Source organism: Tachyglossus aculeatus, chromosome 4, assembly GCF_015852505.1.
Source record: "Tachyglossus aculeatus isolate mTacAcu1 chromosome 4, mTacAcu1.pri, whole genome shotgun sequence".
Lineage (NCBI taxonomy): Eukaryota > Metazoa > Chordata > Mammalia > Monotremata > Tachyglossidae > Tachyglossus > Tachyglossus aculeatus.
This window is the reverse complement of record NC_052069.1, coordinates 135,149,794-135,430,985: the sequence shown is the minus strand read 5'-3', so window position 1 is coordinate 135,430,985 and position 281,192 is coordinate 135,149,794. Positions and strand designations below refer to the sequence as shown.

The 281,192-nt window shown below is 45.1% G+C and overlaps 2 protein-coding genes across 3 annotated transcripts; both read left to right on the top strand.

Annotated features, from left to right (window-relative positions):
- The first annotated feature begins 19,007 nt into the window (after positions 1 to 19,007).
- LOC119927326 (C-type lectin domain family 4 member K-like) lies at positions 19,008 to 40,514 on the top strand. The gene is made up of 7 exons (XM_038745931.1): positions 19,008 to 19,059; positions 20,207 to 20,278; positions 21,357 to 21,473; positions 24,552 to 24,695; positions 29,954 to 30,105; positions 37,238 to 37,356; positions 40,364 to 40,514. The coding sequence occupies exons 1-7, from the start codon at positions 19,008 to 19,010 to the stop codon at positions 40,512 to 40,514; spliced, it is 807 nt and encodes a 268-aa protein (XP_038601859.1).
- A 31,631-nt stretch (positions 40,515 to 72,145) lies between these two features.
- ADAM33 (ADAM metallopeptidase domain 33) lies at positions 72,146 to 241,736 on the top strand. 2 transcript variants are annotated; one of them, XM_038745299.1, is made up of 21 exons: positions 72,146 to 72,203; positions 92,625 to 92,707; positions 104,636 to 104,712; positions 118,484 to 118,559; positions 129,789 to 129,865; positions 137,972 to 138,152; positions 144,658 to 144,723; positions 151,512 to 151,583; positions 162,808 to 162,974; positions 163,179 to 163,263; positions 175,109 to 175,251; positions 189,790 to 189,967; positions 196,117 to 196,206; positions 201,258 to 201,453; positions 208,297 to 208,405; positions 214,835 to 215,045; positions 215,127 to 215,204; positions 219,732 to 219,988; positions 223,730 to 223,832; positions 236,965 to 237,098; positions 241,134 to 241,736. In XM_038745299.1, the coding sequence occupies exons 3-21, from the start codon at positions 104,660 to 104,662 to the stop codon at positions 241,171 to 241,173; spliced, it is 2,316 nt and encodes a 771-aa protein (XP_038601227.1). In that variant the 5' UTR covers positions 72,146 to 72,203; positions 92,625 to 92,707; positions 104,636 to 104,659; the 3' UTR covers positions 241,174 to 241,736. The 2 variants fall into 2 exon arrangements, with proteins under 2 accessions (XP_038601227.1, XP_038601226.1); XM_038745298.1 differs by having other exon boundaries at positions 118,481 to 118,559.
- Positions 241,737 to 281,192: the final 39,456 nt, after the last annotated feature.

The following is a 281,192-nucleotide window of genomic DNA, read 5'->3' as shown; positions in this document are numbered from 1 at the left end:
TCATTCAATTGTATTTATTGAGCGCTTACTGTGTGCAGAGCACTGTACTAAGCACTTGGGAAGTACAAGCTGGCAACGTATAGAGACGGTACCTACCCAACAATGGGCTCACAGTCTATCCCACATTAGGGCTCAGAGTCTTCATCCCCAGCGCTTAGAACAGTGCTTTGCACATAGTAAGCGCTTAACAAATGCCATCATTATTATTATTATTATTATTATTATTATTATTATTATTATTATTATTATTATTATTATTATTTTACAGATGAGGTAACTGAGGCCCAGAGAAGTGAGGTGACTTGTCCAAGGTCACTCAGCAGGCAAGCCACATTCATATTTATTGAGCGCTTACTGTATGCAGAACACTGTACTAAGCACTTGTAAAGTACAATTAGGCAACAAAGAGAGACAATCCCTGCCCACAATGGGCTCACAGTCTAGAAGGGGGAGACAGACATCAAAACAAGTAAGCAGGCATCAACAGCAACTAAACAAAATTACATATATAGGCAAGAACAAGTAAAAGAGGCATTAATATAAATAAATAGAATTATACATATGTACATATATACACAAGTGCTTTGGGGCGGGAGGGGGGTAGGGTAAAGGTAGAGCAATCAATCAATCAATCAATAGTATTTATTGAGCGCTTACTGTGTGCAGAGCACTGTACTAAGCGCTTGGGAAGTACAAGTTGGCGACATATAGAGACAGTCCTTACCCAACAGTGGGCTCACAGTCTAGAAGGGGGAGACAGAGAACAAAACCAAACATACTAACAAAATAAAATAAATAGAATAGATATGTACAAGTAAAATAAATGAATAAATAGAGTAATAAATCTGTACAACCATATATACATACATACAGGTGCTGTGGGGAAGGGAAGGAGGTAAGACGGGGGGATGGAGAGGGGGACGGGGGAATAAATCAATCAATCAATCGTATTTATTCTGGGATGTTCTCTGGGATGATCCTGGGATTCAGAGGATATGGGTTCTAATCCCCGCTCCTTCACGTGGCTGCTCTGTGACCTTGGGCAAGTCACTTCATTTCTCTGTGCCTCAGTTACCCCATCTATAAAATGGGGATTAAGACTGTGAGCCCTATGCTGGATATGGACTATGTCCCACCTGATTAGCTTGTATGTACTGCAGCACTTAGTACAGTTCCTGGTGCACAGTAAACCCTTACCAAATGCCACAAAAAATGGAAAAGTTACCTTCTTCTTATTGATCTACAAAAATAAAGGTGCAGGAAGGAAAAGCTTGAGAAGCAACATGCCCTGGTGACAAGTCAGAAAAGCGAAGCAGCGTGGCTCAGTGGAAAGAGCCCGGGCTTTGGAGTCAGAGGTCATGGGTTCAAATCCCGGCTCTGCCACTTGTCAGCTGGGTGACTCTGGGCAAGTCATTTCGCTTCACTGGGCCTCAGTTCCCTCATCCGTAAAATGGGGATGAAGACTGTGAGCCCCCCGTGGGACAACCTGATCACCTTGTAACCTCCCCAGTGCTTAGGACAGTGCTTTGCACATAGTAAGCGCTTAGCAAATGCTATCGTTGGGCGAGGTGGGGGTGAGGGCGAGCTGAGGAAAAGGGGGGCTTAGCCACAGCCTCCTCAGCCCCCACAGCTCTTGAGGGCCAAATAGGACAGATGGAGCTGTCCTGAAAGGAAGAGGGACTCAATCAATCGTATTTATTGAGCGCTTACTGTGTGCAGAGCACTGTACTAAGCGCTTGGGAAGTCCAAGTTGGCAACATCTAGAGACGGTCCCCACCCAACAGTGGGCTCACAGTCTAGAAGGGGGAAGCCATATTAGTGCTGATCCACTCCCTCAGAAAAGGTTAAAAATCAATCGATCGTATTTATTGAGCGCTTACTATGTGCAGAGCACTGTACTAAGCGCTTGGGAAGTACAAATTGGCAACACATAGAGACAGTCCCTACCCAACAGTGGGCTCACAGTCTAAAAGAGCCACCGTGTTGCTCCAGTCCCTGAGGAGTGTAGCCCAGTGGAAAGCGCGCAGGCCTAGGCAGTCAGAAGGACCTGGGTTCTAATCTCGGCCCCACCGCGTCTACTGGGTGACCTTGGGCAAGTCACTTCTCTGTGCCTCATCTGTAAAATGGGGATTAAGAGTGTGAGCCCCATGTGGGACTGGGACTGCGGCCAACTTGTCTCTAGCCCACCACGTAGTAAGCGCTTAACAAATACCATTTTTACTGACGGCTTCCTTTGTGCCTAACACGGCACTAAATAATAATAATAATAATAATGTTGGTATTTGTTAAGCGCTTACTATGTGCAAAGCACTGTTCTAAGCACTGGGGTAGATACAAGGCAATCAGGTTGTCCCACGTGGGACCCGGAGTCTTCATCCCCGTTTTACAGATGAGGGAACTGAGGCCCAGAGAAGTGAAGTGACTTGCCAAAAGTCACCCCGCTGACAAGTGGCAGAGCTGGGATTTTTAGACTGTGAGCCCACTGTTGGGTAGGGACTGTCTCTATATGTTGCCAATTTGTACTTCCCAAGCGCTTAGTACAGTGCTCTGCACATAGTAAGCGCTCAATAAATACGATTGATGATGATGATGATTTGAACCCACGACCTCTGACTCCAAAGCCCGGGCTCTTTCCACTGAGCCACGCTGCTTCCCCAAACACTCAACTAAATAAATGAATTAAATAATAATTTAATAATAATAATAACAACAACAACAATAATAATAATAATAATAATAATAAAAAATAACTAAACTAAACTAAACACTTGAAGGCTTAACTTTCCTGGGTCTCAGTTTCCTCATCTGTCAAATGGAGACTGTAAACTCACTGGGGGTACGGAACGTGTCTGTTTTATTGTTAAAGTGTACTCTCCCAGGTGCTTGGTGAGCACAGTAAGCGCTCAATAAATACAACTGAATGAATGAATGGATTCAATCAATCAATCAATCGTATTTATTGAGTGCTTACTGTGTGCAGAGCACTGTACTAAGCGCTTGAGACTGAGAGCCCCACGCAGGAGAGGGACTGTTTCTGGCCTTATTATCTTGTATGTACCCCAGCACTTAGTACCGTGCTTGGCACATAGTAAGCTCTTAATAAATACTACAATTATCATCATCATTGAGAAGCAGCGTGGCTCAGTGGAAAGAGCCCGGGCTTTGGAGTCAGAGGTCATGGGTTCAAGTCCCGGCTCTGCTGTCAGCCGTGTGACTTTGGGCCAGTCACTTCACTTCTCTGGGCCTCAGTTCCCTCACCTGGAAAATGGGGATTAAGACTGTGAGCCCCCCGTGGGACAACCTGATCACCTTGCAACCTCCCCAGCGCCTAGAACAGTGCTTTGCACATAGTAAGCGCTTAATAAATGCCATTATTATTATTATTATCATTATTCCCCTGCCAGCTCTGGTAAGCCCCCATCCCCACAGGCTTCCAGGGAATGAGAAGCCCCCCTGCCCTGCACCATCCCTGATCCTTCTCCCTGAATCAAGGCACAGTAAACGGAGCACCGGACTGGGAGTCAGAAGGTCATGGGTTCTAGTCCCTGCTCCGCCACTGGTCTGCTGTGTGACCTTGGGCAACTTACTCCGCTTCTCTGGGCCTCCGCTCTCTCATGTGGAAAATGGGAATTAAGACTGCGTGCCCAAGGTGGGAAAGGGACTGTGTCCGACCCGGTTGGCTTGTATAATACTAACAATAGTGGCATTTATTAAGCGCTCACTATGTGCAAAGCGCTGTTCTAAGCGCTGGGGAGCTTACAAGGTGATCAGGTTGTCCCACGGGGGGCTCACAGTCTTCATCCCCATTTTACAGATGAGGCCCAGAGAAGTGAAGTGACTTGCCCAAAGTCACACAGCTGACCATTGGCGGAGCCGGGATTCAAACCCATGACCTCTGACTCCAAAGCCCGGGCTGCTTCCGCTGAGCCATGCTACTTCACAAGCCACTCCAGCGCCTGGCACATGGTAAGCACTTTACAATTACAATAAAAATAACAGCATGGGGCTCACAGTCTTAATCCCCATTTTATAGATGGGGTAACTGAGGCACAGAGAAATGAAGTGACTTGCCCGAGGTCACACAGAGCAGCCAAGTGAAGGAGCAGGGATTAGAACCCATATCCTCTGAATCCCAGGATCATCCCAGAGAACATCCCAGAATAAATATGATTGATTGATTGATTTATTCCCTCCGTCCCCCTCTCCATCCCCCCCATCTTACCTCCTTCCCTTCCCCACAGCACCTGTATATATGGATATATGTTTGTACAGATTTATTACTCTATTTATTTTACTTGTACATATCTATTCTATTTATTTTATTTTGTTAGTATGTTTGGTTTTGTTCTCTGTCTCCCCCTTCTAGACTGTGAGCCCACTGTTGGGTAGGGACTGCCACTATATGTCGCCAACTTGTACTTCCCAAGCGCTTAGTACAGTGCTCTGCACACAGTAAGCGCTCAATAAATACGATTGATTGATTGATTTATAACAATAATAGTCATTAATAATAACAGTCCTCTGGTTCTCCTGGGAGAGAAATTCCAGTAATAGCCAATGAGGTTTTGGTGCCAATACCGTGGGAAAGGGAAGTTGGGTGGGGCCTGAGTTCCAGAAACTCTGCTAAAAACCACAGGGGCTTGAGGGAGGAGGAAATGGGCTGATTTAAAGTAAATAGCTTCCTTTTTTTCCTTTTGTTTTCCTTTAATGGCATTTGTCAACGTGGCTCAGTGGAAAGAGCCCGGGCTTTGGAGTCGGAGGTCATGGGTTCGAATCCCGGCTCCGCCACATGTCTGCTGTGTGACCTTGGGCAAGTCACTTAACTTCTCTGAGCCACAGTTCCCTCATCTGTAAAATGGGGATTAAGACTGTGAGCCTCACGTGGGACAACCTGATCACTTTGCATCCCCCCAAGCGCTTAGAACAGTGCTTTGCACATAGTAAGCGCTTAACAAATGCCAACATTATTATTATTATTATTATTATTATTATTATTATTATTATTCTCTATATGCCAGGCCCTGGACTAGCTCTCTTCCTCCCTTCAAGGCCCTACTGAGAGCTCACCTCCTCCAGGAGGCCTTCCCAGACTGAGACCCTTCCTTCCTCTCCCCCTCTTCCCCCTCTCCTTCCCCCCATCTTACCTCCTTCCCTTCCCCACAGCACCTGTATATATGTATATATGTCTGTACACATTTATTACTCTATTTATTTATTTATTTATTTTACCTGTACCTATCTATTCTATTTATTTCATTTTGTTAGTATGTTAGTATCTCCTTCCCCCATCTTACCTCCTTCCCTTCCCCACAGCACCTGTATATATGTATATATGTTTGTACATATTTATTATTCTATTTATTAATTTATTTTACTTGTACATATCTATTCTATTTATTTTATTTGGTTAGTATGTTTGGTTTTGTTCTCTGTCTCCCCCTTTTAGACTGTGAGCCCACTGTTGGGTAGGGACTGTCTCTATATGTTGCCAATTTGGACTTCCCAAGCGCTTAGTACAGTGCTCTGCACATAGTAAGCGCTCAACAAATACAATTGATGATGATGATGATCTGGGACGGTTGGTCATGAGGAATGTGAAATCCTGCTGCTCATTTCGTGTTTATCGACGTCCTTCGCCTTTTATATTTTTATTTCATCTCTTCTCGTGCGACGGTTTAGACTGTAAACTCACTGTGGGCAAGGAATGTGTCTGTTATATTGCTCCACTGTCCTCTTCCAAGTGCTCTGCACACAGGAAGAGCTCAGAAAACATGCTTGATTGGGGTCACCAACCCCCTCCCTCTACTTAATCAATCAATCAATCGTATTTATTCATCGTCATCATCAATCGTATTTATTGAGTGCTTACTGTGTGCAGAGCGCTGTACTAAGCGCTTGGGAAGTCCAAGTTGGCAACATATAGAGACAGTCCCTACCTAACAGTGGGCTCACAGTGTAAAAGAGCGCTTACTGTGTGCAGAGCACTGTACTAAGCGCTTGGGAAGTACAAGTTGGCAGCGTGGCTCATTGGAAAGAGCCTGGGCTTTGGAGTCAGAGGTCATGGGTTCGAATCCCGGCTCCACCACATGTCTGCTGTGTGACCTTGGGCAAGTCACTTCACTTCTCTGAGCCTCAGTTCCCTCTTCTGTAAAATGGGAATGAAGACTGTGAGCCCCACGTGGGACAACTTGATCACCTTGTATCCCCGCAGCGCTTAGAACAGTGCTCTGCACATAGTAAGCGCTTAATAAATGCCATCATTATTATTATTATTATATAGAGACAGTCCCTACCCAACAGTGGGCTCACAGTCTAAAAGATTACTTAGATTGTGAACTCCCCCAAAGAACCAGGGACCTATGTACATTTACCTCATCCCTGTATTCCTACCCCAGCATTTAGAACAGTGCTTTGCCCATAATAAGCACTTTTAAAAAATGGTATTTAAGTGCTTAGTATGTGCCAGAGACTGTACTAAGCGCTGGGTAGATATAACCAATCAGGCTAGACACTGTCCCTGTCTCACAAAGGGCTCACAGCATGGCTTAGTGGAAAGAGCCTGGGCTTGGGAGTCTGAGGTCATGGGTTCTACTCCCGGCCTCGCCACTAATCTGCTGTGTGACTTTGGGCAAGTCACTTAACTTCTCTGCGCCTCAGTCCTCTCATCTGGAAAACGGGGATTGAGACTGTGAGCCCCATGTGGGACAACCTGATTACCTTGTACATACCCCGGCACTTAGAGCGGTGCTTGGCCCATAGCAAGCGCTTAACAAATGCCATCGTTATTTAATCCCCATTTTACGGACGGGAAGTGAAGTGACTCACCCAAGGTCACACAGCAGACGTATGGAGGAGCAGGGATTAGAACTCAGGTCCTTCTGTCTCCCAGCCCGTGCTCTTTCCACTAGGCCATGCTGCTTCTCACAAGCACTTCATAAATACTGTAGTGACTACTGATGATCCTAATCCTCCTCGACCTCTCAGCTGCCTTTGACACTGTCGACCACCCCCTTCTCCTCAACATGTTACCCAATCTTGGCTTCACAGACTCCAATCTCTCCCGGTTTTCCTCTTTTTTCTCTGGCTGTTCATTCTCCGTCTCCTTCATGGGCTCCTCCTCTCCCTCCCATCCCCTAAGTGTAGGGGTTCCTCAAGGGTCAATTCTTGGTCCCCTTCTAGTCTCCATCTACACTCACTCCCTTGGTGAACTCATTCGCTCCCATGGCTTTCACTATCATCTCTACATTCATTCATTCTATCGTATTTATTTATTCATTCATTCAATCGTATTTATTGAGCGCTTACTACGTGCAGAGCACTGTACTAAGCACTTGGGAAGTATAAGTCGGCAGCATATAGAGACGGTCCCTACCCAACAGCGGGCTCACAGTCTAGAAGGGGGAGACAGGCAACAAAACAAAACATGTAGACAGGTGTCATAATCATCAGAACAAATAGAATTAAAGCTATATGCACATCATTAACAAAATAAATAGAATAGTAAATATGTACAAGTAAAATAGAGTGATAAATCTGTACAAATATATATACAAGTGCTGTGGGGAGGGGAAGGAGGTAGGGTGGGGGGGATGGGGAGGAGGAGAGGAGAAAGGGGGCTCAGTCTGGGAAGGCCTCTTGGAGAAGGTGAGCTCTCAATAGGGCTTTGAAGGGAGGAAGAGAGCAAGCTTGGCGGATGTGTGGAGGGAGGGCATTCCAGACTGGGGGAAGGACGTGGGCCGGGGGTCGACGGCGGGACAGGCGAGAGCGAGGGACAGTGAGGAGGTTAATGGCAGAGGAGCGGAGGGTGCGGGCTGGGCTGGAGAAGGAGAGAAGGGAGGTGAGGTGGGAGGAGGAGAGGTGATGGACAGCCTTGAAGCTGAGACTGAGGAGTTTTTGCTTGATTCGTAGGTTGACAGGCAGCCACTGGAGATTTTTGAGGAGGGGAGTAACGTGCCCGGAGCGTTTCTGCACAAAGATGATCAGAGTGAAGTATAGACAAGTGGAGAGAGACAGGAGGATGGGAGATCAGAGAGGAGGCTGATGCAGTAATCCAGCCGGGATAGGATGAGAGATTGAACCAGCAAGGTAGCGGTTTGGATGGAGAGGAAAGGGCGGGTCTTGGCGATGTTGTGGAGGTGAGACCGGCCCGTTTTGGTGACGGATTGGATGTGTGGGGTGAACGAGAGAGTGGAGTCGAGGATGACCCCAAGGTTGCGGGCTTGTGATGACACCTAAATCTACAACTCCTCCCCTGTTCTCTCTCCCTCCCTCCAGGCTCGCATCTCCTCCTGCCTTCAGGTCATCTCTACTTGGATGTCCTCCCGCCACCTCAAACTCAACATGTCCACGACAGAGCTCCTTATCTTTTGTCCAAAAACCCTATCCTCTCTCTGACTTTTCCGTCACTGTGGACGGCCCTACATCCTTCCCGTGCCACAGACCCGCAACCTTGGTGTCATCCTCGACTCCACTCTCTCGTTCACCCCACGCACCCAATCCGTCACCAAATCCTGCCGGTCTCACCTTCACAACATCGCCAAGGTCGGCCCTTTCCTCTCCATCCAAACAGCTACCTTGCTGGTTCAATCTCTCATCCTATCCCAACTGGATGACTGCATCAGCCTCCTTTCTGACCTCCCATCCTCCTGTCTCTCCCCACTTCAGTCTATATTTCATTCTGCTGCCCGGATTATCTTTCTATAGAAACGTTCTGGGCATGTCACCCGCCTCCTCCGAAATCTCCAGTGGTTGCCTGTCAACCTCCATATCAAGCAAAAACTCCTCACTGTCGGCTTCAAGGCTCTCCATCACCTCGCCCCTTCCTACCTCACCTCCCTTCTCTCCTTCTATATCCCAGCCTATATCCCACTCTGCTCCTCTGGTGCTGCTAACCTTCTCACTGTGCCTTGTTCTCGTCTATCCCACCATCGATCCGGGCTCACATCAATCAATCAATCAATCAATCGTATTTATTGAGCACGTACTGTGTGCAGAGCACTGTACTAAGCGCTTGGGAAGTACAAGTTGGCAACATATAGAGACAGTCCCTACCCAACAGTGGGCTCACAGTCTAAAAGGGGGAGACAGAGAACAAAACCAAAACATACTAAAAAAAAAAAAATAAATAGAATAGATATGTACAAGTAAAATAAATAAATAAATAGAGTAATTAATATGTACAAACATATATACATATATACAGGTGCTGTGGGGAAGGGAAGGAGGTAAGATCCAAACTATCACACCCCCCCTCTTAAAAGCCGTACTGAAGGCTCACCTCCTCCAAGAGGCCTTCCCAGACTAAGCCCCCCTTTTCCTCAGCTTCCCCTCCCCGTTCCCCCGACTCGCTCCCTTTGCTCTCCCCCGCCACCCCATAGCACTCGTGTATATATGTACATATCTAAAATTTTATTTATTTATATTAATGCCAGTTTACTTGTTTTGATGTGCATATATCTATAAATTCTATTAATTTACATTGATGCCTGTTTACTTGTTTAGATGTCTGTCTCTCCCCTTCTAGACTGTAAGCCCGTTGTGGGCAAGGATTGCTTCTCTTTATTGCTGAATCATAGTCATTCATTCATTCAATCGTATTTATTGAGCGCTTACTGTGTGCAGAGCATTGTACTAAGCGCTCGGGAAGTAGAAGTTAGCAACATATAGAGACGGTCCAACATATAAAGATGGTCCCTACCCAACAGTGGGCTCACAGTCTAGAAGGGGGAGACAGAGAACAAAACATATTAACAAAATGAAATAAATAGAATAAATATGTACAAATAAAATAGAGTAATAAATACGTACAAACATATATACAGGTGCTGTGGGGAGGGGAAGGAGGTAAGGCAGGGGGGGATGGGGAGGGAGAGGAAGGGGAGAGGTAGGAGAGGGCTCAGTGTGGGAAGGCCTCCTGGAGGAGGTGAGCTCTCAGTAGGGCTTTGAAGGGAGGAAGAGAATCATACTTGGAATCATACTTTCCAAGCACTTAGCACACTGCTCTGCACACAGTAAGCGCTCAGTAAATACGACTGAATGAATGAATGATAAGTGTCTGTCTCCCCTGGCTAGATTGTGAACTCCTTGAGGATAGACATCATCATCATCATCATCATCAATCGTATTTATTGAGCACTTACTGTGTGCAGAGCACTGTACTAGCTTGGGAAGTACAAGTTGGCAACACATAGAGACAGTCCCTACCCAACAGTGGGCTCACAGTCTAAAAAGGGGAGACAGAACAAAACCAAGCATATTAACAAAATAAAATAAATAGAATAGATATGTACAAGTAAATAAATAAATAAATAGAATAATAAATATGTACAAACATATATACATATATACATCAGGGGTTCTGATTGTCCTCTCCCAAATGCTTAGCATAGTGCTCTGCATACAGTAGGTCCAGACTGATTGATTACAAGATTACAGCTGATAATAAGGTTTGCATCCATAAAAGATAAAAAGAGCAGAGTTACAAAATGCAAATCTTTCCTTAGTCTTGTACCACTCCCTAAAGTATAATAATAATAGTGATATTTGGTAAGCATTGACTATGTGTCAAACACTATGCATCCGTTCATTGGGTCAGACACAGTCCCTGTCCCCCATGGGGCTCACAGTCTAAAGAGGAAGGAGTAAGATTAATTCTCTATTTTACAGATGAGGAAACAGACAGGCAGAGAAGTGGAGTGAATTGCCCAAGGTCACACAGCAGGAAAGTGGAAGAGAATCTGGTTTGTGAAATCTCTCAGGGCTTCTTGTCATCACTCTCTACCCTCTCCACCCATGCCTCATCCCCAGTGCCTCTCACCATTTCAAAACAATTGCCGTCTCTTGTCCTTCCTTGCTACTTTTTCCTCATCTCATGGTTCCTTCCAGTTACTTCCCCATCTCCCTCCCGAGCCCCTGAGCGAGTTATCCATACCCACCGTTTCCACTTCCTCTCCCCTAATTCTTACCAACGCCCTGCAAACTGAGTACTGCTCCCTTGGTTCCATGGAAACTGCACTCTCAAAGATCACCAATGATCTCCTTCTTGCCAAATCCAACGGCCTTTACTTCATCTTACTCCTCCTTGAATTCTCTGCTGCCTCTGACGTTGTGGACCATCCCCTTTTCCTGGAAATGCGATCCAACCTTGGCTTCACTGACGCTTTCCTCTCCTGGTTCTCCTCCGATCCCTCTGGCCACTCATTCCCTGTCTCTTTCATGGGCTCGTCTTCTGCCTCCCGTTGTTGGGTAGGGACCGTCTCTGTATGTTGCCGACTTGTACTTCCCAAGCGCTTAGTACAGTGCTCTGCACACAGTAAGCACTCAGTAAATACGATTGAATGAATGAATGAAATCTCAGTTATGAGTCCTGTAGAGAACTCATTCGCTTCCATGGCTTTAACTACCATCTCTACGTGGATGATTCCCTAATCTACCACTCCACTTTCGACCTTGCTCCTTCTCTAGTCTCACATTTCCTCCTTCCTTCAGAACATCTCTACTTAGAATCAATCAATCAATCAATCATATTTATTGAGCGCTTACTATGTGCAGAGCACTGTATTAAGCGCTTGGGAAGTACAAACTGGCAACATATAGAGACAGTTCCTACCCAACAGTGGGCTCACAGTCTAAAAGGGGGAGACAGAGAATAAAACCAAACATACTAACAAAATAAAATAAATAGAATAGATATGTCCAAGTAAAATGAATAAATAAATAAAAAATAGAGTAATAAATATGTACAAGCCCTGCCAACATCTCAAACTTTACATATCCGAAATAGAACTCATCTTCCCACCCAAACCCTGTTCTCCCCACGATTTTCCTATCACCGTAAAAAAAATTATCACTATCCTCCCTGTCTCACAAACTCATAACCTTGGCATTATCCTTGACAGATCTCTCTTGCTCAAACCACATATTCAATCCATCGTGAAATCCTGTTGGTTCGACCTTCAGAAAATCTCTTAGAATCCATCCTCTCCTTTCCATTCAAACTGCTACCATTCTACTCCAAGCCCGGAACTTCATATACAACAGACCACCTCATCCCCAGTATCAAATCAATCAATCAATCAATCAATCAATCGTATTTATTGAGCGCTTACTATGTGCAGAGCACTGTACTAAGCGCTTGGGAAGTACAAATTGGCAACATATAGAGACAGTCCCTACCCAACAGTGGGCTCACAGTCTAAAAGGGGGAGACAGAGAATAAAACCAAACATACTAACAAAATGAAAAAAATAGGGTAGATATGTACAAGTAAAATAAATAAATAAATAAATAAATAGAGTAATAAATATGTACAAGCCCTGCCAACATCTCAAACTTTACATATCCGAAATAGAACTCATCTTCCCACCCAAACCCTGTTCTCCCCACGATTTTCCTATCACCGTAAAAAAAAAATCACTATCCTCCCTGTCTCACAAACTCATAACCTTGGCATTATCCTTGACAGATCTCTCTTGCTCAACCCACATATTCAATCCATCGTGAAATCCTGTTGGTTCGACCTTCAGAAAATCTCTAGAATCCATCCTTTCCTTTCCATTCCAACTGCTACCATTCTACTCCAAGGCCGGAACTTCATATACGACAGACCACCTCATCCCCAGTGTCAAAGCCTTATTCAAATCCCATTTCCTCTATCAGTCAATCAATCATATTTATTGAGCGCTTATTGTGTTCACGGCACTGTACTATGCAACTATACAACAGTAACAGTCCCTGTCCACAACAAGTTTACAGTGTAGGGGGGAGACGGACATGAATATAAATAAATAAACGAATTATGGATAGGTACATAAGTCCTGTGGGGCTGAGGGAGGCTGAGTCAATAAAGGGAATGAATCAGGGCAATGCAGAGGGGAGAGGGAAAAGAGGAAATGAAGGTTTAATCAGGGAAGGCCTCTTGGAGGAGATGGGCCTACAAAAAAGCTTCGAAGGTGGGGAGATTGATCATCTGTCGGATAGGAGGAGGGAGGGCGTTCCGGGCCAGAGGCAAGACGTAAGCGAGACCTTTCCTTACTAAGTCTTCATTTCCCCTCTCACCTTCCCCTCGGCACTGACTTTGTACCCCTTAAGCACTCTGATACTCACTCCAGCCCCACAGTGCTTATGTGCACATTTTTATACTCAACTATTTCTCCTATCTGTAATTTATTTTAATGTTTTTCTCCCCCTCTAGTCCATGAGCTATTTGTGGGCAGGGATCATGGCTACCAAGTCTATTGTATTGTACTTTCCCAAGTGCACTGCACACAGTAAGTGCTCAATAAATAGAGCACTTTTAGACCGTGAGCCCACTATTGGGTAGGGACTGTCTCTATATGTTGTCAACTTGTACTTCCCAAGCGCTTAGTACAGTGCTCTGCACACAGTAAGCGCTAAATAAATACAATTGATGATGATGAATAAATACCATTGATTTGTTGTCTCCCCAAGGGCTTTTTTTATGGCATTTGTTAAGGGCCTACAACGTTCCAGGCATTGTACTGAGCGCTGAGGTAGATGCAGGCTAATCAGGTTGGACACAGTTCATGTCCCACATTCATTCATTCATTCAATCGTATTTATTGAGCGCTTACTGTGTGCAGAGCACTGTACTAAGCGCTTGGTAAGTACAAGTTGGCAACATATAGAGACGGTCCCTACCCAACAGTGGGCTCACAGTCTAGAAGGGGGAGACAGAGAACAAAACAAAACATATTAACAAAATAAAATAAATAGAATAGATATGTACTAATAAAATAAATACATAAATAAATGGAGTAGTAAATACGTACAAACATATATCCATATATACAGGTGCTGTGGGGAGGGGAAGGAGGTAAGGCGGGGGGGGATGGGGAGGGGGAGCAGGGGGAGAGGAAGGAGGGGACTCAGTGTGGGAAGGCCTCCTGGAGGAGGTGAGCTCTCAGTAGGGCCTTGAAGGGAGGAAGAGAGCGAGCTTGGCGGATGGGCAGAGGGAGGGCATTCCAGGCCCGGGGGATGACGTGGGCCGGGGGTCGATGGCGGGACAGGCGAGAACGAGGTACGGTGAGGAGATTAGCGGCAGAGGAGCAGAGGGTGCGGGCTGGGCTGGAGAAGGAGAGAAGGGAGGTGAGGTAGGAGGGGGCGAGGGGATGGACAGCCTTGAAGCCCAGGGTGAGGAGTTTCTGCCTGATGCGGAGGTTGATTGGTAGCCACTGGAGATTTTTGAGGAGGGGAGTAACATGCCCAGAGCGTTTCTGGACAAAGACAATCCGGGCAGCGACGTGAGGTATGGGGCTCACAGTCTTAATCCCCATTTTACAGATGAGGGAACTGAGGCAGGAAGAAGTGAAGTGACTTGCTGAAGGTCACACTACAGACAAATGGCAGGGCCAGGACTAAAACCCACGACTCCCAGGCCCACGGTCTATCCCGCTAGGCCACACTGCTTCTGCCTCGCCCCTCTGAACATGGTTTCTCTCGGCTCTTCCAAAACAGACATCCCAGACAATTCAGTTCACAGCACCCAGCCCTGGTGCTAAAATCCTCTCATTCACCCATTCAGAAGCAGCGTGGCTCAGAGGAAAGAGCACAGGCTTGGGAATCAGAGGTCACGGGTTCTAATCCCGGCTCCGTCCCTTGTCAGCCGTGTGACTTCGGGCAAGTCGCTTCTCTGGGCCTCAGTTCCCTCATCTGTCAAATGGGGATGAAGACTGGGAGCCCCATGTGGGACATGAACTGTGTCCAGCCTGATTAGCCAACATCTACCTCGGCCTGCCTGGAACGTTGTAGGCCCAACGTAATCATGGGCCAACCTGATCGACCCCAGCGCTTAGAACAGTGCTTTGCACAGAGTAAGCGCTTAGCAAATATCGTCATTATTATTATTATTATTTGCTATCAGGCTGGCCCTAGGCAGTTTAAGTTTCCAGATGAGTCTTGGGAAGAGAACGCGCCTACCAATCCTGTTTATAGTACTCTCCCAAGTGCTTAGTACAGTGCTCTGCACACCGAACGCTCTCACTAAATACCACTGATGATGATGATGAGTCCACCAGAAATCACTTCCTCTCTAAACGACTGCAGCTCAAGTCCATTTTGCAAAATCAGAGAAATAACCCTGCTCACTTCATCCTCGTCCAACCTCCCCACCCAGGCCCACTTTGCCAGCCCACATGTCGGCTGTGTGACCTTGGGCAAGACACTTCACTTCTCTGGGCCTCAGTAACCTCGCCTGCAAAATGAAGATTGAGACGGTGAGCCCCACGTGGGCCAGAGACTGTGTCCCACCTGATCAACTTTTATCAACTCCAGGGCTTAGAACAGAGCTTGGCACATAGTAAGCGCTTAACAAGTACCATAATAATTATTATCATTATTGTTCCCGTGGCTGTTGCGGTTTTCCTTCCCTCCCCATGCCTGTCCCCCAAGGCCGGCCCCAGTTCCCTCCTCTATTCCCTCTTCATTTAGTTTCATTTTAGTTTTATTCAGCTCCAACACTGTTAGGTCCCATCAAGGACCTTGGGTCTCTACAGTTTCCTCCAACCGCTTCCATGGTTGGTCTTCCTTGATTTCCCGGCCTAATCGGCGGTCCGGGATTCGAGTGGGGATTGGGGAGGGAAGTCACGGGCAGAGATTAGTAATGATAGTAATGATGGCATTTGTTAAGCGCTTACTATGTGCAGAGCACTGTTCTAAGCGCTGGGGGGATACAAGGTGATCAAGTTGCCCCACGTGGGGCTCACAATCTTTTAATCCCCAATTTACAGACGAGGTAACTGAGGCTCAGAGAAGCTAAGTGACTTGCCCAAAGTCACACAGCAGACATGTGGCGGAGTTGGGATGTGAACCCATGACTGCTAGAGAAGCAATGTGGCCCAACGGATAGAGCCCGGGCCTGCATGTCAGAAGGACCTGGGCTCTCATCCCTGCTCCTCCACGTGTCTGCTGTGTGATCTTGAGCGAGTCACTTCACCTGCCTCAGTTTCCTCATCTGCAAAATGGGGATTAAGACTGTGAGTCCCATGTGGGACAGGGACTGTGTGCCCCAGGGCAAAGTACAGTGCCTGGCACATAGTGTGCGCTTAACAAATACCATAAAAGAGAGGAGTGGCCAGGGGACAATATTTGAAGGTTCTTATCCTCCTTCACCACTGCCAGCCCACTCTCTTCAGCTCGCCTTGGTATCGCCGCTGTCACCAGAAGGCGGAAACACCTAGGTGTGGAAGAGACTGGCTGACAATAACCATAACCATTTCTGCCACTTGTGTGCTGTGTGACCTTGGGCGAGTGACTTCACTTCTCTGTGCCTCCGTTCCCTCATCTGTAAAATGGGGATGGAGAACGTGAGCCCCACATGGGACAGGGGCTGTGTCCAACCCGATTTGCTTGTGTTCATTCATTCATTCAGTCGTATTTATTGGGCGCTTCCCGTGGGGAAAACGCTTGGGAGAATGCACTACAATGACAAACTGACCCAATCCATGCTCACAGCGAGTTCAGCGCTTAGTACGGTGCCTGGGACATAGTCAGTGCTTAACAAGTACCATAAGTGTTATTATTATTATTATTGTTACGCTTGCGACTATGAGATCAGCACCATGGCAGCAGAAAGGGCAGCAGCGTTACCCTGCGAGACCAAGCAGGATCGGTGCCGTGGAAAAAATGACTAAAATGACAAGAATAGGTACAGAATAGAAGGGGGCAGAGGTACCGACAACCACAGACTCTTGAGGAAAGGGAAGGACTGCAAATATGTATGTCGGAAGGGGCAAGGCCAGCTCTACGTAACTTGACAGGAAAGCGGTCATGTACCTAAGGAAGTTCCCCAGGAAGCAGAATTCACTGCTCTGCTGAATAACAGAATAACAATAAGAAACTTCCTGTATTCGAGATGCACCAGTGCCTTTTATGAAAGGGCAGAATACCGGCCCGCAGAGATCCGACCAAAGGGAGGGCAGATGTTTCTTGATTTAGCGTTTCTTCTGGAGAATTTTCTCCCCTGGGGGAGTCACTGGGAGGAATCCCACCCCCCACTACTCTGTGGGAGAAATCCTTGAGAATTTACTTCAATTTAGAAAAAGGTAACAGGACGTTACATCCTCTGCCCTACCCTGCACCCAAATTAATCCCTATGCAGGATAATATAATAATAACTGTGGTATTTGTTAGGCGCTTACTATGTGCCGGGCACGGCACTAAGCGCTGGGGTGAACAGAAGCCAGTGGGGTTGGACACGTTCCCGGTCCCGTATGGGGGTCACACTCTCAAACTTCATTTTACAGACGAGGTAACTTGGGCACAGAGAAGTCAAGTGACTTGCTGAAGGTCACACGGCAGACAAGCGGTGGATTCAATCAATCAATCAATCAATCATATTTATTGAGTGCTTACAGTGCGCAGAGCACTGTACTAAGTGCTTGGGAAGTACAAGTTGGCAACACATAGAGACAGTCCCTACCCAACAGTGGGCTCACAGTCTAAAAGGATTCAGGATTAGAACCCATAACCTTCTGACCCCTAAGCCCGTGCTCTATCCACTATGCCATGCTGCTTCTCCGTAAGAAAGCAAGTATCATCATCATCAATCGTATTTATTGAGCGCTTACTATGTGCAGAGCACTGCACTAAGCGCTTGGGAAGTACAAATTGGCAACACATAGAGACAGTCCCTTCCCAACAGTGGGCTCACAGTCTAAAAGGGGGAGACAGAGAACAAAACCAAACATACCAACAAAATAAAATAAATAGGATAGATATGTACAAGTAAAATAAATAAATAAATAGAGTAATAAATACGTATCTTTTCTCCCCAGGTGAAAATTAGCCAGAGAGCTTACCTGCGGAAGTCAAATGGTCCAGCCCCCTGTCTCCAGGCAGATGAAAAACTATTTTTCTCTTAAGAGCCTCCAGGGATGGACACTCCTTCATCTAGTGTGGATCCCGTTTCAGTGTCTCACTGCCTTCCTGGATGGGATGGCCCTTCCTGCAGCCAATCAAGGTCTCACCTACTGTAATTTTGGCTAATTTCCTCCTGTTCAGCCCTCCAGGGACAAAGAGAGACACCATCCTCCCTGAAGAAACGGCCATCACTAATTCCCCCCTCAGACATCTTTTCTGCATGCTGACTTGGAGAGGGAAGCACGGCAGACATGATTCGTGGAGTCAGGGATGGGTGGCCTAGTGGAAAGAGCACGGGCCCGTAAGTCAGCGGACCTGGGTTCTCCTCCAGGCTCTACCAATTGCTTGCTGGGTGACCTTGGACAAGTCACTTTGCTTCTCTGTGGCTCAGCTCCTCAACTGTAAAATGGGGATTAAATAACGGTCTTCCCACCTCCTTAGACTTTGCGTCCCACGTGGGGCTTGTACCCACCCCAGCACTTAGGACAGTGTGTGACACTTAGCAAGCACTTAAGAAATACGATAAAAAGCAAAAAGAACCCAGGAGAGTTCAATCAGAGTCATGATCCTTCTCCTGAGTGACCTTCAGTGACCCAATCGGGCCCAATCTGGTCACCGTGAATCCCATTTCTGGGAACGCCGAAAGGGCAGACCATTGACCTTATTCATCCGAGGGACTTCAATCCCAAAGCCTTCTGTGTTCCCGGCCTAGGCCAGAGAATGAGGATGAAGCCCACGCGAGGGACTTTTGCTCACTGCATCACTCATGCCCCAGAAATCTCTATAGATACCAGAAGCAAAGATGAGGCAAGAATCATCTTGTGGTGGGCACATGTCAAAAGCTTTCCCTTCCTCTTTCCATTACCCAGAGAGGAGGAAGGAGACAAAGAGCCAGATGTGTGAAAAGTTCCCCGTGGAGGCTCAGAGTGTGAAGAGTTTGCAGTGAAGACCATGAAGAGTTTGCAGTGGAGACTCAGAGCGTGAAGAGTTTGCAGTGGAGACTCAGAGCGTGAAGAGTTTGCAGTAGCGTGAAAAGTTGGCAGTGAAGACACAGAGTGTGAAGAGTTTGCAGTGGAGACACAGAGTGTGAAGAGTTTGCAGTGGAAGTAAGAGAACAGAAAAGAATAAGCATGGATAGACATTACGAAAATGTCTCTTTTGGACAATTTTCACCTGCGCCAGGTAAGAAGCGACTTCACATTCTTTTCTCATGTGGAATTATCTTTCTCTCCTATGTTTCTGCTCTTACATCCCAATCGCTCCCCTTAACTGGAAGGTCACCGAGGGGGTTACGGGAATTCCCCTGGATTATTTAAAAGCAGATGGCAGAGGGAGAGCAATGGACACAGAGGTAGATGGTGAGGGACGTGGGTGAAAAGCCCACTGTGCAATCTGTTTTTCAGGAAAACAGAATAGGTCTAGGGGTCAGAAGGACCTAGGTTCTAATCCTGGCTCTGCCACATGTCTGCTGGGTGACTTTGGGTGAGTCACTTCACTTCTCTGGGCCTCAGTTCCCTCATCTATAAAATGGGGATGAAGACTGTGAGCCCCATGTGGGACAGGGGCTGTGTCCAACCTAACTTGTAATAATAATAATAATAATAATAATAATAATAACAATAATGATGGCATTTGTTAAGCGCTTACTATGTGCAAAGCACTGGGGGGGGATACAAGGTGATCAGATTGTTCCGCGCGGGGCTCACAGGCTTCATCCCCATTTTACAGATGAGGTAACTGAGGCACAGAGAAGTGAAGTGACTTGCCCAAAGTCACACAGCTGACAAGTGGAGGCACCAGAATTAGAACCCATGACTTTTGACTCCCAAGCCCGGGCTCTTTCCACTGAGCCATGCTGCTTATTTACCCCAGTGCTTAGAACAGTTCTTAGCACATAGTAAGCACTTAACTCTCTTCCTCCCTTCAAGGCCGTGCTGAGAGCTCACCTCCTCCAAGAGGACTTCCCAGACTGAGCCCCTTCCTTCCTCTCCTCCTCGTCCCCCTCTCCATCCCCCCCATCTTACCTCCTTCCCTTCCCCACAGCACCTGTATATATGTATATATGTTTGTACATATTTATTACTCTATTTATCTTACTTGTACATATCTATTCAATTTATTTTATTTTGTTAGTATGTTTGGTTTTGTTCTCCGTCTCCCCCTTCTAGACTGTGAGCCCGCTGTTGGGTAGGGACTGTCTCTATGTGTTGCCGACTTGTACTTCCCAAGCGCTTAGTACAGTGCTCTGCATGCAGTAAGCGCTCAATAAATACGATTGATTGATTGATTGATTAACAAGTACCATAATTCTTATTATCATTATTATTAGGAAAGGGAAGAAAGGACACCGAAGAGGTCTACGAGGATATCCCTGAAAGGAAGTCATCTCCGCAGATTTGGGGTAAGCATGTCCCCACCACCACAAGAAACCCTCTCTTAAGATTCTCACCCCTTGTGAAGGTGCTGTTTGTTAAGCCCTGTCTCATTCATTCGATCATATTCATTGAGCGCCTACTGTGTGCAGAGCACTGAGCTGCGATACACGGGGCAGGTGTAGGCGGGGCCTAGCCACTATATCTATTCATATCTATTCCATATCTATATCATATCATACATATCTATTCTATTTATTTTATTCTGTGAGTATGTTTGGTTTGGTTCTCTGTCTCCCCCTTTTAGACTGTGAGCCCGCTGTTGGGTAGTGGCAACACCACTATAACTCTATATGTTGCCATATAACTCTATATGTTATATGCCATATAACTCTAACTCTCTCTATATAACTCTATATGTTGCCAACTTGGACTTCCCAAGCACTTAGTACAATCAATCAATCAATCAATCAATCGTATTTATTGAGCGCTTACTATGTGCAGAGCACTGTACTAAGCGCTTGGGAAGTACAAATTGGCATCACATAGAGACAGTCCCTACCCAACAGTGGGCTCACAGTCTAAAAGGGGGAGACAGAGAACAGAACCAAACACACCAACAAAATAAAATAAGTAGGATAGAAATGTACAGGTAAAATAAATAAATAAATAAATAGAGTAAGAAATATGTACAACCATATATACATATATACAGGATAGTACAGCATAGTACAGTGCTCTGCACACACTAAGTGCTCAATAAATACGATTGATGATGATGATAGCCACTTTGGCGGCTCGGGAGAACGGAATTTAATCATCCCTACCAGGTGTGGCTGAACAACTGGATGGGGGCCTTGTACTTCCCAAGCGCTCAGGGCAGTGCTCTGCACACAGTAAGCGCTCAATAAATACGATTGATTGATTGATTGATTGATTGACTGATTGACTGCCTGAGAACTTTGGGAGGGGGGGAGAACTGGGGAGATTTTTGGCTTCCTCTCAGCCCTATCTGGACACCCAACAGCCCTAGGTGGAAGCCCCAGAATCCCTGTTCTTTTGTTCTTTCTGAGACTGGTCTCTTGGCATATTTCTCTTCTCCGCCAGATCCAACCCCCAAAGCGGGTAGACCTGCAGCCCACAGGAGCCTCCGCGTCACCTGTGCTGCCCTGGTCGTGCTGGTTACGGTCCTCGTGTCTTCTCTCGTTGCGGTGACTGTCCTGTGTAAGTCTCCTGGGCTCTCCTGCTCCCAACCTTCCTCTCGCAGCTGGGGAAGGGTAAATCTGGGAGGGAGAAGAAGCTTGAAGGAGCCGGTTCCCTGCATCCCCTACACCTCCTGCTATGTCTTTCCCGTGTCTGGAATTCGGAGCGGAAACTAGGCTCCGGCTAACAACTCACCCAATCCCCCCCCTCTGGGAAGGAGGCCTTCCCAGACTGAGCCCCTTCCTTCCTCTCCCCCTCGTCCCCCTCTCCATCCCCCCATCTTACCTCCTTCCCTTCCCCACAGCACCTGTATATATGTATATATGGTTGTACATATTTATTACTCTATTTATTTATTTATTTATTTATTTATTTTACTTGTACATTTCTATCCTATTTATTTAATTTTGTTGGTATGTTTGGTTCTGTTCTCTGTCTCCCCCTTTTAGACTGTGAGCCCACTGTTGGGTAGGGACTGTCTCTATGTGTTGCCAATTTGTACTTCCCAAGCGCTTAGTACAGTGCTCTGCAGATAGTAAGCGCTCAATAAATACGATTGATTGATTGATTGATTGATTGGCTGCAGGGCAGAAGCAGCGTGGCCGAGTGGATAGAGCCTGGGCCTCGTAGTCAGGTGGACTTGGGTTCTAATCGTAGCTTTGCGACTTGTCAATCAATCAATCAATCGTATTTACTGAGCTCTTACTGTGTGCATACTGTATATATGTATATATGTTTGTACATATTTATTACTCCATTTATTTATTTATTTATTTTACTTGTACATATCTGTTCTATTTATTTTATTTTGTTAGTATGTTTGGTTTTTTTTTTTTCTCTGTCTCCCCCTTTTAGACTGTGAGCCCAATGTTGGGTAGGGACTGTCTCTATATGTTGCCAATTTATACTTCCCAAGCGCTTAGTACAGTGCTCTGCACATAGTAAGTGCTCAATAAATATGATTGATTGATTGATTGATTGATTGATTGATTGCAGAGAACCATACTACGCGCTTGGGAAGTACAAGTTGGCAACATCTAGAGACGGTCCCGGCCCAACAGCGGGCTCACAGTCTAGAAGGGGGAGACAGAGAACAAAACCAAACATACTAACAAAGTAAAATCAATAGAATGGATATGTACGAGTAAAATAAAATAAATAAATAAATAAATAGAGTAATAAGTAAAATAAATACATAGAGTAATAAGTAAAATAAATAAATAAATAAATAAATAGAGTAATAGTCGGCTGCTGACCTTGGGCAAGTGGCTTCACTTCCCTGGGCCTCATGTACAAGTAAAATAAATTAAATAAATAAATAAATAGAGTAATAAGTAAAATAAATAAATAAATAGAGTAATAAGTAAAATAAATAAATAAATAAATAGAGCGATTGTCGGCTGGTGACCTTGGGCAAGTGGCTTCACTTCTCTGGGCCTCATGTACAAGTGAAATAAATTAAATAAATAAATAAATAGAGTAATGAGCAAAATAAATAAATAAATAAATAGAGCAATAAGCAACATAAATAAATAAATAAATAAATAAATAGAGTAATCGTCGGCTGGTGACCTTGGGCAAGTGGCTTCACTTCTCTGGGCCTCATGTACAAGTAAAATAAATTAAATAAATAAATAAATAAATAGAGTAATGAGTAAAATAAATAAATAAATAAATAAATAAATAGAGTAATAAGTAAAATAAATAAATAAATAAATACAGCAATAGTCGGCTGGTGACCTTGGGCCAGTGGCTTCACTTCTCTGGGCCTCAGTTATGTCCTCTGTAATATGGGGATGAAGACTGTAAGTCCCTTGTGGGACAGGGACTAAATCCAACCTGATTACTTTTTATCTACCCCAGAGCTTAGAACGGTGCTTGGCACATAGTAAGCGTTTAACAAATAGAATAATTATTATTCTTATTAGTGCCTGGCGCATAGAAAGAGCACTGGGCCCCGCTGCTTCACAAATGAAAAGCGCCTCCAGTCTCACCGGGGCACTTCTCCTTCCCTAATCAATCAATCAATCGTATTTATTGGGCGCTTCCTGTGTGCAGAGCACTGGACTAAGCGCTTGGGAAGGCCAAGTTGGCAACATATAGAGACGGTCCCTACCCAACAGCGGGCTCCAGCCTCAAAGGCTGTAATCATCGCAGCAACAGTATTTATTGAGCATTTACTATGCGCAGAGCGCTGTACTACATTACTGTATTACTGTATTACTGGGGCTAATGGGGGAGGAGGGTGTTTAATATGAAATCAGTATTCACCTCCCCTTCTGTATAAATTGAGTGATTGCAGTATTTCCTCTAGGAAATAATGATAATAATAATAATAATAACGATGGCATTTATTAAGCGCTTACTATGTGCAAAGCACTGTTCTAAGCGCTGGGGAGGTTACAAGGTGATCAGGTTGTCCCAAAGGGAGGCTCACAGTCTTCATCCCCATTTTCCAGATGAGGGAACTGAGGCCCAGAGAAGTGGGCTGGAAAATCTTGCTTTAATAAGTTCCCAAAGGCCTGCGGGCGCGTCTTTTCTTTCTTCTAAGACTTTCACTACAGCTCCTCTAGACTGAAGCAAGTTACGGGCAGGGAACTCGTCCGCTGGTTCTGTTGTACTCTCCCAAGCGCTCTGCACACTTGTACCTCCCAAGCGCTTAGTACAGTGCTCTGCACACAGGAAGCGCTCAATAAATACGACTGAATGAATAGCAAGCGCTCCATACATACCACTGATTGATTGCCATATGAGAAGCAGCGTGACTGAGGGGATAGAGCCTGCGCCTGGGAGCCAGAAGGACCTGGGTTCGAATCCTGGCTCTGCTACTTGTCTGCTCTGCCTCGGGACAAGTCGCTTTGGGCAACTTTGGGCAAGTCTCTGGGCCTCAGTTCCCTCATCTGTAAAACGGGGATGAAGACTGGGAGCCCCCCCCTCCGTGGGACAGCCTGATTACCTTGTAACCTCCTCAGCAGTTAGAACAGTGCTTTCACATAGTAAGCGCTTAATAAATGCCATTATTATTATTATTATTATTACTAAGCGCCGGGGCGAGTACAGAATGGGCAGGCGTGTTCCCAGAGCGTGTGATTTTTTTAGATCTCCAGAGCCAGAGATGCCCACGGGACGGCGAGAGCCACAGGAGAGCGGTGAACATCAGTACCCTGAAGTCGGAGGTGGAAATGCTACAAGGCTACTTGAAGAGCACCAATACCGCCCTCGAAACACTCAAAATGCAGCACAGTGAGTCTCTGAGCTCTTTTTAGGCCTCCTTCCCCATGGCCACGGGCCTCCCCGCTACCGTCAGTCAGTCGATCGTATTTACTGAGCGCCTACGGTGATGATGATGGTGGTATTTGTTAAGCGCTTCCTATGTGCAAAGCACTGTTCTAATCGCTGGGGGGGGGGATACAATTTGATGACGTTGTCCCATGTGGAACTCCCAGTCTTAATCCCCATTTTACAGATGAGGTAACTGAGGCTCAGAGACGCGAAGTGACTTGCCCAAGGTCACCCAGCAGACGTGTGGCGGAGCCGGGATTCGAACCCATGACCTCTGACTCCAAAGCCCGGGCTCTTTCCATTGAGCCATGCTGCACTACTGTGGGTAGAGCACTGTACTAAGTGCTAGAGAAGCAGTACGACTCGGTGGATAAAGCATGGGACTGGGAGCCAGAAGGACCTGGGTTCTCTCTGCTCTGCACAGTGCTCTGCACATAGTAAGCGCTCAATAAATACGATTGATGATGATGATCTGCGGTGTGACTTAACTTCTCTGGGCCTCGGTCAGCAATCAATCAATCAATCAATCGTATTTATTGAGCGCTTACCGTGTGCAGAGCACTGTACTAAGCGCTTGGGAAGTCCAAGTTGGCAACACATAGAGACGGTCCCTACCCAACAGCGGGCTCACAGGCTAAAAGGGGGAGACGGAGAACAAAACCAAACGTACTAACAAAATCAAATAAACAGAATAGACATGCACAAGTAAAATAAATAAACAACAAACAAACAAACAAACAAACAAATAAATAAATAAATAGAGTAATAGAGTTATCGCATCTGTAAAATGGGGATTAAGACTGTGAGCCCCATATGGGACAACCTGATTACCTTCATCATCATCATCAATCGTATTTATTGAGTGCTTACCGTGTGCAGAGCACTGGACTAAGCGCTTGGGAAGTCCAAGTTGGCAACATAGAGAGACGGTCCCTACCCAACAGCGGGCTCACAGGCTAAAAGGGGGAGACAGAGAACAAAACCAAACGTACTAACAAAATAAAATAAATAGAATAGACATGTACAAGCAAAATAAATAAATAAATAAATAAATAAATAAATGAATAAATAGAGTAATAGAGTTATCGCATCTGTAAAATGGGGATTAAGACTGTGAGCCCCATATGGGACAACCTGATTACCTTCATCATCATCATCAATCGTATTTATTGAGCGCTTACCGTGTGCAGAGCACTGTACTAAGCGCTTGGAAAGTCCAAGTTGGCAACATATAGAGACGGTCCCTACCCAACAGCGGGCTCACAGGCTAAAAGGGGGAGACAGAGAACAAATCCAAAAGTACTAACAAAATAAAATAAATAGAATAGACATGTACAAGTAAAATAAATAAATAAATAAATAAATAGATAAATAAATAAATAAATAGAGTAATAGAGTTATCGCATCTGTAAAATGGGGATTAAGACTGTGAGCCCCATATGGGACAACCTGATTACCTTCATCATCATCATCAATCGTATTTATTGAGCGCTTACCGTGTGCAGAGCACTGTACTAAGCGCTTGGAAAGTCCAAGTTGGCAACATATAGAGACGGTCCCTACCCAACAGCGGGCTCACAGGCTAAAAGGGGGAGACAGAGAACAAAACCAAACGTACTAACAAAATAAAATAAATAGAATAGACATGTACAAGCAAAATAAATAAATAAATAAATAAATAAATAAATGAATAAATAGAGTAATAGAGTTATCGCACCTGTAAAATGGGGATTAAGACTGTGAGCCCCACATGGGACAACCTGATTACCTTCATCATCACTATCATCATCATCATCATCATCATCAATTGTATTTATTGAGCGCTTACTGTGTGCAGAGCACTGTACTAAGTGCTTGGGAAGTCCAAGTTGGCAACATATACAGTCCCTACCCAACAGTGGGCTCACAGTCTAAAAGGGGGAGACAGAGAACAAAACCAAACGTACTAACAAAATAAAATAAATAGAATAGACATGTACAAGTAAAATAAATAAATAAATAAATAAATAAATAAATAGAGTAATAGAGTTATCGCATCTGTAAAATGGGGATTAAGACTGTGAGCCCCACATGGGACAACCTGATTACCTCATAACCTTGAGAAGCAGCGTGGCTCAACGGAAAGAGCCTGGGCTTTGGAGTCAGAGGTCACGGGTTCGGATGGCGGCTCCGCCACTTGTCTGCTGGGTGACCTTGGGCAAGTCACTTCGCTTCTCTGAGCCTCAGTTCCCTCAGCTGTAAAATGGGGATGAAGACTGTGAGCCCCACGTGGGACAACCTGATCACCTTGTATCCTCCCCAGCGCTTAGAACAGTGCTTTGCACATAGTAAGCGCTTAACAAATGTCATTATTATTATTATTATTATTGTATCTACCCCATACACATAATAAGCACTTAACTAATACCATAATAATATTAATAATAATTATTGAATCACCTTAACTTCTCTGGGTCTCAGTTATCTTATCTAAAATGGGGTAAGAGTGTGAGCCTCATGTGGGACAGGGCCTGTGCCCAACATAATGAACTTGTATCATTCCCAGTGCTTAGAACAGTGCTCGGCACATAGTAAGAGCTTAACAAGTCCCATTATTATTATTATTGTTATTACAATATAACACTATAACAATCAAGGCCCTACTGAGAGCTCATCCCCTCCAGGAGGCCTTCCCAGACTGAGCCCCTTCCTTCGTCTCCCCCTCGTCCCCCTCTCGATCCCCCCATCTTACCTCCTTCCCTTCCCCACAGCACCTGTATATATGTATATCTGTTTGTACATATTTATTACTCTATTTATTTATTTTACCTGTACATAACTATTCTATTTATTTTATTTTGTTAGCATGTTTGGTTTTGTTCTCTGTCCCCCCCTTTTAGACTGCGAGCCCACTGTTGGGTAGGGACCGTCTCTATATGCTGCCAACTTGGACTTCCCAAGCGCTCAGTACAGTGCTCTGCACACAGTAAGCGCTCAATAAATACGATTGATGATGATGATCATACTTTCAAAAAGTTGCAGGGCTTCGACCGGTTTTCAGTGTCTACCTTTGATAATCTCAAATGTAGACAGCTGTACAAGCTCACACTAATGATTTCCTGTAAAATGCAGGTTAAGCCCTTAAGATCCAGATCTGGAATAATGAAAGAAATGGGGATGTTGCTGAGGACTTTAAGAATGCACACCAATCAATCAATCAATCAAGCGTATTTATTGAGCGCTTACTGTGCGCAGAGCACTGTACTAAGCGCTTGGGAAGTCCAAGTTGGCAACATATAGAGACGGTCCCGACCCAACAGCAGGCAGTTTACACCAAGCTACAGTATCCAAGAGATGACGCACAATAGGACTAAAGAGGTCTGAGCTCCCAACACCATTTTACAGATGAGGGAACTGAGGCCCGGCGAAGTTAGGTGACTTGCCCAAGGTCACACAGCAGAGCGGAATTCGAACCCATGGCCTCTGACTCCCAAGCCCGGGCTCTTTCCACTGAGCCACGCTACTTCTCGAGCTACATGTCCGCTGTGCGACCTTGGGCAAGTCGCTTCACTTCTCTGAGCCTCAGTTCCCTCGGCTGGAAAATGGGGGTTAAGACCGGGAGCCCCAAGGGGGACAGTGACCGTGTCCAACCCAATGACCTTGCAGAACCGTGCCTGGCGCAAAATGGGCGCTTAACAAAGACCATCATTTTTCAGCGCCTAGTACAGTGCCTGGCACGTGGTATAACTTCTTTATACCTTATAACTTATTTAACTTCTCCGTGCCTCGGTTGCCTCATCTGCAAAATGGGGATTAAAGACTGGGCCCCACGTGGGACAACCTGATTACCTTGCATCTCCCCCTGCACTTGGAACAATGCTTGGCACAGGGTAAGCGCTTAATAAATGCCATCAAAAAAAAATGCCATCGTTATAATAAGCGCTTAACAAATACCAACATAATTATCTTCTAGACTGTGAGCCCACTGTTGGGTAGGGACCATCTCTGTTGCTGACTTGTACTTCCCAAGCGCTTAGTACAGTGCTCTGCACACAGTAAGCGCTCAATAAATACAACTGAATGAATGAATGAATATAACAAATATCATAATAGTCCTGGAGGCCTCAAAGTCAAAAATTTTAGACTGTGAGCCCAACTTTTAGACTGTGAGCCCACTGTTGGGTAGGGACTGTCTCTATATGTTGCCAATTTGTACTTCCCAAGCGCTTAGTACAGTGCTCTGAACACAGTAAGCGCTCAATTAATACGATTGATGATGATCTGGAAAATGGGGATTAAGACTGTGAGCCCCACGTGGGACAACCTCATCTCCTTGTATTCCCCCCAGCGCTTAGAGCAGTGCTTTGCACATAGTAAGCGCTTAACAAATACCAACATTATTATTATTATTATTATTATTGTTATTATTATTATTATTATTATTATTCCCTGAAGCTCCAAGACGAGCCTCTGAGGGAGCGCTTCACCCAACCCCACAAATTTTCCACCTTCAGGCAGCCGGAATGGGATTGTTCAGAGAGCCAAAGCCAAGGAATGCTCATTTGGGATCCCATCAACTTTAAGGGGCTTGGGAAACCTGCTTCGGGAATGTTGTTATATTGTACTGCCCCAAGGGCTTATTGAATAATAATAATAATAATGTTGGTATTTGTTAAGCGCTTACTATGTGCAAAGCCCTGTTCTAAGAGCTGGGGGAAACACAAGGAGATGAGGTCGTCCCCTGTGGGGCTCACAGTCTTAATCCCCATTTTACAGATGAGGGAACTGAGGCCCAGAGAAGTGAAGTGACTTGCCCAAGGTCACACAGCAGACAGTTTCTCCCGTTTGTTAGTATGTTTGGTTTTGTTCTCTGTCTCCCCCTTTTAGACTGTGAGCCCACTGTTGGGTAGGGACTGTCTCTATATGTTGCCAATTTTTACTTCCCAAGCGCTCTGCACATAGTAAGCGCTCAATAAATACGATTGATGATGATGATGACATGTGGGGGAGGCGGCATTCGAACCCATGACCTCTGACTCCCAAGCCCGCGCTCTTTCCGCCGATCCACGCTGCTTCTCTCTGTCTGTACACAGTTAAGCGCTCAATAAATATGACAATTTATGAAGTGGTTGGGATGTCCACCTCCACCCCCGAAAGGGGTGCCGAAGTTATAGAAAAAGACGGACTGACCGTCAGCAGGAGCCCCACCGCCTCATTTTCCCTTTTTTCCTCCTCCCCAGGAAACTTCGTGAAGAAAATTTCCCAAAACTGGAGGTTCCACGGTGGGAAGCTCTATTTCTTCTCCAAGGACAAGAAGACCTGGGTTGAGGCTGAGCGGTTCTGTGTGTCGGAGGATTCGCACCTGGCGTCGGTGGCCTCGGTGGAAGAACAGGTCTGGGGGGCCTGAGGGGGTGAAGGCTACTACTTGGTCCACAGGGTGGGTCGATCCTTCAATCAATCCAAAGTATTTATTGTGCGCTTACTACGTGCAGAGCGCTGTACTAAGCGCTTGGGAACATACAACAGAACAATGTACTGGGCACATTTTCAGCCCACAGCAAGTGTACATTCTAGAGGTAAAAGCAGCCCCTGGGAGATGGATAAGTCGATCATTCAATCAATCAATGGTATTTATTGTGCGCTTACTACGTGCAGAGCGCTGTACTAAGCGCTTGGGAACATACAACAGAACAATGTACCGGGCACATTTTCAGCCCACAGCAAGTTTACATTCTAGAGGTAAAAGCAGCCCCTGGGAGATGGATAAGTCAATCATTCAATCAATCAATGGTATTTATTGTGCGCTTACTACGTGCAGAGCACTGTACTAAGCGCTTGGGAACATACAACAGAATAATGTACCAGGCACATTTTCAGCCCACAGCAAGTTTACGTTCTAGAGGTAAAAGTAGCCCCTGGGAGATGGATAACCGTCAATCATTCAATCAATCAATGGTATTTATTGTGCGCTTACTACGTGCAGAGCACTGTACTAAGCGCTTGGGAACATACAACAGAACAATGTAACAGGCACATTTTCAGCCCACAGCAAGTTTACGTTCTAGAGGTAAAAGTAGCCCCTGGGAGATGGATAAGTCAATCATTCAATCAATCAATGGTATTTATTGTGCGCTTACTATGTGCACAGCACTGTACTAAGCGCTTGGGAACATACAACAGAACAATGTACCGGGCACATTTTCAGCCCACAGCAAGTTTACATTCTAGAGGTAAAAGCAGCCCCTGGGAGATGGATAAGTCAATCATTCAATCAATCAATGGTATTTATTGTGCGCTTACTATGTGCAGAGCACTGTACTAAGCGCTTGGGAACATACAACAGAACAATGTACCGGGCACATTTTCAGCCCACAACAAGTTTACATTCTAGAGGTAAAAGCAGCCCCTGGGAGATGGATAAGTCGATCATTCAATCAATCAATGGTATTTATTGTGCGCTTACTACGTGCAGAGCACTGTACTAAGCGCTTGGGAACATACAACAGAATAATGTACCAGGCACATTTTCAGCACACAAGTTTACATTCTAGAGGTAAAAGTAGCCCCTGGGAGATGGATAAGTCGATCATTCAATCAATCAATGGTATTTATTGTGCGCTTACTACGTGCAGAGCACTGTACTAAGCGCTTGGGAACATACAACAGAACAATGTACCGGGCACATTTTCAGCCCACAACAAGTTTACATTCTAGAGGTAAAAGCAGCCCCTGGGAGATGGATAAGTCAATCATTCAATCAATCAATGGTATTTATTGTGCGCTTACTATGTGCACAGCACTGTACTAAGCGCTTGGGAACATACAACAGAACAATGTACCGGGCACATTTTCAGCCCACAGCAAGTTTACATTCTAGAGGTAAAAGCAGCCCCTGGGAGATGGATAAGTCAATCATTCAATCAATCAATGGTATTTATTGTGCGCTTACTATGTGCACAGCACTGTACTAAGCGCTTGGGAACATACAACAGAACAATGTACCGGGCACATTTTCAGCCCACAGCAAGTTTACATTCTAGAGGTAAAAGCAGCCCCTGGGAGATGGATAAGTCAATCATTCAATCAATCAATGGTATTTATTGTGCGCTTACTACGTGCAGAGCACTGTACTAAGCGCTTGGGAACATACAACAGAACAATGTACCGGGCACATTTTCAGCCCACAACAAGTTTACATTCTAGAGGTAAAAGCAGCCCCTGGGAGATGGATAAGTCGATCATTCAATCAATCAATGGTATTTATTGTGCGCTTACTACGTGCAGAGCACTGTACTAAGCGCTTGGGAACATACAACAGAATAATGTACCAGGCACATTTTCAGCACACAAGTTTACATTCTAGAGGTAAAAGTAGCCCCTGGGAGATGGACAAGTCAATCATTCAATCAATCAAAGGTATTTAATGAGTGCTTACCGCGAGCAGATCACTGTACTGAGCACTCGCGACCGAACAGTATGAAAATGTAACAGGCACATTCCCTGCCCACCGGGAGCTTACAATCATCATCATCATCATCATCTATCGGATTTATTGAGCGCTTACTGTGTGCAGGGCACTGTACTAAGCGCTTGGGAAGTCCAAGTTGGCAACATATAGAGACGGTCCCTACCCAACAGCGGGCTCACAGTCTAAAAGGGGGAGACGGAGAACAAAACCAAACGTATTAACAAAATAAAATAAAGAGAATAGATATGTACAAGTAAAATAAATAAATTAATAAATATTATTATATTAAAATATAAATTTTAATATATTAATATTAATAAATATGTAATAAATATGTAATAAATATGTACAAACATATATACATATATATATTTGTTAAACACTTACTATGTGTCAGGAACTGAGGTTTTTTTTTCCTCCCTTTTTAATGGTATTTGTTAAGCTCTTACTACTGTCAGACACTGGGTTTTTTTTTCCCCTCTTTTTAATGGTGTTTGTTAAGTTCTTACAATCGAGAGGTAAAAGCAGCTACTTAGTCCCGGGGAGATGAATCAATCGATCGATCATATTTATTGAGCGCTCACTGTGTGCAGAGCACTGTACTAAGCGCTTAGATGAATCAATCAATCATATTTATTGAGCGCTCACTGTGTGCAGAGCACTGTACTAAGCGCTTAGATGAATCAATCAATCAGTGGTACTTGTTGAGCACTTCTACGTGCACTGTACTAAGCGGTTGGGAGACTACAAGACAAAAGAATGAGCGGACACAGTCCCAGCCCACAATAAGCTTACAGTCTCGAGTCCAGGTGAATAATAATAATAATAATAATAATAATAATAATAATAATAATAATGACATTTATTAAGCGCTTACTATGTGCAAAGCACTGTTCTAAGCGCTGGGGGGGGATACAAGGTGATCAGGTTGTCCCACGGGGGGCTCACAGTCTTAATCCCCATTTTACAGATGAGGTCACTGAGGCCAGAGAAGTGAAGTGACTTGCCCAAAGTCACACAGCTGACAATTGGCGGAGCCGGGCTTCGAACCCATGACCTCTGACTCCAAAGCCCGGGCTCTTTTCCATTGAGCCACGCTGCTTCTCTAAGCGATTGGGCCTGAGAGTCAGAGGACCCAGGTTCTAATCCTGACTCCGGCACTTCATAATAATAATAATGACCATTGTTATTATTTTTAATAACAACTAATTGGGGCATTTGTTAAGTGCACCAAGTACTATGCTGAACGCTGGGGTGGATACGAGATAATCAGGTCTCACACGGGGCTCACGGTCTAAGGATGGGGGAGAGCAGGCACTGCATCCCCATTTTGCAGATGAGGGAACTGAGGCGCAGAGAAGCGAAGTGACTCGCCCAAGGTCACAGAGCAGGCAAAACTGGAATTAGAGCCCAGGTCCCTTGACTCCCAAGCCTGGGCTCTTTCCACTCGGTCAGGCTTCTCTGGGCCTCAGTTCCCTCGCCTGTAAAATGGGGATTCATTCATTCAGTCAGTCTTATTTACTGAGCACTTACTGTGTGCAAAGCACTGTACTAAGTGCGTGGGACAATATAACAATAAACAGAACACATTCCCTGCCCACAGTGAGCTTACAGTCTTAAGATGGTGAGGCCCATGTTGGACAGGGACTTTGCCCAACCTGATTAGCGTGTATCAACCCCAGCTCTTAGTACAGTGCCTGGCACATACTAAGTGCTTAACCCTAAAACGTTACCTCATCTGTAAAATGGGAATTCAATCCTCCTCCGACTATTTATTTATTTATTTTGCTTGTACCTATCTATTCTATTTTATTTTATTTTGTATATATGGATATATGGTTGTACATATTTATTACTCTATTTATTTATTTATTTATTTTACCGGTACATATCTATTCTATTTATTTTATTTTGTTAGTATGTTTGGTTTTGTTCTCTGTCTCCCCCTTCTCGACTGTGAGCCCGCTGTTGGGTAGGGACTGTCTCTATACGTTGCCAACTTGGACTTCCCAAGCGCTTAATACAGTGCTCTGCACACCGTAAGTGCTCAATAAATACGATTGATTGATTGATTGATTGATCGACTTAGCCTGGGAGCCCTCTGTGGGATGGGAACTGTGTCCGACATGACTGTCTTGTATCTACCCCAGCGCTTAGTACAGTGCTTGACACACACTAAGAGCTTAACAAATACCAGTGGGGGTAGGGACTGTCTCTATATGTTGCCAACTTGGACTTCCCAAGCGCTTAGTACAGTGCTCTGCACACCGTAAGCGCTCAATAAATACAATTGATTGATTGATTGATTGATTGACTTAGCCTGGGAGCCCTCTGTGGGACGGGAACTGTGTCCGACCTGATTGTCTTGTATCTACCCCAGCGCTTAGTACAGTGTTTGACACACACTAAGAGCTTAACACAAATACCAGTGGATACAGCCTGGGCCTCGGAGTCAGAAGGACCTGGGTTTGAATCCCAGCTCGGCCACTGGTCAGCTGTGTGACCCTGGGCAAGTCACTTCACGCCTCTGGGCCTCACTTACCTCATCTGGAAAGTGGGGATTGAGACTTCCCAGCGCTTAAAACAGTGCTCCAGCGCTTAGAACAGTGCTTTGCACATAGTAAGCGCTTAATAAATGCCATTATTATTATTATTATTATTAGTACAGTGTTCTGCACACAGTAAGCGCTCAATAAATACGATTGAATGAATGAAAGCCCCGTGTGGGACAGGGACTGTGTCCAACCCGATATGCTTGTTTCTACCTTGCACGTGATCCAGTGCCTGGCACGTAGTAAGCGCTTAACGAATATTATTTAAAATAAAAAAAGGAGTTTATAGTCTAGGGGGAGGCTATACTAGGAAAACAGTTAATCACCTGCCTGGCACGTAGTAAGCACTTAACAAGTATTATTTAAAATTAAAAAAGGGGTTTATAGTCTAGGGGGACGCTATACTAGGAAAACAGTTAATCACCTGCCTGGCACGTAGTAAGCACTTAACAGGTATTATTTAAAATAAAAAAAGGGGTTTATAGTCTAGGGGGAGGCTATACTAGGAAAACAGTTAATCACCTGCCTGGCACGTAGTAAGCACTTAACAGGTATTATTTAAAATAAAAAAAAGGAGTTTATAGTCTAGGGGGAGGCTATACTAGGAAACAGTTAATCACCTGCCTGGCACGTAGTAAGCACTTACCAAGTATTATTTAAAATAAAAAAAGGAGCTTATAGTCTAGGGGGAGGCTATACTAGGAAACAGTCAATCACCTGCATGGCATGTAGTAAGCACTTAACAAGTATTATTTAAAATTTAAAAAGGAGTTTATAGTCTAGGGGGAGGCTATACTAGGAAAACAGTTAATCACCTGCCTGGCTCGTAGTAAGCACTTACCAAGTATTATTTAAAATAAAAAAAGGAGCTTATAGTCTAGGGGGAGGCTATACTAGGAAACAGTTAATCACCTGCCTGGCACGTAGTAAGCACTTAACAGGTATTATTTAAAATTTAAAAAGGGGTTTATAGTCTAGGGGGAGGCTATACTAGGAAAACAGTTAATCACCTGCCTGGCTCGTAGTAAGCACTTACCAAGTATTATTTAAAATAAAAAAAGGAGCTTATAGTCTAGGGGGAGGCTATACTAGGAAACAGTTAATCACCTGCCTGGCACGTAGTAAGCACTTAACAGGTATTATTTAAAATAAAAAAAGGAGTTTATAGTCTAGGGGGAGGCTATACTAGGAAACAGTTAATCACCTGCCTGGCACGTAGTAAGCACTTAACAGGTATTATTTAAAATAAAAAAAGGAGTTTATAGTCTAGGGAGAGGCTATACTAGGAAAACAGTTAATCACCTGCCTGGCACGTAGTAAGCACTTAACAGGTATTATTTAAAATAAAAAAAGGGGTTTATAGTCTAGGGGGAGGCTATACTAGGGAAACAGTTAATCACCCGCGTGGCACGTAGTAAGCACTTAACGAATATTATTTAAAATTTAAAAAAAGGAGTTTATAGTCTAGGGGGAGGCTATACTAGGAAACAGGTAATCACCTGCCTGGCACATAGTAAGCACTTAACAGGTATTATTTAAAATTAAAAAAGGGGTTTATAGTCTAGGGGGAGGCTATACTAGGAAAACAGTTACTCACCTGCCTGGCACGTAGTAAGCACTTAACAGGTATTATTTAAAATAAAAAAAGGAGTTTATAGTCTAGGGGGAGGCTATACTAGGGAAACAGGTAATCACCTGCCTGGCACGTAGTAAGCACTTAACAGGTATTATTTAAAATAAAAAAAGGAGTTCATAGTCTAGTGGGAGGCTATACTAGGAAACAGTTAATCACCTGCCTGGCCCGTAGTAAGCACTTAACAGGTATTATTTAAAATTAAAAAAGGGAGTTTATAGTCTAGGGGGAGGCTATACTAGGAAAACAGTTAATCACCTGCCTGGCACGTAGTAAGCACTTAACAGGTATTATTTAAACTAAAAAAAGGAGTTTATAGTCTAGGGGGAGGCTATACTAGGAAAGCAGTTAATCACCTGCCTGGCACGTAGTAAGCACTTAACAGGTATTATTTAAAATAAAAAAAGGAGTTTATAGTCTAGGGGGAGGCTATACTAGGAAAACAGTTACTCACCTGCCTGGCACGTAGTAAGCACTTAACAGGTATTATTTAAAATAAAAAAAGGAGTTTATAGTCTAGGGGGAGGCTATACTAGGGAAACAGGTAATCACCTGCCTGGCATGTAGTAAGCACTTAACAGGTATTATTTAAAATAAAAAAAGGAGTTTATATTCTAGGGGGAGGCTATACTAGGAAACAGTTAATCACCTGCCTGGCACGTAGTAAGCACTTAACAGGTATTATTTAAAATAAAAAAAGGAGTTTATAGTCTAGGGGGAGGCTATACTAGGAAACAGTTAATCACCTGCCTGGCACGTAGTAAGCACTTAACAGGTATTATTTAAAATAAAAAAAGGAGTTTATAGTCTAGGGGGAGGCTATACTAGGAAAACAGTTAATCACCTAGAGTACAATTATTTCTTTCCCTAGACCTTCCTTTACAGCACAGCCAATGGAGTCTATCACTGGATCGGACTCAGTGACCAGGACGCCGAAGGCCAGTGGCGCTGGACAGATGGAACCGTCTACAGGGACTCTGAGAATCAAAGGTTGGTCCCCTTGCCCCGGCCCCTTCAAGCAGTGTACTAAGCGCCTGGGAGAGTCATCATCATTAATCGTATTTATTGAGCGCTTACTATGTGCAGAGCACTGTACTAAGCGCTGGGGAGAGTCCAATACAACACAATACAACAGAGTTGGTTGACATAAATAAATAATAATTAACAATGATGGCATGTGTTAAGCGCTTACTATGTTCTAAGCGCTGGGGGGATACAAGGCGATCAAGTCGTCCCACGGGGGGCTCACGGTCTTAATCCCCATTTCACAGATGAGGCTCAGAGAGGTTAAGTGACTTGCCCAAGGTCACACAGCAGACATGTGGCGGAGCCGGGATTTGAACCCATGACCTCGGACTCCAGAGCCCGTGCTTTGGGCATGTTTGTACATATTTATTACTCTTTATTTATTTATTTGACGTGTACATATCTATTCTATTTATTTTATTTTGTTAGTATGTTTGGTTTTGTTCTCTGTCTCCCCCTTTTAGACTGTGAGCCCGCTAATAGGTAGGGACCGTCTCTAGATGTTGCCAACTTGTTCTTCCCAAGCGCTTAGTACAGTGCTCTGCACACGGTAAGCGCTCAATAAATACGATTGATGATGATGATGATGATGTTCCTTGCCCACAAGGAGCTTACAGTCTATCATTCGGCTTCCTCTGTCTTTCCACCCTCCAAACACTTGGCAGCCCTCCCTGGAGTTTTTCCCTGGAAAATGGGAGGAAGCTTGTGGGGTGAACCAGATATCGAACCCCTTTTCACAGGTACTCAACTTTTTTTTTTTAAATCATATTTTTTTTAAAGGAATGTATTAAATGCTTGCTACGTGCCAGACACTATACTAAGCCCTGGGGTGCGTACAAGCAAATCGGGTTGAACCCAGTTCCTTTCCGACAGTCTTAATTTACAAATGAGGGAAAGGACACAATCCCTATCCCACTTGGGGCTCACCGTCTCAATCCCCATTTTACCTATTTCAGGTCCGACTCTGGAGTAACTTGGTATTATTATGGTATCTGTTAGGCGCTTACCATGTGCCAGGCACTGTTTGGAGACAAACAAATCAGGTTGGACACAGTCCCTTTCGCACGTGGGGCTCACCGTCTCAATCCCCATTTTACCTATTTCAGGTCCGACTCTGGAGTAATCTGGTATTATTATGGTATCTGTTAGGTGCTTACAATGTGCCAGGCACTGTTTGGAGACAAACAAATCAGGTTGGACACAGTCCCTATCCCACTTGGGGCTCACCGTCTCAATCCCCATTTTACCTATTTCAGGCCCGACTCTGGAGTAACTTGGTATTATTATGGTATCTGTTAGGCGCTTACCATGTGCCAGGCACTGTTTGGAGACAAACAAATCACGTTGGACACAATCCCTATCGCACGTGGGGCTCCCAGTCTCAATCCCCATTTTATGTATTTCAGGTCCGACTCTGGAGTAACTTGGTATCATTATGGTATCTGTTAGGCGCTTACCATGTGCCAGGCACTGTTTGGAGACAAACAAATCAGGTTGGACACAATCCCTATCGCACATGGGGCTCACAGTCTCAATCCCCATTTTATGTATTTCAGGTCCGACTCTGGAGTAACTTGGTATCATTATGGTATCTGTTAGGCGCTTACAATGTGCCAGGCACTGTTTGGAGACAAACAAATCAGGTTGGACACAATCCCTATCGCACGTGGGGCTCACCGTCTCAATCCCCATTTTACCTATTTCAGGTCCGACTCTGGAGTAACTTGGTATTATTATGGTATCTGTTAGGCGCTTACAATGTGCCAGGCACTGTTTGGAGACAAACAAATCAGGTTGGACACAATCCCTATCGCACGTGGGGCAATCCCCATTTTACCTATTTCAGGTCCGACTCTGGAGTAACTTGGTATTATTATGGTATCTGTTAGGCGCTTACCATGTGCCAGGCACTGTTTGGAGACAAACAAATCAGGTTGGACACAGTCCCTATATGACGTGGGGCTCCCAGTCTCAATCCCCATTTTACCTATTTCAGGTCCGACTCTGGAGTAACTTGGTATTATTATGGTACCTGTTAGGCGCTTACAATGTGCCAGGCACTGTTTGGAGACAAACAAATCAGGTTGGACACAGTCCCTATCGCACGTGGGGCAATCCCCATTTTACCTATTTCAGGTCCGACTCTGGAGTAACTTGGTATTATTATGGTATCTGTTAGGCGCTTACAATGTGCCAGGCACTGTTTGGAGACAAACAAATCAGGTTGGACACAATCCCTATCGCACGTGGGGCTCCCAGCCTCAATCCCCATTTTATGTATTTCAGGTCCGACTCTGGAGTAACTTGATATTATTATGATATCTGTTAGGCGCTTACAATGTGCCAGGCACTGTTTGGAGACAAACAAATCACGTTGGACACAATCCCTATCGCACGTGGGGCTCCCAGTCTCAATCCCCATTTTATGTATTTCAGGTCCGACTCTGGAGTAACTTGGTATCATTATGGTATCTGTTAGGCGCTTACCATGTGCCAGGCACTGTTTGGAGACAAACAAATCAGGTTGGACACAATCCCTATCGCACATGGGGCTCACAGTCTCAATCCCCATTTTATGTATTTCAGGTCCAACTCTAGAGTAATCTGGTATTATTATAGTATCTATTAGGCGCTTACAATGTGCCAGGCACTGTTTGGAGACAAACAAAACTGTGAGTCCCTATCCCACGTGGGGCTCACGGTCTCAATCCCCATTTTCCCAATGAGGTAAATGAGGCCCAGAGAAGCCAAGTGACTTGTCCAAGGTCACACAGCAGGCAGGTGGCAGAGCCGGTTATAGAACCCATGACCTTCTTGTTCCCAAGCCCATCTTCTATCCACAACGCCGCGGGAGAGAGCATGTCTGCCAAATCTGCCGAACTGTGCTCACCCAAGTGCTTGGTGCCGTGTTCTGCTCACAGTAAGCCCAGCGACAAGTCTCCACGAGTTCCGTTTTCCTTTTCGCTCCTAGGTTTTGGAGGAAAGGTGAACCCAATAACCTGGGGAATGCCGAGAACTGCGTTCACATATGGGGGAAAGCAGAAAAATCATGGAATGACGCCAGCTGCAACAGAAACTATCCATTCATCTGCAAGTGGGTCCCAAAGCCGTCCGGACGGTGACGCGCTCCTCTACGTACGGCTGTATCGCACCCAATTCGTCTCCTTGCCTAGGCCATGGCCTCCGTCTCTCCTTTCAGAGGCAAAGGCCATCGATCGGTGGTATTTAGTGAGCGTTTAGCGTGTGCAGAGCCTTGAACTAAGCGCTTGGGAGAGGACAACGGAACAGAATTGGAAGAGAACAAATCCGCCAATTCGTTCCTCGCCAATAATGAACTTAAAATTCCGATTGTGTTGGCTTTTTCTGCTTTAAGGGTGTCCCCCCGGGGCGTCTTGGCAACAGATTGGGAAGGCCCCACTCACTCCCCCTCTCCCTGTGTAGGGATCACCCCCATTCCCGATCTCTGGCCAGCCATAATACCCTCGGATATTTTGCCCACCGCCTCCCGCCACTCCCGTCTCCAGTCCTGAACATTACTTCCAAGCTTCGCCAGTGCGGGATTTTCTTTTCCCTTAAGGAGAAATCACTCGGCTTCTTCAATAAAACGAACTAACCAAGCAAACAAAAGTAAAGTCCCGGTCGCGTCGAGGAGAAACGGTGAGGCTTCTTAAGTAAAATGGACTGAACAAAGAAAAATGAAGAACGGGATGTTGGAGCAAAGCGCATTCCGATGGGTAGCAATGTAATAAGACACGGTAAGGTATAATAATAATAATGGTATTTACTAAACGCTTTCTATGCCTCAGGCACTGTTCTGAGCGCTGGGGTACGTACATGATAATTAGGTTGGACACAGTCCCTGTCCCAAAAAGGGCTCGCAGCCTTAATCCCCATTTTACAGATGAGGGAACTGAAGCACGGAGAAGTTAAGTGACTTCTTAACTAAGAACCCCAATCCTAACCTAATTATTATTATTTTTTACTAATTTTCAACCAAGCACCAGCATATGTGCGTGTCCAGAAAGGATTGTTTGACCATCAGTCAAACTCTAGTGTTTACTGAGTGCTTATGTTGCCAATTTGTACTTCCCAAGCGCTTAGTACAGGGCTCTGCACATAGTAAGCGCTCAATAAATACGATTGATGATGATGATGATGATGCTTACGATGTGCAGAGCACATGCTTGGGAGTCAGCAGGACCTGGGGTTCTACAAGGCTTGTCTGATGGGGGACCTTGGGCAAGCCACTTAACTTCTCTGTGCCTCAGTTTCCTCAACTGACAAATAGGGGTTCGATACCTCTTCTCCCTCCGACTGAGCCCCACGTAACATGTACTTCCCAAGCGCTTGTACTTCCCAAGCGTTTAGTACAGTGCTCTGCACATAGTAAGCGCTCAATAAATACGATTGATGATGAGGATGATGATGATAGGGACTGTGTCCAACCTGATTATCTATTCCAGCACATAGAACAGTGCTTAACACACAATCCAACAATCAGTGGTGTTCAGAGAAGCGGCGTGGCTCAGTGGAAAAGAGCCCGGGCTTTGGACTCAGGGGTCAAGGGTTCAAATCCCGCCTCCGCCAATTGTCAGCTGTGTGACTTTGGGCAAGTCGCTTAACTTCTCTGGGCCTCAGTTGCCTCATCTGTAAAATGGGGATTAAGACTGTGAGCCCCCCCGTGGGACAACCTGATCACCGTGAAACCTCCCCAGCGCTTAGAACGGTGCTTTGCACATAGTAAGCACTTACTAAATCCCATTATTATTATTATTGGGCACTTATTATGTACAGAGCACTGTACTAGGTGTTTGGGAGAATACAATAAGCATCGTGGCTTGGTGGATAAGCCGGGGCTGAGAGTCAGAAGGAGCCGGGTTCTAATCCCCACTTCAAAGTCACTTCACTTTTCTGTGCCTCCGTTTTCCCCCCTCATTCATTCATTCATTCAATCGTATTTATTGAGCGCTTACTGTGTGCACAGCACTGTACTAAGCGCTTGGGAAGTCCAAGTTGGCAACATATAGACACAGTCCCTACCCAACGGTGGGCTCACGGTCTAGAAGGGGGAGACGGAGAACAAAACCAAACTTATTAACAAAATGAAATAAATAGAATAGACATGTACCCTTGTGGTGGGAAGAAACTGTGTCTGTTATCATCATCAATCATCAATCGTATTTATTGAGCGCTTACTGTGTGCAGAGCACTGGACTAAGCGCTTGGGAAGTACAAATTGGCAACATATAGAGACAGTGCCTACCCAACAGTGGGCTCACAGTCTAAAAGTTATATTGTTCTAGTGTACTCTCCCAAGCGCTTAGTACACTGCTGTGCACACCGTAAGTGCTAAATAAATACGACTCAGTTACCTCATCTGTAAAATGGGGCAGAGGACCGCGACCTCCACGTGGGACAGGGACTGCGTCCGACCCACAGCCTGGGCCTCAGAGTCAGAAGGTCACGAGTTCTAATCCTCGCGCCATCACTTGTCTGCTGAACGACCCTGGGAAGTCACCTCCCTGCTCCGGGCCTCGGTTCCCTCGTCTGTAAAATGGGAATTAAGACTGCGAGCCCCCCGAGGGACAGGGACTGTGTCCCTCCCAATTTGCCTGAATCCACCCCAGTGCTTAGAACAGTGCTCGGCCTATAGTAAGTGCTTAACAAGTACCGTAATTATTAATTAGTAGGAGTAGTAGTACAATAACAAGTACCGTAATTATTAATTATTATTAGTAGTAGTACAATAACAAGTACCGTAATTATTAATTATTATTAGTAGTAGTACAATAACAAGTACCGTAATTATTAATTATTATTAGTAGTGGTACAATAACAAGTACCATAATTATTAATTATTATTAGTAGTAGTACAATACGGCAGAATTAGCAGGAACACCCACTTCCCGTAACAAACTTGGAGTCTAGAGGGATGTGGTTGGTTCCACCGAACGGCCTTCGACGCTCACAGTCCTGAAAGGAGCGTCCCAGTGGGCATTCCCGGTTGGGAAAAAAAATTCCAATTAAGCCGCACCAGTACGGAAGGAAGGAATACCTGGGGTGGGTGGCTGCGGTGGTCCGCCTCAGTCAATTCTTTGGAATCTGGGAATTGTCAAGTCCAACGTAATCCCGGCTCGGCCACTTGTCGGCTGTGTGACCTGGGGCAAGTCGCTTCCCTCCTCTGGGCCTCAGTGACCTCATCTGTAAAATGGGGATTGAGACCGTGAGTCCCGTGGGGAACAGGGATTGTGTCCGACCTGATTTACTTGTATCCGCCCCGGCGCTCAGTACGGTGTTTGGCACATAGTAATTGCTTTAAAAATACCATTATAATAATAACTGTTGCATCCACCCCAGCGCTCAGTATGGTGTTTGGCACATAGTAATCGCTTAAAAAATACCATTATAATAATAACTGTTGCATCCACCCCAGCGCTCAGTACGGTGTTTGGCACATAGTAATCGCTTAAAAAATACCATTATAATAATAACTGTTGCACCCACCCCGGTGCTCAGTACGGTGTTTGGCACATAGTAACCGCCTAACGAATACCATTATAATAATAACTGTTGCGTCCACCCCGGCGCTCAGTACGGTGTTTGGCACATAGTAACCACCTAACGAATACCATTATAATAATAACTGTTGCATCCACCCCAGCGCTCAGTACGGTGCTTGGCATATAGTAATCGCTTAAAAAATACCACTATAATAATAACTGTTGCATCCACCCCAGCGCTTAGTACAGTGCTTGGCACATAGTAACCGCCTAACGAATACCATTATAATAATAACTGTTGCATCCACCCCAGCGCTCAGTACGGTGTTTGGCACATAGTAATCGCCTAACGAATACCATTATAATAATAACTGTTGCATCCACCCCAGCGCTCAGTACGGTGCTTGGCATATAGTAATCGCTTAAAAAATACCACTATAATAATAACTGTTGCATCCACCCCAGCGCTTAGTACAGTGCTTGGCACATAGTAACCGCCTAACGAATACCATTATAATAATAACTGTTGCATCCACCCCAGCGCTCAGTACGGTGTTCGGCACATAGTAACCGCCTAACGAATACCATTATAATAATAACTGTTGCATCCACCCCAGCGCTTAGTACGGTGTTTGGCACATAGTAATCGCTTAACAAATACCATTATAATAATAACTGTTGCAAAGCAGTGAGGCCTAGTGGGAGCACGAGCCTGGGAGTTGGAAGGACCTGGATTCTAATTCTGCCCGCTGGGTGACCTCGGGCAAACCACTTCCCTTCTCTGTGCCTCAGTGGCCTCATCTGTGCAGCAGAAGCAGCGTGGCTCGGTGGGAGGAGCCCGGGCTTTGGAGTCCGAGGTCGCGGGTTCAGATCCCGGCCCCGCCACCTGTCAGCTGTGTGACTCGGGGCAGGTCACTTCACTTCTCTGGGCCTCAGTCGCCTCCTCTGTCGGATGGGGATTAGGACCGCGGGCCCCCCGTGGGACAACCTGATCACCCTGGGACCTCCCCAGCGCTTAGAACAGTGCTTGGCACGTAGTAAGCGCTTAATAAATGCCATCATCATCATCATCATCATCTCTACCACAGGAATGAAGACCGTGAGCCCACGTGGGACGGGGACTGCGTCCAACCTGAGCAACGTGCATCTGCCCCAGCACTTGGGAGAGCTTAATAAATACCACTAAAAATAAAAATCAACGCTTAAAAAATCTCCCTAAGTGGTTTGGGGGTGAGGACTCACGCCATAGGTGACGCGGTAATAATAATGATGGCATTTATTAAGCGCTTACTATGTGCAAAGCACTGTTCTAAGCGCCGGGGAGGTTACCACGGACAAGTTGCAGATGAGACGGACACCAGACGGGGAGGGAAATCCAGATTTACGGTTGAGGAAGCGGAAGCACAGGGAAGTGAAGTGACTTGGCCAAGGTCACGCGGAAAGAGACGGGCGGAGTAGGGATCAGAATTCCTGACTCACGGGCCTGGGATCTTTCCACTCTGCTTCTAATGCGCTGAACTCCCCCTTTTAGACTGTGAGCCCACTGTTGGGTAGGGACTGTCTCTATATGTCGCCAACTTGGACTTCCCAAGCGCTTAGTACAGTGCTCTGCACACAGTAAGCGCTCAATAAATACGATTGATGATGATGATAACTAAGGACAACTCACTCATTGCACTCTGTGTCTTAGCAGGAGCCCACTGTTGGGCAGGGACTGTCTCTATATGTTGCCAATTTGGACTTCCCAAGCGCTTAGTACAGTGCTCTGCACATAGTAAGCGCTCAATAAATACGATTGATGATGATGATGACTGTCTCTATATGTTGCCAACTTGTACTTCCCAAGCGCTTAGTACAGTGCTCTGCACATAGTAAGCGCTCAATAAATACGATTGATGATGATGATGACTGTCTCTATCTGTTGCCAACTTGGACTTCCCAAGCGCTTAGTACAGTGCTCTGCACACAGGAAGCGCTCAATAAATACGATTGATGATGATGATGACTGTCTCTATCTGTTGCCAACTTGGACTTCCCAAGCGCTTAGTACAGTGCTCTGCACACAGGAAGCGCTCAATAAATACGATTGATTGATTGACTGATTGATTTAGAGCATAGGAGAGTACAACACAACTGAGTCGGCAGGCACGTTTTCTGCCTTATGTCTTTCCTCCTCTCCGGCACCCAGATAAAGCCCAGGTTTATGTCCAGCATAATAATAATAATAATAATAATAATAATAATAATAATAATAATAATAATGAGGGCATTTAGTAAGCACTTACTATGTGCAAAGCACTGTTCTAAGCGCTGGGGGGGATACAAGGTGATCAGGTTGTCCCACGTGGGGCTCACAGTCTTCATCCCCATTTGACAGATGAGGGAGCTGAGGCCCAGAGAAGTTAAGTGACTTGTCCAAGGTCACACAGCTGACATGTGGTGGAGCCGGGATTCGAACCCATGACTTTGACTCCAAAGCCCGGGCTCTTTCCATTGAGCCACGCTGCTTAATAGCAATGATGGTATTTGTTAAGCACTTACTATGTGCTTAAGACTGTGAGCCCACTGTCGGGTAGGGACCGTCTCTATATGTTGCCAATTTGGACTTCCCAAGCGCTTAGTACAGTGCTCTGCACATAGTAAGCGCTCAATAAATACGATTGATGATGATGATGACTGTCTCTATATGTTGCCAATTTGTACTTCCCAAGCGCTTAGTCCAGTGCTCTGCACACAGTAAGCGCTCAATAAATACGATTGATGATGATGATGATGATGTGCCAAGCACTGTTCTGAGCGCTAGGGTAGACACAGGGTAATAATAATAATAATGTTGGTATTTGTTAAGCGCTTACTATGTGTGAAGCACTGTTCCACAAGGAGATGAGGTTGTCCCCCGTGGGGCTCACAGTCTTAATCCCCATTTTACAGATGAGGGAACTGAGGCCCAGAGAAGTGAAGTGACTTGCCCTAATCAGGTTGTCCCACGCGGAGGGGACTCACAGTCTTAATCCCCATTTTCCAGATGAGGGAACTGAGGCCCAGAGAAGTGAAGTGACTTGCCCAAGGTCACACAGCTGAGCGGGATTAGAACCCACGACCTCCGACTCCCAAGCCCGGGTGACCAGCCAGCCCTGCTTAGATAGAACATATCTATGCTATTTATTTTATTTTGTTAATATGTTTTGTTTTGTTGTCTGTCTCCCCCTTCTAGACTGCGAGCCCACTGTTGGGTAGGGACTGTCTCTATATGTTGCCAACTTGTGCTTCCCAAGCGCTTAGTACAGTGCTCTGCACATAGTAAGCGCTCAATAAATATGATTGATTGATTGATTGATTGGTGGGTCAACAATGTGTCTGCTGTGAACAGTAATCACCAGCAGAGGGCGGCACAAGCCCGTACAATCGTGCTGAATAAACCATAATAATCGTAATAATCAATCAATCAATCGTATTTATTGAGCGCTTACTGTGTGCACATTATTAATAATAATAATAATAATAATAATAGTGTGGATTTCATTCATTCATTCATTCATTCAATCGTATTTACTGAGCGCTTACTGTGTGCAGAGACTAGACTGTGAGCCCACTGTTGGGTAGGGACTGTCTCTATGTGTTAATAATAATAATAATGGCATTTATTAAGCGCTTACTATGTGCAGAGCACTGTTCTAAGCGCTGGGGAGGGTACAAGGTGATTAGGTTGCCCCATGGGGGGCTCACAGTCTTAATCCCCATTTTACAGATGAGGTAACTGAGGCACAGAGAAGTGAAGTGAGTTGCCCAAAGTCACACAGCTGACAACTGGTGGAGCTGGGATTTGAACCCTTGACCTCTGGCTCCAAAGCCCGGGCTCTTTCCACCGAGCCACGCTGCTTCTCTAGTGGTGCCAACTTGGACTCAAGTGTTGCCAACTCAAGTGTTGCCAACTTGGACTTCCCAAGCGCTTAGTCCAGTGCTCTGCACACAGTAAGCGCTCAATAAATACGATTAATTGATTGATTGATTGATTGCAGAGCACTGAACTAAGCGCTCGGGAAGTCCAAGTTGGCATTCATTCATTCAATCATATTTACGGAGCGCTTACTGTGTGCAGAGCACTGTACTAAGGGCTTGGGAAGTACAAGTTGGCAACATATTCATTCATTCATTCATTCATTCATTCAATCGCATTTATTGAGCGCTTACTGTGTGCAGAGCACTGGACTAAGCACTTGGGAAGTCCAAGTTGGCAACATATGGAGACGGTCCCTACCCAACAGCGGGCTCACAGTCTAGAAGGGGGAGACAGACAACAAAACCAAACATATTAACAAAATAAAATAAATAGCATAGATATGTACAAGTAAAATAAACAGAGTAATAAATCTGTACAAACATATATACATATATACAGGTGCTGTGGGGAGGGGAAGGAGGTAAGGCGGGGGGGATGGAGAGGGGGAGGAAGGGGCTCAGTCTGGGAAGGCCTCCTGGAGGAGGTGAGCTCTCAGATAATAATAATCATAGTGTGTAGTTCATTCATTCATTCATTCATTCAATCGTATTTATAGAGCACTTACCGTGTGCAGAGCACTGGACTAAGCGCTCGGGAAGTCCAAGTTGGCAACATATAGAGACGGTCCCTACCCAACAGTGGGCTCACAGTCTAGAAGGGGTAGACAACAAAACAAAACATATTAACAAAATAAAAGAAATAGAATAAATATGTACAAGTAAAATAAATAAATAAATAGAGTAATAAATATGTACAAACATCTATACATATATACAGGTGCTGTGGGGAAGGGAAGGAGGTAAGGCGGGGGATGGGGAGGAGGGGGAGAAGGGGAGAGCATGGATGGGGATGGATGGGGATGGATGGACATGGATGGACATGGATGGACATGGATTCATTCATTCATTCATTCAATCGTATTTACTGAGCGCTTACTGTGTGCAGAGCACTGTACTAAGCGCTTGGGAAGTACAAGTTGGCAACATAGAGAGACGGTCCCTACCCATCAGCGGGCTCACAGTCTAGAAGGGAAGACGGACAGCGAAACAAAACATATTAACAAAATAAAAGAAATAGAATAAATATGTACAAGTAAAATAAATAAATAAATAGAGTAATAAATCTGTACAAACACATATACAGGTGCTGTGGGGAGGGGAAGGAGGTAAGGCGGGGGATGTGGAGAGGGGGAGAGCATGGATGGGGATGGATGGGGATGGATTTATTCATTCATTTAATCATATTTATTGAGCGCTTACTGTGTGCAGAGCACTGTACTAAGCGCTTGGGAAGTACAAGTTGGCAACAAGATGGATGGACATGGATGGGGATGGGTGGACATGGATGGACATGGATGGACATGGATGGGGATGGATGCCCGTTCTCAGCCCCCTCAGCGCCGAGGCGGGGCCGTCTCCACTGTACTAAGCGCTGGGGTGGACACAAGCTAATCAGGTTGGACACAGTCCCTGTCCCATGTGGGGCTCACAGTCTCGATCCCCATTTTACAGATGAGGGAACTGAGGCACGGAGAAGTCACTTCACTTGCCCGAGGTCACACAGCAGGTAAGCGGCAGAGCCGGGATTAGAACCCTTGACCTTCTGATCCCAGGCCCGGCCTCTATCCACTAGACCATCTCCCTCTTACCACCCGCCACAACCTGTTTTTCCTGGACTTCTTTTTGGGCATCCCCCCTGCTCCTTGAAAAAGGGGTGATTATTCATATTATTACTGCTAATAATATTAATAATTCATCTAAGAGCTTAGAAGAGCACACAGGAAGTGTGAGCCCACTGTTGGGTAGGGACCGTCTCTATATGTTGCCAACTTGTACTTCCCAAGTGCTTAGTACAGTGCTCTGCACACAGTAAGCGCTCAATAAATACGATTGATTGATTTAATTCATTCAGTCATTCAATCGTATTTATTGAGCGCTTACTGTAGGTGTGCAGAGCACTGTACTAAGCGCTTGGGAGATACAAGTTGGCAACATACAGAGACGGTCCCTACCCAACAGCGGGCTCCCAGTCTAGAAGGGGGAGACAGAGAACAAAACAAAACATATTAACAAAATAAAAGAAATAGAATAAATATGTACAAGTAAAATAAATAGAGTAATAAATATGTACAAACATATATACATATATACAGGTGCTGTGGGGAGGGGAAGGAGGTAAGGCGGGGGGGATGGGGAGAGGAAGGAGGGGGCTCAGTCTGGGAAGGCTATATTAAAAAACACCATAAAAACAAAATCAATGGTATTTATTAAATAATTAGTGTGTGCACTGTGAGCTCACTGTGGGCCAGTTAAGTATCTGTTGTTGTATTGTACTCTCCCAAGCGCTTAGTACAGGAAGCACTCATTAAGTACTATTGATTGAATGAATGAATGAATGAATGAATGAATGAATGAATGAAACACTGTATTTTGAGCTAAGGAGAGTAAATACAACAGAGCTGGTGGATAATTATTCAAAATGATAATACTAATTGACCCATACCCTGCCCACAAGGAGCTTACAGTCTTGGAATCCGTCTTGGAACTCCATCAATCAGTTTCACAGCAAAAAGTGATGTTCATTTGATGGGGTTTTTTTTTGTAGGCGTGTTTCCTCATAAAAGAATCAACATGTTTATTGCTAGAGTTTCATTTTATAATTCTCTCTCCATTCTAGTTCCCTGGATCAATCAATCAATCAATCGTATTTATTGAGCGCTTACTGTGTGCAGAGCACTGTACTAAGCGCTTGGGAAGTCCAAGTTGGCAACGTATAGAGACGGTCCCTACCCAACAGTGGGCTCACAGCCTAAAAGATATTAGACTGTCTAGATATTTCAAAATGGTACCCCTCTGTAGTTTTCCTCTCGGTAAACAGGTTGTTAATCAATCAATCAATCAGTCGTATTTATTGAGCGCTTACTGTGTGCAGGGCACTGTACTGAGCGCTTGGGAAGTCCAAGTTGGCAACGTATAGAGACGGTCCCTACCCAACAGTGGGCTCACAGTCTAAAAGGAGGAGAGAGAGAACAAAACCAAACATACTAACAAAATGAAAGAAATAGAATAGATCTGTACAATTAAAATAAATAAATAAATAGAGTAATAAATATGTACAAACATATATACATATGTATACAAAACCAAACATACTAACGAAATAAAAGAAATAGAATAGATATGTACAATTAAAATAAATAGAGTAATAAATATGTACAAACATATATACATATACATACATATGTATATACATACATATGTATATGTATGTATATGTATATATGTTTGTACATATTTATTACTCTATTAATTTTTATATATATATATATATATATATATGTTGTTAGGCAGGCATGGGCCCTCTGGAAACGGAATGGTGACAATCATTTAAAGGGGTTTAATTACTAAAATTAATTTAAAAGGGAGCTTCTGGTAATTCATCCAATGGGCTGGGTTAACAGAGTGCCTTACTCGTAGGTGAAGAGTGAAAAATTAAAGTTGCAGAGGTCACCCGATGTGGAATTAACTGACAGAGCGGCAGGAGGTAGAGAGGTACCGAGATACGACATCGAACACCATCATCATCATCATCAATCGTATTTATTGAGCACTTACTATGTGCAGAGCACTGTACTAAGCGCTTGGGAAGTACAAATTGGCAACACATAGAGACAGTCCCTACCCAACGGCGGGCTCACAGTCTAAAAGGGGGAGACAGAGAACAAAACCAAACATACTAACAAAATAAAATAAATAGAATAGATATGTACAAGTAAAATAAATAAATAAATAGAGTAACAAATATGTACAAACATATATGCACCAGAAAGCAAAGAGATAAATTAGAAATTGCACAAAGCAGGGAAAGGCGGCAGCGTTGGAGTGGATTTTGATCCCTCCCCCCGGCAAAGGAGGGCAAGTCCTTAAAGATGGACTTGGATGGATGGATGCATATATGTTTGTACATAATTTTTTACTCTATTTACTTATTTATTTAATTTATTTGTACATATCTATTCTATTTATTTTGTTAGTATGTTTGGTTTTGTTCTCTGCCTCCCCCTTTTAGACTGTGAGCCCACTGTTGGGTAGGGACTGTCTCTATATGTTGCCAATTTGTACTTCCCAAGCGCTTAGTACAGTGCTCTGCACATAGTAAGCGCTCAATAAATACGATAGATGATGATGATGATGAAAGATGATTTATCTCTAGGCTGCCCTTGGAAAAACAGAAATGGTCAGTCCATCTTTGGTCACATGATGAGGGTTTCTCAGAATGACCATTTCTTTCGTCCCGAAGGGGGAATCCATTCCCTTTCCGTCCCTTGGATTTAAAAAGTCACTCTTTTCCCGCCTTCAAAGCCCTACTGAAGGCACGCCTCCTCCAAGAGGCCTTCCCAGACTTAGCCCCCTTTTCCTCAGTTTCCCCTCCCTTCCGCCTCACCTCAACTCACTCCCTTTGCTCTCCCCGCCCCAAAGCACCTACGTATATATCTATAATTCTACTTATTTATATTGACGCCGGTTTGTTTTGCTACATATACACGTGTATATATGTTTGTACATATTTATCACTCTATTTTACTTGTACATATTCATTCTATTTATTTTATTCTGTTAATATGTTTTGTTTTGTTGTCTGTCTCCCCCTTCTAGACTGTGAGCCCACTGTTGGGCAGGGACTGTCTCTATATGTTGCCAATTTGGACTTCCCAAGCGCTTAGTACAGTGCTCTGCACACAGTAAGCGCTCAATAAATACGATGATGATGACCGTCTTTATATGTTGCCGACTTGGACTTCCCAAGCGCTTAGTACAGTGCTCCGCACACAGTAAGCGCTCAATCTGTTTGTACGGATTCATTGCTCTATTTATTTTACTTGTACATATTTACTATTCTATTTATTTCGCTAATGATGGGCATTTAGCTTTAATTCTGGTTGTTCTGACGACTGGACACCCGTCCACATTTTTTGTGCTGTTGTCTGTCTCCCCCTTCTAATAATAATAATAATGATGATGGCATTTGTTAAGCGCTTACTATGCGCAGAGCACTGTTCTAAGCGCTGGGGCGGGGGATACAATGTGATCAAGTTGTCCCACGTGGGGCCCACGGTCTTAATCCCCATTTTCACAGATGACGGAACTGAGGCTCAGAGAAGTTAAGTGACTTGCCCAAGGTCACACAGCAGAGCTGGTATTTGAACCCCTGACCTCTGACTCCAAAGCCCGGGCTCTTTCCGCCGAGCCACGCCGCTTCTAGACTGTGAGCCCGCTGTTGGGTAGGGACCGTCTCGATATGTTGCCAACTTGTCCCTCCCAAGTGCTTAGTACAGTGCTCTGCACACAGTGAGCGCTCAATAAATACGACTGAATGAATGAATGATTGGACAAAATGACCTTGGGACCCCGGAAGTCTTCACCCCAGGCCCTCTCCATCCCGCCAGCACTGTCGGGTAGGGACCGTCTCTATATGTTGCCAACTTGTACTTCCCAAGCGCTTAGTGCAGTGCTCTGTACACCGTAAGCGCTCAATAAATACGATTGATTGAGTCCCTGGCCACGTCTCCCCAGCTGCCTCAGGGCATGTCTGTGTCCAGGCTGTGTGTATGCCCCATCTCCTCTGCCAGGCAGGGAACTGGTTAAGGGTGGGAATCCAAATGCCAGGCCTCAGCTGGAGAGGCCTGGCAGATAGACCGCAGCGTGGCATATTGGAAATAGCCCGGATTTGGGAGTCGGAAGGGCCTGGGTTCTAATCCTGCCTCTGCCACTTAATAATAATAATAATGTTGGTATTTGTTAAGCGCTTACTATGTGCAGAGCCCTGTTCTAAGCGCTGGGGGGGGAACACAAGGAGATGAGGTTGTCCCGCGTGGGGCTCACAGTCTTCATCCCCATTTTACAGATGAGGGAACTGAGGCACAGAGAAGTGAAGTGACTTGCCCAAGGTCACACAGCAGACATGTGGGGGAGGTGGGATGTGTGACTTTGGGCAAATCACTTCACTTCTCTGTGCCTCCGCTCCCTCATCTGTAAAATGGGGAGCAAGGCTGTGAGCCCCACGTGGGACAGTCTGATAACCCTGTATCTATTCCAGCACTTAGAATAGTGCTCGGCACATAATAAGTGCTTAACAAATACCATCATTATTATTATTATTATTATTATTACTCTCCCATGTGCTTAGTTCAGTGCCTGCACACAGAAAGTGCTCAACTAATAATAATAATAATGATGGCATTTATTAAGCGCTTACTATGTGCAAAGCCCTGTTCTAAGCGCTGGGGGAGGTTACAAGGTGATCAGGTTGTCCCACGGGGGGCTCACAGTCTTAATCCCCATTTTCCAGATGAGGTAACTGAGGCCCAGAGAAGTGAAGTGACCTGCCCAAAGCCACACAGCTGACAAGTGGGGGAGCCGGGACTCGAACCCCTGATCTCTGACTCCAAAGCCTGGGCTCTTTCGCCACCACCACCACCACCAATCGTATTTATTGAGCGCTTACTGTGTGCAGAGCACTGTACTAAGCGCTTGGGAAGTACAAATTGGCAACATCTAGGGACAGCCCCTACCCAACAGTGGGCTCACAGTCTAAAAGGGGGAGACAGAGAACAAAACCAAACATACCAACAAAATAAAATCAATAGAATAGATATGTACAAGTAAAATAAATAGAGTAATAAATATGTACAGACATATATACATATATACAGGTGCTGTGGGGAAGGGAAGGAGGTAAGATGGGGGGGATGGAGAGGGGGACGAGGGGGAGAGGAAGGAAGGGGCTCAGTCTGGGAAGGCCTCCTGGAGGAGGTGAGCTCTCAGTAGGGCCTTGAAGGGAGGAAGAGAGCGAGCTTGGCGGATGGGCAGAGGGATTGGGGGCATTCCAGGCCCGGGGGATGACGTGGGCCGGGGGTCGATGGCGGGACAGGCGAGAACGAGGTACGGTGAGCCACGCTGCTTCTCTATTAATACCACTATTAATAGATTAATATCTATTAATATTAATTAATACCACTGATTGACCATCTCCCCCATCAGGCAATCAATCCCTAAACAGTATTTAATAAGCACTTTTATCCTGCTATGTCTGGTTCCTCTCCAGTTCTCTCCTTGAGGCCCTCCAGGGTGGCTTCCATCCCTTCACTCCGCTGAAATCGCCCTCTCAAAGGTCACCGACGACCTTATTCCTGTCAAATCCAACGGCCCCTTCTCCATCCTAATCCTCGGCCCCTACTCCATCCTAATCCTCCTCGATCTCGCAGCTGCCTTCGACACCGTCGACTATCCCCTTTCCCCTGGAAATATTATCCAACCTCGGCTTCACGGACGGACACTGTCCTCTCCTTGTTCTCCTCCTGGATCTCTGGCCACTACTGATTCACAGCCTCTTTCGCGGGCTCCTCCTCCGCCTCCCACCTCCTAATAGTGGAAGCCCCTCAAGGTTCAGTTAATGATAATACTGATAATAATATACTAATACTAATAATAATAAGCTCTTTCTCGGTGCCAGATACTGTCCTAAGCAGTGGGGTAGATACAAGTTGGTCAGTTTCAACAGAGTCCCCGTCCCTCATGGGGCTTGCAGGCTAAGTAGGAGGGAGTAGGACTGAATCCCCATTTGACAGATGAGGTAACTGAGGCCCAGAGAAGTGAAGTGACTTGCCCAAGTTCACCTCCTCTGCCTCCCACCTCCTAATAGTGGAAGTCCCTCAAGGTTCAGTTAATGATAATACTGATAATAATATACTAATACTTATAATAATAAGCTCTTTCTCGGTGCCAGATACTGTCCTAAGCAGTGGGGTAGATACAAGTTGATCAGTTTCAACAGAGTCCCCGTCCCTCATGGGGCTCGCAGGCTAAGTAGGAGGGCGTAGGATTGAATCCCCATTTGACAGATGAGGTAACTGAGGCCCAGAGAAGTGAAGTGACTTGCCCAAGTTCACCTCCTCCGCCTCCCACCTCCTAATAGTGGAAGTCCCTCAAGGTTCAGTTAATGATAATACTGATAATAATATACTACTACTAATAATAATAAGCACCTTCTCGGTGCCAGATACTGTCCTAAGCAGTGGGGTAGATACAAGTTGGTCACTTTCAACAGAGTCCCCATCCCTCACGGGGCTCACAGGCTAAGTAGGAGGGCGTAGGATTGAATCCCCATTTGACAGATGAGGTAACTGAGGCCCAGCGAAGTGAAGTGACTTGCCCAAGTTCACCCAGCAGACAAGTGGAGGATGTGGGATTGGAACCCGGATCCTCCAACTTCCTGGCCTGTGCTCTTCCCGACTAAGTCACGCTGCTTCTGGTCTGGGTCCTTTTCATGGCAAACTTGTACTTCCCAAGCGCTTAGTCCAGTGCTCTGCACACAGTAAGCGCTCAATAAATACGATTGATGATGATGATGGACAAATTGAACAAAACTAGTCTCTGTAAGGCCAAATGACTCGTCTTAGATTAGCATATTTCGACACATAATCAGGAGGGCTAATTCTCTGGGAGAAGACACTAATGCTAGGAAAAATCCTACACCCACTCCTTTAGGGGACTCATTCGCTCCATGGCTTAGACTGTGAGCCCACTGTTGGGTAGGGACTGTCTCTATATGTTGCCAATTTCTACTTCCCAAGCGCTTAGTACAGTGCTCTGCACATAGTAAGCGCTCAATAAATACGATTGATGATGATGACGATGGCTTCAAGTACCACCTCTATGCGAACCACTCCCCAATCTACATCTCCAGCCCTGATCTCTCTCCTTCTCTACAATCCTGCCTTCAGGACTTCTCTTCTTGGATGTCCCAACATCCCCTCCCACTTCACACGTCCAAAACAGAACTCTTTATCATCAACCATCAGTCGCATTTATTGAGCGCTTACCGTGTGCAGAGCACTGTACTAGGCGCTTTATCTTCTCAGCCAAACCCTCTTATCCCAGGGACTTTCCCATCACTGCGGACGGTACCACCGTCTTTCCTGCCTCACAAGCCTCGGCGTTATCCTAGACTCATCTCTCCCGTTCAGCCCAATCAATCAATCAATCAATCAATCGTATTTATTGAGCACTTACTGTGTGCAGAGCACTGTACTAGATGCTTGGGAAGTCCAAGTTGGCAACATATAGAGATGGTCCCTACCCAATAGCGGGCTCACAGTCTAAAAGGGGGAGACAGAGAACAAAACCAAACATACTAACAAAATAAAATAAATAGAATAGATATGTACGAGTAAAATAGAGTAATAAATATGTACAAATAAATATGTACAATATGTATATATATACATATATACGGCCCACAGCCCACATATACAGCCCACATATTCAATGTCACCAAATCCTGCCGGTTCCCCCGTGACGTCGCTAAAATCCGTCCTTTCCCCACCATCCAAACTGCTTCCATGTTAATCCAAGCACTTGCCCTATCTTGCCCTTTTTACTGTATCAGCCGCCTTGTGACCTCTCTTGACAGTGTATGGAATCTGAAAGCCGGACAGTGAAAAGACAGAATAGAAAAAGAACATCAATTCTTTTTAAATGTGGCATTAGAAAAGGCCTTTGTGAATTCCACGGACTGCCCGAAAGACAAACAAATGGCTTTTGGAGCAAATTGAACCCAAGGGGTCTTTGGAAGGCCAAATGACTTGACTTGGCATATTTTGGAACATCATCAGGACTCATTCCCTGGAGAAGACGCTTAATGCTAGGAAAAGTCCAGGGAAAACACGGAAGAGGCGGCGGCTAGATGGATAGAGACCATAACAACGATAACGGAAGGATCCTTCGAAAGGCTGCAGATTATGGCAGAGGACAGGACGTTCTGGAGAAACTTTATCCAATGAATCGGAAACGACTCGACGGCACTTAATAATACCAATAATAAGGACAACGGAAGCGCTTACTATTTCTCCTGTCCGCACGGCAGACTCAGTAAGTCTCTTTTGATGCCACCCCTGGGTGGAAGTGAAATACTAATTTCGCCCTTTCTTGCACCGCCTCTTTTATGGTATTTATTTATTTTATCTTGTTAGTATGTTTGGTTTTGTTCTCTGTCTCCCCTTTTAGACTGTGAGCCCACTGTTGGGTAGGGACTGTCTCTATAGATTGCCAATTTGTACTTCCCAAGCGCTTAGTACAGTGCTCTGCACATAGTAAGCGCTCAATAAGTACGATTGATGATGATGATGATGGTATTTGTTAAGCCTTTGCTCTGTGTCAAGCACTATCCCAAGCGCTGGAGTAGATACAAGATAATAATAATAATGGCATTTGTTAAGCGCTTACTATGTGCAAAGCACTGTTCTAAGCTCGGGGGGGATACAAGGTGATCAGGTGGCCCCACATGGGGCTCACAGTCTTAATCCCCATTTTGCAGATGAGGAAACTGAGGCACAGAGATGTTAAGTGACTTGCCCAAAGTCACACAGCAGACACGTGGCGGAGCTGGGATTCGAACCCGTGACCTCCGACTCCCAAGCCCGGGCTCTTTCCACCGAGCCACGCTGCTTCTCTGGGTCAGGGGTCATGGGTTCAAGTCCCGGCTCTGCCGCTTCTCAGCTGTAAGACTTTGGGCGAGTCACTTCATCGATCGTATTTATTGAGCGCTTACCGTGTGCACAGCACTGTACTAAGCGCTCGGGAAGTACAAGTTGGCAACATATAGAGACGGCCCCTACCCGACAGTGGGCTCACAGTCTAAAAGTCACTTAACTCCTCTGTGCCTCAGTTACCTCGGCTGTAAAATGGGGATGAAGACCGCGAGCCCCACGTGGGACAACCTGATCACCTTGTATCTCCCCCGGCGCTTAGAACAGTGCTTTGCACATAGTAAGCGCTTAACAAATGTCACCATTATTATTACGATAATCAGAACGGGCACAGTCCCTGTCCCACATGGGGCTCACGATCTTAGTCCCTATTTTACAGATGAGGTAAGTGAGGCCCAGAGAAGGAAACTGGCTCACCACAGCTCTGAAAACTGCCATTTTTCAACTCGGCCCCCAAGGCCCGTAATTTCTCCTTTTTCCTGGGTGTGGCCCGACTTTCAGACCTCCTCCCCTTGTGTCTGCCTCCCCGTTTTTAAAATTGTGATACTTGTTAAGCGTTTAATAAGTACCAACCTCCGTTCGAAGGGCTGGTGCGGGCACCGGGAAGCAGCGTGGCTCAGTGGAAAGAGCGCGGGCTTGGGAGGCGGAGGTCACGGGTTCGAATCCCAGCTGTGCCGCTTGTCTGCTGGCCACTTAACGTCTCTGGGCCTCAGTTCCCTCATCTGTGAAATGGGGATGAAGACTGTGAGCCCCAAGTGGGACAACCTTATCACCTTGTATCCCCCCCAGCGCTTAAAACAGTGCTTTGCACATAGTAAGCGCTTAATAAATACCACCATTATTATTATTATGAGTTCATCATCATCATCATCATCAATCGTATTTATTGAGCGCTTACTGTGTGCAGAGCACTGTACTAAGCGCTTGGGAAGTCCAAGTTGGCAACATATACAGTCCCTACCCAACAGTGGGCTCACAGTCTAAAAGGGGGAGACAGAGAACAAAACCAAACATGCTAACAAAATAAAATAAATAGAATAGATATGTCCAAGTAAAATAAATAAATAAATAATCAGGTTGGACACGGTCCCTATCCCACCGGGGGCTCGCACTCTCAACCCCCATTTTTCAGATGATGATGATGATGATGGCATTTATTAAGCGCTTCCTATATGCAAAGCACTGTTCTAAGTGCTGGGGAGGTTACAAAGTGATCTGGTTGTCCCACGGGGGGGCTCACAGTCTTCATCCCCATTTTACAGATAACTGAGGCCCAGAGAAATTAAGTGACTTGCCCAAGGTCACACAGCAGATGAGTGGTGGAGCCGGGATTAGAACCCACGTCCTCTGACTCCCAAGCTGAATCTGAATGGTTTCGGGCAGAGAATGGACTGTCTCCTTGCCCCATCCCGCCTTCTCCCTTCTCTCCGGGCCCAAATATCGCCCTGCTCGTATCTCTCGCCTCAGGTTGTTAATCGATCAATCAATCAATCGTATTTATTGAGCGCTTACTGTGTGCAGAGCACTGTACTAAGCGCTTGGGGAGTCCAAGTTGGCAACACATAGAGACGGTCCCTACCCAACAGTGGGCTCACAGTCTAGAACAGACTTGTTAACGAACAGATTTGGCTGGGATTTTCATGAGAAAATTTCATTTTCACGGCGTAGTACACGGGCCTGACAATCAGAAGTTCGTGGGTTCTGATCTCCACCACCTGTCTGCTGTGTGACCCTGGGCAAGTCCCTTCACTTCTCGGGGCCTCAGTTAGCTCACCCGTAAAATGGGGATTGAGGCTGTGCGCCTCACACGGGGCGGGGGCTCTGCCCGACCCGACTTGCTTGCAATATGACCCTGCGCTTAGTACAGTGCCTGGCGCACAGTAGGCACTTAACAAATACCATTATTTTGACTATTTTTATTATATTATGGGGCTGGTTGCTAAGGGAAGTGAGAATGAGCAGCTGCGGCGCTGAGGCCGGAAGATGGAAGGAACTTGTAGGTTTGTGGTGAGGCTCCGAAAATCTCTCCACACAAGTAGCCTTGGCTCTACTGTTTGAGCCCCACCCTCTCCTTGCCATATCGAATCTTCCATTTTCGCTTCCTTTTACCCCTCGGATTTCCCTCTCCACCCGGAGAAGCAGCACGGCCTAGATGGGGCCTGGGAATCAGAAGGACGTGAGTTCTAATCCCCCGGCTCTGCCGCTTGTCTGACGCGTGGCCTTGGAGAAGTCACTTCACTTCTCTGGATCCCAGTTACCTCATCTGTAAACTGAGGACTGCGACTGCGAAGCCCCGCATGGGACAGCGACGGTGTCCATCACGGTTTGCTGGTATTCACCATCATCATCATCATCATCATCAATCGTATTTATTGAGCGCTTACTATGTGCAGAGCACTGTACTAAGCACTTGGGAAGTACAAATTGGCAACATACAGAGACAGTCCCTACCCAACAGTGGGCTCACAGTCTAAAAGGGGGAGACAGAGAACAAAACCAAACGTACTAACAAAATAAAATAAATAGAATAGATATGTACAAATAAAATAAATAAATAAAGAGTAAAAAAATATGTACAAACATATATACATATATACAGATATATATATATATATAAGCTCACCACAGAGCTTACCATGATGCCTGGCACATAGTAAGCGCTTACAAATACCATAATTATCATTATTATCATTCGGCCTCATCTGGCACATAGTAAGTGCTTAACAAATGCAATTACTAGTACTATTATCATTACAGTATAACAGGCAATCGTGAAATGTGCTGGTCTAACACTTGCCGCAAAAATACAAATTGTCAACTCTCTGGTGCTTCCAGCGACAATGTATGGATCCGAAAGCTGGACAGTGAAAAAAACCAGGATAGAAAAAGCATTGATTCCTTTGATTTCCTTTCATTTCATTCTCAGTCTCTTTGGCAGGCTCCTCCTCCCCCTCCCATCCCCTTACTGTGGGAGTTCCTCAAGGTTCAGTTCTTGGTCCCCTTCTGTTCTCGATCTACACTCACTCCCTTGGTGAACTCATTTGCTCCCACAGCTTCAACTATCATCTCTAGGCTGATGACACCCAAATCTACATCTGTGCCCCTGCTCTCTCCCCCTCTCTCCAGGCTCGCATCTCCTCCTGCCTTCAGTACATCTCCATCTGGATGTCTGCCCACCACCTAAAACTCAACATGTCCAAGACTGAACTCCTTGTCTTCCCTCCCAAACCCTGCCCTCTCCCTGACTGTCCCATCACCGTTGACGGCACTACCATCCTTCCCATCTCACAGGCCCGCAACCTTGGTGTCATCCTCGACTCCGCTCTCTCGTTCACCCCTCACATCCAAGCCGTCACCAAAACCTGCCGGTCTCAGCTCCGCAACATTGCCAAGATCCGCCCTTTCCTCTCCATCCATACCGCTACCCTGCTCATTCAAGCTCTCATCCTATCCCGTCTGGATTACTGTATCAGCCTCCTCTCTGATCTCCCATCCTCTTGTCTCTCCCCACTTCAATCCATACTTCACGCCGCTGCCCGGATTGTCTTTGTCCAGAAACGCTCTGGACATGTTACTCCCCTCCTCAAAAATCTCCAGTGGCTACCAATCAACCTCCGCATCAGGCAGAAACTCCTCACCCTGGGCTTCAAGGCTCTCCATTCCCTCGCCCCCTCCTACCTCACCTCCCTTCTCTCCTTCTCCAGCCCAGCCCGCACCCTCCGCTCCTCCGCCGCTAATCTCTTCACCATGTCTCGTTCTCTCGTTCTCGCCTGTCCCGCCGTCAACCCCCAGCCCACGTCCTCCCCCTGGCCTGGAATGCCCTCCCTCTGCCCATCCGCCAAGCTCGCTCTCTTCCTCCCTTCAAGGCCCTACTGAGAGCTCACCTCCTCCAGGAGGCCTTCCCAGACTGAGCCCCCTCCTTCCTCTCCCCCTTGTCCCCTCTCCATCCCCTCGTCTTACCTCCTTCCCTTCCCCACAGCACCTGTATATATGTATATATGTTTGTACATATTTATTACTCTATTTATTTTACTTGTACATATCTATTCTATTTATTTCATTTTGTTAATATGTTTGGTTTTGTTCTCTGTCTCTCCCTTCTAGACTGTGAGCCCACTGTTGGGTAGGGACCGTCTCTATATGTTGCCAACTTATATTTCCCAAGCACTTAGTATGGTGCTGTGCACACAGTAAGCGCTCAATAAATACGATTGATTGATTGATTGATTGATTGATTTGAAATGTGGTGTTGGAGAAGGCTGTTGCGAATACCACGGACTGCCCGGAAAACAAAGAAATGGATTTTAGAGCAAATTAAAGCACAGTGGTCTTTAGAAGGCCAAATGATTCTACGTAGATTAGCGTATTTTGAACACGTAATCAAGAGGACCGGCTCTCTGGAGAAGACAATAATGCTAGAAAAGGTCCAGGGACAACGTGGAAGAGGCAGATCAGCAGCTAGATGGATAGAGGCCATAACGACAACAGAAGTTCTGTCAGCAAGAATACGGATTATGGAAACGCTATGAATTGGAAATGATTCGACGGCACTCAGCAATAATACGGATTATGGAAACGCTATGAATTGGAAAAGATTCGACGGCACTTAATAATAACTGGCAGACATTATTTGCCCACAAGAGTTTACAGTCCCTCAGAGACGACACCCTCATCCACGTGAACGCTGCTCCGGGGAAATCCGCCTCTCTCGGTTTCTCTTCCTCCACTGGATCCCCCAATTCCCATTCCAATCCATAATGATAACGGCGGTATTTGTTAAGCTCTTCCTACATGATGATGATGATGGCATTTGTTAAGCGCTTACTATGTGCAAAGCACTGTTCTAAGCGCTGGGGGAGGTTACAAGGTGATCAAGTTGTCCCACAGGGGGCTCACAGTTTTAATCCCCATTTCACAGCTGAGGTAACTGAGGCACAGAGAAGTGAAGTGACTTGCCCAAAGTCACACAGCTGACAGTTGGCAGAGCCGGGATTTGAACCCATGATCTCTGACTCCAAAGCCCGTGCTCTTTCCACTGAGCCACGCTGCTTCTCCAGGCCAAGGACCGTATTAAGCACCGAGGCAGATACAAGGTAATTTGCAATGGTGTTAATAAGCACTATTGTTCCAGCTGCTACTATCAATCAATCAATTGTATTTATTGAGCGCTTACCGTGTGCAGAGCACTGTACTAAGCACTTGGGAAGTACAAGCTGGCAACATATAGAGACAGTCCCTACCCAACAGTGGGCTCAGTAATAATGGTACTTGTTAGGCGCTTACTACGTGATGATGGTATCTGTTAAGCACTTACTATGTGCCAAGTGCTGAGGTAGATAGAAGGTATATACCTGTATATATGTATATATGTTTGTACATATTTATTACTCTATTTATTTATTTATTTTACTTGTACATATCCATTCTATTTATTTTATTTTGTTAGTACGTTTGGTTTTGTTCTCTGTCTCCCCCTTTTAGACTGTGAGCCCACTGGTGGGTAGGGACTGCCTCTATATGTTGCCAACTTGGACTTCCCAAGCGCTTAGTACAGTGCTCTGCACACAGTAAGCGCTCAATAAATATGATTGATGATGATGATGAAGGTAACCAGGTTGGTCACAGTCCCTGTGATATGTGAAGTCGCATTTTTCCACTTTTCCTCATCTCCCACTCCCTTCTGCGTCGCCCTGACTTGGTCCCTTTGCTCTCCCCTCCCGCCCCCCCACCCCAGCCCTAAAGCACTTACGTACATATCTGTAATTTCATTTATTTGTAATGACGTCTGTCTACCACACTCTAGATTGTGAGCTCACTGTAGGCAGGGAATGTCACTGTTTATTGTTGTATCGGACTTTCCCAATCACTCAGTACAGTGCTCAGAGAAGTTAAGTAGCTTGCCCAAGGTCACACAGCAGGCGGAGCCGGGATTCGAACCCATGACCTCTGACTCCAAAGCCCGGGCTCTTTCCACTGAGCCACGCTGCTTCTCTAAGTGCTTAGTACAGTGCTCTGCACACAGTAAGCGCTCAATGAATACGATTGGTTGATTGATTGATTGATGTGCTTGTGTCCATCCCAGCGCTTAGTACAGTGCCTGGGACGTAGTAAGCGCTAACCTGTATACATGTTTGTACATATTTATTACTCTATTTATTTAGTTTGTACATATTTATTACTCTATTTATTTATTTATTTATCTTACTTGTACATATCTATTCTATTTACTTTATTTTGTTAGTATGTTTGGTTTTGTCGTCTGTCTTCCCCTTCTAGACTGTGAGCCCACTGTTGGGTAGGGACTGTCTCTACGTGTTGCCAACTTGTACTTCCCAAGCGCTTAGTACAGTGCTCTGCACACAGTAAGCGCTCAATAAATACGATTGATGATGATGATGATGCTCTGCACACAGTAATAGGGGGGCAGGAGGCAACCTCCGGCCCACTCGGGGCTCACTGCAGGGGGGAGACTCAATTCCCATTTTACAGATGTGGAGACTGAGCCAAATAGCACATAAGTGACTTGCCTAAAGTTACTCCGTGGGCAAGGGGCAGAGCCAGGATCAGCTCCCAGGCCTGTGCTCTATCTTAATAATAATAATAATAATAATAATAATAATAATAATAATTGGCATTTGTTAAGCGCTTAGTATGTGCAAATAATAATAATAATGATGGCATTTGTAAGCGCTTACTATGTGCAAAGCACCATTCTAAGCGCCGGGGAGGATACAAGGTGATCAGGTTGTCCCACATGGGGCTCACAGTCTTCATCCCCAGTTTACAGATGAGGTCACTGAGGCCCAGAGAAGTGAAGTGACTTGCCCAAGGTCACACAGCAGGCATGTGGCGGAGGCGGGATTCGAACCCATGACCTCCGACTCCAAAGCCCGGGCTCTTTCCGCTGAGCCACGCCGCTTCTCTATCTTCTAGGCCATGCGGTGGGGTAAAGGGACGCCTTTACCCCACTCCCAACCGGACCTCTGTACCTCCTTCGGCTCAATCAGTCGATCGTAATGAGCGCTCCCTTTGCGGAGAGCAGTGGACAGAGCGCTCGGGGGAGTCCAATAGATACATCCACGGCACACGGCCTTACAGTCTAGCGGGGCAGTTCAGAGCCAATCAGTCAATCAATGGTATTTATTGAGGGTTTACTGTGGGCAGAGCACTGTAGTAAGCACTTGGGAGAGTCCAAAATCATCATCATCATCATCATCATCATCAATCGTATTTATTGAGCGCTTACTGTGTGCAGAGCACTGTCCCTGCCCACAACAAGCTTACAGTCTAGAGGGGGGATAGGCAGAGCGGTATTCCTGTCTCCCCCATAGCATCTCTTCGCTCTGAGCTGTTCCATATAAGCATTTTTCCACTTTTCCTCATTTCGACCTGACTTGGTCCCTTTGATCTTCCCCCCTGCCCACCCTGAGCCCTAAAACACTTACGTACATATCTTCATCATCATCATCAATCGCATTTATTGAGCGCTTCCTGTGTGCAGAGCACTGTACTAAGCGCTTGGGAAGTCCAAGTTGGCAACACACAGAGACGGTCCCTACCCAACAGCGGGCTCACAGTCTAAAAGGGGGAGACGGAGAACAAAACCAAACAGACTAACAAAATAAAATAGAATAGATATGCACAGGTAAAATAAATAAATAGATATGTACAAGTAAGATAAATAAATAGAGTAATAAATCTTGTACTTCCCAAGCGCTTAGTACAGTGCTCTGCACACAGTAAGCGCTCAATAAAGACGATTGATGGATGGATTGATATCTGTAATTTCATTTATTTGTAATGATGTCTGGCTACCAGACTCTAGATTGCGAGCTCATTGTAGGCAGGGAATGCTACTGTTTATCCTTGTATTCCCAATCGCTTAGTACAGTGCTCTGCACACGGTAAGCGCTCAATAAATACGACTGAATGAATGAACGGATGAATTCTTCCGCTTCCCTCATCCGTATCAACCCCGCAACCATCCTTAGCGCTTCCGTATTTATACCCATCCTCGGCAGTTATGTATAGGGGTGTAATAGGAGGAGGAAGAGGATGGCTTAGCGGATAGAGCACGGGCTTAAGAGTCAAAAGGACCTGGATTCTAATCCTGACTCCACCACCTGTCTGCTGTGTGACCTTGGGCAAGTCACTTCACTTCTCAGAGCCTCAGTTCCCTCATCTGTCAAATGGGGATGAAGACTGTGAGCCCCACGTGGGACAACCTGATCACCTTGTATCCCCCCCCCAGCGCTTAGAACAGTGCTTTGCACATAGTAAGCGCTTAACAAATGCCACCACTATTATTATTTATTATTAACTCCCTCCCCAGAGTAGTCTAGTGAATACAGCTCGTGTCCGGGAGTCAGAAGGCCCTGGGTTCTACTCCACACTCCACCATAAATCTGCTGGGTGACCTGGGGGCAAGTCACTTCACTTCTCTGTGGGTAGGGACTGTCTCTAGGTGTTGCCAAATTGTACTTCCCAAGCGCTTAGTACAGTGCTCTGCGCACAGTAAGCGCTCAATAAATACGATTGATTGATTGATTCTCTGGGCTTCAGTTCCCTCACCTGAAAAATGGGGATTAAGAGCGGGAGCCCCATGTAGGGACAGGGACTGTGTCCAACCCGATTAATCTGTATCTACCCCAGCACTTAGAACAGTGTTTGGCACATATTAAGCGCTTAACAAGTACCATTATTATTATTATTATTATATGCCAGACCACCACTCTCTCCACCTTCAAAGCCTTATTAAAATCCTCTCTCCCCTAAAAGGTCTTCCCCAACTAAGCCCTCATCCCCCCTACTCTCATTCCCTTCCATGTCACTCTGGCCGCTCACTTCCAGTCTCCTTCATGGGCTCCTCCTCTGCCTCCCACCCTCTAACTGTGGGGGTCCCTCAAGGTTAATTCATTCAGTCGTATTTATTGAGCGCTTACTGTGTGCAGAGCACTGTACTAAGCGCTTGGGAAGTACAAGTTGGCAACATATAGAGACGGTCCCTACCCAACAGCGGGCTCACAGTCTAGAAGGGGGAGACAGGCAACAAAACATATTAACAAGATAAAATAAATAGAATAGCAAATTCATTCATTCATTCATTCAATTGTATTTATTGAGCGCTTATAAATGCCATTATTATTATCATTATTATTATTATTATTATTATTATTATCCTGATCACGTTGTAAGCTCTGGGTCCTCCTCTCCAAGGGAGTGGAGAACTCATTCACTCCCACAGCTTCAACTACCATCTCTATGCGGATGATTCCCAAATCTACATCTCCAGCCCCCATCTTTCTCCCTCTCTGCAGGCTCCTGCCTTCTCTGCTTGGACGTCCTCCCATCACCTCAAACTGGATTTGCCGAAAACGGAACTTCTTACCTTCCCACCCAAACCTGGTCCAATCTCCTGACTTCCCCGTCACTGTAGACGGCACCGCCATCCTTCCGTTCTAATAATAATAATGAGGCATTCTTTTATTTTGTTAATACGTTTGTTATTTTGTCGTCTGTCTCCCCCTTCTAGACTGTGAGCCCACTGTCGGGTAGGGACCGTCTCTATATGTTGCCAACTTGGACTTCCCAAGCGCTTAGTACAGTGCTCTGCACACAGTAAGCGCTCAATAAATACGATTGAATGAATGAATGAATGACTGAGCCTGTAACCTCGGCGTTATCCTTGACTCCTCTCTCTCACTCAACCCAAATGCTCCATCCATCACTAAAGTCGGTTCAGCCTTCACAGCAGGGCTAAAATCCACACTTTCCTCTCCATCCAAACTGCTACCACGTTAATCCAAGCACTTATCCTATCCCGTCTTGATTACTTCATCGGCCTCCTCGCTGACCTCCCTGCCTCCTGTCTCTCCCCACTCCAGTCCATATTTCACTCTGCTGCCTGGATTATTTTTCTACAAAAACATTCAGGCCACGCTTCCCCACTCCTCAAGAAACCCCAGGGGTTGCCCATCCACCTCTACATCAAACAAAAACTCCTCGCCACTGGCTCTAAAGCAGTCCATCACCTTGCCCTCTCCTACCTCACCTCACACCTCTCCTACTACAAGCCGGGCTTCACCCTTCACTCCTCTAATGCCAACCTTCTTCGTGTACGTCCGTCTGGTCTATCTCGCCACCAAACTCCTGCCTCTGGCCCGGAATACCCTCCTTCTTCACATCCAACAGACAATTACTTTCCCCCCCTTTTGGACGGCACATATTCTCCAAGAGGCCTTCCCAGATTAAGCGCCACTTTTCCGCATCTCCCACTCCCTTCCCCTACTTCCTCTCTCTAGTCCCGCAGCACTTATGTCCAGATCTGTAATTATTCACATTAATGTCCGTCTCCCCCTCTAGACTGTAAGCTCACTGTGGGCAGGGACTGTGTCTGTGATATTGTCCCCTCCCAAGGCCTTAGTAAAGAGCTCTGCACACAGTAAACGCTCAGCAACCGATCTTGGGGGACTCACAACTTCTCTGAGCCTCATTCTCCGCCTTCATTCATTCGATCGTATTTATTGAGCACTTACTGTGTGCAGAGCACTGTACTAAGCGCTTGGAAAGTACAATTCGGCAACAAATAGAGATAATCCCTGCCCACAACGGGCTCACAATCTAGAAGGGCATAACTTAGCTCTTCAGCTCTTTCACTTAGCTCTTCTCAATTGCACTTGGATTTGCTTCTTTTATTCACCCCTCCCTCAGGCCCACATCTAGACACGTATAACTTAGCTCTTCAGATCTTTCACTTAGCTCTTCTCAAATGTACTTGGATTTGCTCCTTTTATTCCCCCCCTCCCTCAGGCCCACATCACTCAAGTCCCCCACATCTTGTAAAATGGGGACGAAATGCCCGTCCTTTCTCCTTCATTGATCATGAATCCCCTGTGCGACAAGGATGGTGTCCAATCTGATTGTACTTACTCCATCACAAGGCCCTTGATAAGCCCTTAATTAATACCATCATTATTCATATCATTGTAAGAGAAACGGCGTGACCTGCTGCCTAGAGGCTGAGCGTGGGACTCAGTTCCCTGATCTGTGAAATGGGGATTACGCCTGGGAGTCCTATGTGGGACGGGAACTGAATCCAACCCGATTATCTCGTATCTACCCTGGCGCTTCGTACAATGCCCGGCACACAGTCAGCGCTTAACAAATACCACCATTACACACAGCAACAGGAACTCCCAGGGCTACGACAGGAGTGGGAGGGGGTGGAAGCCTGGCAGATGGAGATGAATCCCGGCTCGGCCACTTGTCAGTTGCGTGACCTTGGGCAAGACACTCCACTTCTCTGGGCCTCAGTTCCCTCATCTGTAAAATGGGGATTAAGACGGTGAGCCCCACGTGGGACAACCTGATCACCTTATACCCCACCCCCCAGCACTTAGAACAGTGCTTTGCACATAGTAAGCGCTTAACAGATACTATCATTTTTATTATTATGAGACAAAGAGCTACAGAGAGAGCAAAAAAAGGCAAAAAGATCAAAGATACAAAAAGATGAACAGTCACATCCTGCAGCTACTCATAATGTGCATACACTCATAGATAGGCATGCAGACACAACTCCCACTCAAAGATTCCGTCTCTTCCTCTCTCTCCTCTCTCATCCTCTCTCCCTGTCTCTCCTTTTCCCTCTTCTCTCTTCCCCCTCTCCCACTCTCTTTCCCCTCTCCTTTCTCTCTTCTCTCTCCCTCTCCCACTCTTTTTTTTACGACATTTGTTAAGTGCTTACTATGTGCCAGGCACTGTTCTAAGAACTGGGGTGGATACAAGCAAATAGGGTTGGACACAGTCTCTGTCCCACACGGGGCTCACAGTCTCAATCCCCATTTTACAGACGAGGGAACTGAGGTGTACAGAAATGAAGTGACTTGCTCAAGGTCACAGGGCAAAGTGGCAGAGCCGGGATTAGGACCCAGGTTTTTCTGACGCCCAGGCTCGAGCTCTAACCATTAGGCCACTCTCTCTCCTTCTCTTTTCTCTCTCCCACTTCCTCTTCCCCTCCCACTCTCTTCCTCCTTCCCTTCCTCTCCCTCCCTTCCTCTACCTCCCACCCTGTCTCCCTCTCGCCACTCTCCCTCCATCTCTTTCTCCCTGTCTCTCCCTTCTGCCCTCCCTCTCTCATCTCCCTTCCTCTCCCTCCTTTCCTCCCCCTTGTCCCACTCTCCTTGCCTCCCTCACCCTCCTTTCCTCCCTCTCTCCTTCCCTCTCTTCTCCCCTCTCTCCTTCTCTCCCCTGTCCCACTTTTTCCCTCCCTCTGTCCTTATTTCCTCCCTCTCCCTCCTCTCCCTCTCCCCTTTCCTTCATCTTTACCTCTCTCCCTCCTACTTTTGCTCTCTCCCTCCTTTCCTCCTTCTCCCCTTCCTTTCCCCCTCTCTTTCTCCTGTCCTCCTTCTCTCCCAGCTTTCCCTCTTTTCTCCCTCTCTCCCTCCTTCTGTCCTTCTTTCCTCCCTCTCTCCCTCCTTCCCTCCCTCTCCCCTGTCCTCCCTCCCTCCTTCCTTCTCTCCCTCCCTCTGTCCCTCTTTTTCCCTCCTTCTCTTTCCTCCCTCTCTCCTTCCTTCCCCCCTCCCTCCTCTTCACTCCCTCTCTCCCTCCCCCTCCTTCAACTCTCCCGCTCTGTCCCTATCTTTACCTCCCTCTCTCCCTTCCTCTCCTCTTTCCTCCCTCTTTCCCTCCCATTCCCCTTTCCTTCCTCTCTCCCTCCCTCTGTCCCTCTTTTTCCCTCCTTTTCTTTCCTCCCTCTCTCCTACCTTCCTTCCCCCCCTTCACCTCCTCTCTCCGTCTTTCCCTCCCCCTCCTTCAACTCTCCTGCTCTGTCCCTATCTTTTCCTCCCTTTCTCCTTTCCTCCCTCTCTCCCTCCCTCCTCTCCCCTTTTCCTCCTCCTCCTTCCTCCCTCTCTCCTTCCCTCCTCCCTCCCTCCTTCCCTCTCTTTCCCTCCCTCTCTTCTTTCCTCCTTTCCCTCCCTCCCTCCTTCTCTCCCTCCCTCTGTCCCTCCTTTTCTTTCCTCTCTCCTTCCTTCCCCCTCCCTCCTCTTCACTCCCTCTCTCCCTCCCCCTCCTTCAACTCTCCTGCTCTGTCCCCATCTTTTCCTCCCTCTCTCCCTTCCTCCCTCTTTCCCTCCCATTTCCCTTTCCTCCCTCTCTCCCTCTTTTTCCCTCCTTTTCTTTCCTCCCTCTCTCCTTCCTTCCCCCTCCCTCCCTCTTTCCCTCCCCCTCCTTCAACTCTCCCGCTCTGTCCCAATCTTTTCCTCCCTTTCTCCTTTCCTCCTTCTCTCCCTCCTCCCCCTCCTTCCCTCCCTCTCTCCCTTCCTTCTCCTCTCTCCCTCCCTCCCTCCGGGGGTCCCCCCCAGTGTTTCCCGGGTCTCCTCCTGTCCATCCCCAGCTCTCAGCCTGGGGCTCAGGGCTGCTAACGCCCCCCCAGACACACACACAGACAGACAGACAGACAGACAGACAGACAGACAGACAGACAGACAGACAGTTTGGAGCTGGGTGGGCCCCCCCAAGGGCCCCCGGCGGGCTTTGGGCCGGTCCGGGGGAGGAGGGGCAGGGGGGCGGGATGGGGAGGAGGGGGCCCGGGGGGGGGGGGTGGGGGAGGAGGCGGGGCCGGCTGGGCGGCCTGGGCGGCCAGAGGGCTGGGGGACCAGCATGGGCAGGCCGAGGGAGCCCCGCTGGGCAGGACCCTTGACCCTGCCCCTACTGCTGCTGCTGCTGCTGCCCGGCCTAGGCCCCGCCACCGGACACACCCCAGGTGAGGGGGCTGGGGGGGGGAGGTGGGGGTCCCGCCCCCCCCAATTTGGACCCCAGCCGAAGCCAGGCCCCGCCGGCTACTTTTAGGCAAGTGGGGGAGCCTGGCCGCCCACATCAGCCCGAAGCTTGGGGGTTCGGGGGGGGGGTCCTTGGCTTGGACATTCAGGCCTGGGGTCTCCTTCGAAGGCTGCCTGGAGGAGGAGGAGGAGGAGGCCTGGCTGGTTGGAGGGCGGGGGGGCTCTGATCGGGATCGTCCCTATTGATGAACTGTGCCTTCCAAGCGCTTAGTACAGTGCTCTGCACCCCGCAAGTGGTCGGTAAACGCGATGGAATGAGTGAATGGCAGAGGATTTCGGGGGCGAATACAGAGAATATTTATTTTATTTTGTTAGTAAGTTTTGTTCTGTTCCCTGTCTCCCCCTTCTAGACTGTGAGCCCGCTGTTGGGTAGGGGCCGTCTCTCTAATGTTGCCAACTTGGGCTTCCCAAGCGCTTAGTCCAGTGCTTGGGACACAGTAAGCGCTCAATAAATACGACTTTTTGATTGACTGATTGCCTTCCAAGCGCTTAGTCCAGTGCTCCGCACCCCACAAGTGGTCAGTAAATATGAATGACTGTTGCCAGCATTCATTGTCTGTTCATTACATGTTGCCAACGTGTACTTCCCAAGCGCTTAGTCCAGTGCTCTGCACACAGTAAGCACTCAATAAATACGACTGATTGATTGCCTTCCAAGCGCTTAGTCCAGTGCTCCGCACCCCACAAGTGGTCAGTAAATATGAATGACTGTTGCCAGCATTCATTGTCTGTTCATTATATGTTGCCAACGTGTACTTCCCAAGCGCTTAGTCCAGTGCTCTGCACACAGTAAGCGCTCAATAAATACGACTGATTGATTGATTGCCTTCCAAGCGCTTTGTACAGTGTTCTGCACACAGTAAGCGCTCAATAAATACGACTGATTGACTGATTGCCTTCCAAGCGCTTAGTCCAGTGCTCCGCACCCCATAAGTGGTCAGTAAATATGAATGACTGTTGCCAGCATTCATTGTCTGTTCATTATATGTTGCCAACGTGCGCTTCCCAAGCGCTTAGTCCAGTGCTCTGCACACAGTAAGCGCTCAATAACTACGACTGATTGATCGATTGCCTTCCAAGCGCTTAGTCCAGTGCTCCACACCCCATAAGTGGTCAGTAAATATGAATGACTGTTGCCAGCATTCATTGTCTGTTCATTATATGTTGCCAACGTGTGCTTCCCAAGCGCTTAGTCCAGTGCTCTGCACACAGTAAGCGCTCAATAAATACGACTGATGATTGATTGATCGATTGCCTTCCAAGAGCTTAGTCCAGTGCTCTGCACACAGTAAGCGCTCAATAAATACGACTTATTGATTGATTGCCTTCCAAGCGCTTAGTCCAGTCCTTTGCACCCCATAAGTGGTCAGTAAATATGAATGACTGTTGCCAGCATTCACTGTCTGTTCATTATATGTTGCCAACGTGTACTTCCCAAGCGCTTTGTCCAGTGCTCTGCACAGAGTAAGCGCTCCATAAATACGATTGAATGAATGAATGAATGGTAGAGGATTTCAGTGGGGGCGGTGGAGGGGCCTGAAGCCCCCATCCTGCCCCCCCACCAGAGAGGCCTGGCTGTACCAGAGATGGGGAAGGGGGTCCCCTGGGACCCTGCATCCTGAGGAGCCTGGGAAACCCGGGTGGGGGGGATGGCAGGGACCCCCGCCCCCCTCCCCGCTGTCCTGCCTGAGGATGAGATCAGCGCCTCTCAGCTCCCAGGGGCCTCTTCCAGAAGGTTTCCCACCACCCCAGCCCGACCCCAGCGCCTTCCTCCCCATCCCCCTCCTCCTTCCACTCCCACCTCCTTCCCACCCCCGGCTGCAGGGTGCCCCAGAGTTTGGGGGAGCCCCCTTGGGAGGCTCCCCCGTTTCCCCCCCTCACAAGTCACCACGAGGCGGGAGCGGGGCCACTTCTCCTTCCCCCTCTTTGGCAGGAAACCCACAGGAGGCCCACACCCCTCATCTGGGGTCGGGGGGCTCAGTCGCCTCTTCACAGGCCTTCTAGACTGTGAGCCCACTCTTGGGTAGGGACTGTCCCTATATATTGCCAACTTGTCCTTCCCAAGCGCTTAGTACAGTGCTCTGCACACGGTAAGCGCTCCATAAATACGATTGAATGAATGAATGAATGGGTTACTCTATTTATTTATTTATTTTACTTGTACATAGCTATTCTATTTATTTTATTTTGTTAGTATGTTTGGTTTTGTTCTCTGTCTTCCCCTTTTAGACTGTGAGCCCACTGTTGGGTAGGGGCCGCCCCTATATGTTGCCCACTTGGACTTCCCAAGCGCTTAGTACAGTGCTCTGCACACAGTAAGCGCTCAATAAATACGATCGATTGATGGGTCACCATCCAGTAATCCCACCCCACCTCAGCCCCCCGAGCCCGGCCTGTCTCTCTGGCCCTGGTTGTCTGTCTTTCCGCTAGGCCGTCGTCCGTCTTCCCGCCGCAGGTCAATCAATCAAGCAATCAATCAATCAATCGTATTTATTGAGCGCTTACTGTGTGCAGAGCACTGTACTAAGCGCTTGGGAAGTCCAAGTTGGCAACATATAGAGACGGTCCCTGCCCAACACTGGGCTCACTACCGACTGAGCCCTTCTTCTAGACTGTAAGCCCACTGTTGGGTAGGGACTGTCTCTATACGTTGCCAACTTGTACTTCCCAAGCGCTTAGTACGGTGCTCTGCACACAGTAAGCGCTCAATACGATTGATTGACTGATTGATTGTGGGCAGAGCACTGTACTAAGCGCTTGGGAGAGGACAATATGCCAACAGTCACATTCCCTGTCCGCAACCAGCTGTCATTCATTCATTCAATTGTATTTATTGAGCACTTACTACTGCTACTACTACTACTAATAATGATGGCATTTATTAAGCGCTTACTATGTGCAAAGCACTGTTCTAAGCGCTGGGGAGGTTACAAGGTGATCAGGTTGCCCCACGGGGGGCTCACAGTCTTCGCTCGACTGTGAGCCCGCTGTTGGGTAGGGACCGTCTCTAGATGTTGCCAACTTGGACTTCCCAAGCGCTTAGTACAGTGCTCCGCACACAGTGAGCGCTCAATAAATACGACTGGATGCGTGAATGAATTGGCAGACAGACACGTGAGGAGGGACGAGCCCACATACAGGTCCCTCGCCAACAGCGGGTTCACAGTCTAGAAGGGGGAGACAGACAACAAAAGAAAACATATTAACAGAATAAGATAGAATAAATATGTACAAGTAAAATAAATAAATCAATAGAGTAATAAATATGTACAAATATATATATATATATGTGTATATATATATATGTATATGTATATATATATATATATATATATATATATATATATATATATATATATAAAGGTCCCTACCCAACAGCGGGTCCCACCCACCTTTTTACGGTCAGGCCGTGAATCCTCGGAGGGACGGGGATAATGTCTAATTCTCGCCTGTGTATTCCTTCCCAACGCTTAGTACAGTGCTCTGCACACTGTAAGCGGCTGATAAACACTACCACAACTATTATTACTATGATCAGCGCTCCTATTAGTGTCAGTGTGGAGCGTTGAGTGTGTATCAGCGCTTAGAACAGTGCTTTGCACATAGTAAGCGCTTAATAAATGCCATTATTATTATTATTATTACTGTGGATGTGGATATTGGTGTCTTACTGTGTGTGAAGCGGTTGTGAGTATGAACGCACGTGGCAAATTAGTGTCATTGGCAAGAAGTCGGGCCCGGGAGACGGAAGACCCGGGTTCTAATCTCGTCTCCACGGCTTGTCTGCTGTGTGATTGGGGGCAAGTTTCTTAATCTCCCTGTGCCTCACTTTCCTCATCTGTAAATATATATATATTTATATATATATGTATATATGTTTGTACATATTTATTACTCTATTTATTTTACTTGTACATATCTATTCTATTTATTTTATATATTTATATATATGTATATAAGTTTGTACATATTTATTACTCTATTTATTTACTTGTACATACCTATTCTATTTATTTTATTTTGTTAGTATGTTTGGTTTTGTTCTCTGTCTCCCCCTTTTAGACTGTGAGTCCACTGGTGGGCAGGGACTGTCTCTAGATGTTGCCAACTTGGACTTCCCAAGCGCTTAGTACAGTGCTCTGCACACAGTAACACAGTATATATGTTTGTACATATTTATTACTCTATTTATTTTACTTGTCCATATCTATTCTATTTATTTTATTTTGTTACTATGTTTGGTTTTGTTCTCTGTCTCCCCCTTCTAGACTGTGAGCCCACTGTTGGGTAGGGACCGTCTCTAGATGTTGCCAACTTGGACTTCCCAAGCGCTTAGTACAGTGCTCTGCACACAGTAAGCGCTCAATAAATACGATTGATTGATTGATTGATTGTAAAGTGGGGATTAAATCCTACCTGAGTGTGAGCCAGGGAATGTGTCTGTTGTTGTGCTGTACTTTCCCAAGCGCTTAGTACAGCGCTTGGCACACAGCTCAATAAATCCGACTGAATGAATGAATGCTCGTACCCCAATGCTCGCTTGGCACAAGAAGCAGCGTGGCCTAGTGGGTTGAGCGCAGGCCTGGGACCCAGACGGTCGTGGGTTCGAGTCCTGACTCCTCCACTCGTCTGTTGTGTGACGTTGAGCAAGTCACTCCACTCCTCTGTGCCTCAGTCGCCTCATCTGTCAAATGGGGATTAAGACTGTGAGCCCCCTCCGGGACAGGGACTGTGTCCGACCTGATTACCTTGTACCTACTCCAGCGCTTAGAACAGTGGCTGGCACAAAATAAGCGCTTAACAAATATCATAATTGTAACTGTTATCACTTATTAGTGCAGGGGATTGCTACGTGTGCACATTAGTGCTAATCAATCGTATTTATTGAGCGCTTACTGTGTGCAGAGCACTGTACTAAGCGCTTGGGAAGTCCAAGTTGGCAACATAGAGAGACAGTCCCTACCCAACAGTGGGCTCACAGTCCCGTTAGCATTAACAAATGCATGGATTAGCGTCTTTTGTGTGTAAGGTCGGTGTGGGCAAGGGACTGTCTCCATTGCTGAATTTTACTTTCCAAGCGCTCAGTCCAGTGCTCCGCACACAGTGGGCGCTCAATAAGTATGGTTGAACGAATGAATGAAAGTGTGATTCGGTTGTCTCGATTGTCTCCCCCTTTTAGACCGTGAGCCCACTGTTGGGTAGGGACTGTCTCTCTATGTTGCCAACTTGGACTTCCCAAGCGCTTAGTACAGTGCTCTGCACACAGGAAGCGCTCAATAAATACGATTGATGATGATGATTCGGTGTTTGCGTTCTGATTCATTCCACCGGGGTGGCTCGGTCTCCGTTTCAGTCTTTCTCAGGCCGTCTCTGTTTCTGTTTCGCGCCCATCTCCTTCCTGTCTTAATGTCCCTTTCCATCATTTGTCTTAAATTCCTCTAGCCTAAATCCTAACTAACTTCCCTTCCACGGAGTCCAGCCCTCAGATTCCCCTCCTCCCTCTGTCCTGTCCCATTCATAGCCATTCTCGGCGCTCAGTACAGTTCCCCACCCGGCCCCAGCAGTCTCCACTGCCCCTGCTCAGTTCTGTAGGGGCTGCACCCCCGCGATTAATAATCATAAATAATAAAGTAGTATTCGTTAAGTGCTTACACTGTGCCACGCACTGTACTAAGCGCTGGGGTGGATACAAGCCGTTCGGGTTGGACACAATCCCTGTCCCCAGTGGGGCTCCCAATCTCCACCCCCATTTTAGAGATGCGGTAACTGAGGCTCAGAGAATAATAATAATCATCATGGTATTTGCTAAGTGCTTCTACCGTGCCAGGCACTGGTCTAAGTGCTGGGGCAAGCGCAAGATAATCGGGTTGGCCACCGTTCTGTCCCACGTAGGGCTCACACTCCTCATCCCCATTTTAAAAGGTGAGGAAACTGAGGCGCAGAGAAGGGAAGTGACTTGCCCGAGGTCACACAGCAGACTAGTGGCGGCGGTGGTTTCTGAATGAATGAATGAATGAAATGAAGTCATGACCTTCTGATTTCCAGGCCTGGGCTCTATCAATCAATCAATCAATCATATTTATTGAGCGCTTACTGTGTGCAGAGCACTGTACTAAGCGCTTGGGAAGTACAAGATGGCAACGTATAGAGACAGTCCCTACCCAACAGTGGGCTATTGGGCCCCCAACTTGTACTTCCCAAGCGCTTAGTACAGTGCTCTGCACACAGTAAGCGCTCAATAAATACGATTGAATGAATGAATGAATGCCATGCTGCTATCATCATGCCCCTAACCCTGAGTGCCCCACAAGCTTGGGAATCGTTCATCCCCCCCCAACCCCCCTTGACCTTCCTAGGACTGGTGGGGAAACTGAGGCTGGAGAGGGCGGTCCCACCTCCAGCCTCCCAAATCATTTCCTGCCCTGTATATATGTTTGTACATATTTATTACTCTATTTATTTTACTTGTACATATCTATTCATTTTATTTTGTTAGTATGTTTGGTTTTGTTGTCTGTCTCCCCCTTCTAGACTGTGAGCCCGCTGTTGGGTAGGGACTGTCTCTATATCAATCAATCAATCAATCAATCGTATTTATTGAGCGCTTACTGTGTGCAGAGCACTGTACTAAGCGCCTGGGAAGTACAAGTCGGCAACACATAGAGACGGTCCCTACCCAACAGCGGGCTCACGGTCTAGAAGGGGCACAGTCTAGAAGGGGAACTATATGCTGCCAACTTGGACTTCCCAAGCGCTTAGTCCAGTGCTCTGCACACAGTAAGCGCTCAATAAATACGATTGATTGATTGATTAGGTAGAGAGTCAGCACGGCCCAGGGGCTGCGGGGTGGCCCGGGGGCTTTCGGGGGTCCGCTTGGGACCTGGGCTATTTATTTTATTTTGTTAGTATGTTTGGTTTTGTTCTCTGTCTCCCCCTTCTAGACTGTGAGCCCACTGTTGGGTAGGGACTGCCTCTATAGGTTGCCAACTTGGACTTCCCAAGCGCTTAGTACAGTGCTCTGCATACAGTAGGCGCTCAATAAATACGATTGATTGATTGATTGATTGATTGGGTTGGCCTCCGCATCAGCTCCGTCCGGGAGAGGTTGCCCGTCAGGCCGTCTCTTCTGGCCTCTCCCGCTCATCCTGCCAGCTTGTACTTCCCAAGCGCTTAGTACAGCGCTCTGCGCTCCCTAAATGCGATTGATGATTGATTGCTTTCCCCCTTGGACCCCGACAGCCCACGGACGGGGGGTGAGATGAAGAAAAGAGCCCCCACTCCCGCTCGGCCGGGCCTCTCGCTCCCGCCCAAGCCTGGCCGCCGTGTCGTGGCTACCAACTGGACGTGGGTGGGGGGGAAAAGCAGGGAGGGGTGGGAGATGCCGCCGGAGTTGAGCTTTTAAGGAGAAGGAGAGAGAGAGGAACCAGGCCCTGGCGGAAAAGGGGGGGGACGGGGGCGGCTTGGCAGGCGGCTTTATTGGTTGCACATGTTGGACGGCCACAACAGTGGGATTGTTGAGGTTGCGGGGGGAGAGCGAGAGCGCACAGTGGAGTCATCGGCGGGCTCTGTTTAGTGTTCTGCCACTGCCAGAACCGCCTAGTTTCAATCAACCAAGGTGGGGGCCCTGTAGTAGCCCCCCCATCCCTCCCCCACTGCCTGTCACTCTCCACACCCGGGGAAAAACAAGGCCCAGAGAGGGTGGGGAGCGCCTATGGGGTCACACAGCAGGGGACGAGCCGAGCTGTGCTTGGTTCTCTGTCTCCCCCTTTTAGACTGTGAGCCCGCTGTTGGGCAGGGACTGTCTCTATATGTTGCCAATTTGGGCTTCCCAAGCGCTTAGTCCAGTGCTCTGCACATAGTAAGCGCTCAATAAATATGATTGATTGATTGATTGATTACTCTATTTATTTATTCATTTATTTTACCTGTACATAGCTATTCTATTTATTTTATTTGGTTAGTATGTTTGGTTTTGTTCTCTGTCTCCCCCTTCTAGACTGTGAGCCCGCTGGTGGGTAGGGACTGTCTCTAGAGGTTGCCAACTTGTACTTCCCAAGCGCTTAGTCCAGTGCTCTGCACATAGTAAGCACTCAATAAATATGATTGATTGATTGATTACTCTATTTATTTATTTATTTTACCTGTACATAGCTATTCTATTTATTTTATTTTGTTAGTATGTTTGGTTTTGTTCTCTGTCTCCCCCTTTTAGACTGTGAGCCCACTGGTGGGTAGGGACTGTCTCTAGAGGTTGCCAATTTGGACTTCCCAAGCGCTTAGTACAGTGCTCTGCACATAGTAAGCACTCAATAAATATGATTGATTGATTACTCTATTTATTTATTCATTTATTTTACCTGTACATAGCTATCCTATTTATTTTATTTTGTTAGTATGTTTGGTTTGGTTCTCTGTCTCCCCCTTTTAGACTGTGAGCCCGCTGGTGGGTAGGGACTGTCTCTAGAGGTTGCCAATTTGGGCTTCCCAAGCGCTTAGTACAGTGCTCTGCACATAGTAAGCGCTCAATCAATCAATCAATCAATCGTATTTATTGAGCGCTTACTGTGTGCAGAGCACTGGACTAAGCGCTTGGGAAGTACAAATTGGCAACACATAGAGACAGTCCCTACCCAACAGTGGGCTCACAGTCTAGAAGGGGGAGACAGAGAACAGAACCAAACATACCAACAAAATAAAATAAATAGGATAGAAATGTACAAGTGAAATAAATAAATAAATAAATAAATAAATAGAGTAATAAATATGTACAACCATATATACATATATACAGGTGCTGTGGGGAAGGGAAGGAATCAATCAATCAATCAATATGATTGATTGATTGATTGATTACTCTATTTATTTATTCATTTATTTTACCTGTACATAGCTATTCTATTTATTTTATTTTGTTAGTACGTTTGGTTTTGTTCTCTGTCTCTCCCTTTTAGACTGTGAGCCCGCTGGTGGGTAGGGACTGTCTCTAGAGGTTGCCAATTTGGGCTTCCCAAGCGCTTAGTACAGTGCTCTGCACATAGTAAGCGCTCATTAAATATGATTGATTGATTGATTACTCTATTTATTCATTTATTTTACCTGTACATAGCTATTCTATTTATTTTATTTTGTTAGTATGTTTGGTTTTGTTCTCCGTCTCCCCCTTTTAGACTGTGAGCCCACTGCTGGGTAGGGACCGCCTCTATATGTTGCCAACTTGGACTTCCCAAGCGCTTAGTACAGTGCTCTGCACATAGTAAGCGCTCAATAAATATGATTGATTGATTGATTGATTACTCTATTTATTCATTTATTTTACCTGTACATAGCTATTCTATTTATTTTATTTTGTTAGTATGTTTGGTTTGGTTCTCTGTCTCCCCCTTTTAGACTGTGAGCCCGCTGGTGGGTAGGGACTGTCTCTAGAGGTTGCCAATTTGGACTTCCCAAGCGCTTAGTCCAGTGCTCTGCACATAGTAAGCGCTCAATAAATATGATTGATTGATTGATTACTCTATTTATTTATTTATTCATTTATTTTACCTGTACATAGCTATTCTATTTATTTTATTTTGTTAGTATGTTGGGTTTTGTTCTCTGTCTCCCCCTTTTAGATTGTGAGCCCACTGCTGGGTAGGGACTGTCTCTAGATGTTGCCAATTTGGACTTCCCAAGCACTTAGTCCAGTGCTCTGCACATAGTAAGCGCTCAATAAATATGATTGATTGATTGATTACTCTATTTATTCATTTATTTTACCTGTACATAGCTATTCTATTTATTTTATTTTGTTTGAATGTTTGGTTTTGTTCTCTGTCTCCCCCTTTTAGACTGTGAGCCCACTGCTGGGTAGGGACCGTCTCTCTATGTTGCCAACTTGGACTTCCCAAGCGCTTAGTACAGTGCTCTGCACATAGTAAGCGCTCAATAAATATGATTGATTGATTGATTGATTACTCTATTTATTCATTTATTTTACCTGTACATAGCTATTCTATTTATTTTATTTTGTTAGTATGTTTGGTTTTGTTCTCTGTCTCCCCCTTTTAGACTATGAGCCCACTGTTGGGTAGGGACTGTCTCTATATGTTGCCAACTTGGACTTCCTAAGCGCTTAGTACAGTGCTCTGCACACAGTAAGCGCTCAATAAATACGATTGATTGATTGTGCTGTGAGTCACTCGCCCCACTTTTTTTTTTTTTAATGCTATTTGCTAAGCACTATCTACATGCCGGGCAATGTTCTGAGCGCTGGGATAAATACAAGCTGCTAAGGTTGACCGCAGTCCATGTCCCACAGGGGATTCCCAGTCCTAATCCCCATTTTACAGATGAGGCAACTGAGGCGGAGAGATTACCTCCCAGGCATGTGCTCTATCAATCAATCAATCAATCAATCGTATTTATTGAGCGCTTACTGTGTGCAGAGCACTGGACTAAGCGCTTGGGAAGTCCAAGTTGGCAACATACAGAGACGGTCCCTACCCAACAGTGGGCTCACAGTCTAAAATATCAATCTATCAGTCAGGCCGTGCTGCTTACCAAAATCCCGATTTCGTTTCTGCCTCGATCACATAATCATCATCATCATCAATCGCATTTATTGAGCGCTTACTGTGTGCAGAGCACTGGACTAAGCGCTTGGGAAGTAGAAATTGGCAACATACAGAGACAGTCCCTACCCAACAGTGGGCTCACAGTCTAAAAGGGGGAGACAGAGAACAAAACCAAACACACTAACAAAACAAATAGAATAGATATGTACAAGTAAAATAAATAAATAGAGTAATAAATATGTACAAAAGTAATATGTACTGAAGTTCTCCCCCCCAAACAAAAACTAGTTTATAACTTTCATGATGATGGGAGGGCAAGTGAACCTTTTGATACGGGCTGAAGAACAATTTATTGCTCTTTTTACCTCATTTTACGGACGGCACAGCAGGCCAGTGGCGGAACGGGGGTTAGACTGTGAACCCACTGTTGGGTAGGGACTGTCTCTATATGTTGCCCATTTGTACTTCCCAAGCGCTTAGTACAGTGCTCTGCACATAGTAAGCGCTCAATAAATACGATTGATGTTGATGTAGAAAGGCCGTGCTCTATCCCCTAGGCCACTCCGCTTCCCAATTGTCTCTCTCCTTCTCAGTATTATAATAATAATGGCATTTATTAAGCGCTTACTATGTGCAAAGCACTGTTCTAAGCGCTGGGATTAGTATTAGGCCCCCGTATTAAGCCTGAAGCATTGTTCAGTAATTCTCCCTTCCTCCCTCCTCCCCTCCCATCTTCCTCTCAATCTCTTCCTCTTCACCGAATATTCACGTGACGTTCATTTGTAGCAGAAACCTGGTGTCTGTGGATACAACTATGCTCTTCTTCTGCTCTGCCCAATCAATCAATCAATCGTATTTATTGAGCGCTTACTGTGTGCAGAGCACTGGACTAAGCGCTTGGGAAGTCCAAGTTGGCAACACATAGAGATGGTCCCTACCCAACAGCGGGCTCACAGTCTAGAAGGGAGAGACAGACAACAAAAGAAAACATATTAAGGAAATAAGATAGAATAAATATGTACAAGTAAAATAAATAAATCAGTCGAGTAATATATATGTACAATATGTACAATACACACACACACACACACACACACACACACACAGGTACCTACCCAACAGCGGGTTCACAGTCTAGAAGGGGGAGACAGACAACAAAAGAGAACATATTAATGAAGTGATAGAATAAATATGTACAAGTAAAATAAATAAATCAATAGAGTAATAAATATGTACTATATATATATATATATATATATATATATATATATATATATATATATATTCATGGGTACCTACCCAACAGCGGGTTCACAGTCTAGAAGGGGGAGACAGACAACAAAAGAAAACATATTAATGAAATGATAGAATAAATATGTACAAGTAAAATAAATAAATCAATAGAGTAATAAATATGTACTATCTATCTATCTATCTATCTATATATATATCTATATATCTATATATCTATATATCTATATATATATTCACGGGTACCTACCCAACAGCGGGTTCACAGTCTAGAAGGGGGAGACAGACAACTAAAGAAAACATATTAACAAAATAAGATAGAATAAATATGTACAAGTGAAATAAATAAATCAATCGAGTAATATATATGTACAATATGTACAATATACACACACACACACACACACACACACACACACACACACACACAGAGGTACCTACCCAACAGCGGGTTCACAGTCTAGAAGGGGGAGACAGACAACAAAAGAAAACATATTAACAAAATAAGATAGAATAAATATGTACAAGTGAAATAAATCAATAGAGTAATAAATATGTACTATATATATATATATATATATATATATATATATATATATATATTCACGGGTACCTACCCAACAGCGGGTTCACAGTCTAGAAGGGGGAGACAGACAACTAAAGAAAACATGTTAACAAAATAAGATAGAATAAATATGTACAAGTGAAATAAATCAATAGAGTAATAAATATGTACAAACATATATATATATATATATATATATATATATATATATATATACAGGTCCCTAGCCAACAGCGGGTTCACAGTCTAGAAGGGGGAGACAGAGAACAAAACCAAACATATTAACGAAATAAAGTAAATCGAATAGACATGTACAAATAAAATAAATAACTAGAGTAATAAATACGTACACCTCATCTGTAAAATGAGAAGCAGCAGTTGGCTGACACGTCCCCTGCCTAGAATGACTAAGCCTTCCTCTTCTCTTCTCCCACCCCCTTCTACGCCGCTCTTACTTGCTCCTTAATTCATCCTCCTAGCCATCCCCACAGCACCTTCAGTCGTATTTATTGAGCGCTTACTGTGTGCGGAGCACTGTGCTAATCAATCAATCAATCAATCGTATTGATGGAGCGCTTACTGTGTGCGGAGCACTGTACTAAGCGCTTGGGAAGTCCAAGTTGGCAACAGAGAGACGGTCCCTACCCGACAGCGGGCTCACAGTCTAGATTTTAGTCAGGTAGTGGAAAGGGCGTGGGCCACGTTCATTCATTCAATCGTATTTATTGAGCGCTTCCTGTGTGCAGAGCACTGGACTAAGCGCTTGGGAAGCACAAGTCGGCAACATATAGAGACAGTCCTTACCCCAACAACGGGCCCACAGGAAGGGACCGTCTCTACGTGTTGCCAACTTGTACTTCCCAAGCGCTTAGTACAGTGCTCTGCACACAGTCAGCGTGCAATAAATAATAATAATAATAATGATGACGACATTTGTTAAGCGCCTACTATGTGCACTGTTCTAAGCGCTGGGGGGGGATACAAGGTGATTAAGTTGTCCCACGTGGGGCTCACAGTCTTAATCCCCATTTTACAGATAAGGGAACTGGGGCTCAGAGAAGTGAAGTGACTTGCCCAAGGTCACACAACAGACATGGGGCGGGGCCGGGATTCGAACCCATGACCTCTGGCTCCAAAGCCGGGGCTCTCTCCACTGAGCCACGCTGCTTCTCTGAATACGACTGAATGAATAGGAGGGGGAGACAGACAACAAAACACATAGGCAGGTGTCCAAAATCATCAGAACAAATAGAATAGAAATTCATTCATTCATTCAATCGTATTTATTGAGCGCTTACTGTGTGCAGAGCACTGGACTAAGCGCTTGGGCAGTCCAAGTTGGGCTCTAGCCACACCATGCTGCTTCTTAAAAAGGGACTGCTTAGACCGGGAATCAATCAATTAATCAATCGATGGTATTGAGCATTTGGTATGTGCAAGAAAAATAGAATAGAATAAATAGAACAAAAAGAATTAAACCCATGTGCACGTCATTAACAAAATAAATAGAATGGTAAATATGTACAAGTAAAATAGGGTAATAAATCTGTATAAATATATATATGCAGGTGCTGTGGGGAGGGGAAGGAGGTAGGGCGGGGGGGATGGGGAGGAGGAGAGGAAAAAGGGGGCTCAATCTGGGAAGGCCTCCTGGAGGAGGTGAGCGCTCAGTAGGACTTTGAAGGGAGGAAGAGAGCTGGCTTGGCCGGATGTGCGGAGGGAGGGCATTCCACGCCGGGGGAATCAATCAATCAATCAATCAATCGTATTTATTGAGCACTTACTGTGTGCAGAGCACTGTACTAAGCGCTAGGGAAGTCCAAGTTGGCAACATCTAGAGACAGTCCCTACCCAACAGTGGGCTCACAGTCTAAAAGGGGGAGACAGAGAACAAAACCAAACGTATTAACAAAATAAAATAAATAGAATAGATATGTACAAGTAAAATAAATACAGTAATAAGTATGTACAAACATATATACATCTATACAGGTGCTGTGGGGAAGGGAAGGAGGTAAGATGGGGGGGATGGAGAGGGGGACGAGGGGGAGAGGAAGGAAGGGGCTCAGTCTGGGAAGGCCTTCTGGAGGAGGTGAGCTCTCAGTAGGGCCTTGAAGGGAGGAAGAGAGCTAGCTTGGCGGATGGGCAGAGGGAGGGCATTCCAGGCCCGGGGGAGGACGTGGGCCGGGGGAAGGACGTGGCAGCGGCGACACACGTCTGCTGTGCGACCCTGGGCAAGTCACTTCACTTCTCTGAACCTCAGTGTCCTCATCTGGAAAACGGACACTGAGACTGTGAGCCCCACTTGGTACAGGGACTGCGTCCAGCCCGATTTGCTCCTATCCACCCTAGCGCTTGGTACAGTGCTTGGCAGACAGTAAGCGCTTAACAAATAGCACAGTTTTCATTATTATTAGGATTGCTGCTGATAATAATGATAATTAGTGGTCATCCATCCCAGTCACCTCCCCTTTTCCCAGCACGCCAACTCTCCAAGTCCATGCTCCTCTGCCGCTCACCTCCTCACCGGGCCTCGTTCTCGCCCGTCCCGCCGTCGACCCCCGGCCCACGTCCTCCCCCTGGCCCGGAATGCCCTCCCTCCGCACATCTGCCAAACTAGCTCTCTTCCTCCCTTCAAAGCCCTACTGAGAGCTCACCTCCTCCAGGAGGCCTTCCCACACTCATCCCCCTTTTTCCTCTCCTCCTCCCCATCCCCCCCGCCCTACCTCCTTCCCCTCCCCATAGCACGCGTATATACTTCCCAAGTCTGCACACAGTAAGCGCTCAATAAATACGATTGATGATGATGATGATGATATATTTGTACAGATTTATTACTCTATTTTACCGGTACATATTTACTATTCTATTCATTTTGTTAATGATTTATTACTCTATTTATTTATTTATTTTACTTGTACATATCTATTCTATTTATTCTGTTAGTATGTTTGGTTTCGTTCTCTGTCTCCCCCTTTTAGACTGTGAGCCCACTGTTGGGTAGGGACTGTCTCTATATGTTGCCAACTTGGACTTCCCAAGCGCTTAGTACAGTAAGCGCTCAATAAATACGATTGATTGATTGATTGATTGATCTAGCTTTAATTCTATTTGTTCTGACGATTTTGACACCCATCCACATGTTTGGTTTTGTTGTCTGCCTCCCCCTTTTAGTCTGTGAGCCCGCTGTTGGGTACGGACTGTCTCTATATGTGGCCAACTTGGACTTCCCCAGCGCTTAGTACAGTGCTCTGCACACAGTAAGCGCTCAGTAAATATGATTGATGATGATGATGATGATATATTTGTAAAGATTCATTACTCTTTTTTACCGGTACATATTTACTATTCTATTCATTTTGTTAATGATGTGCATTTTGTTAGCATGTTTGGTTTTGTTCCCTGTCTCCCCCTTTTAGACTGTGAGCCCACTGTTGGGTAGGGACCGTCTCTATATGTTGCCAACTTGGACTTCCCAAGCGCTTAGTACAGTGCTCTGCACACAGTAAGTGCTCAATAAATACTATTGATTGATTGAGCTAGCTTTAATTCTATTTGTTCTGACGATTTTGACACCCATCCACATGTTTGGGTTTCTTCTCTGTCTCCCCCTTCTAGACTGTGAGCCCGCTGTTGGGTAGGGACCATCTCTATATGTGGCCAACTTGGACATCCCAAGTGCTTAGTACAGTGCTCTGCACACAGTAAGCGCTCAATAAATACGATTGATAATGATGATGATGATATATTTGTACAGGTTTATTACTCTATTTTACCAGTACATATTTACTATTCTATTCATTTTGGTAATGATGTGCATTTTGTTAGTATGTTTGGTTTCGTTCTCTGTCTCCCCCTTTTAGACTGTGAGCCCGCTGTTGGGTAGGGACCGTCTCTATATGTTGCCAACTTGGACTTCCCAAGCGCTTAATACAGTAAGCGCTCAATAAATACGATTGATTGATTGATCTAGCTTTATTTCTATTTGTTCTGACGCTTCTGACACCCGTCCACAGGTTTGGTTTTGTTGCCTGCCTCCCCCTTCTAGACTGTGAGCCCGCTGTTGGGTAGGGACTGTCTCTATATGTTGCCAACTTGGACTTCCCAAGCGCTTAGTACAGTGCTCCACACACAGTAAGCGCTCAATAAATACGATTGATGATGATGATGATGATATATTTGTACAGATTTATTACTCTATTTTACCAGTACATATTTACTATTCTACTCATTTTGTTAATGATGTGCATTTTGCTAGTATGTTTGGTTTCGTTGTCTGTCTCCCCCTTTTAGACTGTGAGCCCGCTGTTGGGTAGGGACTGTCTCTATATGTTGCCAACTTGGACTTCCCAAGCGCTTAATACAGTAAGCGCTCAATAAACACGATTGATTGATTGATTGATCTAGCTTTAATTCTATTTGTTCTGACGCTTTTGACACCCGTCCACATGTTTGGTTTTGTTGCCTGCCTCCCCCTTCTAGACTGTGAGCTCGCCATTGGGTAGGGACCGTCTCTATATGTTGCCAACTTGGACTTCCCCAGCGCTTAGTCCAGTGCCCCGCGCACAGTAAGCGCTCAATAAACAGGATTGAATGAACGAATGCATCCTTTACCACCCAAGCCTCCCTTCCCCCAGCCCGACAGGAAGCCCTAACCCACCGTCTCCCCCTCCATCCTTCCTGCAGGGCCCTGACCCAAATCCGAAACCAGCTGCTCTCTTCCACCTGGCTTTCTGAAGAATAAACAGTAACCGTGGTATTTACTAAGTGCTTCCTAGGTGCCGAGCACTGTGCTAAGCGCCGGGATGGCTACGCGGTAATCGGGTCAGACGCGGCCCCTGCCCCACATGGGGCTCGCGGTCTGAAGCCTTGTTTTGTTTTGTCGACCGTCTCTATATGCTGCCAACTTGGACTTCCCAAGCGCTTAGTACAGTGCTCTGCACACAGTAAGCGCTCAATAAGTACGACTGATTGATTGATTGATTGATTGAAGCCCCATTTTCTGGATGAGGGAACTGGGGCCCCGAGAAGGGAAGGAACCCACATCCTCCGACTTCGTTCATTCAATCGTATTCATTCATTCATCCAATCGTATTTATTGAGCGCTTACTGTGTGCAGAGCACTGGACTGAGCGCTTGGGAAGTACAAGTCGGCAACAGATAGAGACGGTCCCTACCCCACAGTGGGCTCACAGTCTGGAAGCGGGAGGCAGAGAACAAAACAAACCATCTTAACGAAGTAAAATAAACGGAATAAATATGTACAAATAAAATAGAGTAATAAATTCGTACAAACATCTATACAAATATACAGGTGCTGTGGGGAGGGGAAGGAGGGGGCTCAGTCTGGGAAGGCCTCATTCATTCAGTCGTATATATTGAGCGCTTACTGTGTGCAGAGCACTGTATTTATTGAGCACTTCCTGTGTGCAGAGCACTGTATTTACTGAGCGCTTACTGTGTGCAGAGCACTGTACTGAGCGCTTGGGAAGTCCAAGTTGGCAACACCTAGAGACGGTCCCTACCCGACAACGGGCTCACAGTCTAGAAGGGGGAGACAGACAACAAAATAAAACATATTAACAAAATAAAATAAGTAGAATAAATATGTACAGATAAAATAGAGTAATAAACACGTACAAACACATACACAGGTGCTGTGGGGAAGGGAAGGAGGTAAGGTGGGGGCCTTCATTCATTCATTCACTCATTCAATCGCATTTATTGGGCGCTTACTGTGTGCAGAGCACTGGACTGAGCGCTTGGGAAGTCCAAGTTGGCAACATAGAGAGACGGTCCCTACATAGAATGGTAAATATGTACAGGAGTAAAGTACAGTGCTCTGCACCTAGTAAGCGCTCAATAAATACGATTGAATGAATGAATAAATATGTACAGATGTACAGGCCGGGGCTCTATCCACTAAGCCACACTGTTTCTGCTCTGCTCCTCCGCCGCTCACCTCCTCACCGTCCCTCGTTCTCGCCCGTCCCGCCGTCGACCCCCGGCCCACGTCCTCCCCCTGGCCCGGAATTCCCTCCCTCCGCACATAATAATAATAATAATAATAATAATAATAATAATAATGGCATTTATTAAGCGCTTACTATGTGCCAAGCCCTGTTCTAAGCGCTGAGGAGGTTACAGTGTGATCAGGTTGTCCCACGGGGGGCTCCCAGTCTTCATCCCCGTTTTCCCGATGAGGTCACTGAGGCCCAGAGAAGTGAAGCGACTGGCCCAAAGTCACCCAGCTGACAAGTGGCGGAGCCGGTATTTGAACCCATGACCTCTGACTCCAAAGCCCGGGCTCTTTCCACTGAGCCACGCTGCTTCTCTCCGCCAAGCTCGCTCTCTTCCTCCCTTCAAGGCCCTGCTGAGAGCTCACCTCCTCCAGGAGGCCTTCCCAGACTGAGCCCCTTCCTCTCCCCCTCATCCTCCTCTCCATCCCCCCCATCTTACCTCCTTCCCTTCCCCATGGCACCTGTATATATGGATATACGTTTGTACGGATTTATTACTCTATTTTTAGATTGTGAGCCCGCTGTTGGGTAGGGACTGTCTCTATATGTTGCCAATTTGTACTTCCCAAGCGCTTAGTACAGTGCTCTGCACATAGTAAGCGCTCAATAAATACGATTGATGATTTATTTATTTATTTTACTTGTACATACCTATTCTATTTATTTTATCTTGTTAATATGTTTGGTTTTGTTCATTCATTCATTCAGTCGTATTTATTGAGCGCTTCCTGTGAGCAGAGCACTGTACTAAGCGCTTGGGAAGTACAAATCGGCAACACATAGAGACGGTCCCTACCCAGTTTGGACTGTTTAGACTGTTTTTTAGTCACAGTTTAGACTGTGAGCCCACCGTTGGGTAGGGACCGTCTCTATATGTTGCCAACTTGGACTTCCTAAGTGCTTAGTCCAGTGCTCTGCACGCAGTAAGCGCTCAATAAATACGATTGATGACAGAAAGAATGATAAGGGTGAACTACTAGCAATGAGAAAATACCAATTTCCCCATCCAAAGTAACAGCGTTACTGTTACTGTTGGAGAAGCAGCGTGGCTCAGTGGAAAGAGCCCGGGCTTTGGAGTCGGAGGTCATGGGTTCAAATCCCGGCTCCGCCAATTGTCAGCTGGGTGACTTGGGGCAAGTCACTTCACTTCTCTGTGCCTCAGTTCCCTCATCTGGAAAATGGGGATTAAGTCTGTGAGCCCCACGTGGGACAACCTGATCACCTTGTATCCCCCCCCGCGCTTCGAACGGCGCTTTGCACATAGTAAGCGCTTAATAAATGCCATCATCAGCAGCAGCATTACTGGAAGGGCTGAAATCGGCCCTCCAGGATCAGCACGCCGGCTCCTCACTGCTCCCGGCAATAGACTCCGGTGGCTTGTATCCATCAATTTGTACTTCCCAAGCGCTTAGTACAGTGCTCTGCACATAGTAAGCGCTCAATAAATACGATTGATGATGATGATGATGATCCCAAAGTTTAGTACAGTGCCTGGCACACAGTAAGTGCTTAACAAATACCCCAGTTATTATTATCATTATTATCCTAGTCCACCTTGACCACTACACTCCTCGCTGACCTCCCTGCCTCCTGTCTTCCTCCGCTCAAATCCGTACTTCACTCTGCGGCCCAGATCATTCCCTTCGAAAAAATGCGGTCCCGGTTTTCCTGCTCCTCAAGAAATTCCCAGCGATCGGGCATCCACTTCCGCATCCAGCAAACACTCCTTATCGTCAGTTTTAAACCACTAAATCAACTCACCCTTTTGTTGTCTGTCTCCCCCTTCTCGACTGTCGACTGTCGGGTGGGGACCGTCTCTGTTGCCGACTTGGACTTCCCGAGCGTTTAGTACAGCTCTCTGTGCTCAATAAATATGATTGATTGATTGATTGATAGGGTTCTTCAGCTCTTCCGTACCTAACGCCCCGTTTTCTCTCCCCCGATCCTATCCCACAGAGCCGGTCCCGCCGGGAGAGCTGGTGACGCCTCAGTGGGTGGAAGGACGACGGAGCCGGAGATCAGTCAGCCTGGAGGATCATGTGAGTTTTGCCCCTTCTAGGGTCTGGAGAACAAGGGGTTAACCGCCCCCTCCTCCCCCACCTGCTTTGTCTGCCTGCCTGCTTATAATCAATCAATCAATCAATCGTATTTATTGAGCGCTTACTATGTGCAGAGCACTGTACTAAGCGCTTGGGAAGTACAAATTGGCAACACATAGAGACAGTCCCTACCCAACAGTGGGCTCACAGTCTAAAAATAATAATAATAATAATAATGATAAGAAGAAGAAGAAGAAAGAAGAAGAAAGGAGAAAGAAGAGGAAAGAAGAGGAAAGAAGAAAGAAGAAGAAAGAAGAAAGAAGAAGGAAGAAGAAAGAAGAAAGAAGAAAGAAAGAAGAAAGAAGAAGAAAGAAGAGGAAAGAAGAAAGAAGAAGAAAGAAGAAAGAAGAAGGAAGAAGAAAGAAGAAAGAACAAAGAAGAAGAAGAAAGAGAAGAAAGAAGAAAGAGAAGAAAGAAGAAGAAAGAAGAAAGAAGAAATTAGAAAGAAGAAAGAAGAAAGAAGAAAGAAAGAGAAGAAGAAAGAAAAGAAAGAAGAAAGAGAAGAAAGAAGAAAGAGAAGAAAGAAGAAAGAAGAAGAAAGAAGAAGAAGAAAGAAGAAGAAGAAAGAAGAACGAAGAACGAAGAAGAAGAAAGAAGAAAGAAGAAGAAAGAAGAAAGGAGAAAGAAGAAGAAAGAAGAAAGAAGAAGAAAGAAGAAAGAAGAAGAAAAGGGAGAGGGAGGAGGAGGAGGAGGAGGAGGGAGATGATGATTTATTAAACGCTAAGTGCAAAGCTCTGATCTAAGCGGCCGGGGAGGTTACAAGGTGATGGGGTTGTCCCACGGGGGGCTCACAATCTTCATCCCCATTTTCCAGATGAGCTAACTGAGGCTCCGAGAAGTGAAGTATATATATATGTATGTTTGTACATATTTATTACTCTATTTATTTATTTTACTTATTTATTTATTACTTACTTATTTATCATTTATTTATTATTATTTATTTATTTATTTATTATTATTTTTTATTTATTATTATTATTTATTTATTTATTGTTACTTACTTATTATTTATTTATTATTTACTTATTTTACTATTTATTTATTACTCTATTTATTTATTTTACTTGTACCTATCTATTCTATTTATTTTATTTTGTTAGTATGTTTGGTTTTGTTCTCTGTCTCCCCCTTTTAGACTGTGAGCCCACTGCTGGGTAGGGACCGTGTCTATATGTTACCAACTTGGACTTCCCAAGCGCTTAGTCCAGTGCTCTGCACACAGTAGGCGCTCAATAAATACGACTGATTGATCCATTCCACTCCTGGGGAGCAGTCTTGGGCAGAGGGGCAAAGGGGCTGGCCACTTTTAGACCGTGAGCCCGTTGTTGGGTAGGGACCGTCTCTCTGTGTTGCCAACTTGGACTTCCCAAGCGCTTAGTCCAGTGCTCTGCACACAGTAAGCGCTCAATAAATGCGACTGATTGATTGATTCGCGGGCGAGTGTGCCTGTTTCGGCGTTGGCAGAGGAAGCGGGGTGAGGGGGCAGAGGTGCCGCTTGAAGTAACTGGGGCACAAATGACTGTGTGTGGGGCGGGATTCCGGAAGGATCCGTTTGGGGTTTCATTGTGTTCGCCAAAATGCTCAATGTTTGCCCTCCGCTCCTCCACCGCTAATCTCCTCACCGTACCTCGTTCTCGCCCGTCCCGCCATCGACCCCCGGCCCACGTCCTCCCCCGGGCCTGGAATGCCCCCAATCCCTCTGCCCATCCGCCCATCTCGCTCTCTTCCTCCCTTCAAGGCCCTACTGAGAGCTCACCTCCTCCAGGAGGCCTTCCCAGACTGAGCCCCTTCCTTCCTCTCCCCCTCGTCCCCCTCTCCATCGCCCCCATCTTACCTCCTTCCCTTCCCCACAGCACCTGTATATACATATATATGTTTGTACTTATTTATTACTCTATTTATTTTACTTGTACATATCTATTCTATTTATTTTATTTTGTTAGTATGTTTGGTTTTGTTCTCCGTCTCCCCCTTTTAGACTGTGAGCCCACTGGTGGGTAGGGACTGTCTCTATATGTTGCCAATTTGTACTTCCCAAGCGCTTAGTACAGTGCTCTGCACATAGTAAGCGCTCAATAAATATGATTGATTGATTGATTACTCTATTTATTTATTTATTTTACCTGTACATATCTATTCTATTTATTTTATTTCATTAGCATGTTTGGTTTTGTTCTCTGTCTCCCCCTTCTAGACTGTGAGCCCGCTGTCAGGTAGGGACCGTCTCTAGGTGTTGCCAACTTGGACTTCCCAAGCGCTTAGTCCAGTGCTCTGCACACAGTAAGCGCTCAAAAAATACGATTGATGATGATGATGATTTATTTATTTATCTTGTACATATCTATTCTATTTATTTTATTTTGTTAGGATGTTTGGTTTTGTTCTCCGCCTCCCCCTTCTAGACTGTGAGCCCACTGTTGGGTAGGGACTGTCTCTCTATGTTGCCAACTTGGACTTCCCAAGCGCTTAGTCCAGTGCTCTGCACACAGTAAGCGCTCAATAAATACGACTGATGATGATGATGATGATTTATTTATTTTACTTGTACATATCTATTCTATTTACTTTATTTTGTTACTATGTTTGGTTTTGTTCTCTGTCTCCCCCTTTTAGACTGTGAGCCCACTGTTGGGTAGGGACCATCTCTAGATGTTGCTAACTTGTACTTCCCAAGCGCTTAGTCCAGTGCTCTGCACACAGTAAGCGCTCAATAAATACGATTGATTGATTGATTGATTGAGTGACTAGCCAAAGGGTCCTCTGAAGGTCACCAGGACTTTCAGAGGGACTGTCCCCCGTATCCCAAGCCCCCTGACTGGGGTGGGGTGGGTGGCGGGGGGAAAAGATGACTTAGGACGAGCTCTCCTAGGAGCAAGCTGGGGGCCGAGCTATTCCCTCTCCGTCGACAAGTTGTTGCCAACTTGTACTTCCCAAGCGCTTAGTACAGTGCTCTGCACACAGTAAGCGCTCAATAAATACGATTGACGATGATGATGATGACATATAGGGTGAGGGTCTCCTTCAAGGGGCGGGGAGAAGCTGGGAGCTGATAGTCAGGGACTCTTGGGCTCTGGGCAGAGCTGGAGGCAGGAGAGTCAGCCACTTCCCTCTCCCAAACGCTTAGTACAGTGCTCTGCACACAGTAAGCGCTCAATAAATGACTGACCGACTGACTGTCGAGCAGACGGGAGCCACAGGCCGGTAGTCAGGGACTCTTGGGTTCTGGGCAGGGCTTGTTTTATTATATTATACTTTCCCCAGCACTTAGTAATAATAATAATAATAATGATGGCATTTGTTAAGCGCTTACTACGTGCCAAGCACTGTTCTAAGCGCTGGGGGTGGACACAGTGTGATCCAGTTGTCCCAAGTGGGGCTCACCGTCTTACTCCCCATTTTTACATATGAGGTAACTGAGGCTCAGAGAAGTTAAGTGACCTGCCCAAGGTCACACAGCAGACTTGTGGTGGAGCCGGGATTCGAACCCAGGACCTCGGACTCCAAAGCCCGGGCTCTTTCCCCTGAGCCGCGCTCACAATGCGCCGCACGCGGTAAGCGCCCAATAGAGAAGACTGAATGAGTGAACGAACGGGGTTGCACACAGTCCTTGGCCAGGTCTTAATCCCCACTTGACAGATCATCATCAATCATATTTATTGAGCGCTTACTGTGTGCAGAGCACTGGACTACAGATGAGGCTCTGAATCCCAGAGAATAATAATGATGATAATAATGATAATGGTGTTATTTGTTAAGCGCTTGCTGTGTGTCAGGCACTGTACTAAGCGCTGGGGTGGATACAAGCCAGTCGGGTTGGGCACAACCCCAGTCCTACATGGGGCTCACCAGCCTCCATCCCCATTTTACAGATAAGGCCACTGAAGCCCAGAGAATCAATCCATCAATCAATCGTATTTATTGAGCGCTTACTGTGTGCAGAGCACTGGACTAAGCGCTTGGGAAGTCCAAGCTGGCAACATATAGAGGCGGAGCATCGTCCTCTCCCGAGTGCTTAGTACAGCGTTCGGCACACAGTAAGGCCGCAGTAAACACGGAGTCAGGGACTCTTATTTTATTTTGTTAGCACTTTTTATTTTATTTTATTTTGTTAGTCTGTTTGGTTTTGTTCTCTGTCTCCCCCCTTTTAGACTGTGAGCCCACTGTTGGGTAGGGACCATCTCTATATGTTGCCAACTTGGACTTCCCAAGCGCTTAGTCCAGTGCTCTGCACACAGTAAGCGCTCAATAAATACGATTGATGATGATGATGATGATTTATTTATCTTGTACATATCTATTCTATTTATTTTATTTTGTTAATATGTTTGGTTTTGTTCTCCGTCTCCCCCTTTTACACTGTGAGCCCACTGTTGGGTAGGGACCGTCTCTATATGTTGCCAACTTGGACTTCCCAAGCGCTTAGTCCAGTGCTCTGCACACAGTAAGCGCTCAATAAATACGATTGATGATGATGATGATGATTTATTTATCTTGTACATATCTATTCTATTTATTTTATTTTGTTAGTATGTTTGGTTTTGTTCTCTGTCTCCCCCCTTTTAGACTGTGAGCCCACTATTGGGTAGGGACTGTCTCTGTATGTTGCCAACTTGGACTTCCCAAGCGCTTAGTCCAGTGCTCTGCACACAGTAAGCGCTCAATAAATACGATTGATGATGATGATGATGATCTATTTATTTATCTTGTACATATCTATCCTATTTATTTTATTTTGTTAGTATGTTTGGTTTTGTTCTCTGTCTCCCGCTTTTAGTCTGTGAGCCCGCTGTTGGGTAGGGACCGTCTCTGTATGTTGCCAACTTGGACTTCCCAAGCGCTTAGTCCAGTGCTCCGCACACAGTAAGCGCTCAATAAATACGATTGATGATGATGATGATGATTTATTTATCTTGTACATATCTATTCTATTTATTTTATTTTGTGAGTAAGTTTGGTTTTGTTCTCTGTCTCCCCCTTTTAGTCTGTGAGCCCGCTGGTGGGTAGGGACTGTCTCTATATGTTGCCAACTTGGACTTCCCAAGCGCTTAGTCCAGTGCCCTGCACACGGTAAGCGTTCGATAAATATGATTGATGATGATGATGATGGGGATCCGGGCAGAGCTGGGGGCGGCCAGGACGCTCCCGAGCCGGCCAAAAAAAGCCCATCTGGTTCCCCTTAGCAGCTCCAAGCTTGTGGAAATGGTCACCCAGCCAGAGGAGGATCAGTTTCCCCCCCGCCTCCACCTCTCCCTTCAAGGAACACGCGGCCGAGCCCTGACCCCGCCATGCCAGCCATCATCAGTCGTATTTATTGAGCGCTTACTGTGTGCAGAGCACTGTACTAAGCGCTTGGGAAGTCCAAGTTGGCAACATATAGAGACGGTCCCTACCCAACAGTGGCCTCACAGTCCACAAGCCCCCGGCCGGAGGGCTGTTTAGTCTTCGGTCCGCGGCGGCGGACTGCCGAGGAATTCTCCCCGGCCCTCCCTCCTTCCCCTTTTCCTTATTTTTAAGGGCTTTGCTCTGTGTTGAACGCTACGCATCTGCCGGGGTGGGGGTACGAGTTCTAATCCTGCTGTGTGGCCTTGGGCCCCTCAGTTCATCATCATCGTCGTCATCATCATCAATCGTATTTATTGAGCGCTTGTGTGCAGAGCACTGTACTAAGCGCTTGGGAAGGACAAGTTGGCAACAAAATAAAATAAATAGAACAGATATGGACAAGTAAAATCAATCAATAAATAGAGTAATATTTAGAGTAATAGAGCAATAATAGACTAGTAGAGTAATAATAGAGTAATAATAGACTATCGTTATTCATTCATTCAGTCATATTTATTGAGCACTTACTGTGTGCAGAGCACTGGACTAAGCGCTTGGGATGGACAAGTTGGCAACAAGTTGGCAATAAAATAAATAGAATAGATATGGACAAGTAAAATCAATCAAAAAATAGAGTAATATTTAGAGTAATAGAGCAATAATAGACTAGTAGAGTAATAATAGAGTAATAATAGACTATCGTTATTCATTCATTCAGTCGTATTTATTGAGCGCTTACTGTGTGCAGAGAGCACTGGGCTAAGCGCTTGGGAGGGACAAGTTGGCAACAAGTTGGCAACAAAATAAAATAAATAGAACAGATATGGACAAGTAAAATCAATCAATCAATAGAGTAATATTTAGAGTAACAGAGTAATAATAGACTAAGAGAGTAATAATAGAGTAATAATAGACTATCATTATTCATTCATTCAGTCGTATTTATTGAGTGCTTACTGTGTGCAGAGCACTGGACTAAGCGCTTGGGAAGGACAAGTTGGAAACAAGTTGGCAACAAAATAAAATAAATAGAATAGATATGGACAAGTAAAATCAATCAATAAATAGAGTAATATTTAGAGTAATAGAGCAATAATAGGCTAATAGAGTAATAATAGAGTAATAATAGACTATCGTTATTCATTCATTCAGTCGTATTTATTGAGTGCTTACTGTGTGCAGAGCACTGTACTAAGCGCTTGGGAGGGACAAGTTGGCAACAAGTTGGCAACAAAATAAAACAAACAGAACAGATATGGACAAGTAAAATAAATAAATAGAGCAATATTTAGAGTAATAGAGCAATAATAGACTAATAGAGTAATAATAGAGTAATAATAGACTATCGTTATTCATTCATTCAGTCATATTTATCGAGCGCTTACTGTGTGCAGAGAGCACTGTACTTGGGAGGGACAAGTTGGCAACAAGTTGGCAACAAAATAAAATAAATAGAACAGATATGGACAAGTAAAATAAATAAATAAATAGAGTAATATTTACAGTAATAGAGCAATAATAGACTAATAGAGTAATAATAGACTATCGTTATTCATTCATTCAGTCGTATTTATTGAGCGCTTACTGTGTGCAGAGCACTGGACTAAGCGCTTATCGTTAATAATAATGGTACCTGTTCAATCAATCGCATTTATTGAGTTCCCTCATCTCTAGATGGTGAGCTCGCTGTGGGCAGGGAATGCACCTGGTGTCCTGTTGGACTCTCCCAAGCGCTTAGTACAGTGCTCTGCACCCAGTCAGTGCTGGATAAATACGACTGAATGAATCCGTAAAATGAGTGTGAGCCTCACGGGGGACAGGGGCTGTGTCTTGCTTGATTCCACCTCAGCGCTGTGCAATTAATTAATTGATTAATGATGGCGTCTATTAAGCGCTTACTATGGGCAAAGCACTGTTCTAAGCGCGGGGGAGGTTACAAGGTGACCAGGTTGTCCCACCGGGGGTTCACGGTCTTCATCCCCATTTTCCAGATGAGGGAACTGAGGCCCAGGGAAGTGAAGTGACTTGCCCAAAGTCACCCTGCTGACGATGGGCGGAGCCGGGATTTGAACCCATGACCTTTGACTCCAAAGCCCGGGCTCTTTCTGCTGAGCCACGTCCCTGGCACATAGTAAGCGCTTTCCAAACACCATCATTATTAATATTATTAGTATTATTACAAGATAATTAAGGTGGGATTCATGGTCTAAGGGAGCCCTTCTCCGCTGGGGCACTTGAATTCGCTCCCTTTACTCCCCCCTCCCTCAACCCCACAGCACTCAAGTATGTACCTGTAATTCATTCATTCATTCATTCATTCATTCATTCAATCGTATTTATTGAGCGCTTACTGTGTGCAGAGCACTGGACCAAGCGCTTGGGAAGTCCAAGTTGGCAACATACAGAGATGGTCCCTACCCAACAATCAATCAATCAATCAATCAATCGCATTGATTGAGCGCTTACTGTGTGCAGAGCACTGGACTAAGCGCTTGGGAAGTCCAAGTTGGCAACATATAGAGATGGTCCCTACCCAACAGCGGGCTCACAGTCTGGAAGGGAGAGACAGAGAACAAAACCAAACAGACTAACAAAATAAAATAAATAGAATAGATAGGTACAAGTCAAATAAATAAATAAATAGAGTAATAAATATGTTCAAACATATATACATTTTATTTTGTTAGTATGTTTGGTTTTGTCTCCCCCTTTTAGACTGTGAGCCCACCGCTGGGTAGGGACTGTCTCTCTATGTTGCCAACTCGTACTTCCCAAGCGCTTAGTCCAGTGCTCTGCACACAGTAAGCGCTCAATAAATACGATTGATGATGATGATGATGATGATATACATATATACAGGTTAATGATGTGCATCTAGCTTTACTTCTATTTATTCTGATGACTTGACGGCTGTTCACCTGTTTTGCCGTCTGTCTCCCCCTTCTAGTCCGTGAGCCCGCTGTTGGGTCGGGACCGTCTATGTTGCCAACTTGGACTTCCCAAGCGCTTAGTCCAGTGCTCTGCACACAGGAAGCGCTCAATCATCATCATCATCATCATCAATCGTATTTATTGAGCGCTTACTACGTGCAGAGCACTGGACTAAGCGCTTGGGAAGTACAAGTTGGCAACATATAGAGACAGTCCCTACCCAACAGTGGGCTCACAGTCTAAATGGGGGAGACAAAACCAAACATACTAACAAAATAAAATGTATATATGTTTGTACATATTTATTACTCTATTTATTTATTTTACTTGTACCTATCTATTCTATTTATTTTATTTATTTATTTTTATTTTATTCATTTTATTTATTTATTTATTGATTCTATTTATTTTTATTTTTATTTATTTATTTTATTTCTATTCTATTCTATTTACTCTGGCTTTGGAGTCAGAGGTCCTGGGTTCGAATCCCGGCTCCACCACGTGTCTGCTGTGTGACCTTGGGCAAGTCACTTAACTTCTCTGAGCCTCAGTTACCTTATCCGTAAAATGGGGATGAAGACTGTGAGCCCCACGTGGGACAACCTGATCACTTTGTATCCCCCCAGCGCTTAGAACAGTGCTTTGCGCGTAGTAAGCGCTTAACAAACGCCAACATTATTATTATTATTATTATTATTATTAAAAGGGGGAGACAATAAATACGACTGAATGAATGAATAAATGAATGAATGACTGAGAGGGGGCCGGAAAGGGGGATCCCCGGACTCAGAAACCCCCCCCCACCGTTGTTCCCTCCTCCCCTCATCCTGCCCACATCCCAAATATTTCCCAAAAAAAGCCCTGGGCTCCCGGCCCATCGGTGACTTCACGGGCCGGTCATGCTTGCTCAGTGAGTCAGAGGATGAGGATGGAGGAGGAGGGGGGTGGGAAGCAAATAATTCAATTTATCCTTCCCAAGCGCTTAGTCCAGTGCTCTGCACACAGGAAGCGCTCAATAAATACGACTGATGTTGATTCCTCATCCTCCCTATCCCACCCCCCAAGCCCTTCGCCTGGCACTGATCCCCTTCCCCATCCTCACCCTCTCCAGAGGCCTGAGGAATTGGGGCGGACGGAGGGACGGGAGACGGGAAATGGGGACGGGGTGACTCTGTCTAAAGAAAATGATGTTCGGCGAGGGATCGCAAAGTCTGTCAGTCCTCACACCCCGTCAGAGTTGTACTATTCTATTTATTTAGTTATTTATTTATTTTATTTGCACATATTTATTCTGTTTCTTTTATTTTGTTAATATGTTTTGTTCAATCAATCAATGAATCGTATTTATTGAGCGCTTACTGTGTGCAGAGCACTGGACTAAGCGCTCGGGAAGGACAAGTTGGCAACATCTAGAGACGGTCCCTACCCAACAGTGGGCTCACAGTCTAGAAGGGGGAGACAGAGAACAAAACCAAACATACTAACAAAGTAAAATAAATAGAATAGATATGTACAAGTAAAATAAATAAACAGAGTAATAAATATGTACAAACATATATACATATATACAGGTGCAGGTCTCGGGAGCTTACTGTGTGTGGAGCACTGAACTAAACACTTGGGAGAGTATGACGGAACAATAAACAGACACATTCCCTGCCCACAGCGAGCTTACAGCCTAGCGGGGGAGACGGACGTCACTATAAATCAATAAATCACAATCAATCAATCGTATTTATTGAGCGCTTACTGTGTGCAGAGCACTGGACTAAGCGCTTGGGAAGTCCAAGTTGGCAACATATGGAGACGGTCCCTACCCAACCACGGGCTCACATGGAGAAAGCGAGTCAGGACGATGCAGAAGGGAGTGGGAGAAGAGGAAAGGGGGGCTTAGTCAGGGAAGGCCTCCCGGAGGAGGTGGGCCATTAGGGTTTCCCCCAGGTCCCTAATAAGAGGGGCATCGTTTTAGTAGCATCGGACCCGGTAGCAGAAGCCAAGCCACAGGAGCATCACGACCAAGTGGGTAGAGCCCGGGCCTGGGGTCAGAAGGACCTGAGTTCTCATCCCGGCACCGCCGCTTGTCGGCTGCGTGACCTTGAGCTGGTCACTTCTCTAGGCCTCAGTTCCCTCAGCTGTAAAATGGGGATGAAGACTGGGATCCCCCTGTGGGACACCCGAAAGCTTACTATGGTGCCTGCATTTGGTAAGTGCTTAACAAATACCATTATCATGATTAGGATTATTACTCATCCCAGTTCTGCCACTTGTCTGCTGTGTGACCTTGGGAAGTCACTTTGCTTCTTTGCCGCTTACTGTGGGCAGAGCACTGTACTAAGTGCTTACGAATCAATCAATCAATCAATCGTATTTATTGAGCGCTTACTGTGTGCAGAGCACTGGACTAAGCGCTTGGGAGGTACAACTCGGCAACACATAGAGACAGTCCCTACCCAACAGCGGGCTCACAGTCTAGAAGGGGGAGACAGAGAACAAAACCAAACATACTGACAAAATAAAATAAATAGAATAGATACGTATAAGATAAATACATAAATAAATAGAGTAATAAATATGTACAAACATATATACATATATACAGGTGCTGTGGGGAAGGGAAGGAGGTAAGATGGGGGGATGGAGAGGGGGACGAGGGGGAGAGGAAGGAAGGGGCTCAGTCTAGGAAGGCCTTCATATGTACGAAGTACATATGCTAAGTGTTTAATACTATTATTATTATTATTATTCATCCCAAGTCTGCTGTGACTTGGGCAAGTCACTTTGCTTCTTCAGGCCTCGGTTCCCTCCTCTTTAAAATGGGGATTAAGACTGTGAGCCCCATGTGGGACAGGGACTGTGTCCAACCCGATTTGCTTGTACCCACCCCAGAGCTTGGAATAATAACAATAATAATAATAATAATACTAATAATAATAATGGTATTCGTTAAGCGCTTACTATGTGCCAAGCACTGTTCTAAGCGCTGGGGTAGGTACAAGGACTAGACTTCTAGACAGCTGGTAGATGTGTTCCCTGCTCACTACAGTCTAGAGGGGGAGGAAAACATTATATACATAAATCAATAAATTACGGATATGGACATAAAGGCTTCTAGACTGTGAGCCCACTGTCGGGTAGGGACCGTCTCTATATGTTGCCAACGTGTACTTCCCAAGCGCTTAGTCCAGTGCTCCGCACCCAGTAAGCGCTCAATAAATACGCCTGAATGAATACAAGGTTATCAGATTGTCCCACGTGGGGCTCACGCCTTTAATCCCCGTTATCCAGATGAGGTAACTGAAGGCCCAGAGAAGTGAAGTGACTTGCCCAAGGTCACAAGGCAGGCAAGCGGCGGAGCCGGGATTAGAACCCGCGTCTTCCCAAGCGCTCAGTACAGTGCTCTGCACACAGTAAGCGCTCAATAAATACGGTTGATTGATTGATGGATTCTGACTCCCAACCCGGGCTCTTGCCGCTGAGCCCCGCTGCTTCCGATACAGTGGCTGGCACATAGTAAGCGCCTGATAAATCTCCCAGTTACGGTGATTATTACTACTTGTTGACTACCACCTGCCTCCCTGTGAACGCTCTCTCTGTCTCTCTTTCCATCCCTAGGCACCGAGGCCGGACCGAGGCCACATGGCGGTCGTGGCCGAAGGCAGAGAGCTCATCCTGGCACTGGAAAAGAACCAGTAGGTACTGGGAGCCCCTGGGGCGGAGGGGAAGAAGCGGCGTGGCTCAATGGAAAGAGCCCGGGCTTTGGAGGCAGAGGTCATGGGTTCGAATCCCGGCTCCGCCGGCTGTCGGCTGTGTGGCTTTGGGCAACTTCTCTATGCCTCGGTTTCCTCAACTGTAAAATGGGGATGGAGACTGTGAGCCCCCCCATGGGACAACCTGGTCACCTTGTGACCTCCCCAGCGCTTAGAACAGTGCTTTGCACATAGTAAGTGCTTAATAAATGCTATTATTATTATTATTATTATTATTATTATTACCCCCGGCCTGGGAAGCAGAACGGCCCAGTGGATACAGCCCGGGCCTGGGGATCAGGAGGACTTGTCTGCTGGGTGACCCTGGGCAAGTCACTTTACTTTCCTCAGTTCCCTCATCTGTAAAATGGGGACTGTGAGCCCCCCGTGGGACAACCTGATCACCTTGGAACCTCCCCAGCGCTTAGAACAGTGCTTTGCACATAGTAAGCGCTTAATAAATGCCATTATTATTATTATTATTATTATCATTATTATTATTATTACCCCCGGCCTGGGAAGCAGAACGGCCCAGTGGATACAGCCCGGGCCTGGGGATCAGGAGGACTTGTCTGCTGGGTGACCCTGGGCAAGTCACTTTACTTTCCTCAGTTCCCTCATCTGTAAAATGAGCACTGTGAGCCCCCCGTGGGACAACCTGATCACCTTGGAACCTCCCCAGCGCTTAGAACAGTGCTTTGCACATAGTAAGCGCTTAATAAATGCCATTATTATTATTATTATTATCATTATTATTATTATTACCCCCGGCCTGGGAAGCAGAACGGCCCAGTGGATACAGCCCGGGCCTGGGGATCAGGTGGACTTGTCTGCTGGGTGACCCTGGGCAAGTCACTTTACTTTCCTCAGTTCCCTCATCTGTAAAATGGGCACTGTGAGCCCCCCGTGGGACAACCTGATCACCTTGGAACCTCCCCAGCGCTTAGAACAGTGCTTTGCACATAGTAAGCGCTTAATAAATGCCATTATTATTATTATTATTATTATTATTATTATTATCATTATTATTATTATTACCCCCGGCCTGGGAAGCAGAACGGCCCAGTGGATACAGCCCGGGCCTGGGGATCAGGAGGACTTGTCTGCTGGGTGACCCTGGGCAAGTCACTTTACTTTCCTCAGTTCCCTCATCTGTAAAATGGGCACTGTGAGCCCCCCGTGAGACAACCTGATCACCTTGGAACCTCCCCAGCGCTTAGAACAGTGCTTTGCACATAGTAAGCGCTTAATAAATGCCGTCATTATTATGATTATTATTATTATTATTCTTACCCCCGGCCTGGGAAGCAGAACGGCCCAGTGGATACAGCCCGGGCCTGGGGATCAGGAGGACTTGTCTGCTGGGTGACCCTGGGCAAGTCACTTTACTTTCCTCAGTTCCCTCATCTGTAAAATGGGGACTGTGAGCCCCCCGTGGGACAACCTGATCACCTTGGAACCTCCCCAGCGCTTAGAACAGTGCTTTGCACATAGTAAGCGCTTAATAAATGCCGTCATTATTATTATTATTATTATTATTAATTATTATTATTATTATTATTATTACCCCCGGCCCGGGAAGTAGAACGGCCCAGTGGATTCAGCCCGGGCCTGGGAATCAGGAGGACTTGTCTGCTGGGTGACCCTGGGCAAGTCACTTCACTTTCCTCAGTTTTCTCATCTGTAAAATGGGGATGAAGACTGTGAGCCCCCCGTGGGGCAACCTGATCACCTTGTAACCTCCCCAGCGCTTAGAACAGTGCTCTGCACATAGTAAGCGCTTAATAAATGCCATTATTATTATTTTCTGAGCCTCGACTACCTCATTCATTCATTTAATCGTATTTATTGAGCGCTTACTGTGTGCAGAGCACTGTACTAAGCGCTTGGGAAGTCCAAGTTGGCAACATATAGAGATGGTCCTTACCCAACAGTGGGCTCACAGACTAGAAGGGGGAGACAGACAACAAAACAAAACATATTAACAAAATGAAATAGAATTAACATGTACAAATAAAATAGAGTAATACATACGTACAAATATATATTTGTGGCCGAATATATATATATATATATATATACAGGTGCTGTGGGGAAGGGAAGGAGGTAAGATGGGGGGGATGGAGAGGGGGACGAAGGGGAGAGGAAGGAGGGGCTCAGTCTGGGAAGGCCTCCTGGAGGAGGTGAGCTCTCAGTAGGGCTTTGAAGGGATTCATTCAATCGTATTTATTGAGCGCTTACTGTCTGCAGAGCACTGTACTAAGCGCTTGGGAAGTCCAAGTTGGCAACATATAGAGACGGTCCCTACCCAACAGCGGGCTCACAGTCTAGAAGGGGGAGACAGAGAACAAAACCAAACATATTAACGAAATAAAGTAAATAGAATAAACATGTACAAATAAAATAAATAACTAAATAGAGTAATAAATACGTACACCTCATCTGTAAAATGAGAAGCAGCAGTTGGTTGACACGTCCCCTGCCTAGAATGACTAAGCCTTCCTCTTCTTCTCCCACCCCCTTCTACGCCGCTCTTACTTGCTCCTTAATTCATCCTCCTAGCCATCCCCACAGCACCTTCAGTCGTATTTATTGAGCGCTTACTGTGTGCGGAGCACTGTGCTAATCAATCAATCAATCAATCGTATTGATTGAGCGCTCACTGTGTGCGGAGCACTGTACTAAGCGCTTGGGAAGTCCAAGTTGGCAACATACAGAGACGGTCCCTACCCAACAGCGGGCTCGCAGTCTAGAAGGGGGAGAGAGGGAACAAAACAAAACATATTAACAGAATGAAATAGAATAAATATGGACAAGTAAAATAAATAGAGTAATAAATCCATAAAAACATATAGACGTATATACAGGTGCTGTGGGGAAGGGAAGGAGCTAAGGCGTGGGGGATGGAGAGGGGGAGGAGGGGGCTCAGTCTGGGAAGGCCTCCTGGAGGAGGTGAGCTCTCAGTAGGGCCTTGAAGGGAGGAAGCACATATGCATGTATATATACATATACACAGATATATGTATATACGCATACATATATCTGCAACTTATTTATCTACTTATTTATTTTTACTCATTCATTCATTCAATCATATGCATATCAATCATATTTATTGAGCGCTTACTGTGTGCAGAGCACTGTACTAAGCGCTTGGGAAGTACACGTTAGCAGCATACAGAGACGGTCCCTACCCGACAGTGGGCTCACAGTCTTATTTATTTATTTTACTTGTCCATATCTATTCTACTTATTTTATTTTGTTAGTACGTTTGGTTTTGTTCTCTGTCTCCCCCTTTTAGACTGTGAGCCCGCTGTTGGGTAGGGACTGTCTCTAGATGTTGCCAATTTGTACTTCCCAAGCGCTTAGTCCAGTGCTCTGCACATAGTAAGCGCTCAATAAATACGATTGATGATGATGATGATAGAAGGGGGGGACGGAGAACAAAACCAAACATAGAAACCAAATAAAATAAATAGAATAAATATGTATAAATAAAATAAATAGTCATAAATACGTGCCAACATATATATACCAACTGATCGATCAATGTCAAGAACGTTCTCGTGGGATCTGTCATTTGAAAAAACCCAAAGATTTTGAATGGACTTGGAAAAAAAAAAAAGGCGGATGCCCTCTGTCATTAACTTCAGACACGAGACTTCGTTAAATGATGCATCTAATGAGAACGATTTCAGTGACAGTTAGTGAATAAGACATGATGAATACTAAATGAAGACACAAAAGAGGGAGTTCAATCGTCCGTACAAATAAAATAGAGTAATAAATACGCAGAAATGTATATATCTATACAGTCTCTCCCACCGGACTCCCGCCCGTCTCCGCGCCGGGGCCCGCCGACCTTCGGTGTAGCGTAAGATGGCCTCACATTACCTTGTATCCCCTCAACACTTAGAACAGTGCTTTGCGCATAGTAAGCGCTTAACAAATGCCATTATTATTATTATTCATTCATTCAATCGTCCATACAAATAAAATAGAGTAATAAATACATATCCATCTATACAGTCTCTCGCGCCGGGGCCCGCCGACCTTTGGTGTAGCATAAGATGGCCTCACATTACCTTGTATCCCCTCAACGCTTAGAACAGTGCTTTGCGCATAGTAAGCGCTTAACAAATGCCATTATTATTATTATTATTATTCATTCATTCATTCAATCGTCCATACAAATAAAATAGAGTAATAAATACATATCCATCTATACAGTCTCTCCCACCGGACTCCCGCCCGTCTCCGCGCCGGGGCCCGCCGAACTTTGGTGTTAACAAATGCCATTATTATTATTATTATTATTATTATTATTATTATTATTCATTCATTCAATCGTCCATACAAATAAAGTAGAGTAATAAGTACATATCCATCTATACAGTCTCTCCCACCAGACTCCCGCCCGTCTCCGCGCCGGGGCCCGCCGACCTTTGGTGTAGCATTAGATGGCCTCACATTACCTTGTATCCCCTCAACGCTTAGAACAGTGCTTTGCACATAGTAAGCACTTAACAAATGCCATTATTGTTATTATTATTATTATTATTCATTCATTCATTCAATCGTCCATACAAATAAAATAGAGTAATAAATACATATCCAACTATACAGTCTCTCGCGCCGGGGCCCGCCGACCTTTGGTGTAGCGTAAGATGGCCTCACATTACCTTGTATCCCCTCAACGCTTAGAACAGTGCTTTGCACATAGTAAGCGCTTAACAAATGCCATTATTATTATTATTATTATTATTCATTCATTAATTCGTCCATACAAATAAAATAGAGTAATAAATACATATCCATCTATACAGTCTCTCCCACCGGACTCCCGCCCGTCTCCGCGCCGGAGCCCGCCGACCTTCGGTGTAGCGTAAGATGGCCTCACATTACCTTGTATCCCCTCAACGCTTAGAACAGTGCTTTGCACATTGTAAGCGCTTAACAAATGCCATTATTATTATTATTATTCATTCATTCATTCAATCGTCCATACAAATAAAATAGAGTAATAAATACATATCCATCTATACAGTCTCTCCCACCGGACCCCCGCCCGTCTCCGCGCCGGGGCCCGCCGACCTTTGGTGTTAACAAATGCCATTATTATTATTATTATTATTATTATTCATTCATTCATTCAATCGTCCATACAAATAAAATAGAGTAATAAATACATATCCATCTATACAGTCTCTCCCACCGGACTCCCGCCCGTCTCCGCGCCGGGGCCCGCCGACCTTCGGTGTAGCGTAAGATGGCCTCATATTACCTTGTATCCCCTCAACACTTAGAACAGTGCTTTGCGCATAGTAAGCGCTTAACAAATGCCATTATTATTATTATTATTATTCATTCATTCAATCGTCCATACAAATAAAATAGAGTAATAAATACATATCCATCTATACAGTCTCTCCCACCGGACTCCTGCCCGTCTCCGCGCCGGGGCCCACTGACCTTTGGTGTTAACAAATGCCATTATTATTATTATTATTATTCATTCATTCATTCAATCGTCCATACAAATAAAATAGAGTAATAGATACATATCCATCTATACAGTCTCTCCCACCGGACTCCCGCCCATCTCCGCGCCGGGGCCCGCCGACCTTTGGTGTAGCGTAAGATGGCCTCACATTACCTTGTATCCCCTCAATGCTTAGAACAGTGCTTTGCGCATAGTAAGCGCTTAACAAATGCCATTATTATTATTATTCATTCATTCATTCAATCGTCCATACAAATAAAATAGAGTAATAAATACATATCCATCTATACAGTCTCTCGCGCCGGGGCCCGCCAACCTTTGGTGTAGCGTAAGATGGCCTCACATTACCTTGTATCCCCTCAACGCTTAGAACAGTGCTTTGCGCATAGTAAGCGCTTAGCAAATGCCATTATTATTATTATTATTATTCATTCATTCATTCAATCATCCATACAAATAAAATAGAGTAATAAATACATATCTATCTATACAGTCTCTCCCACCTATACAGTCTCTCCCACCGGACTCCCGCCCGTCTCCGCGCCGGGGCCCGCCAACCTTTGGTGTAGCGTAAGATGGTCTCACATTACCTTGCATCCCCTCAACGCTTAGAACAGTGTTCTGCACATAGTAAGCGCTTAACAAATGCCATTATTATTATTATTATTATTCATTCATTCATTCAATCAATCGTCCATACAAATAAAATAGAGTAATAAATACATATCCATCTATACAGTCTCTCGCGCCGGGGCCCGCCGACCTTTGGTGTAGCGTAAGATGGCCTCACATTACCTTGTATCCCCTCAACGCTTAGAACAGTGCTTTGCGCATAGTAAGCGCTTAGCAAATGCCATTATTATTATTATTATTATTCATTCATTCATTCAATCGTCCATACAAATAAAATAGAGTAATAAATACATATCCATCTATACAGTCTCTCCCACCGGACTCCCGCCCGTCTCCGCGCCGGGGCCCGCCGACCTTTGGTGTTAACAAATGCCATTATTATTATTATTATTATTATTCATTCATTAATTCGTCCATACAAATAAAATAGAGTAATAAATACATATCCATCTATACAGTCTCTCCCACCGGACTCCCGCCCGTCTCCGCGCCGGGGCCCGCCGACCTTTGGTGTAGCGTAAGATGGCCTCACATTACCTTGTATCCCCTCAACGCTTAGAACAGTGCTTTGCGCATAGTAAGCGCTTAACAAATGCCATTATTATTATTATTATTCATTCATTCATTCAATCGTCCATACAAATAAAATAGAGTAATAGATAGATATCCATCTATACAGTCTCTCGCGCCGGGGCCCGCCGACCTTTGGTGTAGCATAAGATGGCCTCACATTACCTTGTATCCCCTCAACGCTTAGAACAGTGCTTTGTGCATAGTAAGCGCTTAGCAAATGCCATTATTATTATTATTATTATTCATTCATTCAATCGTCCATACAAATAAAATAGAGTAATAAATACATATCCATCTATACAGTCTCTCCCACCGGACTCCCGCCCGTCTCCGCGCCGGGGCCCGCCGAACTTTGGTGTTAACAAATGCCATTATTATTATTATTATTATTCATTCATTCAATCGTCCATACAAATAAAATAGAGTAATAAGTACATATCCACCTATACAGTCTCTCCCACCGGACTCCCGCCCGTCTCCGCGCCGGGGCCCGCCGAACTTTGGTGTTAACAAATGCCATTATTATTATTATTATTATTATTATTATTATTATTATTATTATTATTATTATTCATTCATTCAATCGTCCATACAAATAAAGTAGAGTAATAAGTACATATCCATCTATACAGTCTCTCCCACCAGACTCCCGCCCGTCTCCGCGCCGGGGCCCGCCGACCTTTGGTGTAGCATTAGATGGCCTCACATTACCTTGTATCCCCTCAACGCTTAGAACAGTGCTTTGCACATAGTAAGCACTTAACAAATGCCATTATTGTTATTATTATTATTATTCATTCATTCCTTCAATCGTCCATACAAATAAAATAGAGTAATAGATAGATATCCATCTATACAGTCTCTCGCGCCGGGGCCCGCCGACCTTTGGTGTAGCATAAGATGGCCTCACATTACCTTGCATCCCCTCAACGCTTAGAACAGTGTTCTGCACATAGTAAGCGCTTAACAAATGCCATTATTATTATTATTATTATTCATTCATTCAATTGTCCATACAAATAAAATAGAGTAATAAATACATATCCATCTATACAGTCTCTTGCGCCGGGGCCTGCCGACCTTTGGTGTAGCATAAGATGGCCTCACATTACCTTGTATCCCCCCAATGCTCAGAACAGTGCTTTGCACATAGTAAGCACTTAGCAAATGCCATCGTTATTATTATTATTATTATTCATTCATTCATCCAATCGTCCATACAAATAAAATAGAGTAATAAATACATATCCATCTATACAGTCTCTCCCACCGGACTCCCGCCCGTCTCCGCGCCAGGGCCTGCCGACCTTTGGTGTAGCGTAAGATGGCCTCACATTACCTTGTATCCCCCCAACGCTTAGAACAGTGCTTTGCACATAGTAAGCGCTTAACAAATGCCATTATTATCATTAGTATTATTCATTCATTCATTCAATCATCCATACAAATAAAATAGAGTAATAAATACATATCCATCTATACAGTCTCTCCCACCGGACTCCCGCCCGTCTCCGCGCCGGGGCCCGCCGACCTTTGGTGTTAACAAATGCCATTATTATTATTATTATTATTCATTCATTCAATCGTCCATACAAATAAAATAGAGTAATAGATACATATCCATCTATACAGTCTCTCCCACCGGACTCCCGCCCGTCTCCGCGCCGGGGCCCACCGACCTTCGGTGTAGCGTAAGATGGCCTCACATTACCTTGTATCCCCCCAACGCTTAGAACAGTGCTTTGCACATAGTAAGCGCTTAACAAATGCCATTATTATTATTATTCATTCATTCAATCGTCCATACAAATAAAATAGAGTAATAAATACATATCCATCTATACAGTCTCTTGCGCCGGGGCCCGCAGACCTTTGGTGTAGCATAAGATGGCCTCACATTACCTTGTATCCCCCCAACCCTTAGAACAGTGCTTTGCACATAGTAAGTGCTTAACAAATGCCATTATTATTATTATTATTCATTCATTCATTCAATCGTCCATACAAATAAAATAGAGTAATAGATACATATCCATCTATACAGTCTCTCGCGCCGGGGCCCGCCGACCTTTGGTGTAGCATAAGATGGCCTCACATTACCTTGTATCCCCTCAACGCTTAGAACAGTGCTTTGCGCATAGTAAGCGCTTAGCAAATGCCATTATTATTATTCATTCATTCATTCAATCGTCCATACAAATAAAATAAAGTAATAAATACATATCCATCTATACAGTCTCTCCCACCGGACTCCCGCCCGTCTCCGCGCCGGGGCCTGCCGACCTTCGGTGTAGCGCTTAGTACCGTGCTCTGCACGCAGTAAGCGCTCAACAAATACGATTGATTGATTGATTGATTGATTGTTGGGTAGGGACCGTCTCTAGATGTTGCCAACTTGGACTTCCCAAGCGCTTAGTCCACTGCCCTGCACACAGTAAGCGCTCAACAAATACGATTGATTGATTGATTGTTGGGTAGGGACCGTCTCTAGATGTTGCCAACTTGGACTTCCCAAGTGCTTAGTCCAGTGCTCTACATGCAGTAAGCGCTCAATAAATACGATTGAATGAATGAATGAATCAATCAATCGTATTTATTGGGCGCTTACTGTGTGCAGAGCACTGTGCTAAGCGCTTAATCCCCATTTTACAGCCGAGGAAGCTGTGCCACGGAGAATCCTCGTAACGGTGGGATTTGCTAAGTGCTTACTACACGCCCGGCGCTGCGGTGGATACAGGCAGATCGGGTTGGACGGAGTCCCTGTCCCACGTGGGGCTCCCTGCCTTAATCCCCATTTTACAGATGAGGGAACTGAGGCAGAGAGAATAATAATAATAATAATAATAATAATGGCATTTATTAAGCGCTTACTATGTGCAAAGCACTGTTCTAAGCGCTGGGGAGGTCCCAAGGTGATCAGGTTGTCCCACGGGGGGCTCACAACCTTCATCCCCATTTTCCAGTTGAGGTCACTGAGGCCCAGAGAAGTGAAGTGCCTTGCCCAAAGTCACACAGCTGACAGTTGGCGGAGCCGGGATTCGAACCCATGACCCCTGACCCCAAAGCCCGGGCTCTTTCCACTGAGCCCCGCTGCTTCCCTGGGTGAAGCGAAGTGACCTAGTAAGCGCTCAATAAATACGATTGATGATGATGACACACAGCAAGCGATCGGCCAAACAGGTGGCAGGGCAGGGATTCGAACCCGGGTCTTCTGACTCCGGGCCCAAGCTCTTTCCACCAGGTCGTGCTGCTGCTTTCCTCATCATCATCAGTCGTATTTATTGGGCGCTTACTATGTGCAGAGCACTGGCTCCAGGGCTCCCCCGCAGAAACTCCTCCTCTGGGAAGCCTTCCCGATTGTCCGTCTCCCCCCTTCTCCCCATTTTCCAGCATTTTCAAACCGCTTTGGGCTGTGCCTGTTTTCTTTCTCAATTCTTGGCCCTGGATTTTCTCAATTTGTGTCTAATTTCATATTTGCGGTTTTTGTGGCGTCTTTTGTGCCTCTCCCGACGCTTGTGCCCGCTCTTGGAGAGCGGGGATTTGCACCGCGCCACCCGCCGACCCTAAAGCAGGGCCCAAAAATCACGGTCTTAATCCCCATTTTACAGATGAGGTAACTGAGAGAAGTGAAGTGACTTGCCCAAGGTAGATTCATTCAGTCGTAGTTATTGAGTGCTTACTGTGTGCAAAGCACTATAATAATAATAATAATAGCATTTATTAAGCACTTACCATGTGCAAAGCACTGTTTGAAGCGCTGGCGAGGTTACAAGGTGATCAGGATAATAATAATAATAATAATAATGGCATTTATAAGCGCTCAATAAATATGATTGAATGAATGAATGAATGCATTTGCTATTCTATTTATTTTATCTTGTTAATATGTTTTGTTTTGTTGTTTGTCTCCCCCTTCTAGACTGTGAGCCCGCTGTTGGGTAGGGACCGTCTCTAGATGTTGCCAACTTGGACTTCCCAAGCGCTTAGTACAGTGCTGTGCACACAGTAAGCGCTCAGAGAAGCAGCGTGGCTCAGTGGAAAGAGCCCGGGCTTTGGAGTCAGAGGTCATGGGTTCGAATCCCGGCTCCGCCAATTGTCAGCTGTGTGACTTTGGGCGAGTCACTTCACTTTTCTGGGCCTCAGTTACCTCATCTGTAAAATGGGGGTGAAGACTGGGAGCCCCCCGTGGGACAACCTGATCACCTTGGGACCTCCCCAGCGCTTAGAACGGTGCTTTGCACATAGTAAGCGCTTAATAAATGCCATCAAAAAAAAAAATAAATAAATACGATTGATTGATGTGCTTGTGTCCATCCCAGCGCTTAGTACAGTGCCTGGGACGTAGTGACCTCTTACCTGTATATATGTTTGTACATATTTATTACTCTATTTAATAAATAGTCAATATTTAATAACAGTCTTTTAGACTGTGAGCCCACTGTTGGGTAGGGACTGTCTCTATGTGTTGCCAATTTGTACTTCCCAAGCGCTTAGTACAGTGCACTGCACATAGTAAGCGCTCCATAAATACGATTGATTGATTGATTGATTATTTATTTATCTTACTTGTCCATATCTATTCTATTTATTTTATTTTGTTAGTAGGTTTGGTTTGGTTCTCTGTCTCCCCCTTCTAGACTGTGAGCCCGCTGTCGGGTAGGGACCGTCTCTAGATGTTGCCGACTTATACTTCCCAAGCGCTTAGTCCAGTGCTCTGCACACAGTAAGCGCTCAATAAATACGATTGATGATGACGAAGATGATGATTACTTGTTCGGCCTCCTTGCTGACCTCCCGGCCTCCTGTCTCTCCCCACTCCAGTCCACTCGGCTGCCTGGGTCCTTTCTCGGCCGAAACGTTCAGTACGTGTCACCTCACTCCTCAAGGAACTGGAGCTGTTGCTCATCCAAGCGCTTAGTACAGTGCTGTGCACACAGTAAGCGCTCAATAAATACGATTGATGAGCCACCTCCGCGACAAAACAAAAACTCCTCGCCCTTGGCTTCAAGGCTCTCCATCACCTCACCCCCTCCTACCTCACCTCACCTAAGCCCCCCTTTCCTCTTCTCCCACTCCCTTTGTTCAGTCAATCAATCAATCGTATTTATTGAGCGCTTACTGTGTGCAGAGCACTGGACTAAGCGCTTGGGAAGTCCAAGTTGGCAACATATCAAGACGGTCCCTACCCAACAGCGGGCTCACCGTCTAAAAGGGGGAGACGGAGAACGAAACCAAACAGACTAACAAAATCATCACCATCATCATCAATCGTATTTATTGAGCGCTTACTGTGTGCAGAGCACTGGACTAAGCGCTTGGGAAGGACAAGTCGGCAACAAGTTGGCAACAAAATAAAATAAATAGAATAGATATGGACAAGTAAAATAAATAAATTGAGTAATATTTAGAGTAATAGAGTAATAATAGACTAATAGGGGGAGACAGAGAACAAAACCAAACATACTAACAAAATAAAATGAATAGACTAGATATGGACAAGTAAAATAAATATATAAATAGAGTAATATTTAGAGTAATAGCGTAATAATAGACTACTAGAGTAATAATAAGAGTAATAATAGACTATTGTTATTCATTCATTCAGTCGTATTTATTGAGCGCTTACTGTGTGCAGAGCACTGTACTAAGCGCTTATTGTTAATAATAATGGCACCTGTTCAATCAGTCGTATTTATTGAGCGCTTACTGTGTGCAGAGCACTGGACTAAGCGCTTGGGAAGTCCAAGTTGGCAACATACAGAGACGGTCCCTACCCAACAGCGGGCTCGCAGTCTAGAAGGGGGAGACAGAGAACAAAACAAAACATATTAACAAAATAAAATAAATAGAATAGCAAATTCATTCATTCATTCAATCATATTTATTGAGCGCTTATAAATGCCATTATTATTATTATTATTATCCTGATCACCTTGTAACCTCCCCAGCGCTTCAAACAGTGCTTTGCACATAGTAAGTGCTTAATAAATGCTATTATTATTATTACTATAGTGCTTTGCACACAGTAAGCACTCAATAACTACGACTGAATGAATCAATCATTCAATCATATTTATTGAGCGCTTACTGTGTGCAGAGCACTGTACTAAGCGCTTGGGAAGTCCAAGTTGGCAACATCTGGAGACGGTCCCTACCCAACAGTGGGCTCACAGTCTAGAAAAATGAATGCATAAATGAAAGAACGACTCTACCGCTGCACTTAATAGAGTGCTTTGCACACAGTAAGCTCTCAATAATCAATCCATCAGTCGTATTTATTGAGCGCTTACTGTGGGCAGAGCACTGTACTAAGCGCTTGGGAAGTCCAAGTCGGCAACATCTAGAGACAGTCCCTACCCACCAGTGGGCTCACAGTCTAAAAAATGAATGAATGAATGAAAGAACGACTCTACCGCTGCACTTAATAGAGTGCTTTGCACACCGTAAGCTCTCAATAATCAATCCATCAATCGTATTTATTGAGCGCTGACTGTGTGCAGAGCACTGTACTAAGCAATCAATCAATCAATCGTATTTATTGAGCGCTTACTGTGTGCAGAGCACCGTACTAAGCGCTCGGGAAGTCCAAGTTGGCAACATCTAGAGACGGTCCCTACCCAACAGTGGGCTCACAGTCTGAAAAAATGAATGAATGAATGAAAGAACGACTCTACCGCTGCGCTTCATAGAGTGCTTTGCACAGAGTAAGCTCTCAATAATCAATCCATCGTATTTATTGAGCGCTTACTGTGTGCACAGCACTGTACTAAGCGCTTGGGAAGTACAAGTTGGCAACATAGAGGCAACTGAATGAATGAGTGAAAGAACGACTCTATCGCTGCACTTAGTACAGTGCTGGGCACATGGTAAGCTTTTAACAAGTACCACAATCATTATAATAATAATAATAATTATAATAATAATAATAATAATAATAATTATTATTATTATTATTATTATCATCTTATAGAAGCAACTCTCTGATTCTTCCTCTCCCCCAGCAGGCTTCTGGCCCGCGGCTACACGGAAACTCATTACACTGAGGAGGGGCAGCTCGTCACGGTAACACCCAACCACACGGTAAGTGCCCTGGTTTGGCCAATCCTCAGCAGTAATAATAAAAATAAAAATAAAAATAAAAATGAAAATAAAAATAAAAATAAAAATGAAAATAAAAATGAAAATAAAAAAAAATAATAATAGAGAAGCAGCATGGCCTAATGCATAGAGACTACGTCCAATCTGCTGACCTTGTATCTACCCCAGGCTTTAGAACGAGTGCTTGGCACGTAATAAGTGCTTAAAAAGTACCATAATTGTTGTTATTACCAATATCACAGGCTTGGGAGTCAAAGGACCTGGGTTCTAATCCCGACTCCAACCACTTGTCGCCTGGGCCGGTCACTTCCAATAACTGTGACTCGGTTCCCTCATCTGTAAAAGGGGGATGAAGTCCCTTTTAATCAATCAAGTATTTATTGAGCGCTTGCTGTGTGCAGAGCGCTGTACTAAGCGCTTGGGAAGTACAAGTTGGCAACATATAGAGACAATCCCTACCCAACAGCAGGCTCACAGTCTAAAAGGGGGAGACAGAGAACAAAACCAAGCATACTAACAAAATAAAATAAATAGAATAGATATGGACAAGTAAAATAAATAGAGTAATAAATATGTACAAACATATATACAGGTGCCGTGCTTACTCTGCACACAGTAAGCGCTCAATAAATACGATTGATGGATTGATTATTGAGAGCTTACTGTGTGCAAAGGACTATATTAAGTGCAGCGGTAGAGTCGTTCTTTCATTCATTCATTCATATTTTAGACTGTGAGCCCACTGTTGGGTAGGGACCGTCTCTATATGTTGCCAACTTGGACTTCCCAAGCGCTTAGTACAGTGCTCTGCACACAGTAAGCGCTCAATAAATACGATTGATTGATTGATTGACTGATTCAAATATCTGTGACTCGGTTCCCTCATCTGTAAAAGGGGGATGAAGTCCCTTTTAGACTGTGAGCCCACTGTTGGGTAGGGACTGTCTCTATATGTTGCCACCTTGTACTTCCCAAGTGCTTAGTACAGTGCTCTGCACACAGTAAGCGCTCAATAAATACGATTGATTGATTGATTGACTGATTCAAATATCTGTGACTCGGTTCCCTCATCTGTAAAAGGGGGATGAAGTCCCTTTTAGACTGTGAGCCCACTGTTGGGTAGGGACTGTCTCTATATGTTGCCACCTTGTACTTCCCAAGTGCTTAGTACAGTGCTCTGCACACAGTAAGCGCTCAATAAATACGATTGATTGATTAATTCAAATATCTGTGACTCGGTTCCCTCATCTGTAAAAGGGGGATGAAGTCCCTTTTAGACTGTGAGCCCACTGTTGGGTAGGGACTGTCTCTATATGTTGCCAACTTGGACTTCCCAAGCGCTTAGTACAGTGCTCTACACACAGTACGCACTCAATATGATTGATTGATTGATTGATTCAAATATCTGTGACTCGGTTCCCTCATCTGTAAAAGGGGGATGAAGTCTCTTTTAGACTGGGAGCCCACTGTTGGGTAGGGACTGTCTCTATATGTTGCCAACTTGGACTTCCCAAGCGCTTAGTACAGTGCTCTGCACACAGTAAGCGCTCAATAAATACGATTGATTGATTAATTCAAATATCTGTGACTCGGTTCCCTCATCTGTAAAAGGGGGATGAAGTCCCTTTTAGACTGTGAGCCCACTGTTGGGTAGGGACTGTCTCTATATGTTGCCAACTTGGACTTCCCAAGCGCTTAGTACAGTGCTCTACACACAGTACGCACTCAATATGATTGATTGATTGATTGATTCAAATATCTGTGACTCGGTTCCCTCATCTGTAAAAGGGGGATGAAGTCTCTTTTAGACTGGGAGCCCACTGTTGGGTAGGGACTGTCTCTATATGTTGCCAACTTGGACTTCCCAAGCGCTTAGTACAGTGCTCTGCACACAGTAAGCGCTCAATAAATACGATTGATTGATTGACTGTGAGCCCCATGTGGGGTAGGGACTGGGCCCAACCTGATTTGCTCCCAACCCCCCCAGCACAAGGGACTTATTATTATTATCATTATTACTATTATTATTATTATTATTAAGCACTTAGCCAATACCACAATTATAATCCTATTTCTTGTATCCATCCTGGTGCTTAGTACAGTGTCTGGCACATAGAAAGCACTTAACAAATACCACAATTACTATGATTATCATCACTGTTATTATTATTACATTATTATTACAGCATCTGAAGCATAAGTGCTTAACAAATAGCACAGTTATTATTAACCCTATTTGTATCCATCCCAATGCTTGGCACTTAGTAAGTGCTTACAAAAACCACAATTATTATTGGTATTACAGTGCCTGGCACATAGCAAGTGCTTAACAAATGCCACCATTATCGTTATCATTCTTATCATTAATAACCCTATTTGCTGGTATTCATCCCAGCGCTTAGTTCAGTTCCTGGCACTTAGTAAGTACTAAAGCAAAAATTACAACTCATTATTACTAGTATTAGAGTAAGCGCTAAAACAAAAACCACAACTATCATCCTTATTATTATTATTATTATTATTATCATTATTATTAACCCTATTTGCAGGCATCCACCCCAGCGGTTAGTCCAGTCCCCGGCACATAGTAAGCGCTAAAACAAAAACCACAACTATCACCCTTAGTATTATTATTATTATTATTAACCCTATTTGCGGGCATCCACCCCAGCGGTTAGTCCAGTCCCCGGCACATAGTGAGCGCTAAAACAAAAACCACAACTATCATCCTTAGTGTTATTATTATTATTATTATTATTAACCCTATTTGCGGGCATCCACCCCAGCGGTTAGTCCAGTCTCTGGCACATAGTAAGTGCTAAAACAAAAACCACAACTCTCATTATTATTATTACAGTGCCTGGCACATAGTAAGCGCTAAAACAAAAACTACAACTATCATCCTTAGTATTATCATTATTATTATTATTATTAACCCTATTTGCAGGCATCCACCCCAGCGGTTAATCCAGTCCCCGGCACATAGTAAGCTCTAAAACAAAAACCACAATTATCATCCTTAGTATTATAATAATAATTATTATTATTAACCCTATTTGCGGGCATCCACCCCAGCGGTTAGTCCAGTCCCCGGCACATAGTAAGCGCTAAAACAAAAACCACAACTATCATCCTTAGTATTATTATTATTATTATTAACCCCATTTGCGGGCATCCACCCCAGCGGTTAGTCAAGTCCCCGGCACATAGTAAGCGCTAAAACAAACACCACAACTATCATCCTTAGTATTATTATTATTATTATTATTAACCCTATTTGCGGGCATCCACCCCAGCGGTTAGTCCAGTCCCTGGCACATAGTAAGCGCTAAAACAAAAACCACAACTATCATCATCATCATTATTATTATTATTATTATTATTATTAACCCTATTTGCGGGCATCCACCCCAGCGGTTAGTCCAGTCCCCGGCACATAGTAAGTGCTAAAACAAAAACCACAACTATCATTATTATTATTATTATTATTATTATTATTATTATCCATATTTGCGGGCATCCACCCCAGTGGTTAGTCCAGTCCCTGGCACGTAGTAAGCGCTAAAACAAAAACCACAACTATCATCCTTAGTATTATTATTATTATTATTAACCCTATTTGCAGGCATCCACCCCAGCGGTTAGTCCAGTCCCTGGCACATAGTAAGCGCTAAAACAAAAACCACAACTATCATTATTATTATTATTATTATTAATTATTATTATTATTATTATCCCTATTTGCGGGCATCCACCCCAGCGGTTAGTCCAGTCCCCGGCACATAGTAAGCGCTAAAATAAAAACCACATCTATCATCTTTAGTATTATTATTATTATTAATAATATTAACCCTATTTGCTGGCATCCATCCCAGTGCTTAGTCCAGTCCCTTTCATTCACTCATTCATTCAATCGTATTTATTGAGCGCTTACTGTGTGCAGAGCACTGTACTAAGCGCTTGGGAAGTACAAGTTGGCAACGTATAGAGTCGGTCCCTACTCAACAGCGGGCTCAGTCCCTGGCACATAGTAAGCGCTAACACAAAAACCACAACTCTCAATCAATCAATCAATCAATCGTATTTATTGAGCGCTTACTGTGTGCAGAGCACTGTACTAAGCGCTTGGGAAGTACAAGTCGGCAACACATAGAGACGGTCCCTACCCGACAGCGGGCTCACAGTCTAGAAGGGGAGAGACAGAGAACAAAACCAAACATACTAACAACATAAAATAAATAGAATAGATATGTACAAAAGATAAATAGAGTAATAAATATGTACAAATGTACATATATACACTTCACGTCTCTCAGCCTCAGTTCCCTCATCTGTAAAATGGGGATTAAGACTGTGAGCCCCACGTGGGACAACCTGATCACTTTGTATCACCCCAGCGCTTAGAACAGTGCTTTGCACATAGTAAGCGCTTAACAAATGCCAACATTATTATTATTATTATTATTATTATTATTATTATTATTATTATTATTCTGGAAGACAGGACGAGACCCTCAGAGGAGAGAAGAGGGGATGGGGCTGGCGGGGGGTTGGACCCTGCCCACTCAATCAATCAATTGTATTTATTATAATCATAATAATAATGGCATTTATTAAGCGCTTACTATGTGCAAAGCCCTGTTCTAAGCACTGGGGAGGTTACAAGGTGATCAGGTTGTCCCACGCTGGGCTCCCAGTCTTCATCCCCATTTTACAGATGAGGGAACTGAGGCCCAGAGAAGTGAAGTGACTTGCCCAAAGTCACCCAGCTGACAAGTGGCGGAGCCAGGATTTGAACTCATGACCTCTGACTCCAAAGCCCGGGCTCCTTCCACTGAGCCACGCTGCTTCCACGCTGCTTTATTGAGTGCTTACTGTGTGCCGAGCACTGGACTAAGCGCTTGGGAAGTCCAAGTTGGCAACATATAGAGACAGTCCCTACCCAACAGTGGGCTCACAGTCTAAAAGGGGGAGACGGAGAACAAAACCAAACATACTAACAAAATAAAATAAATAGAATAGATATGTACAAGTAAAATAAATAGAGTAATAAATATGTACAATCAATCAATCATTCAATCGTATTTATTGAGCGCTTACTGTGTGCAGAGCACTGGACTAAGCGCTTGGGAAGTGCAAGTTGGCAAAATACAGAGACGGTCCCTACCCAACAGTGGGCTCACAGTCTAGAAGGGGGAGACAGAGAACAAAACAAAACATAGTAACAAAATAAAATAAATAGACTAGATATGTACAAGTCAAATAAATAGAGTAATAAATATGTACAATCAATCAATCAATCGTGTTTATTGAGCGCTTACTGTGTGCAGAGCACTGGACTAAGCGCTTGGGAAGTCCAAGTTGGCAACATCTAGAGACGGTCCCTACCCAACAGCGGGCTCACAGGCTAGAAGGGGGAGACAGAGAACAAAACCAAACATACTAACAAAATAAAATAAATAGAATGGATAGGTACAAGTAAGATAAATAAATAGAGTAATAAATATGTACAATCAATCAATCGTATTTATTGAGCGCTTACTGTGTGCAGAGCACTGGACTAAGCGCTTGGGAAGTGCAAGTTGGCAACATACAGAGACGGTCCCTACCCAACAGCGGGCTCACAGTCTAGAAGGGGGAGACAGAGAACAAAACAAAACATAGTAACAAAATAAAATAAATAGACTAGATATGTACAAGTCAAATAAATAGAGTAATAAATATGTACAATCAATCAATCAATCATGTTTATTGAGCGCTTACTGTGTGCAGAGCACTGGACTAAGCGCTTGGGAAGTCCTAGCTGGTAACATATCGAGGCGGTCCCTACCCAACAGCGGGCTCACAGTCTAAAAGGGGGAGACAGGGAACAAAACCAAACATATTAACAAAATAAGATAAATAGAATAGATATGTACAAGTCAAATAAATAAATAGAGTTATAAATATGTACAATCAATCAATCAATTGTATTTAGTGAGCGCTTACTGTGTGCAGAGCACTGGACTAAGCGCTTGGGAAATACACGTTGGCAACATACAGAGACGGTCCCTACCCAACAGCGGGCTCACAGTCTAGAAGGGGGAGACAGAGAACAAAACCAAACATATTAGCAAAATAAAATAAATAGAATAGATAGGTACAAGTCAAATAAATAGAATAGAGTAATAAATATGTACAATCAATCAATCGTATTTATTGAGCGCTTACTGTGTGCAGAGCACTGTACTAAGCGCTTGGGAAGTCCAAGCTGGCAACATATCGAGGTGGTCCCTACCCAACAGCGGGCTCACAGTCTAGAAGGGGGAGACAGACAACAAAACCAAACATATAAACCAAATAAAATGAATAGATATGTACAAGTCAGATAAATAGAGTAATAAATATGTACAATCAATCAATCAATCAATCAATCGTGTTTATTGAGTGCTTCCTGTGTGCAGAGCACTGTACTACACGCTTGGGAAGTACAAGTTGGCAACATCTAGAGACGGTCCCTACCCAACAGCAGGCTCACAGGCTAGAAGGGGGAGACAGACAACAAAACCAAACATAGTAACAGAATAAAATAAATAGAATAGATAGGTACAAGCCAAATAAATAAATAAATAGAGTAATAAACATGTACAATCAATCAATCGTGTTTATTGAGCACTTACTGTGTGCAGAGCACTGCACTAAGTGCTTGGGATGTACAAGCTGACACATATATATACACACACACATACATACACACACATATATACGTATACATATATATAAACATATATATGTATATACACATATACACATATATACACACATATACATATATATATATATAAACATATATATGTGTATATGTACATATACATCTATTATATTTATTTTATCTTGTTAATATGTTTGGTTTGGTTCCCTGTCTCCCCCTTCTAGACTGTGAGCCCACTGTTGGGTAGGGACCGTCTCTATATGTTGCCAATTTGGACTTCCCAAGCGCTTAGTACAGTGCTCTGCACATAGCGCTCAATAAATACGATTGATGATGATATACACACATATACACATATATACACACATATATATACACATACATATACATATATACATACATACACACATATACATGTACATATGTGTACATATATGTACATATACATATATATATAAGCATATATATGTGTATATGTACATATACATCCATTCTATTTATTTTATCTTGTTAATATGTTTGGTTTGGTTCCCTGTCTCCCCCTTCTAGACTGTGAGCCCGCTGTTGGGTAGGGACCGTCTCTATAGGTTGCCAATTTGTACTTCCCAAGCGCTTAGTCCAGTGCTCTGCACACAGTAAGCGCTCAATAAATACGACTGATGATGATATACATATACATACACATATATACACACATATATACACATACATATACATATATATATATACACACACACACATATATATATACATATGTGTGCATATAGGTACATATACACATATATAGAAACACATATATGTGTATATGTACATATACATCTATTCTATTTATTTTATCTTGTTAATATGTTTGGTTTGGTTCCCTGTCTCCCCCTTCTAGACTGTGAGCCCGCTGTTGGGTAGGGACCGTCTCTAGATGTTGCCAACTTGGACTTCCCAAGCGCTTAGTCCAGTGCTCTGCACATAGTGAGCGCTCAATAAATACGATTGATGATGATATACATATATATACACATATATACACACATATATACACATACATATATATAAACATATACATGTATATACATATATACATATATATACACACATATACATATGTGTACATATATGTATATATACATATATACACATATACATATGTGTACATATGTGTACATATACATCTATATATATATAAACATATATATGTGTACATGTACATATACATCCATTCTATTTATTTTATCTTGTTAATATGTTTGGTTTGGTTCCCTGTCTCCCCCTTCTAGACTGTGAGCCCGCTGTTGGGTAGGGACCGTCTCTGTATGTTGCCAACTTGGACTTCCCAAGCGCTTAGTCCAGTGCTCCGCACACAGTAAGCGCTCAATAAATACGACTGATGAGGATATACATACATATACACATATATACACACATATATACATATACATGTATATATACATATACACATATATACACACATATACATATGTGTACATATATGTACATATACATATATAAACATATATGTGTGTGTGTATATGTACATATACATCTATTCTATTTATTTTATTATGTTAATATGTTTGGTTTGGTTCCCTGTCTCCCCCTTCTAGACTGTGAGCCCGCTGTTGGGTAGGGGCCGTCTCTAGATGTTGCCAACTTGGACTTCCCAAGCGCTTAGTCCGGTGCTCTGCACACAGTAAGCGCTCAATAAATACGACTGATGAGGATATACATATATATACACATATATATATATACACATACACATACATATACATAAACATATATATGTATATATACATATACATATATATACACACATATACATATGTGTACGTATATGTACATATACATATATATATAAACATATATATGTGTACATGTACATATACATCTATTCTATTTATTTTATCTTGTTAATATGTTTGGTTTGGTTCCCTGTCTCCCCCTTCTAGACTGTGAGCCCGCTGTTGGGTAGGGACCGTCTCTATAGGTTGCCAATTTGGACTTCCCAAGCGCTTAGTCCAGTGCTCTGCACATAGTAAGCGCTCAATAAATACGACTGATGAGGATATACATATATATACACATATATACACACATATATATACACATACACATACATATACATAAACATATATATGTATATATACATATACATACACACATATACATATGTGTACGTATATGTACATATACATATATATATATAAACATATATATGTGTACATGTACATATACATCTATTCTATTTATTTTATCTTGTTAATATGTTTGGTTTGGTTCCCTGTCTCCCCCTTCTAGACTGTGAGCCCGCTGCTGGGTAGGGACCGTCTCTACATGTTGCCAACTTGTACTTCCCAAGCGCTTAGTCCAGTGCTCTGCACACAGTAAGCGCTCAATAAATACGATTGATGATGATATTCATATATATACACACATATATACACACATATATACATATACATATATATAAACATATATATGTATATATACATATACACATATATACACACATATACAGATACATATGTGTACATATATGTACATATACATATATATATAAACATATATATGTGTATATATACATATACATCCATTCTATTTATTTTATCTTGTTAATATGTTTGGTTTGGTTCCCTGTCTCCCCCTTCTAGACTGTGAGCCCGCTGTTGGGTAGGGACCGGCTCTGTGTGTTGCCAACTTGGACTTCCCAAGCGCTTAGTCCAGTGCTCTGCACACAGTAAGCGCTCAATAAATACGACTGATGATGATATACATATATATACACATATATACACACATATATACACATACATATACATATATACATATATATACACACATATACATATACATATGTGTACATATATGTACATATACATATATATATATATATATATATAAACATATATATGTGTACATGTACATATACATCTATTCTATTTATTTTATCTTGTTAATATGTTTGGTTTGGTTCCCTGTCTCCCCCTTCTAGACTGTGAGCCCGCTGTTGGGTAGGGACCGGCTCTGTGTGTTGCCAACTTGGACTTCCCAAGCGCTTAGTCCAGTGCTCTGCACACAGTAAGCGCTCAATAAATACGACTGATGATGATATACATATATATACACATATATACACACATATATACACATACATATACATATATACATATATATACACACATATACATATACATATGTGTACATATATGTACATATACATATATATATATATAAACATATATATGTGTACATGTACATATACATCTATTCTATTTATTTTATCTTGTTAATATGTTTGGTTTGGTTCCCTGTCTCCCCCTTCTAGACTGTGAGCCCGCTGTTGGGTAGGGACCGGCTCTGTGTGTTGCCAACTTGGACTTCCCAAGCGCTTAGTCCAGTGCTCTGCACATAGTAAGCGCTCAATAAATACGACTGATGATGATATTCATATATATACACATATATACACACATATATACATATACATATATATGTATATATACATATACACATATATACACACATATACATATGTGTACATATATGTACATATACATATATATAAACATATATATGTGTGTGTATATGTACATATACATCTATTCTCTTTATTTTATCTTGTTAATATGTTTGGTTTGGTTCCCTGTCTCCCCCTTCTAGACTGTGAGCCCGCTGTTGGGTAGGGACCGTCTCTAGATGTTGCCAATTTGGACTTCCCAAGCGCTTAGTACAGTGCTCTGCACATAGTAAGCGCTCAATAAATACGACTGATGATGATATACATATACATACACATATATACACACATATATACATATACATGTATATATACATATACACATATATACACACATATACATATGTGTACATATATGTACATATACATATATATATAAACATATATGTGTGTGTGTATATGTACATATACATCTATTCTATTCATTTTATCTTGTTAATATGTTTGGTTTGGTTCCCTGTCTCCCCCTTCTAGACTGGGAGCCCGCTGTTGGGTAGGGGCCGTCTCTAGATGTTGCCAACTTGGACTTCCCAAGCGCTTAGTCTGGTGCTCCGCACACAGTAAGCGCTCAATAAATACGACTGATGAGGATATACATATATATACACATATATACACACATCTATATACACATATATACATACACATATATATACACACATATACATATATATACACACATATACATATATACACACATATACATATATACACACATATATACATATATATACACACATATACATATATACATATATATGTATATATATACATATATATGTATATATATACATATATATGTATATATATAGATTATATATACATATATATGTATATATATAGATATATATATACAGATATATATATATCTGTATATATATACATATATATGTATATATATATATATATATATATATATATATATATATATATATATATATATATACATACAGATATACACATGTATCTCTGTCTGACCTCTCCCTCTCCCCCCGTCTCCATCCCCCAGGACCACTGTTACTACCACGGCCACGTCCGGGGGTTTCCGGGCTCCTGGGTGGCGCTCAGCACGTGCGCGGGCATCAGGTGAGATTGCGGGGGGCCGGCGGGCGCTGAGCTTGGGAAAAGGCTGCTGGATTTGGGGGGGAGGGCAGCGGGGTGGGGGGGGGGGTCCAGAGAGGCGGCTTTTCAGGCCTTCGTTCAACTCTATATCAAATCGATCAATCAATCCATCCATCAATCGTATTGATTGAGCGCTTACTGTGTGCAGAGCACCGGGTTAAGCGCTTGGGAAGTCCAAGTTGGCAACATAGAGAGACGGTCCCGACCCAACAGCGGGCTCACAGTCTCATCCATTCATTCATTCATCATCATCAATCGTATTTATTGAGCGCTTCCTGTGTGCAGAGCACTGTACTAAGCGCTTGGGAAGTCCGAGTCGGCAACATAGAGAGACGGTCCCTACCCAACAGCGGGCTCCCAGTCTACGAACTGGTGGAGAGCACTGAGGTTCCCAGCCGGGAGCTTCACTTGACTCAAAGGGAAATGGCTGGCCTTTGGAGGTTTTGAAAGCAGGGAGAGGTGTGAGCACAGTGCTCACTGAGGAAGACGATTAGGTCTCCAGCACAGCCTGGGGAGTCAGAGGTCGTGGATTCTAATCCCGCCCCTGCCACTTGCCCGCTCTGTGACCTCGGGCAAGTCGCTTAACTTCTCTGCGCCGCCTCAGTTCCCTCTTCTGCCAAATGGGGATTGAGACTGTAAGCCCCGCGTGAGACAGGGACTGCGTACAACCTGATTACCTTTTATTCACTCCATCGTATTTATTGAGCGCTTACTGGGTGCAGAGCACCGGACTAAGCGCTTGGGAAGTCCAAGTTGGCAACAGAGAGAGACGGTCCCGACCCGACAGCGGGCTCACAGTCTAGAAGGGGGAGACAGGGAACCAAACCAAACATATTAACAAGATAAAATAAATAGAATAGATATGGACAAGTAGTATAAATAGAGTAATAAATATGTACAAACATATATACAGGTGCTGTGGGGAAGGGAAGGTGGTAAGGTGGGGTGAATGGAGGGGGGGATCAGTCTGGGAAGGCCTCCTGATATTATTAATCATCATCATCATCATCATCAGCAATCGTATTTATTGAGCGCTTACTATGTGCAGAGCACTGTACTAAGCGCTTGGGAAGTACAAATTGGCAACACATAGAGACGGTCCCTACCCAACAGTGGGCTCACAGTCTAAAAGGGGGAGACAGAGAACAAAACCAAACATACTAACAAAATAAAATAAATAGAATAGATATGTACAAATAAAATAAATAAATAGAGTAATAAATACGTACAAGCATATATACATATATACAGGATTATTAGGATTCATTCATTCATTCTCTCAATCGTATTGTGTAGTAAGCGCTGGGGTAGTACAACAAGGTGGCAACACCTAGAGACGGTCGGTCCCTACCGACCAGGGGCGTCTCCCCCAGCCCCCCGCAGTGTGGAGGCCGCCCCCGGCCCGCAGCGGCCCTCACAGTTTAATACAAATCCAGATACGGACATAAGGGCCGTCTACCAACTCTTACATTGGGCCTCCAAAATATGGCTCAGTTTCATCCCTTCATTTAATCATATTTTATTGAGCGCTCACTGTGTGCAGAGCACTGGACTAAGCGCTCGGGAGAGGGCAAGGCCACAGGAAACACACAGGTTCCCCGCCCGGAATGAGTGCATAGTCCAAAGTTTATGGATAGATCTGTATTTATATTAATAGATCTGTATTTAGATAGATCTAAAGATAGTGCTAATAGATCTGTATTTCGATAGATTCATTCATTCAGTCAGTCATATGAGCATTGAGCACTTACTGTGTGTAGATCTGTATTTCTATTCATAGATCTGTATTTAGATAGATCTAAAGATAGCGCTAATAGATCTGTATTTAGATAGATCTGATAGATGGATCTGTATTTATATTAATCGATCTGTATTTAAATAAATCTAAAGATAGAGCTATGAGATGGATTTGTATTTATATTAATATCTGTCTCTGGATATTCAGATAAATCCAGATACGGACATAAGGGCCGTCTACCAACTCTTATATTGGGCCTCCAAAATATGGCTCCGTTTCTTTCCTTCATTTAATCGTATTTTATTGAGCGCTTACTGTGTGCAGAGCACTGGACTGAGCGCTCGGGAGAGGGTAAGGCCACAGGAAACACACAGGTTCCCCGCCCGGAATGAGTGTATAGTCCAGAGTTTATGGATAGATCTGTATTTATATTAATAGATCTGTATTTAGAAAGATCTACAGATAGTGCTAATAGATCTGTATTTCGATAGATTCATTCATTCAGTCAGTCATATTTATTGAGCGCTTACTGTGTGTAGATCTGTATTTCTATTAATAGATCTGTATTTAGATAGATCTAAAGATAGCGCTAATAGATCTGTATTTAGATAGATCTAATAGATAGATCTGTATTTATATTAATCGATCTGTATTTAAATAAATCTAAAGATAGAGCTATGAGATGGATTTGTATTTATATTAATATCTGTCTCTGGATATTCAGATAAATCCAGATACGGACATAAGGGCCATCTACCAACTCTGATATCGGGCCTCCAAAATATGGCTCCGTTTCATTCCTTCATTCATCCAACTGTATTTATTGAGCGCTCACTGTGTGCAGAGCACTGGACTAAGCGCTCGGGAGAGGGCAAGGCCACAGGAAACAGACAGGTTCCCTGCCTGGATTGAGTGTATAGTCCAGAGTTTATGGAAAGATCTGTATTTATATTAATAGATCTGTATTTAGATAGATCTAAAGATAGTGCTAATAGATCTGCATTTCGATAGATTCATTCATTCAGTCGTATTTATTGAGCGCTTACTGTGCGTAGATCTGTATTTCTATTAATCGATCTGTATTTAAATAAATCTAAAGATAGAGCTATGAGATGGATTTGTATTTATATTAATATCTGTCTCTGGATATTCAGATAAATCCAGATACGGACATAAGGGCCGTCTACCAACTCTTACATTGGGCCTCCAAAATATGGCTCCGTTTCTTTCCTTCATTTAATCGTATTTTATTGAGCGCTTACTGTGTGCAGAGTACTGGACTAAGTGCTCGGGAGAGGGCAAGGCCACAGGAAACAGACAGGTTCCCTGCCCAGAATGAGTGTATAGTCCAGAGTTTATGCATAGATCTGTATTTATATTAATAGTTCTGTATTTAGATAGATCTAAAGATGGTGCTAATAGATCTGTATTTCGATAGATTCATTCATTCATTCAGTCATATTTATTGAGCGCTTACTGTGTGTAGATCTGTATTTCTATTCATAGATCTGTATTTAGATAGATCTAAAGATAGCGCTAATAGATCTGTATTTAGATAGATCTAATAGATAGATCTGTATTTATATTAATCGATCTGTATTTAAATAAATCTAAAGGTAGAGCTATGAGATGGATTTGTATTTATATTAATATCTGTCTCTGGATATTCAGATAAATCCAGATACGGACATAAGGGCCGTCTACCAACTCTTACATTGGGCCTCCAAAATATGGCTCCGTTTCTTTCCTTCATTTAATCGTATTTTATTGAGCGCTTACTGTGTGCAGAGCACTGGACTGAGCGCTCGGGAGAGGGCAAGGCCACAGGAAACAGACAGGTTCCCTGCCCGGAATGAGTGTACAGTCCAGAGTTTATGGATAGATCTGTATTTATATTAATAGATCTGTATTTAGATAGATCTAAAGATAGTCCTAATAGATCTGTATTTCGATAGATTCATTCTTTCATTCAGTCATATTTATTGAGCGCTTACTGTGTGTAGATCTGTATTTCTATTAATAGATCTGTATTTAGATAGATCTAAAGATAGCGCTAATAGATCTGTATTTAGATAGATCTAATAGATAGATCTGTATTTATATTAATCGATCTGTATTTAAATAAATCTAAAGATAGAGCTATGAGATGGATTTGTATTTATATTAATATCTGTCTCTGGATATTCAGATAAATCCAGATACGGACATAAGGGCCGTCTACCAACTCTTACATTGGGCCTCCAAAATATGGCTCCGTTTCTTTCCTTCATTTAATCGTATTTTATTGAGCGCTTACTGTGTGCAGAGTACTGGACTAAGTGCTCGGGAGAGGGCAAGGCCACAGGAAACAGACAGGTTCCCTGCCCAGAATGAGTGTATAGTCCAGAGTTTATGCATAGATCTGTATTTATATTAATAGTTCTGTATTTAGATAGATCTACAGATGGTGCTAATAGATCTGTATTTCGATAGATTCATTCATTCATTCAGTCATATTTATTGAGCGCTTACTGTGTGTAGATCTGTATTTCTATTCATAGATCTGTATTTAGATAGATCTAAAGATAGCGCTAATAGATCTGTATTTAGATAGATCTAATAGATAGATCTGTATTTATATTAATCGATCTGTATTTAAATAAATCTAAAGATAGATCTATGAGATGGATTTGTATTTAGATTAATATCTGTCTCTGGATATTCAGATAAATCCAGATACGGACATAAGGGCCGTCTACCAACTCTTACATTGGGCCTCCAAAATATGGCTCCATTTCATCCCTTCATTCAGTCGTATTTTATTGAGCGCTCACTGTGTGCAGAGCACTGGACTGAGCGCTCGGGAGAGGGCAAGGCCACAGGAAACAGACAGGTTTCCTGCCCAAAATTAGTGTATATTCCAGAGTTTATGCACAGATCTGTATTTATACTAATAGATCTGTATTTAGACAGATCTAAAGATAGTGCTAATAGATCTGTATTTCGATAGATTCATTCATTCATTCAATCATATTTATTGAGCGCTTACTCTGTGTAGATCTGTATTTATATTAATCGATCTGTATTTAAATAAATCTAAAGGTAGATCTATGAGATGGATTTGTATTTATATTAATATCTGTCTCTGGATATTCAGATAAATCCAGATACGGACATGAGGGCCGTCTACCAACTCTTATATTGGGCCTCCAAAATATGGCTCGGTTTCATCCCTTCATTCAATCGTATTTTATTGAGCGCTCACTGTGTGCAGAGCACTGGACTGAGCGCTCGGGAGAGGGCAAGGCCACAGGAAACACACAGGTTCCCCACCCGGAATGAGTGTATAGTCCAGAGTTTATGGATAGATCTGTATTTATATTAATAGATCTGTATTTAGATAGATCTAAAGATAGTCCTAATAGATCTGTATTTCGATAGATTCTTTCATTCATTCAGTCATATTTATTGAGCGCTTACTGTGTGTAGATCTGTATTTCTATTCATAGATCTGTATTTAGATAGATCTAAAGATAGCGCTAATAGATCTGTATTTAGATAGATCTAATAGATAGATCTGTATTTATATTAATCGATCTGTATTTAAATAAATCTAAAAATAGAGCTATGAGATGGATTTGTATTTATATTAATATCTGTCTCTGGATATTCAGATAAATCCAGATACGGACATAAGGGCCATCTACCAACTCTGATATCGGGCCTCCAAAATATGGCTCCGTTTCATTCCTTCATTCATCCAACTGTATTTATTGAGCGCTCACTGTGTGCAGAGCACTGGACTAAGCGCTCGGGAGAGGGCAAGGCCACAGGAAACAGACAGGTTCCCTGCCTGGATTGAGTGTATAGTCCAGAGTTTATGGAAAGATCTGTATTTATATTAATAGATCTGTATTTAGATAGATCTAAAGATAGTGCTAATAGATCTGCATTTCGATAGATTCATTCATTCAGTCGTATTTATTGAGCGCTTACTGTGCGTAGATCTGTATTTCTATTAATCGATCTGTATTTAAATAAATCTAAAGATAGAGCTATGAGATGGATTTGTATTTATATTAATATCTGTCTCTGGATATTCAGATAAATCCAGATACGGACATAAGGGCCGTCTACCAACTCTTACATTGGGCCTCCAAAATATGGCTCCGTTTCTTTCCTTCATTTAATCGTATTTTATTGAGCGCTTACTGTGTGCAGAGTACTGGACTAAGTGCTCGGGAGAGGGCAAGGCCACAGGAAACAGACAGGTTCCCTGCCCAGAATGAGTGTATAGTCCAGAGTTTATGCATAGATCTGTATTTATATTAATAGATCTGTATTTAGAAAGATCTAAAGATAGTGCTAATAGATCTGCATTTTGATAGATTCATTCATTCAGTCGTATTTATTGAGCGCTTACTGTGCGTAGATCTGTATTTCTATTAATCGATCTGTATTTAAATAAATCTAAAGATAGAGCTATGAGATGGATTTGTATTTATATTAATATCTGTCTCTGGATATTCAGATAAATCCAGATATGGACATAAGGGCCGTCTACCAACTCTTATATCGGGCCTCCAAAATATGGCTCGGTTTCATCCCTTCATTCAATCGTATTTTATTGAGCGCTCACTGTGTGCAGAGCACTGGACTGAGCGCTCGTGAGAGGGCAAGGCCACAGGAAACACACAGGTTCCCCGCCCGGAATGAGTGTATAGTCCAGAGTTTATGCATAGATCTGTATTTATATTAATAGATCTGTATTTAGATAGATCTAAAGATAGTGCTAATAGATCTGTATTTCGATAGATCTGTATTTATATTAATAGATCTGTATTTAAATAAATCTAAAGATAGAAAGTGCTCTGCACGCAGTTAGCGCTCAATAAATACAATTGAATGAATGAATCCCCATCCCCTCAGCCTTACCTCCTTCCCCTCCCCACAGCACCTGTATATGTTTGTACGTATTTATTACTTTGTTTATTTTACTTGTACATATTCTATTTATTCTATTTTGTTAATATGTTTTGTTCTCTGTCTCCCCCTTCTAGACTGTGAGCCCACTGTTGGGTAGGGACGGTCTGTATATGTTGCCGACTTGCACTTCCCAAGCGCTTAGTCCAGTGCTCTGCACACAGTAAGCGCTCAATAAATACGATTGAGTGAATGAATATGAATGAATGGATGAGACTGTGAGCCCGCTGTCGGGTAGGGACCGTCTCTAGATGTTGCCAACTTGGACTCCCCAAGCGCTTAGTACAGTGCTCTACACACAGTAAGCGCTCAATAAATATGAATGAATGGATGAGACTGTGAGCCCGCTGTTGGGTAGGGACTGTCTCTAGATGTTGCCAACTTGGACTCCCCAAGCGCTTAGTACAGTGCTCTGCACATAGTAAGTGCTCAATAAATACGATTGATTGCTTAGTACAGTGCCCTGCACACAGTAAGCGCTCCATAAATATGAATGAATGAATGGATGGATGAGACTGTGAGCCCGCTGTTGGGTAGGGACCGTCTCTAGATGTTGCCAACTTGTCCTTCCCAAGCGCTTAGTACAGTGCTCTGCACACAGTAAGCGCTCAATAAATGCGATTGAATGAATAAATATGAATGGATGAGACTGTGATCCCGCTGTTGGGTAGGGCCTGTCTCTAGATGTTGCCAACTTGTCCTTCCCAAGCGCTTAGTCCAGTGCTCTGCACACAGTAAGCGCTCAATAAGTACGATTGAGTGAAGAGTGGGAGGGCGGGCTTCATTCATTCATTCATTCATTCATTCAAGTGTATTTATTGAGCGCTTACTGTGTGCAGAGCGCTGTACTGAGCGCTCGGGAAGTCCAAGTTGGCAACATCTAGAGACGGGCCCTACCCAACACTGGGCTCACAGTCTCATCCATTCATTCACTCATAAATAAGTAAATAAAATAAATGGAATAAACATGGACAAGTAAAATAAATAGAGTAATAAATAGGTACAGACATATATACATATCTATGAATGAATGAAATGCCATTTATTTATTACTCTATTTATTTATTTCACTTGTCCATTTCTATCCTATTTTATTTTGTTGGTATGTTTGGTTCTGTTCTCTGTCTCCCCCTTTTAGACTGTGAGCCCGCTGGTGGGTAGGGACTGTCTCTATGTGATGCCAATTTGTACTTCCCAAGCGCTTAGTACAGTGCTCTGCACATAGTGAGCGCTCAATAAATACGATTGATTGATTGATTGATTATTATTATTATTATTATTATTATTATTGTTATTATTATTAATGACTAAATGGAGTGAATTTCATGGCGCGGTGCCCGCCTCCTCCGGGCGGGCTGCCGCCCTTGCAGGGGGCTGATCGTACTGAGCGCCAACACCAGCTACTACGTGGAGCCCCGGCGGAGCGCTCAGCACAGCGTGCAGCGCACTGAGCGCCTCCCCCGCGAGGCCGGCGGCGCCTGCGCACACCGCGCCGCCGCCGACGGACGACCGCCGGGGGCGCTGCTGCACCGCCTCCTCCGCCCCCAAAGGGTACGCCCCCTCCGCCGAGGACACGCCCCCCGACCAATCAAATGCGGCCCCGCCCCGGGAAGCCACGCCCCCACGGGGGCTCCGTCCAATCGCGCGGAAGCCCCGCCCACTCCCCGTCTTAGGCCCCGCCCCCTCAGGGCCCCGCCCTCCGCTCAGGTCCAAGCCACGCCCCCTCTATAATAATGATAGCATTCATTGATGATAATAATAATAATAACAATAATAATAATGATAATAATAATAACAATAATAATGGCATTTATTAAGCGCTTACTACGTGCAGAGCCCTGTTTTAAGCGCTGGGGAGGTTCCAAGGTGATCAGGTTGGCCCACGGGGGGGCTCCCAGTCTTCATCCCCATTTTCCAGATGAGGGAACTGAGGCCCCGAGAATAATAATAATAATAATAATAATAATAATAATAATAATAATAATAATAATAATAATGGCATTTATTAAGCGCTTACTATGTGCAAAGCACTGTTCTAAGCGCTGGGGAGGTTCCAAGGTGATCAGGTTGTCCCACGGGGGGCTCCCAGGCTTCATCCCCATTTTCCAGATGAGGGAACTGAGGCCCCGAGAATAATAATAATAATAATAATAATAATAATAATAACAATAATAATGGCATTTATTATGCACTTACTATGTGAAAAGCCCTGTTCTAAGCGCTGGGGAGGTTCCCAGGTGATCAGGTTGTCCCACGGGGGGCTCCCAGTCTTCATCCCCATTTTCCAGATGAGGGAACTGAGGCCCCGAGAATAATAATAATAATAATAATAATAATAATAATAATAATAATAATAATGGCGTTTATTATGCACTTACTATGTGCAAAGCACTGTTCTAAGCGCTGGGGGGGATACAAGGTGATCAGGTTGTCCCACGGGGGGCTCACAGTCTTCATCCCCATTTTCCAGATGAGGTAACTGAGGCCCCGAGAATAATAATAATAATAATAATAATAATAATAATAATAATAATAATCATAATAATGGCATTTATTAAGCACTTACTATGTGCAAAGCACTATTCTAAGCGCTGGGGGGGGATACAAGGTGATCAGGTTGTCCCACGTGGGGCTCCCAGTTTTCATCCCCATTTTCCAGATGAGGTACCTGAGGCCCCGAGAATAATAATAATAATAATAATAATAGCATTTATTAAGCGCTTACTATGTGCAAAGCCCTGTTCTAAGCGCTGGGGAGGTTACAAGGCGATCAGGTTGTCCCACGGGGGGCTCACAGTCTTAATCCCCATTTTCCAGAGGAGGGAACTGAGGCCCCGAGAAGTGAAGTGACTTGCCCGAAGTCACCAGCTGACAAGTGGCGGAGCTGGGATTTGAACCCATGACCTCTGACTCCAAAGCCTGGGCTCTTGAGGGCATTTATTAAGCGCTTATTATGTGCAAAGCACTGTTCTAAGCGCTGGGGAGGTTACAAGGTGAGCAGCAGCGCGGCTGCTCCCTGGAAAGGGCCCGGGCTTTGGAGTCAGAGGTCATGGGTTCGAATCCCAGCTCCACCAGTTGTCAGCTGGGTGACTTTGGGCAAGTCACTTCATTTCTGTGAGCCCACTATTGGGTAGGGACTGTCTCTATATGTTGCCGACTTGTACTTCCCAAACGCTTAGTACAATGCTCTGCACACTGTAAGCGCTCAATAAATACGATTGATTGATTCTCTGGGCCTCAGTTACCTCATCTGGAAAATGGGGATTAAGACTGTGAGCCCCCGGTGGGACAACCTGATCACCTTGTAACCACCCCAGCGCTTAGAGCAGTGCTTTGCACATAGTAAGCGCTTAATAAATGCCATTATTATTATTATTATCAGGTTGTCCCACTGCGGGCTCACAGTCTTCATCCCCATTTTACAGATGAGGGAACTGAGGCCCAGAGAAGTGAAGTGACTTGCCCAAAGTCACACAGCTGACAGTTGGCGGAGCTGAAATTTGAACCCATGACCTCTGACTCCAAAGCCCAGGCTTTTTCCACTGAGCCACGAATAATAACGACGGCATTTATTAAGCGCTTACTATGTGCCAAGCACCGTTCTAAGCGCTGGGGAGGTTACCAGGTGATCAGGTTGTCCCACGGGGGGCTCAAAGTCTTCATCCCCATTTTACAGATGAGGGAACTGAGGCCCAGAGAAGTGAAGTGACTTGCCCAAAGTCACACAGCTGACAGTTGGCGGAGCTGAAATTTGAACCCATGACCTCTGACTCCAAAGCCCAGGCTTTTTCCACTGAGCCACGAATAATGACGGCATTTATTAAGCGCTTACTATGTGCCAAGCACTGTTCTAAGCGCTGGGGAGGTTACGAGGTGATCAGGTTGTCCCACGGGAGGCTCAAAGTCTTCATCCCCATTTTACAGATGAGGGAACTGAGGCCCAGAGAAGTGAAGTGACTTGCCCAAAGTCACCCAGCTGACAATTGGCGGAGCCGGGATTTGAACCCCTGACCTCCGACTCCAAAGCCTGTGCTCTTTCCACTGAGCCACGCTGCTTACTATGCTTACTAGCATTTATTATTATTATTATTATTATTATTAATAATAATGACATTTATTAAGTGCTTACTATGTGCCAAGCACTGTGCTAAGCGCTGGGGAGGTTACAAGGTGATCAGGTTGCCCCACGGGGGGCTCCCAGTCTTCATCCCCATTTTACAGGTGAGGGAACTGAGTTGCCCAAAGTCACACAGCTGACAACTGGTGGAGCTGAGACTTGAACCCGTGACCTCTGACAGTAAGCGCTCAATAAATGCGATTGAATGCTTGATTGATTGATTGAGCGCTTACTGTGTGCACAGCACTGTACTAAGCGCTTGGGAAGTACAAGTTGGCAACGTATAGAGACGGTCCCTACCCAACAGTGGGCTCACAGTCTAGAAGATCAATCAATCAATCGTATTTATTGAGCGCTTACTGTGTGCAGAGCACTGTACTAAGCGCTTGGGAAGTATAAGTTGGCAACATAAAGAGACAGTCCCCACCCAACGGTGGGCTCACAGTCTAGAAGATCAAATCAATCAATCAATCGTATTTATTGAGCGCTTACTGTGTGCAGAGCACTGTACTAAGCGCTTGGGAAGTCCAAGTTGGCAACATATAGAGACGGTCCCTACCCAACGGTGGGCTCACAGTCTAAAAGCAGCTGTGTGACTTCGGGCAAGTCACTTCACTTCTCTGGGCCTCAGTTCCCTCATCTGTAAAATGGGGATGAGGACTGTGAGCCCCCCGTGGGACCACCTGATCACCTCGTAACCTCCCCGGCGCTTAGAACAGTGCTTTGCACATAGTAAGCGCTTAATAAATGCCATCATTATTATTATTATTATTCTCGGGGCCTCAGTTCCCTCATCTGTAAAATGGGGATGAGGACTGTGAGCCCCCCGTGGGACAACCTGATCACCTTGTAACCTCCCCGGCGCTTAGAACAGTGCTTTGCACATAGTAAGCGCTTAATAAATGCCACCATTATTATTATTATTATTATTGTTCTCGGGGCCTCAGTTACCTCATCTGTAAAATGGGGATGCAGACTGGGAGCCCCACGTGGGACACGTTGCCAATCTGTACTTCCCAAAGCGCTTAGTCCAGTGCTCTGCACACCGTGAGCGCTCAATAAATACGATTGATGAATAAATAATAATAATAGTCGCATTTATTAAGCGCTTACTACGTGCGAAGCCCTGTTCCAAGCGCTGGGGCACTGTTCTAATAAATGCCATCATCATTGTCATTATCAATCCCCATTTGACAGATGAGGGAACTGAGGCCCAGAGAAGTGAAGTGGCTTACCCAAAGTCACACGGCGGACAAGTGGCGGGGGCGGGATTCGAACTCATGACCTCCGACTCCAAAGCCCCTGCTCTTTCCGCCGAGCCACGAGGCTCCTCTAGATCTCCTAGGCCCCGCCCACTCACGCTAGGCCCCGCCCACTCACGCTAGGCCCCGCCCACTCACGCTAGGCCCCGCCCACTCACGCTAGACCCCGCCCCAAACCCGCTTTAGCCCCGCCCACTCAGCCCAAACCCCGCCCCTGGCCCCAGCCTCGCTTTAGCCCCGCCCACTCGGGTTCAGGCTCCGCCCACCCACACCGAAGCCACGCCCCTCGCGCGCCAGCCGAGCTGTAGCCCCGCCCACTCATACCTAGGCCACGCCCCTCGCACTCCAGCATCGCTTTGGCCCCGCCCGGGCCCAGGCCCCGCCCAATCACGATTTAGCCCCGCCCACTCGATCCTAGGCCACGGCCCTCGTGCTCCAACCGCGCCGTAGCCCCGCCCACTCACACCTAGGCCACGCCCCCTTGCACCCCAACCGCGCTGTAGCCCCGCCCGTTCAAACCCAGGCCACGCCCCCTCGCACTCCAGCCTCGCTTTAGCTCCGCCCACTCGGACCCAGGTTCCGCCCAACCACGATTTAGCCCCGCCCACTCAATCCTAGGCCGCGCCCTCTTGCGCGTCAGCCGCGCGGTGGCCCCGCCCACTCAAGCCTAGGCCACGCCCCTTGCACATCGGCCGCGCTGTTGTCCCGCCCACCCGAACTAAGGCCACGCCCCTTTCACGTCAGCCGCGCTGCGACCCCGCCCACTCAAACCTATGCCACGCCCCTCGCACATCAAACTCGCGCTAGCCACGCCCACTCGGGGGCCAGGCTCCGCCCATCTACGACTTAGCCCCGCCCACCCAAACCTAGACCACGCCCCCTGAACGCCCGCCTCGCATTAGCCCCGCCCACGCAAACCCAGGCCACGCCCCTTACACTCCAGCCGCGCTGTAACCCCGCCCGCTCAACGTAGGCCACGCCCCCGCACTCCAGCCGCGCCGTGGCCCCGGCCACTCAATCCCAGACCACACCCCTTTGGCTCCGCCCCACCCCCGCTTTAGCCCCGCCCACTCGTGCCCGGACCACGCCCCTTAGGGCCCCGCCCACTTGGGCCCGGGCTCCGCCCAGCCCCGCTTTAGCCCCGCCCTTGGGCCACGCCCCCTTGGGCTCCGGCCGCGCTGTGGTCCCGCCCACTCAGCCTTAAAACCCGCCCCTCTGGCCCCGCCCCCAACATCTCTTCAGTCCCGCCCACTCATGTCCAAACCACGCCCCTCCTATGCCCCGCCCACGAGGGTCCAGGCTCCGTCCAAACCCGCTTTAGCCCCGCCCACTCGTGCCCAAGCCCCGCCCCTGGGCCCCAACCTCGCTTTAGCCCCGCCCACACGGGCCCAGGCCCCGCCCAGCCCCGCTTTAGCCACGCCCACTCCGCCCCTTGGCCACGCCCCCTTGGACTCCGCCCACCCCAACCTCGCTGTGGCCCCGCCCACTCCACCCTAGGCCACGCCCCTTTGGCCCCGCCCCCTCCTGCCCCTGCCCCCTGGCATCACTTGCCCCTTCTTCCTCTCCCTTGCCCTGATGTGGCCCCCTCATGGCCCCTGCCCCCTGCCATCACTTGTCCCTTCTCCCTCTCCCTCGCCCTTATGCGGCCCCGCTCCCTCCTGCCCCTGCCCCCTGGCATCACTTGCCCCTTCTCCCTCTCCCTCGCCCTGATGTGGCCCCATCCCCTCATGGCCTGGCCCTGCCCCCTATTGCCCCTAACCCCCTGGCATCACTTGCCCCTTCTCCCTCTCCCTCGCCCTTATGCGGCCCCGCTCCCTCCTGCCCCTGCCCCCTGGCATCACTTGCCCCTTCTTCCTCTCCCTTGCCCTGTTGTGGCCCCATCCCCTCATGTCCTGTCCCGCCCCCTCCTGCCCCTGCCCCCTGGCATCACTTGCCCCTTCTCCCTCACACTGATGCGGCCCCACCCCCTCCTGCCCTTTCCCCCTAGCATCACTTGCCCTTTCTCCCTCTCCCTTGCCCAGATGCGGCCCCGCCCCCTCCTGCCCCTGCCCCCTGGCATCACTTGCCCCTTCTCCCTCTCCCTCACCCTGATGTGGTCCCATCCCCTCCTGCCCCTGCCCCCTGCCATCACTTGCCCCTTCTCCCTCTCCCTTGCCCTGATGTGGCCCCATCCCCTCATGTCCTGGCTCCACCCCCTAATGGCCCCTGCCCCCTGGCATCACTTGCCCCTTCTTCCTCTCCCTCGCCCTGATGTGGCCCCCCTCCTGCCCCTGCCCCCTGGCATCACTTGCCCCTCCTCCCTCTCCCTCACCCTGATGTGGCCCTGCCCCCTATTGCCCCTGCCCCCTGGCATCACTTGCCCCTTCTTCCTCTCCCTTGCCCTGTTGCGGCCCCATCCCCTCATGTCCTGTCCCGCCCCCTCCTGCCCCTGCCCCCTGGCATCACTTGCCCCTTCTCCCTCTCCCTTGCCCTGATGTGGTCCCATCCCCTCATGCCCCTGCCCCCTGGCATCACTTGCCCCTTCTCCCTCTCCCCAATGTGACCCTGCGCCCTCATGCCCCTGCCCCCTGGCATCGCTTGCCCCTTCCCCCTCTCCCCGACGCGGCCCCGCCCCCCCGTGCCCCCTGCCCCCTGGCATCACTTGCCTCTTCTCCCTCCCCCTCGCCCCGACCCTTAGGCCAAGCGGGATACCTGGCGGACCCTCAAGTACATGGAGCTGTTCATTGTGGCCGATCACAGCCTGGTAAGGCCTCTCCATCATGGGCATCATCATCATCATCATCATCATCATATCATCATGGTATTTGTTAATACCATGTATGTACCATGTACCATGTATGTGCCAGGCACTCTACTAACCGCTGGGCTGCACGCAAGCCTACTGGGTTGGACACAGTCCCCGTCCCACGTGGGGCTCGCAGTTTCAACCCCCATTTTCCAGATGGGGGAACTGAGGCCCACCGATGCAAAAGGGGTTTGCCCAAGGTCACCCAGCAGACAGGTGGCGGAGCCAGGATAATAATTAATAATAATAATAATGATGATGGCATTTGTTAAGCGCTTACTATGTGCCAAGCACTGTTCTAAGCACCGGGGTGGGGGATACAAGGCGATCCAGTTGTCCCACGTGGGGCTCACAGTCTTCATCCCCATTTTACAGATGAAGTAACTGAGGCACAGACAAGTGAAGTGACTTGCCCAAGGTCACCCAGCAGACATGTGGCGGAGTCGGCATTCGAACCCACGACCTCTGACTCCCAACCCAACTCTATCATCACCATTCCTCCACTTTCCTTCTCCCTCCTTCCTTCCTCCACCCTCACCTCTCCGTTTTCCCTTTTTTTAAAAAAAAATAATAATAATGATGGCATTTATTAAGCGCTTACTATGTACAAAGCACTGTTCTAAGCGCTGGGGAGGTTACAAGGCGATCAGGTTGTCCCACGGGGGGCTCACAATCTTAACCCCCATTTTCCAGATGAGGGAACTGAGGCCCGGAGAAGTGAAGTGACTTGCCCAGAGTCACCCCGCTGACAGCTGGCGGGGTCGGGATTCGAACCCACGACCTCGGACTCCAAGGCCCGGGCTCTTCCCGCCGAGCCAAGCTGCTTCCCCCCCAAAATGGCACGTTAATCCCTCGCTATGTACTAAACCCCGGGTTGATACAGGATAGTCGCGGGCGTGGGAGTCTGAGGCCATTCATTCCATCGTATTTATTGAGCGCTTACTGTGTGCGGAGCACTGTGCTAAGCGCTTGGGAAGGGCAAATCGGTAATTCCACCTCGGCATTAAAACTTTCTAAGGCAACTTACCCGCCTCTAGTTGGAGGAAACGGTATTTAATACGTCAAAACGACGACGTGCAAGTGTGATAATAATAATAATGATGATAATGATGGTATTTGTTAAGCGCTTCCTATGTGCAAAGCGCTGTTCTAAGCGCCGGGGATATGTTTGTACATATTTGTTACTCTATTTATTTATTTTACTTGCACATATCTATTCTATTTATTTGATTTTGTTAATATGTTTGGTTTTGTCGTCTGTCTCCCCCTTCTAGACTGTGAGCCCGCTGTCTTACCTCCTTCCCTTCCCCACAGCGCCTGTATAGATGTAGATATGTTTGTACATATTTATTACTCTATTTATTTATTTTACTTGCACATATCTATTCTATTTATTTTATTTTGTTAATATGTTTGGTTTTGTCGTCTGTCTCCCCCTTCTAGACTGTGAGCCCGCTGTCTTACCTCCTTCCCTTCCCCACAGCACCTGTATATATGTTTGTACTTATTTATTACTCTATTTATTTATTTTACTTGTACATATCTATTCTATTTATTTTATTTTGTTAGTACGTTTGGTTTTGTTCTCTGTCTCCCCCTTCTAGACCGTGAGCCCACTGTTGGGTAGGGACTGTCTCTAGATGTTGTCAGCTTGTACTTCCCAAGCGCTTAGTCCAGTGCTCTGCACATAGTAAGCGCTCAATAAATACGATTGATGATGATATACATATATACACACATATATACACACATATATACACATACATATATATAAACATATATATCATATCATATCATTCCCTTACTTATCCACACGTTGCCTCTCGGCTAAGGGGGCTAAATGCATAAACATCAATAAATGCATAAATGCATTAAATGCATTTTAGAATCGTCTGAATGAGAACAAACCAGGAGTTTATGCTACAAGGCAAAGATAGGCTGGAGTCAGGTTATCACAGGAGACCTGGAGAAAGAGTTTAGGGAATGATGTCGCGAGGACCTAAAGGGCGGAAAGTTTGATGATAGAAAATGGGGCGGTTGAATCAATCAATCGTATTTATTGAGCGCTTACTATGTGCAGAGCACTGTACTAAGCGCTTGGGAAGTACAAATTGGCATCACATAGAGACAGTCCCTACCCAACAGTGGGCTCACAGTCTAAAAGGTTGAAGCAAGTAAGAAGCAGAAAACTTGGGAGTCAGTTGGAGCCATCAGAAGAAAGCTGTGGCCGGAGGTCCTGGGTTCGAATTCCGCTCCGCCAGAGAACCGGAGGGACCTGCCCGAGGTCACACAGCAGGGAAGGGGGCAGAGCCGGGATGAGAACCCAGGCCCGTGCGCTTTCCATTCGGCCACGCTGCTGGCCATCGTAACAATAATAAATAATTATTAAATAATAAATATTGTGGTATTTATTAAACGCTTACTACTTACTAAGCGCTGGTTTGTTAGATAGAAAGATAATCCGGTTGGACGGCGTCCCCGTCGGGCTCGGTGGAGAGAGCCTGGGCTTTGGAGCCGGAGGTCATGGGTTCGAATCCCGGCTCTGCCACTTAGCTGGGTGACTCTGGGCAAGTCGTTCATTCATTCGGTCGTATTTAGTGAGCGCTTACAGTGTGCAGGGCGCTGTGCTAAGCCACTTCTCCGGGCCTCAGTTCCCTCGTCTGGAAAATGGGGGTGGAGGCTGTGAACCCCACGTGGGCCAACCTGTTCACCTTGTAACCGCCCCGGCGCTTAGAACAGCGCTTGGCACATAGTAGGCGCTTAATCAATGCCGTCGTCGTCATCATCATCATCACTCACCCGCTGTGTGACTTTGGCCAAGTCCCTTAACTTGTCTGTGACTCAGTTACCTCGGGCAAAATGGGGATTAAGACTGAGAGCCCCACGTGGGAGCAAAACCTGATTACCTCGTATCTATCCCGGCGCTTGGCACGTAGTAAGCGCTTAATAATAATAATAATAATAATAATAATAATAATAATAATAATAGTAATAATAATGGCATTTGTTAAGCGCTTACTATGTGCCAAGCACTGTTCTAAGCGCTGGGGGGGGATACAAGGCGATCAAGTTGTCCCACGTGGGGCTCACGGTCTTCATCCCCATTTTACAGATGAAGTAACTAAGGCTCAGAGAAGTGAAGTGACTTGCCCAAAGTCACCCAGCTGACAACTGGCGGAGTCGGCATTCGAACCCACGACCTCTGACTCCCAACCCCATGCTCTACCATCACCATTCCTCCACTTTCCTTCTCCCGCCTTCCTTCCTCCACCCTCACCTCTCCATTTTCCCTTTTTTTAAAAATAATAATAATAATAATAATGGCACTTATTAAGCGCTTACTATGTGCAAAGCACTGTTCTAAGCGCCGGGGAGGTTACAAGGTGATCAGGTTGTCCCACGGGGGGCTCACAATCTTAACCCCCATTTTCCAGATGAGGGAACTGAGGCCCGGAGAAGTGAAGTGGCTTGCCCAAAGTCACCCGGCTGACAACTGGCGGGGTCGGGATTCGAACCCAGGACCTCTGACTCCCAACCCCATGCTCTACCATCACCATTCCTCCACTTTCCTTCTCCCGCCTTCCTTCCTCCACCCTCACCTCTCCATTTTCCCTTTTTTTAAAAATAATAATAATAATAATAATGGCACTTATTAAGCGCTTACTATGTGCAAAGCACTGTTCTAAGCACTGGGGAGGTTACAAGGTGATCAGGTTGTCCCACGGGGGGCTCACAATCTTAACCCCCATTTTCCAGATGAGGGAACTGAGGCCCGGAGAAGTGAAGTGACTTGCCCAAAGTCACCCGGCTGACAACTGGCGGGGTCGGGATTCGAACCCATGACCTCTGACTCCAAAGCTTCTGAGCCACGCTGCTTCCCCCCCAAAATGGCACGTTAATCCCTTATTATGTACTAAACCCCGGGCTGATGCAGGATAATCACTGGCGTGGCAATCTGAGGTCCTGGGTTCTAATCCCGGCTCCGCCACTTACCCGCTGTGTGACTCTGGCCAAGTCACTTAACTTGTCAGGCGCTTAGTACAGTGCTCTGCACACAGAAAGCGCTCAATAAATAAGAGTGATTGATTGATTGTCTGTGACTCAGTTTGCCTCGTGCAAAATGGGGATTAAGACTGAGATGGACAACCTGATTACCTCGCATCTATCCCGGCGCTTGGCACGTAGTAAGCGCTTAATGACTACCACCATTATTATTTCCCCCCCACAGGGCCCTCAGTCTGACTCGAGGGGAGGAGGATTTAATCCCCGCTTTACAGATGGGATAACTGAGGCACAGAGAAGTCAAGCGCCTTGCCCAAGATCACACAGCAGACAGGCGGTGGGGCCGGGATCCTCTGGACACCACTAGGTCCCATGGCTTCCCCTTTTTTCCTTCTCCCTCCTCCCTGTTCCTTCTTAAACTGATCACCTTGTATCCTCCCCAGCGCTTAGAACAGTGCTTTGCACATAGTAAGCGCTTAACAAATGCCATCATTATTAATAAATATGATAATGAATGAATGGATGAACCGAACTTCTCTGTGCCTCAGTTCCCTCATCTGGAAAATGGGGATGAAGACTGTGAGCCCCCGTGGGACAACCTGATCACCTTGTATCCTCCCCAGGGCTTAGGACAGTGCTTTGCACATAGTAAGCGCTTAACAAATGCCATCATTATTAATAAATATGATAATGAATGAATGGATGAACCGAACTTCTCTGTGCCTCAGTTCCCTCATCTGGAAAATGGGGATTAAGACTGTGAGCCCCACGTGGGACAACCTGATCACCTTGTATCCTCCCCAGTGCTTGGAACAGTGCTTTGTACGTAGTAAGCGCTTAACAAATGCCATCATTATGAATAAATATGATTGAATGAATGAATGAATGAATGAACCGAATTTCTCTGTGCCTCAGTTCCCTCATCTGTAAAATGGGGATGAAGACTGTGAGCCGCACGTGGGACAACCTGATCACCTTGTATCCTCCCCAGCGCTTGGAACAGTGCTCTGCACGTAGTAAGCGCTTAACAAATGCCATCATTATTAATAAATATGAATGAATGAATGAATGAATGAATGAACTGAACTTCTCTGGGCCTCAGTTCCCTCATCTGTCAAATGGGGATGAAGACTGTGAGCCCCACGTGGGACAACCTGATCACCTTGTATCCTCCCCAGCGCTTAGAACAGTGCTTTGCATGTAGTAAGCGCTTAACAAATGCCATCATTATGAATAAGAATGAATGAATGAATGAACCGAACTTCTCTGGGCCTCAGTTCCCTCATCTGTAAAATGGGGATTAAGATTGTGAGCCCCCCGTGGGACAACCTGATCACCTTGTATCCTCCCCAGCGCTTAGAGCAGTGCTTTGCACATAGTAAGTGCTTAACAAATGCCATCATTATTAATAAACATGATTGAATGAATGAATGAACCAAACTTCTCTGGGCCTCAGTTCCCTCATCTGTCAAATGGGGATTAAGACTGTGAGCCCCACGTGGGACAACCTGATCACCTTGTATCCTCCCCAGCGCTTAGAACAGTGCTTTGCATGTAGTAAGCGCTTAACAAGTGCCATCATTATTAATGAATATGATTGAATGAATGAATGAATAAATGAACTGAACTTCTCTGGGCCTCAGTTCCCTCATCTGGAAAATGGGGATTAAGACTGTGAGCCCCACGTGGGACAACCTGATCACCTTGTATCCTCCCCAGCACTTAGAGCAGTGCTTGGCACATAGTAAGCGCTTAACAAATGCCATCATTATGAATAAATATGATTGAATGAATGAATGAATGAATGAATGAACCGAACTTCTCTGGGCCTCAGTTCCCTCATCTGGAAAATGGGGATTAAGACTGTGAGCCCCCCGTGGGACAACCTGATCACCTTGTATCCTCCCCAGCGCTTAGAGCGGTGCTTGGCACTTAGTAAGCGCTTACCAAATGCCATCATTATTAATAAATATGATTGAATGAATGACTGAATGAATGGTTCCCTCATCTGTAAAATGGGGATGAAGACTGTGAGCCCCACGTGGGACAACCTATTAGACAGTCTTTTAGACTGTGAGCCCACTGTTGGGTAGGGACCGTCTCTATATGTTGCCAATTTGTCCTTCCCAAGCGCTTAGTACAGTGCTCTGCACATAGTAAGCGCTCAATCAGTACGATTGAGGATGATGACAACCGCATCACCTGGTATCCTCCCAAGCGCTTAGACTGTGACTGTTTTAGACTGTGAGCCGGCTGTTGGGTAGCCAACTTGGACTTCCCAAGCGCTTAGTCCGGTGCTCTGCGCACAGTAAGCGCTCAATAAATACGATTGATTGATTGATTGCTTTGCACATAGTAAGCGCTGAACAAATGCCATCATTATTATTATTATTCCTCCCTTTTTCTCCTTCCATCTTTCCTCCTCCTCCTCCTCTTCTAGGCTGTGAGCCCACTGTTGGGTAGGGACCGTCTCTATGTGTTGCCAATTTGTACTTCCCAAGCGCTTAGTACAGTGCTCTGCACATAGTAAGCGCCCAATAAATACGATTGATGAGGATGATGACGGGCCATCCCTTCCCCACGGACTAGGCCCGACGCTCGGACTGTCCATCCCCTCACGCCCAGAGTTGCCTTTCTCGCCCCAGTGGGAGGGATCCGAGGGAGACGGTTGGGGAGTGGGGTGGACGGAGATGGTTGGGGAGTGGGGTGGACGCCTCCTTCACCTCCTCCCCCTTCACCTTCAGTTCCTGAATCAGCAGCGAGACCTGGGCCGAACGAAGCAGCGGATCCTGGAGATCGCCAACTACGTGGACAAGGTACGGGGCCGGCGGGGAGGGAATGACCCCGGGACGGAGGACTAGGGGTCGGGACCGTCTCTCTACGTTGCCAGCTTGGGCTTCCCGAGCGCTTAGCCCAGTGCTCTGCACACGGTAAGCGCTCAATAAATACGACTGATTGATTGATTGGTCCGACTTTGCCGAAGGAACAGAGCCTGGCGCGTAGTAAGCGCCTAACAGCTTCTAGACTGTGAGCCCACTGTCGGGAAAAGACCGTCTCTAGACGTTGCCAACTTGGACTTCCCAAGCGCTTAGGACAGTGCTCTGCGCACAGGAAGCGCTCAATAAATACGATTGAATGAATGAATGGATGAGACTGTGAGCCCGCTGTCGGGTAGGGACCGTCTCTAGACGTTGCCAACTTGGACTTCCCAAGCGCTTAGGACAGTGCCCTGCGCACAGGAAGCGCTCAATAAATACGACTGAATGAATGAACGCCCATAATAAGCTTCCAGCCTAGGGGGAGGAAGAATGGTAGTAATAGTAGCAAAGGCAAAGCACTGCTCAAAGTGCTGGGAAAGAATATGCAGGTGGAATTAGAAATAGTCCCTGTCCCGAAGGGATTCGCTGCCTAAGAAAAAAGGAAAGAGAAGCGATTGACTGAGCGCTCCTCTCCTCTCACTCCCTTCTGTGTTGCCCTGACTTGCTTCTTCATTGCATCCCCCCTCCCAGCCCCACCACACATCCGTATATATCTGTAATTTATTTATTAATGTATATTAATGTCCTTCTCCGGTATATATCTGTAATTTATTTATTAATGTATATTAATGTCCTTCTCCGGCTGTAGACTGTGAGCTCGCTGTGGGCAGGGAGTGTGCCTGTCGTTCTATTCATCGTCAGTCGTATTTATTGAGCGCTTACTGTGTGCAGAGCACTGGACTAAGCGCTTGGGAAGTACAAGTCGGCGACACACAGAGACGGTCCCTACCCAACGGCGGGCTCACGGTCTAGAAGGGGGAGACAGAGAACAAAACCAAACAGACTAACAAAATAAAATAAATAGAATAGATATGGACAAGATAAATAAATAAATAGAGTAATAAATATGTATAAACATATATACAGGTAAGCGCTTACTACGTCCCAGGCACTGTACTAAGAGCTGGGATGGACACAAGCACATCAATCAATCAATCAATCAACCAATCGTATTTATTGAGCGCTTACTGTGTGCAGAGCACTGTACTAAGCGCTTGGGAAGTACAAATTGGCAACACATAGAGACGGTCCCTACCCAACGGCGGGCTCACAGTCTAGAAGGGGGAGACAGAGAACAAAACCAAACAGACTAACAAAATAAAATAAATAGAATAGATATGGACAAGTAAGATAAATGGAGTAATAAATATGTATAAACATATATACAGGTAAGCGCTTACTACGTCCCAGGCATTGTACTAAGCACTGGGATGGGCACAAGCACATCAATCAATCAACCAATCGTATTTATTGAGCGCTTACTGTGTGCAGAGCACTGTACTAAGCGCTTAGAGAAACAGCGTGGCTCAGTGGAAAGAGCCCGGGCTTTGGAGTCAGAGGTCATGGGTTCGAATCCCGGCTCTGCCACATGCCTGCTGTGTGACCTTGGGCAAGCTACTTAACTTCTCCGAGCCTCAGCTACCTCATCTGTAAAATGGGGGTTAAGGCTGTGAGCCCCACATGGGACAACCTGATCACTTTGTTCTATTGTACTCTCCCAAACGCTCAGTACAGTGCTCTGCACACAGCAAGCGCTCAGTAAATATGACTGAATGAATGAAAAACTGGTGAAAGACACATAAAAAAGGAAAAATATAGTTATTAAAGCACCCACTCAGCAAGCGCTCAGTAAATATGACTGAATGAATGAAAAACTGGTGAAAGACACATAAAAAAGGAAACAACATAATTATTAAAGCACCCACTCAGCAAGCGCTCAGTAAATATGATTGAATGAATGAAAAACTGGTTAAAGACACGTAAAAAAGGAAACGATATAATTATTAAAGCACCCACTCAGCAAGCGCTCAGTAAATATGACTGAATGAATGAAAAACTGGTGAAAGACACGTAAAAAAGGAAACAATATAATTATTAAAGCACCCACTCAGCAAGCGCTCAGTAAATATGACTGAATGAATGAAAAACTGGTGAAAGACACATAAAAAAGGAAAAATATAGTTATTAAAGCACCCACTCAGCAAGCGCTCAGTAAATATGACTGAATGAATGAAAAACTGGTGAAAGACACATAAAAAAGGAAACAATATAATTATTAAAGCACCCACTCAGCAAGCGCTCAGTAAATATGACTGAATGAATGAAAAACTGGTGAAAGACACGTAAAAAAGGAAACAATATAATTATTAAAGCACCCACTCAGCAAGCACTCAGTAAATATGACTGAATGAATGAAAAACTGGTGAAAGACACATAAAAAAGGAAAAATATAGTTATTAAAGCACCCACTCAGCAAGCGCTCAGTAAATATGACTGAATGAATGAAAAACTGGTGAAAGACACATAAAAAAGGAAACAATATAATTATTAAAGCACCCACTCAGCAAGCGCTCAGTAAATATGACTGAATGAATGAAAAACTGGTGAAAGACACGTAAAAAAGGAAACAATATAATTATTAAAGCACCCACTCAGCAAGCGCTCAGTAAATATGACTGAATGAATGAAAAACTGGTGAAAGACACACAAAAAAGGACAAATATAGTTATTAAAGCACCCACTCAGCAAGCGCTCAGTAAATATGACTGAATGAATGAAAAACTGGTGAAAGACACGTAAAAAAGGAAACAATATAGTTATTAAAGCACCCACTCAGCAAGCGCTCAGGAAATATGATTGAATGAATGAAAAACTGGTGAAAGACACGTAAAAAAGGAAACAATATAATTATTAAAGCACCCACTCAGCAAGCGCTCAGTAAATATGATTGAATGAATGAAAAACTGGTGAAAGACACGTAAAAAAGGAAACAATATAATTATTAAAGCACCCACTCAGCAAGCGCTCAGTAAATATGATTGAATGAATGAAAAACTGGTGAAAGACATAAAAAAGGAAACAATATAATTATTAAAGCACCCACTCAGCAAGCGCTCAGTAAATATGATTGCATGAATGAAAAAGTGGTGAAAGACACATAAAAAAGGAAAAATATAGTTATTAAAGCACCCACTCAGCAAGCGCTCAGTAAATATGATTGAATGAATGAAAAAGTGGTGAAAGACACGTAAAAAAGGGAACGATATCATTATTAAAGCACCCACTCAGCAAGCGCTCAGTAAATATGACTGAATGAATGAATAACTGGTGAAAGACACATAAAAAAGGAAACAATATAGTTATTAAAGCACCCACTCAGCAAGTGCTCAGTAAATATGACTGAATGAATGAAAACCTGGTGAAAGACACGTAAAAAAGGAAACAATATAGTTATTAAAGCACCCACTCAGCAAGCGCTCAGTAAATATGATTGAATGAATGAAAAAGTGGTGAAAGACATGTAAAAAAGGAAACAATATAGTTATTAAAGCACCCACTCAGCAAGCGCTCAGTAAATATGACTGAATGAATGAAAAACTGGTGAAAGGCACGTAAAAAAGGAAACAATATAATTAGTAAAGCACCCACTCAGCAAGCGCTCAGTAAATATAACTGAATGAATGAAAAAGTGGTGAAAGACACATAAAAAAGGAAACAATATAGTTATTAAAGCACCCACTCAGCAAGTGCTCAGTAAATATGACTGAATGAATGAAAAACTGGTGAAAGACACGTAAAAAAGGAAACAATATAGTTATTAAAGCACCCACTCAGCAAGTGCTCAGTAAATATGACTGAATGAATGAAAAACTGGTGAAAGACACATAAAAAAGGAAACAATATATTTATTAAAGCACCCACTCAGCAAGCGCTCAGTAAATATGACTGAATGAATGAAAAACTGGTGAAAGACACATAAAAAAGGAAACAATATAATTATTAAAGCACCCACTCAGCAAGTGCTCAGTAAATATGACTGAATGAATGAAAAACTGGTGAAAGACACGTAAAAAAGGAAACAATATAGTTATTAAAGCACCCACTCAGCAAGTGCTCAGTAAATATGACTGAATGAATGAAAAACTGGTGAAAGACACGTAAAAAAGGAAACAATATAATTATTAAAGCACCCACTCAGCAAGCGCTCAGTAAATATGACTGAATGAATGAAAAACTGGTGAAAGACACATAAAAAAGGAAAAATATAGTTATTAAAGCACCCACTCAGCAAGCGCTCAGTAAATATGACTGAATGAATGAAAAACTGGTGAAAGACATATAAAAAAGGAAAAATATAGTTATTAAAGCACCCACTCAGCAAGCGCTCAGTAAATATGACTGAATGAATGAAAAACTGGTGAAAGACACATAAAAAAGGAAAAATATAGTTATTAAAGAGCACCCACTCAGCAAGCGCTCAGTAAATATGATTGAATGAATGAAAAACTGGTGAAAAACACATAAAAAAGGAAAAATATAGTTATTAAAGCACCCACTCAGCAAGCGCTCAGTAAATATGATTGAATGAATGAAAAACTGGTGAAAGACACGTAAAAAAGGAAACGATATAATTATTAAAGCACCCACTCAGCAAGCGCTCAGTAAATATGACTGAATGAATGAAAAAGTGGTGAAAGACACATAAAAAAGGAAACAATATAGTTATTAAAGCACCCACTCAGCAAGCGCTCAGTAAATATGATTCAATGAATGAAAAACTGGTGAAAGACACGTAAAAAAGGAAACGATATAATTATTAAAGCACCCACTCAGCAAGCGCTCAGTAAATATGATTGAATGAATGAAAAACTGGTGAAAGACACATAAAAAAGGACAAATATAGTTATTAAAGCACCCACTCAGCAAGCGCTCAGTAAATATGACTGAATGAATGAAAAACTGGTGAAAGACACGTAAAAAAGGAAACAATATAATTATTAAAGCACCCACTCAGCAAGCGCTCAGTAAATATGATTGAATGAATGAAAAACTGGTGAAAGACATAAAAAAGGAAACAATATAATTATTAAAGCACCCACTCAGCAAGCGCTCAGTAAATATGACTGAATGAATGAAAAAGTGGTGAAAGACACATAAAAAAGGAAACAATATAGTTATTAAAGCACCCACTCAGCAAGCGCTCAGTAAATATGATTCAATGAATGAAAAACTGGTGAAAGACACGTAAAAAAGGAAACGATATAATTATTAAAGCACCCACTCAGCAAGCGCTCAGTAAATATGATTGAATGAATGAAAAACTGGTGAAAGACACATAAAAAAGGACAAATATAGTTATTAAAGCACCCACTCAGCAAGCGCTCAGTAAATATGACTGAATGAATGAAAAACTGGTGAAAGACACGTAAAAAAGGAAACAATATAATTATTAAAGCACCCACTCAGCAAGCGCTCAGTAAATATTACTGAATGAATGAAAAACTGGTGAAAGACACGTAAAAAAGGAAACAATATAATTATTAAAGCACCCACTCAGCAAGCGCTCAGTAAATATGACTGAATGAATGAAAAACTGGTGAAAGACACATAAAAAAGGAAACAATATAATTATTAAAGCACCCACTCAGCAAGCGCTCAGTAAATATGATTGAATGAATGAAAAACTGGTGAAAGACACGTAAAAAAGGAAACAATATAGTTATTAAAGCACCCACTCAGCAAGCGCTCAGTAAATATGACTGAATGAATGAAAAACTGGTGAAAGACACATAAAAAAGGAAAAATATAGTTATTAAAGCACCCACTCAGCAAGCGCTCAGTAAATATGACTGAATGAATGAAAAACTGGTGAAAGACATATAAAAAAGGAAAAATATAGTTATTAAAGCACCCACTCAGCAAGCGCTCAGTAAATATGACTGAATGAATGAAAAACTGGTGAAAGACACATAAAAAAGGAAAAATATAGTTATTAAAGCACCCACTCAGCAAGCGCTCAGTAAATATGATTGAATGAATGAAAAACTGGTGAAAAACACATAAAAAAGGAAACAATATAGTTATTAAAGCACCCACTCAGCAAGCGCTCAGTAAATATGATTGAATGAATGAAAAACTGGTGAAAGACATAAAAAAGGAAACAATATAATTATTAAAGCACCCACTCAGCAAGCGCTCAGTAAATATGACTGAATGAATGAAAAAGTGGTGAAAGACACATAAAAAAGGAAACAATATAGTTATTAAAGCACCCACTCAGCAAGCGCTCAGTAAATATGATTCAATGAATGAAAAACTGGTGAAAGACACGTAAAAAAGGAAACGATATAATTATTAAAGCACCCACTCAGCAAGCGCTCAGTAAATATGATTGAATGAATGAAAAACTGGTGAAAGACACATAAAAAAGGACAAATATAGTTATTAAAGCACCCACTCAGCAAGCGCTCAGTAAATATGACTGAATGAATGAAAAACTGGTGAAAGACACGTAAAAAAGGAAACAATATAATTATTAAAGCACCCACTCAGCAAGCGCTCAGTAGATATGATTGAATGAATGAAAAAGTTGTGAAAGACATGTAAAAAAGGAAACAATATAGTTATTAAAGCACCCACTCAGTAAGCGCTCAGTAAATATGATTGAATGAATGAAAAACTGGTGAAAGACATAAAAAAGGAAACAATATAATTATTAAAGCACCCACTCAGGAAGCGCTCAGTAAATATGACTGAATGAATGAAAAAGTAGTGAAAGACACATAAAAAAGGAAACAGTATAGTTATTAAAGCACCCACTCAGCAAGCGCTCAGTAAATATGATTGAATGAATGAAAAACTGGTGAAAGACACGTAAAAAAGGAAACGATATAATTATTAAAGCACCCACTCAGCAAGCGCTCAGTAAATATGATTGAATGAATGAAAAACTGGTGAAAGACACATAAAAAAGGACAAATATAGTTATTAAAGCACCCACTCAGCAAGCGCTCAGTAAATATGACTGAATGAATGAAAAACTGGTGAAAGACACGTAAAAAAGGAAATAATGTAATTATTAAAGCACCCACAGAAAATAAAATCAAACAAGAGGGTTCAGTGGCTAGGACGAAGAGGAAGAGGAGGTGAATTCATCCATCAGTCACATTTATGAGTGCTTACTGTGTGCAGAGGGACTGTCTCTATATGTTGCCAACTTGTACTTCCCAAGCGCTTAGTACAGTGCTCCGCACACAGTAAGCGCTCAATAAATATGCTTGAATGAATGAATGAATGCAGAGTACGATACTAAGCACTTGGAAGAATGTGATATAACCAATAAAACAGACACATTCCCTACCCACAGTCCCAGATTCCTGGAGGGGTGCGGTTATTAAAGTGCAGATTTTTAGTTTAAGCAGGAATATGGTTTGCCAAAGAGGAGAGGGGAGGGCATTCCCGACAGGAAAGGTATCGTGTGCCATTGCTCAGCAGGAAAGGAGAAGGGAAGGGCATTCCAGGCCGGGAAGAGTGTTGTGTTTCATAGCTTAGAAGAGGAGAAAGGAAGGCATTCCAGGAAGGGAGACTGCTCTGTGCCATAGCCCAGCGGAAGAGGAGAGGGGAGGGCATTCCAGGCTGGGAGAGTGTTGTATTCCATAGCTCAGCAGAAGAGGAGAAAGGAGGGCATTCCAGGCAGGGAGAGTGTCGTAAACCAGAGCTTAGAAGAAGAGGAGAAAGGAGGGCATTCCAGGCAGGGAGAGTGTCGTAAACCAGAGCTTAGAAGAAGAGGAGAGAGGAGGGCATTCCAGGAAGAGGGATTGCCGTGTGCCATAGCCCAGCAGAAGAGGAGAGGGGAGAGCATTCCAGGCTGGGAGAGTGTTGTGTGTCAGCTTAGAAGAGGAGAAAGGAAGGCATTCCAGGAAGGGAGACTGCTGTGTGCCATAGCCCAGCGGAAGAGGAGAGGGGAGGGCATTCCAGGCTGGGAGAGTGTTGTGTGTCATAGAAGAGGAGGAAGGAAGGCATTCCAGGAAGGGAGACTGCTATGTGCCATAGCCCAGCGGGAGAGGAGAGGGGAGGGCATTCCAGGCAGGGAGAGTGTCGTGAACCAGAGCTTAGAAGAAGAGGAGAGAGGAGGGCATTCCAGGAAGGGAGACTGCTGTGTGCCATAGCCCAGCGGAAGAGGAGAGGGGAGGGCATTCCAGGAAGGGAGACTGCTGTGTGCCATAGCCCAGCGGAAGAGGAGAGGGGAGGGCATTCCAGGCAGGGAGAGTGTTGCGTGTCATAGAAGAGGAGAAAGGAAGGCATTCCAGGAAGAGAGACTGCCGTGTGCCATAGCCCAGTGGAAGAGGAGAGGGGAGGGCATTCCAGGCTGGGAGAGTGTTGTGTTCCATAGCTCAGCAGAAGAGGAGAAAGGAGGGCATTCCTGGAAGAGGGATTGCTGTGTGCCATTGCTCAGCAGGAAAGGAGAAGGGAAGGGCATTCCAGGCTGGGAAGAGTGTTGTGTTTCATAGCTTAGAAGAGGAGAAAGGAAGGCATTCCAGGAAGGGAGACTGCTCTGTGCCATAGCCCAGCGGAAGAGGAGAGGGGAGGGCATTCCAGGCTGGGAGAGTGTTGTGTGTCATAGAAGAGGAGAAAGGAGGGCATTCCAGGCAGGGAGACTGCTGTGTGCCATAGCCCAGCGGAAGAGGAGAGGGGAGGGCATTCCAGGCTGGGAGAGTGTTGTGTGTCATAGAAGAGGAGAAAGGAGGGCATTCCAGGAAGGGAGACTGCTGTGTGCCATAGCCCAGCGGAAGAGGAGAGGGGAGGGCATTCCAGGCTGGGAGAGTGTTGTGTGTCATAGAAGAGGAGAAAGGAAGGCATTCCAGGAAGGGAGACTGCTGTGTGCCATAGCCCAGAGGAATAGGAGAGGGAGGGCATTCCAGGCTGGGAGAGTGTTGTGTTCCATAGCTCAGCAGAAGAGGAGAAAAGAGGGCATTCCCGGAAGAGAGACTGCTGTGTGCCATAGCCCAGCAGAAGAGGAGAAAGGAGGGCATTCCAGGCTGGGAGAGTGTTGTGTGTCATAGCTTAGAAGAGGAGAAAGGAAGGCATTCCAGGAAGAGAGATTGCCGTGTGCCATAGCCCAGCAGAAGAGGAGAGGAGAGGGCATTCCAGGCAGGGAGAGTGTCGTGAACCAGAGCTTAGAAGAAGAGGAGAGAGGAGGGCATTCCAGGAAGGGAGACTGCCATGTGCCACAGCCCAGCGGAAGAGGAGAAAGGAGGGCATTCCAGGCTGGGAGAGTGTTGTGTGTCATAGAAGAGGAGAAAGGAAGGCATTCCAGGAAGGGAGACCACTGTGTGCCATAGCCCAGCGGGAGAGGAGAAAGGAGGGCATTCCAGGCTGGGAGAGTGTCGTGAACCAGAGCTTAGAAGAAGAGGAGAGAGGAGGGCATTCCAGGAAGGGAGACTGCCGTGTGCCATAGCCCAGCGGAAGAGGAGAAAGGAGGGCATTCCAGGCAGGGAGAGTGTCGTGAACCAGAGCTTAGAAGAAGAGGAGAGAGGAGGGCATTCCAGGAAGGGAGACTGCTGTGTGCCACAGCCCAGTGGAAGAGGAGAAAGGAGGGCATTCCAGGCAGGGAGAGTGTCGTGTGTCATAGAAGAGGAGAAAGGAAGGCATTCCAGGAAGGGAGACGGCTGTGTGCCATAGCCCAGCGGAAGAGGAGAAAGGAGGGCATTCCAGGCAGGGAGAGTGTCGTGAACCAGAGCTTAGAAGAAGAGGAGAGAGGAGGGCATTCCAGGAAGGGAGACTGCCGTGTGCCATAGCCCAGCGGAAGAGGAGAAAGGAGGGCATTCCAGGCTGGGAGAGTGTCGTGAACCAGAGCTTAGAAGAAGAGGAGAGAGGAGGGCATTCCAGGAAGGGAGACTGCTGTGTGCCATAGCCCAGCGGAAGAGGAGAAAGGAGGGCATTCCAGGCTGGGAGAGTGTTGTGTGTCATAGAAGAGGAGAAAGGAAGGCATTCCAGGAAGAGGGATTGCTGTGTACCATAGCCCAGCGGAAGAGGAGAAAGGAGGGCATTCCAGGCTGGGAGAGTGTTGTGTGTCATAGAAGAGGAGAAAGGAAGGCATTCCAGGAAGGGAGACCACTGTGTGCCATAGCCCAGCGGGAGAGGAGAAAGGAGGGCATTCCAGGCTGGGAGAGTGTCGTGAACCAGAGCTTAGAAGAAGAGGAGAGAGGAGGGCATTCCAGGAAGGGAGACTGCCGTGTGCCATAGCCCAGCGGAAGAGGAGAAAGGAGGGCATTCCAGGCAGGGAGAGTGTCGTGAACCAGAGCTTAGAAGAAGAGGAGAGAGGAGGGCATTCCAGGAAGGGAGACTGCTGTGTGCCACAGCCCAGTGGAAGAGGAGAAAGGAGGGCATTCCAGGCAGGGAGAGTGTCGTGTGTCATAGAAGAGGAGAAAGGAAGGCATTCCAGGAAGGGAGACGGCTGTGTGCCATAGCCCAGCGGAAGAGGAGAAAGGAGGGCATTCCAGGCAGGGAGAGTGTCGTGAACCAGAGCTTAGAAGAAGAGGAGAGAGGAGGGCATTCCAGGAAGGGAGACTGCCGTGTGCCATAGCCCAGCGGAAGAGGAGAAAGGAGGGCATTCCAGGCTGGGAGAGTGTTGTGTGTCATAGAAGAGGAGAAAGGAAGGCATTCCAGGAAGAGGGATTGCTGTGTACCATAGCCCAGCGGAAGAGGAGAAAGGAGGGCATTCCAGGCTGGGAGAGTGTTGTGTGTCATAGAAGAGGAGAAAGGAAGGCATTCCAGGAAGGGAGACTGCTGTGTGCCATAGCCCAGCGGAAGAGGAGAAAGGAGGGCATTCCAGGCTGGGAGAGTGTTGTGTGTCATAGAAGAGGAGAAAGGAAGGCATTCCAGGAAGAGGGATTGCTGTGTACCATAGCCCAGCGGAAGAGGAGAAAGGAGGGCATTCCAGGCTGGGAGAGTGTTGTGTGTCATAGAAGAGGAGAAAGGAAGGCATTCCAGGAAGGGAGACTGCTGTGTGCCATAGCCCAGCGGAAGAGGAGAAAGGAGGGCATTCCAGGCTGGGAGAATGCTGTGTGCCATAATAATAATGTGTGATTTTTTTCAAGTGCTTCCTAATGTTCCAGGCACCGTACCAAGCTCTGGGGTGGATACAAGCGCATGGCCACGGGAGAAGACGGAGGTGGGAGGAGTGGGCGCTAGCCGGCCCCCGCCTCTCCCGCTTTCTCAGTTCTACAGGTCCCTGAACATCAAGGTGGCGTTGATCGGGCTGGAGGTGTGGACGGAGCGGGACCAGTGCCGGGTGACCAGCGACGCCAACGCCACGCTCTGGGCTTTCCTGCAGTGGAAGAAAGGGCTGAAGGCCCGGAGGCAGCACGATAACGCCCAGCTGCTCACGTCGGTCACGTCCCCGGGGCGGGAGATCCGGGGGTGGTGGTGGTGGAAGTTCGGCTCGTTCGTCCGGTTGTACTTACTGAGCGCTTCCTGGGTGCGGGGCACTGGGCTGGGCGCTCGGGAGAGGAGACTGGGGAGGGCAGAGCGACTGGGAGACTGGGGGAGGCAACCCTCGGGATTGACCGTCGCTCCCCCCGTACACGGCAGGGGAAGGCCATTCCAAGGCACCACCATCGGCATGGCCCCGCTCGAAGGCATGTGCAGTGCTGAGAACTCGGGGGGGGTCAGCGCGGTAAGTGGACCCATCAATAATAACCATAATAATAATAATGATGGCATTTGTTAAGCGCTTACTATGTGCTCTAAGCGCTGGGGAGGATACGCAGTGATGATCAGGTTGACCCACTTGGGGCTCACCGTCTCAATTCCCATTTTACAGATGAGGGAACTGAGGCCCGGAGAAGCGAAGTGACTTCGCAGTTGGTGGAGCCGGGATTCGAACCCGCGACCTCGGACTCCAAAGCCCGGGCTCTTCCCAATGAGCCACGCTGCTTCTTTTATTTTGTTAAGCGCTTACCGTGTGCAGAGCACTGTTCTAAGCGCTTGGGGGACGCAAGGAGATCAGGTTGTCCCACGGGGGGCTCACGGTCTTCATCCCCATTTTACAGATGAGGGAACTGAGGCCCGGAGAAGCGAAGTGACTTCACAGTTGGTGGAGCCGGGATTCGAACCCGTGACCTCGGACTCCAAAGCCCGGGCTCTTCCCAATGAGCCACGCTGCTTCTTTTATTTTGTTAAGCGCTTACCGTGTGCAGAGCACTGTTCTAAGCGCTTGGGGGACGCAAGGCGATCAGGTTGTCCCACGGGGGGCTCACCGTCTTCATCCCCATTGTACAGATGAGGGAACTGAGGCCCGGAGAAGCGAAGTGACTGGCCCAAAGTCCCACAGCTGACAGTTGGTGGAGCCGGGATTCGAACCCGTGACCTCGGACTCCAAAGCCCGGGCTCTTCCCAATGAGCCATGCTGCTTCTTTTATTTTGTTAAGCGCTTACCATGTGCAGAGCACTGTTCTAAGCGCTTGGGGGATGCAAGGGGATCAGGTTGTCCCACTTGGGGCTCACCATCTCAATTCCCATTTTACAGATGAGGGAACTGAGGCTCGGAGAAGCGAAGTGACTGGCCCAAAGTCCCACAGCTGACAGTTGGTGGAGCCGGGATTTGAACCCGTGACCTCAGACTCCAAAGCCCGGGCTCTTTCCAATGAGCCACGCTGCTTCTTTTATTTTGTTAAGCGCTTACCATGTGCAGAGCACTGTTCTAAGCGCTTGGGGGACGCAAGGCGATCAGGTTGTCCCACGGGGGGCTCACCGTCTTCATCCCCATTTTACAGATGAGGGAACTGAGGCCCGGAGAAGCGAAGTGACTGGCCCAAAGTCCCACAGCTGACGGGTGGCGGAGCCGGGATTCGAACCCGTGACCTCTGACTCCAAAGCCCGGGCTCTTTCCCACTGAGCCACGCTGCTTCTCAGATCAGTCATACTTATTGAGCGCTCCCCGGGTGCTCGGGGCGGGGGAGAGGCGCATCCCCCAGCCCACCACGAGCCGACAGTCTACAGGGGCCGGGAGGGAGGGTGACCCCTTTTAGACCGTGAGCCCGCCGTCGGGTAGGGACCGTCTCTATACGTGGCCAAATTGGACTTCCCAAGCGCTTAGTACAGTGCTCTGCACGCAGTAGGCGCTCAATAAATACGACTGATGATGATGAGGATGATGATGACCGCCGTTCAAGGTGCGGGCTACCAGCGACGGAGTCCTCCCGGGGCCCCAGAGTTTTGGGGTGAGGGCGGAGAGGTTAGGTGAATCCTATAATACAAATAATTTATCTCCTTCGGCGGGTCATACTTATTGAGCGCTTTCCGCGTGCAGAGCACTGGACTAAGCGCTTGGGATAGTCTAACAAGGATTATGGGATTTGTTAAGCGCTTACTATGTGCCAATCAATCAATCAATCGTATTTATTGAGCGCTTCCTGGGTGCAGAGCACTGGACTAAGCACTTGGGATAGTCTAATAAGGATTAAGGGATTTGTTAAGCGCTTACTATGTGCCAATCAATCAATCGTATTTATTGAGCGCTTCCTGTGTGCAGAGCACTGGACTAAGCGCTTGGGATAGTCTAACAAGGATTACGGGATTTGTTAAGCGCTTACTATGTGCCAATCAATCAATCGATCAATCGTATTTATTGAGCGCTTCCTGGGTGCAGAGCACTGGACTAAGCGCTTGGGATAGTCTAACAAGGATTATGGGATTTGTTAAGCGCTTACTATGTGCCAATCAATCAATCGATCAATCGTATTTATTGAGCGCTTCCTGGGTGCAGAGCACTGGACTAAGCGCTTGGGATAGTCTAATAAGGATTACGGGATTTGTTAAGCGCTTACTATGTGCCAATCAATCAATCGTATTTATTGAGCGCTTCCTGTGTGCAGAGCACTGGACTAAGCGCTTGGGATAGTCTAACAAGGATTACGGGATTTGTTAAGCGCTTACTATGTGCCAATCAATCAATCAATCGTATTTATTGAGCGCTTCCTGGGTGCAGAGCACTGGACTAAGCGCTTGGGATAGTCTAACAAGGATTATGGGATTTGTTAAGCGCTTACTATGTGCCAATCAATCAATCGATCAGTTGTATTTATTGAGCGCTTCCTGGGTGCAGAGCACTGGACTAAGCGCTTGGGATAGTCTAACAAGGATTACGGGATTTGTTAAGCGCTTACTATGTGCCAATCAATCAATCAATCAATCATATTTATTGAGCGCTTCCTGGGTGCAGAGCACTGGACTAAGCGCTTGGGATAGTCTAACAAGGATTATGGGATTTGTTAAGCGCTTACTATGTGCCAATCAATCAATCGATCAATTGTATTTATTGAGCGCTTCCTGGGTGCAGAGTACTGGACTAAGCGCTTGGGATAGTCTAATAAGGATTAAGGGATTTGTTAAGCGCTTACTATGTGCCAATCAATCAATCGTATTTATTGAGCGCTTCCTGTGTGCAGAGCACTGGACTAAGCGCTTGGGATAGTCTAACAAGGATTACGGGATTTGTTAAGCGCTTACTATGTGCCAATCAATCAATCAATCGTATTTATTGAGCGCTTCCTGGGTGCAGAGCACTGTACTAAGCGCTTGGGAAGTCCAAGTTGGCAACATCTAGAGACGGTCCCTACCCACCGGTGGGCTCACAGTCTAAAAGGGGGAGGCAGACAACAAAACCAAACATACTAACAAAATAAAATAAATAGAATAGATATGGACAAGTAAAATAAATCAATAAATAGAGTAATATTTAGAGTAATAGAGTAATAATAGACTATCGTTATTCATTCATTCATTCAGTCGTATTTATTGAGTGCTTACTGTGTGCTGAGCACTGTACTAAGCGCTTCTCGTTAATAATAATGGCACCTGTTCCACCAATCGTATTTATTGAGCGCTTCCTGTGTGCAGGGCACTGGACTAAGCGCTTGGGAAGGACAAGTTGGCAACATCTAGAGACGGGCCCTACCCAACAGTGGGCTCCCAGTCTAAAAGGGGGAGACAGAGACCAAAACCAAACATACTAACAGAATAAAATAGATAGAATAGATATGGACAGGTAAAATAAATACATAAATAAATAGAGTAATATTTAGAGTAATAGAGTAATAATAGACTAGCATTATAATAAATAAATAAATATATAGAGTAATAATAGACTAATAGAGTAATAATAGAGTAATAATAGACTATCGTTATTCATTCAGTCGTGTTTATTGAGTGCTTACTGTGTGCAGAGCACTGTACTAACCGCTTATCATCATCATCATCATCAATCGTATTTATCGAGCACTTACCGTGTGCAGAGCACTGTCCTAAGCGCTTATTGTCATCATCATCATCATCAATCGTATTTATCGAGCGCTTACCGTGTGCAGAGCACTGTACCAAGCTCTTATCATCATCATCATCATCATCAATCGTATTCATCGAGCACTTACTGTGTGCAGAGCACTGGACTAAGCGCTTATCATCATCATCATAAATCGTATTTATCGAGTGCTTACCGTGTGCAGAGCACTGTACTAAGCGCTTATTGTCATCATCATCACCATCAATCGTATTTATGGAGCGCTTACCGTGTGCAGGGCACTGTACTGAGCGCTTGGGAAGGACAAGTTGGCAACATAGAGAGACGGTCCCTACCCAGCAGCGGGCTCACAGTCTAGAAGGGGGAGACGGAGAACAAAACCAAACAAACAGAATAAAATAGAATAGATATGGACAAGTAAAATAAGTAAATAAATAAATAAATAGAGTAATATTTAGAGTAATAGAGTAATAATAGACTGTCGTTACAGTAAATAAATAAATAGAGTAATATATAGAGTAATAATAGACTAATAGAGTAATAATAGACTATCATTATAATAAATAGAGTAGTATATAGAGTAATGATAGACTAATAGAGTAATAATAGAGTAATAATAGACTATCGTTATTCATTCATTCAGTTGTATTTATTGAGCGCTTACTGTGTGCAGAGCACTGTACTAAGAGCTTATCATCATCATCAATCGTATTTATTAAGCGCTTATCATCATCATCATCATCATCCATCGTATTTCTCGAGCGCTTACCATGTGCAGAGCACTGTACTAAGCGCTTGGGAAGGACAAGTCGGCAACATAGAGAGACGGCCCCTACCCGACAGCAGGCTCACAGGCTAGAAGGGGGAGACGGAAAAGAAAACCAAACGTACTAACAAAATAAAATAGATAGAATAGATATGGACAGGTAAAATAAATAAATAAATAAATAGAGTAATATTTAGAGTAATAGAGTAATAGAGTAATAATAGACTATCGTTATAATAAATAGAGTAATATGTAGAGTAATAATAGACTAATAGAGTAATATATAGAGCAATAATAGGCTGAGTAATAATAGACTATCATTATAATAGAGTAATATATAGAGTAATAATAGACTAATAGAGTAATAATAGAGTAATAATTGTGATGCCAATTTGTACTTCCCAAGTGCTTAGTACAGTGCTCTGCACATAGTAAGCGCTCAATAAATACGATTGATTGATTGATTGATTAATAATACACTATTGCTATTCATTCACTCAGTCATATTTATTGAGCGCTTACTGTGTGCAGAGCACCGTACTAAGCGCTTATCATCATCATCAATCGTATTTATTAAGCGCTTATCATCATCATCATCATCCATCGTATTTATCGAGCGCTTACCGTGTGCAGAGCACTGTACTAAGCGCTTATCATCATCATCACCATCAATCGTATTTATCGAGCGCTTACCGTGTGCAGAGCACTGTCCTAAGCGCTCATCACCATCATCATCAATCGTATTTATGGAGCGCTTACCGTGTGCAGAGCACTGTACTAAGCGCTTATCATCATCATATCATCAATTGTATTTATGGAGCGCTTACCGTGTGCAGAGCACTGTACTAAGCACTTATCATCATCACCATCAATCGCATTTCTCGAGCGCTTACCGTGTGCAGAGCACTGTCCTAAGTGCTTATCATCATCACCATCATCATCAATCATCATCAAAATCAATCGTATTTATTGAGCGCTTACTATGTGCAGAGCACTGTACTAAGCGCTTGGTAAGTACAAGTTGGCAACACATAGAGACGGTCCCTACCCAACAGCGGGCTCACAGTCTAGAAGGGGGAGACGGAGAACAAAGCCAAACAGACTAACAGAATAAAATAGATAGAATAGATATGGACAAGTAAAATAAATAAGTAGAGTAATATTTAGAGTAATAGACTAATAGAGTAATAATAGACTATCGTTATAATAAATAGAGTAATATATAGAGTAATAATAGACTAATAAGGCCCTGCTGAGCGCTCACCTCCTCCAGGAGGCCTTCCCAGACTGAGCCCCTTCCTTCCTCTCCCCCTCGTCCCCCTCTCCATCCCCCCCACCTTACCTCCTTCCCTTCCCCACAGCACCTGGATATATGGATATATGTTTGTACATATTTGTTACTCTATTTATTTATTTATTCATTTATTTATTTTACTTGTACGTATCTATTCTATTTATTTTATTTTGTTAGTATGTTTGGGTTTTTTTTTTCTCTGTCTCCCCCTTTTAGACTGTGAGCCCACTGTTGGGTAGGGACTGTCTCTATATGTTGCCAATTTGGACTTCCCAAGCGCTTAGTACAGTGCTCTGCACATAGTAAGTGCTCAATAAATATGATTGATTGATTGATTGATTAATAGAGTAATATATAGAGTAATAATAGACTAATAGAGTAATAATAGAATATCGTTATAATAGAGTAATATAGAGCGTAATAATAGACTAATATATAGAGTAATAATAGACTAACTAATAGAGTAATAATAGAGTAATAATAGACTATCGTTACTCATTCATTCAGTCGTATTTATAGAGCGCTTACTGTGTGCAGAGCACTGTACTAAGCACTTATCGTCATCATCATCATCAATCGTATTTATCGAGCGCTTACTGTGTGCAGAGCACTGTACTAAGCGCTTATCATCATCATCATCAATCGTATTTATCGAGCGCTTACCGTGTGCAGAGCACTGTACTAAGCGCTTATCACCATCACCATCAATCGTATTTATGGAGCACTTACCGTGTGCAGAGCACTGTACTAAGCACTGATCATCATCACCATCAATCGTATTTATGGAGCGCTTACCGTGTGCAGAGCACTGTCCTAAGCATTTATCATCATCATCAATCATATTTATGGAGCGCTTACCGTGTGCAGGGCACTGTCCTAAGCGCTTATCACCATCACCATCACCATCAATCGTATTTATGGAGCGCTTACCGTGTGCAGAGCACTGTCCTAAGCGCTTATCACCATCACCATCACCATCAATTGTATTTATGGAGCGCTTACCGTGTGCAGGGCACTGTACTGAGCACTTGGGAAGGACAAGTGGGCCACCTAGAGAGACGGTCCCTACCCAACAGCGGGCTCACAGTCTAGAAGGGGGAGACGGAGAACAAAACCAAACAGACTAACAGAATAAAACAGATAGAATAGATATGGACAAGTAAAATAAATACATAAATAAACAGAGTAATATTTAGAGTAATAGAGTAATAATAGACTATCATTATAATAAATAAGTAAATAGAGTAATATAGAGAGTAATAATAGACTGAGTAATATATAGAGTAATAATAGACTAATAGAGCAATAATAGACCATCATTATAATAGAGTAATATATAGAGTAATAACAGACTAACAGAGTAATATATAGAGTAATAACAGACTAATAGAGTAATATATAGAGTAATAATAGACTAATAGACTAATAATAGAGTAATAATAGACTAATAGAGTAATAATAGAGTAATAATAGACTAATAGAGTAATAATAGAGTAATAATAGAGTAATAATAGACTATCGTTATTCATTCATTCAGTCGTATTTATTGAGCACTTACTGTGTGCAGAGCACTGTCCTAAGCATTTATCATCATCATCAATCGTATTTATCGAGCGCTTACCGTGTGCAGAGCACTGTCCTAAGCGCTTATCACCATCACCATCACCATCAATCGTATTTATGGAGCGCTTACTGTGTGCAGGGCACTGTACTGAGCGCTTGGGAAGGACAAGTCGGCAACATAGAGAGACGGTCCCTACCCAACAGCGGGCTCACAGTCTAGAAGGGGGAGACGGAGAACAAAACCAAACGGACTAACAGAATAAAATAGATAGAATAGATATGGACAAGTAAAATGAGTAAATAAATAGAGTAATATTTAGAGTAATAGACTAATAGAGTAATAATAGACTATTGTTATAATAGAGTAATATACAGAGTAATAATAGACTAATAGAGTAATATATAGAGTAATAATAGACTAATAGAGTAATAATAGACTATCATTATAATAGAGTAATATATAGAGTAATAATAAACCAACAGAGTAATATATAGAGTAATAATAGACTAATAGAGTAATAATAGACTATTGTTATTCATTCACTCAGTCATATTTATTGAGCGCTTACTGTGTGCAGAGCACTGTACTAAGCACTTATCATCATCATCAATCGTATTTATTAAGCGCTTATCATCATCATCATCCATCGTATTTATCGAGCGCTTACCGTGTGCAGAGCACTGTCCTAAGCGCTCATCACCATCACCATCAATCGTATTTATGGAGCGCTTACCGTGTGCGGAGCGCTGTCCTAAGCATTTATCATCATCATCAATCGTATTTATCGAGCGCTTACCGTGTGCAGAGCACTGTACCAAGCGCTTATCATCATCATCATCATCATCATCAATCGTATTTATCGAGCGCTTACCGTGTGCAGAGCACTGGACTAAGTGCTTGGGAAGGTCAAGTCGGCAACATAGAGAGACGGTCCCTACCCGACAGCGGGCTTCCAGTCTAAAAGGGGGAGACGGAGACCAAAACCAAACAGACTAACAGAATAAAATAGAATAGATATGGACAAGTAAAATAAGTAAATAAATAAATAAATAAATAGAGTAATATTTAGAGTAATAGAGTAATAATAGACTATCGTTATAATAAATAAATAAATAGAGTAATATATAGAGTAATAATAGACTAATAGAGTAATATATAGAGTAATAATAGACTAATAGAGCAATAATAGACCATCATTATAATAAAGAGTAATATATAGAGTAATAACAGACTAATAGAGTAATATATAGAGTAATAACAGACTAATAGAGTAATATATAGAGAGTAATAATAGACTAATAGAGTAATAAGAGTAATAATAGACTAATAGAGTAATAATAGACTATTGTTATTCATTCATTCAGTCGTATTTATTGAGCACTTACTGTGTGCAGAGCACTGTACTAAGCGCTTATCATCATCATCAATCATATTTATTGAGTGCTTACCGTGTGCAGAGCACTGTCCTAAGCGCTCATCACCATCACCATCACCATCAGTCGTATTTATGGAGCGCTTACCGTGTGCAGAGCACTGTCCTAAGCGCTCATCACCATCACCATCACCATCAATCGTATTTATGGAGCGCTTACCGTGTGCAGGGCACTGTCCTAAGCGCTTATCACCATCACCATCACCATCAATCGTATTTCTCGAGCGCTTACCGTGTGCAGAGCACTGTCCTAAGCATTCATCATCATCATCAATCGTATTTATGGAGCGCTTACCGTGTGCAGGGCACTGTCCTAAGCGCTTATCACCATCACCATCACCATCAATCGTATTTCTCGAGCGCTTACTGTGTGCAGGGCACTGTACTGAGCGCTTGGGAAGGACAAGTTGGCAACATAGAGAGACGGTCCCTACCCAACAGCGGGCTCACAGTCTAGAAGGGGGAGACGGAGAACAAAACCAAACAGACTAACAGAATAAAATAGACAGAATAGATATGGACAAGTAAAATAAATACATAAATAAATAGAGTAATATTTAGAGTAATAGAGTAATAATAGACTATCATTATAATAAATAAATAGAGTAATATATAGAGTAATAATAGACTAATAGAGTAATATATAGAGTAATAATAGACTAATAGAGTAATAACAGAGTAATAATAGACTATCGCTTTTCATTCATTGTCGCATTTATTGAGTGCTTACTGTGTGCAGAGCACTGTACTAAGCACTTATCATCATCATCATCATCATCAGTCGTATTTATTGAGCGCTTACCGTGTGCAGAGCACTGTACTAAGCGCTTATCGTCATCATCATCATCATCATCGTCTTTCTCGAGCGCTTATATATATATATATATCTCATAATATATAAGATAGAATAGATATGGACAGGTAAAATAAATAAATAAATAGAGTAATATTTAGAGTAATAGAGTAATAATAGACTATCATTATAATAAATAAACAGAGTAATATATAGAGTAATAATAGACTAATAGAGTAATATATAGAGTAATAATAGACTAATAGAGCAATAATAGACCATCATTATAATAAATAGAGTAATATATAGAGTAATAACAGACTAATAGAGTAATATATAGAGTAATAACAGACTAATAGAGTAATATATAGAGTAATAATAGACTAATAGAGTAATAATAGAGTAATAATAGACTAACAGAGTAATAATAGAGTAATAATAGAGTAATAATAGACTATCGTTATTCATTCATTCAGTCGTATTTATTGAGTACTTACTGTGTGCAGAGCACTGTACTAAGCGCTTATCATCATCATCAATCATATTTATGGAGCGCTTACCGTGTGCAGAGCACTGTCCTAAGCGCTCATCACCATCACCATCACCATCAGTCGTATTTATGGAGCGCTTACCGTGTGCAGAGCACTGTCCTAAGCATTCATCATCACCATCAATCGTATTTATGGAGCGCTTACCGTGTGCAGAGCACTGTACCAAGCGCTTATCATCATCATCATCAATCATATTGAGCGCTTACCGTGTGCAGAGCACTGTCCTAAGTGCTTATCACCATCACCGTCACCATCAATCGTATTTATGGAGCGCTTACCGTGTGCAGAGCGCTGTCCTAAGCATTTATCATCATCATCAATCGTATTTATGGAGCGCTTACCGTGTGCAGGGCACTGTCCTAAGCGCTTATCACCATCACCATCACCATCAATCGTATTTATGGAGCGCTTACCGTGTGCAGGGCACCGTACTGAGCGCTTGGGAAGGACAAGTGGGCCACCTAGAGAGACGGTCCCTACCCAACAGCGGGCTCACAGTCTAGAAGGGGGAGACGGAGAACAAAACCAAACAGACTAACAGAATAAAACAGATAGAATAGATATGGACAAGCAAAATAAATACATAAATAAACAGAGTAATATTTAGAGTAATAGAGTAATAATAGACTATCATTATAATAAATAAATAAATAGAGTAATATAGAGAGTAATAATAGACTGAGTAATATATAGAGTAATAATAGACTAATAGAGCAATAATAGACCATCATTATAATAAAGAGTAATATATAGAGTAATAACAGACTAACAGAGTAATATATAGAGTAATAACAGACTAATAGAGTAATATATAGAGAGTAATAATAGACTAATAGAGTAATAAGAGTAATAATAGACTAATAGAGTAATAATAGACTATTGTTATTCATTCATTCAGTCGTATTTATTGAGCACTTACTGTGTGCAGAGCACTGTACTAAGCGCTTATCATCATCATCAATCATATTTATTGAGTGCTTACCGTGTGCAGAGCACTGTCCTAAGCGCTCATCACCATCACCATCACCATCAGTCGTATTTATGGAGCGCTTACCGTGTGCGGAGCGCTGTCCTAAGCATTCATCATCATCATCAATCGTATTTATGGAGCGCTTACCGTGTGCAGAGCACTGTACCAAGCGCTTATCATCATCATCATCAATCATATTGAGTGCTTACCGTGTGCAGAGCACTGTCCTAAGCGCTCATCACCATCACCATCAATCGTATTTATGGAGCGCTTACCGTGTGCAGGGCACTGTCCTAAGCGCTCATCACCATCACCATCAATCGTATTTATGGAGCGCTTACCGTGTGCAGGGCACTGTCCTAAGCGCTCATCACCATCACCATCACCATCAATCGTATTTCTGGAGCGCTTACCGTGTGCAGAGCACTGTACTAAGCGCTTATCACCATCACCATCACCATCAATCGTATTTCTCGAGCGCTTACCGTGTGCAGAGCACTGTCCTAAGCGCTTATCACCATCACCATCACCATCAATCGTATTTATGGAGCGCTTACCGTGTGCAGGGCACTGTACTAAGCACTTATCATCATCATCAGTCGTATTTATTGAGCGCTTACCGTGTGCAGGGCACTGTCCTAAGCGCTCATCACCATCACCATCAATCGTATTTATGGAGCGCTTACCGTGCGCAGGGCACCGTACTGAGCGCTTGGGAAGGACAAGTTGGCCACCTAGAGAGACGGTCCCTCCAGTAACGCTGTTAGTAGTGCTCATAATGACACGTATTGAGCACCCCCCAGGCCCCGGCCTCACCGGCCGTGCCCCCCTCGCCCCCTTCTCGCCCCCAGGACCACTCGGAGCTGCCCCTCGGGGCGGCGGCCACCATGGCCCACGAGATCGGCCACAACTTCGGCATGAGCCACGACGGCGACGGCTGCTGCGTGGAGGCCACGCCGGACCAGGGCGGCTGCGTCATGGCCGCCGCCACGGGGTGAGGCGGGACCCGCGGCGGGCTGGGCTCCGCAGGCGACAACTACGGGATTTGCCGGGCGCTTACTACGTGCCCGGCGCTGTGCTGGACGCAAGCGGATCGGGTGGGCCTCCTCACGCTCCCCGTCGCCATTTTGAAACAGCGGTCATTTAATAGTGTTGGTATTTGTCGACGAGGATGGCGTCTGTTAGGCGCTTACTATGTGCCAAGCGCCGTTCCGAGCGCTGGGTTTGTTGGTGATGATGATAAGCGCTTAGTACAGTGCTCTGCACACGGTAAGCGCTCAATAAATACGATTGATGATGATGGCGGCATCTGTTAAGCGCTTACTATGTGCCAAGCGCCGTTCCGAGCGCTGGGTTTGTTGGTGATGATGATAAGCGCTTAGTACAGTGCTCTGCACACGGTAAGCGCTCAATAAATACGATTGATGGGGATGATGATGATGGCAGCATCTGCTAAGCGCTTACTATGTGCCAAGCACCGTTCCAAGCGCTGGGTTTGTTGATGATGACGATGATGATAAGCGCTTAGTACAGTGCTCTGCACACGGTAAGCGCTCAATAAATACGATTGATGATGATGGCAGCATCTGTTAAGCGCTTACTATGTGCCAAGCGCCATTCCGAGCGCTGGGTTTGTTGGTGATGATGATAAGCGCTTAGTACAGTGCTCTGCACACGGTAAGCGCTCAATAAATACGATTGATGGGGATGATGATGATGGCGGCATCTGCGAAGCGCTTACTATGTGCCAAGCACCGTTCTAAGCGCTGGGTTTGTTGATGACAAGGATGATGATGATGATGATGATGATGGCGGCATCTGTTAGGCGCTTACTATGTCCCAAGCACCGCTCTAAGCGCTGGGTTTGTTGATGACGAGGATGATGATAAGCGCTTAGTACAGTGCTCTGCACACGGTAAGCGCTCAATAAATACGATTGATGGTGATGATGATGATGGCGGCATCTGTTAAGCGCTTACTATGTGCCAAGCACCACTCTAAGCGCTGGGTTTGTTGATGACGAGGATGATGATGATGATGGCGGCATCTGTTAAGCGCTTACTATGTGCCAAGCGCCGTTCCGAGCGCTGGGTTTGTTGATGATGATGATAAGCGCTTAGTACAGTGCTCTGCACACGGTAAGCGCTCAATAAATACGATTGATGGGGATGATGATGATGGCGGCATCTGCTAAGCGCTTACTATGTGCCAAGCACCGTTCTAAGCGCTGGGTTTGTTGATGACGAGGATGATGATGATGATGATGATGATGGCGGCATCTGTTAGGCGCTTACTATGTCCCAAGCACCGTTCTAAGCGCTGGGTTTGTTGATGACGAGGATGATGATAAGCGCTTAGTACAGTGCTCTGCACACGGTAAGCGCTCAATAAATACGATTGATGATGATGACGATGGTGGCATTTGTTAAGCGCTTCCTATGTGCCAAGCACCGTTCTAAGCGCCGGGTTTGTTGATGGCGATGACGATAATGATGATGATGATGATAAGCGCTTAGTACAGTGCTCCGCACACAGTAAGCGCTCAATAAATACGATTGATGGTGATGATGACGATGGCGGCATCTGTTAAGCGCTTACTATGTGCCAAGCACCATTCTAAGCGCTGGGTTTGTTGGTGACGACGATGATGATAAGCGCTTAGTACAGTGCTCTGCACACAGTAAGCGCTCAATAAATACGATTGATGATGATGACGATGGTGGCATCTGTTAAGCGCTTACTATGTGCCAAGCGCCGTTCCGAGCGCTGGGTTTGTTGGTGATGATGATAAGCGCTTAGTACAGTGCTCTGCACACGGTAAGCGCTCAATAAATACGATTGATGGGGATGATGATGATGGCGGCATCTGTGAAGCGCTTACTATGTGCCAAGCGCCGTTCTAAGCGCTGGGTTTGTTGATAACGATAATGATGATGATGATGATGATGATGATGGCGGCATCTGTTAGGCGCTTACTATGTGCCAAGCACCGTTCTAAGCGCTGGGTTTGTTGATGACGATAATGATGATGATGATGATGATGATGGCGGCATCTGTGAAGCGCTTACTATGTGCCAAGCGCCGTTCTAAGCGCTGGGTTTGTTGATGACGATAATGATGATGATGATGATGGCGGCATCTGTTAGGCGCTTACTATGTGCCAAGCACCGTTCTAAGCGCTGGGTTTGTTGATGACGATAATGATGATGATGATGATGATGATGGCGGCATCTGTTAAGCGCTTACTATGTGCCAAGCACCGTTCCAAGCGCTGGGTTTGTTGATGACGAGGATAATGATAAGCGCTTAGTACAGTGCTCTGCACACAGTAAGCACTCAATAAATACGATTGATGATGATGACAATGGTGGCATCTGTTAAGCGCTTACTATGTGCCAAGCACCGTTCTAAGCGCTGGGTTTGTTGATGATGACGATGATGATAATGATGATAAGCGCTTAGTACAGTGCTCTGCACACAGTAAGCGCTCAATAAATACGATTGATGATGATGACGATGGTGACATTTGTTAAGCACTTACTATGTGCCAAGCACCGTTCCAAGCACTGGGTTTGTTGATGACGAGGATGATGAAAAGCGCTTAGTACAGTGCTCCGCACACAGTAAGCGCTCAATAAATACGATTGATGGTGATGATGATGATGGTGGCATTTGTTAAGCGCTTACTATGGGAAGCAGCGTGGCTCAGTGGAAAGAGCAACGTGCTTTGGAGTCCAAGGTCATGGGTTCCAATCCCGGCGCCGCCCATTGTCAGCTGGGTGACTTTGGGCAAGTCACTTCACTTCTCTGGGCCTCAGTTCCCTCATCTGGAAAATGGGGATGAAGACTGGGAGCCCCCCGTGGGGCAACCTGATCAACTTGTAACCTCCCCAGCGCTTAGAACAGTGCTTGGCACATAGGAAGCGCTTAATAAATGCTATCATTATTATAATTATTATTATGTGCCAAGCACCGTTCTAAGCGCCGGGGGGAATACAAGGTGATCAGGTTGTCCCACGGGGGGCTCACAGTCTTCATCCCCATTTTCCGGATGAGGGAACTGAGGCTCAGAGAATAATAATAAATAATGTTGGTATTGGTTAAGCGCTTACTATGTGCAAAGCCCTGTTCTAAGCGCTGGGGGGGATACAAGGTGATCAGGTTGTCCCACGGGGGGCTCTCAGGCTTCATCCCCATTTTCCGGATGAGGGAACTGAGGCACAGAGAAGTGAAGTGACTTGCCCAAGGTCGCACAGCAGACATGTGGCTGGGGGCGGGGGGATACAAGGTGATGAGGTTGTCCCACGGGGGGCTCCCAGTCTTCATCCCCATTTTCCGGATGAGGGAACTGAGGCTCAGAGAATAATAATAATAATAATAATAATAATAATAATAATAATAATAATGTTGGTATTTGTTAAGCGCTTACTATGTGCAAAGCCCTGTTCTAAGCGCTGGGGAGGTTACAAGGTGATCGGGTTGTCCCACGGGGGGCTTACAGTCTTCACCCCCGTTTTCCGGATGAGGGAACTGAGGCTCAGAGAATAATAATAATAATAATAATAATAATAATAATAATGTTGGTATTTGTTAAGCGCTTACTATGTGCAAAGCACTGCTCTAAGCGCCGGGGGGAATACAAGGTGATCAGGTTGTCCCACGTGGGGCTCACAGTCTTAATCCCCATTTTACAGATGAGGGAACTGAGGCTCAGAGAATAATAATAATAATGTTGGTATTGGTTAAGCGCTTACTATGTGCAGAGCCCTGTTCTAAGCGCTGGGGGGGATACAAGGAGATGAGGTTGTCCCACGGGGGGCTCCCAGTCTTCATCCCCATTTTACAGATGAGGGAACTGAGGCACAGAGAAGTGAAGTGACTTGCCCAAGGTCGCACAGCAGACATGTGGCTGGGGGCGGGGGGATACAAGGTGATGAGGTTGTCCCAAGGGGGGCTCACAATCTTCATCCCCATTTTCCGGATGAGGGAACTGAGGCTCAGAGAATAACCATAATAATAATAATAATAATGTTGGTATTGGTTAAGCGCTTACTATGTGCAAAGCACTGTTCTAAGCGCTGGGGGGAATACAAAGAGATGAGGTTGTCCCATGTGGGGCTCACAGTCTTCATCCCCATTTTACAGATGAGGGAACTGAGGCTCAGAGGATAATAATAATAATAATGTTGGTATTTGTTAAGTGCTTACTATGTGCAAAGCCCTGTTCTAAGCGCTGGGGGGGGATACAAGGTGATCAGGTTGTCCTACGGGGGGCTCCCAGGCTTCATCCCCATTTTCCGGATGAGGGAACTGAGGCTCAGAGAAGTGAAGCGACTTGCCCAAGGTCGCACAGCGGACATGTGGCAGGGGGTGGGGGGGTACGAGGTGATGAGGTTGTCCCAAGGGGGGCTCACAATCTTCATCCCCATTTTCCGGATGAGGGAACTGAGGCTCAGAGAATAACCATAATAATAATAATAATAATGTTGGTATTGGTTAAGCGCTTACTATGTGCAAAGCACTGTTCTAAGCGCTGGGGGGAATACAAAGAGATGAGGTTGTCCCATGTGGGGCTCACAGTCTTCATCCCCATTTTACAGATGAGGGAACTGAGGCTCAGAGGATAATAATAATAATAATGTTGGTATTTGTTAAGCGCTTACTATGTGCAAAGCCCTGTTCTAAGCGCTGGGGGGGATACAAGGTGATCAGGTTGTCCCACGGGGGGCTCACAATCTTAATCCCCATTTTCCGGATGAGGGAACTGAGGCTCAGAGAAGTGAAGTGACTTGCCCAAGGTCGCACAGCGGACATGTGGCAGGGGGTGGGGGAGTACGAGGTGATGAGGTTGTCCCACGGGGGGCTCACAGTCTTCACCCCCGTTTTCCGGATGAGGGAACTGAGGCTCAGAGAATGATAATAATAATAATAATAATAATAATAATAATAATAATAAAAATGTTGGTATTTGTTAAGCGCTTACTATGTGCAGAGCCCTGTTCTAAGCACTGGGGGGGATACAAGGAGATGAGGTTGTCCCACGGGGGGGCTCACAGTCTTCATCCCCATTTTCCGGATGAGGGAACTGAGGCTCAGAGAATGATAATAATAATAATAATAATAATAATAATAATAAAAATGTTGGTATTTGTTAAGCGCTTACTATGTGCAGAGCCCTGTTCTAAGCACTGGGGGGGATACAAGGAGATGAGGGTGTCCCACGTGGGGCTCACAGTCTTCATCCCCATTTTCCGGATGAGGGAACTGAGGCTCAGAGAATGATAATAATAATAATAATAATAATAAAAATGTTGGTATTTGTTAAGCGCTTACTATGTGCAGAGCCCTGTTCTAAGCACTGGGGGGGATACAAGGAGATGAGGGTGTCCCACGGGGGGGCTCACAGTCTTCATCCCCATTTTCCGGATGAGGGAACTGAGGCTCAGAGAATAATAATAATAATAATAATAATAATAATAAAAATGTTGGTATTTGTTAAGCGCTTACTATGTGCAGAGCCCTGTTCTAAGCACTGGGGGGGATACAAGGAGATGAGGTTGTCCCACGGGGGGGCTCACAGTCTTCATCCCCATTTTCCGGATGAGGGAACTGAGGCTCAGAGAATGATAATAATAATAATAATAATAATAATAATAATAATAATAAAAATGTTGGTATTTGTTAAGCGCTTACTATGTGCAGAGCCCTGTTCTAAGCACTGGGGGGGATACAAGGAGATGAGGTTGTCCCACGGGGGGGGCTCACAGTCTTCATCCCCATTTTCCGGATGAGGGAACTGAGGCTCAGAGAATGATAATAATAATAATAATAATAATAATAATGATGATAATAATAATAATAATAATAATAAAAATGTTGGTATTTGTTAAGCGCTTACTATGTGCAGAGCCCTGTTCTAAGCACTGGGGGGGATACAAGGAGATCAGGTTGTCCCACGTGGGGCTCACAGTCTTCATCCCCATTTTACTATGAGCCCCATAACCATAATAATAACGGCATTTATTAAGCGCTTACTATGTGCAAAGCACTGTTCTGAGCACTGGGGAGGTTACAAGGTGATGAGGTTGTCCCACGGGGGGCCCACACTCTTCACCCCCGTTTTCCGGATGAGGGAACTGAGGCTCAGAGAAGCGAAGCGACTTGCCCAAGGCCGCACAGCGGACATGTGGCTCGAGAAGCAGCGTGGCTCAGTGGGGAGAGCCCGGGCTTGGGAGTCAGAGGCCATGGGTTCGAATCCCGACTCTGCCGTGTTGTCCCCTGACATCTAGACAGTCCCTACCCACCGGCGGGCTCCCAGTCTAAAAGGGGGAGACGGAGAACAAAACCAAACAGACTAACAAAATAAAATAAATAGAATAGAGAAGTGACTCCGCTCCTTCATTCGTTCCTTCGATTTGTATTTATTGCGCGCTTACCGCGCGCAAAGCACTGTACTAAGCGCTTGGAGGAGGACGGTGGAGCATCGGACACATTCCCTGCCCACGGCGAGGCTCGCCCAAGGTCACAGAGCGGAGAAGGGGTGGAGCCGGGATTAGAACCCACGACCTTCTGATTCCCAGGCCCGTGTGGGCCCCACGCGGGACACGGACTGCATCCACCCTGATTAACCCGTGTCTACCCTAGCGCTTAGTACAGTGCCGGGCACGTAATAAACCCTTAACGAAAACCATAAAAAGAAAATCCAGCACAGACGACCGTCGCCGAACAGCCGTCTCTCACCAAAACTGTGAACCTGGGGTCGCAAGCCCCCGCCAAAAATCCTCTAAAAATAATTAATAATAACGACGGTACTTGTTAAGCACTTACTATGGGCCAGGCACTGTACTAAGCGCTGGGTAGGGACCGTCTCTATACGTTGCCAACTTGGACTTCCCAAGCGCTTAGTACAGTGCTCTGCACGCAGTGAGCACTCAACAAATACGATTGATTGATTGATTGGGTTAGATAACTTGGACTTCCCAAGCGTTCAGTACAGTGCTCTGCACGCAGTAAGCGCTCAATAAATACGACTGATTGATTGATTGGGGTAGATATAAGTCAGTTCATTCATTCATTCAATCAGTCGTATTTATTGAGCGCTTACTGCGTGCAGAGCACTGTACTAAGCGCTTGGGAAGTACAAGCTGGCAAGTCAATCACGTTGGACACGGGGCCCTGTCCCACACAAGGCTCCCAATCTTATCCCCATTTTACAGATGACGACGGACTGTGTCCAACCCAGTCAGCTCGTACCTACCCCAGTGCTTAGTACAGTGCCTGGCACCTAGTAAGCGCTTAACAAATGCCGCTGAAAAAAGTACTTAGCAGATACCACAATTATTTGTCGTGATTCGAATTTCCCACCGCTTCCAGGGGCCTGTCTCCCCCTTTTAGACTGTGAGCCCACTGTTGGGTAGGGACCGTCTCTATATGTCGCCAACTTGTACTTCCCAAGCGCTCAGTACAGTGCTCTGCACATGGTAAGCGCTCAATAAATACGATTGATTGATTGATCGATAGTAAGACTAGCGGGGAAGAGCCTGGAAAAAAGTCATGAAATGTGCTGATGTAACACTGTGAGCCCACTGTTGGGTAGGGACCGTCTCTAGATGTTGCCAACTTGGACTTCCCAAGCGCTTAGTACAGTGCTCTGCACACAGTAAGCGCTCAATAAATACGATTGATTGATTGATAGTAAGACTAGCTGTGGAGAGCCTGGAAAAAGTCGTGAAATGTGCTGATGTAACACTGTGAGCCCACTGTTGGGTAGGGACCGTCTCTATACGTCGCCAACTTGGACTTCCCAAGTGCTTAGTACAGTGCTCTGCACACGGTAAGCGCTCAATAAATACTATTGATTGATTGATTGATAATAAGACTAGCTGTGAAGAGCCTGGAAAAAGTCGTGAAATGTGCTGATGTAACACCGTGAGCCTACTGTTGGGTAGGGACCGTCTCTATATGTCGCCAACTTGTACTTCCCAAGCGCTCAGTACAGTGCTCTGCATACGGTAAGCGCTCAATAAATATGATTGATTGATTGATGGATAATAAGACTAGCTGTGAAGAGCCTGGAAAAAGTCGTGAAATGTGCTGATGTAACACTGTGAGCCCACTGTTGGGTAGGGACCGTCTCTATATGTCGCCAACTTGTACTTCCCAAGCGCTCAGTACAGTGCTCTGCACACGGTAAGCGCTCAATAAATACGATTGATTGATTGATGTAACGACTGCCATCTCCCCCGTCTCCTGGTGACTCTGTAATTCCCAGAACTAGGATGGGTTTCAGTCTGAGGGAGGGAGAGAAAAGGAGAGGGAGGGAAGGGGCAGGGCGGGGGAGATGGCGAGAGAGGAAAAATACAAATTGTCAACTCCGTGGTATTTCCAGTGAGAGTGCATCTGGAGTGCTTATTAATCAATCAATCGTATTTATTGAGCGCTTACTGTGGGCAGAGCACTGTACTGAGCGCTTTCACAGTGTATGAAAGCTGGACAGTGAAAAAACAAGATGGAAGGAACACCGATTCTTTCGAAATGTGGCGTTGCAGAAGGCTTTTGCCAACACCACGGCCCGCCCGAAAGGCAAACAAGTGGATTTTAGGGTAAATTGAACCAAAATGGTCTTTGGGAGGCCAAATGACTCGACTTGGATTAGCAAATTTCAGACACCTCACCAGGACTAATTCCCTGGAGAAGACACTAACGCTAGGAAAAGTCCAGGGAAAACGTGAAAGAGGCAGCTAGGTGGACGGGGACCACAACAACGGTAACGGAAGGAGCGTTGGAAAGGTTGCGGGTTGTGGCAAAGGACAGGACGTTCTGGAGAAAGTCTACCCCTAATAATAATAATGGTGGCATTTATTAAGCGCTTACTATGTGCAAAGCACTGTTCTAATCAATCAATCGTATTTATTGAGCGCTTACCGTGTGCAGAGCACTGGACTAAGCGCTTGGGAAGGACAAGTTGGCAACATCTAGAGACGGTCCCTACCCAACAGTGGGCTCACAGTCTAGAAGGGGGAGACAGAGCACAAAACCAAACATACTAACAAAATAAAATAAATAGAATAGATATGTACAAGTAAAATAGAGTAATAAATATCAATCAATCAACCAATCAATCGTATTTCTAAGCACTGGGGAGGTTACAATCAATCAATCAGTCGTATTTATTGAGCGCTTACTGTGTGCAGAGCACTGTACTAAGCGCTTGGGAAGTCCAAGTTGGCAACATAGAGAGACGGGCCCTACCCAACAGTGGGCTCATAGTCTAGAAGGGGGAGACGGAGAACAAAACCAAACCTACTAACAAAATAAAATAAATAGAATAGATATGTACAAGGAAAATAAATAAATAAATAAATAAATAGAGTAATAAATATCAATCAATCAATCAATCGTATTTCTAAGCACTGGGGAGGTTACAATCAATCAATCAGTTATATTTATTGAGCGCTTACTGTGTGCAGAGCACTGTACTAAGCGCTTGGGAAGTCCAAGTTGGCAACATCATCATCATCAATCGTATTTATTGAGCGCTTACTATGTGCAGAGCACTGGACTAAGCGCTTGGGAAGGACAAATTGGCAACATCTAGAGACAGTCCCCACCCAACAGCGGGCTCACAGTCGAGAAGGGGGAGACATACATACCAACAAAATAAAATAAAATAAATAGAATAGATATGTACAAGCAAAATAAATAAATAAATAAATAAATAAATAGAGTAATAAATATCAATCAATCAATCGTACTTCTAAGCGCTGGGGAGGTTATAATCAAGATATGTACAAGTAAAATAAATAAATCATAGAATAATAAATCTGTACAAACATATCTACATATATACAGGTGCTGTGGGGCAGGGAAGGAGGTAAGATGGGGGGGGTGGAGAGGGGGATCAGGTTGCCCCACAGGGGACTCACGGCACTAATCCCCATTTTACAGTTGAGGTAACTGAGGCCCGGAGAAGGGACTTGCCCAAAGTCGCACGGCTGACCACTGGCAGAGCCGGGATTTGAACCCACGACCTCTGACTCCCGAGCCCGGGCTCTTTCCACTGAGCCACGCTGGAGTCGCGATGAATTGGAAATGACTTGACGGCGCATAATAATAATAATAATAATAATGATAATAATAATAATAATAATATATGCAGAACACTATACTAAGCATTTGGCTTAATAAATACCATTATTATTATTATTATTATTATTATTATGAGAGTGCAATACAACAGAATTAGCAGATAATACGCTCCCTGCCCATAAAACAGCTTGTGGTCTAGAAGAGGAAGTTGGGAGAGGGGAAACAGAGTCGGGGTCCAGGCTGGGGTGAAGGGGAATTGGGGGGCTAATCTAGTCCCGGCTTTGCTGCTTGTCTGCTGTGTGACCTTGGGCAAGCCGCCTCCCTTCTCTGGGCCTCAGTTCCTTCGGCTGTAAAATGGGAGTGAAGAGGGTAAGCCTCATGAGGACCATGGATTGCGTCCAACCTAATTACAGTGTATCCACCCGAGTGTTCATTACAGTGCCTGGCACATAGTAAGCATTTAACAAATACCGAAGCTATTATTATTATATTATATATATTATATATATATATTACATTATTATATTATATTATTATCATTATTATCATTATTATCATTATTATCATTATTATCTACCCCAGTGCTCAGTACGGTACATAGTGAGCCCTGAACAAACACTATTATTGTCATATTATTATTATCCTTTTGGGAAGACAGGGGAGGAGGCCAACAGAATTGGAACTCGTAGCCCCAGTTTTCATCATCATCAATCGTGTTTATTGAGCGCTTACTGTGTGCGGAGCACTGTACTGAGCGCTTGGGAAGTACAGATTGGCAACATATAGAGACGGTCCCTACCCAACAGTGGGCTCACAGTCTAAAAGATGGGCTCACAGGCTAAAAGTTTTGACTTTGAGGCCTCCAGGACTATTATGGTATTTGTTATATGCATTCATTCATTCAGTCAGTCATCATCATCATCAATCGTATTTATTGATGGATAATAATGGATAATTGATTCATAATAAATTAATGAATTTATAATATATATAATAAATATTATTTTTAAATAAATAAATAGAGTAATATTTAGAGTAATAGAGTAATAATAGACTATCGTTATAATAAATAGAATAATATAGAGTAATAATAGACTAATAGAGTAATAAATAGAGTAATAATAGACTAATAGAGTAATAATAGAGTAATAATCGACTATCGTTATTCATTCATTCAGTCGTATTTATTGAGCGCTCACCGTGTGCAGAGCACTGGACTAAGCGCTTGGGACGTACAAGTTGGCAACAGAGATGGTCCCTACCCAACAATGGGCTCACAGTCTAGAAGATAATTATGTTGGTATTTGTTAAGCGCTTATTATAACGATGGCATTTTTATTTTGATGGCATTTATTAAGCGCTTACTATGTGCCAAGCACAGGGGGAGATGCAAGGTAATCCCACGTGGGGCCCAGTCTTTCATCCCCATTTTGCAGATGAGGCAACTGAGGCACAGGGAAGTTAAATAAGTTAGAAGGTATAAAGAAGTTATACCACGTGCCAGGCACTGTACTAGGCGCTGAAAAATGATGGTCTTTGTTAAGCGCCCATTTTGCGCCAGGCACGGTTCCGCAAGGTCACTGGGTTGGACACGGTCGCTGTCCCCCGTGGGGACCCCCATTTTCCAGCTGAGGGAACTGAGGCCTGGAGGAGTGAAGCGACTCGCCTAAGGTCACACAGCAGACAATCCGTCAATCAGTCGTATTTATTGAGCGCTCACTGTGTGCAGAGCACTGTACTAATCAATCAATCGTATTTATTGAGCGCTTACTGTGTGCAGAGCACTGTACTAATCAATCAGTCGTATTTATTGAGCGCTTACTGTGTGCAGAGCACCGTACTAATCAATCAATCGTATTTATTGAGCGCTCACTGTGTGCAGAGCGCTGTACTGAGCGCTTGGGAAGTCCAAGTTGGCAACTTAAAAAGTCAGTTAGCCCTCTTCCCCGTCCTGTTGGCCAGCAGGTTGGCTAGTCCAGGGAAAGGGTGCCTGGCCGCCGCCGTCTACCGCAGTGAGGTGCCGGGGGCCGGCCATAATCAATCAATGGTATTTATTGAGCGCCCGCTATACGCAGAGCACTCTTCTGAGCGCCTAGGCAGCGCACAGTGCGACAGAATTAGCGGTGCCCATAACGAGCTTTCTTTTCGACTGCGAGCCCGCTGTTGGGTAGGGACCGTCTCTATACGTTGCCAACTTGGACTTCCCAAGCGCTTAGTCCAGTGCTCGGCACACAGTCAGCGCTCAATCAATACGACCGATCATCATCAATCGTATTTATTGAGCGCTGACTGCGTGCAGAGCCCTGGAGTCCAAGTTGGCAACACGACGATTCAGCGCTCAGAACAGCGCTTGGCACACAGTTTCCTCATCTGTAAAATGGGGATGAAGACCGTGAGCCCCATGTGGGACAGCCTGATCCCCTTGTATCCCCCCCAGCGCTTAGGACAGCGCTTTGCACATAGGAAGCGCTCAATAAATACGAATGAATGAACGAATAAGCGCTTAATCAATGCCACCGTCGTCTTTCATTCGTATTTACTGAGCGCTGACTGCGCGCAGAGCCCTGGAGTCCAAGTTGGCAACACGACGATTCAGCGCTCAGAACAGCGCTTGGCACACAGTTTCCTCATCTGTAAAATGGGGATGAAGGCCGTGAGCCCCACGTGGGACAGCCTGATCCCCTTGTATCCCCCCCAGCGCTTGGGACAGCGCTTTGCACATAGGAAGCGCTCAACAAATACGAATGGATGAACGAATAAACGCTTAATCAATGCCACCGTCGTCTTTCATTCGTATTTACTGAGCGCTGACTGCGTGCAGAGCCCTGGAGTCCAAGTTGGCAACACGACGATTCAGCGCTCAGCACGGCGCTTGGCACACAGTTCCCTCATCTGTAAAATGGGGATGAAGGCCGTGAGCCCCACGTGGGACAGCCTGATCCCCTTGTATCCCCCCCAGCGCTTAGAGCAGCGCTTTGCACATAGGAAGCGCTCAACAAATACGAATGGATGAACGAATAAGCGCTTAATCAATGCCACCGTCGTCTTTCATTCGTATTTACTGAGCGCTGACTGCGTGCAGAGCCCTGGAGTCCAAGTTGGCAACACGACGATTCAGCGCTCGGCACGGCGCTTGGCGCACAGTTCCCTCATCTGTAAAATGGGGATGAAGGCCGTGAGCCCCACGTGGGACAGCCTGATCCCCTTGTATCCCCCCCAGCGCTTGGGACAGCGCTTTGCACATAGGAAGCGCTCAACAAATACGAATGGATGAACGAATAAGCGCTTAATCAATGCCACCGTCGTCTTTCATTCGTATTTACTGAGCGCTGACTGTGTGCAGAGCCCTGGAGTCCAAGTTGGCAACACGACAATTCAGCGCTCAGCACGTTGGCACACAGTTCCCTCATCTGTAAAATGGGGATGAAGACCGTGAGCCCCACGTGGGACAGCCTGATCCCCTTGTATCCCCCCCAGCGCTTAGGGCAGCGCTTTGCACATAGGAAGCGCTCAACAAATACGAATGGATGAACGAATAAACGCTTAATCAATGCCACCGTCGTCTTTCATTCGTATTTACTGAGCGCTGACTGCGTGCAGAGCCCTGGAGTCCAAGTTGGCAACACGACGATTCAGCGCTCAGCACGGCGCTTGGCACACAGTTCCCTCATCTGTAAAATGGGGATGAAGGCCGTGAGCCCCACGTGGGACAGCCTGATCCCTTTGTATCCCCCCCAGCGCTTAGGACAGCGCTTTGCACATAGGGAGCGCTCAACAAATACGAATGAATGAACGAATAAACGCTTAATCAATGCCACCGTCGTCTTTCATTCGTATTTACTGAGCGCTGACTGCGTGCAGAGCCCTGGAGTCCAAGTTGGCAACACGACGATTCAGCGCTCAGAACAGCGCTTGGCACACAGTTTCCTCATCTGTAAAATGGGGATGAAGGCCGTGAGCCCCATGTGGGACAGCCTGATCCCCTTGTATCCCCCCCAGCGCTTAGGACGGCGCTTTGCACATAGGAAGCGCTCAACAAATACGAATGGATGAACGAATAAGCGCTTAATCAATGCCACCGTCGTCAGTCATCCGTATTAACCGAGCGCTTCCCCTTTTAGACTGTGAGCCCACTGTTGGGTAGGGACTGTCTCTATGTGATGCCAATTTGTACTTCCCAAGCGCTTAGTACAGTGCTCTGCACATAGTAAGCGCTCAATAAATACGATTGATTGATTGATTGATTGATTGATTGATTGGGGAGTCCGAGCTCTGCCTCTGGTCAGCTGCGCGACTTGGGAAGTCCCAAGTTGGCAACATCTAGAGACGGTCCCCGCCCCACGTGTCCAAGGGACACGTGGCGGAGCTGGGATTAGGCCTGCCGCGCCAGTCGGGCCTATTTATTGAGCGCCCGGGCCTAACTTGGGCGCCCCGTCCGGCCCAGGCACCCGTTTCCCCGTGTGTTCAGCTCCTGCAGCCGCGATCAGCTCCTCAGCTTCTTCCAGAAAGGCGGCGGCGGGTGTCTCTTCAATGCCCCCAACACCAAGGAGCTGGTGGTGGGGCGGAAATGTGGCAACGGCTTCCTGGAGGACGGCGAGGAGTGCGACTGTGGAGAGACCCAGGTGGGATTTGGGGGGGCGGGGGGGGGCGACCCAAAAAGATGGGGAAACTGAGGAAGTCCACCGATTCACCCGTTCATCCGCGCTGACTGGGCGCCTACCGGGTGCAGAGCCATTGATCCATTCGTTCAGCCGCGCCGACTGGGCGCCTGTTGGGTGCAGAGCGCTGTACTGGACGGCAGACGGGCAGGCTCCCTGCCCTCAGGGAGTGGGCAGTCTGGAGTCCAGATTGGGGGGGGGGAGGACTGGGCGGGATTGGGAAAGGGGGGACCAAACGCGGGAGGGACAAGTGCACGGTGAATGCCTTCTTCCTCCCTTCAAGGCCCTGCTGAGAGCTCACCTCCTCCAGGAGGCCTTCCCAGGCTGAGCCCCTTCCTTCCTCTCCCCCTCGTCCCCCTCTCCGTCCCCCCGTCTTACCTCCTTCCCTTCCCCACGGCACCTGTATAGATGTATACTTGTACATACATATACTTGTACCTATCTATTCTATTTGTTTTATTTTGTTAGTGTGTTTGGTTTTGTATATATGTATATATGTTTGTACATATTTATTACTCTATTTATTTATTTATTTATTTATCTTACTTGTACCTATCTATTTATTTTATGTGGTTAGCATGTTTGGTTTTGTATATATGTATATACGTTTGTACATATTTATTACTCTATTTATTTATTTATCTTACTTGTACCTATCTATTCATTTTATTTGGTTAGTATGTTTGGTTTTGTATATATGTATGTGTGTTTGTACAGATTTATTACCCAATTTATTATTTATTTATCTTACTTGGACCTATCTGTTCTATTTATTTTATTTGGTTAGTATGTTTGGTTTTGTATATATGTATATGTGTATATATGTTGGTACATATTTATTACTCTATTTATTTATCTTGTACATATCTATTCATTTTATTTGGTTAGTATGTTTGGTTTTGTATATATGTATATGTGTTTGTACAGATTTATTACTCAATTTACTATTTATTTATCTTACTTGGACCTATCTATTCTATTTATTTTATTTGGTTAGTATGTTTCTTTTGTACATATGTATATGTGTCTATATGTTGGTACATATTTATTACTCTATTTATTTATCTTACTTGTACCTATCTATTCATTTTATTTGGTTAGTATGTTTGGTTTTGTATATATGTATGTGTGTTTGTACAGATTTATTACTCAATTTATTATTTATTTATCTTCCTTGGACCTATCCTATTTATTTTAGTTGGTTAGTATGTTTGTTTTGTACATATGTATATGTGTCTATATGTTGGTACATATTTATTACTCTATTTATTTATCTTACTTGTACATATCTATTTATTTTATTTGGTTAGTATGTTTGGTTTTGTATATATGTATATGTGTTTGTACAGATTTATTACTCAATTTATTATTTATTTATCTTAGTTGGACCTATCCTATTTATTTTAGTTGGTTAGTATGTTTGTTTTGTACATATGTATATGTGTCTATATGTTGGTACATATTTATTACTCTATTTATTTATCTTACTTGTACATATCTATTTATTTTATTTGGTTAGTATGTTTGGTTTTGTATATATGTATATGTGTTTGTACAGATTTATTACTCAATTTATTATTTATTTATCTTAGTTGGACCTATCTATTCTATTTATTTTATTTGGTTAGTATGTTTGTTTTGTATACATGTTTATGTGTCTATATGTTTGTACATATTTATTACTCTATTTATTTATTTATTTATCTTACTTGTACCTATCTATTTATTTTATTTGGTTAGTATGTTTGCTTATGTATATATGTATATATGTTTGTACATATTTATTACTCTATTTATTTATTTATTTATCTTACTTGTACCTATCTATTTATTTTATTTGGTTAGTATGTTTGGTTTTGTATATATGTATATGTGTCTGTAAATACTTATTACTCAATTTATTATTTATTTATCTTACTTGGACCTATCTATTCTATTTATTTTATTTGGTTAGTATGTTTGTTTTGTACATATGTATATGTGTCTATATGTTGGTACATATTTATTACTCTATTTATTTATTTATTTATCTTACTTGTACCTATCTATTTTATTTGGTTAGTATGTTTGGTTTTGTATATATGTATATGTGTCTGTACATACTTATTACTCAATTTATTATTTATTTATCTTACTTGGACCTATCTGTTCTATTTATTTTATTTGGTTAGTATGTTTGTTTTGTACATATGTATATGTGTCTATATGTTGGTACATATTTATTACTCTGTTTATTTACTTATCTTACTTGTACATATCTATTCTATTTATTTTATTTGGTTAGTATGTTTGGTTTTGTATATATGTATATATGTTTGTACATATTTATTACTGTATTTATTTATTTATCTTACTTGGACCTATCTATTCTATTTATTTTATTTGGTTAGTATGTTTGTTTTGTATACATGTATATGTGTCTATATGTTTGTACATATTTATTACTCTATTTATTTATTTATCTTACTTGTACCTATCTATTCTATTTATTTTATTTGGTTAGTATGTTTGTTTTGTACATATGTATATGTGTCTATATGTTTGTACATATTTATTACTCTACTTATCTTACTTGTACATATCTATTCTATTTATTTTATTTGGTTAGTATGTTTGGTTTTGTATATATGTATATATGTTTGTACATATTTATTACTCTATTTATTTATTTATTTATCTTACTTGTACCTATCTATTCTATTTATTTTATTTGGTTAGTATGCTTGTTTTGTATACATGTATATGTGTCTATATGTTTGTACATATTTATTACTCTATTTATTTATTTACTTGTACATATATATTCTATTTATTTTATTTTGTTAGTATGTTTGGTTTTGTATATATGTATATGTGTATATATGTTTGTACATATTCATTATTCTATTTATTTATTTATTTATTTATCTTACTTGTACCTATCTATGCTATTTACTTTATTTTGTTAGTATGTTTGGTTTTGTATATATGTATATGTGTATATATGTTTGTACATATTTATTACTCTATTTATTTATTTATTTATTTATTTATCTGACCTGTACATATCTAATCTATTTACTTTATTTTGTTAGTATGTTTGGTTTTGTATATATGTATATGTGTACATACGTTTGTACATATTTATTACTCTATTTATTTATTTATTTATCTTACTTGTACCTATCCAGTCTATTTATTTTATTTTGTTAGTATGTTTGGTTTTGTACATATGTATATGTTTGTACATATTTATAACTCTCTTTATTTATTTATTTACTTATCTTACTTGTACATATCTATTCTAATTATTTTGTATGTTTGGTTTTGTATACATGTATATGTGTATATATGTTTGTACATATTTATTACTCTATTTATGTATTTATTTATCTTACTTGTACCTATCTATTCTATTCATTTTATTTGGTTAGTATGTTTGTTTTGTACATATGTATATGGGTCTATATGTTTGTACATATTTATTACTCTATTTATTTATTTATCTTGCTTGTACCTATCTATTCTATTTATTTTATTTGGTTAGTATGTTTGTTTTGTATACATGTATATGTGTCTATATGTTTGTACATATTTATTACTCTATTTATTTATTTATTTATCTTACTTGTACCTATCTATTCTATTTATTTTATTTGGTTAGTATGTTTGTTTTGTATACATGTATATGTGTCTATACGTTTGTACATATTTATTACTCTATTTATTTATCTTGCTTGTACCTATCTATTCTATTTATTTTATTTTGTTAGTATGTTTGGTTTTGTATATATGTTTGTACATATTTATTACTCTATTTATTTATTTATTTATTTATTTATCTTACTTGTACCTATCTATTCTATTCTATTTATTTTATTTTGTTAGTATGTTTGGTTTTGTATATATGTATATATGTTTGTACATATTTATTACTGTATTTATTTATTTATTTATTTATTAATCTTACTTGTACCTATCTATTCTATTTATTTTGTTAGTATGTTTGGTTTTGTATGTATGTATATATGTTTGTACATATTTATTACTCTATTTATTTATCTTACCTGTACCTATCTATTCTATTTGTTTTATTTTGTTAGTGTGTTTGTTTTTGTATATATGTATATATGTTTGTACATATTTATTACTCTATTTATTTATTTATTTATCTTACTTGTACCTATCTATTCTATTTATTTTATTTTGTTAGTATGTTTGGCTTTGTTGTCTGTCTCCCCCTTCTAGACTGTGAGCCCGCTGTCGGCTAGGAACCGTCTCTCTGTGTTGCCCACTTGTCCTTCCCAAGCGCTTAGTACAGTGCCCTGCACACAGTAAGCGCTCAATAAATACAATTGATTGATTGACTGATTGATTGATTGTTGTCTGTCCCCCCCTTCTAGATTGTGACCCCGCTGTCGGGCAGGGACCATCTCTCTGTGTTGCCGACTTGTCCTTCCCAAGCGCTTAGTCCAGTGCCCTGCACACATTAAGCGCTCCATAAATACGATTGATTGATTGATTGATTGATTGATTGTTCTCTGTCTCCCCCTTCTAGACTGTGAGCCCGCTGTCAGGTAGGGACCGTCTCTCTATGTTGCCAACTTGGACTTCCCAAGCGCTTAGTCCAGTGCCCTGCACACAGTAAGCGCTCAATAAATACGATTGATTGATTGATTGATTGATTCAACTCCAAAAGGCCGTCATGGCAGGGTCTGGAGGTGTGGGGGGCTGGGACAAGACTGACCCCCACCCACATATCTCTCTCTCTCTCTCTCTCTCTCTCTCTCTCTCTCTCTCTCTCTCTCTCTCTCTTTCTCCCCCTCTTTCTGTCTTTCTGTCTCTGTCCCCTCATCCCCTCTTTTTTCTCCCCCCTTCTCTCTCTTTTCCTCTCTCCTCTCTCTCTCCCATTCTTTCTCTTTCCCCTGCTCCCCCCTTTTTTCTCCCCCTTCCTCTCTCTCTCCCCACTCTCTCTTTTCCTCCCTTCTCCCCCTTTCTCTCTCCTCTCCCCCTTTTTCTAAACCTCATCCTCCCCTTCCCTCCTAGACTGTGAGGCCCCCCTTCTAGACTGTGAGCCCACTGTCGGGTCGGGACCTGTCTCTAGATGTTGCCAACTTGGACTTCCCAAGCACTTAGTCCAGTGGCCTGCACACAGTAAGCGCTCAATAAATACGATTGATTGATTGATGATTGATTGATTCAACTCCAAAAGGCCATCATGGCAGGGTCTGGAGGTGTGGGGAGGTGGGACAAGACTGACCCCCACCCACATATCTCTCGCTCTTTCTCTCCCCCTCTTTCTGTCTTTCTGTCTCTCTCTCTCCCCTCATCCCCTCTTTTTTCTCCCCCCTTCTCTCTCTTTTCCTCTCTCCTCTCTCTCTCCCATTTTTCTCCCCCTTCCTCTCTCTCTCCCCACTCTCTCTTTTCCTCTCTTCTCCCCCTTTCTCTCTCTCTCTCTCCCCCTTTTTCTCTCCCTCATCCTCCTCTTCCCTCCCAGACTGTGAGCCCCCCTTCTAGACTGTGAGCCCACTGTCGGGTCGGGACCGTCTCTAGATGTTGCCAACTTGGACTTCCCAAGCGCTCAGTCCAGTGCCCTGCACACAGTAACCGCTCAATAAATACGATTGATTGATTGATTGATTGATTCAACTCCAAAAGGCCGTCATGGCAGGGTCTGGAGGTGTGGGGGGCTGGGACAAGACTGACCCCCACCCACATCTCTCTCTCTCTCTTTCTCTCCCCCTCTTTCTGTCTTTCTGTCTCTCTCTGTCCCCTCATCCCCTCTTTTTTCTCCCCCCTTCCCTCTCTTTTCCTCTCTCCTCCCTCTCTCCCATTCTTTCTCTTTCCCCTGGTTCCCGCTTTTCTCTCCCCCTTCCTCTCTCTCTTCCCAATCTCTCTTCTCCCCCTTTCCCCCTTTTCCTCTCTTCTCCCCCTTTCTCTCTCCCCCTTTCCCCCTCTCCCCCTTTTTCTCTCTCTCCCTTATCCTCCCCTTCCCTTCTAGACTGTGAGCCCGCTGTTGGGTCGGGACCCGTCTCTATACGTTGCCAACCTGGACTTCCCAAGCGCTTAGTACAGTGCTCTGCGCACAGTAGGCGCTCAATAAATGAAGGAATGAATACTCTCTCCCTCCCCAGGAGTGCACCAACCCCTGCTGCAACGCCCACAACTGCACCCTCAAGGCCGGTGTCGCGTGTGCCCATGGAGACTGCTGTGCCAACTGCCAGGTGGGTAGGGACAGGGGCGGGCGGGAGAAGGGCATCAGGAAGGGTCTGGGATCCATCCGTCCATCAGTCGTATTTATTGAGCGCTTCCTGGGTGCAGAGCACTGGACTAAGCGCTTGGGAAGTCCAAGTTGGCAACATAGAGAGACGGTCCCGACCCAACAATGGGCTCACAGTCTAAAAGTGGCCAGCCCCTTTGCCCCTCTGCCCAAGACTACCCCCCAGGAGTGGAATGGATCAATCAGTCGTATTTATTGAGCGCTTACTGGGTGCAGAGCACTGTACTAAGCGCTTGGGAAGTCCAAGCTGGCAACACATAGAGACAGTCCCTACCCAATAGTGGGCTCACTGTCTAAAAGGGGGAGACAGAGAACAAAACCAAACATACTAACAAAATAAAATAAATAGAATAGATATGTACAAGTAAAATAAATAGCGTAATAAATATGCACAAACATATATACATATATATGAATGAATGAAATGCCATAATTATTATTATTATTATTATTATTATTAATGACTAAATGGACTGAATTTCTGTAGTCACTAGCTCCTCTCCCCCTTCTCCTTCCCATAATAATAACAATGGAATTGGTTGAGCGCTTACTGTGTGCGGAGCACTGTACTAAGCGCTTGGGAAGTCCAAGCTGGCAACACATAGAGACGGTCCCTACCCAATAGTGGGCTCACAGTCTAAAAGGGGGAGACAGACAACAAAACCAAACATACTAACAAAATAAAATAGAATAGAATAGATATGTACAAGTAAAATAAATAGAGTAATAAATATGTACAAACATATATATATATGAATGAATGAAATGCCATAATTATTATTATTATTATTATTAGTAATGACTAAATGGACTGAATTTCTGTAGTCACTAGCTCCTCTCCCCCATCCCCTTCCCATAATAATAACAATGGAATTGGTTAAGCACTTGCTATGTACTAAGCACTACAGTAGATATTAGTATATCACCATATGTCAGAGGGGGATGGAAGTACAAGATTATGGTATTTGTTAGGCACTTACTATGTGCCCGGCGCTGTACTACGTGCTGGAGTGGATACAAGCTAATCGGATTGGACACCTGGGGTTCGCAGTCTCGATCCTCATTCATTCATTCATTCATTCATTCATTCATTCAATCAATCAATCAATCGTATTTATTGAGCGCTTACTGTGTGCAGAGCACTGTACTAAGCACTTGGGAAGTACAAGCTGGCAACATATAGAGACAGTCCCTACCCAACAGCGGGCTCACAGTCTAAAAGGGGGAGACAGAGAACAAAACCAAACATACTAACAAAATAAAATAAATAGAATAGATACGTACAAGTAAAATAGAGTAATAAATATGTACAAACATATATATGAATGAATGAAATGCCGTAATTATTATTATTATTATTATTATTATTAATGACTAAATAGACTGAATTTCTGGAGTCCCTAGCTCCTCTCCCCCATCCCCTTCCCATAATAATAACAATGGAATTGGTTGAGTGCTTACTGTGTGCACAGCACTGTACTAAGCGCTTGGGAAGTCCAAGCTGGCAACACATAGAGACAGTCCCTACCCAATAGTGGGCTCACAGTCTAAAAGGGGGAGACGGAGAACAAAACCAAACATACTAACAAAATAAAATAAATAGAATAGATATGTACAAGTAAAATAGAGTAATAAATATGTACAAACATATATACATATGTATGAATGAATGAAATGCCATTATTATTATTATTATTATTATTATTATTAATGACTAGATGGACTGAATTTCTGTAGTCACTAGCTCCTCTCCCCCATCCCCTTCCCATAATAATAACAATGGAATTGGTTAAGCACTTGCTATGTACTAAGCACCACAGTAGATACAAGTAGTATATCATCATACGTCAGAGAGGGATGGAAGTACAAGATTATGGTATTTGTTAGGCACTTACTATGTGCCAGGCGCTGTACTACATGCTGCAGTGGATACAAGGTAATCACATTGGACACATGGGATTCGCAGTCTCGATCCTCATTCATTCATTCATTCATTCATTCAAGCGTATTTATTGAGCGCTTACTGTGTGCGGAGCACTGTACTAAGCGCTTGGGAAGTCCAAGCTGGCAACATATAGAGACGGTCCCTACCCAACAGCGGGCTCACAGTCTAAAAGGGGGAGACAGAGAACAAAACCAAACATACTAACAAAATAAAATCAATAGAATAGATATGTACAAGTAAAATAAATAAGTAAATAAATAGAGTAATAAATATGTACAAACATATATACATATATGAATGAATGAAATGCCATAATTGTTATTATTATTATTATTAATGACTAAATGGACTGAATTTCTGTAGTCACTAGCTCCTCTCCCCCATCCCCTTCCCATAATAATAACAATGGAATTGGTTGAGCGCTTACTGTGTGCGGAGCACTGTACTAAGCGCTTGGGAAGTCCAAGTTGGCAACACATAGAGACAGTCCTTACCCAACAGTGGGCTCACAGTCTAAAAGGGGGAGACAGAGAACAAAACCAAACATACTAACAAAATAAAATAGAATAGAATAGATATGGACAAGTAAAATAGAGTAATAAATATGTACAAACATATATACATATATGTGAATGAATGAAATGCCATAATTATTATTATTATTATTGTACATTATTATTATTATTAATGACTAAACGGACTGAATTTCTGTAGGCACTAGCTCCTCTCCCCCATCCCCTTCCCATAATAATAACAATGGAATTGTTTAAGCGCTTGCTATGTACTGCACACAGTAAGCGCTCAATAAATACGATTGATTGATACTAAGCACTACAGTAGATATAAGGAGTCTATCACCATACGTCAGAGAGGGATGGGAGTACAAGATTATGGTATTTGTTAGACACTTACTACGTGCCCGGCGCTGTACTACGTGCTGCAGTGGATACAACCTAATCGGATTGGACACCTGGGGTTCGCAGTCTCGATCCTCATTCATTCATTCATTCATTCATTCATTCATTCATTCAAGCGTATTTATTGAGCGCTTACTGTGTGCGGAGCACTGTACTAAGCGCTTGGGAAGTCCAAGCTGGCAGCATATAGAGACGGTCCCTACCCGACAACGGGCTCACCGTCTACATTTTACGGATGAGGGAACTGAGGCACAGAGAATCAATCAATCAATCAATCAATCAATCGTATTTATTGAGCGCTTACTGTGTGCAGAGCACTGTACTAAGCGCTTGGGAAGTACACGTTGGCAACATATGGAGAAGTGAAGTGGCTTGCCCACGGTTACACAACAGACAGGCGGTGGAGCCGGTAGGGACTGTCTCTATCTGTTGCCAATTTGTACTTCCCAAGCGCTTAGTACAGTGCTCTGCACATAGTAAGCGCTCAATAAATACGATTGATGATGATGATGATGACCTTCTAACTCTATTCACCGTCTCCCTCCCGGCACTTAGTACAGTGCTCTGCAAGCAGTAGGCACTTAAGAAATAAACACCACTAACAGACCCAATCCCCATCCCAAATGGAGCCTAAGGGGGAAGGGAAACCGGTATTTAATCCCCATTTTACGGATGGGGAAACTGAGGCACGGAGACGTCAAAGGCCGGGATTAGCACCCGGGTCTCTCGATTCCCAGCCCGGGGGCCACGGGGACCAGGACCGAGCTTCTCCCCAACCGGGCCTCGGAGCGAATGAGCTGGGGATCGGACCGAGGGCTCGCCCACTTGGGCTTCCCAAGCGCTTAGTACAGTGCTCTGCACGCGGTAAGCGCTCAATAAATACGATTGATGATGATGATGATTGAGCCGTTGAGCCCCACGTGGGACAGGGACGGTGGGGGCATCCACCCCGGCGCTCAGTACAGCGCCGGGCCCTCACGAAGCACTTAACGTTGCCAACTTGTACTTCCCAAGCGCTGAGTCCAGTGCTCTGCACATAGTAAGCGCTCAATAAATACGATTGATGATGATGATATTTATTTATTTATTTATTTATTTATCAATTTATTTATTTTATTTGTACATATCTATTCTATTTATTTTATTTTGTTAGTCTGGTTTTGTTCTCCGTCTCCCCCTTCTAGACTGTGAGCCCGCTGTTGGGTAGGGACTGTCTCTAGATGTTGCCAATTTGTACTTCCCAAGCGCTTAGTACAGTGCTCTGCACACATTAAGCGCTCAATAAATACGATTGATTGATTGATGTGCTTGTGTCCATCCCAGCGCTTAGTACAGTGCCTGGGACGTAGTAAGCGCTTACCTGTATATATGTATATATGGTTGTACACATTTATTACTCTATTTATTTATTTATTTATCTTACTTGTACATAGCTATTCTATTTATTTATTTTACTTGCACATATCTATTCTATTGATTTTATTTTGTTAGTCTGTTTGGTTTTGTTCTCCGTCTCCCCTTTTAGACTGTGAGCCCACTGTTGGGTAGGGACTGTCTCTCGATGTTGCCAACTTGGACTTCCCAAGCACTCAGTCCAGTGCTCTGCACACAGTAAGCGCTCAATAAATACCACTGATTGATTGATTGATATTTATTACTCTATTTTACTTGTCCCTATCTATTCTATTGATTTTATTTTGTTAGTCTGATTGGTTTTGTTCTCCGTCTCCCCTTTTAGACTGTGAGCCCACTGTTGGGTAGGGACCGTCTCTAGATGTTGCCAACTTGGACTTCCCAAGCGCTCAGTCCAGTGCTCTGCACACAGTAAGCGCTCAATAAATACCACTGATTGACTGATTGATATTTATTACTCTATTTTACTTGTCCCTATCTATTCTATTGATTTTATTTTGTTAGTACGTTTGGTTTTGTTCTCCGTCTCCCCCTTTTAGCCTGTGAGCCCGCTGTTGGGTAGGGACTGTCTCTATATGTTGCCAACTTGGACTTCCCAAGTGCTTAGTACAGTGCTCTGCCCGTAGTAAGCGCTCAGTAAATACGATGGATGACGATGATGATATTGAAGACCACGGCGACCGCTCTTGACCGACCCGTGTCTGGTTTGTCCCTCCCCAGCTGAAGGCGGCGGGCACCCCGTGCCGGGAGCGGGCCGGGGGCTGCGACCTGCCCGAGTTCTGCACGGGCACGTCCCCCCAGTGCCCGCCCAACGTCTACCTACTGGACGGCTCGGCCTGCGCCCGCGGCGACGGCTACTGCGGCGACGGCCTGTGCCTCACTCACCGAACCCAGTGCGAGCAGCTCTGGGGACCAGGTTAGACGCCCCTTTTCCCGCTCCTCCCCGGCCGGCCCTCCTAGTCAGTCCTATTTACTGAGCGCTTTTCGACCGTGAGCCCGCTGTTGGGTAGGGACCGTCTCTATGTGTTGCCAATTTGGACTTCCCAAGCGCTTACTACAGTGCTCTGCACAAAGTAAGCGCTCAATAAATACCACTGATGATGATGACGATGAGCGCTCACCGTGGGCTTGGGAGAGCGGGGAACGCGTCCGTCGTAGGCCGGAACGGGGCCTGGCACTTAAAAAAAAATAATAATAATCATTCATTCACTCAATCGCATTTATCGAGCGCTTACTGTGTGCAGAGCGCTGTACTGAGCGCTTGGGAAGTCCAAGTGGGCAACGTATAGAGGCCCAACAGCGGGCTCACGGTCTAGAAGGGGGAGACGGGCGGCGAAACCAAACACGTGGACAGGTGTCAAGTCATCATAATGATGGCTCATCACCATCATCATCATCAATTGTATTTATTGAGCGCTTACTGTGTGCAGAGCGCTGTACTGAGCGCTTGGGAAGTCCAAGTGGGCAACATATAGAGACGGTCCCTATCCAACAGCGGGCTCGCAGTCTAGAAGGGGGAGACGGGCAGCGAAACCAAACACGTGGACAGGTGTCAAGTCATCATAATGATGGCTCATCATCATCATCAATTGTATTTATTGAGCGCTTACTGTGTGCAGAGCACTGTACTGAGCGCTTGGGAAGTCCAGGTGGGCAACATATAGATACGGTCCCTATCCATCAGCGGGCTCCCAGTCTAGAAGGGGGAGAAGGACAACAAAAGCAAACACGTGGACAGGTGTCAAGTCATCATAATGATGGCTCATCATCATCATAAATCGTATTTATTGAGCGCTTACTGTGTGCAGAGCACTGTACTGAGCGCTTGGGAAGTCCAAGTTGGCAACCTGTAGAGACGGTCCCTACCCAACAGTGGGCTCACAGTCTAAAAGGGGGAGACGGAGAACTAAACCAAACATACTAACAAAATAAAATAAATAGGCCAGAACGGTGCCTGGCACGTAGTAAGCACTTAATAATAATAATAATGACGGCATTTGTTAAGCGCTTACTATGTGCCAAGCACTGTACTAAGCGCTGGGAGGGGATACGAGGTGATCAGGTTGTCCCACGGGGGGCTCACAGTCTTCATCCCCATTTTCCAGATGAGGGAACTGAGGCCCGGAGAAGTGAAGTGGGCTGCCCAAGGCGGCACAGCAGACACATGGCAGGGCCACGCTTAACAGATGAAGCGGCGTGGCTCGGGCTTTGGGGTCGGAGGTCATGGGTTCGAATCCCGGCTCCGCCTCGTGTCGGCTGTGTGACCTTGGGCAAGTCACTTAAGAATAATAATAATGATAATGATGGCATTTATTAAGCCATCATATATACATATATGATGTATACCTGTATATATGCTTGTACATATTTATTACTCTATTTATTTTAATCAATCAATCAATCAATCATATTTATTGAGCGCTTACTGTGTGCAGGGCACTGGACTAAGCGCTTGGGAAGGACAGGTTGGCAACATATAGAGACATTTATTAAGCCATCATATATACATATATGATGTATACCTGTATATATGCTTGTACATATTTATTACTCTATGTATTTTAATCAATCAATCAATTGTATTTATTGAGCGCTTACTGTGTGCAGGGCACTGGACTAAGCGCTTGGGAAGGACAAGTTGGCAACATATAGAGACATTTATTAAGCCATCATATATACATATATGATGTATACCTGTATATATGCTTGTACATATTTATTACTCTATTTATTTTAATCAATCAATCAATTGTATTTATTGAGCGCTTACTGTGTGCAGGGCACTGGACTAAGCGCTTGGGAAGGACAGGTTGGCAACATATAGAGACATTTATTAAGCCATCATATATACATATATGATGTATACCTGTATATATGCTTGTACAGATTTATTACTCTTTATTTTAATCAATCAATCAATCGTATTTATTGAGCGCTTACTGTGTGCAGAGCACTGGACTAAGCGCTTGGGAAGGACAGGTTGGCAACATATAGAGACATTTATTAAGCCATCATATATACATATACGATGTATACCTGTATATATGCGTGTACAGATTTATTACTCTATTTATTTTAATCAATCAATCAATTGTATTTATTGAGTGCTTACTGTGTGCAGGGCACTGGACTAAGCGCTTGGGAAGGACAGGTTGGCAACATATAGAGACATTTATTAAGCCATCATATATACATATATGATGTATACCTGTATATATGCGTGTACAGATTTATTACTCTATTTATTTTAATCAATCAATCAATCGTATTTATTGAGCGCTTACTGTGTGCAGAGCACTGGACTAAGCGCTTGGGAAGGACAGGTTGGCAACATATAGAGACATTTATTAAGCCATCATATATACATATATGATGTATACCTGTATATATGCTTGTACATATTTATTACTCTATTTATTTTAATCAATCAATCAATCAATCAATCATATTTATTGAGCGCTTACTGTGTGCAGGGCACTGGACTAAGCACTTGGGAAGGACAGGTTGGCAACATATAGAGACATTTATTAAGCCATCATATATACATATATGATGTATACCTGTATATATGCTTGTACAGATTTATTACTCTTTATTTTAATCAATCAATCAATCGTATTTATTGAGCGCTTACTGTGTGCAGAGCACTGGACTAAGCGCTTGGGAAGGACAGGTTGGCAACATATAGAGACATTTATTAAGCCATCATATATACATATATGATGTATACCTGTATATATGCGTGTACAGATTTATTACTCTATTTATTTTAATCAATCAATCAATTGTATTTATTGAGTGCTTACTGTGTGCAGGGCACTGGACTAAGCGCTTGGGAAGGACAGGTTGGCAACATATAGAGACATTTATTAAGCCATCATATATACATATATGATGTATACCTGTATATATGCGTGTACAGATTTATTACTCTATTTATTTTAATCAATCAATCAATTGTATTTATTGAGTGCTTACTGTGTGCAGGGCACTGGACTAAGCGCTTGGGAAGGACAAGTTGGCAACATACAGAGACATTTATTAAGCCATCATATAGACATATATGATGTATACCTGTATATATGCTTGTACAGATTTATTACTCTATTTATTTTAATCAATCAATCAATCAGTCATTTGTATTTATTGAGCGCTTACTGTGTGCAGAGCACTGGACTAAGCGCTTGGGAAGGACAAGTTGGCAACATATAGAGACATTTATTAAGCCATCATATATACATATATGATGTATACCTGTATATATGCTTGTACATATTTATTACTCTATTTATTTTAATCAATCAATCAATCGTATTTATTGAGCGCTTACTCGATTGATTCCCAAGTGCTTAGTCCAGTGCCCTGCACACAGTAAGCGCTCAATAAATACGATTGATTGATGGATTGATTCCCAAGTGCTTAGTCTACTGCTCTGCACACAGTAAGTGCTCAATAAATACGATTGACTGATGGATTGATTGATTCCCAAGTGCTTAGTACAGTGCTCTGCACACAGTAAGCGCTCAATAAATATGATTGATTGGTGGATTGATTGATTCCCAAGTGCTTAGTCCAGTACTCTGCACACAGTAAGCGCTCAATAAATACGATTGATGGATTGATTGATTCCCAAGTGCTTAGTCCAGTGCTCTGCACGCAGTAAGCGCTCAATAAATACGATTGATTGATGGATTAATTGATTCCCAAGTGCTTAGTCCAGTGCTCTGCACACAGTAAGTGCTCAATTAATACAATTGATTGATTGATTAATCCAGCGCAAGGGACACGGTGAGCGCTCAGTGATACGACGGAATAAGCGAGAGGACGCAAGCGCTTAGTCCAGTGCTCTGCACACAGTAAGCGCTCAATAAATACGATTGATCAATTGATTAATCCAGTGCAAGGGACAATGATACGATGGAATAAACGAGAGGACACAAGCGCTTAGTCCAGTACTCTGCACACAGTAAGCGCTCAATAAATACGATTGATTGATTGATTAATCCAGCGCAAGGGACACGGTCAGTGCTCAATGATACGACGGAATAAGCGAGAGGACGCAAGCGCTTAGTCCAGTGCTCTGCACACAGTAAGCGCTCAATAAATACGATTGATTGATTGATTACTCCACCGCAAGGGACACGGTGAGTGCTCAATGATACGAAGGAATAAACAAGAGGACGCAAGCGCTTAGTCCAGTGCTCTGCACACAGTAAGCGCTCAATAAATACGATTGATTGATTGATTAATCCAGCGCAAGGGACACGGTGGGCGCTCAATGATACGACGGAATAAGCGAGAGGATGCAAGCGCTTAGTCCAGTGCTCTGCACGCAGTAAGCGCTCAATAAATACGATTGATTGATTGATTGATTGTAAGTGCTCAATGCGATTGATTGATTGATTGGTTAATCCAGCGCAAGGGACACGGTGGGCGCTCAATGATACGACGGAATAAGCGAGAGGACGCAAGCGCTTAGTCCAGTGCTCTGCACACAGTAAGCGCTCAATAAATACGATTGATCAATTGATTAATCCAGTGCAAGGGACAATGATACGATGGAATAAACGAGAGGACGCAAGCGCTTAGTCCAGTGCTCTGCACACAGTAAGCGCTCAATTAATACAATTGATTGATTGATTAATCCAGTGCAAGGGACACGGTGGGTGATCAATGATATGACAGAATAAATGAGAGGATGCAAGTGCTTAGTCCAGTGCTCTGCACGCAGTAAGCACTCAATAAATACGATTGATTGATTGATTGATTGATTGTAAGCGCTCAATAAATACGATTGATTGATTGATTGTAAGCGCTCAATAAATACGATTGATTGATTGATTAATCCAGCGCAAGGGACACGGTGGGCGCTCAATGATACGACGGAATAAGCGAGAGGATGCAAGCGCTTAGTCCAGTGCTCTGCACGCAGTAAGCGCTCAATAAATACGATTGATTGATTGTAAGTGCTCAATGCGATTGATTGATTGATTGGTTAATCCAGCGCAAGGGACACGGTGGGCGCTCAATGATACGACGGAATAAACGAGAGGACGCAAGCGCTTAAGTCCAGTGCTCTGCACACAGTAAGCGCTCAATAAATACGATTGATCAATTGATTAATCCAGTGCAAGGGGCAATGATTCGATGGAATAAACGAGAGGACACAAGCGCTTAGTCCAGTGCTCTGCACACAGTAAGTGCTCAATAAATACGATTGACTGATTGATTAATCCAGCGCAAGGGACACGGTGAGCGCTCAATGATACGACGGAATAAACGAGAGGACGCAAGCGCTTAGTCCAGTGCTCTGCACACAGTAAGCGCTCAATAAATACGATTGATTGATTGATTGATTGATTGTAAGCGCTCAATAAATACGATTGATTGATTGATTGATTAATTAATCCAGCGCAAGGGATACGGTGGGCCCTCAGTGATACGACGGAATAAGTGAGAGGACGCAAGCGCTTAGTCCAGTGCTCTGCACACAGTAAGCGCTCAATAAATATGATTGATTGATTAATCCAGTGCAAGGGACACGGTGGGCGCTCAATGATACGACGGAATAAACGAGAGGACGCAAGCGCTTAGTCCACAGTAAGCGCTCAATTGATACAATTGATTGATTGATTAACCCAGCGCAAGGGACACGGTGAGCGCTCAGTGATACGATGGAATAAGCGAGAGGACGCAAGCGCTTAGTCCAGTGCTCTGCACACAGTAAGCGCTCAATAAATACGATTGATTGATTGATTGATTGTAAGCGCTCAATAAATACAATTGATTGATTGATTAATCCAGTGCAAGGGACACGGTGGGCGCTCAATGATACGACGGAATAAGCGAGAGGACGCAAGCGCTTAAGTCCAGTGCTCTGCACACAGTAAGCGCTCAATAAATACGATTGATCAATTGATTAATCCAGTGCAAGGGACAATGATACGATGGAATAAACGAGAGGACGCAAGCGCTTAGTCCAGTGCTCTGCACACAGTAAGTGCTCAATAAATACGATTGACTGATTAATCCAGCGCAAGGGACCCGGTGGGCGCTCAATGATACGATGGAATAAGCGAGAGGACGCAAGCGCTTAGTCCAGTGCTCTGCACACAGTAAGCGCTCAATAAATACGATTGATTGATTGATTGTAAGCGCTCAATAAATACGATTGATTGATTAATCCAGTGCAAGGGACATGGTGAGCGCTCAATGATACGACGGAATAAGCGAGAGGACGCAAGCGCTTAGTCCAGTGCTCTGCACACAGTAAGCGCTCAATAAATACGATTGATCAATTGATTAATCCAGTGCAAGGGACAATGATACGATGGAATAAACGAGAGGACGCAAGCGCTTAGTCCAGTGCTCTGCACACAGTAAGCGCTCAATTAATACAATTGATTGATTGATTAATCCAGTGCAAGGGACACGGTGGGTGATCAATGATATGACAGAATAAATGAGAGGATGCAAGTGCTTAGTCCAGTGCTCTGCACGCAGTAAGCGCTCAATAAATACGATTGATTGATTGATTGATTGATTGATTGTAAGCGCTCAATAAATACGATTGATTAATCCAGTGCAAGGGACACGGTGGGCGCTCAATGATACGACGGAATAAACGAGAGGACGCAAGCGCTTAGTCCAGTGCTCTGCACCCAGTAAGCGCTCAATAAATACGATTGATTGATCGATCGATTGATTGATTGATTAGAACCGGAGAGCGACACGGACACCATTCCCTGCCCCCTTCCAGGTGCCAGCCCGGCTCCGGACGCGTGCTTCCAGGACGTGAACACGGCGGGTGACCCCTACGGCAACTGCGGCCGGGACGGTCAGGGCAATTACATCCCCTGTGAGAGGAGGTGAGTACTGGGGAGACGCCCCCCGAGGGCACGCAGTAGGCGCTCAATAAATACGATTGATTGATTGATCGATTGACGGGTGGAAGGGAGGGAAAAACCTGAGGAGAGCGGGCCGCATGGCAGTCTATCCCCCTTCTCGACCGTGAGCCCGCCGTCGGGTAGGGAGCGTCTCTACATGTAGCCCACTTGGACTTCCCGAGCGCTTAGTACAGTGCTCTGCATGCAGTAAGCGCTCAATAAATACGATTGATTGATCGATTGATGGGTGGAAGGGAGGGAAAAACCTGAGGAGAGCGGGCCGCGTGGCAGTCTACCCCCCTTCTTGACTGTGAGCCCGCCGTCGGGTAGGGAGCGTCTCTACATGTCGCCCTCTTGGACATCCCGAGCGCTTAGTACAGTGCCCTGCACGCAGTAAGTGCTCAATAAATACGATTGATTGATCGATTGATGGGTGGAAGGGAGGGAAAAACCTGAGGAGAGCGGGCCGCATGGCAGTCTATCCCCCTTCTCGACCGTGAGCCCGCCGTCGGGTAGGGAGCGTCTCTACATGTCGCCCTCTTGGACATCCCGAGCGCTTAGTACAGTGCCCTGCACGCAGTAAGCGCTCAATAAATACGATTGATTGATCGATGGATGGGTGGAAGGGAGGGAAAAACCTGAGGAGAGCGGGCCGCATGGCAGTCTATCCCCCTTCTCGACCGTGAGCCCGCCGTCGGGTAGGGAGCGTCTCTACATGTCGCCCACTTGGACTTCCTGAGCGCTTAGTACAGTGCTCTGCATGCAGTAAGCGCTCAATAAATACGATTGATTGATCGATTGATGGGTGGAAGGGAGGGAAAAACCTGAGGAGAGCGGGCCGCATGGCAGTCTATCCCCCTTCTCGACCGTGAGCCCGCCGTCGGGTAGGGACCGGCTCTAGATGTCGCCCACTTGGACTTCCCGAGCGCTTAGTACAGTGCCCTGCACGCAGTAAGCGCTCAATAAATACGATTGATTGATCGATTGATGGGTGGAAGGGAGGGAAAAACCTGAGGAGAGCTGGCCGCATGGCAGTCTATCCCCCTTCTCGACCGTGAGCCCACCGTCGGGTAGGGACCGGCTCTAGATGTCGCCCACTTGGACATCCCGAGCGCTTAGTACAGCGCTCTGCATGCAGTAAGTGCTCAATAAATATGATTGATTGATTGATTGATGGGTGGAAGGGAGGGAAAAACCTGAGGAGAGCGGGCCGCATGGCAGTCTATCCCCCTTCTCGACCGTGAGCCCGCCGTCGGGTAGGGACCGGCTCTAGATGTCGCCCACTTGGACATCCCGAGCGCTTAGTACAGTGCTCTGCACGCAGTAAGTGCTCAATAAATACAAATGAATGAATAAATACAGTTGAATGAATGAATATAATGAATGAATTGCACGTATTTATTACTCTATTTTATTTGCATATTTATTCTATTTTGTTAATATGTTTTGTTTTGTTGTCCGTCTCCCCCCTCTAGACTGTGAGCCCGCTGTTGGGTAGGGGCCGTCTCTATATGTCGCCCACTTGTAGTTCCCGAGCGCTTAGTACAGTGCTCTGCACACAGTAAGCGCTCAATAAATACGATTGATGATGATGATGATGATAGATACAACTGAATGAATGAATGGCCTAGTGGCTAGAGAAGCAGCGTGGCTCGGTGGAAAGAGCCCGGGCTTTGGAGTCGGAGGTCACGGGTTCGAATCCCGGCTCCACCACAAGTCAGCTGTGTGACTTTGGGCAAGTCACTTCACTTCTCTGGGCCTCAGTTCCCTCATCTGGAAAATGGGGATGATGACTGTGAGCCCCACGCGGGACAAGCTGGTCACCTTGTAACCTCCCCAGCGCTTAGAACAGTGCTTGGCACATAGTAAGCACTTAATAAATGTCATTATTATTAGTAATATTAATATTATTATTATTATTATTATTATTCACTTCTCTGGGCCTCAGTTCCCTCATCTATAAAATGGGGATGAAGACTGTCCTGTGGGACAACCTGATCACCTTGTATCCTCCCCAGCGCTTAGAACAGTGCTTTGCACATAGTAAGCGCTTAATAAATGCCATTATTATTATTATTATTATTATTATTATTATTATTATTATTATTATTATTATTATCCACTTCCCTGTGCCTCAGTTCCCTCATCTGGAAAATGGGGATGAAGACTGTGAGCCCCCTGTGGGACAACCTGACCACCTTTTATCCTCCCCAGCGCTCAGAATAGTGCTTTGCACACAGTAAGCGCTTAATAAATGTTGTTATTATTATTATTATTATTATTAATTATTATTATTATTTTCTCTGGGCCTCAGTTCCCTCATCTGTAAAATGGGGATGAAGACTGTGAGCCCCCGTCATGGGACAACCTGATCACCTTGTATCCTCCCCAGTGCTCAGAACAGTGCTTTGCACATAGTAAGCGCTTAATAAATGCTATTATTATTATTATTATTATTATTATTATTAATTATTCACTTCTCCGGGCCTCAGTTCCCTCATCTGTAAAATGTGGATGAAGACTGTGAGCCCCCTGTGGGACAACCTGATCACCTTGTATCCTCCCCAGCGCTTAGAACAGTGCTTTGCACATAGTAAGTGCTTAATAAATGTCATTATTATTATTATTATTATTATTATTATTATTAATGAGAGCGCAGGCCCAGCCGTCCAAAAGGCATGGGTTCCAATCCCGGCTCCACCCCTTGTCTGCTGTTTGACCTCAGGCAAGTCCCTTCGGGTAGGGACCGTCTCTCTATGCTGCCAACTTGTATTTCCCAAGCGCTTAGTACAGTGCTCTGCACACAGTAAGCGCTCAATAAATACGATTGATTGATTGATCGATTGATTCCCTTCTCTGGGCCTCAGTGACCTCGACAGTCAAACGGGGATTGAGACTGTGAGCCCCAAGTGGGTCCAACTCGATTCGGACACGGCGCTCAGAACAGTGCTTGCACATAGTAAGCGCTTGAATACCACCATATTACTATTATTAATGGCACTTAATAAATGCCATGATTATTACTATTATTATATATGTTTGTACATATTTATTACTCTATTTTACTTGTACATATTTATTCTATTTATTTTATTTTGTTAGTATGTTTGGTTTTGTTCTCCGTCTCCCCCTTTTAGATTGTGAGCCCGCTGTCGGGTAGGGACCGTCTCTAGATGTTGCCAGCTTGTCCTTCCCAGGCGCTTAGTACAGTGCCCTGCACACGGGAAGCGCTCAATAAATACGACGGATTGAATGCAGAGCACTGTTCTAAGCGCTGGGGAAAGAATAATAATAATAATGATAACAACAACAATGGCATGTATTAAGCGCACTGTTCTAAGCGCTGGGGAGGTCACAAGGGATTTGGGTGGCGCTTAGAGCAGTGCTTGGCACATAGTAAGCGCTTAGCAAGTACTGTTAAGGAAGCAGCGTGGCTCGGTGGAGAGAGCCCGGCCTTTGGAGTCAGAGGTCGTGGGTTCAAATCCCGGCTCCGACACTTAATAATAATAATAATAATAATAATAATAATAGCATTTATTAAGCGCTTACTATGTGCAAAGCACTGTTCTAAGCGCTGGGGAGGTTACAATAATAATAATGGCATTTATTCATCATCATCATCATCATCATCAATCGTATTTATTAAGCGCTTACTATGTGCAAAGCACTGTTCTAAGCGCTGGGGAGGTTCCAATAATAATAATAATAATGGCATTTATTGAGTGCCCACTATGTGCAAAGCACTGTTCTAAGCGCTGGGGAGGTTCCCATAATAATAATGATAATAATAATGGCATTTATTAAGCGCTTACTATGTGCAAAGCACTGTTCTAAGCGCTGGCGAGGTTCCAATAATAATGGCATTTATTAAGTGCCCACTATGTGCAAAGCACTGTTCTAAGCGCTGGGGAGGTTCCAATAATAATAATAATGATAATAATGGCATTTATTAAGTGCCCACTATGTGCAAAGCACTGTTCTAAGCGCTGGGGAGGTTCCAATAATAATAATAATGATAATAATGGCATTTATTAAGTGCCCACTATGTGCAAAGCACTGTTCTAAGCGCTGGGGAGGTTCCAATAATAATAATAATAATAATAATAATAATAACGGCATTTATTAAGTGCCCACTATGTGCAAAGCACTGTTCTAAGTGCTGGGGAGGTTACAACAATAATAATAATAATAATAATAATGGCATTTATTAAGCGCTTACTATGTGCAAAGCACTGTTCTAAGCGCTGGGGAGGTTCCAATAATAATGGCATTTATTAAGTGCCCACTATGTGCAAAGCACTGTTCTAAGCGCTGGGGAGGTTCCAATAATAATAATAATAATAATAAAAATAATAATAATAACAGCATTTATTAAGTGCCCACTATGTGCAAAGCACTGTTCTAAGTGCTGGGGAGGTTCCAATAATAATAATAATAATAATAATGACATTTATTAAGTGCCTACTATGTGCAAAGCACTGTTCTAAGCGCTGGGGAGGTTCCAATAATAATGGCATTTATTAAATGCCCACTGTGTGCAAAGCACTGTTCTAAGTGCTGGGGAGGTTCCAATAATAATAATAATAATAATAACGGCATTTATTAAGTGCCCACTATGTGCAAAGCACTGTTCTAAGCGCTGGGGAGGTTACAGGGTGATCAGGTTGTCCCACGGGGGGGCTCACAGTCTTCATCCCCATTTTCCAGATGAGGTAAGCTGGGGCCCAGAGAGGTCAAGTGCCTTGCCCGAAGTCACCCAGCTGACAATTGGCGGAGCCGGGATTTGAACCCATGACCTCCGACTCCAAAGCCCCGGGCTCTTTCCGCTGAGCCACGGTCCTTCCCCCACGATGAGCTAACAGTTAATCAGTGGTGTCTATTAAGTACTTACTGCACACAGGGCGGTGTGCTAAGCGCTTGGGAGAGTCCAACACAGAGTTGGCAGACGCATTCCCTGCCCACAGCAAGCTTACAGTCGGGGGGAGAGTCTACATCAATCGATGGTATTTATTGAGCGCTTACTACGCGGGGAGCACTGGACTGAGCGCTTGGGAGGGGACAGTTGGGAAGAGTTGGTAGACAAACGCACGAGGAGCTCACTGATGAAGGAGGTGACATGGGTTTCTGCTCGGCCCTTCCGTATTCACGCCGGGATTCCCTGTTCGGGATTTCCATCGATCAATCAATCATCATCAATCGTATTTATTGAGCGCTTACTGTGTGCAGAGCACTGGACGAAGCGCTTGGGAAGTCCAAGTTGGCAACATAGAGAGACGGTCCCTACCCAACAGTGGGCTCACGGTCTAAAAGCATGTTTATGGAGCGCTTACTGTGTGCGGAGCACTGTACTAAGCGCTTGGGAAGTCCAAATTGGGAACACATAGAGACGGTCCCTACCCAACAGTGGGCTCACAGTCTAAAAGATTTCAGAGATAGTTTAGCATTGGCAGGGAGACTTGGTGAGCGCTTCATAAATGCCATTATTATTATTACTATTATTTGGCTTTTAGACCGTGAGCCCACCGTTGGGTAGGGACTGTCTCTCTATGTTGCCAATTTGTACTTCCCAAGCGCTTAGTCCAGTGCTCTGCACACAGTAAGCGCTCAATAAATACGATTGATGATGATGATTATTATTATTATGTGGCTTTTAGACCGTGAGCCCACTGTTGGGTAGGGACTGTCTCTCTATGTTGCCAATTTGTACTTCCCAAGCGCTTGGTACAGTGCTCTGCACACAGTAAGCGCTCAATAAATATGATTGATGATGATGATGATGATGATGATGATTATTTGGCTTTTAGACCGTGAGCCAACTGTTGGGTAGGGACTGTCTCTCTATGTTGCCAATTTGTACTTCCCAGGCGCTTAGTCCAGTGCTCTGCACACAGTAAGCGCTCAATAAATACGATTGATGATGATGATTATTATTATTATGTGGCTTTTAGACCGTGAGCCCACTGTTGGGTAGGGACTGTCTCTCTATGTTGCCAATTTGTACTTCCCAGGCGCTTGGTACAGTGCTCTGCACATAGTAAGCGCTCAATAAATACGATTGATGATGATGATGATGATTATTATGTGGCTTTTAGACCGTGAGCCCACTGTTGGGTAGGGACTGTCTCTCTCTGTGTTGCCAATTTGTACTTCCCAGGCGCTTGGTCCAGTGCTCTGCACGCAGTAAGCGCTCAATAAATACGATTGATGATGATGATTATTATTATTATGTGGCTTTTAGACCGTGAGCCCACTGTTGGGTAGGGACTGTCTCCATATGTTGCCAATTTGTACTTCCCAAGCGCTTGGTCCAGTGCTCTGCACACAGTAAGCGCTCAATAGATACGATTGATGGTGATGATTTGGGGGGGAGGCCGGGGCGCGACTGACCCTCCGCCCCTCTGTGCCCCCCAGGGATGCCAAGTGCGGCAAGATCCAGTGCCAGAGCCCGGCCAGGAGGCCTCGGGGTCCCAACACGGTCTCCATGGACACCACCATCCGCCACAACGGCCGCCAGCTCACCTGTCGCGGCGCCTTCATGTACCCGGCGGCCCGGCCGGGCCAGCGGGGCGATCTGCCCGACCCGGGCCTGGTGGCGGCTGGCACCAAGTGTGGGGACGGACGGGTACGCTGGGGGAGACGCCCCGGTCCCCGGCTGGCGGTGGGGCAGGACAAGCCTCCGGTGCCAGCATCCTCTCCCTTCCAGGTGTGCCGGGATGGGCGCTGTGCCAACGCATCCTTCCTGGAGCTGGAGCAGTGCGGGCGGCGGTGCCACGGGCACGGGGTGAGTCGGACGCGGCCGGGGCGGTGGCCGGGGGGGTGCTCCTTCCAGCTGTACTTACTGAGCGCTGGGCAGTCAGAAAAGTCAGCATAATCATCGTCGTCCAGATGGCATTTCTGAAGCACTGCCGTAAGTGCTGGAGGGGAGGTTAGCCCGCAGTTAATCCCCATTTTCCAGATGGGGGAACTGAGGCCCAGGGCCTAAGACACTCCAGAATTATCATCATCGTCTCCAGGGGGAGGTGGGCGTTGGAATAATTCAACCCAGAGCCGAAGAAATCCCAGAATTATCATCATCAAGATGACATTTCTGAGGCACGGCCGTAAGCGCTGGAGGGGAGGTTAGCCCGCAGTCAATCCCCGTTTTCCAGATGAGGGAACTGAGGCCCAGAGCCTAAGACACTCCAGAATTATCATCATCATCTCCAGGGGGAGGTGGGCGTTGGAATAATTCAACCCAGAGCCGAAGAAATCCCAATATTATCATCATCATCTCCAGGGGGAGGTGGGCATTGGAATAATTCAACCCAGAGCCTAAGAAATCCCAGAATTATCATCATCATCTACAGGGGGAGGTGGGCGTTGGAATAATTCAACCCAGAGCCGAAGAAATCCCAGAATTATCATCATCATCTACAGGGGGAGATGGGCGTTAAAATAATTCAGCCGATCACGGGTACCTAAGTGCCACAGGGCTGGGAAGGGGGGTGAATCGAGGCAGAAGGAAGAGGGAGGAGAGGAATGGGAAAAGGCTTTGAAGCAGGGGATCAATCGATCGATCGATCGTATCAATTGAGCGCTTACTGTGTGTAGGGCACTGGACTAAGCGCCGGGGAAGTCCAAGTTGGCAACCTATAGAGACGGCCCCTACCCAACGGCGGGCTCACAGTCTAGAAGGGGGAGGCAGAGAACAAAACCAAACATATTAACAAAATAAAATAAATAGAATAGATATGTACAAGTAAAATAAATAAATAAGTAGAGTAATAAATATGTACAAACATACGTCATTGTCTCTCCTTGGAGCCCAGAATCTTCCCGAATTCTGGCGCCCACTGCACCCCTAGACTGAGCCAGGCCTATGGCATTCATTCATTCATTCATTCAATCGTATTTATTGAGCGCTTACTGGGTGCAGAGCGGTCGGCAATGGATAGAGACGGTCAATCGATCAATCAATCGTATATATTGAGCGCTTACTGTGTGCAGAGCACTGGACTAAGCGCTTGGGAAGTCCAAGTTGGCAACATATAGAGACGGTCCCGACCCAACGGCGGGCTCACAGTCTAGAAGGGGGAGACAGAGAATAAAACCAAACATATTAACAAAATAAAATAAATAGAATAGATATGTACAAGTAAAATAAATAAATAGAGTAATAAATATGTACAAACATACGTCATTGTCTCTCCTTGGAGCCCAGAATCTTCCCGAATTCTGGCGCCCACTGCACCCCTAGACAGAGCAGGGCCTATGTCATTCATTCATTCAATCGTATTTATTGAGCGCTTACTGTGTGCTGAGCGGTCGGCAACAGATAGAGACGGTCAATCAATCAATCAGTCAATCAATTGTATTTATTGAGCGCTTACTGTGTGCAGAGCACTGTACTAAGCACTTGGGAAGTCCAAGTTGGCAACATATAGAGACGGCCCCTACCCAACGGCGGGCTCGCAGTCTAGAAGGGGGAGACAGAGAATAAAACCAAACATATTAACAAAATAAAATAAATAGAATAGATATGTGCAAGTAAAATAAATAAATAAATAGAGTAATAAATACGTCATTGTCTCTGCTTGGAGCCCAGAATCTTCCCGAATTCTGGCGCCCACCGCACCCCTAGACTGAGCCGGGCCTATGTCATTCATTCATTCATTCAATCGTATTTATTGAGCACTTACTAGGTACAGAGCGGTCGGCAACAGATAGAGACGGTCAATCAATCAGTCAAGGTCAATCAATCAATCAATCGTATTTATTGAGCGCTTACTGTGTGCAGAGCACTGGACTAAGCGCTTGGGAAGTCCAAGTTGGCAACATATAGAGACGGCCCCTACCCAACGGTGGGCTCACAGTCTAGAAGGGGGAGACAGAGAACAAAACCAAATATATTAACAAAATAAAATAAATAGAATAGATATGTACAAGTAAAATAAATAAATAAATAAATAAATAGAGTAATAAATATGTACAAACATATGTCATTGTCTCTCCTTGGAGCCCAGAATCTTCCCGAATTCTTGGCGCCCACTGCACCCCTAGACTGAGCTGGGACTATGCCATTCATTCATTCATTCAATCATATTTATTGAGCGCTTACTGTGCGCAGAGCGGTCGGCAACAGATAGAGACGGTCAATCAATCAATCAATCGTATTTATTGAGCGCCTACTGTGTGCAGAGCACTGTAGTAAGCGCTTGGGAAGTCCAAGTTGGCAACCTATAGAGACGGTCCCTACCCAACAGCGGGCTCGCAGGCTAGAAGGGGGGAGACAGGCCTATGTCCCAGTTCGGGGGGGATTGGAGGGGAGTGGGTGGGGCGCGGGGATCAATCAATCAATCAATCAATCTTATTTATTGAGCGCTTACTGTGTGCAGAGCACTGTACTAAGCGCTTGGGAAGTCCAAGTAGGCAACCTATAGAGACGGTCCCTACCCAACAGCGGGCTCACAGTCTAGAATGGGGAGACAGACAACAAAACAAGACATATTAACAAAATAAAATAAATAGAATAGATATGAACAAGCAAATTAAATAGAGTAATAAATTTGTCATTGTCTCTCCTTGGAGCCCAGAATCTTCCCGAATTCTGGCGCCCACTGCACGCCTATGTCATTCATTCATTCATTCAATCGTATTTATTGAGCGCTGACTGGGTGCAGAGCGGTCGGCAACAGATAGAGACGGTCGATCAGTCAATCAAGGTCAATCAATCAATCAATCGTATTTATTGAGCGCTTACTGTGTGAAGAGCACTGGACTAAGCGCTTGGGAGGTCCAAGTTAGCAACATATAGAGACGGTCCCTACCCAACAGCGGGCTCGCAGTCTAGAAGGGGGAGACAGAGAATAAAACCAAACATATTAACAAAATAAAATAAATAGAATAGATATGTGCAAGTAAAATAAATAAATAAATAGAGTAATAAATACGTCATTGTCTCTGCTTGGAGCCCAGAATCTTCCCGAATTCTGGCGCCCACCGCACCCCTAGACTGAGCCGGGCCTATGTCATTCATTCATTCATTCATTCAATCGTATTTATTGAGCGCTTACTGTGTGCAGAGCGGTCGGCAACAGATAGAGATGGTCAATCAATCAATCAATCGTATTTATTGAGCGCCTACTGTGTGCAGAGCACTGGACTAAGCGCTTGGGAAGTCCAAGTTGGCAACCTACAGAGACGGTCCCTACCCAACAGCGGGCTCGCAGGCTAGAAAGGGGGAGACAGGCCTATGTCCCAGTTCGGGGGGGATTGGAGGGGAGCGGGTGGGGTGCAGGGATCAATCAATCAATCAATCAATCGTATTTATTGAGCACTTACTGTGTGCAGAGCACTGTACTAAGCGCTTGGGAAGTCCAAGTTGGCAACCTATAGAGACGGTCCCTACCCAACAGCGGGCTCGCGGGCTAGAAAGGGGGAGACAGGCCTATGTCCCAGTTCGGGGGGGGGGGGGGGGGGTGTTGGAGGGGAGTGGGTGGGGCGTGGGGATCAATCAATCAATCAGTCAATCGTATTTATTGAGCGCTTACTGTGTGCAGAGCACTGGACTAAGCGCCTGGGAAGTCCAAGTCGGCAACCTATAGAGATGGTCCCTACCCAACAGCGGGCTCACAGGCTAGAAAGGGGGAGACAGGCCTATGTCCCAGTCCGGGGGGGATTGGAGGGGAGCGGGTGGGGTGCGGGGATCAATCAATCAATCCATCAACCGTATTTATTGAGCGCTTACTGTGTGCAGAGCACTGTTCTAAGCGCTTGGGAAGTCCAAGTTGGCAACATCTAGAGACGGTCCCTACCCAACAGCGGGCTCGCGGGCTAGAAAGGGAGAGACAGGCCTATGTCCCAGTTCGGGGGAGATTGGAGGGGAGCGGGTGGGGCGCGGGGATCAATCAATCAATCAATCGTATTTATTGAGCGCTTACTGTGTGCAGAGCACTGGACTAAGCGCCTGGGAAGTCCAAGCTGGCAACCTATAGAGACGGTCCCTACCCAACAGCGGGCTCACGGGCTAGAAAGGGGGAGACAGGCCTATGTCCCAGTCCGGGGTGGATTGGAGGGGAGCGGGTGGGGTGCGGGGATCAATCAATCAATCAATCAATCATATTTATTGAGCGCTTACTGTGTGCAGAGCACTGGACTAAGCGCCTGGGAAGTCCAAGTTGGCAACCTATAGAGACGGTCCCTACCCAACAGCGGGCTCGAAAGGGGGAGACAGGCCTATGTCCCAGGTCGGGGGGGATTGGAGGGGAGCGGGTGGGGCGCGGGGAGCGGTCTCGGGGCCCCCTCCCCATCTCCCCACACCCCCACACAGGTCTGCAACAGCAACAGCAACTGTCACTGTGAAGCCGGCTGGGCTCCCCCGTTCTGCGACAAGCCGGGTCCCGGGGGCAGCGTGGACAGCGGGCCTGTGCAGCCGGCCGGCCAGGCCGTGGTGGTGGCCCTGCTGCTGGTCGCCCTGTTGCTGCTGCTTCCCGGGGCCGGGCTGGCTTTCTGGTGCTATCGTCGCCCCAACTCCCTGCTGCGCACGTGGCTGCGGGGCCTGCACCACCACGGTGGCCGGAACTGCCGGTGAGGCCGCGGAGGCGGGGGGGGGGGACACGAAATGAATGGATGAATGAATATGATTGAAGGAATGAATAAGAATCAATCAATCAATCAATCGTATTTATTGAGCGCTTACCGCGCGCAGAGCACTGTACTAAGCGATTGGGAGAGGCCGATACAACGGCACTGGCAGACGTGCCCCCTGCCCATCACGAGTTTGCAGTCTAAGGGGGTCGGTGGATGGGTGTGCGTGTGTGCGGGTGGGTATCCTTTTCATTCATTCCTTCAATCATATTCATTCATTCATTCTGTGTGCGTGTGGGTATACTTTTCATTCGTTCCTTCAATCATACTTATTCATTCATTCATTCCGTGTGCGTGTGGGTATCCTTTTCATTCACTCCTTCAAGCATATTTATTCATTCATTCATTCTGTGTGCAGGTGGGTGTCCTTTTAATTCGTTTCTTCAATCATATTTATTCATTCATTCATTCTGTGTGCGTGTAGGTATCCTTTTCATTCGTTCCTTCAATCATATTTATTCATTCATTCATTCTGTGTGCATGTGGGTATCCTTGTCATTCACTCCTTCAATCATATTTATTCATTCATTCATTCATTGTGTGCGTGTGGGTATCCTTTTCATTCACTCCTTCAATCATATTTATTCATTCATTCATTCTGTGTGCATGTGGGTATCCTTTTCATTCACTCCTTCAATCATATTTATTCATTCATTCATTCATTCTGTGTGCGTGTGGGTATCCTTTTCATTCATTCCTTCAATCATGTTCATTCATTCATTCATTCTGTGTGCGGGTGGGTATCCTTTTCATTCGTTCCTTCAATCACATTTATTCATTCATTCATTCTGTGTGCGTGTGGGTATCCTTTTCATTCATTCATTCAATCATATTCATTCACTCATTCTGTGTGGGTATCCTTTTCATTCATTCCTTCAATCATATTTATTCATTCATTCATTCTGTATGCACGTGGGTATCCTTTTCATTCATTCCTTCAATCATATTTATTTATTCATTCATTCATTCATTCATTCATTCTGTGTGCGTGTGGGTATCCTTTTCATTCATTCCTTCAATCATATTCATTCATTCATTCATTCTGTGTGCGTGTGGGTATCCTTTTCATTCGTTCATTCAATCATATTCATTCATTCATTCATTCTGTGTGTGGGGGGGTATCCTTTTCATTCATTCATTCAATCATATTTATTGATTCATTCATTCATTCTCTGTGTGGGGGGGTATCCTTTTCATTCATTCATTCAATCATATTTATTCATTCACTCATTCAATCGTATTTATTGAGGGCTTACTGTGTGCAGAGCACTGGACTAAGCACTTGAGAAGTACAAGTCCACACAGTAAGCGCTCAATAAATGAATGAAATGGATTTATTGAGCCCTTATGGAGCACTGTACTAAGCGCTTGGGAAGTACAAGTCCACACTGTAAGCGCTCAATAAATATGACTGAATGAATGAAATGAATTTCTTGAGCCCTCACAGAGCACTGTACTAAGCGCTTGGAAAGTACAAGTCCACACAGTAAGTGCTCAATAAATACAATTGAATAAATGAAATGAATTTATTGAGCCCTTACAGAGCACTGTACTAAGCGCTTGGGAAGTACAAGTCCACACAGTAAGTGCTGAATAAATACGACAATGAATGAAATGAATTTATTGAGCCCTTACTTTGTGCAGAGCACTGTACTAAGCGCTTGGGAAGTACAAGTCCACACAGTAAGCGCTCAATAAATACGATTGAATGGATGAAATGAATTTATTGAGCCCTTACAGAGCACTGTACTAAGCGCTTGGGAAGTACAAGTCCACACAGTAAGCGCTCAATAAATACGATTGAATGAATGAAATGAATTTATTGAGCCCTTACAGAGCACTGTACTAAGCGCTTGGGAAGTACAAGTCCACACAGTAAGCGCTCGATAAATACGACAATGAATGAAATGAATTTATTGAGCCCTTACTTTGTGCAGAGCACTGTACTAAGCACTTGGGAAGTACAAGTCCACACAGTAAGCGCTCAATAAATATGACTGAATGCATGAAATGAATTTACTGAACCCTTACAGAGCACTGTACTAAGCACCTGAGAACTACAAGTCCACACAGTAAGCACTCAATAAATATGATTGAATGAATGAAATGAATTTATTGAGCCCTTACAGAGCACTGTACTAAGCGCTTGGGAAGTACAAGTCCACACAGTAAGTGCTCAATAAATACGATTGAATGAATGAAATGAATTTATTGAGCCCTTACTTTGTGCAGAGCACTGTACTAAGCGCTTGGGAAGTACAAGTCCACACAGTAAGTGCTCAATAAATATGATTGAATGAATGAAATGAATTTATTGAGCCCTTACTTTGGGCAGAGCACTGTACTAAGCACTTGGGAAGTACAAGTCCACACAGTAAGCGCTCGATAAATACGACTGAATGAATGAAATGAATTTATTGAGCCCTTACAGAGCACTGTACTAAGCGCTTGGGAAGTACAAGTCCACACAGTAAGCGCTCGATAAATACGACAATGAATGAAATGAATTTATTGAGCCCTTACTTTGTGCAGAGCACTGTACTAAGCACTTGGGAAGTACAAGTCCACACAGTAAGCGCTCAATAAATATGACTGAATGCATGAAATGAATTTACTGAACCCTTACAGAGCACTGTACTAAGCACCTGAGAACTACAAGTCCACACAGTAAGCACTCAATAAATATGATTGAATGAATGAAATGAATTTATTGAGCCCTTACAGAGCACTGTACTAAGCGCTTGGGAAGTACAAGTCCACACAGTAAGTGCTCAATAAATACAACTGAATGAATGAAATGAATTTACTGAGCCCTTACTTTGTGCAGAGCACTGTACTAAGCGCTTGGGAAATACAAGTCCACACAGTAAGTGCTCAATAAATATGATTGAATGAATGAAATGAATTTATTGAGCCCTTACTTTGTGCAGAGCACTGTACTAAGCACTTGGGAAGTACAAGTCCACACAGTAAGCGCTCAATAAATACGACTGAATGAATGAAATGAATTTACTGAGCCCTTACTTTGTGCAGAGCACTGTACTAAGCGCTTGGGAAATACAAGTCCACACAGTAAGCGCTCGATAAATACGACTGAATGAATGAAATGAATTTACTGAGCCCTTACTTTGTGCAGAGCACTGTACTAAGCGCTTGGGAGAGCACAGTATTTTGTGCTGGTGCGTGAGCGGGCTCACGGCCTAGTAGAGAAGCAGCGTGGCCCAGTGGAAAGAGCCCGGGCTTGGGAGCCGGGGGTCATGGGTTCGAATCCCGGCTCCGCCACTTGTCAGCTGGGTGACTCTGGGCAAGTCGCTTCACTTCTCTGGGCCTCAGTTCCCTCATCTGTAAAATGGGGATTAAAACTGTGAGCCCCGCGTGGGACAACCTGATCACTTTGTATCCCCCCCCAGCGCTTAGAACAGTGCTTGGCACATAGTAAGCGCTTCACAAATGCCGTCGTCGTTATTTTTATTATCTGTCTGTGCACTTTTCCCCCTGTCCCGGCTTGTGTCCGTGCCATGTGCTTACTGTGTGCGGGGCACTGTACTGAGCGCTTGGGAGCGGACAATATGCTCTCCCAAGGGCCGAGTACAGTGCTGTACACGCAGTAGGCGCTCAGTACATGTGAAGGGGCGTCTGTGTCAGTGCCCGCCGGGTTTAGCCTCCTTTCTTGCCCCCCAGGACCCGATCGTTGGCCCCCCAAGGCGGCAGGGGCCACGCCAACGCGGCCTTCACCCTGAGGAACTTGCCCCCGCCCGTCCGGCCCGCCAGCGCGCCCCGCAAGGTGAGCCTTACTTTGTGCAGGGCACTGTACTAAGCGCTTGGGAAGTACAAGTCCACACTGTAAGCGCTCAATAAATATGACTGACTGAATGAAATGAATTTATTGAGCCCTCACAGAGCACTGTATTAAGTGCTTGGGAAGTACAAGTCCACACAGTTAGCGCTCAATAAATACGACTGACTGAATGAAATGAATTTATTGAGCCCTCACAGAGCACTGTACTGAGCGCTTGGGAAGTACAAGTCCACACTGTAAGCGCTCAATAAATATGACTGACTGAATGAAATGAATTTATTGAGCCCTCACAGAGCACTGTACTAAGCGCTTGGGAAGTACAAGTCCACACAGTAGGCGCTCAATAAATACGACTGAATGAATGAAATGAATTTATTGAGCCCTCACAGAGCTCTGTACTAAGTGCTTGGGAAGTTCAAGTCCACACAGTAAGCGCTCAATAAATACGACTGAATGAATGAAATGAATTTATTGAGCCCTCACAGAGCACTGTATTAAGTGCTTGGGAAGTACAAGTCCACACAGTAGGCGCTCAATAAATACGACTGAATGAATGAAATGAATTTATTGAGCCCTCACAGAGCTCTGTACTAAGTGCTTGGGAAGTTCAAGTCCACACAGTAAGCACTCAATAAATACGCCTGAATGAATGAAATGAATTTACTGAGCCTTTACAGAGCACTGTACTGAGCGCTTGGGAAGTACAAGTCCACACTGTAAGTGCTCAATAAAAATGACTGAATGAATGAAATGAATTTACTGAGCACTTACAGAGCACTGTACTAAGCGCTTGGGAAGTACAAGTCCACACAGTAGGCGCTCAATAAATACGACTGAATGAATGAAATGAATTTATTGAGCCCTCACAGAGCACTGTACTAAGCGCTTGGGAAGTACAAGTCCACACTGTAAGCGCTCAATAAATACGCCTGAATGAATGAAATGAATTTACTGAGCCTTTACAGAGCACTGTACTAAGCGCTTGGGAAGTTCAAGTCCACACAGTAAGCGCTCAATAAATACGCCTGAATGAATGAAATGAATTTACTGAGCCTTTACAGAGCACTGTACTGAGCGCTTGGGAAGTACAAGTCCACACTGTAAGTGCTCAATAAAAATGACTGAATGAATGAAATGAATTTACTGAGCACTTACAGAGCACTGTACTAAGCGCTTGGGAAGTACAAGTCCACACAGTAGGCGCTCAATAAATACGACTGAATGAATGAAATGAATTTATTGAGCCCTCACAGAGCACTGTACTAAGCGCTTGGGAAGTACAAGTCCACACTGTAAGCGCTCAATAAATACGCCTGAATGAATGAAATGAATTTACTGAGCCTTTACAGAGCACTGTACTAAGCGCTTGGGAAGTACAAGTCCACACAGTAGGCGCTCAATAAATACGACTGAATGAATGAAATGAATTTATTGAGCCCTCACAGAGCACTGTACTAAGCGCTTGGGAAGTACAAGCCCACACTGTAAGCGCTCAATAAATACGCCTGAATGAATGAAATGAATTTACTGAGCCTTTACAGAGCACTGTACTGAGCGCTTGGGAAGTACAAGTCCACACTGTAAGTGCTCAATAAATATGACTGAATGAATGAAATGAATTTATTGAGCCCTCACAGAGCACTGTACTAAGCGCTTGGGAAGTACAAGTCCACACAGTAAGCGCTCAATAAATACAATTGAATAAATGAAATGAATTTATTGAGCCCTCACAGAGCACTGTACTAAGTGCTTGGGAAGTACAAGTCCACACAGTAAGCGCTCAATAAATACGACTGAATGAATGAAATGAATTTATTGAGCCCTCACAGAGCACTGTACTAAGCGCTTGGGAAGTACAAGTCCACACTGTAAGCGCTCAATAAATACGCCTGAATGAATGAAATGAATTTACTGAGCCTTTACAGAGCACTGTACTGAGCGCTTGGGAAGTACAAGTCCACACTGTAAGTGCTCAATAAATATGACTGAATGAATGAAATGAATTTACTGAGCCCTTACAGAGCACTGTACTAAGCGCTTGGGAAGTACAAGTCCACACTGTAAGCGCTCAATAAATACGACTGAATGAATGAAATGAATTTACTGAGCCCTTACAGAGCACTGTACTAAGCGCTTGGGAAGTACAAGTCCACACTGTAAGTGCACAATAAATATGACAATGAATGAAATGAATTTATTGAGCCCTCACAGAGCACTGTATTAAGTGCTTGGGAAGTACAAGTCCACACAGCGCTCAATAAATACGACAATGAATGAAATGAATTTATTGAGCCCTCACAGAGCACTGTACTAAGCGCTTGGGAAGTACAAGTCCACACTGTAAGCGCTCAATAAATACGACTGAATGAATGAAATGAATTTATTGAGCCCTCACAGAGCACTGTACTAAGCGCTTGGGAACTACAAGTCCACACAGTAAGCACTCAATAAATATGATTGAATGAATGAAATGAATTTATTGAGCCCTCACAGAGCACTGTACTAAGCGCTTGGGAAGTACAAGTCCACACTGTAAGCGCTCAATAAATACGACTGAATGAATGAAATGAATTTATTGAGCCCTCACAGAGCACTGTATTAAGTGCTTGGGAAGTACAAGTCCACAGAGTTAGCACTCAATAAATACGACTGAATGAATGAAATGAATTTATTGAGCCCTCACAGAGCACTGTACTAAGCGCTTGGGAAGTACAAGTCCACACTGTAAGTGCTCAATAAATACGACTGAATGAATGAAATGAATTTATTGAGCCCTCACAGAGCACTGTATTAAGTGCTTGGGAAGTACAAGTCCACACAGTTAGCACTCAATAAATACGACTGAATGAATGAAATGAATTTATTGAGCCCTCACAGAGCACTGTACTAAGTGCTTGGGAAGTACAAGTCCACACTGTAAGCGCTCAATAAATACGACTGAATGAATGAAATGAATTTATTGAGCCCTCACAGAGCACTGTATTAAGTGCTGGGGAAGTACAAGTCCACACAGTAAGCGCTCAATAAATATGACTGAATGAGTGAAATGAATTTATTGAGCCGTCACAGAGCACTGTACTAAGCGCTTGGGAATTACAAGTCCACATAAAATAAATCGCCATCATCAATCGTATTTATTGGGCGCTTACTGTGTGCAGAGCACTGTACTGAGCGCTTGGGAAGTCCAAGTCGGCGACATATAGAGACGGTCCCTACCCAACAGTGGGCTCACAGTCTAGAAGGGGGAGACAGAGAACAAAACCAAACCTACTAACAAAATAAAATAAATAGAATAGATATGGACAAGTAAGATAAATAAATAAATAGAGCAATAAATATGTACAAGCATATATACAGGTAAGCGCTTACTACGTCCCAGGCACTGTACTAAGCGCTGGGATGGACACAAGCACATCAATCAATCAATCAATCGTATTTATTGAGCGCTTACTGTGTGCAGAGCACTGTACTAAGCGCTTGGGAAGTACAAGTACATCCGGTTGGACACAATCCTTTGTCAATCGTATTTATTGAGCGCTTACTGTGTGCAGAGCACTGTACTAAGCGCTTGGGAAGTACAAATCAGCAACACATAGGGACGGTCCCTACCCAACAGCGGGCTCACAGTCTAGAAGGGGGAGACAGAGAACAAAACCGAACATACTAACAAAATAAAATAAATAGAATAGATATGCACAAGTAAGATAAATAAATAAATACAGTAATAAATATGTACAAACATATATACAGGTAAGCGCTTACTACGTCCCAGGCACTGTACTAAGCGCTGGGATGAACACAAGCACATCAATCAATCAATCAATCGTATTTATTGAGCGCTTACTGTGTGCAGAGCACTGTACTAAGCGCTTGGGAAGTACAAGTACATCGGGTTGGACGCAATCCTTTGTCAATCAATCAATCAATCGTATTTATTGAGCGCTTACTGTGTGCAGAGCACTGTACTAAGCACTTGGGAAGTACAACTTGGCAACACATAAGCGCTTAGAGAAGCAGCGTGGCTCAGTGGAAAGAGCCCGGGCTTTGCAGTCAGAGGTCGTGGGTTCGAATCCCGGCTCCGCCACCTGCCTGCTGTGTGACCTTGGGCAAGTCACTTCCTTCTCTCAGTTCCCTCATCTGTAAAATGGGGATTAAGACTGTGAGCCCCACGTGGGACAACCTGATCACTCTGTATCCCCCCCCCAGCGCTTTGCACATTGTAAGCGCTTAACAAACGCCAACATTAGTAGTATTATTATTAAGTAAGCGCTTAACAAACGCCAACATTAGTATCATTATTATTAAGTAAGTATTATTACTCTATTTATTTATTTATTCATTTATTTTACTTGTACATTTCTATCCTATTTATTTTATTTTGTTGGTATGTTTGGTTCTGTTCTCTGTCTCCCCCTTTTAGACTGGGAGCCCACTGTTGGGTAGGGACCGTCTCTATGTGTTGCCAATTTGTACTTCCCAAGCGCTTAGTACAGTGCTCTGCACATAGTAAGCGCTCAATAAATACGATTGATTGATTGATTGATTGATTGACTGAAGTAAGCGCTTAACAAATGCCAGCATTATTATTATTAAGTACAAGTACACCGGGTTGGGCACAACCCTTTGTCCCACTCGGGGCTCACCGTCTCGATCCCCCATTCGACAGATGAGGCAACTGAGGCCCGGAAAAGTGATGCAACTTGTGAAAGCAGGCAAGTGGCAGGGCTGGGATTAGAATCAATCAATCAATCAATCGTATTTATTGAGAACCCTTCCGACACCCAGGCCCGGCCTCCATCCACCGTGGGTCCGACCAGAGCGCGGGTGGGATGGGATGGGTGGCATTCGTTCATTCATTCATTCGTACTTATTGAGCACTTACTGAGCGCACAGCACTGGACTCCACGTTTGGGAATGTCCACTGGGAAAGGGAAATGGAGGGAACACAGGTCGACCTCCTTTTCCTCTTTTCCCGCGCAGGAAGAGCGGGGCCGGTTCCCCCCGAAGCCAGGCGGATCCCAGCCGGTCAACGTGGTGCGGCCCCTGCGGCCGGCCCCCGGACCGGCCCGGACCCCAGACTCCAGGCCGGCCCGGCCCCCGCCGCCCCGCGGACGCTCCCCCGGCCCGGCCCCGGCCCCCAAGAGGCCTCTGCCCAGTGACCCCGGCCGCAGCCCCTCGGTGAGTCGTCGTCATCATCATCATCATCATCATCAATCGTATTTATTGAGCGCTTCCTGTGTGCAGAGCGCTGGACCAAGCGCTTGGGAAGTCCAAGTTGGCGACATAGAGAGACGGCCCCTACCCGACAGTGGGTACCCAACTCGGCTCGCCCCCATCCCGTCTTGGCCGTCCAACTCGATCAATCAATCAATCAATCGTATTTATTGAGCGCTTACTGGGTGCGGAGCACTGGACTACGCGCTTGGGAAGTCCAAGTTGGCAACATATAGAGACCCAACAGCAGGCTCACAGTCTAAAAGGGGGAGACAGAGAACAAAACCAAACATACTAACAAAATAAAACAGAATAGATATGTACACGTAAAATAAATAGAGTAATAAATATGTACAAACATATATACATATCATCTTACTACAGTGCTCTGCACACAGTAAGCGCTCAATAGATACGATTGATTGATTGATCATCTCACCCTCTGTCTCTTGGGTCTCGGGGGGTCCCCATCTGACCTCTCCCTCTCTGATCATCCCCTCTGTCTCTGATCCTTCTGTCTCTGATCTCTCAGATCAAACAATCAATCAATCATATTTATTGAGCACTTACTGTGTGCGGAGCGCTGGACTAAGCGCTTGGGAAGTCCAAGTTGGCAACATATAGAGACGGTCCCTACCCAACAGTGGGCTCACAGTCTAAAAGGGGGAGACGGAGAACAAAACCAAACACACTAACAAAATAAAATAGAATAGATATGTACAAGTAAAATAAATAAATAAATAAATAGAATAATAAATACGTACAAACATATATACATATATACCATAAAATAAATAAATAAATAAAGTAATAAATATGTACAAATATATACATATATACAGAATAACAGAAGGAAAGGGGGGGCGGAGAGAGATCACAGAGATCAACGATGGAGACAGATAAAAGACAGTGAGAGTAGAGACAGAAGGAAAGATCTATTTATTTATTTATTTATTTATTTTACTGTATATATGTTTGTACATATTTATTACTCTATTTATTTTACTTGTACATAGCTATTCTGTTTATTTTATTTTGTTAGTATGTTTGGTTTTGTTCTCTGTCTCCCCCTTTTAGACTGTGAGCCCGCTGTTGGGTAGGGACCGTCTCTAGATATTGCCAACTTGTCCTTCCCAAGCCCTTTAGTCCAGTGCTCTGCACACAGTAGGCGCTCAATAAACACGATTGATTGATTGATTATTTTCTCTCTCTGTGTTCCCGATCTCTCTGTCGTAACCTCTCCCCTCTGGTCTCTTTATGTCTCTGATCTCTCCCTCTGTCCCTGATCTCTATCGCTGATCTCTCCCACTGTATGTCTCTGATCTCTCCCTCCATCTCCTATCTCCCTGGCCATCTCTTGGCCTCCAATATCTCTCTCTCTCCCATTCATTCATTCAGTCGTATTTATTGAGCGCTTACTTCTCTTTGCCTCCAATCTCTCTCCCTCCCATTCATTCATTCATTGTCGTATTTATTGAGCGCTTACTTCTCTTTGCCTCCAATCTCTCTCTCTCCCATTCATTCATTCATTGTCGTATTTATTGAGCGCTTACTTCTCTTTGCCTCCAATCTCTCTCTCCCATTCATTGATTCATTCATTCAGTCGTATTTATTGAGCGCTTACTTCTCTTTGCCTCCAATCTCTCTCTCCCATTCATTCATTCATTCAGTCGTATTTATTGAGCGCTTACTTCTCTTTGCCTCCAATCTCTCTCTCTCCCATTCATTCATTCAGTCGTATTTATTGAGCCCTTACTTCTCTTTGCCTCAATCTCTCTCTCCCATTCATTCATTCATTGTCGTATTTATTGATCGCTTACTTCTCTCTGCCTCCAAACTCTCTCTCCCATTCATTCATTCATTGTGTCGTATTTATTGAGCGCTTACTTCTCTTTGCCTCCAATCTCTCTCTCCCATTCATTCATTCATTCAGTCGTATTTATTGAGCGCTTACTTCTCTTTGCCTCCAATCTCTCTCTCTCCCATTCATTCATTCAGTCAGTCATATTTATTGAGCGCTTACTTCTCTTTGCCTCCAATCTCTCTCTCTCCCATTCATTCATTCATCGTCGTATTTATTGAGCGCTTACTTCTCTTTGCCTCCAATCTCTCTCTCCCATTCATTCATTCATTCATTCAGTCGTATTTATTGAGCGCTTACTTCTCTTTGCCTCCAATCTCTCTCTCCCATTCATTCATTCATTCGTATTTATTGAGCGCTTACTTCTCTTTGCCTCCAATCTCTCTCCCATTCATTCATTCATTCAGTCAGTCGTATTTATTGAGCGCTAATTTTTCTTTGCCTCCAATCTCTCTCTCCCATTCATTCATTCATTCAGTCGTATTTATTGAGCGCTTACTTCTTTGCCTCCAATCTCTCTCCCATTCATTCATTCATTCATTCAGTCATATTTATTGAGCGCTTACTTCTCTTTGCCTCCAATCTCTCTCTCTCCCATTCATTCATTCATTCAGTCGTATTTATTGAGCGCTTACTTCTCTTTGCCTCCAATCTCTTGCTCTCCCATTCATTCATTCATTCATACTTATTGAGCGCTTACTTCTCTTTGCCTCCAATCTCTCTCTCTCCCATTCATTCATTCATTGTCGTATTTATTGAGCGCTTACTTCTCTTTGCCTCCAATCCCTCTCTCTCCTATTCATTCATTCATTCAGTCGTAATTATTGAGCGCTTACTTCTCTTTGCCTCCAATCTCTCTCTCCCATTCATTCATTCAGTCGTATTTATTGAGCGCTTACTTCTCTTTGCCTCCAATCTCTCTCTCTCCCATTCATTCATTCATTCATACTTATTGAGCGCTTACTTCTCTTTGCCTCCAATCTCTCTCTCTCCCATTCATTCATTCATTGTCGTATTTATTGAGCGCTTACTTCTCTTTGCCTCCAATCCCTCTCTCTCCCATTCATTCATTCATTCAGTCGTAATTATTGAGCGCTTACTTCTCTTTGCCTCCAATCTCTCTCTCCCATTCATTCATTCAGTCGTATTTATTGAGCGCTTACTTCTCTTTGCCTCCAATCTCTCTCTCTCCCATTCATTCATTCATTCATACTTATTGAGCGCTTACTTCTCTTTGCCTCCAATCTCTCTCTCTCCCATTCATTCATTCATTGTCGTATTTATTGAGCGCTTACTTCTCTTTGCCTCCAATCCCTCTCTCTCCCATTCATTCATTCATTCAGTCGTAATTATTGAGCGCTTACTTCTCTTTGCCTCCAATCTCTCTCTCCCATTCATTCATTCAGTCGTATTTATTGAGCGCTTACTTCTCTTTGCCTCCAATCTCTCTCTCCCATTCATTCATTCATTGTCGTATTTATTGAGCGCTTACTTCTCTTTGCCTCCAATCTCTCTCTCTCCCATTCATTCATTCATTGTCATATTTATTGAGCGCTTACTTCTCTTTGCCTCCAATCTCTCTCTCCCATTCATTCATTCAGTCGTATTTATTGAGCGCTTACTTCTCTTTGCCTCCAATCTCTCTCTCCCATTCATTCATTCATTCAGTCGTATTTATTGAGCGCTTACTTCTCTTTGCCTCCAATCTCTCTCTCTCCCATTCATTCATTCATTGTCGTATTTATTGAGCGCTTACTTCTCTTTGCCTCCAATCTCTCTCTCTCCCATTCATTCATTCATTCATTCAGCCGTATTTATTGAGCGCTTACTTCTCTTTGCCTCCAATCTCTCTCTCTCCCATTCATTCATTCATTCATTCAGCCGTATTTATTGAGCACTTACTTCTCTTTGCCTCCAATCTCTCTCTCTCCCATTCATTCATTCATTCAGTCATATTTATTGAGCGCTAACTTCTCTTTGCCTCCAATCTCTCTCTCCCATTCATTCATTCATTCAGTCGTATTTAGTGAGCGCTTACTTCTCTTTGCCTCCAATCTCTCTCTCCCATTCATTCATTCATTCAGTCGTATTTATTGAGCGCTAACTTCTCTTTGCCTCCAATCTCTCTCTCCCATTCATTCATTCATTCAGCCGTATTTATTGAGCGCTTACTTCTCTTTGCCTCCAATCTCTCTCTCTCCCATTCATTCATTCATTGTCATATTTATTGAGCGCTTACTTCTCTTTGCCTCCAATCTCTCTCTCCCATTCATTCATTCATTCATTCAGTCGTATTTATTGAGCGCTTACTTCTCTTTGCCTCCAATCTCTCTCTATCCCATTCATTCATTCATTCAGTCGTATTTATTGAGCGCTTACTTCTCTTTGCCTCCAATCTCTCTCTCTCCCACTCATTCATTCATTCAGTCGTAATTATTGAGCGCTTACTTCTCTTTGCCTCCAATCTCTCTCTCCCATTCATTCATTCATTGTCATATTTATTGAGCGCTTACTTCTCTTTGCCTCCAATCTCTCTCTCTCCCATACATTCATTCATTCAGTCGTATTTATTGAGCGCTTACTTCTCTTTGCCTCCAATCTCTCTCTCTCCCATTCATTCATTCAGTCGTATTTATTGAGCGCTTACTTTTCTTTGCCTCCAATCTCTCTCCCATTCATTCATTCAGTCAGTCGTATTTATTGAGCGCTTACTTCTCTTTGCCTCCAATCTCTCTCTCCCATTCATTCATTCATTCATATTTATTGAGCGCTTACTTCTCTTTGCCTCCAATCTCTCTCTCTCCCATTCATTCATTCATTCAGTCGTATTTATTGAGTGCTTACTTCTCTTTGCCTCCAATCTCTCTCTCCCATTCATTCATTCATTCAGTCGTAATTATTGAGCGCTTACTTCTCTTTGCCTCCAATCTCTCTCTCCCATTCATTCATTCATTGTCATATTTATTGAGCGCTTACTTCTCTTTGCCTCCAATCTCTCTCTCTCCCATACATTCATTCATTCAGTCGTATTTATTGAGCGCTTACTTCTCTTTGCCTCCAATCTCTCTCTCTCCCATTCATTCATTCAGTCGTATTTATTGAGCGCTTACTTTTCTTTGCCTCCAATCTCTCTCCCATTCATTCATTCAGTCAGTCGTATTTATTGAGCGCTTACTTCTCTTTGCCTCCAATCTCTCTCTCCCATTCATTCATTCATTCATATTTATTGAGCGCTTACTTCTCTTTGCCTCCAATCTCTCTCTCTCCCATTCATTCATTCATTGTCGTATTTATTGAGCGCTTACTTCTCTTTGCCTCCAATCTCTCTCTCTCCCATTCATTCATTCATCGTCGTATTTATTGAGCGCTTACTTCTCTTTGCCTCCAATCTCTCTCTCTCCCATTCATTCATTCAGTCAGTCGTATTTATTGAGCGCTTACTTCTCTTTGCCTCCAATCTCTCTCTCCCATTCATTCATTCAGTCAGTCGTATTTATTGAGCGCTTACTTCTCTTTGCCTCCAATCTCTCTCTCCCATTCATTCATTCATTCAGTCGTATTTATTGAGTGCTTACTTCTCTTTGCCTCCAATCTCTTTCTCTCCCATTCATTCATTCATTCAGTCGTATTTATTGAGCGCTAACTTATCTTTGCCTCCAATCTCTCTCTCATTCATTCAGTCAGTCAGTCGTATTTATTGAGCGCTTACTTCTCTTTGCCTCCAATATCTCTCTCTCTCCCATTCATTCAGTCGTATTTATTGAGCGCTTACTTCTCTTTGCCTCCAATCTCTCTCTCCCATTCATTCATTCATTCATTCAGTCGTATTTATTGAGCGCTTACTTCTCTTTGCCTCCAATCTCTCTCTCTCCCATTCATTCATTCAGTCGTATTTATTGAGCCCTTACTTCTCTTTGCCTCAATCTCTCCCTCCCATTCATTCATTCATTGTCGTATTTATTGATCGCTTACTTCTCTTTGCCTCCAAACTCTCTCTCCCATTCATTCATTCATTCATTCGTATTTATTGAGCCCTTACTTCTCTTTGCCTCCAATCTCTCTCTCTCATTCATTCATTCATTCAGTCATATTTATTGAGCGCTAATTTCTCTTTGCCTCCAATCTCTCTCTCCCATTCATTCATTCAGTCGTATTTATTGAGCGCTTACTTCTCTTTGCCTCCAATCTCTCTCTCTCCCATTCATTCATTCAGTCAGTCATATTTATTGAGCGCTTACTTCTCTTTGCCTCCAATCTCTCTCTCTCCCATTCATTCATTCATCGTCGTATTTATTGAGCGCTTACTTCTCTTTGCCTCCAATCTCTCTCTCCCATTCATTCATTCATTCAGTCGTATTTATTGAGCGCTTACTTCTCTTTGTCTCCAATCTCTCTCTCCCATTCATTCATTCATTCGTATTTATTGAGCGCTTACTTCTCTTTGCCTCCAATCTCTCTCTCCCATTCATTCATTCATTCATTCAGTCGTATTTATTGAGCGCTAATTTCTCTTTGCCTCCAATCTCTCTCTCCCATTCATTCATTCATTCAGTCGTATTTATTGAGCGCTTACTTCTCTTTGCCTCCAATCCCTCTCTCTCCCATTCATTCATTCATTCAGTCATATTTATTGAGCGCTTACTTCTCTTTGCCTCCAATCTCTCTCTCTCCCATTCATTCATTCATCGTCGTATTTATTGAGTGCGTACTTCTCTTTGCCTCCAATCTCTCTCTCCCATTCATTCATTCATTCATTCAGTCGTATTTATTGAGCGCTTACTTCTCTTTGCCTCCAATCTCTCTCTCCCATTCATTCATTCATTCGTATTTATTGAGCGCTTACTTCTCTTTGCCTCCAATCTCTCTCTCCCATTCATTCATTCATTCATTCAGTCGTATTTATTGAGCGCTAATTTCTCTTTGCCTCCAATCTCTCTCTCCCATTCATTCATTCATTCAGTCGTATTTATTGAGCGCTTACTTTGCCTCCAATCTCTCTCCCATTCATTCATTCATTCAGTCATATTTATTGAGCGCTTACTTCCTTTGCCTCCAATCTCTCTCTCTCCCATTCATTCATTCATTGAGTCGTATTTATTGAGCGCTTACTTCTCTTTGCCTCCAATCTCTCTCTCCCATTCATTCATTCATTCATTCAGTCGTATTTATTGAGCGCTTACTTCTCTTTGCCTCCAATCTCTCTCTCCCATTCATTCATTCATTCAGTCGTATTTATTGAGCGCTTTCTTCTCTTTGCCTCCAATCTCTCTCTCTCCCACTCATTCATTCATTCAGTCGTATTTATTGAGCGCTTACTTCTCTTTGCCTCCAATCTCTCTCTCCCATTCATTCATGCATTCAGTCGTATTTATTGAGCGCTTACTTCTCTTTGCCTCCAATCTCTCTCTCCCATTCATTCATTCATTCAGTTGTATTTATTGAGCGCTTACTTCTCTTTGCCTCCAATCTCTCTCTCTCTCCCATTCATTCATTCATTGTCGTATTTATTGAGCGCTTACTTCTCTTTGCCTCCAATCTCTCTCTCTCCCATTCATTCATTCATCGTCGTATTTATTGAGCGCTTACTTCTCTTTGCCTCCAATCTCTCTCTCCCATTCATTCATTCATTCATTGTCGTATTTATTGAGCGCTAATTTCTCTTTGCCTCCAATCTCTCTCTCCCATTCATTCATTCATTCAGTCGTATTTATTGAGCGCTTACTTCTTTGCCTCCAATCTCTCTCCCATTCATTCATTCATTCAGTCATATTTATTGAGCGCTTACTTCTCTTTGCCTCCAATCTCTCTCTCCCATTCATTCATTCATTCAGTCGTATTTATTGAGCGCTTACTTCCAATCTCTCTCTCTCTCCCATTCATTCATTCAGTCGTATTTGTTGAGCGCTTACTGTGTGCAGAGCACTGTACTAAGCGCTTGGGAAGTACAAGTTGGCAACATCTGGAGATGATCCCTGCCCAACCGCGGGATCCTCTTGCCCCTCCGTCCCCTCTAACGCTCCCGCCCTACTCTTCCCGCTCCAGATCCCACCGAAGCAGGCCGCCCCACGCAGACCCCTGCCCGGGAATCCGGTCCTCGCCAAGCAGCCCCCGACCCAGCCCCTGCTCGTCATGGTGGCCCCCGGACCCTCCTCGCGCCCGTCCTCCCGACCCCTCCGGTGAGTCCCTTCCTTCCATCATCATCATCATCATCAATCGTATTTATTGAGCGCTTACTGTGTGCAGAGCACTGGACTAAGCGCTTGGGAAGCACAAGTTGGCAACATATAGAGACGGGCCCTACCCAGCAGTGGGCTAAGTGCTGTGGGGCAGAGGGAGGGGGGAATAAAGGGAGGAAATCCAATAATAATAATTATGGTATTTGTTAAGCGCTTACTATGTGCCACTCATTCATTCATTCAATCGTATTTATTGAGCGCTTACTGTGTGCAGAGCACTGGACTAAGCGCTTGGGAAGTCCAAGTTGGCAACATCTAGAGACGGTCCCTACCCAACAGCGGGCTCGCAGGCTAGAAAGGGGGAGACAGACAACAAAACCAAACATACTAACAAAATAAAATAAATAGAATAGATATGTACAAGTAAGATAAATCATCATCAATTGCATTTATTGAGCGCTTACTATGTGCAGAGCACTGTAAATAAATAAATAAATAAATAAATAGAGTAATAAATATGTACAAACATATATACAGGTAAGCACTTACTACGTCCCAGGCACTGTACTAAGCGCTGGGATGGACACAAGCACATCAATCAATCAATCATAGAGACGGTCCCTACCCAACAGCGGGCTCACAGTCTAGAAGGGGGAGACAGAGAACAAAACCACACATACTAACAAAATAAAATAAATAGAATAGATATGTACAAGATAAATAAATAAGTAAATAGAGTAATAAATATGTACAAACATATATACAGGTAAGCGCTTACTACGTCCCAGGCACTGTACTAAGCGCTGGGATGGACCCAAGCACATCAATCAATCAATCAATCGCATTTATTGAGCGCTTACTGCGTGCGGAGCGCTGTACTATCCTCAACCGTATTTATTGAGCGCTTACTATGTGCAGAGCACTGTACCAAGCGCTTGGGAAGTACAAATTGGCAACATCTAGAGACAGTCCCTACCCGACAGTACTAAGCGCTTAGAGAAGCAGCGTGGCTCAGTGGAAGGGGCCCGGGCTTTGGAGTCGGAGGTCGTGGGTTCGAATCCCGGCTCCGCCACCTGCCTGCTGTGTGACCTTGGGCAAGTCACTTCACTTCTCTGAGCCTCAGTTACCTCATACTTATTGAGCCCTTACAGGGTGCAGAGCACCGTACTAAGGGGTCTTTTAGACTGTGAGCCCACTGTTGGGTAGGGACCGTCTCTCTATGTTGCCAACTTGGACTTCCCAAGCGCTTAGTCCAGTGCTCTGCACACGGTAAGCGCTCAATAAATACGATTGATTGATTGATTGATTGGGAGAGTACGACACAACAGTAAACAGTCACATTTCCTGCTCACAACAAGCTTGTAATAATACAGTAATACAAAGAAATAAAACAACGTATCCGGACATGAGTCCCGTGGGGCTGGGAGGAGGGGGAGAGCAAAGGGAGCACGTCCGGGCGACGCGGAAGGGAGCGGGAGATCGGGAAAAGCGGGGCTTAATCTGGGAAGGCCTCTTGGAGGAGACGGGCCTTCAATGAGGCTTGGAAGGCGGTGGGGACGGTCACTGTGCGGGATTCGAGGAGGGGAAGGCGTCCCGAGCCAGAGGCACAGTGAGTTTACGGTCTACAAGGGGAGACAGACATTAATAAAAATACTTAAATTATGGATGTGGACGGACATAATCAATCAATCGTATCGACTGAGCGTTTACCGTGTGCAGAGCACTGGACTAAGCGCTTGGGAAGTCCAAGTTGGCAACATCTAGAGACGGTCCCTACCCAACAGTGGGCTAAGTGCTGTGGGGCGGAGGGAGGGATGAATAAAGGGAGGAAATCCAATAATAATCATTATGGCATTTGTTAAGCACTTACTATGTGCCAAGCATTCAGTCATTCAATCGTATTTACTGAGCACTTACTGTGTGCAGAGCACTGTACTAATCAATCAATCAATCAATCAATCGTATTTATTGAGCACTTACTGTGTGCAGAGCACTGTACTAAGCGCTTGGGAAGTACAAGTTGGCAACACAGAGAGACGGTCCCTACCCAACAGTGGGCTAAGTGCTGTGGGGCGGAGGGAAGGGTGAATAAAGGGAGGAAATCCAATAATAATTATGGTATTTGTTAAGCGCTTACTGTGCCACTCATTCACTCATTCAATCGGATTTACTGAGCACTTACTGTGTGCAGAGCACTGTACTAATCAATCAGTCAATCAATCGTATTTATTGAGCGCTTACTGAGTGCAGAGCACTGTACTAAGCGCTTGGGAAGTCCAAGTTGGCAACATATAGAGACAGTCCCTACCCAACAGTGGGCTCACAGTCTAGAAGGGGGAGACAGAGAACAAAACCAAACATACTAACAAAATAAAATCAATAGAATAGATATGTACAAGTAAAATAAATAAATAGAGTAATAAATATGTACAAACATGTATACATCTATACAGGTGCCGTGGGGAAGGGAAGGAGGTAAGATGGGGGGGAGGGAGAGGGGGACGAGGGGGAGAAGCTGCTTCGAATCCTTCGCAGTCATTCATTCATTCAATCGTATTTATTGAGCGCTTACTGTGTGCAGAGCACTGTACTAAGCGCTTGGGAAGTACAAGTTGGCAACATCTAGAGACGGTCCCTACCCAACAGTGGGCTAAGTGCTGTGGGGCGGAGGGAAGGGTGAATAAAGGGAGGAAATCCAATAATAATTATGGTATTTGTTAAGCGCTTACTATGTGCCACTCATTCATTCATTCAGTCGTATTTACTGAGCACTTACTGTGTGCAGAGCACTGTACTAATCAATCAATCAATCAATCGTATTTATTGAGCGCTTACTGTGTGCGGAGCACTGTACTAAGCGCTTGGGAAGTCCAAGTTGGCAACATCTAGAGACGGGCCCTACCCAACAGCGGGCTCACAGTCTAGAAGGGGGAGACAGACAACAAAACCAAACATACTAACAAAATAAAATAAATAAAATAGATATGTACAAGTAAAATAAATAAATAGAGTAATAAATATGTACAAACATGTATACATCTATACAGGTGCCGTGGGGAAGGGAAGGAGGTAAGATGGGGGGAGGGAGAGGGGGAGGAGGGGGAGAAGCTGCTTCGAATCCTTCGCAGTCATTCATTCATTCAATCGTATTTATTGAGCGCTTACTGTGTGCAGAGCACTGTACTAAGCGCTTGGGAAGTAAAAGTTGGCAACATCTAGAGACGGTCCCTACCCAACAGTGGGCTAAGTGCTGTGGGGCGGAGGGAGGGATGAATAAAGGGAGGAAATCCAATAAAAATAAAAAATAATTATGGTATTGGTTAAGCGCTTACTACGTGCCACTCATTCAGTCCTTCAATCGTATTTATTGAGCGTTTAGTGTGTGCAGAGCACTGTACTGAGCGCTTGGGAAGTCCAAGTCGGCAACATCTAGAGACGGTCCCTACCCAACAGCGGGCTAAGTGCTGTGGGGCGGAGGGAGGGATGAATAAAGGGAGGAAATCCAATAAAAATAAAAAATAATTATGGTATTGGTTAAGCGCTTACTACGTGCCACTCATTCAGTCCTTCGATCGTATTTCTCGAGCGTTTACTGTGTGCAGAGCACTGTACTGAGCGCTTGGGAAGTCCAAGTCGGCAACAGATAGAGACGGTCCCTACCCAACAGCGGGCTAAGTGCTGTGGGGTGGAGGGAGGGATGAATAAAGGGAGGAAATCCAATAAAAATAAAAAATAATTATGGTATTGGTTAAGCGCTTACTACGTGCCACTCATTCAGTCCTTCGATCGTATTTCTCGAGCGTTTACTGTGTGCAGAGCACTGTACTGAGCGCTTGGGAAGTCCAAGTCGGCAACAGATAGAGACGGTCCCTACCCAACAGCGGGCTCACGGGCTAGAAGGGGGAGACAGACAACAAAACGTATTAACAAAGTAAAATAAATAGGATAAATACGTACAAATAAAATAGAGTAATAAATCGTACAAGCGTACAGACAGGTATTGAATTCTCTCCTCTCCCCTCTTTCCTCCTGCAGGCCGAGCCTCCTTCCCGCCTCCTTCCCGTCCAGAAAGTGACCCCGGGAGCCGAGCGGCCCGAGTCGGGAAGAGTCGCCCCGATTTGCACTGTGCACCCGCCGAGAGCCTCCTGGATGGGAAAAGCGGGGGGCAGGAGGGGACGGCCCTCCTTCCTTCCTTTCTTTCTTTTTAACCAGAACTGAAATTATTTTTGGAAGCGCCGCCGAAAGGGGAAGGGACCACGAAGGGCCAGGACATCCCCGACGGTCCCCATTCCCGCTCTCAGTTCCCCCGTCTCACGCGCGGGCGGGACGGGGAAGATCCTTCCGACTTTCCTCCAGGCCAGGGAGGTGTGAAGACGCTCCCCGGCTCTTGGCTCTTTCCCATTCCCGGACCCCCAGCAGGGTAACGACACTTAGCATCACCTACCTCACGGATCTGGGAGGGAAATCCCGTTCACCCCTCAAATCACCCTGCCCCGCATCCAGTCCGGGGGAAAGACGCATTTTTTTTTTTCCCTAACGGGAAAGACGCATTTTTTTTTTTCCCTAACGGGGCAGGAGAGGGAGGGAGATGCCAAGCCGATGCCAACCCTGGAGGGGCAACAAACGGTTTACATTTTCCCTCGGCGTCCTGTCTCTTACCTTTTCCAACGGGGCCTTCGTCCGATGTCTGGAGGTGGGTGGGCGAGCAGGGGCGGTTAACACAGGCCTCGGGATTCCAGCCGGAGCAGAAACAACGTCCCTCCAGGACCGTCTCTGACGGTCCGAGGGCCGGGAATCCGTTGTTCTTCACTCGGAGGGCTAGGGAGGAGCAAGAGCCAAACCTGCAACGGGAGGGATGACGGTCAGGACTTCCCGAGAATGAGGGACTAGAGTCATTGGAATCAATCAATCGTATTTGTTGAGCACCTACTCTTTGCAAAACACTATAATAAGCACTTGGGATGATGGTCATAAGCGCTTAGTACAGTGCTCTGCACATAGTAAGCGCTCAATAAATACGATTGATGATGATGGTCAGAATGCCAGAAGGACTTCCCGAGAATGAGGGACCAGAGTCATTGGAATCAATCAATCGTATTTGTTGAGCGCCTACTGCGTGCCAAACACTATACTAAGCACTTGGGATGATGGTCAGAATGCCAGAAGGACTTCCCGAGAATGAGGAACCAGTCATTGGAATCAATCGTATTTGTTGAGCGCCTACTGCGTGCAAAACACTATACTAAGCACTTGGGATGATGGTCAGAATGCCAGAAGGACTTCCCGAGAGTGAGGGACCAGTCATTGGAATCAATCGTATTTGTTGAGCGTCTACTGTGTGCAAAACACTATACTAAGCACCTGGAATGATGGTCAGAATGCCAGAAGGACTTCCCGAGAATGAGGGACCAGAGTCATTGGAATCAATCATATTTGTTGAGCGCCTACTGCGTGCAAAACACTATACTAAGCACTTGGGATGACGGTCAGAATGCCACAAGGACTTCCCGAGAATTAGGGACCAGAGTCACGGGGATCAATCAATCGTATTTGTTGAGCGCCTACTGCGTGCAAAACACTATACTAAGCACTTGGGATGATGGTCAGAATGCCAGAAGGACTTCCTGAGAATAATAATAATAATAATAATGGCATTTATTAAGCGCTTACTATGTGCAAAGCACTGTTCTAAGCGCTGGGGGGGGATACAAGGGATCAGGTTGTCCCGCATGGGGCTCACAGTTATCACCCCCATTTTACAGATGAGGCTCTGAGAAGTTAAGTGACTTGCCCAAGGTCACACAGCAGACACGTGGTGGAGCCGGGATTTGAACCTATGACCTCTGACTCCAAAGCCCGTGCTCTTTCCACTGAGCCACGCTGTCAATCAGTCGTATTTGTTGAGCGCCTACTGCGTGCAAAACACTATACTGAGCACTTGGGATGATGGTCAGAATGCCAGAAGGAATTTCCCGAGGATGAGGGACCAGAGTCATTGGAATCAATCGTATTTGTTGAGCGCCTACTGCGTGCAAAACACTATACTAAGCACTTGGGATGATGGTCAGAATGCCAGAAGGACTTCCCGAGGATGAGGAGCCAGAATCACGGGGATCAATCGTATTTGTTGAGCGCCTACTGCGTGCAAAACACTATACTAAGCACTTGGGATGATGGTCAGAATGCCAGAAGGAATTCCCGAGAATGAGGGACCAGAGTCATTGGAATCAATCATATTTGTTGAGCGCCTACTGCGTGCAAAACACTATACTAAGCACTTGGGATGACGGTCAGAATGCCACAAGGACTTCCCGAGAATTAGGGACCAGAGTCACGGGGATCAATCAATCGTATTTGTTGAGCGCCTACTGCGTGCAAAACACTATACTAAGCACTTGGGATGATGGTCAGAATGCCAGAAGGACTTCCTGAGAATAATAATAATAATAATAATGGCATTTATTAAGCGCTTACTATGTGCAAAGCACTGTTCTAAGCGCTGGGGGGGGATACAAGGTGATCAGGTTGTCCCGCATGGGGCTCACAGTTATCACCCCCATTTTACAGATGAGGCTCTGAGAAGTTAAGTGACTTGCCCAAGGTCACACAGCAGACACGTGGTGGAGCCGGGATTTGAACCTATGACCTCTGACTCCAAAGCCCGTGCTCTTTCCACTGAGCCACACTGTCAATCAGTCGTATTTGTTGAGCGCCTACTGCGTGCAAAACACTATACTAAGCACTTGGGATGATGGTCAGATTGCCAGAAGGACTTCCTGTGAATGAGGGGCCAGAGTCATGGGGATCAATCAATCAATCGTATTTGTTGAGCGCCTACTGCGTGCAAAACACTATACTGAGCACTTGGGATGATGGTCAGAATGCCAGAAGGACTTCCCGAGGATGAGGGACCAGAGTCATTGGAATCAATTGTATTTGTTGAGCGCCTACTGTGTGCAAAACACTATACTAAGCACTTGGGATGATGGTCAGAATGCCAGAAGGACTTCCCGAAGATGAGGAGCCAGAATCACGGGGATCAATCGTATTTGTTGAGCGCCTACTGCGTGCAAAACACTATACTAAGCACTTGGGATGATGGTCAGAATGCCAGAAGGAATTCCCGAGAATGAGGGACCAGAGTCATTGGAATCAATCATATTTGTTGAGCGCCTACTGCGTGCAAAACACTATACTAAGCACTTGGGATGACGGTCAGAATGCCACAAGGACTTCCCGAGAATTAGGGACCAGAGTCACGGGGATCAATCAATCGTATTTGTTGAGCGCCTACTGCGTGCAAAACACTATACTAAGCACTTGGGATGATGGTCAGAATGCCAGAAGGACTTCCCGAGAATAATAATAATAATAATGGCATTTATTAAGCGCTTACTATGTGCAAAGCACTGTTCTAAGCGCTGGGTGGGGGATACAAGGTGATCAGGTTGTCCCGCATGGGGCTCACAGTTATCACCCCCATTTTACAGATGAGGCTCCGAGAAGTTAAGTGACTTGCCCAAGGTCACACAGCAGACACGTGGTGGAGCCGGGATTCGAACCCATGACCTCTGACTCCAAAGCCCGGGCTCTTTCCACTGAGCCACGCTGTCCATCAGTCGTATTTGTTGAGCGCCTACTGCGTGCAAAGCACTATACTAAGCACTTGGGATGGACTTCCCGAGAATGAGGGACCAGAGTCACGGGGATCAATCAATCAATCGTATTTGTTGAGCACCTACTGCGTGCAAAACACTGTACTAAGCACTTGGGAGAGTACAATAGAACAGAGTTCGTTCATTCGTTTTTTTATTGAGCGCTTACTGTGTGCGAAGCACTGTATGGAGTGCTTGGGAGAGTACAATATAACAATAAATAGACACATTGGTATGTGAATTGATAGACATGTTCCCTGCCCACAAATAAAAATAATAATGACATTTATTAAGCGCTTACTACGTGCAAAGCACTGTTCTAAGCGCTGGGGAGTTTACCGGGTGATCAGGCTGTCCCACGGGGGGCTCCCAGTCTTCATCCCCATTTTCCAGAGGAGGGAACTGAGGCCCAGAGAAGTGAAGCGACTGGCCCAAAGTCACCCAGCTGACAAGCGGCGGAGACGGGATTTGAACCCATGACCTCCGGCTCCAAAGCCCGGGCTCTTTCCACGGAGCCGCGCTGCTTCCCCTAAAGAGTCTATAAGCTAGAGAGGCAGTTTCTAGACAATCAATCATTCAATCAATCAACACAATTTACTGAGTGCTGATTGTGTGCACTGTACTGAGCGCTTGGGAGAGATCATAATAACGGCATGTGCCAGGCACTGTACTAAGCGCTGGGGGGGATACAAGCAAAACAGTCCCCTGGCCCACATGGGGCTTACGGTCTCGGTCCCCATTTTACAGATGAGGTAACTGAGGCCCAGAGAAGGGAAGTGACTTGCCCAAGATCACACAGCAGAGAAGTGGCGGGGCAGAGATTAGAACCCAGGACACTCTCACTCCCAAATCCGGGCCCTGTCCACTACGCGATGCCGTTTCCCTATAACACAGTCTAACGACTGTAGACTGTATTATACGATCCCTGCCCACAATGAGGAGATGGAATGAGTGAAATAATAATAATAATAATAATGACGGCATTTATTAAGCGCTTACTATGTGCAAAGCCCTGTTCTAAGCGCTGGGGAGTTTACAAGGTGATCAGGTTGTGGGGGTTCACAGCTTTTAATCCCCACTTTACAGATGAGGTAACTGAGGCCCAGAGAAGTGAAGTGACTTGCTCAAAGTCACACGACTGACAACTGGCGGGGCCGGGATTCGAACCCATGACCTCTGACTCCAAAGCCCGGGCTCTTTCCACTGAGCCATGGAAATATTTCCTCGAGGGAACTCTCCACGCCCTGGAAAACTTGTCTGGCCTTCTCAGGAGCAGGGGAATGGCCGGAATTGCCTGTTGCGGGCTGGATTCCAGGGAGCCTCGGTTTTTCTGGGTTTCTCAACCCAGGCTTAAATAATAATAATAATAATAATAATAAATAATAATAATAATAATAATAATATAATGGCATTTGTTAAGCGCTTACTATGTGCAAAGCCCTGCTCTAAGCGCTGGGAGGGGATACAAGGTGATCAAGTTGTCCCACGTGGGGCTCACAGGCTTCATCCCCATTTTACAGATGAGGTAACTGAGGCTCAGAGAAGTGAAGTGACTTGCCCAGGGTCACGCAGCAGACAGGTGGCGGAGCCAGGATTCGAACCCATGACCTCTGTGACTCCAAAGCCCGGGCTCTTTCCACGCTTCAAGCAGCGTGGCTTAGTGGAAAGAGCTCGGGCTTGGGAGTCAGAGGTCGTGGGTTCTAATCCCACCTCTGCCACTTAGCTGTGGGACTTTGGGCAAGTCACTTCACTTCCCTGGGCCTCAGTTCCCTCATCTGGAAAATGGGGATGAAGAGAGTGAGCCTCATCTGGAAAATGGGGATTAATCAATCAATCGATCGTATTTATTGAGCGCTTACTGTGTGCAGAGCACTGGACTAAGCGCTTGGGAAGTCCAAGTTGGCAACATCTAGAGACGGTCCCTACCCAACAGTGGGCTCACGGTCTAGAAGGGGGAGACAGAGAACAAAACCAAATGTATTAACAAAATAAAATAAATAGAATAGATAGGTACAAGTAAAATAAATAAAGAAACAAATAGAGTAATAAATATGTACAAACATATATATATATATACATAAACATATATATATATATGTATATATACACACACAGGTGCTGTGGGGAAGGGAAGGAGGTAAGACGGGGGGATGGAGAAAGGGGGTGAGATTAAGAGAGTGAGCCCCACGTGGGACAACCTGATCACCTTGTATCTACCCCAGCGCTTAGAACAGTGCTTGGCACATAGTAAGCGCTTAACAAAAACCATCATTGTTAACAAGATGGCAACATATTAAGACCGTGAGCCCCATGTGGGACAACCTGGTCACCTTGTATCCTCCCCCGCGCTTAGAACAGTGCTTTGCACATAGTAAGTGCTTAACAAATGCCGTCACTATTATTATTATTATTATTATTATTATCAAAAATTCGGGTCCAGGCCGGGGCGTTTATACCACGACAGACCACCAGGGGGTGGTGTAGCCCTGAGGAAACAGGTAAGAATAATTATAATAATAATAATAATAATAATTATGGCATTTATTAAGCGCTTACTATGTGAAAAGCACTGTTATAAGCGCTGGGGAGGTTACAAGGTGATTAGGTTGTCCTACAGGGGACTCACAGTCTTCATCCCCATTTTACAGATGAGGGAACTGAGGCCCAGAGAAGTGAAGTGACTCGCCCAAGGTCACCCAGCTGACAGTTGGCAGAGGTTTGAACTCATGACCTCTGACTCCAAAGCCCGGGCTCTTTCCACTGAGCCCAGCTGCTTCTCAATAATAATAATCATCATCATCATCATCAATCGCATTTATTGAGCGCTTACTCTGTGCAGAGCACTGTACTAAGCGCTTGGGAAGTACAAATTGGCAACATATAGAGACAGTCCCTGCCCAACAGTGGGCTCACAGTCTAAAAGGGGGAGACGGAGAACAAAACCAAACATACTAACAAAATAAAATAAATAGAATAGATATGGACAAGTAAAATAAATCAATAGAGTAATAAATATGTACAAACATATATACAGGTGCTGTGGGGAAGGGAAGGAGGTAAGATGTTAAGCGCTTACTATGTGCAAAGCCCTGTTCTAAGTACTGGGGGGATACAAGGTGATCAGGTTGTCCCACGGGGGGTCACAGTCTTAATCCCCATTTTACAGATGAGGGAACTGAGGCCCAGAGAAGTCTTCTAGACTGTGAGCCCACTGTTGGGTAGGGACCGTCTCTATATGTTGCCAACTTGGACTTCCCAAGCGCTTAGTCCAGTGCTCTGCACACAGTAAGTGCTCAGTAAATACGACTGATTGATTAGTACAGTGCTCTGCACACAGTAAGCGCTCAATAAATACGATTGATTGATTGATTAGTACAGTTCTCTGCACGCAGTAAGTGCTCAATAAATACGATTGATTGATTGATTGATTAGTACAGTGCTCTGCACGCAGTAAGCGCTCAATAAATACGATTGATTGATTGATTGATTAGTACAGTGCTCTGCATGCAGTAAGTGCTCAATATAATTGATTGATTGATTGATTGATTAGCACAGTGCTCTGCACGCAGTAAGCGCTTAATAAAAACGATTGATTGATTAGTACAGTGCTCTGCACGCAGTAAGCGTTCAATAAATACGATTGATTGATTAGTACAGTGCTCTGCACGCAGTAAGCGCTCAATAAATATGATTGATTGATTGATTAGTACAGTGCTCTGCACGCAGTAAGTGCTCAGTAAATACGATTGATTGATTGATCGATTAGTACAGTGCTCTGCACGCAGTAAGCGCTCAATAAATACGATTGATTGATTAGTACAGTGCTCTGCACGCAGTAAGCGCTCAATAAATACGATTGATTGATTAGTACAGTGCTCTGCACGCAGTAAGCTCTCAATAAATACGATTGATTGATTAGTACAGTGCTCTGCACGCAGTAAGCGCTCAATAAATACGATTGATTAGTACAGTGCTCTGCACGCAGTAAGCGCTCAATAAATACGATTGATTGATTGATTAGTACAGTGCTCTGCACGCAGTAAGTGCTCAATAAATACGATTGATTGATTGATCGATTAGTACAGTGCTCTGCACGCAGTAAGCGCTCAATAAATACGATTGATTGATTAGTACAGTGCTCTGCATGCAGTAAGCGCTCAATAAATACGATTGATTGATTAGTACAGTGCTCTGCACGCAGTAAGCACTCAATAAATACGATTGACTGATTAGTACAGTGCTCTGCACGCAGTAAGCGCTCAATAAATATGATTGATTGATTAGTACAGTGCTCTGCACGCAGTAAGTGCTCAATAAATACGATTGATTAGTACAGTGCTCTGCACGCAGTAAGTGCTCAATAAATACGATTGACTGATTAGTACAGTGCTCTGCACGCAGTAAGCGCTCAATAAATACGATTGATTGATTAGTACAGTGCTCTGCACGCAGTAAGCACTCAATAAATACGATTGATTAGTACAGTGCTCTGCACGCAGTAAGCGCTCAATAAATACAATTGATTGATTGATTAGTACAGTGCTCTGCACGCAGTAAGTGCTCAATAAATACGATTGACTGATTAGTACAGTGCTCTGCACAAAGTAAGCGCTCAATAAATACGATTGATTGATTGATTAGTACAGTGCTCTGCATGCAGTAAGCTCTCAATAAATACGATTGATTGATTAGTACAGTGCTCTGCACGCAGTAAGCGCTCAATAAATACGATTGATTAGTACAGTGCTCTGCACGCAGTAAGCGCTCAATAAATACGATTGATCGACTAAGCGGCTTGCCCAAGGACACACCGCTGACAAGCGGCTGAGCCGGGATTCGAACCCGCGACCCCCGACTCCCAAGCCCACCCTCTTTCCACTGAGCCACGCTGCTTCTCTAAGAGTAATAAGGGCGTTTTTCCAGCGCTGCCTGTGCGCCGGGCACTGTACTAGACACCTCCCGACCCGGTCGGTCTGCTCAGAGCTCCTTTTCCGGGGGGAGGAAAGACGCCGATGCGAATCCGATCCGAGGGGAGACTAGGGATAACGGATCCTGGGGCCCCGGGAGACGGATTCCCGGGAGAAGCGGCATGGCCTAGCGGACGGAGCATGGGAAATTAATCGGGATGGGCACAGTCCCTGTTCCACACGGGGCTCACGCTCTTAATCCCCATTTTACAGATGAGGTCACTGAGGCCCGGGGAAGCCAAGTGTCTTGCCCAAGGTCACACGCAGTTGGGGCTCACGCTCTTAATCCCCATTTTATAGATGAGGTCACTGAGGCCCAAAAACACAAAATCTCTTGCCCAAGGTCACACGCAGCTGGAGCTCACACTCTTAATCCCCATTTTACAGATGAGGTCACTGAGGCCCAAAGAAGTGAAGTCTCTTGCCCAAGGTCACACGCAGTTGGAGCTCACACTCTTAATCCCCATTTTATAGATGAGGTCACTGAGGCCCAGAGAAGCAGTCACACGCAGTTGGGGCTCACACTCTTAATCCCCATTTTACAGATGAGCTCACTGAGGCCCGGAGATGCCAAGTGTCTTGCCCAAGGTCACGCGCAGTTGGGGCTCACGCTCTTAATCCCCATTTTACAGATGAGGTCACTGAGGCCCAGAGAAGCCAAGTGTCTTGCCCCAGGTCACGCGCAGTTGGGGCTCACACTCTTAATCCCCATTTTACAGATGAGGTCACTGAGGCCTGGAGAAGCCAAGCGTCTTGCCCAACGTCACATGCAGTTGGGGCTCACGCTCTTAATCCCCATTTTACAGATGAGGTCACTGAGGCCCAGAGAAGCAGTCACATGCAGTTGGGGCTCACACTCTTAATCCCCATTTTACAGATGAGGTCACTGAGGCCCAGAGAAGCCAAGTGTCTTGCCCAAGGTCACGCGCAGTTGGGGCTCACGCTCTTAATCCCCATTTCACAGATGAGGTCACTGAGGCCCGGAGAAGCGGTCACACGCAGTTGGGGCTCACGTTCTTAATCCCCATTTTACAGATGAGGTCACTGAGGCCCAGAGAAGCAGTCACACGCAGTTGGGGCTCACGCTCTTAATCCCCATTTCACAGATGAGGTCACTGAGGCCCGGAGAAGCGGTCACACGCAGTTGGGGCTCACGCTCTTAATCCCCATTTTACAGATGAGGTCACTGAGGCCCAAAAACGCGAAATGTCTTGCCCAAGGTCACACGCAGTTGGGGCTCACGCTCTTAATCCCCATTTTACAGATGAGGTCACTGAGGCCTGGAGAAGCCAAGTGTCTTGCCCCAGGTCACGTGCAGTTGGGGCTCACACTATTAATCCCCATTTTACAGATGAGGTCACTGAGGCCCGGAGAAGCAGTCACACGCAGTTGGGGCTCACGCTCTTAATCCCCATTTTACAGATGAGGTCCCTGAGGCCCGGAGAAGCCAAGCGTCTTGCCCAAGGTCACGCGCAGTTGGGGCTCACACTCTTAATCCCCATTTTACAGATGAGGTCACTGAGGCCCGGAGAAGCCAAGTGTCTTGCCCAAGGTCACACGCCGTTGGGGCTCACGCTCTTAATCCCCATTTTACAGATGAGGTCACTGAGGCCCAAAGAAGCCAAGCGTCTTGCCCAAGGTCACGCGCAGTTGGGGCTCACGCTCTTAATCCCCATTTTACAGATGAGGTCACTGAGGCCCAAAGAAGCGATGTGGCTTGCCCAAGGTCACGCACAGTTGGGGCTCACACTCTTAATCCCCATTTTACAGATGAGGTCACTGAGGCCCAGAGAAGCAGTCACACGCAGTTGGGGCTCACGCTCTTAATCCCCATTTTACAGATGAGGTCACTGAGGCCCGGAGAAGCCAAGTGCCTTGCCCAAGGTCACACGCCATTGAGGCTCACGCTCTTAATCCCCATTTTACGGATGAGGTCACTGAGGCCCAGAGAAGCGGTCACACGCAGTTGGGGCTCACACTCTTAATCCCCATTTTACAGATGAGGTCACTGAGGCCCAAAGAAGCGATGTGTCTTGCCCAAGGTCACACACAGTTGGGGCTCACGCTCTTAATCCCCATTTTACAGATGAGGTCACTGAGGCCCAAAGAAGTGAAGTGTCTTGCCCAAGGTCACACGCAGTTGGAGCTCACACTCTTAATCCCCATTTTACAGATGAGGTCACTGAGGCCCGGAGAAGCCAAGTGTCTTGCCCAAGGTCACGCGCAGTTGGGGCTCACGCTCTTAATCCCCATTTTACAGATGAGCTCACTGAGGCCTGGAGATGCCAAGTGTCTTGCCCAAGGTCACGCGCAGTTGGGGCTCACGCTCTTAATCCCCATTTTACAGATGAGGTCACTGAGGCCCGGAGAAGCCAAGTGTCTTGCCCAAGGTCACGCGCAGTTGGGGCTCACGCTCTTAATCCCCATTTTACAGACGAGGTCACTGAGGCCCAGAGAAGCAGTCACACGCAGTTGGGGCTCACGCTCTTCATCCCCATTTTACAGATGAGGTCACTGAGGCCCAGAGAAGTGGTCACACGCAGTTGGGGCTCACGCTCTTCATCCCCATTTCACAGATGAGGTCACCGAGGCCCGAAGAAGCCGTCACACGCAGTTGGGGCTCACGCTCTTAATCCCCATTTTACAGATGAGGTCACTGAGGCCCAGAGAAGCAGTCACACGCAGTTGGGGCTCACGCTCTTCATCCCCATTTCACAGATGAGGTCCCTGAGGCCCAAAAACGCGAAATGTCTTGCCCAAGGTCACACGCAGCTGGGGCTCACACTCTTAATCCCCATTTTACAGATGAGCTCACTGAGGCCCAAAAACGCGAAATGTCTTGCCCAAGGTCACACGCAGTTGGGGCTCACGCTCTTCATTCCCATTTTACAGATGAGGTCACTGAGGCCCAAAGAAGTGAAGTGTCTTGCCCAAGGTCACACACAGTTGGGGCTCACACTCTTAATCCCCATTTTACAGATGAGGTCACTGAGGCCCAGAGAAGCAGTCACACGCAGTTGGGGCTCACGCTCTTCATCCCCATTTTAAAGATGAGGCCACCGAGGCCCGGAGAAGCGGTCACACGCAGTTGAGGCTCACACTCTTAATCCCCATTTTACAGATGAGGTCACTGAGGCCCGGAGAAGCGGTCACACGCAGTTGGGGCTCACGCTCTTAATCCCCATTTTACAGATGAGCTCACTGAGGCCCAAAAACGCGAAATGTCTTGCCCAAGGTCACACGCAGTTGGGGCTCACGCTCTTCATCCCCATCGTACAGATGAGGTCACTGAGGCCCGGAGCAGCCAAGTGTCTTGCCCAAGGTCATGCACAGTTGGGGCTCACACTCTTAATCCCCATTTTACAGATGAGGTCACTGAGGCCTGGAGAAGCAGTCACACGCAGTTGGGGCTCACACTCTTAAACCCCATTTTATAGATGAGGTCACTGAGGCCCAGAGAAGCAGTCACACGCAGTTGGGGCTCACGCTCTTAATCCCCATTTCACAGATGAGGTCACTGAGGCCCAGAGAAGCAGTCACACGCAGTTGGGGCTCACGCTCTTAATCCCCATTTCACAGATGAGGTCACCGAGGCCCGGAGAAGCGGTCACACGCAGTTGGGGCTCACGCTCTTAATCCCCATTTTACAGATGAGGTCACTGAGGCCCAGAGAAGCAGTCACACGCAGTTGGGGCTCACGCTCTTAATCCACATTTTACAGATGAGCTCACCGAGGCCCGGAGAAGCAGTCACACGCAGTTGGGGCTCACGCTCTTCATCCCCATTTTACAGATGAGGTCACTGAGGCCCAAAAACGCGAAATGTCTTGCCCAAGGTCACACGCAGTTGGGGCTCATGCTCTTCATTCCCATTTTACAGATGAGGTCCCTGAGGCCCGGAGAAGCCAAGCGTCTTGTCCAAGGTCACGCGCAGTTGGGGCTCACGCTCTTAATCCCCATTTACAGATGAGGTCACTGAGGCCCGGAGAAGCGGTCACACACAGTTGGGGCTCACGCTCTTAATCCCCATTTTACAGATGAGGTCACTGAGGCCCAGAGAAGCAGTCACACACAGTTGGGGCTCACACTCTTAATCCCCATTTTACAGATGAGGTCACTGAGGCCCAGAGAAGCAGTCACACGCAGTTGGGGCTCATGCTCTTAATCCCCATTTCACAGATGAGGTCACTGAGGCCCGGAGAAGCGGTCACACGCAGTTGGGGCTCACGCTCTTAATCCCCATTTTACAGATGAGCTCACTGAGGCCCAAAAACGCGAAATGTCTTGCCCAAGGTCACACGCAGTTGGGGCTCACGCTCTTCATTCCCATTTTACAGATGAGGTCACTGAGGCCCAAAGAAGCGATGTGTCTTGCCCAAGGTCACACACAGTTGGGGCTCACGCTCTTAATCCCCATTTTACAGATGAGGTCACTGAGGCCCAGAGAAGCGGTCACACACAGTTGGGGCTCACACTCTTAATCCCCATTTTACAGATGAGGTCACTGAGGCCCAGAGAAGCAGTCACACGCAGTTGGGGCTCACGCTCTTAATCCCCATTTTACAGATGAGGTCACTGAGGCCCAGAGAAGCAGTCACACGCAGTTGGGGCTCACGCTCTTCATCCCCATTTTACAGATGAGGTCACCGAGGCCCGGAGAAGCAGTCACACGCAGTTGGGGCTCACGCTCTTAATCCCCATTTTACAGATGAGGTCACTGAGGCCTGGAGAAGCGGTCACACGCAGTTGGGGCTCACACTCTTAATCCCCATTTTACAGATGAGGTCACTGAGGCCCAGAGAAGCAATCACACGCAGTTGGGGCTCACGCTCTTAATCCCCATTTTACAGATGAGCTCACCGAGGCCCGGAGAAGCAGTCACACGCAGTTGGGGCTCACGCTCTTCATCCCCATCGTACAGATGAGGTCACTGAGGCCCGGAGCAGCCAAGTGTCTTGCCCAAGGTCACGCACAGTTGGGGCTCACGCTCTTAATCCCCATCGTACAGATGAGGTCACTGAGGCCCGGAGCAGCCAAGTGTCTTGCCCAAGGTCACGCACAGTTGGGGCTCACACTCTTAATCCCCATTTTACAGATGAGGTCACTGAGGCCCAGAGAAGCGGTCACACGCAGTTGGGGCTCACACTCTTAAACCCCATTTTACAGATGAGGTCACTGAGGCCCAGAGAAGCAGTCACACGCAGTTGGGGCTCACGCTCTTAATCCCCATTTCACAGATGAGGTCACTGAGGCCCGGAGAAGCGGTCACACGCAGTTGGGGCTCACGCTCTTAATCCCCATTTTACAGATGAGGTCACTGAGGCCCGGAGAAGCAGTCACACGCAGTTGGGGCTCACGCTCTTCATCCCCATTTTACAGATGAGGTCACTGAGGCCCGGAGAAGCGGTCACACGCAGTTGGGGCTCACGCTCTTAATCTCCATTTTACAGATGAGGTCACTGAGGCCCGGAGAAGCGGTCACACGCAGTTGGGGCTCACACTCTTAATCCCCATTTCACAGATGAGGTCACTGAGGCCCAGAGAAGCGGTCACACACAGTTGGGGCTCACGCTCTTCATCCCCATTTTACAGATGAGGTCACTGAGGCCCGGAGAAGCAGTCACACGCAGTTGGGGCTCACGCTCTTCATCCCCATCGTACAGATGAGGTCACTGAGGCCCGGAGCAGCCAAGTGTCTTGCCCAAGGTCACGCACAGTTGGGGCTCACACTCTTAATCCCCATTTTACAGATGAGGTCACTGAGGCCTGGAGAAGCAGTCACACGCAGTTGGGGCTCACACTCTTAAACCCCATTTTATAGATGAGGTCACTGAGGCCCAGAGAAGCAGTCACACGCAGTTGGGGCTCACGCTCTTAATCCCCATTTCACAGATGAGGTCACTGAGGCCCAGAGAAGCAGTCACACGCAGTTGGGGCTCACGCTCTTCATCCCCATTTTACAGATGAGGCCACCGAGGCCCGGAGAAGCGGTCACACGCAGTTGGGGCTCACGCTCTTCATCCCCATTTTACAGATGAGGTCACTGAGGCCCGGAGAAGCGGTCACACGCAGTTGGGGCTCACGCTCTTAATCCCCATTTTACAGATGATCGATGATGATTCCTCGACACCCCGCTGGATTCAGGGCCGCTCCGGTCCCTCCGCGGGGGAGTGGGCGGAGGGCGTAGGAATCTGCCCCTCGGGGGGGATAAAAAAGTGAATTTCCTGGTTTTGACCAGGGGCCCGGCCCCTCCGTGGGCGCTCATAAAAAGGGCCCGCGGGCCGGCTCGCCCCATAACCGGTGGCCTCTCACCGCCCCGCCGCCATGAAGCGCGGCCTCTTCCTCCTCGTGGTCTTCCTCCTCCTGCCCTCAGGTGAGGGGGTCTCTCCAGGGACGGGGTGGGGGGTGGTGGTTCCTCAGAAACCCCCTTTTTCCCCCTCACCGGGGTCCGAGAGGGATGAGTCTGAAGCCGTGGGCCTCCGCCCCGCCACCGTCGTCAATCGTATTTATTGAGCGCCCACCGCGTGCGGAGCGCTCCTCGGGAAGTCCAAATCGGCCACATATAGAGACGGTCCCTTCCCAACGGCGGGCTACGGGTCTAAAAGTGATGCCAATTTGTACTTCCCAAGCGCTTAGGACAGTGCTCTGCACATAGTAAGCGCTCAATAAATACGACTGATTGATTGATTGATTAAAAGCGGGAGACAAAACCGAACATACTGACAAAATAAAATAGATGTCGGCAGGCACCCTTCGCGTGGTCCAATCTGGGATGCTCCAGGATTGATATATTCCACGGCGGTGGGTTGCCGGGAATGGCTGCGCATTTGGGGGGGCCGCGGAGGGTCCCGGATTTGCCCCCCTCTTCCCGCCCGCCAGGGACCCGCGGTTGCCGCTGCCGGGCTCAGTGCCGCAAGACGGAGTTCAGGCTGCAGGACTGCTTCGAGTTGGGAGACTGCTGCCGGCCGAGGCACGTGGGATTCCCGGGACGCCCCCCAAAAGCCGGCTTTGGGGGGTCGCGGCTGCTGCCGCCCCTCATTGGGTCCCCGCCAATAAACTGATCATTATCCTTTCCTCCGCTGCGTGACATCCTTCGGGATTCGGGGGGTCCTGCCCTTGACCGAGTGTCCGAGAAGAGGGCCAGACTGGCGGGAGAGACCATCAGTCAATCGTATTTATTATCCGATCGGATAATCAATCAATTTATTGAGCGCTTACTACGTGCAGAGCGCTGGACTAAGCGCTTGGGAAGTACAAACTGGCAACACACGGAGACAGTCACCACCATCATCAATCGTATTTATTGAGCGCTTACTATGTGCAGAGCGCTGGACTAAGCGCTTGGGAAGTACAAATTGGCAACACACGGAGATAGTCACCACCATCATCAATCGTATTTATTGAGCGCTTACTATGTGCAGAGCACTGGACTAAGCGCTTGGGAAGTACAAACTGGCAACACACGGAGACAGTCACCACCATCATCATCAATCGTATTTATTGAGCGCTTACTGTGTGCAGAGCGCTGGACTAAGCGCTTGGGAAGTACAAACTGGCAACACACGGAGACAGTCACCACCATCATCATCAATCGTATTTATTGAGCGCTTACTGTGTGCAGAGCGCTGGACTAAGCGCTTGGGAAGTACAAATTGGCAACAATTTGGTCCACATCAGAAGAGCAGATCACTCAGGTAGCTCACACCGCTGACACTGGGCACTTGTGGTTTAATCATAATAATAATTAATAATGATAATAATTATGGTACTTGTTGAGCACGTACCGAGCACTGTTCCAAGCTCTGGGGCAAATACAAGTCAATCAGGTGGGACACAATCCCTGTCCCCCATGGGGCTCACAGTCTTAACCCCCAATATACAGATGAGGGAACTGAGGCCCAGAGAAGTGAAGCGACTTGGCCAAGGCCACACAGCAGTCACATGGCGGAGTTGAGATTAGAACCCGGGTCCTTCTGACTCCCGGGACTGTGTTCTGTCCACTAAGCCAATGCAGTCCCTACCCAACAGTGGGCTCACAGTCTAAAATGACGATCGATCGATCATAGTGATCGATTGAGCGCTTACCGTGTGCAGACTAAGCGCTCGGGAAGGCCGAGTTGGCCACGTCGAGAGACGGGCCCTACCCGACGGCGGGCTCACAGTCGAGAAGGGGGAGACGGACAACGAAACAGATTAAAAAAATAAAATAAAGAGACAAACCGGGGACGGGGATGAGAAGCAGGACGGCTTAATGGAGAGAGCCTCCGCCTGGGAGCCGGAGGACGTGGGTTCTAATAGCTCCGCCACATGTCTGCTGTGTGACCCCGGGTGAGACACTTCACTTCTCTGGGCCTCAGTTACCTCATCTGCAAAATGGGGATTAAGACTATGAGCCCCAAGTGGGACAAAGCCCGCGTCCAACCCAATTACCTTGTATCTACCCCAATGCTTGGTACATAGTAAGCACTTAAATACCATAATAATTATTATTATTATTTATGAGACGCAGCGTGGCTTGGTAGAGCCCGGGCCTGGGAATCGGAAGGATATGGGTTCTAATCCTGGCTCCACCACACATCTGCTCTGTGACCTTGGGCAAGACACTTCACTTCTCTGGGCCTCCGTTACCTCATCCGCAAAATGGGGAGTAAGACTATGAGCCCCAAGTGGGACAAAGCCCGCGTCCAACCCAATTATCTTGTATCGACCCCAATGCTTCGTACATACTAAGCACTTAAATGCCATAATTATTATTATTATTTATGAGACGCAGCGTGGCTTGGTAGAGCCCGGGCCTAGGAATCGGAAGGATACGGGTTCTAATCCCGGCTCCACCACACATCCGCTCTGCGACCTTGGGCAAGACACTTCACTTCTCTGGGCCTCGGTTACCTCATCTGCAAAATGGGGAGTAAGACTATGAGCACCAAGTGGGACAAAGCCCGTGTCCAACCCAATTATCTTGTATCGACCCCAATGCTTCGTACATACTAAGCACTTAAATGCCATAATTATTATTATTATTTATGAGACGCAGCGTGGCTTGGTAGAGCCCGGGCCTGGGAATCGGAAGGATATGGGTTCTAATCCTGGCTCCACCACACATCCGCTCTGTGACCTTGGGCAAAACACTTCACTTCACTGGGCCTCAGTTACTTCATCTGCAAAATGGGGATTAAGACTATGAGCCCCAAGTGGGACAAAGCCCGCGTCCAACCCAATTATCTTGTATCGACCCCAATGCTTGGTACATAGTAAGCACTTAAATACCATAATTATTATTATTATTATATTATTTATGAGACGCAGCGTGGCTTGGTAGAGCCCGGGCCTGGGAATCAGAAGGATATGGGTTCTAATCCTGGCTCCACCACACATCCGCTCTGTGACCTTGGGCAAGACACTTCACTTCTCTGGGCCTCAGTTACCTCAACTGCAAAATGGGGATTAAGACTATGAGCCCCAAGTGGGACAAAGCCCGCGTCCAACCCAATTATCTTGTATCTACCCCAATGCTTCGTACATACTAAGCACTTAAATGTCATAATTATTATTATTATTTATGAGACGCAGCGTGGCTTGGTAGAGCCCGGGCCTAGGAATCGGAAGGATACGGGTTCTAATCCCGGCTCCACCACACATCCGCTCTGCGACCTTGGGCAAGACACTTCACTTCTCTGGGCCTCGGTTACCTCATCTGCAAAATGGGGATTAAGACTATGAGCACCAAGTGGGACAAGGCCCGTGTCCAATCCAATTACCTTGTATCTACCCCAACGCTTGGTACATAGTAAGCACTTAAATGCCATAATTATATTATTATTATTATTATTATTATTATTTATGAGACGCAACGTGGCTTGGTAGAGCCCAGGCCTGGGAATCAGAAGGATATGGGTTCTAATCCTGGCTCCACCACACATCCACTCTGTGACCTTGGGCAAGACACTTCACTTCTCTGGGCCTCAGTTACCTCATCTGCAAAATGGGGAGTAAGACTATGACCACCAAGTGGGACAAAGCCCGCGTCCAACCCAATTATCTTGTATCTACCCCAATGCCTGGTACATAGTAAGCACTTAAATACCATAATTATTATTATTATTATTATTATTTATGAGACGCAGCGTGGCTTGGTAGAGCCCGGGCCTGGGAATCGGAAGGACATGGGTTCTAATCCTGGCTCCACCGCACATCCGCTCTGTGACCTTGGGCAAGACACTTCACTTCTCTGGGCCTCAGTTACCTCATCCGCAAAATGGGGATTAAGACTATGAGCACCAAGTGGGACAAAGCCCGTGTCCAACCCAATTATCTTGTATCGACCCCAATGCTTCGTACATACTAAGCACTTAAGTACCATAATTATTATTATTATTATTATTTATGAGACGCAACGCGGCTTGGTAGAGCCCGGGCCTGGGAATCGGAAGGATATGGGTTCTAATCCTGGCTCCACCACACATCCGCTCTGTGACCTTGGGCAAAACACTTCACTTCACTGGGCCTCAGTTACTTCATCTGCAAAATGGGGATTAAGACTATGAGCCCCAAGTGGGACAAAGCCCGCGTCCAACCCAATTATCTTGTATCGACCCCAATGCTTGGTACGTAGTAAGCACTTAAATACCATAATTATTATTATTATTATTTATGAGACGCAGTGTGGCTTGGTAGAGCCCGGGCCTGGGAATCGGAAGGAAATGGGTTCTAATCCTGGCTCCACCACACATCCGCTCTGTGACCTTGGGCAAGACACTTCACTTCTCTGGGCCTCAGTTACCTCATCTGCAAAATGGGGATTAAGACTATGAGCACCAAGTGGGACAAAGCCCGCGTCCAACCCAATTATCTTGTATCTACCCCAATGCTTCGTACATACTAAGCACTTAAATACCATTATTATTATTATTATTTATGAGACGCAGCGTGGCTTGGTAGAGCCCGGGCCTAGGAATCGGAAGGATACGGGTTCTAATCCCGGCTCCACCACACATCCGCTCTGCGACCTTGGGCAAGACACTTCACTTCTCTGGGCCTCGGTTACCTCATCTGCAAAATGGGGAGTAAGACTATGAGCACCAAGTGGGACAAAGCCCGCGTCCAACCCAATTGCCTTGTATCTACCCCAATGCTTGGTACATACTAAGCACTTACATGTCATAATTATTATTATTATCATTATTTATGAGACGCAGCGTGGCTTGGTAGAGCCCGGGCCTGGGAATCGGAAGGATATGGGTTCTAATCCTGGCTCCACCACACATCCGCTCTGTGACCTTGGGCAAAACACTTCACTTCACTAGGCCTCAGTTACTTCAGCTGCAAAATGGGGATTAAGACTATGAGCCCCAAGTGGGACAAAGCCCGCGTCCAAACCCAATTATCTTGTATCGACCCCAATGCTTCGTACATACTAAGCACTTAAATGCCATAATTATTATTATTATTTATGAGACGCAGCGTGGCTTGGTAGAGCCCGGGCCTAGGAATCGGAAGGATACGGGTTCTAATCCCGGCTCCACCACACATCCGCTCTGCGACCTTGGGCAAGACACTTCACTTCTCTGGGCCTCGGTTACCTCATCTGCAAAATGGGGAGTAAGACTATGAGCCCCAAGTGGGACAAAGCCCGCGTCCAACCCAATTATCTTGTATCTACCCCAATGCTTGGTACATAGTAAGCACTTAAATACCAAAATTATTACTATTATTTATGAGACGCAGCGTGGCTTGGTAGAGCCCGGGCCTGGGAATCGAAAGGATATGGGTTCTAATCCTGGCTCCACCACACATCTGCTCTGTGACCTTGGGCAAGACACTTCACTTCTCTGGGCCTCAGTTACCTCATCTGCAAAATGGGGATTAAGACTATGAGCCCCAAATGGGACAAAGCCCGCGTCCAAACCCAATTATCTTGTATCGACCCCAATGCTTGGTACAATGTAAGCACTTAAAATACCATAATTATTATTATTATTATTATTTATGAGACGCAGCGTGGCTTGGTAGAGCCCGGGCCTGGGAATCGAAAGGATATGGGTTCTAATCCTGGCTCCACCACACATCTGCTCTGTGACCTTGGGCAAGACACTTCACTTCTCTGGGCCTCAGTTACCTCATCTGCAAAATGGGGATTAAGACTATGAGCCCCAAATGGGACAAAGCCCGCGTCCAAACCCAATTATCTTGTATCGACCCCAATGCTTGGTACAATGTAAGCACTTAAAATACCATAATTATTATTATTATTATTATTTATGAGACGCAGCGTGGCTTGGTAGAGCCCGGGCCTGGGAATCAGAAGGATGTGAGTTCTAATCCTGGCTCCACCACACATCCGCTCTGTGACCTTGGGCAAGACACTTCACTTCACTGGTCCTCAGTTACCTCATCTGCAAAATGGGAATTAAGACTATGAGCCCCAAGTGGGACAAAGCCCGCGTCCAACCCAATTATCTTGTATCTACCCCAATGCTTGGTACATAGCAAGCACTTAAATGCCATAATTATTATTATTATTATTATTATTATTATTATTTATGAGACGAGCGTGGCTTGGTAGAGCCCGGGCCTGGGAATCGGAAGGGTATGGGTTCTAATCCTGGCTCCACCACACATCCGCTCTGTGACCTTGGGCAAAACACTTCACTTCTCCGGACCTCAGTTACCTCATCTGCAAAATGGGGATTAAGACTATGAGCCCCAAGTGGGACAAGGCCCATGTCCAACCCAATTACCTTGTATCTACCCCAACACTTGGTACATAGTAAGCACTTAACAAATACCATCATTATTATTATTATTATTGTTATTATTATTATTATTATTATTATGAGACGCAGCATGGCTTGGCAGAGCTCGGGCCTGAAAGTCAGAAGGATATGGGTTCTAATCCTGGCTCCACCACACATCTGCTCTGTGACTTTGGTCAAGACACTTCACTTCTCTGGGCCTCAGTTACCTCAGCTGTAAAATGGGGATTAAGACTCTAAGCCCCAATGGGACAAGGACCATGTCCAACCTGATTGATTTGAATCTTACCAAGGTATATCATAAGTGCTTAACAAAGACCATAATTATTATCATTATTATTATTATTATGAAAAGAAGCATGTCTTAGTGGGCAGAGCTCGGGCCTGAAAGTCAGAAGGATATGGATTCTAATCCCAGCTCCGCCACATGTCCACTCTGTGACCTTGGGCAAGTCACTTGACTTCTCTGGGCCTCAGTTCCCTCAGCTGTAAAATGGGAAGAATGCGAGCCCATGTGGGACAGGGACTGTGTCCAACCTGATAGACTTGGATCTATCCCAGCGCCTGGAGCAGCGAGCTCGACGGCAAACTTCAGTCCAGAGAGACCGGAGGGAAAAGGCATCAATATCAATTGATGTATTAAGAACATAATAATAATAATAATGATGGCATTTATTAAGCACTTACTATGTGCAAAGCACTGTTCTAAGCGCTGGGGGGGATACAAGGTCATGAGGTTGTCCCACGTGGGGCTCACAGTCTTCATCCCCATTTCACAGATGAGGAAACTGAGGCCCAGAGAAGTGAAGTGACTTGCCCAAAGTCACACAGCTGACGAGTGGCGGAGCCGGGATTTGAACCCATGGCCTCTGACTCCAAAGCCCGGGCTCTTTTCCGCTGCTTCTCCTTATTACCATTATTATTATACACTGGAGAGGCTACAGTAGTTAGTAACTAGGGTCCCTACCCTGGAGGAGTTTTAATCCCATGTGTCTGCTGTGTGACCCTGGGTGAATCACTGAACTTCTCTGTGCCTCAGTTGCTTCCTCTTTAAAATGGGGATGATTACTGAGCCCCAGGTGGGAAGTGGACTGTATCCAACCCAACTAACTTCTATCTACCCCACTGCATAATACAATACCTGGAATATAGTAAGTGGTTAATACCTTTTTTTTAAAAAAAAAGGATTTTAATCTAGTAGGTGACAGATACTACAATAAATTAGAGAAAGGAGGAAGCAAAAGATTATGAAGATTTATACTTTACTGCACCAGGGGATTGGCTCTGCACCACAATAAATGGGGGGCGGGGGACACGTGACGAGAGTGGGTAGAGCCCGGGAGGCAGAAGGACCTGGGTTCTAATCCCAGCTCCTCCCCTTGTCTGCTGAGCGACCTTGGGCAAGTCACTTCGCGTCTCTGGGCCTCAGTTACCTCGAAAATGGGAATGAAGACTGGGAGCCCCATGCGGGATGGGGACTGTGTCCAACCTGATGACAAGCGCTTAGTCCAGTGCTCTGCACACAGTAAGCGCTCAATAAATACGATTGATTGATTGATTTGTCTCTGCCCCAGCGACTAGAACAGTGCCTGGCACGTAAGCACTAACAAAAAAACACCCAATAAGTGCTCAATAAATAGGACCGATTGATTGATGGGGACACAGCCCCCTTTTTTCCTCTCCTCCTCCCCATCCCCCCCCCGCCCTACCTCCTTCCCCTCCCCACAGCACCTGTATATATGTTTGTACAGATTTATTACTCTATTTTACTGGCATATATTTACTAATCTATTTATTTTGTTAATGATGTGCATCTAGCTTTACTTCTATTTATTCTGATGACTTGACACCTGTCCCCATGTTTTGTCTTGTTGTCCGTCTCCCCCTTCTAGACCGTGAGCCCATTGTTGGGGAGGGACCGTCTCTCTACGTTGCCAACTTGGACTTCTCAAGCGCTTAGTACAGTGCTCTGCACACAGTAAGCGCTCAATAAAGCCCTTCAAGGCCCTACTGAGAGCTCACCTCCTCCAGGAGGCCTTCCCAGACTGAGCCCCTTCCTTCCTCTCCCCCTCGTCCCCCTCTCCATCCGCCCCATCTTACCTCCTTCCCTTCCCCGCAGCACCTGTATATATGTATATACGTTTGTACAGATTTATTACTCTATTTATTTATCTTACTTGTCCATATCTATTCTATTTATTTTATTTTGTTGGCATGTTTGGTTTTGTTCTCCATCTCCCCCTTTTCGACTGTGAGCCCGCTGTCGGGTAGGGACCGTCTCTATACGTTGCCGACTTGGACTTCCCAAGCGTTTAGTCCAGTGCTCTGCGCACAGTAAGCGCTCAATAAATACGATTGCTGATGATGAATAAATACGATTGATTGATTGATCCGCCAAGCTAGCTCTCTTCCTCCCTTCAAGGCCCTATTTTGTTAATATGTTTTGTTCTATTGTCCGTCTCCCCCTTCCAGCCTGTGAGCCCGCTGTTGGGTAGGGACTGTCTCTCTATGTTGCCAACTTGGACTTCCCAAGCGCTTGGTGCAGTGCTCTGCACACAGTAAGTGCTCAATAAATACGATTGATTGATTGATTCATTCATTCATTCATATTTATCGAGCTCTTCTCACCTAACTTTCTCTCCCAGGGTCCCGCCCGGGGCCGCGATGCCATAGATGCATCTAAACCTTTCTGGACGCTGCTGTTTTTTCTGGATGCCCTCACCGTACTTCCATCTCATCCATCCTCGCTCTCGCCCACGTCCTGCCTCCGGCCGGGAACACTCTCTCCCTTCATATCCGACAGACGATCCTCCCCACCCTCAAAGCCTTATTGAAGGCACATCTTCTCCCCAACTAAGCCCTCATTTCCTCTTCTCCCACTCCTTTCTGCGTTGCGCCGATTTGCTCCCTTGATTCACCGCTCCTTCTGCCCCACAGAACTCACGTGCACTTCAATAACTTATTGATTTAATTTATATTAATTTAATTTAGATTAACGTCTGCCTCTCCGTCTAGACTGTACGCTCTTTGGGGGCAGAGTCTACCAACTCTGTTAGATTGTACTCTCCCAAATACAGTGGTCTGCACACCGAAAGTGCTCAGGAAATACAAGTTTTTGACTGATCCCCAAATTCACCCCCATTCGGGGAAGAAAGAGAGGATGGCATAACTGAGAGCGTGAGGAATCAGGCGAGGAAGGGCTCTTGGAGGAGCTGGCATTTCAGGAAGGTGGACATAACAAATACCATTATCAATATCACCATTATTATTATTAAACACCTGTATATATGTTTGTACATATTTATTACTCTATTTATTTTACTTGTACATATCTATTCTATTGATTTTATTTTGTTAGCATGTTTGGTTTTGTTCTCTGTCTCCCCCTTTTAGACTGTGAGCCCGCTGGTGGGTAGGGACTGTCTCTATATGTTGCCAATTTGTACTTCCCAAGTGCTTAGTACAGTGCTCTGCACATAGTAAGCGCTCAATAAATACGATTGATGATGATGATGGAGAGGCTACAGTAGTTAGTAGCTAGGGTCCCTACCCTGGAGGGGTTTTAATCCCAGCTCCACCACGTGTCCGCTGTGCGACCCCGGGGGGAATCGCTGAACCGCTCTGTGCCTCGGTTGCTTCATCTTCAAAATGGGGATTATTATCAAATGGGGATTGGAGGGGGTGGCGTTTCAGGAAGCTGTCAGGAGGAGAAGGATGCAATTTGGCAGTCGTATTTATGAAGTCCCTAAATGTGTGCTGAGCACTGTACTAAGAGCTTAGGAGAGCATACGAGAGTTAATATACCTGAGCTCTAGCCTACAATTTACAATCGAATCTACAATCTAGCCGGGTAGGCGGGCACTACAATAAATACAGATGGTGAAGCAGGTGAAAACAATAGCCCAGTAGATAGAGTAAAGGCCTGGAAATCCCAAAGACCTGGGTTCTAATCCCCCATCTGCCAATGGCTTGCTGTGGGACCATGGTAAGTCACTTAACTTCCCCGTGCCTCAGTTTCCTCATCTGTAAAATGGGGATTAAATCCCTGTTCTCCCTCCTACTTAGACTGTGAGCCCTGTGTGGGACGGGGACTGTGTCTGATCTATTTAACGGATACCCCAGAACTTAGAACAGTGTTTGATACATAGTAAGTGCTTAACAAGAAGCAGCATGGCTCAGTGGAAAGAGCCCGGGCTTTGGAGTCAGAGGTCATGGGTTCAAATCCCGGCTCCGCCACTCGTCAGCTGTGTGACTTTGGGCAAGTCACTTGACTTCTCAGGGCCTCAGTTACCTCATCTGTAAAATGGGGATTAAGACTGTAAGCCCCACGTGGGACAACCTGATCACCTTGTATCCCCTCAGCACTTAGAACAGTGCTTTGCACATAGTAAGTGCTTAATAAATGCCATTATCATTATTATTATTATTATTAAGAACCATAAAAAGTTCAGAGAAAAGAGTATAAACACAGCAGGAGTTTTGCCTACCAACTCCCGTGTATTGTAAACTCCTTATCAATCAATCAATCAATCGTATTTATTGAGCGCTTACTGTGTGCAGAGCACTGTACTAAGCGCTTGGGAAGTCCAAGTTGGCAACATATAGAGACAGTCCCTACCCAACAGCGGGCTCACAGTCTTAAAGGGGGAGACAGAGAACAAAACCAAACATACTAACAGAATAAAATAAATAGAATAGATATGTACAAGTAAAATAAATAAATAAATAAATAGAGTAATAAATATGTACACACATATATACAAGACATATATACATATATACAGGATATATGTATATATATATATACAGGGTATATGTGTATATATATATATACACACAGGATATATGTATATATATATATACAGGATATATGTATGTATATATATATATATATATATACACACAGGATATATGTATGTGTATATATATATATATATATATATATATATATCCTTATAGGCAGGGAACATGTCTGCAGACTCTGTTGTACTCTTTCTAATGCTTAGTACAGTGCTCTGCACATCATAAGCACCAATGATTGATTTATTGTACTTTTCCAAGCACTTAGTGCAGTGCCCAATACCATAAACCCTCAGTAAATATTACTGAGTGACTGAGTGAGACACATAGTGCCTACCAACTCTGCTAGATTGTAATAACAATAATAGTAATAATTATGCCACTCGTTAAGTGCTTACTATGTGTCAAGCATTGTTCTAAGTGCTGGGGTAGATACAAGGTAATCAGATTGGACACAGTCCCTGTCCCACATGGGACTCATGGTACGAAGGATTAGGATTTCATTCATTCATTCATTCAATCGTATTTATGGAGCGCTTACTGTGTGCAGAGCACTGAACTAAGCGCTTGGGAAGTCCAAGTTGGCAACATACAGAGACGGTCCCTACCCAACAGTGGGCTCACAGTCTAGAAGGGGGAGACGGAGAACAAAACGTATCAACAAAATAAAACAAATAGAATGAACATGTACAAATAGAGTAATATTTAATCTCCTTATTACAGATGAGGTGACTGAAGCACTGAGAAGTTAAGTGACTTGCCCGAGGTCACGCAGCCGGACTCAAAACCCGGGATCTCTGATTCCCAGTCCTGTACTCCTTCCTCTAGGCCACGCTGCTTCACTGCTTTATACCGTCCGGAGCACTTAATACAATGTTCTGCAGGGAATATGCCCTAGATAAATATTATTAACTGATTAGACAATGGACAAGTCTCGAAGTGGCCGTTGGGCGATAAAAAACTGGGTGATTAGAAATGAACTGGGGAAGGTCTTCTGAAAGAGATACGAGGAGGAGGAGACAAGTGGCAGGGGAAAAGATGAAGCCCAGTGAGGGAAGTTATCTTGGGAGGAATGAATATCTGAGGTGTAATGAGAAATGAGATGGATGAGCAGCAGGGAGAGAGTTGATTGTCTGCCTAAAAGCCAACGAGCCGGAATTTCCGCTCGAGGCAACAATCAGCGGCTTCTGCGGAGAACAACATTTTCGAAAATCGCCCTGAGCAGCGGAGGTATGGACCTAAAAAGAAAGGGACCGCAAGCAGGGAGACGAGCGAGAAGGCCGAATCGTTGGAAGTGGTAAACACCCGGCCGGCTCTCTGGGCGGAGGGGAAGGGCTGGATTCGGGAAAGGTGGAAGAAGGACAGAATGGATTTGATGGCAGGCTGGATATGGCGGTTGGACAAGAGGAAAAAGTCAAGGATAATGTTGAGGTTACAGTTTTAGGAGAGGGGGAGGATGGTGGACCAAATCAGCATCCTTGCAGACCCGCCAGCCTCCTCTCTCTCTCCCCACTTCAGTCCACACCTCATTCGGCTGCCCGGATCCTTTTTCTAAAAAAAAAACCCTTCAGGCTGCCCAGATTATTTTTCTAAAAAATGTTCAGGCCACGTTTCCCCACTCGAGACCCTCCAGTGGCTGCCCATCCACCTCCGCCCCAAATAGAAACTCTTGACTATCGCTTTAAACCACTCGACCACCTCGCTTCTCGCTTCCTCCACTCCAGCCCGCGCTTTTTTCCTCTAATGCCAACCTCCGTCTCTATAATATTAATGCACATTCCTTAATTATCCTTGAGCATTCCTTTTTTATAAAAGAGACTCTCGGGAGGTGGCAAGGAGGGATGGGCAAAGCCGGAAACTTGGCACTAGGGTGCCAAGCTCCACAGTTACATTTTAAGAACGTTACAGAACCGTCCCCTGGAGAAGAAGCACATCAGAGCCAACTTCAGAAAAGATGAATAACCAATTCCATCTCGAGTCTCTTCCCAGCATTACTGGACAGTACTAAAGAAGCAGGGTGGCTCAGTGGAAAGAGCGCAGGCTCGGGAGTCAGAGGTCATGGGTTCTAATTCTGCCTCCGCCACCTGTCAGCTGGGTGACTCTGGGCAACTCGCTTAGCTTCTCTGTGCCTCAGTTCCCTCATCTGTAAAATGGGGATTAAGACTGTGAGCCCCACGTGGGACAACCTGATCACCTGGATCCCGCCAGCACCTGGAACAGTGTTTTGCACATAGTAAGCACTTAAATACCATTATTATTATTCCCATCCAGGAACATTAGCGTAAGGCATTACTACTTATAATTCAAGAAAGAATGCCAGTAGATTCCCTTTCATGCTAGAGAAGGTGAAGATTAAAGAGAAATTTGGATAAATTCATGAACAAACTGTCCGTAAAACATAAAATAAGGATATTGTTTTTCCTTCCTAGTTAAAAAAGAAGTGATTCTTCATCCTGCTCCCAAAACAAACAAAAAAACCCCCAAAACCATGAGTATCTACTGCATCACCATGTGTAAAAACAGAGAAAAAATCTACAGGCAAGCCTCAATTTAAGGCTGTATATATGTATATATGTTTGTACATATTTATTACTCTATTTATCTTACTTGTACATATCTATTCTATTTATTTTATTTTGTTAGTATGTTTGGTTTTGTTCTCTGTCTCCCCCTTCTAGACTGTGAGCCCACTGTTGGGTAAGTACTGTCTCTATGTGTTGCCGACTTGTACTTCCAAGCGCTTAGTACAGTGCTCTGCACACAGTAAGCGCTCAATACGATTGATTGATTGATTAATTATGCATATGTACCTCTATCTCATCTATCTCGCTGTGGACCTCTCGCCCACATCCTGCCTCTGGCCTGGAACGCCCTCCTTCTCTACACCCGACAGACAATGACTCTCCCTTCCTTCAACAATCAATCAATCAATCATATTTATTGAGCGCTTACTGTGTGCAGAGCACTGTACTAAGCGCTTGGGAAGTCCAAGTTGGCAACATATAGAGACAGTCCCTACCCAACAGTGGGCTCACAGTCTAAAAGTGTGATAATAAGCACGATTGACTGACTGACTGGTGCTCTGCACACAGTAAGCGCTCAATAAATACGACTGAATGAATGAATGAGTGAATGGTTGTCCATGACAAGCTTACAGTCTCCAGTATAGAAGTATTTTACTTGTACATATTGATTCTATTTATTTTATTTTGTTAATATGTTTTGTTGTCTGTCTTCCCCCTTCTAGACTGTGAGCCCGCTGTTGGGGAGGGACCGTCTCTGTATGTTGCCAACCTGTACTTCCCAAGCGCTTAGTACAGTGCTCTGCACACAGTAAGCGCTCAATAAATACGACTGAATGAATGAATAAATAAATGCTCGATCCACTAGGCCATGCAGAGAAGCAGCGTGGCTCTGTGGAAAGAGCCCGGGCTTGGGAGTCCGAGGTCGCGGGTTCGTATCCCGGCTCCGCCAATTGCCAGCTGTGTGACCTTGGGCAAGTCACTTCACTTCTCTGGGCCTCAGTGACCTCATCTGGAAAATGGGGATTAAGACTGGGAGCCCCATGTGGGTCAACTTGATCACCTTGTAACCCCCCCAGCGCTTAGAACAGTGCTCTGCACATAGTAAGTGCTTAACAAATACCATTATTATTATTATTATTATTATTATTATGCTTCCTGTTTGCCTCCCCCTTCTAGACTGTGAGCCCATTGTTGGGTTGGTATTGTCTCTATCTGTTGCCGAATTGTACTTTCCAAGAGTTTAGTACAGTGCTCTGCACACATTTAGCGCTCAAAAAAAAAAAAAGCTGTGTGGCTTAGTGTTAAGAGCACAGGCTTGGGAGTCAGAAGTCATGGGTTCTAATCCCAGCTCTGCCATTTATCAGCTGTGTGACTTTGGGCAAGTCACTTAACTTCTCTGTGCCTCAGTTCCCTCATCTGTAAAATGGGGATTGAGACTGTGAGCCCCCCGTGGGACAACCTGATGATCTTGTATCTACCCCAGTGCTTAGAACAGTGCTTGGCACGTAGAAAGCGCTGAACACCATCATTATTATCATTATCATAAATACGACTGAATTAATATGGGAATAATGCCACTTGTCCGCTGTGTGACCTTAGACAAGTCACTTTGCTTTCCGTGCCTCAGTTACCTTGTCCGTAAAATGGGGAATAAGACTGTGAGTCCCGTGTGAGACACGGATGTGTCCAGCCTGATTAGCTTGTCTCTCTCCCAGTGCTTGCTAGGCACATAGTAAGCGCTTAACAAATACCAGCTTGGCTCAGTGGAAAGAACACGGGCTTTGGAGTCAGAGGTCATGGGTTCAAATCCCGGCTCCGCCACTTGTCAGCTGTGTGACTTTGGGCAAGTCACTTCACTTCTCTGGGCCTCAGTTCCCTCATCTGTAAAATGGGGATTAAGACTGTGAGCCCCCCGTGGGACAACCTGATCACCTTGTAACCCCCCAGCGCTTAGAACAGTGCTTTGCACATAGTAAGCGCTTAATAAATGCCATTAAAAAAAATACCATCGTTATTATCAGTATTAGTATTATTAGAGTGCTGAGTACATAGTAAAGCTTTAACATTGTGGACTAGGGAATGTGATGGTTTATTGGAATATTGGACTCTCCCAATCGCTTAGTACAGTGCTCTGCACATAGTAAGCGCTCAATAAATACCACTGAATGAATGAAGTAATGAATGAATGAACTAAGACTTCGCGGGGTCAGGGTCGCCTGATGCCCCCGCATCACCCCCGTATTTATTACTCTATTTTACTTGTACATATCTATTCTATTTATTTTATTTTGTTAATATGTTTTGTTCTCTGTCTCCCCCTTCTAGACTGTGAGCCCACTGTTGGGTAGGGACCGTCTCTAGATGTTGCCAACTTGGACTTCCCAAGCGCTTAGTACAGTGCTCTGCACACAGTAAGCGCTCAATGAATACGACTGATTGATTGAGCGTCCAGCAAGGGGAGCCCGCGGCCCTCGGCGTTATTAACAATAATAATAATGAAGATATTTGTTATGCGCTCTGTGCCAAGCACTGTTCTAAGCGCCGGGGTGGATACAAGATCATCAGGTTATAATAATAATAATAGCATTTATTAAGCGCTTACTATGTGCCAAGCACTGTTCTAAGCGCTGGGGAGGTTAGAAGGTGATCAGGTTGTCCCACGGGGGGCTCACAGTCTTCATCCCCCTTTTACAGATAAGGGAACTGAGGCACAGAGAATAATAATAATGATGATGGTATTTGTTAAGCGCTTACTATGTGCCAAGCACTGTTCTAAGTGCTGGGAGAGAGACAACGCGGGGCTCACACCTTTAATCCCCATTTTACAGATGAGGTAACTGAGGTACAGAGAAGCGAAGTAACTTACCCAAAGTCACACAGCTGTTAAGTGGCAGAGCTGGGATTAGAACCCACGACCTTAGTGGGTTCAAGCGCTTAGTATAGTGCTGTGCACACAGTAAGCGCTCAATAAATACGATTGAATGAATGACCTGACACCCGAGCCCAGGCTTTTTCCACTAGGCCACGCTGCTTCTCACTTGTTTGTGTGTGTGTGTGTGTGTTTATATCAATCAATCAATTGTATTTATTGAGCTGCACTTAGGAGAAGCAGCGTGGCTCAGTGGAAAGAGCCCGGGCTTTGGAGTCAGAGGTCATGGGTTCAAATCCCGACTCCACCACTTGTCAGCTGGGTGACTTTGGGCAAGTCACTTCACTTCTCTGCGCCTCAGTTACCTCATCTGTAAAATGGGGATGAAGACTGTGAGCCTTCCGTGGGACAGCCTGATCACCTTGTAACCTCCCCAGCGCTTAGAACAGTGCTTTGCATATAGTAAGCGCTTAATAAACACATCATTATTATTATTATTACTTACTGTGTGCAGAGCACTGGGGATGAAGACTGTGAGCCTCCCGTGGGACAACCTGATCACCTTGTAACCTCCCCAGCGCTTAGAACAGTGCTTTGCACATAGTAAGCGCTTAACAAACGCCATCATTATTATTATTATTATTACTTACTGTGTGCAGAGCACTGTACTAAGCGCTTGGGAAGTCCAAGTTGGCAACATATAGAGACGGTCCCTACCCAACAGTGGGCTCACAGTCTAGAAGGGGGAGACAGAGAACAAAACAAATTTGCATATAGTAAGCGCTTAATAAATGCCATCATTATTATTATTATTACTTACTGTGTGCAGAGCACCGTACTAAGCGCTTGGGAAGTACAAGTTGGCAACATATAGAGACGGTCCCTACACAACAGTGGGCTCACAGTCTAGAAGGGGGAGACAGAGAACAAAACAAAACATGGGGACAGGTGTCAAGTCATCAGAATAAATAGAAGTAAAGCTAGATACACATCATTTACAAAATAAATAGAATAGTAAATATATACCAGTAAAATAGAGTAATAAATCTGTACAAACATATATAAATGTAAAATAAATAAAATAGATATGTACAAGTAATATATTATTTTTATTATTATACATTACATAATATATTATTATATTATTTATATATTTGCAATTCTTATTTCATTAATTATGCATATATATCTATAATTCTATTTATTTGTATTGAAGCTGTTGATGCCCGTTTACCTGTTTTGACGTCTGTCTCCCCCCCTCTAGACTGTGAGCCCGTTGTGGGCGGGGATTGCCTCTCTTTGTTGCTAAATTGTATTTTCCAAATTAACAAAATAAAATAAATAGAATAGATATGTACAATATATTATTTACTTGTTTTGCCTTCTGTCTCCCCCTTTCTAGACTGTGAGCCCATTGTGGGTGGGGATTGCCTCTCTTTGTTGCTAAACTGTACTTTCCAAATTAACAAAATAAAATAAATAGAATAGATATGTACAGGTAATATATTATTTATTATTCTATATTATATTATTTATAGTTATTTATATATTTACAATTCTTATTTCATTAATTATGCATATATAGCTATAATTCTATTTATTTGTATTGAAGGCTGTTGATGCCTGTTTACCTGTTTTGACGTCTGTCTCCCCTCTTCTAGACTGTGAGCCCGTTGTGGGCGGGCACTGCCTCTCTTTGGTGCTGAATTGTACTTTCCAAGCGCTTAGTACAGTGTTGTGCACGAAGTATGCGCTCAATAAATACGTCGAATGAATAAAACCGAGGGACCCAGGGTTAGAACGACATATTCGACTTACTTGTGCGAATCCCTCCCTGAGGAAAAAAGGCCTGTGAAGGCCAGCAACTCCATTTTGGCGGCCATTTCAAAGTAGCCAATCAGGAGCGCCCCTGGAGTCACGTGGGGGCGGTTTGGCCAATGGGAGCGCAGGAAAAAAAGCAGTCAACCCCAAGGTCGCTGAAGGCCGACCGTTGAGGCTGCTGATGAGGCAGCTGTTTATTTGGAGGTTTTTTTAAAAAAATAAATGAGATTTGTTAATCAATCGGTGGTGTTTATTGAATGCTTACTACATCCAGGGCACTGTACTGAGCGCCTGGGAGAGTACAATACAAGAGAAATTAGCAGGCACATTCTCCACTCGTCAACTCTGGGGTTGAACCAAGCTAATCAGGTTGGGCTCAGTCCCTGTCAATCAATCAATCGTATTTATTGAGCGCTTACTATGTGCAGAGCACTGTACTAAGCGCTTGGGAAGTACAAGTTGGCAACATATAGAGCCAGTCCCTACCCAACAGTGGGCTCACAGTCTAAAAGGGAGAGATAGAGAACAAAACCAAACATACTGACAAAATAAAGTAAATAGAATAGATATGTACAGGTAAAATAAATAAATAGAGTAATAAATATGTACAAACATCATCATCATCATCAATCATATTTATTGAGCGCTTACTGTGTGCAGAGCACTGTACTAAGCGCTTGGGAAGTACAAGTTGGAAACAGAGACAGTCCCTACCCAACAGTGTGCTCACAGTCTAAAAGGGGGAGACAGAGAACAAAACCAAACATACTAACAAAATAAAATAAATAGAATAGATATGTACAGGTAAAAAATAGAGTTATAAATATGTGCAAACATATATACATATATACAGGTGCTGTGGGGAAGGGAAGGAGGTAAAATGGGATGGAGAGGGGGACGAGGGGGAGAGGAAGGGGACGTGAGTCCCACGTGGGACTCACTGTCTTCATCCCCATTTAACAGATGGTGTCACCGAGGCACAGAGAAGTGAAATGGCCACCCCCAGCTCACATAGCAGACAATAATAATTAATAATAATTGCGGTAATTGGTGGAAGGAGAATTAGAACCCAGGTCTTTCTCTATCCACGAGGCCATCTTTTGACCGCTGGAGTGTTTTCCTGCTACGTATTTTCCTGGGTGGCATCCAGCTAAGCGATGCTGACGCGTGCCTGGCCTCCGAATTGATGGCCCATCTGCTTCCGGGACCACGGCCCAACTCAACATTTTATGTTGAGTCTGGCCTGGGAAGTTGGTGGTACTCGTGGAGAGTACGGGGCACCCAAAGGGAGATGCCCACCTAGTCTGGTCTAGTTTGATGCCCCACTGCCAGCCTCTACAGGTCAGGCCAGCCTTCTTGATGGTGAAGAGAAAAGGGACAAATCACTTTAGATGACTTAGAAAAGACACCACCTCCTAGGGAAGTGGCTGATTTATTTAGAGAGGACCATTCATTGCTTTTTATGGTGATGTCGGTTTTGCGGATTCTACCTAGTCTAACTCTGGTGCTACCCTTCACCCTAATATTAACCGCACCCCTAGTCTGAGCTGTAAACTTAACTTCAATCCTAACCTGGAGTGCTTTGTGTAGTTCTAGTGACCTCATTTTAGTTAAAAAAGCAGCATGGCTTTGTGGATAGAGCACAGGCTGGAGAGTCAGAATTCATTCACACACTCATTCATTCATTCATTCAATCGCATTTATTGAGGGCTTACTATGTGCAGGGTACTGTAATAATAATAATAATGGCATTTGTTAAGCGCTTACTATGTGCAAGGCACTGTTCTAAGCGCTGGGGGGGATGCAAGGTGATCAGGTTGCCCGCGTGGGGCTCAGAGTCATCATCCCCATTTTACAGATGAGGGAACTGAGGCTCCGAGAAGTTACGTGACTTGCCCAAGGTCACACAGCGGGCACGTTGGCGGAGTCGGGATTCGAACCCATGACCTCTGACTCCAAATCAGTCCACAATCAGAGATTGTGGGTTTGAATCCCTGCTCTGCCGCTTGTCAGCTGGGTGCCTTTGGGCAAGTCACTTAATTTCTCTGTGCCTCAGTGACCTCATCTGTAAAATGGGGACTAAGACTGTGAGCCCCACGTGGGACAACCTGATTACCTTGTATCTTGCCCCAGCGCTCAGAACGGTGCTTGGCACATAGTAAGCGCTTAACAAATACCATTATTATGAGAAGTAGCGTGGCTTAGTGGAAAGAGCACGGGCTTGGGAGTCAAAGGGCATGGGTTCTAATCCCACCTCCACCACTTGTCAGCTGTGTGACTCTGGGCAAGTCACTTCACTTCTCTGTGCCTCAGTGACCTCATCTGGAAAATGGGGATTAAGACTGTGAGCCCCACGTGGGACAACCTGATTAACCTTGTATCTTGCCCCAGCGCTTAGAACAGTGCTTTGCATATAGTAAGCCCTTAACAAATACCATCATTTTTATTATTATTGTATCAACTTTTTGATCACTTGATCATCTGCCTTTGACTCTTTCCCATGTCGCTGCTGCCCAGCGTGGTGGAACTGACTCTGTCTGACTTTGTCTCCCAAAGGCCTAGACCGGTAGCCCTATACAGCATAGCTGCAAGCTTAATTCATTCATTTCAGTCATTCAATCGTACTTATTGAGCGCTTACTGTGTGCAGAGCACTACATACACTCTCCTGCCACAGCAAGGCATCAATTCATAAGAGAGTACAAGGATGGGAAACAAGCAAATCAAGGGAATAGCAGAGAATGAGGAGGGTGAAAAGATTGGGACTCTGTGGTGTGGAAAGATCAATCAATCAATCAATCAATCGTATTTATTGAGCGCTTACTGTGTGCAGAGCACTGTACTAAGCGCTTGGGAAGTCCAAGTTGGCAACATATACAGACGGTCCCTACCCAACAGTGGGCTCACAGTCTAGAAGATGCAGGATTGACGTTTCAAATTATTCACGGTGTGTAGAAGGCAAATATGGATTTGTGCACCAAATACCACTCAAACTTGGGGAGGCACGTGTTGAAGTTGGAGGGTTTCCTGTTGAAGTTTGAAATATTTACCAAAGGAGGGGCTTTTTAAAAGGGGTATTCATTAAGTCTCTCCTATGAATCAACGCCTTATAGTGGCAGGAGAATTTGCCAGAGCCAATGAAGCTCGGAGCTCTGTCACTGAGAGAGTGTCTGTTTGTTGTTGCATCGTACTCTCCCAAGCGCTTAGGACAGTGCTTTGCACAGAGCACTCGATAAATACAACTGAATGAATGAATCAAAGACAACGACAGAGACTCGAGTTTTTAAAGGAAGGCAAGGGTAAACCATTTCGATAGTTTTTACCGAGAAAACTCCATGAACACGACCAGAACGATACGGACGTTCTGGAGAAGATGCGTCCATGGAATCACCATGGCTCAGAAATGACTCGAAGGCATTTGACCACAATTCATTAAGCGCTTACTGTGTGCCAGACACTGTACTGAGAGGTGGGGGAGATACCAACTAATCAGGTTGGACACAGTCCCGGTCCCACGTGGGGCTCACAGCCTTAATCCCCATTTTACAGATGAGGTCACTGAGGCCCAGAGAATTTAAGTGCCTTGCTCAACATCAGCAGACGAATGGCAGAGCTGGGGTTAGAACCCAGGACCTCTTACTCCCAGGCCCGTGCTCTTTTCAATCAATCAATCAATCAATCGTATTTATCGAGCGCTTACTGTGTGCAGAGCACTGTACTAAGCGCTTGGGAAGTACAAATTGGCAACATATAGAGACAGTCCCTACCCAACAGTGGGCTCACAGTCTAAAAGGGGGAGACAAAACCAAACATAGTAACAAAGGCCACGCTACTTCAGCCGTGGTCATCAGCACATGGGAATTGCGCCGTTGAAAATATTGGTAAATTCAAGAGAAGTTTGGATGTATTCATAGAGAAGCATTTCAGAATAGACTCCTAGAAGGAAAATTAAGTAGTTGTAATAGATAATGGTGATAGTGGTATTTGTTAAGTGCTAACTAGTCCAGGCACGGTCTAACTGTCGGGGTACAGTCAAGATAACCAGGTTGGACAGTCTCTATCTACAACATGGGAATCTCAGACTAAGGAGAGGAAGAATTTAATTTAATTCCCCAGTTTACTGTCGAGGAAACCGGGGTGCAGAGGAGTAAAGTGACTTGCTCAAGGTCACCCAGCGGGCAAGCGGCAGAACCCGGATCAGAAGCCAGGTCCCTTGAAATCGGACCTCGCTGCCAAGAAAAGTCAGCATTACATGGTTTTCCGAGTATATTGTTGCTACCGTGGGAAACGGAACTGGATGGACATTCGTCTGACCCAATAAAGACATAATTTGTAGTCTTGCTCTTTTGATTGTCAAACTGATCCTAACCCTTCCTTAATCCTAGTTCTAGCATGAGCAGTAACCCCCTCCTATGAGTAAACTACTCATATTTTTGGCAACAACAACATTTTCCTGTTGTTTGTGTTTATCGACTACTGGGAAAACTGAGCTCTTTTAACTTGTTTTGAACTTTCCACCTCAGGCTTCAGTGGGTGTCCCTCTACCTGATAGGATAATTCAGAGATGCCTCTCCCATCCTGTCTCCTTCCACGTCCTGCCTCTGGCCCGGAATGCCCTCCTCCTCATATCAATCAATCAATCAATCGTATTTATTGAGCGCTTACTGTGTGCAGAGCACTGTACTAAGTACTTGGGAAGTACAAGTTGGTAACATATAGGGACATTTATTAAGCCATCATATATACATATATGATGTATACCTGTATATATGCTTGTACATATTTATTACTCTATTTATTTTACTTGTACATATCTATTCTATTTATTTCATTTTGCTAATACGTTTGGTTTTGTTCTCTGCCTCTCCGACAGACAATGACTCTTCCCTCAGTTCAAAGCCTTACTGAATGCCCATCTCCTCCAAGAGGCCTTCCCTGACTAAGCCCTCCTTTCCTCTTCTCCCACCCACTTCGGCATCTCCCTGACTTGCTCCCTTTATTCATTCCCCCTCCTTATAATGATGGCATTTATTAAGCGCTTACTATGTGCAAAGCACTGTTCTAAGCACTGGGGAGGTTACAAGGTGATCAGGTTGTCCCACGGGGGGCTCACAGTCTCAATCCCCATTTTACGGATGAGGGGACTGAGGCACAGAGAAGTGAAGTGACTTGCCCAGAGTCACACAGCCGACAGTTGGCGGAGCCGGGATTTGAACCCATGACCTCTGACTCCAAAGCCCGGGCTCTTTCCGTTGAGCCACCCTCCTTGCTCCACAGCACTGATGAACACAGCCGTAATTTTATTTATTTCAATTACTGTTATTATTAGTAGTAGTACTACTAATAAACCATTATTATTAGTAGTACTACTACTAATAATAAACCATTATTATTATTAGTACTACTAATAATAATAAACCATTATTATTATATTGGTTCATTATATTATTATAATGGTTTATTATTAGTAGTAGTACTACTAATAATAATGGTTTATTATTAGTAGTAGCACTACTACTAATAATGGTATTTGTTAAGCACTTACTTTGTGCCATGTACTGTACTAAGCACTGTGGTGGAAACAAGCAAATCAGTCTGTCTCCCTTTCTAGACTAAAAACTTGCTGTGGGCAGGGAATGTGTCTGCTATATTATTATAATATTGTACTCTTCCCAGTGCATAATAATAATAATGGTATAATGGTACTTGTTAAGCGCTTACTAGGTGCCAAGCGTGGGGTAGATACATCAGGTTGGACACAGTCCCTGTCCCCCATGGGGCTCACAGTCTTCATCCCCATTTTACAGATGAGGTCTCTGAGGCCCGGGGAAGTGAATCAACTGGCACAAGTCACAAGGCAGACATGTGGCAGAGCCGGGATTAGAACCCAGGTCCTTCTGATTCCCAGGCCAGTGCTTTAGCCACTAAGCCACGCTGCTTTGAACAGTGCTCTGCACACAGTAAGCGCTCAATAATACACACAATCGACCGACTGATTCCCTCATCCCAGAGATTCACTTGGGGCTGCATTTTCCCCCCAGAGTTAGATTCCCTTCCCCACAGCACCTGTATATATGTATATATGTTTGTACATATTTATTACTCTATTTATTTATTTATTTATTTATTTATTTTTCTTGTCCATATCTATTCTATTTATTTTATTTTGTTAGTATGTTTGGTTTTGTTCTCTGTCTCCCCCTTTTAGACTGTGAGCCCACTGTTGGGTAGGGACCGTCTCTATATGTTGCCAATTTGTACTTCCCAATCAATCAATCAATCAATCGTATTTATTGAGCGCTTACTATGTGCAGAGCACTGCACTAAGCGCTTGGGAAGTACAAATTACAAAGTACGAAGTACAGTGCTCTGCACATAGTAAGCGCTCAATAAAGACGATTGATGATTGATGATTCCTGTTTCGTCCGCCTCAGTCCCATCCGGCAGCCGATCAGAGGGACCATCTGATGTTTAATTTAATTTAATTTAATATGTTGGGTTTTGTTCTCTTTCTAGACTGTGAGCCCACTGTTGGGTAGGGACCGTCTCTATACGTTGCCACCTTGGACTTCCCAAGCGCTTTGTACAGTGCTCTGCACACAGTAAGCGCTCAATAAATACGACTGATTGATTGATTGATTCAAATCTCGGATTTCTTGTCCTCTGCTCTGCTCTCTCCGTCCCCTGAGGTCGGCGTGTCCAGA

What these genes read in the sequence shown, in the direction of transcription:
- LOC119927326 (XM_038745931.1), top strand. Translation starts at nt 19,008, where the DNA reads ATGGATAGACATTACGAAAATGTCTCTTTTGGACAATTTTCACCTGCG. An exon ending in GTCATCTCCGCAGATTTGGG is followed by an intron (nt 20,279 to 21,356) that starts GTAAGCATGTCC and finishes CTTCTCCGCCAG; the next exon opens with ATCCAACCCCCAAAGCGGGT. An exon ending in CGTTGCGGTGACTGTCCTGT is followed by an intron (nt 21,474 to 24,551) that starts GTAAGTCTCCTG and finishes TGATTTTTTTAG; the next exon opens with ATCTCCAGAGCCAGAGATGC.
- ADAM33 (XM_038745298.1), top strand. Translation starts at nt 104,660, where the DNA reads ATGGCGGTCGTGGCCGAAGGCAGAGAGCTCATCCTGGCACTGGAAAAG. An exon ending in ACTCGGGGGGGGTCAGCGCG is followed by an intron (nt 163,264 to 175,108) that starts GTAAGTGGACCC and finishes TCTCGCCCCCAG; the next exon opens with GACCACTCGGAGCTGCCCCT. An exon ending in CCGCCAGCGCGCCCCGCAAG is followed by an intron (nt 223,833 to 236,964) that starts GTGAGCCTTACT and finishes TTCCCGCTCCAG; the next exon opens with ATCCCACCGAAGCAGGCCGC.